Consider the following 288,358-nt stretch of genomic DNA (forward strand, 5'->3'; position numbering starts at 1 on the left):
GCATTGCGTGCGTCCACTATGAAACGGCCCTTAGAGGTGTTGCTAGTTGGATTTTCTTTGCCTTTGGACAGAGCCAGGCTAACTGTTTCCCTGTGCTTCCAGTCTTTATGCTAAGCTAAATTAACAAGCTGCTAGCTGTAGCTTTATATTTAGCATACAGACATGAGAGTGGTATCGTCGATCTACTCATCAAACTCCTGGCAAGAGGATGAATGTGATTTCCAAAAATGTTCCTTTAATGTCACATTTTGGCATGCAACCAGTGATATACCTATATAGGCATATTAATTCCCCAAATTAACAAATGGACACCAGTCCAACATTCTTCAGCGTGTCTGTAGTGTTCAGTAGAGATCATTTTTCATTTGATGTCAAGTGAATTTGGAAAGCTCACCTACACAGAATTAATGTTCTGTTTTCACTATCACTGAATTCAACTCACCATAACTAAGTATATGTTGATCAGTGACAAATGAAGCAGCAATATATTTGTATATCCTAAATACTGTTCCCTACATCAAGAAAGTCAAACAATGAAGCAAGTCAGACTTCACATTAAATAAAGAAAAATGCAATATATAATGAATCAAATTTTACCTCTACCAAGGAGGTTATGTTTTCGCCGGTGTTAGTCTGTTTGTCTGCAAAAGTTCTGAACGGATTTTGTTGACATTTTCAGGAAAGGTTGATAATGGGACAAGGAACAGATGATAACAGATGGTGGTGATCGGTTGAAGCGAAGTAGATAAAATAATAAAATTGCGGGAAATCCGAGCTGTTTGGCGGAGGTCTGCTCTGTCCGAGTGCTTTTCTAGTTTTTTCTGTGTTAATTGATGAAGTTATCTATTGTTGAAGTTCAGGGTTCATACTGCACTGCACTTTAATACTTTACCCTATCCTATGACCTCTACACATTATACAGAGCACAGCCAAAATATCTCCAATGCTGCTGTTCTAAGATAGAAAAAAAATGTAATTATTAAAAAAAAGAAGAAATTTTTCAACAAATCTTTATTGTTTACATGTCATTTCATAACCTTCATAATGCACTTTACACTTTGAAAATCGTGAAAAAAAAAAAAAAAAGTAAAAGCACCGTCAATCAGTTCAAACATGTTTCAAATCAGCACCAAATTTTATGGAGTACTGATAAATTAATAAAAGCAGAATGGCCACCAAAAAGTTAAGGCAACATTAACTTCTGTTGTAAACTTCTGTAGAGTTTAATGAAGTTATCAAATCTGATTTACTGTAGCAGCATGTTTAATAAAGCAACCTTACAAGATTTCCTTGTTTTTGTTTCAAAGACTGAGACACAATCCCTTGTTTACCAAAACTATTTACTTCTTATTTACTACTCATTAAGGCCAGCTACTGTTCCCTTAAGGCAACATGACATTACTATGTATCTGGAATGAGTATAAGTATAACTAAATTATATATCTGACTCCGTAAAGTAGGTTGGTTGGGGAGTGCTATTTCACTTATGTATGTATCACAAACAGGTGCTCTTTGGATCCAAGGACATTTGTGACCAAAAAAGGAGGGAGAGGTTAGACTTGGAATTTGTTTTGTCAATAAGTCACAGCCCTGATGAAGAGTGAGTGGAAACGCATAGGTGCTAAGCTCATACATTAAAGGCTTTTTGATGTTTGCAGAGCAGTATGCCTAGGTATTTATTTTTGTTATGACTTATTGACAAAGCAAATTACAAGTCAAACCTCTCCCACATTTTTTGGTTATATATCTGACTCTATTGAAACTGTCAGTATAATCATACTGTATACTTGCATTGAATAAATGGAAAGAGGTAGACAGACACTGAAGATAATCACAGCAATTAAAAAACAACAACTAATGAAATAAAAACACATCTGTATAGATGGGACTGCAGTTTGCAGCTAACAATATGAATATTTCTCATGAATTAGATTCAGTCGCCACAAAGTGAATGAATGAGTTAACGATTATGTCCCTGAGTAAATAACTTTTCACATGATCTGTTATTGTGGGGGGGAAAAATCAGCTGCTGTATTTTTCTACAGTAAACAACTACAAAGATTCAAAATACCACACAAAGCACTTGTGGTATTACTGCATCATAGGCACTTCACATCCCCTTGGCCAAATACGCAGCAGCACAATGCTCCCATTATCTGGGAATGTTTTTATTTTCACAGGCTCAGAGGCCTCAGAATCAGCAGAGGATGCCTCATTGGTGGCATGATCCCCGAGACAGATGTGGTGCTTCATGCAGGAGCCCCAGAAACTGGGTTAAAACAGTCATTTGGTGATGAATTAACAGGAAGTGTGTCTTTAAAAAACATAAAAGCATTGCATATCTCAGTCCTGCAAACTGCAGTTATCTACACATTCTTGAGCCCGGGCAAACACGTGATAGACGTTGACCAGAGGGAACATGGTGAGGGCTCCGATGAGGGAGCCCGCCTGGATAGAGATGCCACACCACAGTAGTGCGGCGTGACCTGCCTCGTGAAGCAATGTCCCAATCACCACCTTCAGATAGGAGAAGAGTCCAGTGAAAATAATCCAGGAGATGACCTGTAGTGGGCACAAGCATGCAGCTGAAGTCAGTGAAGGACATGAGAACAGGAGAAAAAAAGAGACTTTAGCCTCTGTCAGTTAGGGATCTGGTGAGAGAAATCTGTAAAGCAGACTTAAATATCACTAAACCCTGATGAGCGCAAGAAAATGTGTGATAGGGTTGCCTATCACACATTAAGAATATTATATGTAACAAGGGTTGCTATAATTAGCTTAAGCTTCAACCTACACCTCTTTTGTCACAATTTTTTGTTGTAATTTAATGCCTTATTGTTAAATATTCTTTATTGTGTGCATTCCTTTTGGAAAATTGTCAATAAAGGCCAAATAAATTGTTACTACTACTTATCTACAGTGGTCCTGAGAGCTTGACACACTGCAATGAAAACTGTTTCCAGGGGACACTGAAAAGTGATGAACACACCTTGAACACACATGTCCCACTAAACAAAAAAAACAACAAAAAACCCAGAGCATTTTAGCTCATTTTCTAACACCACTTAAAGACAGCCAGCAACAATAACTTAATAAGTCATCATGTCCCAGTCATGCGCATCACTTATGAGTGTCCGTTAGAAACAGTTTTCATTGTCGTGGGTGCCTGTATTTGGCAAGTAGGTTTTTTACACACGTGTCTTGGTGTAGCAAAGGAGGACAGAGCAAAACAAGATTCAGACTGAAGTCTGATTTCAAGAATCTCAATTTTACATGTTGCAGGGCTGCTCTGAAGAAAGTCCAACATGGACTGAAACGTTTGCACTTTTTGCACTCTGTGTATATTGACATATTTTTTCACTGTCTGTTCAGCCCTGCAACATGTAATAGAGATTTCTGAAATCCAGACTTCAGTCTGAATCTTTTTTTGCTCTTCGTATGAGTCGTCCTTTGCTACACTGTGACATTTCTTTAACTTCTGCACCCAAAAAGAAGACAAACACAGGACAGTTTATTAAGGTGCAGCTCATCCCATGCCTACCATCTTGGTGTTTTGGTGCCTCATGATAAAAACACAGTGCAAAAGATGAGAGACATAATATAAAATAGAAAAAATTACAACAGTTTTATGTATTTTCATGTGTTTTCTTAAATTGCAGTGTTGCCAACTAAGCTTAACCACTTACCAGCGAGAAGAGCACAGACGAGGTGAGGAGAAAGATGATGAGAAATGTCTCATGACATAATAACAATCTTTGGCAGATAAATGTTATGTTTATTTTGGACACCAAAGTTTTCAGGATGTTGAAAACTTTTGTCATACAGACTAAAATGTGTCACACGAGCCCTTTTTAGATAGGAATTGTGCAAATTTGCAGGAAAGCCCAATCAGTCATTTTTCAGCATTGGCAGTTTAAAAACAAAATTGGGGAGTGCAGCAAAATGCCGCCTGCCTACTTTTGTTTATACAGAATGCGCCTTTTTCGCTGCTGGTCAATCCTTAGGCGATTCTCTCATAAGTTGGCCCGTCCTTCACCATTCCAGTCATTTGACGGTTAATGGCCTCTTCGTTTGCGAGGGCAAGGAGGGCACGCAATTCCTTGTCTCCCCAGTTACTTATCTTTACAGATCTGTCAGGTTTGCATTTCCCTCTTGCTATGAGCTGCTCATTCCTGCTATCAGCTGTTTCCTGTTTATCCACCGCCAGTGGGTCGCACGTGCGGCATCATCAACAGCTCCTCCCACATGTCATCAACAGCCCCTCCTGTGGCGGAAGAGCGCCTCATTCTTTTTAAACCAAAAAGGTTCCGCCAATATGTTTACCCCTACGCGGCGGAAAATTGGGTACCTCGGATCAACTCGCCAATCCAGCTCTGTGTGTCTATGTCTAAACGCTCACAGCTTTCCGGCAGAACAGCCCCACATTTGCCGAAAATCTGGCAGTGTAAAAGGGGCTATAGATTAGGAGACAGCATCAAATGTCTAGTCAGATTCATAATTTTGTTCACTTACTCTCAGATAGTTCTTCTTATGTTGCCACTTTTAGACATTTTTTTAGCAAAGTTCTCACATGTCTGCTTGTGTTTTGAAACATTCAACTTTAAACTCAAAATAAATAAATAAATAATTCTCAAAGGATTGAAAAAGGGTTGTTTTGGTATTAGGCTGAAAAACTCAGTTATTGTGTTGATACATACAACGAAAACTGAGCTCCAGGAATATTTATCACCACTCACCACTAAAGCCATGCCAGCAGAGTTTCCCAGGAGTGGAGGACAGGGGCTGAGCGCTGCTAACGCCATGAGATATGCAGCAAATACTCCCCCAGCTACAGACAAGAAGCCCAGACCAGTGGAGGACCTGGAAGACAAAAAGTGCTCCATCAAACTTAGATTTTATGAGGGAAAAAAAGGTTTACAGCTTTCAAATGTAAAAATGACTGTCTTACAAATATTTAAAAAGTAATCTGTGTTCAATCCTTCTTATACACCGCGTTCCAAATTATTATGCAAATTGTATTTAAGTGTCATAAAGATTAAATTTTTTGTTTTTCAATTAAACTCATGGATGGTATTGTGTCTCAGGGCTCTTTGGATCACTCAAATCAATCTCAGACACCTGTGATAATTAGTTGGCCAGGTGAGCCCAATTAAAGGAAAAACTACTGAAGAAGGATGTTCCACATTATTAAGCAGACCACCATTTTCAAGCAATATGGGAAAGAAAAAGGATCTCTCTGCTGCTGAAAAGCGTGAAATAGTTGAATGCCTTGGACAAGGTATGAAAACCTTAGATATTTCACGAAAACTTAAGCGTGATCATCGTACTATTAAGAGATTTGTGGCTGATTCAGAGCACACACGGGTTCGTGCAGATAAAGGCACAATGAGGAAGGTTTCTGCCAGACAAATACATCGGATTAAGAGAGCAGCTGCTAAAATGCCATTACAAAGCAGCAAACAGGTATTTGAAGCTGCTGGTGCCTCTGGAGTCCCGCGAACATCAAGGTGTAGGATCCTCCAGAGGCTTGCAGTTATGCATAAACCTTCTATTCAGCCACCTCTAACCAATGCTCACAAGCAGAAACGGCTGCAGTGGGCCCAGAAATACATGAAGACTAATTTTCAAACAGTCTTGTTCACTGATGAGTGCCGTGCAACTCTGGATGGTCCAGATGGATGGAGTAGTGGATGGTTGGTGGATGGCCACCATGTCCCAACAAGGCTGCGACGTCAGCAAGGAGGTGGCGGAGTCATGTTTTGGGCCGGAATCATGGGGAGAGAGCTGGTTGGCCCCTTTAGGGTCCCCTGAAGGTGTGAAAATGACCTCTGCAAAGTATGTGGAGTTTCTGACTGACCACTTTCTTCCATGGTACAAAAAGAAGAACCGTGCTTTCCGAAACAAAATCATCTTCATGCACGACAATGCACCATCTCATGCTGCAAGGAATACCTCTGCATCATTGGCTGCTATGGGCATAAAAGGAGAGAAACTCATGGTGTGGCCTCCATCCTCCCCTGACCTCAACCCTATTGAGAACCTTTGGAGCATCCTCAAGCAAAAGATCTATGAGGGTGGGAGGCAGTTCACATCCAAACAGCAGCTCTGGGAGGCTATTCTGACATCCTGCAAAGAAATTCAAGCAGAAACTCTCCAAAAACTCACAAGTTCAATGGATGCAAGAATTGTGAAGCTGCTATCAAATAAGGGGTTCTATGTTAAAATGTAACTTGACCTGTTAAGATGTTTTTGATTGAAATAGCTTTTGATTTCAGTAAATATGACCTCCTAATGCTGCAAATTCAACAAATGACTATTTTCAGTTCTTTACAACCTAGAAAATGTGTTGAAACTCTGTTGTGCATAATAATTTGGAACAGTGCATTTTAAGTTTTTTATTTTTGAAAAAAATACTGTTTTCATTGGGAGATTTGTTCAATAACATTTGAATTAAACTTTAACAGTTGATGACTTGAAAATTATGTTGACTGTCATTTGCATCGACTATTTAGGAAAATCAGAGAAAAATATCATTTGCATAATAATTTGGAATGCGGTGTATTTTCTCACCTCATGACAACAAACATGGCGAGGAAGCAGGCCAGAGGGTTTGCGATGTTGCCAAGGACCACAGAGAGGTGAAAGGTCATGGTGCCATAGGGCAAACAGGAGAAACTTTGTACAGACGGCAGCACCCCGTTGGTGAGGGCGTTGGAGATGGCGAGCAGCGACAGCAGGTAGATGTTTCGCTTTGTCCAAAATGTCTGTGGCTGTTCCACCACCTGCACCTGATCCTCAGACACTAGTGTCCCTCCGTTTCGTAGCGGATGTGCTTCCTCTCCATTTTTTACCGCTGCGGCATTGTCAAACTCCTCTGGCGATGCATCTTCCTGTGACTGTGTTTGTCTTCTCATTAAAATCAGGAAACTCAGAGCTGAGATTGACAGCATGACACACAAGAACCAGAAGAAGTTCTGCGCAGGAAAGTTCTCTTTTATATACTCTGGCTGCACTGTGCCATTCACACTTTTACACTCCAGCTTGCCAACGCCTTGTCCTAAAGCCACAATACAAGGGAACAAGGCGCTGAGGCCCTGGCCGATAAAGAAAGTACGGATGTACTGAGGGGGGTAACTAAACATAAAAGGCAGGAAGGTGACGTTGGATGTACAGCAAACAAAAGACAACACGAAGGTGAAGAGCAGGAACGGCAGTGACCTTTCTCCTCCGGCTATTGTGACGGTGTTTGACCAGAAGATAGCCAGAAGACCAGAGGCTACCACTGCCAGCACCTGGATACAGTGGATGATGAGGCGTTCGTTTAAACGTCCTGGAGCACAGTGGTGTGTGATGGTCACCGCTATTGGACCAATGTTCCCAAACGCTATCAGCACTGAGAGATAGGCTGGTAGATTCCACCCTGAAGGAGGGAAAGACAGTTAGGTTGATAAGAAATGGATAAAAAATAACTTAATCTGAACTCCAGCATTTTTATTTTCAGGCTTCTGCATTATTCTATTGATATGAAAATGCATGACTTGTCCCATTTTATACATGTATTTCATAGATTGACAGGATAATTGTCTAACAGGGTTTCTGCTGTTTCATAAAGACAAACAGCTACATTCATTTAGAAATTGGGTCATTCCATACAAACTCACTTAGGGCTTCCCAGTTTATTAAGTATTTTCTTGAAAAAAAAAAAAAAATCATGTGCAAAGCGAGAGCGCATGACTCGCACCTCAGACTCAGCAACAATGGCGACAAAAAAATGTGCAGACAAAAGTTAACGTGCAGCACTGTTCCTAAATGTTCTCAATAAAATGTTGAAACTGAGAAGTTTAGACTACGCACAGTGCGTCCAAATTCACACCCGTTCTTCTCTGTGGATTTTCTCCGCGACCGTGCGTCATAGCGAGAAGCCACGCATATCAGCGGAAAGAGCGGAACTGTAGCTTTCCGACAATAAATGATGATAAATGATGTTACAATAAAATGATGTATAACAGAGCTTTCATACAGTTTTGCACACACATTACTGTTGGATGGATTACTCGGGAACGCAGGCTCGCACAGAAATACCACACATATCACATGAAAGTGCAGGACCACACACATCATTGTGCTGTCATCCCATCACGCTATAAATCCAGATTAATTGTCTACAAAATAAAAACCTGACGAATTTCTTTACAACCCATTATACAGATCTTGTTATCAGTCACTTCATATAGTGAGGAATATCGTATCTTAACACGTCTTAGGTTTCTCCCTGTCTATCCACATTTGTAGTCCTGCTTTCAAGATGCAAATATCTCCATATTGTCCAGTTGACACTCCATCAAACTTTGTATGACAAGACAAGCGCACTTCACCTTTGCGTACCCAGACAACTGCAGCCTAATTATGCATGCTGACAGGGCCGTAGTCACCATATACATTGAGGGGGACACGTGCCCCCCCACCAATGCCCAAAATGCCCCCCCAATATATAACTGAAACTGAAAAACAACAACAAACTTTGTTTACTGCAAACAAAGTGGCAAATATTATCTTGGAGGACATCATTGCACTTGGTTGACTATTTTTCTATGATCTTAGATGTAAATATTGCATGTTTCTTTCAGATAAAACAGATTTTTGACTTGTGAATGAGTCAATGGAATTTCTTGCAATAATGAAAAAATACTGGCAATCATGTCCGCCTGGCACAAACCACATGTTTTGGACAGCTGTGAAGTGACAGAATGTCCCAGCATCATGGTTCTTATATTGCCAGATTCCAGAGAGTCTCCCCTCTTCATATATGGCAGAATATGTCAACTCCCAACTTGCTATGCTGAGATACATGTAAAAATGTAAGAATTTAGTCACACGGATTTGTTTTTTTCATTGATATAAAAATTAATATAAAATACAGGCACATAGAAGGACATGAAATGATGGCAAATCTGGTTAGCCCAGATTGTCCTGAAAAAAACAAGATATAGCATGTGTATGTAGCCTTTATAATGACTGTGATATGAGCTTAAAATTAAAGGCAGTAAAAATACCCCAAAAAGGCCTAGGGCCCATAGGGCTAAAAAGTACCGAAATAAGGTACCGTTTGGTACCGGTATCGAATTCCAGATACCGGTACCGGTACCGTATCGGTTCAATTATGAACGGTACCCAACCCTAATTGAGCCATCATTTTTTTCTCATCTTATTTTTCACACTTTTCACTGGCTGCTCTATCTAGTAGTTATATTTCATAGTCAGGTATTTTAACCTAGAGGTTTTCTATTATCTGTGAAACCTATTTAGCCTGTTTTTCGCTTGATCTGGAAATTTGCAAGTTACAGCTTGTAATGACTTGGTCCGTTGCACACTAGATGTCATCTTGTAAACAAACTCATCTGTCAAGTCAGAACATTCACTGCTTAACTTCAATAGTTCATTCCTCTTCCTCTGTTCCCAACTCTGCCAAACCTAAAAGATCATCTTTTCCATTTAGTGTCGGCTGTCTTGTGACAGGCGGTCTCTTTTTCCAAAGGAGCAGGGCTCCATGATCTCATTATCACATCACATATGACGGAGCATCAGTGATCACAATAGAAAAAGGTCCTGGACTTGACTGTGTCATCCCTGACCATGTCATATAAACTTGTGTTTTTTACTGCTGTATTTGAATTCTTATCAAATAAACTAAACTAAAAACAACTAAATGATGAAATAAATTATGATTGCACGCTTTTCAACACTTTTGAGTATGTTGCAATCCATTTTGCAACAATCCACCCAAACCTGTTTAAGGTGGGGTTAGCTCAGACTTGCTTTGTTTACTAGTACTACTAGTTCATGCTGTCAGACACCAGTTCAGAAAAATCTGACACTGAGAAATATGTATGTTGAGTGAAAGACGTAAGATTAATATTTTCTCCTGACACATGGAATAATATGATAACCACTACGCAACAAACCAAGCCATTATAAGCTGTAACTTGCAAATTTCCGTATGAAAAATTTGCTATTTTAATTTTTTTAGGAAATGATGAAGAAGTAATAACATATTGGATTTTTTTAATATATCAGCAATGGATATTAACACTTTAACATTAAAACATTTCAAGGAAATTAAAATAATCCTTCTTTGGAATATATAGTCAAAATATATATTTAAAAAAAGAGGTTTTTCAACTCTAAACTATACAAGATATGTGGCACTTATATTTTAGGCAGTTAAAAATAACTTCTAGATGTGATAGTACTATATTAACACAGAATCAAAATTTGGTTGCAAGACAGTGAGTACTAGAGGAGATATTACGGTTTTGGAAGTAAGAAATTCATAGGTTGGGTAAGACGTTTTCATTTAACATTCATCAACAAATATGTAAGATACATGAAATTATGTTTCAAATTATTCTTAAGGTTTCTTGGATGTTCTGTACAAATTTCAACCCAATACGGTAAAAATTAAGCAACCTGTGAGGTTTCGAACGCAATCACAAAAATGATAAATTCAGCTATGAGGGCCAAACGTCAAATATTCATAACTTAAAAAAAACAAAAACATCTGAAGTAGAGCTATGGGATTTTGCAATGTCCGATGAAGCTAATACAAGTTTTCAATTTAAAAAAAAAAATCTTTGACATGAACTGGAAGGCTCTTGATAAGCTGGTAAAAAATGACCCCAATACTCACCAATTCACTATTGTTCATATCTAAATAAAAGTATTTAGGAATGTTTCAGGACTGACGACTGGTGCTTTCAGAAAAACTTACAAACTTGAACTTCTCTTGCTGGTGAAATAACTTATTTTGAACAGCCCATCCAGCATTTTTATATTCAGGCTTATACCTCTCTTATTTCATTATTGATACTTAAGAATTACAGCAATATAACACAGTATTAGCAACAAAATGAATTTGAAATATCAGAGTACTCATTATGCCACAGAATCACCCCTGTCAGTGTTATAAAATATATTATTGGATTATTATGACACATCGATTACTATGTAACTGGTGGAGGTGCATTTACTATTAACTGTATGTACTGTTGGGTAGTTTAACATATACATAAATCATAATTTTAAATCGATCACATGCTTTTAATGTAAAACTGAATGCATTCAGTAACAATTACTGCTGTCGGATAGGCTTATATGTAAAAGTTTAATGTTTTATTCTCAAACGTAATGAGGTATTAAGTATAATAAAATGTAAATTCTCATATAAGTACAGGTACGTTCAAGATTGTAGATTACTAAACGTTTGTTATTCCACCACGAGTAAAAGCAACAAAAATGTGTAGAAATATGTATATTACTATTTTATTAACTGATGCTGTTATACCCATAACTGCGATGAATTCTATAAATTTACATTTATTATTTCGTATTTCTGAATTGAGAAACCATCACATTAGTCACGTTACAGCTGTGGTATTAAATGGAACATATAACCTTAGCTTGGGTCGTTGGGTTCAAGCTAGCATCGCCAGGTTTAGGCTAAAGCCCCACTAAAGTCACCAAATATTGAATATTAAAGCAAATGGATGCAAATGATAAGATTGCTTTAACAGAAGCTTGACTCTAATAGACCAAAGGCCAGATAAGGTGAGCATATGTTATCTCTAAGCAGAAGTTGGACTACTGACCTTCGGGCAGCACATTGACAACCACCGGGAGCTCGACCCACAGACTGTTGACGGAAATCCAGGACCCCATGGCGAACAGTGCCACCAGCCCATGGGTCACCGCCGCACTGCGCCACCAGCTACCGGACATGGTACCGCTTACTCCGGCCAAGTGGACAAAGAAAATGTTGGTGGACCGTCCGGCTTTGTTTGGGTTAAACAACCGTGTGTTTTCTAACACGCCGTAACCTGGAGAATGGTGGACTCTGACGCAAAGTTCCCGCCCCTTCAGATGCCTTCGCTTACCCCTCGTAAATTGCCATGTCACGGTTATATCAAGCTACTCTCGTGGGCTGTCATTTCTTTGTATGCTGGTTATTGGACACAAAACCAGTCCCTTTTCTTAACTGGAAAGTAACACTTAAACATCAGTTCAGTGGGAGACAGCGGCCCTGTCAGTTGTTGCAGTGTAAGGCGTTGTTCATATTTTCCGAGAAGACCTGAAAGCACCACTGTCAGAGAAAAGCCTCATGGACTTGCAGGTTGGAGGAAGTGGGTGCGTTTGTTTTACTGCCCTCTGACAACGGAGGCGGGCGGCGTCACAGAGACACAGCTAGGTTTGCTTCATGTTTATACTGTGTCATAGTAAATATATCAATTATACAGAATTATAAATATGTTTATAGCTTACATACAACTGTAAAAATACTAATACCATAACAGGAAATCAAATGGCTGCTGCTCATTATAAGGCTTAGGGACACCATAATGTTCTGTAGGTATTTTGGGTGGGTTTCGTTCCTCTCTCTATGGAAAATTAATTAAGGCCTTGCCTTTCAGCACAGTGACCCCAATTGGCCCTTTTTTCATTACTGCTTCCTTGTATTGTTGAGTCCCTCCCAGTCACTGCATTTAAAAGAATGAACCCATTGACATGGCTGATGCCTGTGATGCAACTGCAAATACCCTTCAAATGTGAAAAACACAAGACTCATTGTGTGACTGACAAACCCAAACCCAAACCCTGACCGATGGTGGAGAACACAGCCGTGAACTTGAACTTAAACTGGGTTGATTTTGCAACACAGAACTCTCGTCTCAATAACTTGACATTAGCTTATCCTTTTCTAGTTGGTCTTACAGGTTGAGAAAGTAAATATCAACTGAATATGAACAAAGATGTTTATTTTGTCAGTGGTTTATACAACACATTTTAAGTCAGCAGTGATTGGCTGACCTCTGCCTGATTAACAATGGGTACAATCTTGTGTAAAAAAAATAATGTTTCCTTTTCAGCAACAAAAAAGTTATTTTTCTAGAAAGTCATTGTTACAATACAGCACCATACAAATTATACCATATCAAAACCATATTAAAAGTATAAGAGCCACAAAATCAAACCTTATAATTTCAACTAATGACACTGAAAATACATTGTGTTTGTGTGGCAATGTTGAGGTCGTTGTGTGTATTTCTGCTTAGTTTCTAATCATATGAGGAAGTCAGTCATATGTTAACACAAGCATACTCTCTCCCTCAATATCATGCCTCATCATAATGAAATCTCTCATGTGCTGCTGTGTTCACTCCATCCAGTCGTAGCCTTTGTTTTTGTCTTTTTAGGGGCCCAAACAAGAGAGTACCCAGGTTTAACTCGAGGGAGTGCGAGCTTCAGCTTCAACACCATCTGTGTGCTGTTGTGGAAAGTACAATACAAGTTTGGGTCTGTGTTGTTCAGGACCATTTTCTGGTACAATATCTCACAACGCATCGCTTCCCGTTTCTCAGTTCGGGATTTCCCATCGAAACGCAGCATCATTTTGTCGACGTCCTGCTGCGTCTTGCACGGCCCTCCGTTTCTGGCCACTGTAGCTTTTATGTACTCTATATCCATGTTCTCCTCACGCTCTTCTTCCACCTTTGCTTCCTTTTCCTTCTTATCACTGTGACCTTTCTTCATCTGCGGACTGTAGGCATCTTTTTGGCTGGTGTGGGGATTGTTCTCAGCATAAGATTCATCGTCAGTGTCATCAGAGTAACCAGAATGGTCGTTGTCTTCCTGAGAACATTTGGGGGACTTCTCAGTTTTTTTCTTCTTGTCAGGGTCTGCATGACTGAAGGGATATTCTGCCATCAAGACAGAAAATGTGCAACTAACAAGTTGTGAGCTCAAATCTGGTGAGGGGACTTGAGAAAATGTTCCTCCAGGCAGGAAATCCCTCAGGTGTTCCTCAGTGACGCCAGCAATCACCTTTATCATCCTTTTTAAGCAAGCTCTGATTAGGTCTCTGTTTGTGTGCCACTGACCGCAGTACTGGAACACTCCTTCGTAGGTTTTCTCTTGCAGTGGGAACTGCAGAAAAACATTTGTTCCCCCTTCTGGTTCCAGCAGTGTTGAAGGATCTTTGGACCAATCCAGGAACTTTTGGTAGAGACAGAGTAGGTACTGGCTAAAGAGGGAGTACTCTCCTCCGCTCTTCAGAAGCTGCCAGTAAGGGCCGAGGATCTTGCAGTACACGATGGCCAGAACACACACAAGGCTCTGTATCACAGAATCATTAGCATCAGCAGCAACACATTCCAGAATAATGTTTGGGCATTCATCGTTGGTCATTGACAGAAGGTCAGAGAGGAAGAGAGCCATCTCTTTGTGATGGTGGATGAGACCGGCTGCAGCTTCAAAGTATTTATTGAATCGGTTCGACTGATTTACTGCAAACTGGGAGGGGTTTTTCTTTTCCTCACAGAAAGCTATCCAGTGTCTCCTGTAGTTCTGCGTGGCAGGGGTTCTCGGGCTTAACACATCACAGGCCATGTGGATGTAGCGTGAAGTGGCACTCTCTGAAAAATTCACAAAGTTCTTGAATTTTGGAAGCTTGTCACGGCCCAGTTTCTCTCCCGTCGATAGAATGATGTCTTTTTCAAAGTTCATGATCTGTTGCTCAACAGCGTCGTGCACATCAACGAGGAAGTTGGCGTTGTAGTTTAAAAACACAACGGGATAAACAACTGAAAATTCTTCACAGAGTGAGTCAAGTTTTTTCTCAAACTCGGCCAAGGCTGGGTGCTCCTTGCATGTCAGCGCGTACTGATTTTTGAGGAGATCTAAGCAAACTTGCTTGCATCCTTCGTTTTTCCCACCGTACACGCTTGACAGCTTCTGGACAGACAGCATTGCAATGTCAAGCAGGGTCAGGGCCTCTTGTTGGTTATCTAATGTTTCTTCTTCACTGTTGGATTGATCCGTATCCTCATCACTTTCGTCGCGTACAGAGACATGATCTTTCCGTATTATTTTCCTCACAACTCCTCTGTTCATCCCAGACTGCTCGCCTTGCATGATTTCATAGGTCTCATGTTCCTCCTTGATTGCAACTTTTTCGTAATTTCTGGTGTCGTCTCTTTTTGGGCGTTTCTTCACAAGAAATTTTGGTGTTTTTTTCCTCACCAGTTCAAATGGACTTTGAAGCAGATTTTCCATTGCTGCATTCCTCCTGTGTCTCCTCGTTTCATGATTGCGGTAAAGTTGTTTTAACTTTTTTATCTTGGCTCTAAGGACTTGATATGCCCTTTGAATATTCCCATTCTTACAAAACTCAGGGTTGAAGTTTCTGAGCCACTGAACTAAAAAGACTGGCGTAATTCGTTCCCTGGTGACAAAGTTGCTCAACTCTAGGATCAATCCATTTGTGACTTCAATTGACTGCGCTCGCTCGGAAAAATCTGTCATTTCCAAAAGATCTTGTCGTTCAACTCCGATGCTGTCACATATCGGGCCAACAAAGTTGAAGTTGACATCTGATTCCAGGAAGGTCAGCCTCGCTTCACTTCCCAGACTCAGTGTAGTCGCGATGCCTCTCTCGACCAAACGACGAAAGTCAGCTGACTGGTGACTGGGGAAGATTTTCTTGAGCCAATCTATGATGGCAATCCACGGAAAATTATTGTCCTCTATCATAAGTCCTACTTGAATCAAAAGTCTGTTCTTGCATGATGCCCAGTCAAGCTCTAATCCTTCTCCCGTCTGAGGACCAATGAAGTCTGCAACAAGCTTCCAATAATACTCATCTCCTGAAAAACGGAAAAGTTGGCGCGTGAGCAGAAAAGTAGTGCTTGACTAAGAGGTTGCAAAAGAATGGGTGGAAACAGGATTGCTAAAAAAAATCTGTGATTGTACTGAATTAAAGATGCTCTGATTAATGACAATGTTACCACCAACGATGCAAGCTTCTCTAAAAGTATGGGGGTTATGCTTTAAAAATACAATAATGCTAGAAAACTTAAGTGATACATGTATTATACAGAGAACTGGGTCACAGTCATCTTAATAACAGCTTTATTATGTGTGCATTTTACTTACTTAGATTAGCTTCAGTGACGACGGCTTTACCACAAAGGGAGAAATCTTGGCCCTCCTCCATTGTCCGCTGTTTCAAAAGAGAGACCATGTAAAAAAAAAAGATGCAATCCTCAGCACCTAGATGCATAACCACTTGAAGAAGAAAGAGGATGTGTACAGTATGACTGTAATCATACCTAAAATCTGGGTGAAACGGAATAGTTCAATTGTGATTTGTGTTTTAATGTTCATATCTGGCACCTGGTCACTATCTTTTTATGAAGTCCCAATCTAAACTGAGCGCTGTGAGGGTCACGCCCATTACTGTCCCGAACACAGAAAAATAAGAAAATACAGGTAGAGGGGAGAGTCTCTGCAGTAAAATACATCGCCACTCACTTCTAGTTGGTCATGGGTTACTTCTGTATGAGTCTATCCATTGTTTTTTCTTTTAGTAAAATTCTGCATTGTATATCTTTAACGGCAGCCACTCATATATCAGTTTCCATGCCTCTGTGTTCATTCAATCCTAAAAAGCAGAGTAAACAAGTCTGAAAGCTATCACTACAAATGAAACAGCACAGGAACAAGTTTCATACCTACAGTGTTGTCCTGGAGAGTGCACCCCTGCAGAATAATGCCTCCTCTTGGCATTAGCATGCACAGCAAGTCGACACTGAGGCTCTGTGGGAGACGTAACTTCTTTCCTTTCCTGAAAAAGACTATGAGTTGAAAGCATTTTACTCAATCTTATGGTTAAATTGGTGCAGTTGAATTGTATTGTGTTATGCTGAGAGGTGTTTCTAACACTACTAATATAAATCTTATTGATCTAAATAGGGTGGACACAATTTTACTAAACGCCCCTCGTCATAACAATACATTACAACAGCAGCGCAGACTACAGAGTTCAAATGACAATAAAGCGAAAAGGGCTACTGTATTAGACTGTGGTTTGTTTGTTTTTTGTTTTGGTTTTTTTTTTTGTTTTTTTAGAAAAGTGCACCTAATAAACTGGTAAAAATGAGTGTGCATCTGTGTTACTTTGTGCCACTTTGTGGAATCCGGGGCTCCATGCTATGCAGTGAATCCCTCCCCACCACACTTGGATATTCCACATTAGCTGTACACATGCAAGAATAACACTGTTTTCTCTCTTTGCCATAAATAAGGATATCAATAACAACCTGAAGACTATCTCTGTGGTTTACTGGCTCTAACTTAAAACAGAACTCACGCATTACCGCTGCATCTGCAAATCAATGCTAATGTTGCTCTTCCTCTGCATGCTAATGTTAGCCTTGTGAGTATTAGCACCAACTTTACTTGCAGGAAAGTCAGCATACTGTACTACAATCGTCCGTGATTAATACCAGATAGAAGTGCTGTGCTGCGTGCTGTAGCATGCACAAATAATTCGACATTTATAAGTGGTAAGGTATTATTTTAAAAGTGTAAATTCTTACCCCAAAACTAATGTTACATCACCGTGCAGTGTGTCTTCGCTCCTCTACACCACAACACAGCGTGGTGAGTCAAAACAGTGGGATCGTCGGTGATTGGATAGTTTTACAGAAGGCGGGCTGTTGTCGAAATCTCCACCAATCACAGAGGGACCTGAAATGCATTGTGGGTCTACTGCTGAGGTTGTTGTTAGCCGACTTGGTGAACTAGCAGCAGGTAATGTGAAATAACGAAATACTGTTTTTTTTATTTGAGAAAATATTTCTGTCAGTAGTGTTTGTTGTCAGCGTTGTAACAGTCGCCATTGTTCTGCTTCGTTATATTGCACGGCGAATCTCTAACTATCTAGTTAATTGTAGCAGTAAGGTTAGCTTAGTCAACGTTAACTGCCAATATGATCGGTTTGGCGTTAGCTAACTAACAAATTAACGTCACCATTGATGCTATTGAAGAGGTATAAATAATTAATTTTTAACTAACGCCACAAAAAAACGTTGTTAAATGTTGTATTTGATTTATTCGATAGTCTTTCTCCCCTCATTGTATACAAATCTGGGATGAATGTGACTGTCCTTTCCTCCATTTACACCCAATCGAGGACGCAGCTTCGAGACAGACAACACATTTTCAAAAACGCTGAAATCGCTGTATTTCTTGTCCTCGTATTTTCTAAATTTTCCCCCACTTCTTACATGTTAATGGACAACTAACAGCACATTATCCATGGATTCATACAGTTTCCTGGCTCACAAATGGGCCACACACGCTTGAAGAGAAACAAACCCCTCACTCTCAGTACTGGCAGATTGCATGAAACTCTTACTGTATATTGTTACAGTTGCACTAACGTAGAGTTTATTGCAACATGATTAGAACCATTAAATAGCATCAATTAGAAAAAACTCATTGGAATAAGTAACTGCACCTCAAATCTGTGCTCATCTAGTGACATTTGAACCACTGGAAATTACTGTTTGCTAGCAAAATATGCTAGATATGAGATATATGCCACATGTGACTTGTAGTGCAAAAACTTAAATATCAGAAATGTAGGAATGATAATGATAATGCTTTACACATACAGCAATGTGTCACAAGAAGTCTCATTGGATGCAGGGAAGTAAATAGAAACTCTATACACCTGCCAGTCACTTTGTGTTTCTGCTTTTCTAAGTCATGCCTTTTAAAATCTAAACCATTTATCCACCACTTTCAACAAGCCTCAGCCATTAGCTGTCACACTAACTCTTAGCAGTCCTACAAAAGACTTGCATATACTTATGCGCTTTTTATAAAACCAGTTTTAAAGTTGCAGTAACATTACCTTAAACCTCATATATATTTCTTACCAGTCTATGGGCAAAACCATCCACTGAGTTGCTTAAATTCAGTGCTTTGATTAGATCAAAGCACTGACTGTGCTCTGTGTTGAAAGGGATGTTTCCACATCTAGATTTTGAGCATTTTCCATACATTATTTTGGTAATCTGTGCAGCTAATCACATAACTCATCATCATAGAGCAGTGTAGCAGTGTATTCTGTTGTCTTATACTGTCCCCTTTAGCACTGACTTAGTTAAGAAATCTGGACTTTTATGTGTCATTTACAGTATACTTATATAAGAAAATCTGCATTTAAGGCATCAGTGTGACATTTAAGTTTTGCGAAAAACATCAACAGGATGCACAATATTGGATTTTTTGCCAATATCCGATATGTTGATATATAACAACTGATAACAGATACCGATGTTGATGTATCCACTTTTTTTCCCCCACCCAATTTTAGCAATCATCAAGTCTCTTCTGCAGCAGAATTAACATCATGTCATACATGTATACTCCTATCATGATGGCCCACCAGCAGATGGAGACATGAAATACAATACTTTCCATTGTCTGTAATATCCATTCATTGTGCAAAATAAGAAAAAGCATGTTTGGCAGTTCTGATAGTTCATTTTAAAGCCAATATTGGTCGATACAGATGACATGCCAATATTATTGTGCATCCCCAACTGTAAGTAAGACACAAGATAAGATTGCAATCTTTTGAGTTATTCTGTTACATTTATTTACTTTCTCTCCATCCACTCTGCTACTGTGTACTTAACATCCTTATTCACATTAAATCACCCACACAGATGCAAATTGATCTTATTTTTTATCCTATTTTCAGATGCGTTTGTCACTTCTCAGCCAATGTCCAGTTGTCTTTGAATGAAGCTCATGATAAGACAAATTAGTAGCGGATGATGGATTCCCCGGAAGCAGAGGCTTCAGCCCACAGTGAGACAAGAGGTGACACCACACCAAGCACATCAAATACATCAGGTCAAGGAGAAGATGGACCAAAGCCAAAGAAGGCAGCTTTAAAGAGGACCACTGGTAACCCTACAGATGCCAAAACCAAGAAGCGTAAAAAGGCCAGGGTCTCCAGGCCTGCCCAGCTCGGCTACACTGTCCATCAAGGAGAGGATATGCTTCTCGTCATTTCGAGTTCTACCTCTCAGTATGATGGTTCCGCCTGGACTCCCCCAAAGAAGGGAAGCAAAAAGAAGAAGAAGCTAACTAAAGGAAAAGTGAAAGCTAGTCAGATTAAGAAAAAAAAGACAGTCCGTGCCAAGCCTAAAGTGGATAATAGTCCTGTTGCCAAGGAAAAAGAGGACGCTGATTTGTTTGTGCCAAAGGGAGCAGCAGACAATAGATGGGGTCAAAGTCTTCCTGAGGAGGTGCTAGTCAATATATTTCAGATGGTTGTCATACAAGATGGTGCTGTACCATTTCTATGCAGGTAATAAACAGATTTTTGATTTGATGTATCTCAGTGAATACTTAAATACCAAACATTTATACTATGGCCTGACTGAGATCTAGCATACAGGGCTGGAAGATCCTCTATTTCATTATAATATTTCATATTATCGTTTGGTAACTTTCAGTGGAAATATATAATGACTTTTGTCTGTTTTAATGCATAACAGTTTCACGCATTCCATTGCACTGAACATACATTTCATTGTTTTATGTATGATTCCATATAAATTTACTAAATTTTCTTAACCATGTCATCCATAAAATATCAGAACATAGTGAAAATACAGATCATAATTTCACAACTTCAAGGGGGCATCTGAAGATTGGCCTGAAGAGTCTAAAGTCCTCATATTTTCAATTTAATAACGTAGAAGACAAAATAAACCAGCAAATATTCACAATTTATTTCAATGAGTTTTTGACATTTGGGCTTTGGACAGAACAATACTTTACACATCTATTTCGAAACATGCGTTGCAGAGGGACGTGTAGGAAACATTTTTCAGTCAAACTTCCGCACACTGTCTAACTTTCAAAAGAAATAAAAGTAATAAATAATAATCTAGGTGTCATGAAAATGATTTTGTCATCCAGCTTGTAGTGTTGTGTTTTTTGGGAACTGTAAATTCCCCACTGAACTAAATCCATGCATTTCTACACTGTTTCTGGCGTAGGGTGGCAAGAGTATGTCATCTGTGGAACGCCGCTGCCTCCAGTCCAGTCCTGTGGCGCAAAGTGACTGTAGGTCACTGCTGGATTGCACCAGGGAAAAGCCAGCTACCTAAAACTGAGAAGAAGGTTAAGGACACTTTCAGCTGGCTGGCACAGAACAGGTGTGTGTCGTTAGATTCATGACGAGATTTGAAATACACATAATGGGAACTGTGATTTAATTTGTGCTTACATTGTTTTTTAAAACCTTGAAAAAGAAATAAACTGCACTCTGTTGTTCTGTAGATTCTCTCGCCTACGAGACTTCTCTCTCTGTCACTGGACAAAGAATGTTACCTATGCAGTAGAGGTAAGTCATCAAGACTAGATATCTGTCCACTTAGATGGATAATTAATCAGGCTATGTGAGGACTTGATTGGAATTATATTTTGGCATTTTATAGACAAAACAGTCGAGACAATAATCAGCAGATGAATCATTATGGGCCAGTGTTTAAAGTCAGCAGTTTTTTTGTTTGTTTGTTTTTACAAATTATTGTCTGATAAATTATAGGTTGCTGTTTTTATTTACACATTTTGTATTCACCGAATCTTCTTTCTGCTTATGTTGTGTTCAACTTTAGGTCGTGTCGCAGTACTGCCCCCACCTTTGCTCCCTCAAGCTCTCCTACTGTACAGGTCTGACAGCAACAGCCTTCCACAGCCTTGGTCTGCACAGCCGGTCTCTGCAGAGCATGAATCTCCAGTATTCAGAGGTATATCACAGACCAGCTCAGTTAACTTTTTTTTTTTAAGATTATAAGTTATAGTATTAGTTGTACGGTAAAAATATTTTGTTGGTGGTGGATGCATCGTCACATGTATCATCTGCTGTCAACTTTAAAGCTGACAGCATCAGGTTAAGAATATTCATTCAGTCAGTCAACCAGGGGTGTAAGGGTACACAGAAGTCACATTTAGGTTCATATTCTGGTTTATGGGTCACAATTTGGTGCAAGTTCGATACAGTGGAAAAAAAAATACATAAGGATAAGTTTGTTTTCATTTACTTTGAACAAATAATAGTGCAGGTATCAAAGACAAATGCAGTCGTCCTGCTGAGGACAAAAGCAACTTAGGTAAACTCTTTTCATTAACATTTCACAAACACTGTCCCAAAAGGCAACAGGTCGCTACAAACTGTAAAACTGAAAGTTGTCTTCTATGATATGAAATCGAAAATACATAAAATGATAAAGAATAAAACTTGTGCAGTAGGAGGAGTGTTTTAATTAGTTCCACCTTCCCTGCTAATGTAAATGTCAATTGCTTCAGTAATTGTTCTATCTAGTTCTGCTTTTCGATCTAAAGCATTTATGTGCCGCGGTAAAGCAGTTAACCTTTATTCATACAAGGTGATCCAATGAAAGCAGTTAACACCCTTTTGCACGGGCGCTCTATGTAGACAAGACAATTAAAACATTGATGTTTGTCTACTTACAAGACTAAATGAAGGATAAGAATACAGTAGGATAGGATGTTTAGTTATGGGAAGCTATTGGCCAATTTGATACACCAGTAATTCCCAGCAGGTGTTCATTTACCCCCTGCTTAGTAACGCAGTGAATTGTAAATGTGTCGACAACTTGCTCTTGTTGTAGTTTCAGGTTGAGGGACTCCTGGAGTACCTTGAAAATCATGGGAGCCAGATCAAGCAGATGTTGTACACTCATGGACTAAAGAGTGACAGACTTCTGAATGCCATCACCGTAAGCCCCCCAACTCTCCTTTTCTCTCCAAATCCTGTTTTTGTTAATGTATACACTACGCACAGCCCAAGCTACAGAGGTAAGATAAACCTGGTGTACACTCAACATACTGTATTTTCAGAGGGGAAACTGTCCTGATTTGGAGTTGCTGGAGGTCAACACAAAACTCGACAGTAAACATTGCGAACTTCCCATTTGCATCCAGGCACTACAGATGGCATGCCCTAAACTCAAGGTAAAAAAGATGATCTAATATTCCAAGTCTCTATGCTAATGTAAATAAGACAGAATTACTATGGTAATTGTATGATAATGTTTTATGTATCTGGCACAGTAATTTCTTTGCTTTGGAGGTGGATCACTGCTGAATGAAGAAACTGATTCTTAGAAATGATTAATTCTGCAATTCTTGTATACATATTAGGTTTAACGATTTTAAAGCTGAAACAATTGTGAAGTCAGTCAACAACAAAAAAAGAATTGGCATCACTGAGGAAATAATCTGCAGATTAATCAATAAGAATAATCATTAGTTGCAGTCCTAAATTTTGTCTTGTCCCTTATCGGTAGTATATTTTGCACTTTGCATGTTATGCGTCAGTGTATACTGTATGTGCATACTGTGTTTACCCATGAAATTTGTACATCTGTTGTTCATCCCATCAGACCTTCCGTATGCTGAATGTCAGACCTCTGCATAAGATGATGCGTAGTGGTGCCGATTCAACTTCAGGCTTCCCGTTACTGGAGGAACTGTGCATTGCAACTGCCTCTTTTTCCTACATGACAGACAAAGATCTGTGGGACATCCTCTTCGGCTCCACCAGGCTGCGGGTGCTGGACCTGCGAGGTTGTTCTCGAATCACACCATCCGGTCTCGCAGCATTACCTTGTCCTGGTAACTCCTGCAATCTATACTTAAACTTTGGTCAATTAGGGTTTATGAAGTCACTTAAATGTGATTTTAAAAAGGGCCCATACTGAAAAGTTTTGTTTGATCTTTTCATACTTAATCCACAATGACCTGAACCATTCTTTCCTACATAATACCTTCAAGCTCTTGTACAATAGTAATTATTTTGAATTCCCTAGTAAAATACCCATTTATTAATCAATGCCTCCTTTTGCTGTCTGTGATTTGGCAGAGCTTGAGTGTCTGTTCTGGGGACAGTATTTCAACAGCAATGTTGGGTTATCATCAACTAAGAAGGGGCTTCATATGGTGACCCAGAAATGGAGTCGAACACTGCAACAGATTGACATTGCAAATCAGCTCTTCACTGAAGAGGACTTGGAGATAGCAATGAGTCACCTTGCACATGCCACAGAGCCAGATACCTTACGTTCACTCAACCTGAGTGGGACCAGGATCACACCATCTGCCCTGAGGTATTCCCTCTTAACTCTACTAATCCAAATACTCAAACTATGCACCAGCACTGCAGAGACAATCTTGCATGCAGAACTGAACATGAATCAAACATTCACATTTGTAAATCCTGAGTGCTGCAGGTTTACCATTGTCACTATCTTTCAAAGGAATTCACAGGAAAAAAATGGTTATCTGTATTGTTTTTTTACAGGCCAGTCATCAGCCATATGACTGCTCTAAACTACCTCAACCTTTCATCCTGCCGTTATCTTCCGAGAGGGCTGAAGAGAATTTACCGTGGCCAGGAAGAGATTCGCCAGCTGCTGGACGGATTGGAGTAGTTGTCATATTCATTTGGTTCAGGAAATCGTAATCTAAATTTGCAAGACATATGTGGATGTCTTTAAACACACCTCTTTGTGGAATAGCTTCTTTAAGTAATGTTGATATTCTTACCACAGATGCTTTTGTAAATGTTGTATTATATGTATACATTTCACATAAAACAGGCAGTTCATGCAAAAGCCTTCCTTACTGTGCTAGAAGGCAGAAACCAAGGGTTGGGATCCAATTGAAGAACCTGCTGCTGCTGTATTAAGGGGGAATGTCACCTAAATTAAGATTTCCAATATGTTGTCTTCATGGTCTAGAAAAGGTTCATCAGTATTTGTGAGCATGAGCTACTCTCTCTCAAAGCCAGAAACCAGAGAAGTAAGTCTCAAACTTGTGATGCCATTAAGTAAAAAGTCTGGAGCTGCCCATAGACAATGAATGGGAGTCTTATTTTGTCGACCCACAGAATGTTTTTCTTTTTTATAACCATATAAGGTTTCATCTGTTGTAGTGTTTTCAGTTGTGAAACAGAAAGTGTACCCATATACTCAGAACATTCACCTGGGTCCTCAACAGCTTGTCTGCAACCCTTAGGTGGTCCTCGGAGTGACTGAAAGGGGGGTGCCAAATTATTTTACTAGTGTGATCTTTTTTTTTTTAATGAAAATATGTCTGAAAATACACATTAATACAAATCCAACAAACTTTGTCTTTTGCAAAAACATACCTTTGTGGAACTTTATTTTCCTTTCTGAACTACCTGAAAATCTAATTCAGATCAAAACAGCAGCCTGGAGCTGATATGACCCTCTGCCCGCCAACCTCCATCCACCCATGGAAAGACAAGCTGTGCTCCACTGACCAGGGTCAGGCATCTTACTAAGGTAGTCATCCACAGATATTGCTAAGCTTAAGGATTCACGATGCCTCCACACATGTTTACCATCAAAAAATTATGTATAAATGTATGAATTTGTCAATAATTATTTTAATGGCTTAGTATTGTACTTCAGGCAGATATTTGTTATTGTAGGCCCAATATATGTAGCAGTGGGTCCCCTGCTCTTAAACATCATTCCCAATTCATTTCATGGAGCAGCTATAGATTTTGTAATTGATGACATCAAAAATTTGAGTTTTAGCACTCCAGTTTTCAAATGTCGGTGAGAGTTGTTCATGTTACCAATATTTTTGGACTATCTTAGGCTATAAAAATAATGTATTCATTTTGAGGAAAGAGCAGTGACTACATTGAACTTGAGGGGTGACATTGGCATGTTGGTTGAATCACCTTAACTATAAACCTACAGGGACTTTCAGTTGTGTGTACCAGGATTTATTGGATGCAATTTATAACTCTTTTATATTTTTTACACCATGTTACAGTAATTCAGACAAAACTTTGTAAAGAAATATTTGAAATTGAAAATAAATGTTCGTCACTAAAAAGTTGGTTATATACTTTGTCTCCACTAGAGAGTGCTGTACTCTCAAGCAAAATTCACAGAATGAATAAATGTGGTGTGTCTCTGCTGAAAATGTACACTTGAATGTTTCCAAATGAGAGACATATTTCACACCCCTGTATGAAATCACAATGTATGAATTTGACTTTCTTTATTGTTGTTTAACATAAAGTGTTAGGGCGCTTTAAGGACTCCTTACGTTTTCCAACCCATGTGAGGACTCTTAAATCAGAACATTCTTTTACAGTATGTGTTGTAAAACTGGTACACATCAAGACCAGTGATAGTTCCAAAACTTTCAAAATGTTCAAACCAAATTCTTGAAAGAAAAACATGATAAAGTACTTAAATCTTATTTGTTTATTGTGCAGCACCATTAAACTATTCAAGCAAGAAAGGTTATACAAAAAAAGTGCATGGCTGCACAGCACAGTTAGCAAACACAAAAGATTGCAGAAGGAAAAGCTTTTGCCTAATTGCTAAAAAACACAGCTAAGTTGAGTTTCTACATAAGAGGTAAAAACTATGCTCAGCAGAACCCTATACTGTTAAATACATGTTAAAACTATCAACTCTGTAGACCCCACAAATACCATGAAAAACAACATTAAAACAGGAAAATAAGTACATGAATCTAAAGTGTTTGATACTGCAGTTTCTGCCATGTATGTAGTTAAAGGACATCATAATTTGGTTATTACAAAGAGACTAAAAACAAGAACAAATACGTGCTGTACTTTTTATGTGTTAATTCTTAAAGTCCAGTGGGTTTTTTTCACAGCAGGCATTTGGCACATCTAACACAGCTTTAACAAAGTTACTATGTGTAGAAGTTTTATGTGATTATTAAAATCTTCAAATAACAATTTTTCAATCTCTTCTTCAACCTTGAATAACTAATAGTAACACTGTACAATATGCATATATCCTCTTAAGAGGACAACCTAAAATTCACTTAAAAGGAACATGCAGTAAAAATATGTTCTTCCTAACAGAGAAAATGAAATGAATTACAATTTTGACTCATCTAAAGCTTTTTAAAACATGATAATGCAAGCTAAACATCAGAGTAAATGCTAGTAGAGATGTTTTCTTTCCTTCACTTGTGCAAAGGGAGTAAAGTGAGGCCTGTCTTGGGATCTGTGATGCACCTTTCGACCAGCTGAACATAGGTGAGGTTTTCTTGAGTGTTGGGATCAAAGAAGCCCTTGGTGTCATCATCAGGGTCAGACAGAATCTGATTCATTTCTTCATCAAAGTAACCTCTCTCATATGCCACCTGTACAGGCACTCGATGGCTGTGCACTGGGTCAATTATGCCTCCTGTGGCAATTTGCGCTTCCAGGAGACGAATTCCATGATCTTTGACGATAAGGTCTTTTTGCAAGGCCTGGAACAAAGAAATTGTGTTTCCAGTGTAGGGATCTTTGTATCCTGTAACTCCTCTTTCTGCTGAAAGCAGTTTGTTTTTCCATTCACAACCAACCACTCTTTGAGCTACAGCTTCCTCTACAGAAAGTTTCTTGTTGTTCACGGGGTCAATGACAAAGCCAGTGGCAGCTTGGGCCTCCAACAGAATCAGAGAAGTACCAGGGGTCAGCAAGCCTTTGCTTTTGGCTTCATAGATGCTTAAGGTCTCTTTGGTGGACTGCAGGTACACTCCTGCAATGCAGTTGGTCCCCTCGAGGTATTTGCGCACTGAGTCCATTTCACTTACTTCTGTCACTGTGACTTTTCCAGCAGTGAGATCTTTGTAAAGGTCCTCATTGATGATTTTTGATTCAAACAACTCAGTAGCAGTGACATCCTTTCTGATTCCATGAAATTTTGTAACTTCAGTTGTCTCCGTGACTGTAGTGGTGATGGTAGATTTTGTTGTGCTGCTGTCCACTTTTCTTTCTGGTGGTTGGCACATGACCATTGATGGTGGTGAGGTTGTGATGGTTTGCTGCTCAATGATTGTCAGGATGATTTCCAAGAAGCGTTCAATGGTGATTGATCCAGACTTGTACTGTTGCACTAGCTCTCTTCTCTTTTCCTCAGTGATGTATTTGGAGTAGAGGAGATCCCACAGAGACACTGTTGTCCCTTGGTATTTCCCTCCTGCCCTGGTTGTTGTTGTAGATTTCAAAATGAGTTTTGTTTTCTCATCAACAAAAAAATAAAACTCGCCTTTCTTTACAATTACCAGTAAGCTAAGGCCTGTGATGGGATCTGTGATACACCTTTCAACCAGCTGAAGATAGGTGAGATTTTCTTGAGTGTTGGGATCAAAGAAGCCCTTGGTGTCATCATCAGGGTCAGACAGAATTTCATTCATTTCTTCATCAAAGTAACCTCTCTCATATGCCACCTGTACAGGCACTCGATGGCTGTGCACTGGGTCAATTATGCCTCCTGTGGCAATTTGCGCTTCCAGGAGACGAATTCCATGATCTTTGACGATAAGATCTTTTTTCAAGGCCTGGAATAAAGAAATTGTGTTTCCAGTGTAGGGATCTTTGTATCCTGTAACTCCTCTTTCTGCTGAAAGCAGTTTGTTTTTCCATTCACTGCCAACCAGTCTCTGAGCTACAGCTTCCTCTACAGAAAGTTTCTTGTTGTTCACGGGGTCAATGACAAAGCCAGTGGCAGCTTGAGCCTCCAGCAAAACCAGAGAAGTACCAGGGGTCAGCAAGCCTTTGCTTTTGGCTTCATAGATGCTTAAGGTCTCTTTGGTGGACTGCAGGTACACTCCTGCAATGCAGTTGGTCCCCTCGAGGTATTTGCGTACAGAGTCCATTTCACTTACTTCTGTCACTGTGACTTTTCCAGCAGTAAGATCTTTGTAAAGGTCCTCATTGATGATTTCTGATGCAAGCAATTCAGTAGCAGTGACATCCTTTCTGATTCCATGGAATTTTTCAACTTCAGTTGTCTCCGTGACTGTAGTGGTGATGGTAGATTTTGTTGTGCTGCTGTCCACTTTTCTTTCTGGTGGTTGGCACATGACCATTGATGGTGGTGAGGTTGTGATGGTTTGCTGCTCAATGATTGTCAGGATGATTTCCAAGAAGCGTTCAATGGTGATTGATCCAGACTTGTACTGTTGCACTAGCTCTCTCCTCTTTTCCTCAGTGATGTATTTGGAGTAGAGGAGATCCCACAGAGACACTGTTGTCCCTTGGTATTTCCCTCCTGCCCTGGTTGTTGTTGTAGATTTCAGAATGAGTTTTGTTTTCTCATCAACAAAAAAATAAAACTCGCCTTTCTTTACAATTACCAGTAAGCTAAGGCCTGTGATGGGATCTGTGATACACCTTTCAACCAGCTGAAGATAGGTGAGGTTTTCTTGAGTGTTGGGATCAAAGAAGCCCTTGGTGTCATCATCAGGGTCAGACAGAATTTCATTCATTTCTTCATCAAAGTAACCTCTCTCATATGCCACCTGTACAGGCACTCGATGGCTGTGCACTGGGTCAATTATGCCTCCTGTGGCAATTTGCGCTTCCAGGAGACGAATTCCATGATCTTTGACGATAAGATCTTTTTTCAAGGCCTGGAATAAAGAAATTGTGTTTCCAGTGTAGGGATCTTTGTATCCTGTAACTCCTCTTTCTGCTGAAAGCAGTTTGTTTTTCCATTCACTGCCAACCAGTCTCTGAGCTACAGCTTCCTCTACAGAAAGTTTCTTGTTGTTCACAGGGTCAATGACAAAGCCAGTGGCAGCTTGAGCCTCCAGCAAAACCAGAGAAGTACCAGGGGTCAGCAAGCCTTTGCTTTTGGCTTCATAGATGCTTAAGGTCTCTTTGGTGGACTGCAGGTACACTCCTGCAATGCAGTTGGTCCCCTCGAGGTATTTGCGTACAGAGTCCATTTCACTTACTTCTGTCACTGTGACTTTTCCAGCAGTAAGATCTTTGTAAAGGTCCTCATTGATGATTTCTGATGCAAGCAATTCAGTAGCAGTGACGTCCTTTCTGATTCCATGGAATTTTTCAACTTCAGTTGTCTCCGTGACTGTAGTGGTGATGGTAGATTTTGTTGTGCTGCTGTCCACTTTTCTTTCTGGTGGTTGGCACATGACCATTGATGGTGGTGAGGTTGTGATGGTTTGCTGCTCAATGATTGTCAGGATGATTTCCAAGAAGCGTTCAATGGTGATTGATCCAGACTTGTACTGTTGCACTAGCTCTCTCCTCTTTTCCTCAGTGATGTATTTGGAGTAGAGGAGATCCCACAGAGACACTGTTGTCCCTTGGTATTTCCCTCCTGCCCTGGTTGTTGTTGTAGATTTCAGAATGAGTTTTGTTTTCTCATCAACAAAAAAATAAAACTCGCCTTTCTTTACAATTACCAGTAAGCTAAGGCCTGTGATGGGATCTGTGATACACCTTTCAACCAGCTGAAGATAGGTGAGGTTTTCTTGAGTGTTGGGATCAAAGAAGCCCTTGGTGTCATCATCAGGGTCAGACAGAATTTCATTCATTTCTTCATCAAAGTAACCTCTCTCATATGCCACCTGTACAGGCACTCGATGGCTGTGCACTGGGTCAATTATGCCTCCTGTGGCAATTTGCGCTTCCAGGAGACGAATTCCATGATCTTTGACGATAAGATCTTTTTTCAAGGCCTGGAACAAAGAAATTGTGTTTCCAGTGTAGGGATCTTTGTATCCTGTAACTCCTCTTTCTGCTGAAAGCAGTTTGTTTTTCCACTCACTACCAACCACTCTTTGAGCTACAGCTTCCTCTACAGAAAGTTTCTTGTTGTTCACAGGGTCAATGACAAAGCCAGTGGCAGCTTGAGCCTCCAGCAAAACCAGAGAAGTACCAGGGGTCAGCAAGCCTTTGCTTTTGGCTTCATAGATGCTTAAGGTCTCTTTGGTGGACTGCAGGTACACTCCTGCAATGCAGTTGTTCCCCTCGAGGTATTTGCGTACAGAGTCCATTTCACTTACTTCTGTCACTGTGACTTTTCCAGCAGTAAGATCTTTGTAAAGGTCCTCATTGATGATTTCTGATTCAAGCAATTCAGTAGCAGTGACATCCTTTCTGATTCCATGGAATTTTTCAACTTCAGTTGTCTCCGTGACTGTAGTGGTGATGGTAGATTTTGTTGTGCTGCTGTCCACTTTTCTTTCTGGTGGTTGGCACATGACCATTGATGGTGGTGAGGTTGTGATGGTTTGCTGCTCAATGATTGTCAGGATGATTTCCAAGAAGCGTTCAATGGTGATTGATCCAGACTTGTACTGTTGCACTAACTCTCTCCTCTTTTCCTCAGTGATATATTTGGAGTAGAGGAGATCCCACAGAGACACTGTTGTCCCTTGGTATTTCCCTCCTGCCCTGGTTGTTGTTGTAGATTTCAAAATGAGTTTTGTTTTCTCATCAACAAAAAAATAAAACTCGCCTTTCTTTACAATTACCAGTAAGCTAAGGCCTGTGATGGGATCTGTGATACACCTTTCAACCAGCTGAAGATAGGTGAGATTTTCTTGAGTGTTGGGATCAAAGAAGCCCTTGGTGTCATCATCAGGGTCAGACAGAATTTCATTCATTTCTTCATCAAAGTAACCTCTCTCATATGCCACCTGTACAGGCACTCGATGGCTGTGCACTGGGTCAATTATGCCTCCTGTGGCAATTTGCGCTTCCAGGAGACGAATTCCATGATCTTTGACGATAAGATCTTTTTTCAAGGCCTGGAATAAAGAAATTGTGTTTCCAGTGTAGGGATCTTTGTATCCTGTAACTCCTCTTTCTGCTGAAAGCAGTTTGTTTTTCCATTCACTGCCAACCAGTCTCTGAGCTACAGCTTCCTCTACAGAAAGTTTCTTGTTGTTCACGGGGTCAATGACAAAGCCAGTGGCAGCTTGAGCCTCCAGCAAAACCAGAGAAGTACCAGGGGTCAGCAAGCCTTTGCTTTTGGCTTCATAGATGCTTAAGGTCTCTTTGGTGGACTGCAGGTACACTCCTGCAATGCAGTTGGTCCCCTCGAGGTATTTGCGTACAGAGTCCATTTCACTTACTTCTGTCACTGTGACTTTTCCAGCAGTAAGATCTTTGTAAAGGTCCTCATTGATGATTTCTGATGCAAGCAATTCAGTAGCAGTGACGTCCTTTCTGATTCCATGGAATTTTTCAACTTCAGTTGTCTCCGTGACTGTAGTGGTGATGGTAGATTTTGTTGTGCTGCTGTCCACTTTTCTTTCTGGTGGTTGGCACATGACCATTGATGGTGGTGAGGTTGTGATGGTTTGCTGCTCAATGATTGTCAGGATGATTTCCAAGAAGCGTTCAATGGTGATTGATCCAGACTTGTACTGTTGCACTAGCTCTCTCCTCTTTTCCTCAGTGATATATTTGGAGTAGAGGAGATCCCACAGAGACACTGTTGTCCCTTGGTATTTCCCTCCTGCCCTGGTTGTTGTTGTAGATTTCAGAATGAGTTTTGTTTTCTCATCAACAAAAAAATAAAACTCGCCTTTCTTTACAATTACCAGTAAGCTAAGGCCTGTGATGGGATCTGTGATACACCTTTCAACCAGCTGAAGATAGGTGAGGTTTTCTTGAGTGTTGGGATCAAAGAAGCCCTTGGTGTCATCATCAGGGTCAGACAGAATTTCATTCATTTCTTCATCAAAGTAACCTCTCTCATATGCCACCTGTACAGGCACTCGATGGCTGTGCACTGGGTCAATTATGCCTCCTGTGGCAATTTGCGCTTCCAGGAGACGAATTCCATGATCTTTGACGATAAGATCTTTTTTCAAGGCCTGGAACAAAGAAATTGTGTTTCCAGTGTAGGGATCTTTGTATCCTGTAACTCCTCTTTCTGCTGAAAGCAGTTTGTTTTTCCATTCACTGCCAACCAGTCTCTGAGCTACAGCTTCCTCTACAGAAAGTTTCTTGTTGTTCACGGGGTCAATGACAAAGCCAGTGGCAGCTTGAGCCTCCAGCAAAACCAGAGAAGTACCAGGGGTCAGCAAGCCTTTGCTTTTGGCTTCATAGATGCTTAAGGTCTCTTTGGTGGACTGCAGGTACACTCCTGCAATGCAGTTGGTCCCCTCGAGGTATTTGCGTACAGAGTCCATTTCACTTACTTCTGTCACTGTGACTTTTCCAGCAGTAAGATCTTTGTAAAGGTCCTCATTGATGATTTCTGATTCAAGCAATTCAGTAGCAGTGACATCCTTTCTGATTCCATGGAATTTTTCAACTTCAGTTGTCTCCGTGACTGTAGTGGTGATGGTAGATTTTGTTGTGCTGCTGTCCACTTTTCTTTCTGGTGGTTGGCACATGACCATTGATGGTGGTGAGGTTGTGATGGTTTGCTGCTCAATGATTGTCAGGATGATTTCCAAGAAGCGTTCAATGGTGATTGATCCAGACTTGTACTGTTGCACTAGCTCTCTTCTCTTTTCCTCAGTGATATATTTGGAGTAGAGGAGATCCCACAGAGACACTGTTGTCCCTTGGTATTTCCCTCCTGCCCTGGTTGTTGTTGTAGATTTCAGAATGAGTTTTGTTTTCTCATCAACAAAAAAATAAAACTCACCTTTCTTCACAATTACCAGTAAGCTAAGGCCTGTGATGGGATCTGTGATACACCTTTCAACCAGCTGAAGATAAGTGAGGTTTTCTTGAGTGTTGGGATCAAAGAAGCCCTTGGTGTCATCATCAGGGTCAGACAGAATTTCATTCATTTCTTCATTAAAGTAACCTCTCTCATATGCCACCTGTACAGGCACTCGATGGCTGTGCACTGGGTCAATTATGCCTCCTGTGGCAATTTGCGCTTCCAGGAGACGAATTCCATGATCTTTGACGATAAGGTCTTTTTGCAAGGCCTGGAACAAAGAAATTGTGTTTCCAGTGTAGGGATCTTTGTATCCTGTAACTCCTCTTTCTGCTGAAAGCAGTTTGTTTTTCCATTCACTGCCAACCACTCTTTGAGCTACAGCTTCCTCTACAGAAAGTTTCTTGTTGTTCACAGGGTCAATGACAAAGCCAGTGGCAGCTTGAGCCTCCAGCAAAACCAGAGAAGTACCAGGGGTCAGCAAGCCTTTGCTTTTGGCTTCATAGATGCTTAAGGTCTCTTTGGTGGACTGCAGGTACACTCCTGCAATGCAGTTGGTCCCCTCGAGGTATTTGCGTACAGAGTCCATTTCACTTACTTCTGTCACTGTGACTTTTCCAGCAGTAAGATCTTTGTAAAGGTCCTCATTGATGATTTCTGATTCAAGCAATTCAGTAGCAGTGACATCCTTTCTGATTCCATGAAATTTTCCAACTTCAGTTGTCTCCGTGACTGTAGTGGTGATGGTAGATTTTGTTGTGCTGCTGTCCACTTTTCTTTCTGGTGGTTGGCACATGACCATTGATGGTGGTGAGGTTGTGATGGTCTGCTGCTCAATGATTGTCAGGATGATTTCCAAGAAGCGTTCAATGGTGATTGATCCAGACTTGTACTGTTGCACTAGCTCTCTCCTCTTTTCCTCAGTGATGTATTTGGAGTAGAGGAGATCCCACAGAGACACTGTTGTCCCTTGGTATTTCCCTCCTGCCTTGGTTGTTATTGTAGATTTCAGAATGAGTTTTGTTTTCTCATCAACAAAGAAATAAAACTCACCTTTCTTTACAATAGACAGTAAGTTTAGGCCTGTATTTGGGTCTGTGACACACCTTTCAACCAGTTGAAGATAAGTGAGGTTTTCTTGAGTGTTGGGATCAAAGAAGCCCTTGGTGTCATCATCAGGGTCAGACAGAATTTCATTCATTTCTTTATCAAAGTAACCTCTTTGGTATGCCACCTGTACAGGTACTCTGTGACTGTGCACTGGGTCAATTATGCCTCCTGTGGCAATTTGCGCTTCCAGGAGACGAATTCCATGATCTTTGACGATAAGATCTTTTTGCAAGGCCTGGAACAAAGAAATTGTGTTTCCAGTGTAGGGATCTTTGTATCCTATAACTGCCCGTTCTGCTGAAAGCAGTTTGTTTTTCCATTCACTGCCAACCACTCTTTGAGCTACAGCTTCCTCCACAGACAATTTCTTGTTGTTCACGGGGTCAATGACAAAGCCAGTGGCAGCCTGAGCCTCCAGCAGCACGAGAGATGTGCCAGGGGTCAGCAGACTTTTGGTCTTGGCTTCGTAGATGCTCATAACTTTCTTTGTGGATTCAACTCTGACACCTGCTACACAATTTGTGGCCCCAAGGTACTTCTGAATCGATTCCATTTTGTTAACATTCTCCTCAGTTACTTCACCTTGTATAATTTGTGTAAAAAGCTCCTTTGAGATAATCTTTGACTCATACAGCTCACTAGCTGAGACCTGCTTTCTTAGTCCTTTGAACTTTTTTTCTTTGGATGATACTTCAGTAATGATAACGGTGAGTATTTCAATGATCTCCTCTATTGTCATGATTCTTGTTTTGTACTGTTGTATGAGCTGCTCCCTTTTTCGTTCTGATATGTATTCAGAGAGCAGCACTTCCCACAGTGTCACCTCTTTGCCTTTAAATTTTCCTGCATCAATAGTGACAGTTTTGTTTTTGAATGCAAGCTCTATTTGCCCATCTGTGTGAAATTCATGTGATTCGTCTTGATACAAGGGTAGAAGAAGTAGCCCAGTTCCAGGATCTTTCTCACATCGCTTTATCAGCTCAAGGTAAGAGATGTTCTCTTTGGTGTTTGGGTCAAAGAATCCCTTTGCATCATCAGTTGGGTTCAACAGAATTTTGCTCATTTCTTCATCCAGGTATCCCTTTTTAATAGCAACATGAACAGGCAGCCTGTGACTTTGATTTGGGTCAATGATTCCTCCAGTTGCTATCTGTGCATCAAGGAGACGAATGCCATTATTTCTTTGAATCAGCTGCTCATCCATGGCTTCAAACAGTGATATTGTTGCATCTGTGTATGGATCTTTGTAGCCAGTGACTGCTCGTTCAGCTGAGAGAAGCTGCTCAAGTACATCTGGTCCGATTACTTTCTCCCTTGCTGCCTCATCAACAACATAGAATTTATTTGTGAGAGGATCAATGACCCATCCTGTTGCAGCCTGTGCTTCAAGCAGTTCAAGTGCAATGCCAGGTGTCAACAGATCCCCCTTTTTTGCTTCATATATGCTCATTACTTTCTGTGACGGATGAACCTTAATTCCAGCAATGCTTCCAGTTCCCTTTAGGTATCGTCTCACGGATTCACGTTGGATCAATGCTTCAAGGGATAGTTTTCCTTCTTTCACCTGTTTGAACGTATCTGCATCAATGATATCAGAATTGAGGAGTTGTTGTGCAGAAACAGGTTTTCTCAGGCCCATTACTGTTTTGGGAATTTCACTCTCCAGTTTTTCAATGGTGGAAATCACTAATGTGGTTATGGTTTGTGTTGCTATCTTCCTTTTTCTGTATTTTTCAAAGAATTCAAGCTGCTGATCCTCTGTAAAGTACCCAGAGTGGATCAAGTCCCACAGAGAGACAGATTTTCCTGAGAAGCGTCCTACTGATACAGTCACAGCTGTCTTTTGAAACTCTTGCTTTATCTCTGCATCAGTGTACATTTTTGGCTTTGTTTCCGTAGCTTTTGGTTTGTCATTCAGTGGCAGGAGAAACAGTCCTGTTTCCGTATCTTTTACACATTTACCCAACATTTCCATGTATGTCAGATTTTGTTGTGTGTTTGGGTGAAAGAATCCCTTTGTGTCATCAGTTGGGTCTGATAGGATCTGATTAAGTTCTGCATCAAAATATCCTTTCCTGTATGCAACCTCAAGGGGTAAGTGAAGACACTTCACAGGATCAATGATACCACCTGTAGCAAGCTGCGCCTCAAGCAAACGGATGCCGTGCTGCTTAACAATGAGATCCTTTTGCAGGGCTTGAAAGAGTGAGATCTTTTGACCAGTGTATGGATCTCTGTAACCAGTGACAGCCCTCTCTGCACTCAAAAGCTTTTCATGCATCTGTGGACCAATGACCTTCTCTCTGAGAGCTTGTCCCACTGTCAGTTTTTTGTTTTTCAGCGGATCAACAATGAACCCTGTGGCTGCTTGTGCTTCAAGGAGGCAAAGGGCAGTGCCAGGTGTGAGAATGCCAACTCTCTGTGCCTCATAGATGCTTAGCTTCTGGTTAGAGGGTTGCAGTATCACCCCAGCCACACAACTTTTCCCTTTTAGGTAGGCTCTCACATCGTCCATTTCCATCACATCAGCACTTGTCATTGTTCCCTCGAGCAAACAGTTGTATGTTTTTTCATCCACGATTTCAAGATCCAAAAGATCCACAACAGAGACATTTCCTCTGAGACCATCAAATTTTAGCCCTGTTTGCTGTTTTATCTCTTTAGTCTCAATTATCCCTGAAATGGTGACAATGAGTTCCTCAATTGTGATTTTCCTTGACTTGAAGAGCTTGAAAAACTCCTGTCTTTTGTCTTCAGTCAGATACTCTGAATTGATAAGATCCCACAGTGTTGTGTGCTTGCCCTTGAACCTGCCATACTTAACAGTAACTGTTGTTGTTTTGAATGTTTCCCTAATATTATCATCTATGTTGATTTTTTTACTTTGGCTTTTGAGTGGCAAGAGGCACAGACCTGTACTAGGATCTCTGACACATCTCTCCATAAGCTGCAAGTATGTCAGGTTTTCCTGGGTGTTGGGATCAAAGAATCCTTTGGTGTCATCACTCGGATCACTCAGGATCTCATTCATTTCCTCATTGAAGTATCCCCTCTTGTAAGCCACATGAACAGGAATGCGATGGCTGTTCACTGGGTCAATGACCCCACCAGTGGCAATTTGTGCCTCCAGGAGTCGAATGCCATGGTCTTTTACGATGAGATCTTTTTGCATGGCTTGAAACAAAGAGATTATTTTGCCATCATATGGATCTCTGTATCCAGTGACTGCTCTTTCTGCTGAGCGCAACTTTTGACAAACGTCAGGCCCCACTATTTTTGCTTTAACAGCATCATCCACTGAAAACTTCCTGTTTCCAACAGGGTCTATGATGAACCCTGTTGCTGCCTGTGCCTCCAGTAGAATTAGGGCAGTTCCTGGCATCAGTTTTCCTTTTTGTTTGGCCTGGTAGATGGTCATAATTCGAGAATCAGGAAGCAGAATGCCTGCAATGCTGTCTTTCCCCTGTAAGAACGCATTTACATTTTCATCTTCTATCACTTCCTTCGCCGTCATTTTCCCCTTTTTCAGATCCTCCAGAACCTTATTACTAATGATATCTGCCTCCACAAGCTGTTTGGCTGTGACAGTTTCTCTGATGCCTTCAAAGACGACATTAGTTGTTTTCACAGACTTCTCTATGACTTCCAGAACCATTGTGACAATGGTCTTGATATTGAGCTTCCCCTCCCTGTACTTTTGAATGATGTCTCGCCTCTGGTTTTCATCAAAGTATTCTGACATCAGGAGTACCCACAGAGATACTGTCATCCCCTCGTACTTCCCACATGTCACGTTCACCTTCTCCTCTTTGAAGGTCATTTTAGTTTGGTAGTCAATGAAGTTGAAATTCAGCCCATCGGACTTATCGAGAAGAGGGAGGAGGCACAGTCCAGTAATGGGATCAATGACGCACCTTTCCATCAGCTGAAGGTAAGTTAGATTATCTTCTGTGTTTGGGTCAAAAAACCCTTTTGTGTCATCTCCTGAGTCCTCTAGTATGGCATTCATTTCTTCATTGAAATATCCCCTCTTGAACGCCACTTCTGTTGGTAGTCTGTGACTGTTGATCGGGTCTATTATTCCACCTGTAGCAATTTGTGCCTCAACCAAGCGTATGCCATGTTCCTTTACAATGAGGTCTTTTGACAGTGCTTGAAACAGGGATATAGTTTCACCTGAGTATGGGTCTTTGTATCCAGTTACTGCTCGCTCAGCAGAACGCAGTTTTGCGTGATATTCTGGGCCAACAAGTTTGTTTTTGACGGCCTCATCCACAGTGTATTTTTTGTTTTCTACAGGATCAATCATGAATCCAGTTGCTGCTTGTGCTTCCAGTAGAACTAGTGCTGTTCCAGGCATCAGTATACCTTTCTTCATGGCTTGATAAATGCTCATTCTCTTATTAGAAGAGAGTATAGCAATGCCTGCGATACAGCCTTTGCCCTCCAGGTACTCTTTCACTGTTTCCATCAACATCACATCCTGTGTTGTGGTCTTTCCCTTCTGAAGGTCATTGAATGTTTCTTCATCAATGATCTTTGATTCAAGGAGTTCGGTGGAGGAAATACCTCTACGTAGACCTTTGAAGGTGATGCAAACAGGAAGGAGCAACAGGCCTGTTTCAGGCTCCACAGTGCATTTCTGTAGGAGGCTTTGGTAGGTAAGATTTTCTTGCAAACTTGGATTGTAGAACACTTTGAGCTCTGACATCTGTTCATTGAGCAAACCTTTTTCATAGTAGCCCTTTTGAATCGCCGATTCAACCGAAATATTTGTCTTCTCAATAGGATCATACAGGCCTTGTGTAGCGATCTGTGCTTCCAGCAGTCTCAATCCATAATCTCTTGGGACTAAATCTTTTTGCATGGCTTGAAATACAGATATCGTTTGGTTGGTATAGGGGTCTACATAGCCACTGACAGCTTTCTCTGCTGCTAGGAGTTTCTCTTTCATCTCTGGTCCAACTACTCCTTCCTTAACAGCATCTGCAATGGGAAGTATTTGATTATTTATCGGATCTACGATGCCCACTGTGGCTGCTTGTGCTTCAAGCAGGGCCAATGCTGTTCCTGGCTTAAGCAGGCGTTTCTTCATGGCTTGATATATGGTAATCTTCTCCTTTGTTTTCTCCAGAAATATGCCAGCCACAGGTCCGTGGACTTCTGTGTGGCCATTTTGCTTAGGCTCCATCTTGGCCTAAAGGGCTGTGTAACACAAAAACAATTGCTTAAATTGGTTTGGATATTGCATGCATTTTCTGTAAGTAACAGAAAAAATGTTTGGGTCCACTTCAACATTTTAAACAAATTTGCTTATAAAGAGACTATTTACAGGATTGAAATTACATGCCTTTTACCAGCTGTACATAATGTTAAGAAATGTTCTCAGTAGCTGAGGCTGGAGTTTATGTTGCTGTTGAATTGCACTGCGTTACACAGAGATGTAGAGAATGATTTCATTTAGAAGTATATGATACCATTGCCAATACCAGTGCTCTTGAAGTTATACTGATACCAACAGAGTACTTGTATGGATAACTGTAATGTTAGCAGTGAGTGGTGTGTAGTTTAGCCATACTTTCAAACAGTTCGAATGGTTTGGTGGCATCTCAGCATTTTGAACTGCCAACTGCCAAACACCATGTTTGATTTCATCACACCACAGACTGTATGGGTTGTAGCTGCTGCTGCGGCAGTGAGAGTTCTGCGCTGTGGACAGTTGTGTGAGTCCATCTATTTTGTAGAAGAATATATTATTTTGGAAACCTCTCTCTTTTAACATTATACAGTTCAACAGCACAACTAATTGCAGCCTCCAAAATAACCAAGTTTAATGGTCACCTCTCTAAAACTGTCTCAACAAAAACTGATATATAATTTTGACAAAGGTAGGATTTCTTTTCATCTAAATTTCTATTTAATTTATAAAATGCATATCAATAAGAATTTCTCCAAAAACGATGTAGTAAGAAGTTTTGTAAAATGATTTTTTATGTCACAGTTATGGCTCTGTCTTTCTTGCACTTTAAGTGGACATTAAGGTCCACCTATTTATCTCATTGAAAGTATAGGGTGTAGACTGCTTTTAAGGTTACTGCGGTATAGAATCTCCCAAAAGCCACAGTGGGAGTTCCCTTTAATACTTTTGCATTATCTTGCAGTTGTTTTTCATTTCTTTTTATTCCCCTGAACTGTGTTCCCTGTGTTGGACACTGTTTATTTCTAATTGTGGACATATTGTAAACCCTGTTTACATTGTTGTGCTGACTTTTATTCCTCCCTATATGTCGGCATACATAAGTTAACATCAAATGCAAAGCTTGCTTGATTTTAACCTTGTATTGTTTGGCTAAGAATGTACAATTTGTACTGTTGGTTATTGGTAGGTTATTGGTAGTATTGGTAGTATTGGTGAGAAGAAGCCAAAGGTAAAGTGTGTTTTTGGTCTAGACTAATGTGATGTATATACCCAAATTACCTAGAATACCTTGCAAATGCTTCTCGAATGAAGGGAGGAGCCGCTTACATCTTTAAAGCATTTCAAACAGACAAATGTGAACATGATGTTTACTAAAGCTGTCTTATGCTGATTTAGAATTGCAGCATATATATATATATATATATATATATATATATATATATATATATTTTTTTTTTTTTTCCCCCAGGTAATGCAAACACTTTTTCGGGGAATGCAGATGAACTACAAACAAATGTTGCACCTTGGCCCTTGAGCGAATATGGAATATACTGCGGCAAAATACTTTCATGTACACAGCCTTCAAATCAACAGTGCCTGTGCAAGAACAGAAGGTAAAGCTTTTTTTGTTTCCCTTAAAGTAAGAAGTAAACTTGATTGGATCCCAAAAGATACGTTTTACAATATGTGGTCTGTCTTTCGAACCTTTTAGCTTCCTTATGACTCTGTGGGCAGCCTCAGATCCTTGGATGCTTCTAGCCGTACCAACGTCAGGATGAAGACCAAAGGTACCTCGGCTTTTATGGTCCGAGCCCTGAGGCTTTGAAACTCCGTCCCTGTAGAGATAAGGCAAGTAAAAAAACTTTTTGTTTACACAATCTCCTCCTCACAAGCATGATTATCATTTGGCTTTGTTGTTATTTAATAACTTTATTTTTTATTGTAGTTGTAATATATATTGCACCCTTTTATTTACCTAGTTTATTTATTTGGTCCAAAGCAACACCATAAAATCCAAATAATACACACATACACACACCAAATATCAGATAAGTTATCAACAAAGACGAAGCGAGATAATAACAAGGGTTATATTTGGGGTAGGAAATCAGCATCAGCCAAATGCTGGTAAAATATGCAAGTGGCTGCTAGATCTGCTTCACTCACCAGCCAAAAAAACAATGATAATCTATTAAGTTGCTGGTTGATTGTTGAATCCAGTGATAGGTGGACAAAAATGTTAATTTCCAACCCTAGTGACATTGATACTGATGTTGTATACAGTAATCTCAATTGATACAAATGCTCTTTCGCTATTAAAGTAAATTGCCCAGCTAACAAAAAAGAGGAATTAAATGTTTTTGTCACATTAACAGTATTTTCACTTTGACAGTACAGAGGCATTTTGGTGTAGACAATAAGTGTGATGCATGTGGGACATGTGAATAAAAGTATTAATTAGTTTAAAATTATTTGAAATACCTTTAATTCAATGAAAAATACATAAAAAGATGTTTATCTAGTGTAACATTGTACAGTATTGTCACTGTAACTCAAATTGAGGCCTTTATTCTACATAGCTTGCAGCACCTGTTTTTTTGAATTCGCATTTCAGCTTTCCTTATACATAATCCCTGCATTAGTCAAGGGTGCACATAAATTAAATATAGTAATAGGGATGAACTTTTTCTTCTCATTTCATCACGCCCTGGCACCGATTAGAAATGATTCTCTGACAGGTAATGAACTCGCTTCACAAGAATCATGTATTTGCTTTGGCATTAGTAAACGTAATGCTTCGAAACTGGAACAGCCAGACGCCCTGTGTTGTGACAACATGCATGGAAAAAGCTGAAACACAAACACTGTGCAAGTCTTAAGGCTTCACACCTCATCATTACAATCCTCAATATTCACCCTCCCTTTACCTTTGTGTCTGGTCTCCACCAGCTCCTGCCTGTCTATGTTGTTGTGAAATACTCCACTATGTTGGAGTACTGTAGTGCAGTGGAGTGGCATGTACAGTGGAGTTAATAGAGTTCTTTTTGCTGAAAGCAGCATTACGAATAGTGAAAATGAACTAGAATGAAGTGAAAGATGCTTAACTGCTTATTAAGCTGCAGAGTTGGGATAATTTTTGGTGGGATTTCCCTGAGCACTTCCTTTCACAGACAATTAGTCTTGTGATCCATTGGTTATGGCTATAGCCACTTGGGTGTGTGTGTGTGTGTGTGTGTGTGTGTGTGTGTGTGTGTGTGTGTGTGTGTGTGTGTGAGAGAGAGAGACTGTAGATGGCCCAATTCTGCATCAGTTACACAGCCACTTTGCAAATTTTCTACCAGCTTAGTATCATAATGATGTAGATGGTATGTGTGAATCAACTGCACTGAAGGTGAACCAGAAGGAACTGAAAGATGCTAAATTGCTTGTTAAGCTGCAGAGTTGGGATCATTTTTGGTAAATTTTCCCTGAGAGCACTTCCTTTCACGGATAAGTAGTCTTGTGATCTATTAGCTTTACTGTAGATTGCTTAACCTACAGACTGTACTTTCGCATTTTATTATTCATGCTGCCACCGCGAACACAATGAGTACAGAAGTGGATCAGTAGACAAACCCTCCCCCCTCTCTCTTAAACTCTGATCAAACTGTAAAACTAGGCAGTGCTGATCAAATATAAACCATGATTCTGTTACTGCACTGCCTATTTCTTGCCTAACATGTTTTCAGCTGTAATTGTGAGAGTTTGTAAACAGGAAGCAGGCGCCATACTGTTGTACTGAAAATTGAAAATGGAGGCTAAAAAAATGAGATCAAGCAGTGTTGATTAAATATGAACCAAGACTCTGTTACTGCATTGCATGTACCTGAACTGTTAACTGTAATACAAAATTGTTTGTTACCAGCTGGCCACCACTGTATTAAAGGGACGAGTATGCATACATCACCTACCAGTGGGAGTGTTTAGTGGTCTGGAGTCATGTTTTGCATTATGGTCATTGTGGGTTTTCTACCTTTCAAGCAAAAGAGAATGCCACAGTCCTTGCTCTCTGTTTCCCTCTTGTCATGTAGCACCAGTTTCAAAATATTTGCATCTGTATTTGCATCTATATGAAAGGGCCATCTTTCCAGTGGTACGTTCTTTGAGGATGTTTTTCTGTTCTGGATCCTTCAAAACTAAATAAGAAGATACAGTTATACTGTAAAAGACTAACAGAAATCTCCATCACAGTCAAGTTTGAACACATCCACCTCTTAAATGACCTCATATAAATAAGTGGTGTGAAGAATACAGTTTCATATAAACCAGTGGCATTTTCCACCCCTTTTGTTGATAGGTTAATGACTGTGTTTTATATGATACATGATGTCATTGCCTCCAGTAGGAGTGATGATGTCACTCTCCGAAAAAAAGGGTGTGGAGGGAAACTCAGCCTTAAAGTTCACAAACCTGCTCACTGTTTTAATGCACAACTGAGTGGGTACATCTAGACAAGGCTCCATTCTTTGCTTTATTATTTCCACATGTTACTCACTGTAGGAATTTTGTCAGAAAATCACCTTCATTAGCTTTGGTGCATGGCATGGGAATCACCAACCGTCATTCCAGCATTTTTGCACAAAAACTCATGAGTAAAAATTGGACACTCCTGTCATTCATAATGTCAGTTGACTCAAGGTGTGCACTGGTTTTCATGCCATGCAACACTTGTGAGGTCACCATGCTGCAGACGCGACATCATGACTATGAGATGCTGCAGGCCAAGTAACACAAATGTCCGCTCAAGTAAAGTGAACTGAAGCCTGCCAATTTGTACAACAACAACAGCAGTCACATGGTGCAGCAGTATCTCTGTGCTTTGTTTGAGACCGTCACCCACTTTGTAAATGTTTGAATGTTTTTAAATATGCGGAACATTTACTTCACATTTATTACACCATGTGAGCTCGCTTATCATATCGTAAAGGCAAATACATTATCTGCATTAAGCTAAAGAGTTACCAGAGTGTTAAGATACCGTTGCTTCACTGTATTGAGTCAAATTCACTTTCCTGCCCTGAGGGAGCGTCAGTCAAGTGCAGTTAGCATACACCTCTTTTTGGGTCAAGTAAACTCTAAAGTACAAACAATAGTTAAACACACAGTGGCCACCTTATTAAGTACACCTGTACTATCTAATGCCATAACCTCTATCTTTGCAAACCTCTTAATGTTCTTGTGTTGTTGACATTGTCAGAAATGTGTAAAATCAGGTATGTGTTAAAAATGAAAGATGTAGTTGGTAAGTTTTATAATAAAAATAACCATTTGTCATGTTTGATGAATGTTCATCAATACTGACAGTAGTACGGACAGACAGATAATCTGTGAAAAAAAACACGTTTATCCTCCTCCTCATAGTATTCCTAATGGCATCTGCAAGAACCCATCACGCCTAAACAGAAACAACCAATCAGAGCTGAGGAGTCTCTAACGCACCTGTCAATCATGTCAGTTGCTCCATGAAATGCATTAAAACTGTCAGACTCGGCAGAGCTAATAAAGTATGAATCAAGATTCGGTTAAGAAAGTTTTTTGACCCAGCCACCGTGTTTGAACAGTTTGGTCCATAGGGACTTGGGTTGGGAACCGGAGGGTCGCCTGTTCAAGTCCCCGTCTGGACCAAAAATATGGAGCGTGGACTGGTAGCTGGAGAGGTGCCGGTTCACCTCCTGGGCACTGCCGAGGTGCCCCTGAGCAAGGCACCGAACCCCCCAACCGCTCAGAGCGCCTGTCATGGGCAGCCCACTCTGACATCTCTCCACTTAGTGCATGTATAGGTCCAGTTTGGGCATGTGTGTGTTTGGACCTGTGTGTAATTGACAACAGAGTGAAAAATTGAATTTCCCCTCGGGGATTAATAAAGTATATAAAAAAAAAAAAAAATTAAAAAAAAAACAAAGCTCTGAGCACCATCAACGGGCTGGGTCACAAACTTTCTCATTTTACAACTAAACAGTACATTAAAATATGTTTCTGAAAACAATATAGGTGAGAAATAGTCAGGAGACAGTGTTTCTTCAGGGTATAGGTATGGGTAGACTTTGACATGAGAACTTCAGGTTTGTGTTCAATCTGTCTCAGGTTTAGACAACACAAGCACTTTGGTTAATATTAAAGAGAGGTAGTGTTTTCGGTTAAATGTTAATAAAAAGGTATATCAACAATTCTGTAGTCACTAGGAGTGAATAGGAGTGATTGACATGACTGACAGCTGCGACTCCTCAGCTCTGATTGGTTGTTTTAATGATTCTTGCAAATGCCATTAGGAGTACTAAGAGGAGGCAGGGGGGTTATGTGTCTCATGTACTACTGTCAGGATATAATTACAGCTTCAGCAAATATGACAAAAAGTTATTTTTGTAAAAGTTACCAACAGTAGCTTAAAGGTCATGGGTAAAGGTGTTGTACTGGTCTACATTATACTGAGATGTGTTTCTATTTTTTTCCTCCCATTTAAATACGTCAGTTGAGGCTAGAAACAGCTCTAAATATACCGCAGTCCATTACAACACCACAGTGCCAAGGCTTATAAGTCAATCAACACCTCTATGACAGTGTCAACAAAAAAACGTACATGTAGGCTTTATGGCAGAACAATTGGTTTGCATTAGATTGTAGGAGTACAGGAGTGTAGACACACCTCATTATCTGTTTGGAATATATTTATAAAGAAATCCTAATTTGAGCTGCAGCTAATTATTAATTTGCCAGTTATGTTCTTGAGTATTCATGTGATCTCCTGCTCCTTCTGTATCATAAACTTATTGAACCCATCCCTCTGGACTGCCCCACCTGCTGTTTCACCATGCTCACCCCCACCAATAAAAACAAGCTCCTAAAATAATTGGCCTCCCCACCTCCAACCTGCCAGCCCTTACTGACACTGCCACCACTTGCAAAGCACTGAGCAGAGCACAAAACCCCTCGAACCCTGCTTCATCCTCCTCCCCTCTGGCTGCAGGTGCAGACAACTACCATGCAAGAAATCTCGCTTTGACTGTGACTGTGAAAGCCAAGTTCCTCTAGAGCAGTGGTTCTCAAACGATGTGCCGTGATGCCAATCTCGGTGTGCCGTAGGAGTTTGTGATAACCACACATTATTATTGCAATATTCAACTGGGCCTACACAAGAAGTTATGAATTAATTTTTAATTGACTGTATCAGTATGTTGTGTGCACCCATTTCCTAATAAAGAGGCAAACTCTGGCTAAACAATGTAATTTAATTTAATTTAATATAGAAGACCTTCATGGGGAACCTATTTGTCGCTGTTCGTGTGTGGGAATTTTAAGTGCGTGACACATAAAAAGCCCCAGTTGGCAGCTAGTGTGAGAGATGATAACATTTAAAAGGAGAAAACCGTGAGTGGGACATTGGATCGCTTTATTGTACGGAGAAAATTACAACAAAGCACCAGCAAAGACGACCTACCATCGAAGGAAAGAGAGAAAAAAAACTGTCAGTTGACAGTATCATGAAAGGTCTTATTTAGTCTTGTCATGTATTGTCTTATGTCGTGATAAGAGTGATAACACATGTTATAGAGGCTGTTGTGCACAGATAAATACAGGTGTGGCTTGAGATTTTGTCTTGCTCTTTGGTGTGCCTTGGGCACAAAAAGTTTGACAACCACTGCTCTAGAGGACCATAAAGAATGACTCTGAATCTATAAAACAGCAGAAAACATCTTGTGACATAATAAGATATCTTAGTTTGACCTATCAACAGTCCAAAACCAAAATATTTCATTTACAGTAATTTAAACAAGAAAAAGGTAACAAATTCTCACATTAATTTCCTAACAAACATTTAGTCAATTAATCATTAAACTTTACAGTTTTAATTTTGATGGCACCACAGTTACTTTAATGGGTCATGAGACAGCTAAATTACGTTTGCATTCATTCTTTCAATCCAGTTGCCTTTGACTTTGACCAGATGTTTCATGACATAGACAACTTTTTAAAATGCACTTGATACCTGTATTTTAAAGGGACAGGTCGTCCCCAAATCAAAAGTGCATATTTTTCCTCTCACCTGTAGTGCTATTTATCAATCTAGATTGTTTTGGTGTGAGCTGCAGATTGTTGGAGGTATCAGCTGTAGAGATGTCTGTCTTCTCTCCAGTGTAATGAAACTAGATGGGCACTTGGGGTGGTGTTCTAGGGGCCCAAAAACCAGAAATTTGAAAAACTCAACAGCAGTGTCTCATTCCAGAAATCATGACCCGTGACCTAATTTGGGGGTGAACTGTCCCTTTAATAAGAAAAAAGGCATATATTCTTGCACTGAGAGAAAAGTAAAACTGATTCACTGACACTGATTTACTGCAAAAAGTGAAACTTTTCTCATGAGCTGCATAATGACTCTGACATGTTACACCTACTTGTCTGGATGTGTTTCAAGGCTTCTAACTGTAGCTTCTTCTTAGCCAAGAATCTGTCTGAATAAGACATGCATTGCCACGACTCAGTGGACCTGCCACCTTTGTGCTTTGAAGAAACAGAAGTTGTAGACCAATCTTAAGATTAACACCTCTCTGCAAATTTCTCCTTCCCTTTGGGTTACACACAGTATGAGTGGCCCGTTGCGTCACATCTTACAACATTCAAATCTTTATCACGGCATTCTTGACACCCTTGCAGCAATAAAAGACACAAGGCTGGATGATGGCATATCATTTGTTGCGTAACAGTTTCTGTAACTGTGGAAAATGTAGGATTGTCATTATGTGTGTCAACAGCCTTGAGGTGCAGACACAGTGTTCAGACTTGTTAGCGGTGACATGCAGGCCTACATTGCATCAAACTTTGTTTTAACAAGTGTGGTCAAAGGTAATTGGTGAGGAATGTTTGCTTTCCCTTTTTATCAGAGGGGTGTTGGCTGACAGTGCAAGATATACAAAGTTATTCTTTCACTCTTCGCTGTTTTGACACTATCTCTTTCCCACCAACAAGAAACTAAGCTGCACTTTACTTTCACTGAAAAGGTTAGCTTTTCCTGGTGAAGACTGATCCTTTTCTTTAGAACTCAGAAACAAATAAAACTACTGAACTCTTAATCATCAATATTTATAAAGTCTGCTCTTACCTCAACTCTCACTGTGGTTAGCGCTAGTCAGCAGTTGGTCTCAGCTGGTGTGCGAGACATTGTGAGGTGCTCCCAACATCTCTGAGGGAGTCCGCTGTGCTCACTGGTCAGATATACAGCAGGTCCAGCTTTTAAGTCCCTCCCCTTCTGAGGAACACCCTCCTCTCCTCAGACTGTGAGGGAGTAAAGGTTAGAGATCTCTTTGCTCTGAGCTCAGAATGCCAGGAATTCCGGCAGACTTCCTCAGAGCGTCTCCATTGTGCTCTTAAACAATAACAAGCAACTAGATTTAGCTTTTCTTACTGTACTTTAGGTGAGTGATTTATTAAACTGATTATCATTTAACCAGAGCTCAAATAATGGATTGTAAGTAGTGTAAGTCTTAAAGATTATAGGTTCTTCCATCCTCTTTGTCTTTTACTGAAATTATTATTTTTTTTTAAAGTGAGCAGTGATGCAGACACTTGGCTTCCTTATCTAATTAGCCAGGCAGTGACGAGGGGAGCCGGATGCCCTGTGGTTACACAAAGCTTTGTCTTTGTGTGTGAACTTTCCACAGGTTTGGCAGGTTTTCGATTTTGAACAGCAGAGACTTGACAGATCAGGAGAGCCAAGGGGCTTTTTCTCCTCATTAAGAAATCAATTGCGTCACTAAACAAGACAACTTGAACAGAAAACATTTGCTATGTGTTGCACAAACCAGATGCAGAGACATAAGTCATGTTATAATGACAATGCTGAAGTCTGACAGTAATCAGTGACTAATGTACAGGTGGAAAAAGGTGTCTACTGCAACAGGTGACAACAAAGTTTGCTCAATCAAGCGTGAGAACACTTCGGACAAGAATGGCACCTAAATGTCATATCTCACAATGTATCCGCCCTGTGATTGGGATCCGCTTCATAAATTAATGGGTTCTTTCTTAGTCTATATGCTACGCCCTTTCGCCAAGTTCACTGACAATTGGGTCAGTAGTTTTTCTACACTCCTGCTGACAAAGGGACAAACAAACCAAAAAGAAAAAATGACCTCATTTGCAGAGAAAATTAGTGGCTCATAAGAGCAGGAGTCAGTCTTTTAAAAAATCCGATTTTCTACAGGTAGGGCTCCACATTTGTTCTTAAAATTTGCTTATTCATGGTCCATAATTGTGTATTTTTATAAAACAAAATGGACCCATTAGCAAATTTATTGTAAATGGCTCAACATATCATTGAAAATACTCAAAAAACTCAATAAGCTAGAAGGGCACAGACCTACCCCAATGTTAACAAAAGTGAAAAATAATTAGTGTATCCACCCAGAGATTCAGATCCACTCAAAAACAAGTACCTTCTTGGCCCATGCTGCACTCTTCCACTGAGATTACTGGACATCACGTCAGTAGTTTTTCTGTAATCCTGCTGACAAACAGACAAACAAAAAAACAGAACAGGAAACATTACCTCCATTGCGAAGGTAAAGAACTCACTCTTTTGAAAAATCTGATTTTCTACAGGGTGTGCTCCAAATTTGTCCTTTAAAATTAGCTGATTCATGGGCCATGATTGTGTATTTCCAACCCAATCTTACTGCCAACTCATCAAAACACCACTTGGTCAGTGGACTATCGACCCTAAACAGTGACGCACAGAAACACATTTAGTGGCGGTATGAAACGACCCAGGTGACGGCATATGTTGACACTCTGGGCAACTACTGTAACATAAATAGCGAGAAAGTCCACATTGGACTGGTAAAAGGGGAGGTGGATGGGTCAAAGAAACTGGACTTTCACCCGGGAGCCTGTTCTTTGTGTCCAGCATGAAACCAAAAGTCAATCTGGTTGTCTCGATAACGACGACAACTCAATAAACTAGAAGAGCACTCAGAGAGCGCAGAGGTGAAAAATAATAAGTGTATCCGCCCTGTAATTCAGATCCGTTCCAAAATGTCTGGGTTCTTCCTTGGCCCAAGCTATATCCTTCCACCGAGTTTCATTAAAATTTGTGATTCAACATATTGATCACTGATGGACACTGTTGGAGGGTCACTCTGACTCTGTCCAAGGACAAAGGCATCTAAAGTCTTGTTTGATGATAAACACTGTCCGCATTGCTGCTCTTGATCAGGGCATATCAAATGGGAGTAGCAGGGAGGATCAGGAAGGGTTACTTCATAAGTCTATTGTAATTGGAGGATGGGGTTCCAGCCCCCAATGAAATGTGATATAAATTTGTTGAGCAAAGTAAAATTGTGTCACTTTGCAAACTGATTCCCATCTTGCTGCTGCAAAAAGACCTTTGTTCATCTGCTGACTTTGCCTCCAAAACTGTGATTTCTACCATTAAAGATTTTCCATCAAAAATAGCACTTTTCTAAAATGACAGAACAACCAGTTAAACATTTAATTAACACTTATGTCAAAAACACTAATGATCCTAACCTTTCTGTTACCTGAGAGTTGCTTCATAAAAATGTCAACTCAAGGCAAACATGACATATATGGTAAAATGTCAAAGTGATTAATTCACTCCCTGTGGTAGATTACTTGAGCCAATGCTTTTTTGGCTACCAAGTACGTTCCTCACCTGTGCCAAACTCTTTTGCAAGCTGCCTTCTCTCATTTATCTCTCTGCATCATCACACTCAGTGGGTGCTGTCGTTAAATCTGGGCGCGGTAGCCAAGAGCTCCTGAAGAAGCAGTATCTGTGAAAATCACAGGAAGGGGGGTGTTTTGATGACATGTAGGAACACAACTTAGCCTGACTTGGAACTAGATTGATAAATTCTTGAGGGGTCACAGGGCAACTCCCACTCTGACATTTAGCTGTTTGCTCTGGGGGGGGGGGAGGGGGGGGGGGGGGGGGCTAATATTTAAATGTTGGCAAAGGCTGATTAGGATGAGAGCAAACTTGCCACACTGAACTAGGGCAATTTTGATAATAAGCTCATGCCACTTTTATGGGTTATTAAAGAAATGTCAAGCATATTGTTCTTTGTAGCCACATACTTCAAACAGTAAAAGCACAGATTGTTGCAATTATTGTGACCGCCTCTAATCTCACTTTACCAACCTGTAGTTCTATAAATCTTTTAACTGTTAAACTTTGTTATTTGTCAATAACATATTTTAGTGCATTGTGTAACTGAATATGAGATCTTTTGTTACCAGTCTGCTGCCATATTGTTTACAGACATGCAACTCTCATTTCATCACTCCATAGCAGGAGCATGTATTGGTCTGGTGTGGCGCAGTGCATTCTGGTAGTTGTAGGTTTTCCACCTCTTGAACAAAAACACAGCCCTTTTCTTCTGTTTTCTGTGGTCATGTAGCACCAACCTCAAAAGTATTTGCTTCTTTCTTCTGCACAGGCAGCCCAGTTTTATGTGAAAACCATCTTTCCAGCAGTGAAATACTTTTTTAAGTACAATACAAGTTCCTCAAAACTGTACTTGAGTAAATGTACTTAGTTACATTCCACCACTTGGCAGTACTTAAATACGACTATAGTTCTTGAATTTCAAAACAAATACCTTTTACCGCTTCAACCTTGTTTTTTAATCCTACTTGACATATGAACTTAGGTACAGTGCTTTGCTCCTCACATGCTGTTTAAACAATCAGAAACCACACAGGCTGCAGTTTTATGCTTTCACACAAACAGGGACATGAATTACAACTGCAGTGTTTACCCAAGTAATTGCCGTTGTGTGCTGAGCTGCACACTCTGCATCTAAATTAGTGTGTATATTCATAGTTTTATATTACACTATTACAGATCTTTGCATCAAACCAGAACGGACCTGTGCCAATGCTGTGGACCTTTAACAATGAACCATTTGTTTTTCTAACTTCTACTACCTACTTGCCAAACATCCTGCACACTTCCACTGAATTCTATAAAACAGGTTTGGGCAGGTTTTACACGAGTTATTTGTTTCATAGGCACAAGCTTAATCAGCCTGCAGAATACGCAAAACACACAAGCAGAAATATACATAAACACATAGTTCTGTTCGACATTGTGGTCCAGTTTTCTATTTATTTATATATTCAGCAGACAATTAGGATTTATTGAGAGTTGTGTTTCTGGCCACCTGGTGAATGTAAGACCAATGTTCATTCTGATTTTAGCTCTGTTTTGGTCTCCACCAGCCTTAAACTTTGCCTAACATATATATATGTATATGTACACACACACATATATATATATATACATAAATCAGGCCCATCTATTTGTTGCGGAGAGAAAAGACTTATGCGGACAGTGCAGCTCCCTGTAAAAACCTCTTGGATGTCTGGAATAAAATAAAGTGTCAAAAATAAAGTGAGCACATATTAGCAGGTGGTGGGCTACTGGCCCATGTCTGATGAGCCAAATAGTGTAGGAGAAAAGCAGACTCTTTTTTGTGAAGCTGCTTTATTCAGTGTTTTTACTTGTTTAAATCAGTTGGTCCGTTTGTTTTGGTGAGGATCTCTGTGGAAAATTCTGCTCTGGGTGAAAACACCTGAACAAAGAGCACTTAAGGAATTCAAACCGGGAAAAGTTTCAGCTTGTTGCAATCTGCAGTCCTTAGCCCTAAGCGCCATTAAATCCACCTAAATCTTACACACTGCCCCTTTTATTGCATATTTACTTAAGCTGATTTCTAAAATGGGGCGGCACAGTGGCGTGGTGGTTAGCACTCTCGCCTCACAGCAAGAGGGTTGCCGGTTCGATCCCAGGCGTGGGAGCCCTTCTGTGCGGAGTTTGCATGTTCTCCCCATGTCAGCGTGGGTTCTCTCCGGGCACTCCAGCTTCCTCCCACAGTCCAAAGACATGCAGACTGGGGACTAGGTTAATTGATAACTCTAAATTGTCCGTAGGTGTGAATGTGAGTGTGAATGGTTGTCTGTCTCTATGTGTCAGCCCTGCGATAGTCTGGCGACCTGTCCAGGGTGTACCCTGCCTCTCGCCCAATGTCAGCTGGGATAGGCTCCAGCATCCTCAAGAGGATGAAGCGGTTAGAAGATGAAGATGAATTCTAAAATGAAAACTCTGGGTGTTTATTTTTAACAGTCTGTATGGGCATTTTCACCTCTGCTAACCTGAAGCTCTCAGACTTGCCACATTAAAATGGCCATTGAAATGAGACATTTGAAATCAAAGCAATAAGAAAAATCCAGCATGCATCTACTGTGTGATTATACTGTAGAATGGAAGTGGCCCTGACATCAGGTGTGTCTTCAAACATTTTTTTTCAAGGGAGATCACACCTATCGTGTTAGGTTCTGTGGAAGTTGCCTCATGAACAAACATAAGTCTTAAACAAATGTGGTTAAATCCACTCATCACAAACACTAAAGAGACCTACTTGACCAGATTCTGTTTTGACAGAAGAGAAATCTAATAGAATGCTGAACCTCTTTTTATTTTAGGTTTGAGTTTGTACCTTCAATGTGTTACATTTTGTTGTATTTATTTCGGTTAAAAATACATACCTGTTTATTTAACAAGACTTAACGCTATTCTAAAGATATTTTCAGAATGCTCAAAATTAGAAATCTTGTTAGCTAATAAAAGGATTTCATTTAGTTTACATCCTACATATGACCTCTAAGTCATTTACAGCTACCAAATTTATTTGGATTAAGAAAGAGAAAGAGTCGTTACTTGGGCAAGGAGTTAAAAATTGTGGGCTTTTGTGCAGCAATTGGAATATTCTTTTTCTTTATCCAGATGGTCAGAAAAGCTTTTGAGGATTTTGGAAATTCCCCTCAAAGAGAGGTTAGTGTTGTTAAAGCTACTCTTACCTTTCTTGGTAATGCAATGATTGGTTAGAGTTTTCTTAGAACCATATGAGAATGGTACAATTATCTCTGGTGGAATTCACTTACATTTTAGTGTGCCATCAGCTTATTGATAGCATTTTAACCTAAACAAAGAAATGCGTAAAATTTCCAGAAAGGTAAGTGTCACTTTAAACCTCATGTTTGGTTGCCATGTTTTTGTTTTTTCTTTTTCAGAAAAGCAGGTATTTAGCTCTGTGATTCAAATTTAATGGTGATGCATGACAAGCACAAACTCAGTCTCCACCTGCTTCTGAGAAACATATCTGGCTCTTTAGCTACACAATGTTCAGTTTTCTTCCAATTTTCACTACCTTTGTTTGGTGCTGGGTAACGTACAGTTGGTTTACGAGGAGAATATGCAGACTTGAAAACCAAAACAATGAGCTAATAGAGGCTAAAAAACCTTTATAAAGCTGGACGGAACTGAAGGGTCGGGTGGTGCTTGTCTTTGGGTTCATCACTAAGAGAAACACCTTTTTCATTACACATATTGATCCATTGCTGATATATGGAATATTCATTAAGGCCTGGTATTTAAGTCCTGGATGAATAGATGCAGAATCAGGAGGTAGATTGAGGAACCCACCTCAGTGATTCTTGGCATTAGCAGAGCACAGATACGCTGTGGCAGCTGGAGACTGCTGTCATTGCTCTGAAACTGAACCAAGTTTGCATTTATCAGACTTTAGATGCCAATTACAAAACTGACCACACCAGGGCAGGTTATCAGACAGAGATGCAAAATGACCCCACACCTCTCCTACACAGGAGCAAGACACACATTTTAAAGTTGTTTAGCCTCTTTTTGTGTTGTTTTCCATCTTTTACAGTCCTTATGCATCTTATTGTGTTTTTGTGTCTCTTTGTGCTCACTTTGTGTCTTTTTGGTCACTTTGTGAACCTCTGTGGTGGTTCTGTCCCTTTTTTGTAGTTATTTTATGTCTCTTTGCAGTTCCTTTGCATCTCTTTGTGGTCATTTTGAATTTCTTCCTGGTCAGTAGATGTTAATTTGAGTGACAGTGAGGTGACAGTTTGAATGAAATTTTGCACTTTCCTGAGAATGGAAGTGACCCTCACATCAGGTGTGCCTTATGACAGGCCAGACATTTTTCAGAAAAGATCATGCGTATCTTGTCAGGTTTTGTGGAAGACACCACATGAACCTGACTCATCAGTTCTGATCACTATCACTTCCCTTTTGTAACAGCATATGTATTCATATTAAACTGTTCAGTGCGAGGCTTCAGGGTTTTTAGGCTTTGCGTTAAATTATCCTATTACATTTGGAAATAAAATATACAGCTTAAACTGTGTTTAATATGATTTTGTCAGCGTCGCTCTTTCAACAAGGCTGCACATACAACTTAACAAGAAACATGTTGCCTGTCCCTTCCACCCTCAAACCAAAACATTCTACTCCAGTGAGACATACTGGAAAGCAGCTATGCTAATGCTAGCTCATTGCAAGATGGTCAGTAATACCATTACCAGATCCTCTGATAACCTTCAGGTCTGCTGTTTAGAGCCACTTTGGGTTTGGGAACTTGCCGCTGACAGACAGTATGCAAATTTAACAACACTGATACTATGCACTCTAATGTCAGCTTTAATGTCAGTAGTAATGGGATTCTCAGGTACAGCTTCATCATTATTTAAAGTAAAAAATGATTATACTTGATGATGTTAGTTTAAATAAATAAACAAATTAAAATAACATAAAATCAAAAAGTAAAAAAATCAAGGACATTTCTCTGGCCTTTCTACTTTTTTGCCGTATTGTGTGCAGAGTTTGCATGTTCTCCCCGTGTCAGCGTGGGTTCTCTCCGGGCACTCCGGCTTCCTCCCACAGTCCAAAGACATGCAGATTGGGCATTAGGTTAATTGATAACTCTAAATTGTCCATAGGTGTGAATGTGAGCGTGAATGGTGGTCTGTCTCTATGTGTCAGCCCTGCGATAGTCTGGCGACCTGTCCAGGGTGTACCCTGCCTCTCGCCCAATGTCAGCTGGGATAGGCTCCAGCCCCCCCGCGGCCCTCAAGAGCATAAGCGGTTAGAAAATGGATGGATGGATGGATTTAAACTGGTAAAAACACTGCTTCCTATGTGGATAGAAACGGCTCATTCTAAGGTAACATTAGTTACTTTATTGAGGGAGGTGGTGGCCAGACGGACTCCCTAACACCCTGGGCCCCTGGGCCCCTGGGCCTGTGCCTCTTAGGCCCATTCAGTAATCCGTCCAGGACCCCACCTACTTTCTGCAGTGATTTGGCAGGAGTGAAAATAGGTAGAGCTCCCAAGTTTCATGATGAGAGAAACAGTTTTCACTTCATCAAGATAAAGAAAGTTTTGAATGACGATGACATTATGGGACATGGAGACATTTTGTTGTAATTCAAATCTACCTAACTGTACTTTTTAAATGTCACTAAATTAACACATGCTATCAACAAAAAAATACTGTGTAAAATCGAGGCTATTACAATATGGATAGATAGTATTTAGACAAATACGTCTTTTATTTGAGTGTATTCTAGTTAGCCCTCCTCATATGTCTGTCATTGCCTACTTAAGAGCAAAACATTTCTTACTTAAGGCTCCTGTACTGCAGGATATTGCTCAGTGTGTTCCCAGTCAGCCTGAAACTAATGCAGCAGGCCAGGAATGTTTTTCTATTGTCCGCTCTTGCCAGCACCACGCCCATCTCACTCTGCTCTGAGAGCCCCTGACTGCCTCACCTCATTAATATCTCTCCACTGTAGTTTAGGAGCATGGAAAAGTAAGTTGCCAAGATTATATGCTTTTGTTCTGATTATTAAAAATCATAAAGACTCCCTCTATTGACAACATACTCTCTTCACTGCTTACTTGTAAACCCTGTCCCCCACTAATCCTTGTCCTAACTGTCACTTTAAGTCTATACCACAGGGGCATAGGGGTGGATTGTCCCAAATATCCTAATCTGAAACTCTGAAAGAAGTGAGAACCAGTAGAGATCTGGCTGCGGAATAATGTTGACCTCACACATAGATTGTTGTCTCAGTTCATTTTTAGTTTTGACTGAAGAATTTCCTGCACTGATTCTTGAGAACACTCATTATCTGTTGACTGTTGAAACGCTTTAATCCGGGCAAGATCACGTCCCCAAATGTGCTATGTTCTGCATTCCAGGACCACACTGGACAGGTTCTATCAGTGTTATCTCAGGCGCACCCAGCCTTTCTCTTCACATGCATCAATAGTTAACAAAAGTCCTGACAGCTTTCCTACTGGCTGGGCGCCCCCTTACAGTGAGCTGTTTGCTCACTGCTTAATTACACATGTCAAAAGTGCTCAACTGTGAAACAATGAATAGAAATTCATCAAGGTGACACCACCCCGATGGAGGCAAGATAGCTGACAATAGATATGGGGCATGAAAGTTAAAGGAATAGTTTTACAATTTGAGAAATATTCTAAAATAAATGCATGTACAGTAACAGCATTAATGAGCCTGCCACTCATTTTGATATGTGCAACTCAATTCACCCCAAAATCAAAAATACATAATTCTCCTCTTACCTGTAGTGCTATTTATCAATCTAGATTATCTTGATGTGAGTTGCCGAGTGTTGGAGGTATCGGACGTAGACATGTCTGCCTTCTCTCCAATATAATGGAACTAGATGCCACTCGACCTGTGGTGCTCAATGCCTTAGAAAAACAAAAAAATAAAAAATAAAACTCAATAGCAATCAGAAATCATGACCCAGTTACTCAAGATAATCCACCGATCTTGTTATGAGCATGCGCGTGCTTATGACAGCACAAGATGTAAATATTAGTGGCATCAGCTGAGCTGCAATGTTAGCTACCTCAGTGGTGCTTGATGTTAGCAGTAGACAGACACCTCCTGTACAGGTTGGCAGGTGCAAAATATTTTCTACATAAAACTGCTCACAACAAGGTCTCTGGATTATTCTGAGTAATCCAGTCATGATTCGTGGAAAGAGACATTGCTGTTGAGATTTTCAAATGTATTTTTGGCTCTTTAAGCACCACAAGCTGAGTGCCATCTAGTTCCATTATATTGGAGTCAAGGCTGACATCTCTACAGCCAATATCTCCAACACTCTGTAACTCACACCAAAACAGTCTAGACTGATAACTAGCACTACAGGTAAAAGGAAGAATATGTATTTTTGATTTTTGGATGGACTGTCCCTTTAAGTGACTTATATGAATCCCAGATAGTATAAAATCTGTTTAACCACTAATACAGGATATCTAAATATTCAGAGTTGAGCTGGAAATATATACACAAGGACCACTTTTCATTTTTCATAATAAAAACAGTTCTATTTATCAATAACTTTTAACCATCTAACTTACCACTCATACTGTCATTTTTCTCTTGACTGCTAGTACTATAATATTTTATTGTAGCATGTTATATAATTGCATATTTTTTGTATTGTGTTAAAATGTTGGGTGTTCATATTTTACAGCCTGCATGCAGCATTTTCATCTCTGGTAACCGAAATATTTAATTTACAAGTGGCTCATTTCCATGAATCGACTGTTAGATTTTGATCAGAAGCTCTCAGACTGGCAACATCAAAAACGGCAATTGAATGTAGAATTTAATATCAAATCGTCAAAAAAGAGCTTGCATCTATTGTATGGTTGTAGCTGCATGCATGGATGCCAAAAAGGAAGTGACTTTCACATCAGGTGTGTCTTCCAACAGTCCAAAACATTTTTCAGAAGGTAACATGCCTTTCTCATCAACTTCTGTGGGAGATGCCACATGAACCTGGTTGATCAGTTGTGATGAATATCACTTTCTTTTTCAAGAGGAAGTTTTACAACATCTGGTACATAGTTGCATATTTTAAGGCAATTAAGTAGCTGGTTCAAGTTACCTTGAAGTCTTGAGCAATTATGGTTGAACCCAGTCATTATATAAAACACTACAAAGAACTTAGATGCCTTTGATTATTCCTCTTGTAGGTCATTGACCTTATTTTAGATGTTTGTTTGTAGTGATCCAGATCAAGCCCAGATTCTGTTTGACAGAAGATAAATCTAATAGAACCTGGTTTGATTACAGTCTCATGCCAACACATACAAGAAATAACAATGAGTTAAGGAGAGAAGAGATAAATAAACTCTAGTTTCTGTGGAACAGCACCCATGACTAACTAATGACGATTAATCATTGTTCTCACCACATCGGCTGTCACCAACATACATTCTTCTACTGTCATTACACTGAGATAAGGGCAGAGGGGTGGGGATTCTGAGGAAAGAAAAAACTTTTCCCACTCACTGACAGTTTTGAATTTGTATTGATATGCTTCTTTCAGGTGTGTATCTAAAAGATAATTTTAAGTGTTTTGGTAAGATGACAGGCTTTATCTGGAAAAATTATTCAAGTAAATACAAGTTACAAGTTATGAGTGTGCACTTGTGATGAAACTGATCCAACCAGCCCACATCAACACATACAGTATATTTGGGATCTGCTGATGACAGTGGCTCCTGTGGCAAACTCAGGCTTTTCACAGCATCCAGTGATCTCTGATAACCGTCCAACTGTGAACTGTGTCCCAAAGACAGATACTTGCACCTTATTTGAACATTTTTAATTTGAATTTTTATTATACCCGTTGGCATTTGATGTTAATATCAAGTGGTAACGTCCTGGATCGGAAAAATTAAGCTAATGCTAAGTGCCAACAACTGCAGTTCCTTCAATGGCCACTTGAGGCAGGCTCCAAGAGTGAGTCAGTCTGTGAATGAATATGCTTACAACCTGGTATAATAACAATATAATATTAAGCTAATTTCCCTGTTAGTGAGAACTGTACAAGGGATGACTTTTTATATAACTCACCCGTTTACATTATTACGGCTTAAAGTTGTGCATAACAAGTCACAGGTCACTACCATGGTGAAAACTTGGGTTGGATAACTTAACCATGGTGTAACCCCAGATCCACAGACTATAGGCATAGCCATAACTGTCACTACTTTAGTGTGTCTCCAGTTCATGACAGTTATGTTAAGAGTGTACTAATGCTTTGGTTGCCTAAAAAAGTCTTGTTAGCATTTTCACAGTTAATCATAGCTGTAAATGCACCATGCTAGCCAAGCTAGCAGCTAGCAACAGTTATCTCCACCCCCTCGTCCAAATGTTGTCACTTCCGGTTCAACAATTCAAGATGGCAATGGCCAAAATATCAAACTTCAAGGTTGAAAACGGGAGTTCACAACAGGCCCTCAGGAAGTGCACTGAACTTTGAAGCCAATTTTCATATTGTCCAAACAGTGGAATTACAATGTCAGAGTCCATGATGTGAATCAATTGGGCCAAAAATTTCCGCAAAATGATTCGTTTCACTATCAGGATTTGTTCCATTCCGTCCAATAACATTCGAAAAGTCTAGAAGAGTTGCAAGAAGCCGGCAGAAGTCTCCAGTGTGCTTGCTCTATGGGTCCAATGATGTGGGCCACTGAGCAACTTTCATATGAACAGGGTATCACCTCCAACCATAGACTGTAAAAATAATGGACATAGCTACCATGAAGTCTCCCATTGGTTTGTGGGCTTCTGTTTTGAATCCTCAAGTGCAGAATTTCTGCCATCATGGTCTTGGTTTTTTTGGAGCCAGAAGTGACCATATTTGGGCAAGAGGCTGGCACTATGGAGGAGTGAGGGGTGACTCTGACAGAGAAGCTGAGGACAGTATCAGCAGACAGCCTGCCAATCAAAGCAGCCTGCCCTTAATTATGTATAACTTTAAGCCTTGATAAAATGCAAATAGGTGAGTTTTTTTTTAAACTTCACCCCCTGTACAGTTGCTATGATGAGGGAAATTAGCTGTAGAGACCAAAACTGTGTTTTGTACCAGGCTGTAAACGTGTTTAGTTCTGCTGTTATGTTGGAGATTTTCACATGAGGATCTATGGGGATTAACCAGCTTCTAGAGCCAGCCTCAAGTGGCCATTCAAAGAACTGCAATTTTTGCAGCTGCAGTTTTTTTTTCAACCACGCCTCACAATGCCACGGCTTCTCACTGACTGTGTTTACAAGGTCTTTAGTATCCCGGTTTTGAGGCTTATCCCGGCTTTGAGCATATCCGGGATATGATGTTTACATGGAACACAGAGAAACCTGGTTATTCATATCCCTGTATACATGATGAATACCAGTAACCCGTTTTCTGATCACTGCATCCTATCTGCGCAGGTGTGTGTTACGTCTGTTACGTCTTTTACGTCTTTTGTTTACAAAAGATTGAGCGGGAAATGTGATATATTTATTATATTTAGAAGTAAGACAAAAATGAGACCTCTGTGGCTTCTAGCGGGCTTAGCGTTAGTAAATACTCACGTCGCATTGCAGCTATGGCTCATCCACTTCATCTGTGTCTTCTGCCGTCTAAACACGTCTCTTCGTCGCTCCAAAAATGGGAAGCTCTTGTTGCCGCTATGTTGCTTGTATATCTGGTGCGTCACTCTGGCACCTGCGCACACGGCAGGCAGCCGTCAGAGACCAGGATAAGGCGTATACATGCTCCAGTATCCCGGCTTCTATCGGAGTACTCCAGGTGGCAAAACCAGGTTCCTTGAAACCAGGAAAAGGGCATAAACCGGTTTCTGAATTCGGGATATGGTGTTTATATGCACATAAACGGGATACTTAAAAAACCCAATCAAAACCGGGATACTAAAGACCTTGTAAACACACTCACTGATGTCTGGTCTGAAAAGACTTCATGAGTGGACAGGAGCTTGTGAGGACTAAAGCTGTGGCTGGCTCAACCTTTACAGAAATAAAGCAGTGAAACATTTGCCAAACATTTTTGGAGTATTCCAGTAGCTTCAGCCATCTGTAAAATAAAAAGCTGCTTATGTGTGCACTGTTACAGAGTTACATAACCGTCTTTAATGGTAGCCTGTCTGAAGTTATGAATTTCCTCAGAACTACTTATACAAGCCAGACAGGCATCTTGGCACTGCACACAGAAAACCCACACATACTGGATTGTGTTGGCGTGTCTTTACCAGTTATATTAAATTTAATTCTGGAAACCTTCTGCACAGTATAAATACTAATTATTGCCCTGATTTGGCCATGGCTCATTTTCAAGATTGTGCACTCTGTACTGCTAGTAAAAGCAGACCACAATATAACATAGGAGTTTTATTGATTGACATCTCTCACCTCCAGGGTGTCAGACCTATGTAATATAATATGTAACATATTATTCACCTGGAATCTGGACAGAGCTGAATGCAGCCCTTATGTTGGAGGTGGTGGAAATCAGTACAAGGTCATATGTGAAGGTCAGGCATTTGCCATAGTTAGTGTTGCTCAGTAATGCAGTAAGAATTTCAAAAGTCTTAAATCTTGAAGACTGATATCTTTTCACTCACATTATGGAGTTTAAACAAGTAAAAAAAAACCTACTGAGAGCGATGACAGACATCCTCTTACAGTAAAACTTGATGATCAGGGCTGTGGCAGGCGAGGGTGGGTTTGATGCTTTCATCACCTGCTTCAACAAAAACGTAATGCGTTGGCAGTGTTGAACTCTGTAACCTGTTCTACACATGTGCATTCATACACCAGTGTTGACTTAATGTATGTTGCATTTAGTTTGTGCTGATTGATAGCTGTTCTTTTCTTTGTCCTCCTAAAAATTTCTTTCATCCTAATCCCCAATGTTTATACTAATCCAGTGAAATATCTCAACATTTCATGGCTGCAGCTATGAAGGCAGAACATGTGGTCAAGCACATCAAAGGCAGGTGTGTCTGGGCCTTGCCCAGGCAGAGCCAATCCACCCCACCCTATTTGCAGAACTTTGTTTTTTTAAAAAACTCATGCAGGTGCCATATTTTTTATTCTAAATGCCTGCAGTGGTAACATTTACCAGATGGATTGGCAGCACTTTGTCTTAGATATTCATAGTTCCCAGATGACTTGGGTAATCATATGACCTTTACTCGAGTATCACCATCAGGTTGACACTTGTAGATTTGCACAAAATGTCTCAGTAATTATTGGTTGCACTGCCATGAAATTTGGTACACACATTTATGTTTCCCTCAGGGTGAACTGTATTTACTATGGGTAATTTCCTAACCTTTTATCTATTATCATCCTCATTTAAAAAAAAGACAGTCCCATTAGCCTTAGCCGTACTGTGTGTTCATCACTTAGCATGCTAACATGCTAAACTAAGACAGTGAACATGGTAAACATTATGCCTGCCGTGCCTAAGTACAGTCTGTCTTCTTAATATGACTAATTAAAGGTCCAGTGTGGCTTTAGAGGGATACTGTATATAGGCAGAAATAGAACATAATATCACAAGATTGTTTTCCCTAGTGTATAATCACCCTAAAATAAGAATCATGTGTTTTCGTTACCTTAGAATGAGCCGTTTCTATCTACATAGGAAGCAGTGTTTTTACCAGTTTAAATCCATCCATCCATCCATCCATTTTCTAACCGCTTATGCTCTTGAGGGCCGCGGGGGGGCTGGAGCCTATCCCAGCTGACATTGGGCAAGAGGCAGGGTACACCCTGGACAGGTCACCAGACTATGACAGGGCTGGCACATGGAGACAGACAACCATTTACACTCACATTCACACCTATGGACAATTTAGAGTCACCAATTAACCTGCATGTCTTTGGACTGTGGGAGGAAGCTGGAGCACCTGGAGAAAATGCACGCTGACACAGGGAGAACATGCAAACTCCGCACAGAAGGGCTCCCACACCCGGAATCGAACCAGGAACCCTCTTGCTGTGAGGCGACAGTGCTAACCACCACACCACTGTGCCGCCCCCAGTTTAAATCACCAGGTCCATTTGTTTTGGAGAGGAAGAAACCCTTGTGGATAACTTAGCTCCTGGTTAAAACCTCCCGAACAATGAACACTGATGGAATTCTAACTGGGAGAAGTTTCAGCTGTTTGCAATTTGCAGTCCTTGCCACTAGATGCCAATGAATCCCCCTAAATGTTACAAAATGAATCTTGTAGGAGGTCTTTCAAAGGTCTTATGTTCTCAGTAATGTTTCTCCCTAGGTCAAATGTTCAGTCTATGTTTGCCTGGGTCAACACGTTGAAAGCCTCCACCTATAGTTTATAGCCCTCTAATCTCTGAGAACAGTTATCTGCATATGTATCTTATCTATGCTGCATTAGACCTTTAGTGATAGCCATGTGATGTCATACTCCTTAAAACCTACGCCCTCAAATTTGTGGGACAGACCCTTTACTTGACTTTAGATGTTGGTATCTCCAAAGTAGCTGAATGGATTTTTACCATTCAAACTGCATCAAACATCCATATCCATTTATTCATTTGCAATTTGAACTGTGGAGAAAAACCCTGACCCAGTTTCTTACTCTCTGTCCTATGTTAGTTCAAGAGACATATGGCCCTGAGAACATAGCTATGACCCTCTCAGAGCTGCTTGTGTGGTATGGACAGCAAAATGGCAGCAAATACTTCATTTAAACTTTGCTGTATGATTTTTTTGGTCATACCTGACTGACTCCTCTTTTTTGTGGCCTTTCAGACTAATAATGAAACTGAAAATGGTGGCGGTGTGTACAAAAAACAGATGTTTCCACAGTAAAACCCACCAGTGATAGCAGAGGGAGACAGACAAAGACAGAAGATGTGACTCATTTAGTTGAAGAATTCTCAGGAATTCAGAGGCCCGCATAGACACACAATCCTCACCTCCTGGCAGCTGCACTTTAGTGAACTCCTTGTAGTTGCTGATGCCAACATTATTCAGTCTGATGAAAATCCCACCAGCATGGTGAAGCCAGAGGGGCACGGTGTCAAACCGTACGCCTCCTCCTGGAATCCTTCATAAAGCTCCAACAGTCTAGTGACAAATATCAGTGACCAGCAATAGACCAGCAGGATCCATGTGATAGAAGTAGTAATAAGAAATACATAGAACATCTTTTACTCAAGTAAACATACCCATAAAAGTAAAAGTACTCCACTACAAGTAAATGTCCTACTTAAATAAAAGGACAGAGGTATTATCAGCTAAATGTAATTACAGTTTCATGAGTAAGAGTACTTGTTCTGCAGAAAATTGGCCCTGTAACTGATATATTGTTAGATGTTTTATCATTAGATTGTTAATATGCAGCTAAACTCAGACAAGACAGAGGTAATAATCATTGGCCCCAATCACCTAGCAAGGAAATTACAACCCTTTACTGTCCCTCTGGCAACTAATATAATATCTACAGTGAGAAATTTAGGCATCACTTTTGATTCTCAATTGAACTTTGAACCATGTCAATAATCTCATTAAATCCTGCAACTTCCACCTACAAAATATTATCAAAATCAAATCATCTGTGTCTTTTCCCGACCTAGACATGCTTATTGATGCTTTTGTATTCTCACGCCTCGACTAATGTAACGCGCTGTTTACATACAGTACAGGCCAAAAGTTTGGACACACCTTCTCATTCAATGCGTTTTCTTTATTTTCATGACTATTTACATTGTAGATTCTCACTGAAGGCATCAAAACTATGAATGAACACATGTGGAGTTATGTACTTAACAAAAAAAGGTGAAATAACTGAAAACATGTTTTATATTCTAGTTTCTTCAAAATAGCCACCCTTTGCTCTGATTACTGCTTTGCACACTCTTGGCATTCTCTCGATGAGCTTCAAGAGGTAGTCATCTGAAATGGTTTCCACTTCACAGGTGTGCCTTATCAGGGTTAATTAGTGGAATTTCTTGCTTTATCAATGGGGTTGGGACCATCAGTTGTGTTGTGCAGAAGGCAGGTTAATACACAGCCGACAGCCCTATTGGACAACTGTTAAAATTCATATTATGGCAAGAACCAATCAGCTAACTAAAGAAAAACGAGTGGCCATCATTACTTTAAGAAATGAAGGTCAGTCAGTCCGGAAAATTGCAAAAACTTTAAATGTGTCCCCAAGTGGAGTCGCAAAAACCATCAAGCGCTACAACGAAACTGGCACGCATGAGGACCGACCCAGGAAAGGAAGACCAAGAGTCACCTCTGCTTCTGAGGTTATAAGTTCATCCGAGTCACCAGCCTCAGAAATCGCAAGTTAACAGCAGCTCAGATCAGAGACCAGATGAATGCCACACAGAGTTCTAGCAGCAGACCCATCTCTAGAACAACTGTTAAGAGGAGACTGCGCCAATCAGGCCTTCATGGTCAAATAGCTGCTAGGAAACCACTGCTAAGGAGAGGCAACAAGCAGAAGAGATTTGTTTGGGCCAAGAAACACAAGGAATGGACATTAGACCAGTGGAAATCTGTGCTTTGGTCTGATGAGTCCAAATTTGAGATCTTTGGTTCCAACCGCCGTGTCTTTGTGAGACGCAGAAAAGGTGAACGGATGGATTCCACACGCCTGGTTCCCACTGTGAAGCATGGAGGAGGAGGTGTGATGGTGTGGGGGTGTTTTGCTGGTGACACTGTTGGGGATTTATTCAAAATTGAAGGCACACTGAACCAGCATGGCTACCACAGCATCCTGCAGCGACATGCCATCCCATCCGGTTTGCGTTTAGTTGGACGATCATTTATTTTTCAACAGGACAATGACCCCAAACACACCTCCAGGCTGTGTAAGGGCTATTTGACCAAGAAGGAGAGTGATGGAGTGTTGCGGCAGATGACCTGGCCTCCACAGTCACCGGACCTGAACCCAATCGAGATGGTTTGGGGTGAGCTGGACCGCAGAGTGAAGGCAAAGGGGCCAACAAGTGCTAAACACCTCTGGGAACTCCTTCAAGACTGTTGGAAAACCATTTCAGGTGACTACCTCTTGAAGCTCATGGAGAGAATGCCAAGAGTGTGCAAAGCAGTAATCAGAGCAAAGGGTGGCTATTTTGAAGAAACTAGAATATAAAACATGTTTTCAGTTATTTCACCTTTTTTTGTTAAGTACATAACTCCACATGTGTTCATTCATAGTTTTGATGCCTTCAGTGAGAATCTACAATGTAAATAGTCATGAAAATAAAGAAAACGCATTGAATGAGAAGGTGTGTCCAAACTTTTGGCCTGTACTGTACCTCAGTAATCTTCAGTAGCTCGGCTTCAACTTTAGCCTGATGTCAGACTGAAGCTCCCAGAACCTTCAGTCTGACATCGTCTCCACTGAAGGCGATTTACAAGGGGGAGGGGATTTGATTTTTCCCTAACCAATCAGTAGAGATCAACGACTCACCCAGAATCTGACGTCATTAGTATCCATGCCTCGGGGGTGCGGAAAACAAGCGAGCATTGTCCATTTAAAATGTCTCCGTTGTCGTGCACGCCCAGCTGCCGTTAAATCCAGTTTAGCAGCTTCCTTAATTTGGTCCTCCATTAACGCGAGTAGTAGCGAAATACCTCGTTAGCATCGTTATTGTGGTCTGTAGGATCTGTAGCGGTCGCCATTGTTGCTATCCTCACCAGTTACCCACCGGTGTACAGCTTGACATCAGCGTGGCGCTGATTGGCTAATCGCTAGACCCGCCCCCACCCCCCGCGTTCATTGGTCCGTCCATCGTTTGGACGAGATAAATTGCAAATTCATTGCAGTATGCCAGACCAGTAATGCAAGCCTACTCAGTTGAGTGGGCGGGGTCTATGGTCTGGAACCAGGCTACTTCAACTTGTGCAGAATGCTGCAGCATGTAGTCATATTTTAACTGGGACAAATCGTAGGTCGCATATCACCCCAATTCTGGACTTCAGAACTGATTTTAAGATTCTTTTAAAGCTCAACATGGTTTAGCGCCGAGTTACAGTTACGGTGACAACGTGTGTCGGCTTCGTCGAGCGTACCAAGTGCAGAACGATGCTGGTATATGACAGCAAAAAGCCGGGGACCTTGACACTTAAGAGGCACATGACAAAGGCTTGCCGTGGAAAGACAGACGAGAGTCAGCCTTCAATGTCTACATTGGTATGCTTAAAAAAAATGTTGGGTAGAAACCGGGGAAGGGCTGGGCTCAGACAGAACATGCACGGGCTCGGGTGGGGCCCGGTCCAAGCTCTACTGGTATCTAAAGGTGACCGAGCCTTTGCCATCAAGGCCCCAAGGCTCTGGAATTCTCTGCCTGAGGGGATTAGGCTGGCTAGCACATTCCCCGTTTTTAAATTGTTGCTTAAAACCTATTTTTATAGGAAAGCTTTCCTGTTTAATGCTCTTAACATTTTTTTTTAAATATTGTATTGCTATTGTTATCTTATTTTTATGCATTTTGTGAAGCAGTTTGTAACCTTGTTTAGATAAGTGCTATACAAATTATTATTAATATTAATATTACAACAACAACAAAAAAACCTTACACGGCATTTCACAAATTTTAATACTGGACCACCACAAAAGTGTAAGAAATCAAATAACTAAAGCTGTTAAGTAAATATAGGGGAGTAAAAGTATAAAACTGTATGAAATTAACACACTTCAGTAAAAGGACCCTTAAATTGTACTTAGGTACAGTATTACAGTGTTTGACAAGTTTCTTCCCACTGTTTAAATATTACAGTAGTGTGGATTTGATGCTTGACCCCTCTTCACTTTGCATAACAGATCTTAAATATCACAGAATAAACCATCTCACCCTAGGTTTGTGTTTCTCGTACTCCTGGACAAGCCAGTGAAGGGGAGTGAAAGAAGTTGGGCCAGGAGCTCAAAGTGTGCTGGCTCCCCCTTGTGCACATTATTACAACATGTACAAAACATGAGTGAAAGACAGAGGATAAAAGCAGGAAAGGAGCCAAGGGGGAAAGTGTAGTATACGTGACTGTTTGATGACATTTTTAATGATGTACTATACTATAACTTTTTAGGAATTTTTGATGACATACTGTACTATGATTTTATGAGTTGTTTTCATGACATACTATTCTATGACTTTTTTTTTTTTTTTTTTTAGGAATTTTTATTACATAGTATACCATGACTTTTTAATGCCCTTTTTTGACATACTTAAGAGTGAGTGCTGTATGACATTGTTATGACTTTTAAGTTAAAACTTTTAGTTAAGACTTTTTATGATTTTTTAAATGATATACTATGTTATGACTTCTTTTTTTCACAACATACTATATTATGACTTTTTAAAATGAATGAACTATAAAGTTTTTTTAATTCTTTCATGGCATTTTTTTTATTTGTTACGACACACTATGATGTCTTGGATTTTTTATTACATTTTATGACTTTAGAGGATTTCTTTGTGACATACTATACTATGACTCTTCTGTGAAATTTGTACGACAAACTATTGTTTTATTCATGTCATCCTATACCATTTTTATACTTTTTTATGACATACTATACTATGGCTTTTTACAAATAATTTTTTTGACATACTATGACTCATGAATTCTATGACATACAACGCTAGGACTTTTAATGATTTTTTGATGACATATTATGAGGACTGGTTTTTTCATAGCAGACAGTACTCTGACTTTTTAATGATTTTTTTTTTTTTTATCATATATTAATTTTGTATTGTTCCTTTCATTGCATACTATAATATGCAATGAAAAATGAAAGGAATGCTTTTATGACATACTATAGTATGACTTTTTAAATAACATTCTATACCCTGACTTCTGATTAATCTTTGTCATGGTGTACTATACTATGACTTTTTAATGATTTTTATTTTATGGACAGGTGTGAATTTCACCTTGATTTAATAAGTAAGAGTCTTTTAAAGTATGAATTTAGGGGTGATTTTCCCCACTGATGTAATTACTAACTGATGCTATTCTGCCTAATGAGGTCTATTTTAATACTTGGCAGATAAATATTGATTTACTTTCACTTGTACTAGTACTTGTAATGGAGTATTTTCACATGGTGTTATTTTTACTGTTACCTAATAGACCTATCTAAATACATGTAATTCTTCCACCTGTGTTTACAGACCATCAGTGGATGGCTGGAGTTGAAATGTACAGCCACTAGATGTTTGTCTTATACTGCCTTTCAAAAACCCCCTTCCCTCATATGTTACATGTATATCATTAAACTGGAGGAGATTCATGTTGTCTTTTTGTGTGCTGTAATTTGTACTTTCTTGAAGGAAGCATCTTTCTAGGCGATTAAAGAATGCAAGGAAACTCTAAACCTCTTAAGTAAAGCTGCATGTACAGCTGTACTGGATAATCAGTGTTGATTCAAATTAATCCATCTAATAGAAACTTTAAGATATATTTGTAAAGCCTAAATATCTGTCGGCATTTAAAAATGAATAAACCTGAGAGAGAACATTTCATTTCCATGTTTATTTACATAGCATAAGGTGTTACAATAAAATTCCATGTCACCATTTTATTATAAATACACCCTTTTCAACAAGGCTTGACAACCCTCATTAAAATACATCCTTCAAACCTTTTGAAACATAATAATAAAACAAACGCTTTAATGGATACAACTATTTCGTTTTTGCACCTTTTTTAAATGTTAGTAAATCATGCAAAGCAGAAATATAGAGTACGAAAATAAAACGATATAGATCGTATGTGTTGCTTTACAAAGGAGAATTAAAATCAAAACAAGTATATGTGGTGGAAAATACAAATACTGGGTCTGGTGGCAAAGCTTAAAGATCTTTCTCAAAGAAATGTTAAGTCATGGCTTTTAGCAATAGTGTTCTACATAATCATCAATATACAATACGTACATTACTTATCTGTGTAGGGAAAAAAAATATTTAAATCATGTAAATCTTCGCTATTAAACATTCAAACCACACATTTTAGCCCTGTGTAACTGCCAGATATATGACACTGAAATGAATATTTATTATTTTAAAGTTAGATCATGACATACTGTTTTGGGACTGTAATAAGGCTTACCTGATAACACAGTAATCATACCATTATGGGTAGCATTGCTCATTCAGTCATGCATCAGTCAGTTTACATTATAACTGCTGTACCGTCTTACAACACTCAACACCCCACTGAAGTGTTCAGAGTATTTTGCAGGCACTTACAAAGCATGGTTTAGGCCTTTAAATGAGTTCAAGATTAAAGTTTCAAAATGGTCCACAGTTAAAAGAATCTGACAAAACGTTGTATGAGCAAGAATGTTTCTGTACTGTTGCATAAAATCACAGATTGCAGTGAAGGTCACAGTCCAAATTAATGACAAGGGACTCTGGAAGACATCTGAGCAAAGAGCTGGAGACAAGATAAACCCTGGAGATGATATCTGAAAAATTCAACATTGAACAACAACATTAGGACATTCAGGACATCAAAGACACTAAGAACCTGTTTACACTTGGAATTAACGTGTATCAGTGATCTAAATACAGGTGAACAGCTGAGGCACATCACTGTTCACACCTGTGTCTATTTTTCGTCTCCAAGTGTGTATTCAGATTTCATCATTGCCTATGTCACTAGTAGGTCAAAGGGTCCAGCACAGTTTATACATCCACGGTCTCTGTACGCCCTCGCTAGTCATGTTAGCAGTTGTGTCAGTACAGCTGCAAATATCACTGTCAGCAGAATTCAACATGTACTGAGACCCTACATCCTAATGAGGTAAATACATGTTGGGTTTGCTGCACCTTCTCCTTCATTTTGCTTAAATTAGACCTGTTGTGCTTATTCGTGGACACTTTTTTGTGCCGTCTAGTGATAGTAAAATAACAAAACACGAATCCCGACACTTATGTGGACAAAGTATAAAACCTGATCAAATTTTATGGTTGAAACTTATTTATTAATGCTCAATAGTGTTTGTAGCTTGATGTGGCATGCAAATTTAAACAATTTAAGCAATAGTAACAAGCTGAAACGCTGTTAATTAGGAAGTACTTGTTTGAGGACATTGGAAATTAATTATGAAAGGTCATACAGGGTTACAAGCTGAACAAATCACAGGGCTTTCAGATATGTTGCATTATTTGCAACTCTGTGTTTGCACAGCCATGTTGAGGCACCGAAACAAACAGTTTTGAACAGTTTTAGACGTAAACAGTGACCCCTAACCAATAGTTACAAAACATTGAAGAAATGCAACATTGTTAGTAATTGTATTATTGCACAACAATGTTCAGACTATGCTATACCTTTTTACACACTTGTGACTTTGAGGACATCATTTTTTTCCCAAAACTACTTACTGTTCAAAGACAACTCTTAGTTTTTTAAACTTATCAGGCTGTACTAGTCCCAAATAACTAGGTAAAATTAAAAATGCATATGAATCGATGAAAGCTCGGGTCTCAGGAGGCTAAAGGGCAAAAGGACAGATGGTCACCCAACAATTCATCAAACTAATCATAAAATGGGCAAGTTATAGAGCACCAAAACAACCATCTTATTCTACATTGATGACATAGTCTTTGTTGGAACGCATCAACGTTTACACTATAGTCAAGTGCGTCCCAGACCATCTTGGCAAGTGGTTTGCGTGATCGGATCACAATGCGTCTTGATGGTTGTTAGCACTTGTATTAAGCACTGTCCATCTGAGATCAAATCACCCAAGACACGTTAATACTAGGTCAAAGCAGGCTCTAACATGGCACAAACATTTCAAGACACTGAGAAGAGAGAAGAGAAGAGAAGTGAGACATTACATAAAAGTATTCTCTTAACATACCTTTTTAAAGTGTGCAGAAAGGCGGGGGCTTGTATGTGTTGGTCTTGAGATTGGATGTGTAAAGTCCAGAACTGTCAGGTGGTGTTAATGATCATAATAGGCTGCATAATCCTTCCATTTACGCAAGCTTGCACTTGAGGTCCATTTCACAAGGTTAGGATGTTGCTCTAACCCCAGGTTATATTTGGGAATGGCGTAGATATTGGGAGTATATGTGGCAGTGTAGCCCAGGGGGGAAAGATCTTGAAGCTTGGCATTCTTAAAGCAGACACTTTTAGTGTTTATTCCTCTTAAGGAGAGACTCCTTATTCTGCTCAGCAGAGTGGCATTTATCTTTCTTTAGTTAACTTTTTTCCTCCAATATTCAGAAATATACACATGTACATAATTTTTTTGTTTTTACACCCAATTTGGTTCTCCTTAACAATCAGACTAATGAACAGTTTCGGTTATAGTGTAACACGCACAATATCGTAAATGCTTATGATACTAAATTTTAAAAACCAAAAAAAAATATCATGTACACTTGAAACTTTTGTGATAGATAATACAGCTCTTGCGTATGCTGCTTACAGTACGGTAATCAGAAAGTCTGATAAGATGTCATGAACATAACTAAAAGTAAATGTGACACATAACATTAACAAAATTATTCAACTTGTATAAAATTAAATATTAAAAGTCCTGTAACAACCACATGCAGAGCAGAATGAAGGTAATCCTTATTCCACTGAGAAGTAGGCATCTGGTGAGCACTGTGGCTTTATAGTGAATCCTTCCCTTAAAAAAAACTCATTCTTAACTTTCAGACTCATCAGAATCGGCGGCCATAGGTCGTTGAACTGTAGACGGTAGAGGAAGAGAAGGTTGCTGTGGCGTCAAAGCTGCCTCTTCTGGATCCTGACCTGGAACCAGATCTGGAGCCAGAACGTGACCCAGAGGCGGAGCCTGACCCGCTGATGCTGTAGGGACTGTAGAGGCCTTTGCTTGATTGGGATGATGCCTCCAGTAGCCGCAGACCAGTCCCCTCCTCTATCATGCTTCTTTCCATAGCATCCTTGTAAGAGATCTTAAGCTTGGTTTTAGGGCATGTGAGGTATTTTGAGTATGCGCTAACATCTCGTAACTTCTGTGCAGTGCGTGCATCTAAGGTGCCCTTCTTCACAGCCTCGTCTATGGAGACTCTGCCCTTAGCATCTGGTTCAATTAATCCACCAGTGAGATACTGGACCTCAAGGAATCGCTGCCCGGCCTCATAGTACAGCCAGCCCTTCTTTAGAGCTTGGGCTGCTGACATTTTGGTTTTGGTTCTGGGATCCTCAAATCCATTGCATGCCTTCTGGGCTAGACTGATGCGGTCCACCATGATTTTATCCACAAGCCCTTTGTTCATTGCATCTGCAACAGCAAATTTCTCTCCAGTATTTGGGTCAATAATACCTCCAGTGCAAGCCTGAGCTTCCAGCAGCCTTTGACCTGTTATATTGTCCACAAGGTTTCTGTGTATGGCCTCTGTGATGGACACCTTCTCCAGTGTTTCTGTGTCTAAGATTCCAGCCACAGGTCCAGTCTCCTCAGTTGGGTCGTTCCATGTGGTTGCTGGTGTTTTTATAGAAGGTACTGGGCTCATGGGGTAAGAGGAAGAGGAGCCAAAGGAGGATGAACGGGATCTGACACCACTCATGTTTCCAGAAAGCATGTCTGCAAACTCTGTGATGGACAGAGTTCCTGCACGGTACTGGTCCAGAGCCGACTTGTCAATCAGGCCCTTTGTGATTGCATCGTCAATGTCGTACTGCCGACCAGACCTTCTGTCAATGATCATAGATTTCACAACCCCATCTGATGAGGTGATGGTAATTTCCTCCCACTCACATTCCTGCTCTGCAAGCTCAAGATAGGTCTGGTGGTCAATTAGCCCTTTCTGGTATGCTTCGTACACGGACATCTCTTTGCCTGTCTCTGGATCAACGATGACAACCCTACGTTTGCGAACGGAGGACTTGGATGATGTCTTCCTCTCACGCTTCTTCTCTTTGAGCAGCAGGAGAGAGAGGCCTGTTTCTGGGTCTGTCATACATCTCTCCATCAGCTGCAGGTAGGTGAGATTTTCCTCAGTGTTGGGGTCAAAGAAGCCCTTTGTGTCATCAGATGGATCAGTGAGGATTTCATTCATTTCCTCATCAAAAAGGCCACGCTCATATGCTGTTTCAACTGGCAAGCGATGACTCTCCTGTGGATCGATGATCCCACCAGTAGCGATTTGAGCCTCAAGCAGACGAATGCCGTGGTCTTTCAGAATGAGTCCCTTTTTCATAGCCTGGAACAGTGAGATGGTCTTGCCAGAATAAGGGTCCTTGTAGCCTATGACAGCTCGTTCGGCTGAGTGAAGTTTATCTTTAAACTCAGGGCCAACAACACCCATCTTAACAGCTTCAGTGACATTTAGTTTCAGGTTCTTGATAGGATCAATTACATATCCTGTGGCGGCTTGAGCCTCAAGGAGCTCAAAGGCGGTCCCTGGTCTGATCATGTTCTTTTTCATTGCTTGGTAAATAGACAAACGGTCTTTGCTAGATTCTACATACACACCAGCTATACAGCTGGTACCCTCCAGGTATTTCTTCACGTCTCTGCTGACCTCCTCCACTGTAATGACACCCTCATTGAGTTCATTGTATGTCTTTTGGCTGATAATCTGAGAACGAAGCAGTTCGTCCACAGTGACTTGCTTTCTGAGACCCTTGAAGAGAAGTCTTCTGTCTGCCAGTGAGAGTAGCCGCAAACCACTTTCTTTATCAACTCTGCATCGTTTCAGTAGCTGGGCGTATGACTGTTTTTCTTCCGTTGTTGGATCAGTGTAACCTCGCACATCGTCAGTAGGTTCAGATATTCTGTCAAGTGTCTCCTTGTTGATGTAGCCACGCTGCATGGCAACATCTGTGGGCAGGCGGAAGTAATATTCAGGATCAATTAATCCACCAGTGGCATTCTGGGCCTCCAAAAGCCTCAAGGCATAATCTTCAGGAACAAGGTCTTTTTTCACTGCCTGGAAGAGAGAAATCACTTTGCCGCTGTATGGATCCTTGTAACCTGTAACTGCTCTTTCAGCAGAGAGTAGTTTATCATGGAGTTCAGGGCCCACAAGCCCTTTGCGTACGGCTTCATCAACTGTTAAAAGTTCATCTTTCATTGGATCGATCATGAATCCTGTTGCTGCTTGGGCCTCAAGGAGATTCAAAGCAACTTCGGGCTTGATCTGTCCATTCTTCATAGCCTGGTAAATGCTCAACTTCGGAGGACTGTCTGACATGATTCCAGCAATGCAACCCGTGCCAAAGAGGTACTGCTTGACTGATGGCATTTCCATTACCTCACGAATTGTCATCTTTTCTTGTTTCAAGAGGTTGTATGTGTGCAAGTCAATTATTCGAGCACTGTAGAGCTCCTCAATAGTAATTCTCCTTCTGATTACATCACATGACATGGCCTGCTCTGACTTTAGAGTCTCTCTTTGTTCAATGATTTCAATGATGATGATTAGCATTCTTTCTTTTGTGATTAGTCCAGAGCGATACTGCTCCATGAGGCGCCGTCTCTCCTCCTGTGGAAGCATATTTGAGTTCATGACTTCCCAAATTGTCACTGTCTTTCCTGCAAAACTCTTATGAGGGATCTCAATTTGAGTGTTGGCCAGATCTGTTTGGGCTTGCTCCTCTGTGTACTGATAGGATTTCTCAACAGGAGCAGGAGCTTCAACCTTTGAAAGAGGCAGGTAACACAGGCCAGAGTTGGGATCTCTTACACATTTCTCCACCAACTGCTTGTAAGTGACACTCTCATTGGTGTTGGGATTGGTGAAGCCTTTAACGTCCCCTGACGGTTCATTGAAGGATTTGGACATTTGTTTACTGCAGTAGCCACGCTGAATGGCCACATCGATGGGAACACGGTGGCTGCTGACTGGATCAATGATCCCTCCTGAGCTGAACTGAGCCTCCAGGAGAGGAATAGCGTGCTCTCTCAGGACAAGCTCTTTTTTCATGGCTTGGAATAGAGAAATCTTATTGCCTGTGTATGGATCTTTGTATCCAGTCACTGCTTTTTCAGCTGAGAGAAGTTTCTCATGAAGCTCTGGGCCAACAACTCCATCCTTCACAGCATCATCCACAGTGTATTTCAGATTTTTGACCGGATCAGTTATGAAACCAGTTCCAGCTTGGGCTTCAAGTAGCGCAAGCCCAGTATTTTGCTGCAGAGCATTCTTCTTCATTGCTTGATATATGCTTAACTTCTCATTTGTATCTGGCATAGTGATACCATCAATGCGGTCTGTGCCCTGCAAGTACTTACGGACCTTATCAGTTTCACTCACTTCTTTAGGCGTCTTTTTACCCTGTTGGATTTGGTCAAATGTAGCCTTATCAATGATGTTGGAATCAAGCAAAGAGCTGGCAGTGACTGGTGCCCTAAGGCCTTCAAAACAGGCCTCCTCCTTTGTTTTGTCCTCTTTTTCCTCAACCATTGTTGTCACAATCGTTATCAACCTTTCAATTGTCACGTGCCCCATTCTGTACTGGCGAATCAGCTCTATTCTTTGCTCTTCAGTGATGTATTCAGAGTGTATGATCTCCCAAACTGTGACTTTTCTTCCTTTGAAAGGGCCATACTCCAGCTCCATAGTTGTATGGTTCAATGTCTCTTTTGTCTTAGCCTCTGTAATCTGTTTGTCTTCTTTTGGCTTTGCAGCCTTCTTTGAAAGAGGAAGCAATGGGAGTCCAGTTTCTTTGTCTGTGACACATTTATTCATAAGATGGGTGTAGGTTGAATCCTCTTGTGAGTTAGGATCATAGAACACCTTTGTGTCCTCAGTGTTTTTGTTCAAGGTCTTGCTGATTTCCTCATCAAAATATCCACGCTTGCAGGCAACCTCATGTGGGATGCGATAGCTTTTCACAGGGTCAATAATCCCTCCTGTTGAGAGTTGTGCCTCAAGCAGACGGATGCCATGATCTTTCTTAATGAGGCCTTTGTTCATTGCTTCAAACAGAGACACCTTCTTTCCAGTATAGGGGTCTTTATAGCCGCTGACGGCTCTCTCTGCTGACAGAAGTCGTTCATGCATTTCTGGGCCCACAAGACCTGACTTAACAGCTTCATCAACAGGGACCCTCTCATTTTTGATGGGATCAATTACAAATCCGGTCGCTGCCTGAGCTTCAAGAAGGTTCAATGCAGTTTCTGGTGACAGTAATTCCTTCTTCATGGCTTGATAGAACGACATTTTCTCCTTGGTTGGTTCATTCAAAAGTCCGGCAATGCTTGGTGTTCCGTGTAGTGCCTTCTTCACGGGCTCCATCTCAGAGATCTCTTTAATGGTTATCTTGCCATTGCTCAACTTGTTGAACAAGTCTTTGTTTATAATCTTAGACTCTAACAGTTCACTGGCAGAGACTGGAGCCCTCAAACCAATAAACACATTTTCATTATCCTTCTCTTTGTCTTCCACAACTGTAATGACAATTTTGATAATCTTCTCTACAGTAATCTTGCCTGTCTTGTACTGACGAATCAATTCTCTTCTTTGCTCTTCAGTGAAATATTCTGAATTTATGACTTCCCAAATAGTGACAGTTTTACCTTTGAATTTTCCAAAAGGCACAACAACATTTGATGTATTGAACACATCTTTAGTCTCCTGATCTGTGTATGTTCTCTCAGTCTGAGCAGCTTTCTCTGTTACTGGTAATATCAGCAGTCCCGTCTCTGCGTCCTTAGTGCATTTTTCGAGCAACTGTTTGTAAGTGAGTTGGTCCTTAGTGCTGGGGTCAATGAATAATTTGCAGTCATCACTGGGATCAGTGAGTCTCTTGTTCATGTCAGCATCAAACTGACCCTGCTTGTATGCAGTCTGAAGTGGCACTCTATGGCTATTGATGGGGTCAACAATCCCACCAGTTGCAAGCTGTACATCAAGGAATTTTGTGGCTTGCTCCTTTTCGATAAGTCCCTTCTTCATTGCCTCAAAGAGGGAGATTCTGGCTCCAGTATAGGGATCTTTGAAGCCTGTGGCTGCTCGCTCTGCAGAGAGCATCCTCTCATGGAGCTCAGGGCCAATTAACTGATCTTTAACAGCTTCATCAACAGTGAGGAGTTTATTTTTCACCGGATCTACGATGTAACCAGAAGCTGCTTGAGCTTCCAGCAGCATGGTAGCAGTGTTAGGAGTGATCTTGTTCTCTGTCATAGCCTGATAGACACTCATTTTCTCTTTGGATGGAGTCAAGATACCTCCGACACAGCTCTGACCCTTAATACAGGACTTAACTTTATCAGTCTTTCCGAGCTCTTGTACAGTGACTTTGCCCTTTTTCAGTTTGTCAAATTCCTTTTTGGTCAGGACACCAATGTCATGAAGCCTTTCAGCAGGAACTTTCTCTCTAATCCCATCAAATGCAAACGGTGATTCTGTGTCTTTCTTTGCTCCATCTGCTTCAACAGAGCCGTTAAAAACTTTCTTTGCTGTTCCCACCATTGTCATGGCAACTAACTGCTCCTCAGGAACCTTATCAGTCTGGATTTGATTTTCCTTCGTTTTGGATGCAGTTTGTTTGGAGGCGAACTCAAGACTCTGAAGTTTCTCTCTGAGCTTTTTGTTTTCCTCTCCCAGGAGTTTTTCTTGTTCAAGCCTTTTCTTTTCAAGCACGTCCATTTCTTTCTGCTTGTTTTTCATCTCTTCCTCAGCCCCCTTTTGTTTCTTTACAGCTTCGTCCATAATGGCCTGAAGCTTCTTCTTCTCCTCTTCCATTAGCTTCAGCTGACGTTCTTGTTCATCCTTGAGGGCTTTGGCCTTGTTCACTTCATCCTCAAACCGCTTCTCCAGCTTCTTTTTCTCATCCTCAACAGCCTTTTCTCTTTTCAACAACAGCTCCTTCTCTGTGAGGAAGGACTTCTGAAGAATGGCCTTCTGTTGCTCAATTTGTTCTTGTTGAGCATTTTCCATCTATTTGGAAAAATAAGAACAAAATCAGTCAACAAAATATAATTTAGTCATTACATGTAACAATTCAACAATTTTGGAAATATCATTGTTTACATGATTCTGTTTAAATCAATCTATAATAAGAACTACAATAACTAGAGCATTCATTCCTTTTTGCAGCAGAAGGATAAGACATCCATCTTTCCTGTTATCATCTTAGGTTACATTACCCTATGTGTTGTGCAAACATGGTATTTTGCCATAATTATGCCAGTATTATCCAGTACTGGCCATGGGAGACCGTTGTATGCGTAACCCTGCATATATTGATCTTAAATCAAAACTTAATAGCTAGAGCGTTCATTCTCTTTGCAGCAGAAAGTTTCAGCTTCTGTCTTAGTTTCATCATGTTTGTTTGCTCATGATGATGTCATTACCCTATGTTATTTGTAGTGTAAAACCATGCAAAAACGCACAGTGCCAGAGGAATGTATGATAAATCTATCACAGTGCCTTTTCACGCTGCTCATAAAAATGAGCATAATTCAAAAACAAAATAATGTACATAGTTCAAATAACTTAGGGAGTTAAGATATGTTTATGTTTATACATTTAGAAATCTTCTGGATCAGTACGTTTGTGTTTCAAAACTTTTAACAATTATTATGGTTTATTGGCTTACATAACCTTTTAGCATAGGTTATGCAGATTTTAGGGATATGAAGCATTTGAGGATACACCAATAAATGACATCACAATAAGCCAAATACTAATCTAGGCACTGACAACACAGCTAGCTGTTTTCCCGTTTCCAGTCTTCACGATCAGCTTGCATCTCCTCACGGTAGCTTCATATTGACCATACAGACATGAGAGCAATATCAACCTTTTCATCTGACCCTTATCATTCCTACAGTGTTGTACATGTGACCAATGAAATACTGCAGTATTGTGTTTTAATGACATCCATATAAATTGCTGGTTGTTACTTTAAGTCTCAGCAATTTACATGAAAAGTTACATGTGCTCTTACTAATACTACTGTTAGTGTTTTGAACAGTACTATGTTTATGTCAAAATACCTCTTTAGATTTTTTCTGAAGCTCCTCTGCCTCTTTTTTCAGTTTCTCCTTCTCTTTCTCAAGGTTAGCGATGGCTCCCTTCAAGTCATCGGCCTCTCTGGTGCTCTGCAGCCTTTGTGTCTCTAACTTCTGCACAACAGTTTCTGAGGTCTGTTTTTCTGCTGCCTGAAGACGATCTTTCGCTTCATCAGCTTGTTTCTTGAATTTCTTAGCCTCCTTTTCGGCTTTTGACTGAGCGTCACTGAGCTCTTTCACCCTCAATTTCAGTTTCTCTGCTTCAGCTGAAACTTCGAGTTGCCTCTTTCTCTCAGCTTCCAATGATTTTTGGAATTCCTCTGTCTCCTTATCAAGGCGCTGCTGAATCTGCTGTTTGTCCTCTAGTAGTTTTTTAGCCTTTTCCTGTGCCTGGTTCTTCTGTTTCTGGAGCTCCTCTGCCTCAGCTTTCAGTTTTGAAGCCTCTTGGATGGCCTGCATTTTCTCCTTGAGCATTTTCTCTGCAAGTGCTCTCTGTTCAGCCAAGTCAGACTCAGCGATCTGTCTCTGTCTGGCTGCTTCCTCAGCTTCTACACTAAGTCTGGCAGCTTCCTCCGCCAGGCTCTTCATTTTCCCTGCTTCCTCTGCAAGCAACCTCTGTGTATTATCTTTGTCTTTCTGCATGAGGCGCCGGTTTTCTTCCTCAAACTTAAGCTTAAGTTTCAGGAGCTCATCCATCTGGATCTTAACTTTGGACAGTTCATCCTCCACCTGTGCCTTTTGTTTGACGGCATCATTTACTTCCCCTTTAACTCTCTGAAGCTCCTCATCCAACACAGCTTTCTGCTTATCAGTCTCATCAAGCCGCAGTTTAATCACTGTAAGTTCCTTCTCAACCAGAGACTTCTGTTTAAGTGCTTGTTCTGCATCTTTTTTGTGCTTGGCCATGTCTGCATCAGCCTGCTTTTTCTGCTTCAGAGCTGCTGCCTCGGCTGCTGCCCGCTTCGAGGCCTCCTCCTCTGCTTCTTTCTTCAGTTTTTCTGCATCTTTTTGAGCTTTGGCCTGTTTTGCAGCTTCATCCTCTGCAGCTTTTTTCTGCTTTTCCGCCTCTGCAGCTTTTTGTCGGAGCAGGGCAGCCTCTTTCTCTGCTATCTCTTTGGCTTTCTCAGCTGCTTGTGCAAGTTTCTTAGCATTTTCAAATTCCTCTTTCAGCTTTTCCTGAGCAAGGTTGCCTTCTTTATTCTTGCTGAGAACCTCTTGGGCTTTCTGCTCTGCAGAGCTGCTTTTCTGCGCTGCCTCTTGGGCCAGAAGAGCTTGCTTCTCTGCCTCCTTCTCAGCCTTCTCTTTCTGTTTATTGGCCTCAGCAGCTTTCTTTTTGAGGCGTTCAACTTCCTCCTGAGCGGCTTTGCATTGTCGAGCAGCCTCCTCTTCTGCTGCAGTGATCCTCTTCACCTTCTCCTCAGATTCTTTCCTCTTCTTCTCTTCCTCTGCAGCAAGCTTTTTCAGTTTCTCAGCCTCTGCCTCGGCTTTGAGTTTGCTCTTCTGTGTCTCCTCCGCGATGCCCTTCAACTTCTTCAATTCCGCCTCCAAATCTGACTTGCCTTTTGATGCTTTCTCAAAGTTGATCCTAATGATGTTAATTTCTTCTTCAACCACCTTCTTTTGCTTCAGAGTTTCTTCCACAATATTTTTTTGTCTCTGTAACTCAGAATCAGACGAGCTTTTCAGGTGTGTGATTTTCTCTTGTATGTCTTTTTTATGCAGAGCAGCTTGATCCTCCAGCATCTTTCTCTGATAAGCTTCATCCTCAGCTTGTCTTTTCAGTCTTTCGTTTTCTGCTTCTTTGGCTTTCAAGGCGATCTCAGCTTCAGTCTTCAGACGAGTTGCCTCATTGATGGCAGCCAGTTTTTCTTTCAGTATTTTCTCAGCTTCAGCTCTCTGCCGTGCTGCCTCCTCCTCTGCAGTCTGCCTCTGTTTCTTTGCCTCTTCAGCGACTGATCTTAGTCTCGCTGCTTCATCGGCGAGTTGTTTCATTTTCAACGCTTCAGACTCGAGAAGCTGCTTGCTCTTTTCTGTGTTTGACAGCGTCTGCTTCTCAGCTTGAATTTTCATCTGCAGAAGAGCATCCATTTCACTTCTGACTTTAGCCAGCTCATCCTCCAGTTGTTTCCTCTGTTTTTCGGCAGCGTTCACTTCATTTTTTAGACGCTGGAGCTCATTGTCCAGCAGCCCTCTCTGTTGTTCAGCATGGTCAAAGTCAGCCTTGAGTCGTATACATTCCTGTTCTGCAGACAGCTTTTGCTGGGCTACTTGCTCTGCAGTTTTCCTCTGTCTTTCCAACTCCTTCTCTGCATTCTCCTTCTGTTTGAGAGCAGCATCTTCAGCCTTAGCCCTTTTCTTGGCATCACGCTCTGCCTCAACTTTCTGCCTCTCTGCTTCCTCTTGAGCCTGGCTCTTCTTTTGAGCTTCCTCTTCAGCTTGTAGCCTCAAGCGGAGAGCCTCATTGGCTTTCTGTCTCCATGTTTCCAGCTCTCTCTCTGCTTGCTCCCTGGCTTTGTTAGCCTCCTCTTGTTGCTTCCTGAGCTTTTCAGCTTCCTCCTGCAGCTGAAGGACAGTGCCCTGCTCTTTCTTCAGGGATTCTTCCAGTTTTGTTGCCTTTTCAGTGAATGATTTGGAATGGGTTTGCAGCTGTGTGGCAGCACTCTTTTGAGCCACCTCCTCTGCTACCATAATCTGCCTCAGTTTTTCTTCCTCAGCCTGTTTCATGCGCCTCTCTGCCTCCTCGGCTTGCAGTTTGAATTTCTGCAGGTCGTCCAGTGCTTTCTGCTTCTGCTTTGCAGCCTCTTTTTCTGCCTCTGATTTACGTTTCAGCTCATCTTCTGCGTTCTTCTTTTTCTGAGTCTCTTCAGCTACCTGCTTGCGAAGTCTTTCTGCATCGTCCTGAGCAGCTTTCCTTAGCTTCTCAGCCTCGGCAGCCTTGTCTCTGAGCTGCTGTAACTCAGCTTCAGCTGTACCCTTCTGTTTTGTTGTTGTCTCTAACTGAAGTCTTATAATATGGATCTCCTCCTCAATTTTGGTCCGACTGATGAGTGCCTCTTCCAGCTGCTGATTCTTGGACTTGATCTCCTGCTCAGACAGACTCTTGAGATGCTGCAGCTCATGTTGTATGTTTTGCTTCTGTTTCTCAGCATCCACTGCGACATCTTGCCTCTTGCTGGCTTCTTCTTTCATCTTCAGCTTCAGCTCCTGGGCTTCTTGTTCTGCTTTAGCCACAGATTTAGCATGAGCCTCAGCCAACTGTTTCTGTTTGTCTAACTCGGCTTGTATCTCCGCCATCCTCCTCCTCTCCTCTTCTTTTAGTTTTTCTGAAGCTTTCTGTATTAGTAGAAGCAAAGAGTAAAGGGAATTGAGAAAATGTTAGGTGTTAGACTACACAATAAAACGTCAATATTAAAGTAGTTATAAAACATGTAGGTACATGAAAATGTAAATACATGACAGCATGTTACAGTTAATTATCTACAACAAATAGTTTTTTAAGATAGGAGGAAAATGCTGTATTGGGAAATGCTTGTCATGTTTAATTAATGTGTGGCACACAGAATGACACTTAACTTCACAACAGCACAGCACGACACTACACTTTCATGCAGTTGAGGTATTTTAACTGACTGATGTTTTTTAAAGTGTGGTCACATTTTAGATACTTAGAGTGTTGTATATTATGGGCTTTTTACAATTAATAGAAAATTACTTGTATGCAGTAGTAGTGATAGAAAACCTAGTATAAATATTGTCAAGGAGTGTTGCTGCTATAAAATATTTAATATTTTGGTTTCTAAAGGAACACTGTCACATAATTCAGTCACTGTTTGATATTTAGAGATATAGGATGCCGAGGCTGTGGTGTCTTATCCTAACATTCTCAAAATAAAGCAGCTTTTTGTAAAATGTGAAAAGTCATTAACAAGAAATCAGCAGGGAATAAATAATTAGCAGCATGCAAAAAGTATAAAGCGCAGTGGGAAAGATACCAAAGACGGTAAGCATGAATTTAACCAGAATACCCCTCACTATGAAGAATAGCATAGTGATGCAGCAAACACAGCAGGATTTAATGTACACAACCCAATCACCAGAAAAAAAAGTTGAAATTGTACATTTCTGCAAACCACAGATATGTTAAATTTGTACATTGTTTTGTGGTGTATACATTGAAACATTGCATTTGATCAATGCTGTGGTCTATGTGTGGTTAGGTTTACGCCCAGAAACACTTGTTTATATGGTTAGGAAAAGTTGTTTAATGCTTTGGCTCAAAATATCTGTTTTTTGTTGCACTATCTGCAGGAAACACAGTTATGTCACAATAAGAAACAACTGGTTTTTGTGCAATATCCCCAATGGAAAAACAGCAATGGGTCGCTAAAAAAAACCAATCAGGTTTGGTGCCTAAAAAGCTGCTGGAAAATGGCGACAGGTCGCTAGAAACACCCAGGTGTTGGGCCAAAAAGCCGCTCGAAAAACAGTGACGGGTCGCTAAAAAACACCCAGGTTTGGTGCCCAAAAAAAACATCTGTAAAACAACCAGGGGTCACTAAAACACCCATGTACGGCGCCTAAAAAGCTGCAGGAAAAAAAGTAAGGGGTCAATTAAAAACAATCACTTTTGGTGCCCCAAAAGCTGCTGGAAAAACAGTGAGGGGTCTCTAAAACACAACCAGTTTGGTTTTAGAGTGTCACACCATCCAAGCCAAAAAATGTACAAACGTAATGTATTCGTGGTTTGCAGAAATTTACAACGCAATCAATTCCCTCTGGCCACAGGACTGAATGTAACACGGAGTAATCTTGGATTAAAATGTAGGTGACAGGACATAAATCCAAGATCAAAGTAACAATAAAAAGGCAAACATCAAGAGATGAGTTCAACTCTTCAGTAACAATGGGTGATTGTGTAATTTGTACAGGTGACTGACACCTAAAAGGAAGGTCCAAAACTTTAGAAACCTGTCATATTGATTTTTATTGGTTTAGAATATTTATTTCTGATATATTTACATCAGCCTCCTATAATTGCTAGTGCAAATCAGTGGTGAAAAAACAACATTAGAGCTAAAACAAGTCCTCAAACTATTTGATAATTTAATTAAAAAAGATGATTTGTTGCTCCTCTTTGTCATGTATCATTGTAAAGAGAATATCTTTGGGGTTTATTTTACATTTAAAGATGCTACTGTCAGCTCTGCAAATTCATTTTTTCAATATTTTTACATTCATACACTAAAAGATTTATCGATTAATCACAAAAAAAGGAGACAATAATCATTCACTGCAGCTCCAAATAATATTAAAAAACACCCCAAGTCCTTCAAAAAAGTGCAGGAGCTTTTATGTCTCATTATTATTTCAAGACAAAAAAAATTCAATAGTTTGTATATTTCATTAAAAGGTGACATTTACACTAGCAAAGTACAAACATGCTTACAGGAAGCTGATGCAGAGTGATAAAAGACATTTTAGTGAACTGAAAACAAACTCAACTATGAAAAGTCTCCAAAAAAATCCTGAACCTTCCCTTCACTACAGACAAGGGTCTGATGTAGAGACAAATGACATGAGACTGAGAGGATCTTTTTTAAATACCTGGTGCTTTGGGGTTAATTCATCTCTTAAGGGTGTGATTAATATTCATCATGAAAAAGCACTGGCGAGCAGGTCAAAAGGATCAAACACAATAGAAAGTTAGAAAAAAGGAAAAGGGGGGAAAAGTAAAAAAAAAAAAATATCTGAGAAGGCAGGTAGCCAAAGTGAAGCCTTCAAATCACAAGTCTGGGTGATTTCAAGAGGAAATAAAGAAGCAAATACTGAATTAAGCAGTTTGAAAATGTGACTGAGGTCAGGGTCCGAGTCAAATGTCCAACTACATGACATGATTTGACTAAATACACAGTGTAGGGGAATGAGAGACATATACTGTAGTGGGGATGTGATGTGCTGAAACACTAGGATGAAACAGTTTGCTTCACCACTGTCCACTGTCCCATCGCTCTGCACAGATCTGGACTTAAGAATCATACGTTTTGAGTGCCAACATTTTGGTTATATTTGACGACAAATTATTTCCCATACATCCATCAGTTAACAGGTGAGAGGGTCATTGTTTGTGTTAGTGGGACTTTTTGACAGAAACCTGCTGCAGCATATCTTGAGAGTTTGTGTGTTATTACCTCTTCATCCTCCAGGCGGCGCTGCGTCTCTGTGATGAACTTAATGTACTGGCTGGTGAGAGTCATCAGCTCACTGTAGTGGGTTCTCAGAGTAACATACTGAAAGGAATGCAATTTATTTACTTGACTTTAAAAACATACCATTTTCTATCAATTTCTCTCACTTCTTATACACCTTTTTTTATTACTGCTCGGTTGCTAGGGCAACAAATTTGGTCGTAAAAGGGTCTATTGCTGCCTTCAAATGGGGTCCATACGAACGCCCCCCTCTTGTGTTATTCTCCACCTTGTAAGTGAACATTTTCAGAAAGCTTTGAGTTCTCACGAGTTGTGATGTTTTCAGAAATGGTGGAGGCCATGGATGTTAAAGGCATATTATGCAGGATGGTCGGTTACTGTTTGCAAACACGATTACCAGCAAAAGTAAAAGCCATCTCCAGATTCGCTCTAGTTTGGCAATTCGCCTTATTATATTTGCATTTTTCATTGCTGTGTCACTTGGATGCCTGCTGCTTACAGTCTGGCATCTGGTCGCTACCTTAGCATAAAGCTCCTACCTCGGCTGAACGCTGTCAATTATGAATCATTCATTTAATTTAGCTCCAACAGACAGTGCATCAGAGAGAGAGTGAGTTATTGTACTCGAGGATTATAGCATCAGGCATATCAACACAACATCACTTTATCCTGTTAAAACAATCCTCAAAACTTGGATTAATTTGAATGAAAAATGATCTGAGGACCCTTACGGACTAAAGTAATATGAATAATTTACAGAGTAATCGAGAAATGGACAAATAATTTGTGGTAGCCAACAACCCGGTTTTATACATCCGAAGAACTTCTATAATAAAAAAATGAACTGCTTGGCAACCAGACCAGGTGTCTAATTGAGACAGGCCTTTAATTGTCAAAAATGTGTAGCCACACCGGGCTAGTAAAAAGGACTGGGCGTTTAATTGGGATGAGGCTTTTAATTGAAGTTTTACGGTATTGTAGTTTAACTCATATAGAGTTGTTCTTTGTAATTTAACAATATGTCTGAGTAAAATGCTGATATTCTTGGCAGCCTCATCTTTTCACTTTGTCATAATGCTTTTGCATTTCCTGCTCACTACCTTGCTAAATCATTAGCCTTGGTGGCCTCTAGACACCAACAATAGCGTCCATGTTGCCACTGCCTAGCTGCCTGCTCTCACAATGTAACCACTTGAACACCAAGCATATTGTGTACACGACTTTCAGTGCCATTACTATGAGCTCAGGAGTTCCAGTTGAAGGCAGCATATAATACATTTAGCTCCCTGGATTATTTGTATAATAGTTATGATATAACAGTAATGATAAACAGGTAGCAGTCAGTCAAACTAAACTGGATGTATGAATAACTTTGTTTTTCTATGGTGATGTGTGGTAAATGTACCTCTTGAATGATATTATCAGATGCACACTCCATCTTGGGTTTCTTTAAGGGAGATGCTATGGGATCCTGGAGAGCTTTATAAGTCAAAATCTGGAGCTCATAGTCCTAAAGACGAAGAAAATAATCTTAATTCAAGCCAGAAAAATACATCCCTTTCTTACAATTATTTTAAAATATAAGTACATACCTTGACTGAATCAATGTAAGCCTTTGCATTTTTCTGGCAATTTTCAACCTTGTCCTTGTTTTTCTCGATCTCATCCAGGAGTTTCTGTAAATGAAAACATTAAATCAGACAGTAATTCACTATTCAATGTATCTTTTTCCAACAAAATTAAAACCCACAGCTTATACTCTCATTACTATAACAGACAGTAGGTACTTAAATTCAGTAAAGAAAGATTGTTGTTATGAGAATTCAGCACACTTGTACTTTATCTGTACTATCTGTGTGACCAGCAGAGGGCCTAGTGACTCCTCTTTACCCCACATAGCTCATTATTTTCTGTTACAATACCTTCTCCTCTTCCAGCTGCTCCTTGAGAGCCTTGCTGTCACTGATGGGCACAGCTTGAATCTTCTCCTGCTTCTGCCTCGCCTCTCCAAGCCAGCGCATGAGCCACTCGTAGTTTCCTTGGTAGGAGTTCATGTTGCGCCCAAGGAGGTCAAGCTCCCTCTCCCTCAGGTCAATCTGAGCAAACACAGCCTGCCAGCGCTCCAGGAGGCTGTTGACCAGCAGACGGTAATGCTCCAAATCAGCGTCGCGCTCACTGTGGATCCTCGCCATCTTGTCGTTGATAGCAGTTGCTCTCTTCAGCTCATCCTGCAGGCGGTTGAACACCACCTGGTCGGCCTCGGCTTCAGCACGCATTGCCTATCAGACAAAAAAAGTTATCACTTTGATGCAGTGCAGGTTTAGAATTAAATCATAGTAAAATATCAAACAAAAAAAATTGTAGATATGAGTGAACATCTCTGTAAACAGAGGAAATACCTTCAGCTGATTACGGTGTTCCTCCACCTCTTTCTCCTCAGCCGGCACTTTGCTGACATCACGCAGGCGAGTCTCATAATTCTTCAGTGTGTCCTCTGCGTCTTTGGTGTTTCTGATCACAACGTCAATGGTCTTCAGCCTGAAATCAAAAGTTTTACACACAATAAACACAATTGCACAATAACAGCTTGGAATTCATCAGGAAGCGCTCAGAGAGTCACAAAGGCCTCACTTGTCCAGGTAGACGGAGGAGAGGCCGTAGACGTGGTCCATCTTCCTCAGCGTGATGTCCAGTTCGGAGCGCAACATCGGGGCGGAGCTGGACTGCTGAGGAGACGCCAGAACCTCCTCCGTCTTCTCAGTGATGGAACTCAAGTCTTTCTTTAAGCCTTCCAGCTCAGACTGGACTTTCTGTCATTGAAAAGGAAGATGTTTCAGCGCTGAGTTTAACTTTATAACTAAGTTGATAAAGCACTGCCAAGTTATCAAACTGTTAAACATAGGAAGGAACACTTTGTTTAATTCGGGTAAATCTCTTTCCTTCCTGACTTTGTTTTATGTTTTAAATCTCATTTTTTTATCCTCATGTCGCTACCATTTGCTCTGCGGTCTTCAGGGCGCAGGCTTTGAGCGGCTCCTTGTCCACAGGCTGGCGGAGGCGTGTGACTGTTCGATTTTCACAACCCTCCAGCTTCAGACGAAGATCCTTGATCTTGGTCAGGTAAGTCCTGCACATCGACTCGTCTTGCTCTCCTGGTTGGAATGGAAAAAAATATATTATTAGTTTGCAGAGAACACAAACTTGGGATAAATAAAGCGATGATTAGTCCGAGTCAGGATCTTCTTTAACAGTGACCTTGTACAGAATCATTTGTATTTGAGAGCAGTGTTTTTGACTGACTTCAAAACTTAATACTTTGTATTAAAAATCTCAAACTACAGGTGCTTTTGTACAATTACTGTCTATGATTTGTTAATACATTTGTCACACTGTACACAATAAATTTACATCTTCATGCTTGATTGGTTTCACATTAATTATCCATCACATTGGTTAATTGATCAGTTAATTGTCATTCGGTGATGAAGACTGGAAATCAGCTGCCATTCAACCCATGCACAGAGACAAGAATGCAACGATGAGTGAAGTTAGGAGGGATACCAAAATCAGTGGGGGTGATGAAGCTGATTGAGTTAATGAATGAAACATGGCAACACAACACACACAGTCCTGTTCAGCCAATCACAAGCTTCTACTGCACATCTGGCACTGTAACCGAAGCACCTTACCTGCTCTGGGTGGCACATAGCCTGTAACGTGAATCCAACAGTCAACTTACACACTGATGACCATGAGTGAGTTTCAACACAAATGTCTGAAAAATTATTCAATGAGAAAATGTTTTGTGCAACTTATATAACAAAATAAATGTGCCGTGCAATCCATATCAGGTCCTTTCAGAGCATGTTGGGGTGATAAGAGAACCCACAGTGGGTCATGGAGTGCAATAACCAAACAGTACACACCTTGTTCTGCAGAGCTGACCATTGTATTGTAGTGCTGGTTGGCCGTGTTGTAGTTGGACTCAACCTGCATACGGTCCTCTGCTCCGAACATCTGGGAGTCCTGGCTGTCTCTCAAGAAGTCCTGGTAGTGCAGCTCCAGGTTCCTCAGTGCCAGACGGTACTCCTCCACCCTCAGGGTCTTAAACTATGAAGGTGCAATTAGAGACAAGCCAGAAAGATGGATATTAATTTTTACAAAACCACAAGTTTAACACAAGCTGTACCTTTAAAGAATGTGGTAAAATATTTCTCCCTCTGTAGTGAGCACCAGCAGAGTTCAAAGCACATGCTTGCCCAGGCCACTACTCGTATGCAGATGCATACAAAAAGCATGAGCTACTACTCAGCACACGTCACTTTTTTCTTCTTCTGTTTTTTTTTTTTTTTTTTACAAATTTCCGATGTCCCCTAAATGACTCATATGTTACTGATAGCAACAGACCAGGAATACTCAACTTGCTTTACCCAGGGGCCACTTTTGCAAAATGACAGGAGGCTAGGGGCCAGTCGCAAAAGCCCAGCATGGGTCAGGTGTACATAGGGGTATTTCTAGGATGTGAGGACATTCAGGGCTTAGCCCGGACCTCTGTCATGAGTCCAGGGGATTCTCCCTCTGGCACTTTTTTGATTAACAAGCTCTATTTTGATGCTTTATTGTACCTTGGCACCTTATTTCCAATACAAGTGAAAAAAATAATTCCAATTATCAATCAACTGTTTTTCAATGTGAATCAGAAAATGGTTGCAGGGCCACCTGACACCCTGTTGCAGGCCAGATTTGGCTGATGGGCTGCTAGTTGAATATCACTATGATGATAGACAATTGTATCCAGCGACTCTACATGGCAGCCTGAAGCAACAACATGAGGCTACTGCTTCAAAATCAAATAATACATTTATTAATCAGGGCACTTGCATAAGAATGTAGCACAAGCATAGCACTAAATATTTTTTGTATTTATAAATGATTCCCTGTCACAATCAGCAGATGGAGGTGCGTAAAAAACAGCTGCAACGGCATCATGTTAAGTGCGGCACATGCACTACCTACACACAACAAACGTCCATGGTTCTGAAATACCATCTTGTCGCTGTCTAAACAAGTTGGATTAATATTGTAAATTAGCATCGGAAAGTTTGCTAGTTCTGTCATTTGCTGCGTGCATCGGGATAGCTACAACTGATAGGCAGCTTCTAGCATATCTTGTGTATTTCATAACTAGGTTCAACTGTTGCCAGTGCTAAAACAGTTTTTGCTAACAGCTACAGTATTTTGTGAATCCACAGATATTTTCTGAGGTGACTATGATTTGATTGTTTGTGCCTGTTTTTGATTTGTTCACTCTTAACTGAAGGAATTAATTGTGCTGTTGTTGCTGTGTAACGTTTTAAATTTAGTAATGTCCATTTTAATTATGTAGCCAATTAGCACAGAATCATTGAATCTAGTCTTCCTGTAGTAATGTTGGTATTATTTTTTGTTGTCTGTTGTGTAAAAAAGATTCTGAATATTTAAAAGTAAAATGAGTAATATTTGGTGGCAGGTTACATTCACGGTTGATAATTAATCTGTCACTGTCTGTGTGTTCATTTTTCCTCTGATAGTATGTCCTGTGTTGTTACCATGGTGATGTTCCAAGTCTTAATGATCTGGATGTCTCTCATCAGGTACTGCCAGGACAGCAAGCTCTTGAGGTCCACAAACATCGTCTGCCACATCGTCTGCAGCCTCTGAAGGTTTCCATCCAGCCTGAGGAAGGTCAAGTGGAGATTAGCACTTAAAGAGACACTGTGTGCACGTCAATTTAGATTTTATGTAATCAAGGACACCCCGGGGTGATTCTTAGCTCACCCAGCAACGCTGTTCACAGCGTCCTTATTGGTGGGTGGAACCAGGAAGCAGACAGATGGTACAGACGACTCGTTGCCTTTATCATTCAGCACCCTCCACTTGTACGGCTGTGAGTTGTTCAGGAGAGCGCACTCGTCTCCTCTGTGGACTGTGATCTGGAGGAAGGTGAACATAGGTGTCGGACTGACTCAAAGAATATTTCTCACTTTAGTAGAGTGAACTAAAGTTGGACAGCACTTTTGAACTCCTTGATATTCTACTCATAATTTGGCACCTATAAATATATTTAACAATATTTAAGAATTGAATGATTTCTGGTTTTATGCATGTAGAAATCATGGGTATTTCCACCAATATTTAACAGAATTAATGAGTTTAGAATAATGATTCCAGGCAGATAAGATGCCTACCTCCATCTGTTTGAAGTCGCAGACAGCCTGGATGGGCTGTTTGCCCTTGATGGCGGTAGCAGGGTTACGTGGTTTCAGTTGGACGATGGTCTTGGCCCTTCTCTTCAGGCCTTCCAGGTGAGTTTTGAGCTCAGTCAGTTGCTCTTTCTCATCCTGTGAAGAACACAAAAATTATTTGTAGTCTTCCACAGAACATGTTTGGTACATAAACAATATGACGGTGAGTAAACCCACAGCTGCATCCTGCAGTAGATCTTCCAGCCGTGTGACTGTGATGGAGCGGTCGCAGGTGTACTTCCTCTTCATTGTGTCTTGCATCTTTTTGATCCTCTCCTCCGCTTCCTTCACGTCAGAGAAAAACTAGACAGGGAAGACAGTGGAATGAATTAAGTTGCAGTGTTGAGAACTTGTCCTGCATATACAGGCACCAACAGCAGGACAAACAGAAGCAAAGAGCAAAACATTTGCTGATGGTCAGGTGAGCAAAGAAGAATAACTGCTTTGGTGAAGTTAACTCTTCATGGATTAACATGAACAGAGCACAGAGTGAAGGTTTGTAAATATACCTGGTAGTAGGCAGTGTTTTCTTTCAGGTGGGTTTCGATGCAGCAGCACAGCTGGAGGATCCAACTCCACTGAGTCTGCAGCGCTGCAGTGAAGGCCTGAGGTGGGAGTGAGGAAGAAAAGGTGTTTTGATGAAAAGGACAAACACTCTGATTTTAGCCTGGGAACCAGACGAATCTGTGAGCTCATCCTTTATTTGCTCTGGCAGATGCGTCTGGTTCCCCTCCCACTCAAACAGATTTCAAGCTGACATGCCTCGCTAAGGGCTAATCAAAACCATTTATCTAATATGTGGCAGGTTTGATATGATGACTGACACAAAATACATGATGCTGCCATTTTTGGCTCACACATTCTGGTGCCAAGGGACACTACTGCCAGCATAAACCTAGCTTACTAAAGAGAAGCCCCATTGAGGAATTTTCAGAAACAACCAAGATGGCTGCAGCTGATGAGGAACTTTGTGTCGAAGTACTTTTTTCAAATTCTGATGGCAAAAACTGCGACATTCATTCACAGACATATTGATGCTACACCATCACAGCTCATCTCTACACGCTGTAGTCTCTTTACATCTGTCCGTCACTCAGCGCTACGACACATTTCGTCACTCTGATTGGTTGTAAGTCTATCCAATTGAGTCCAGGCGCATTTTGATTTAAGCCAGGAGATCACAGCCACCTGGATAACTGCCTGAATACAGTCAAATGCTTAAACTACAATGTCTACAACCTGATACGGTGTTTACAGGCTGTAGTAGTCGATCATACCTCTACAGTCTTCCTGGCTGGGTGTCCGTCCCTCAGCAGTTTGTCTCCTGTGGCCTGGACAGTGTTCATCTTCTTCTCCCTGAGCTCCAAATCTCTCATCAAACCCTGCTCAGACACAATGACAACAACCCCACCACTGTCATCATCACTAAAAAGCACTGTAGGTAAACACTAAAACAACATCGCACTGTTACTCTACCGAGTAGTTGTCCTTCTTGGCTGCCATGTTGGTGTTTCGTTCACTCCAGTCATAGTTGACCTCCTCTTCCTCTTTCTCGTTCAGCCACATCAGCTCTTTGGTGGCTGCCACGACGAAGGCGTGAAGCTGGTCCAGGTAGTGCAGACGGGCCTTAGAGGCATTCTGCAAGCAGAGCAGATGACAAAAATGTTATGATGCCTTTTGTCCTATTCAGAAGAAACTGGAGGGGGAGAGACAGCTGCAGAGTGACATCGTGGTTAATTTTCATGTTGTTTTTAACTGTTTCGGCTTCACTGAACCTCCATCAGATTGCTGGAAGATTGGTGTTGAAACAGCTCAGTCTCGACTCGGTGCCTCAGTTGAAAAATTAAGGTCTTTATCCAGGATTTCTGCTGGTTTGCTTTTTTAATTTCAGTGTCTTTTTGTAACTTACCAGGAGCTTGCCGTACAGCAGCTCCAGTTTTCCCAGATACTCCCGGTAGGCAGCTTTACTGGCAGGTGAGACTTGACTCTGGAGCAGAGGGAGGCAAACGATACAAACAGGTCAGTCAGGAAACAATCCATGGTAATAAATGAAACACTGTTTTGTCTGCTCTAAAGAAATCCCTTCATTCTAATATTGATATATTATTATTTGAGCTGTATTTAATCAGGTTCCTCAGAATCTTTTGAAGTGGGGTTGCTTGATCCAACAGTGACGCTAAGTAATGCACTGCTATTTTAGCCACCTAAAAAAATCACTGTCAGTTCAAGTGTACATCATATTTAGAATATTTTCACTGCTTTTGCTTGCCATCAGACAGCGATTTCCAACAAGAAACAGGAGCTGTTATATTGCTCTCTTCAAAGCCAGATTCCATTGAGAAGAACAGTGGTTTATGATAGCTGAACACAGAAGCTGCTGGTCTACCACTTCCTCAATCCGTAAGTTTGTTTGTGTTACTGTGTGACTCTAGCAATTCAAAAGGTTAGTTTTGATTCACTAGAGTCACACAATAACACAAATAAACTAACCGATTGAGAAAGTGGTAGACCAGCAGCTCCTGTGTTCAGTGAGCCAAAATTATTGTTTTTGTCAGTGGAGTCTGGTGACTTTGAGGAAAGCATAGATGAGAAACTGAAGCTGTTAATTACTTCAGTTCCCTGTTGGCAGGGTAAAAAAGTGAATATATTCTCATAGCGTACACTTAAACTGATATAGATTTTTTAAGGTGGTCTGTTTTTTAGACGGCTAAAATATGTTTTGCTGCTGCCCGCCGTCCACAGCAGTACTTTGCTTAACATCCATGTCGGACTCTAGCCTGGGTCTTTGAACTGGGGGCGACTGCCAACCCACATCTACTGTATGTAAATGTCTGACTATAGACAAATTGTAAATGTCTTAAAATGCTTGTGAAACACACTGTGGGTGACCATGCTCCACCCAGTAACCCATATTTCCTTGCAAGATAAAACATCTTTCTTCTCTAGCTGAAATATCTCCTAATACTTCATGTCAGCTGTTTGTACCTCATCGGCCTTTGCCCTTTCGATCTTGGAGCGGAACTCCTCCACAGACTGGTGAAGACCGCGGTGGCTGCCCAGCTGAGACTCGACAGTGGGCAGGTCGGAGCCCCACTCCCCGTCGTCCACCCGGCGCTGGTTCTCCTCCACCCAGCCCAGCAGATCTTGGATGTAGCGCATTGTGACTTCATCCAGCTCGGGCCGCACCCTCATGGGGGCTTGCTGCAGGACCTGGGCGGTGTGGATCTGAGTCATGGGGATCTGTGTGGTGGTCACACCGGACTTGAGGCGGAGGTTGTACTCGCTGCGGAGGTTGACCAGCCTCTCGTGGAGACGATACACTCTAGAACCAGATTACAGAATGTCATGTCATGTTGTGTTGACATAATTAGTTGATTAAAGGAATACTTCATCCCTAGAAAATGATCATTTGTATATTACTCACTCTCCCCATGTGACCATCAATATGTAAAGACAACTTTCACATGCCTCCACGGTGAACAACAAATCCAGAAACTGAGAAAATTCTAATAATTCATAATAATAATAATGAGTTTTTGATCATTTAATTTTGCCTGCGTTAAATAATAATAGATTATTATCTTTGAGTTTTAGACTATTGGTCAAAACAATTGTTTAAATAATTAATCAATCAATAAAGAATGATTATTAGATCAGTTGATAATGAAAATAATCATCAGTTGTCACCCTAAGGGTCAAAGGTTGGTGAGGTTTTTTTTTTTCACCTGCGATACATCTGCTCAGCTTGAAGGTGGCGTCCATCTTTGAGCAGCTGAACATCATTGAAGAGGAAGCGGATCATTCCTTCTGCTTTTTCCAGATCTGCCTCCATCTCTGCTGAGTGCTGAGCAGGTTTCCCTGAACTCAGCATCCTCACGTCCTGCAACACACACACAAACACACACACACACACAGGTGTTACAGAATGTGCTTATAGTGATACCTGGTGAAATAGCATCGATTTGGTCTGTTACAAATGTTTGTGTCTCACCGTCTGCAGCAGAGTCTCCACCTGGTTGAGCTGCTCCTCACACACCCCTGACTCCATCTGGACCTTACTGACGATCCTCTGAAGCCGCTCCAGCCTGTAGAGGGAGAGAGTGGAGGTCAAAGGTCAAAATGCACTTGAGACAAGGTAGACTACATGACAGGCAGCTACTTTTTGCTTTGTCTGATGTGATTAACTAAAGTAAAACCTCTTGACAAAGTAAAACTAGTAGACTGATAAGTTAAATGAAAAAAATGAAAGCACTCACTCCGTCTTCTGGCGGAATAAATACTTTAACTCGTATCCCTGATGCATGAAAGCCATGATGAACCTCTATCTGTCCACTGAAGTAGAGAAGATATTTTTTAAAACTCTCCACAACTTTCTAGAGTCGTGGAAGAAACAAAACCAAAAGCTACGCCCTAACAACCCTGTGATTAAATAAACAGTTTATGACTGACTATCAGAAGATCATAGTGTTGTTGCTGTGGCGATGGCACCACTGTCATGTGTTTGCCCTGATACGACTTTTAATTCCCGCTCCACAAAGCCAGCCCAGTTCCATTTTATTGCCAAAGTCGACTTCATCATTAGGAAGTGAGTCATCCTCGTGGTCAAACAGTAACCAGTTGTCTGATGATTCATTCCTGATCTTTATTTCTTAATGTCTTGTGTTAGTTCGCTCTGGCAACAGAGCATGTGACGAGTTTAGATCGTGGCCTACTTACCGCTCGAATTCTGTCCTGAGGAGGCGCTCTCTCTCCAGTATGGCAACGTGCAGACGACCCCATTCTTTCTCAACATCGAAGGGATGATATCCTGGCGGCACTTTGACGTGACCCGCTTGAACTGCACCCTGCAAAATAAGAAGTCGATTAGGGCTGCAGCTAGCAATTATTTTCATTATCATTTAGTCTCCCAAATATATGTTATATTTGTATTGTTTTAATGTGTGTAAATGAATTGTCTATGTGTATTTCAGTTTGCACGCTGGCTTGCAATCATTTTGTCTATAAAATATCAGCACAAAAAAAGTAAAAATAACAATTTCTCAAATGCCAGGTTAACACTTTCAGATGTGTTGTTTTGTCTGACCCTGGGGGGCCAAACTTTTCTTTTTAATCAGGACCATATTAGCTACTTCTCTCATCATATAGCTTGTTTATTGTGGACATGTCTGCTATCTAGCAGGAAATGTTTGCTGCTATGTAACCGTTTGTTCGCTTGTTTACTGTCCTTTTGTGAAAACATATTAGTTCTGCCTGCATAGTTCCTACTTGATGCATGTCTACCAACTGTATGACAGTCCTGCCATCGTGGGGTAAAAGGCAAAAATGCAAAGTGAAGTTGCTTAATTAACCAGTACTGTGTGTTGGGCCACATAGTATATTTTGAAAGACAAACAGCCCGTGGGCCACAATTGGCCTCTGGGCTGGACTAGAAACTGTTACCATGAAATTTTGACTTTTCTTCTTAAAAATGACTTATCAAAATAGATGCAGTATTCAAATGATTGTTTCAGCTCTAAACTGGAGTTTGACATATCTGTTACAACTCTCTCGAATGATACATATCTCTGGTGACACATCACCAGAATCACTTTCACCTTTAAAGAGACGCTTTTGGGGGTTGGCCTCTTAAAATGAAAACAAAAAACAAACTATTTCTGAACCTTTTTAAAAAAGTTGTCAGGTATATTTCACATTATTTAAAAGCCAGAGAGTTCTGAAGGCAAGAAGACATGACATCATTAAGGTTTCAAGATAAAATGACTAGACTTTAATCTGCTGATGAATATTGCATGTTTTTATTTGTATTTTTAGACCAAAAAAATTCTAAATTCTAATTCATGCTGTGTCCATTAAGGTTTCACAAAGGGCTACTGCCCCACAGGCATTAGTAGTTGGTGGTTAAAAGTGAATGCTCAGGTTTAAAACTACAATTTGTCTCTGTTATATTCATACAAAGACATATTGATTACTTTAAGTTTTGCACATGTTACAAACATGGCTGTACAGCACAAAAACACCCCTCAAATCCGTCTCCTGACAGCTGTCTCTAATGACTGACCGTGTGTAGATTTATTGGAGCTGCTCACCTCAAATGATTTAAAGATGTGTTTGGAGCGGTTCTTGTCCGCCTCTTTCGCAGGCAGCTCTGTTTCCTTGAACTTCAGAAACTGGCGCCAAAGAACCTGCAGAACAGTGAAAGGGGTGATTAAATGTATCATCACCTTCGACATCATTGTTATTCAAACCTTTTTATTTCTAAGTTATGGCCCAGAACCACTCACCTCGATCTCCTCATAGCTGGTGGGGAACTTCCTCTCCTCAAAGACCAGGATGTGGTGTCTAATCCACTGCAGCAGCATGGTGACCAGCTCATAATACTCCTGCCAACGCAGCTCCAGCTCCTGAGGCACAGAGACACAGAGGGTCAGGTTTAATTAGTAGAGCAAAAAGTTTTCCTATAAAGTTTTTTTAAATCTCCAAAGCTGCTGATACTTTGACATTAAGTCACGAGACTCTTCCTTTCTACATTTTTTTTATTTTGAAACTGGATTACAAATTGAATTTTATATCCTTTTCAGCTTTGTAAATCTCTTATAGCCTTACTTTTATTTTCGAAGGACTTTAATCATGCTTTATGGTTTCATGGTGATAATCTTAACACTAAATGGGATTTCCATGCTCATTTTCAGGTTCTTTTATGTATTTTGGGTTTCTACTGGAGCATGTTTACAGGCTTTCATTTTCAAAAACACTTCATTGCTCCTTGTACTGTCTGTGTTGGAACACCTGTATTCATTCCCTGTCTGAGACGCTCTGTTTTAGCAGTCTGTCTCTTTAAGCACCCAAAAAAGCCCAGCCTGTCCTCAATGGTCAGTGTTTCCACTTCTGCTGTAGCTCTGTGCACTGTCACTGGAGCTGGGGTATGACTGTATCGGAGAATAACAGCACTTTGTACCATGAAAAATCACCAGTAAAAGCTTCTTAACACAAACGGACATGTTCCAGCAGGAGTATGATCCGAAATCTGGGAGATATCAACAATATGTCAAGAATGACTCCATGTTTCCCTGACGTTAGCAGTAGCTACATGTAGCAGTGTAGGCTAAGTGATGTAAACACTTGCAGTAGTGTGCCTGGAGCAGATGACCTTATCAAGAAATCCATCATACCTCCAGTATTCAGAACAGTCTGCTGCCTGAGGTTTTTGTTCACAGGAATTACTGCGGATATCTTTATAGTGATTTGGAGGAAAGATGAACTGATGATGAGGAAGAGGAGGACTCACATTTGCTTTAACACCATCTTGAACATCTGGTACTCTGGGCATGGCATCATACAGAGAGGAGACATATGTGATGATGGATTTCTCATCTGGGTGGGGCACGTCCACATCTGCAGAGGGAGGAGAAAAAGATTTTTGAGGAAAATGATGTTACTTTACTAACTGTAATGGTGTGAAGATCACGAGAAGAATGCACAAAAGCTCAAATATTCAGAGTAAACTGTTCAGGGTGCTGAATATGTGACGTGTCTCACCCTCGGGGTCCAGAAGTCTAGTGACGCCCAGGTCTCGCTCTGCCACGCTGAAGGCCTGCTCCAGATTCTCCTGGTTGGACTGTCGGTACACCTGATTCATGTCAATCAGAGTGGGCCTGCGGAGAGCAACCAGCCAGAGAGAACATGGAGTGGAACTGGGTCATTGCGTTGTTATTACTGTCAGTCAAGACTTTCCTTAAATCATGTGTGACGGCTGAAAATGTCAGAGAGAAAGATCCTCATTAATTACCTCTCAACATTACCCTTACTTTTATGTTTTTGCAGTTTCTTTCAATTTTTCACCTGATAGCCATAATTCCATAATGACAGCTGCCAGGTAAATTTCATAAATATTTCATATTTTACGTTGCTGGAGGCAGTTTGATCGTGAGTAGTATGTGTCTTTCCTGATACCAGAGAGGGCAAGCAATAACAGGAGTCCTCACTGCCAGAGAGGCTTAAAATTCCTCCATCATTTTATACACAAAGCAGACAGACATATCGCCTAAAGTGCACTTTGCCAAGAAGATAACTGTGGTCTGATAACATGTAGGGACAAGCTCAGAGCATAAAGGATAAAAGTGCATCTCATTTCCACAAATACCAAAAAAAAAAAAAAAAAAGAGATAACATTGAGGAGTAAATTCTGCACGTTCAAGCTTTTCAAAACACCAAAGGTATTCATACACTTGCACAACTTTCTGGATGTAGCACTCTTTGGGTGCATGCGATGGTTCTTCCTCCACAAAGCAGGCCTGTCTGTAGGACAGTCTGTCCCTGCTCAGGTGGATGATGGGAGGATCTGATCCATGCTCCTCGCTCTGGGATCCTCGACTGGAGTGACCCCCAGGGCTGGTGGAGCCTCGGCCCGAGTCGAAAGAGTTCTCCGTGGGGACGTCCTCACACAGCATGACCACCCGGTCATTCTCCGTGGGGACGTCCTCACACAGCATGACCACCCGGTCCTCCAGGTCGCTGACTGAGCCCGCTGTGCTGCTGGAGGCACTACGCAGACGCCTCTTTGAGGAGTGAAACTTCCTCTTTAAGTTTAACATCGTAGCAACTGTCAAGTTCACTGCAATAACGGTTTCCAACTGGGTGAGGTCGAAAATTCAGCTTTTATTTAGAAAAAAGTTTCTTAAAAAATATCACTGATTTCATCCTGGTTGAAGTCCACTAGTAATTCCTGATTATATCCATTTCTCTTCTTATTTTGAGGTCAAACTTCTGTTTTTGCAGCTGTTAAATCTCTGCACATCCTGTTCTTCCTCCGCCGAGAAGGAATCTATGGCAGAGCGGTTCGCGTACCTGTGTTTTGCTACAACCTGCTGCGCCTCCAGTGAGCACACCTCCAGGGCAACCTTTTCTCAAATGAGTATGATACACCCAGACTGTCAAAGATATCGCTCTCTCTTTTCACACCGAATGATGCCAGCTTGGGTTGTACATGTTATTTTTGTGTCTTGTGGTGAGCCATCCTGCAGGGCTTGTTTTCCTTTGCAAGCACACACACTTAAAGTGGTGCTCCACCCAAAATTGATGGTTTGAGAATATAACGGTCGCCTGCTGCAGGCTTGACAGGTGGTTGTTTCAGTTTGTAGTTTTTTTGCTGAAAAGGAGCTGCGGTCAGCTAAAATTCATAAACGCTAGAATGTATCTTTATGATAAATGACACGTTTTTACTGTAGGAAAATGTTTTAAAGAAGCTATACAAACTTTTCAAACTTTAGTTCTTTCGCTGTTGATTTGCACACCTCAGTATTTTCACACAGTCATACATTTTTTTTCGAATATGGCTGAATAAACTGCTTCTGTCAAAACTGCCCATGTTACCTTATCAGGTCAGAAACCATTTGAGTGAAACTTAATTCACATAATGTAATGAATGAAGGAGCTGCAGAGTTAAAGTCTGAGTTAACAATTCATCTTGATGTGTGATTGACAATAACTGATCCACATTTTGTCCTGACAAGTCAGGTGTGCTGCTGTAAAACTCAAATATAAATTTGGCATTCCTGCCTCTGAACCAAATGCCATAAATAATAAAAGACACCGCGACATGAAATATGAAAACGTCACAGAGAAGACCTTTAAACTGTGTGTAAAATTCATGTCCTACGATTCCAAGTCCAGGCAAGCTTTCCCAGCCAGGATTTTTTTGTGCATGGTTTGAAAAAAGCTTCAGTGCAACAAGTCTCCATGACATCTTTAGTACATTATTACTGCTGTTCATTGCATCAGATCTATGTTACATTCTATGACTCGTCTTTCTTGCCCTTTTACTTTTAGCTTACCATTTTTATCCAAGACAGGGTTCCCACGAACCCATAAAAAGTCTTAAAAAGGTACTGAATTCAGTTATCTAAAAAGTAGGCCTTATTTGGTATTAAAATATCTTAAATCAATCTTATAAAGGTCTTTAACGTCATAGCATTGCTGTCACTCAGACAGGACAGTGGAAACATCAAGACTCATATTTTGTTTCTGGCTGGGATGCTCAGAGCAGAGGACCCCCTGCCTGTTAGCTAGCTGCCACTGCACCCTGGACCACGTGGGGGACTACAAAGTCAATAAAAATTGGGTATTTAACCAAGATTTAATTTAAAATTTTAAAAATCAAACTTAAATTCCATTCCAAGAGGCATTACAAAGGTCTTAAATACAACTTAAGCTGTAGGAACCCTACAAGACACCTTAAGGTAAAGTACATATGTTTTAATACTATATGCCTTGACTTGAACCCTTGTAATCTTAGTATTCTAACCTTAATCTACTGAGGATCAGTGTCTCACCTGTGTTTGTGTATGATGGCATTGAAGAGCTTGCCATCCCTCCAGCTGGTGGTGAAGTTGTCGCAGCGCAGGCCCTGGTATCCCTCTACCATCCTCTGAGACCAGAGCAGCAACTTCTCTTTGGCTGTCATGTCGTCCGACTGGCCGTTCACCTGAATGTCGGAGATCTGATGTGGGGAGACGATACAACTGGTTAGTGACAGTAAACTAACTAGCTAAAAAAAGAGCCCTGAGCACTTGCACTGTGGCTTTTATAGTTGCCTTTTGGGCAGGGTTGCAATAACAATGTTTGATGATATCTAGCAAGTCACACGCAAAAATCGATGTGTGATAGCTGAAATTACAGCCATTGATCCTGTGCAATATAGCTCTGCACTGCCTGTGTATGAGACAGTGCCTCTTCCTTATTCGAGGTGACGGTTTGTGCATGTTTGTGTGTGAGGTGAACCGATAGTGTACAAATATTCTCTCATTTCATCTAAACTGTGTTCAGACTCTTGAAAAGCTGTCACACTAAGCGACCCACAATCAAAGCAGCATCTTTCTTAATCATTATATCTACTGCCTCCATAAACAGTGTTATACTTCTTTAAAGGTTCTGATGGTAAAATGACCTTTCTGTTCTGTGATATTCCTGTATTGAATATAATTGAAGTGTTGGTTGAAGGGCAGGAAAACTTTTCCCAGTTTGCCTGCTGATTTCTTCCAGACTTGAAATGAGTCACATTTCAAACATCAAACAACAACCACCAATTTTACTTGGAGGGCAAATCAAACAACTCACTGTTTTGGAGAGAAACACAAAGGCTTTATGATTATATGCCAGCAAAACAGAAATCATAAGAGGGAAAGCATCTATGAGTCACTGATCTTACAAAGTTACACTGTACGTTTCAAACTCAATTTCTCAATAAATACTATGGCAGCTGTAAATGAATGTTGGACTGTGTACCAGAACCTCCACAGGCAAATTCCTCTTTTTTAAGGAGCTGCAAGGCTCAGCTATGAGTCACAGGAACTCACTACTGAAAAACTCCCTCAGTAATAAATCTTTTTTTGCCTTTAAGATGAGAGACTACAAAATAAACCACAGATTTAATCAATCCAGATGTCCTTCAAGGTAACTGTGTTGTCACAGAGGGACTTGACAGGATTTTTACATTTTGATTTGCAGGCAGTTGACTCACTGTGTAAAAAGCTGCAAAAATCACTGGAAACCTTTTGAAAATTAACTGTATGTCTTTTTTTTTACTTGACTTGGGCTCCAATCAGTTTGAAAGAAATGTTTGCAACCTGTATCAAATATATGGTGTCTGTGTATCACTACTTAGTGATTTTTACTAAAAGAAATGAGAAGTAATGTAAATCTGAATCTGAATGAATGAATTGTGCATTAAATCTATAGTTAGTAACTTATTAAAAGTTTTTGTCATATGTAATAAAAATGTCAATACATCCTGACAGCCAAGTTGCCAGAAAAAAATGTTTATATTGCACGTTTCTGCAAGCCATAAATATGTTACACTTACATGTGTCATGCGCATTACATCAACGTTACAAGCTGCAGACTCCCGTTCAAGACCAACAGACAACTAAACCTTTTTTTAAGATAGTCATCGCTGCTTTACAGCAGCACTTTAGCCACCAAACGTGGGTGTTTTGTAGCAACCCATCCTGCTTAGCAGTGGGGATAAAAAGCAGCTGTTTTTTACCAAGACATCTCTGCCTTTCCTGCCAGGATAGTACCCCTAAAATCAGGTAACGCCAAAACATGATCATCTGCTTACCATAACCACGTGTTTTTTTTTCTCCTACACCTAACCACATGTTAGGCACATCCTTGTTGAAATGTAATGCTTTATGATCTGCTATATAATAACGTGCAAATGTAACATACCCGTGGTTTGCAGAAACCTTCAATGCCAACATTTTTTTTCTGGTGATTGGGTTGTTAAAAAATCATGCCCCTCCTCATAGTGCTCCTGATGGCATTTGCAAGAATCCACCATAGCTGAACAGAAACAGCCAATCACAGCCAAGGAGTCTCTAACACAGCTGTCAATAATGTGAACTGCGGTCAAATTGTCAAACTCGGCAGCGCTGATCAAATATGAATCAAGACTCTGTTACTGCATTGCCTATTTCTCACCTCAAATGTTTTCAGAGACATATGTCAGTGTACTGTTTAGCTGTAAAATGAGAAAGTCTGCTCCGGCCGGTTGGCTGTGCTTCGTTTATTGCAAATGCGATTAGAAGCACTAGGAGGAGGCAGAGGAACGTGATTTTTGGACACATTATCTGCCCAATGTTTGACTGTCAGGAAAAAGTGACAGTTTCTGCAAATATGTCAAAAAGATTATTTTTATAAAAGTAACCAACTGTAGCTTTAAGTGAAGGTTGCACTTCCAGTCCTGATAAATGTCACGGTCTCTTACTGGAACAGAGTGGTTTTATTACCACAATATACTATTTTCAGTGTTTTTAGGTATGCTGATGAGTCATAGCAGAACTAACAATTTCACTTACGGGCTTTTTTTCTGTAGGAAAGGGTGGAGGAGGGAAAAAAGAAGGCATCTCTTCCTTCTGCTATTTTCCCTTCAGAAGGGAAACCCCGGTGCTATAGTGTGGACGTGGGCACAACGTGACTCAGAAACAGAATGGAAACTGGACCTCCGCCCCTGCAGCCTCTTTTTTAAAAGTGTTGAGAGAATCCCGACTCCCTCTCTGTCACGAAACAGGCCCGTTATTCATACTGGTCACCTGTGTATTAGTCAACTGTGACCTGCACCTGGGGGGCTCAGAGGAAATTCACCATTGTTTGTGGTGACGAGCATGTGCCCAGACAAAGTGATTATGGGTTTGTTTTGAAGAAAATAAGAGCTTTTGTTTTATGACTTGAGGATGCTTGAGGGAATAGTTAATTTTTATAACATTTACAAATGATTGTTTCTCTTCTTTCCACTGCGGTTTTTCGAGTCTCGAGCTTTCACGCCCACGTCTCCTTCGAGCTTTCTCATGGGAATCACTGAGTCACACAGGATAGGGAAAAGAATCCCACATCCACATCCCGACATAACCATCACACCCATTATAGCATCAAAGAATCTCCATGTATTCCCACTGTTATTTTTCCAAAATCTACCAAACCATCTGCTAAATGAATATCCAAACACGCCTCCTCCTAATCAGGAACACATCTGCCCACTGACGAACACTTTCCTCTAATGTGGTTTTTGCCTCCATAGGTGGTGTAAGCAATCTTATAATGTTTATATTTGTTTGAATAAAACCGATACATTTTGATCTAACGGCACCCAAAAGAGCTGCACAGAACTACAGAAAAGAGTGAAAAAGACTGATAGCTTGACTGATGTGTGAACATCCCTCTTTAAATATGAATGAATAGCTTTTTTCAGTGTTTAGTCTTTGTGCACTCAAGGACAGGACAGGGGATGGTAGTTGTGTATAAGAGCCTAAGCACTGCCAAATGTCCAATAAAGCCCATTTGGAAATGATTGGCTGTTGGACTCCACTGTACTGTAACTGCTGTGTCAACATCAGGATAAACTCAGGCTGATGATTGAGCCCCAAAGAGGGAATGGCACTCTGATTTTCCTTACCGTGCCGCGGAAGCAAACTAATCGCGATGTAATGAAAGTAAGCTGTATAAAATGCATGTTACTCATACAATGGAAGAATTTGATCTTATGCAGTTCAGTGCCAGTGTGCAGTTTAAAAGACAAATACCACATGTAGTTCAGGAAATGTGAGTCAGCTGTTCCAAGCAGGGCTCACTTTAAATACATGCAAAATGCAAGTAAATGCAATTCAAATAATGAACGACTGAGTTTCTGTGTCCACTATTTTTCGTCCCTGCTTAACTTAACTGCTGTAATTATAGCAATTTATAGCAAAGTTAGCCATTAAAAGTGTCTGACCGGACACTTACCTGGAAGTGAAGGATGATGGTCCATATCAGCCCCAGGGTCAGCTTGGGGTTTCCATCTGCAATGTCATCATTCCTGATGTTGACCAGTTTGACCTGAAAGGTGCACAGATACCATTAAAATGTAATGGTTAATTTTAGGGTGTTTTTGCAATGTGAAGAGTTGACACAAAGAAACAAAACTCATATATAAAAGTGCACTCAGTAGAGTGCAGATCTCAGCTAGGCAGTTGCCCGGGCTGATCGCAGCTACTCCAGACAGTTCTTGTAATTTTAGCAGATATGCTGCAGTGTGTCTCACAAGGTTCCAGAAGCTATGAAAAAATACATGCATACATAATACACATACATAATACATGCATGCATACAACTTGTCTATTTCTGACAAAGCTGCGGCGCGTTGCACAGAGCAGATTAAGTTTTCAAGTTACAATAAAAATATGAGGATGAACATATTTTCAATAACTAAAATACGGCCAAATTTTTTTGATCCATGTCATAAAAACAGGACTTTTAACAATATTAACTTTGTAGGCTATTGCACAACAAAGTAGGAAATAGCAACAATTAATACAACTAAAACAGACACAAAGAAATAAAGAAATTTAATTACATAGCCGACTTGCTTACTAATGGTAGACGTACAAATATCAAGAAAAACTCACTAAATCAATTTGCAAGTCTACAAAAACAAGCAGGTAAAATGCCCTGCTTCTGAAAAGCTCCCAGTGTGTATGACGCTATGCGGTGGATGGAACAAAACTGGATCGCATCTGAGCCCTAAGTCATTTTCCCTCTTGGCTCCCTTACAGTCAGATTTCAGAGAAGCTAACAAACACGTAGCTTAATTCCTCTTGTAACATGCTTAACTTTGGTGAATTGTAACATATCAGGTATGGCATTAATCTGCAGAGACTCAAACTTTTCTATCAATGTCCATTCCATGATGAAGGCCATAACTTGGCCTGTAACAGACGGCAAGGCTTGTTGTTTTTTGCAAATACAATTTACGGAAAAATTGCAGCCGCTATCGCACACGTAAGTAGAAGTGAGGAGTGAGCAGTCACTGACGGGATAAAACAGTTAATTTAACAGGTTTTTCAACAATTGTGAGTCACTGCAACCACAATAGATCCTTGAGCATACAGTCATACATGTGCACACAAAATATTAGGCTGAAAGGTCCAGTAGTTTGTGAGATGAGCAGCAGACAGATACACACATGCACACACACTCTGAAACACAACCAGAAGCGTGATCCCCTCCAGGCTTATGTCTGGCAGAAATAACACAAAGGAAGACAGAATAATCTCAATGCTCCTTTGTTGTAAATGTGCATTAAAATATCTTACCTGTCTGTGTTTGAGAAAGTCCAGGGCAATCTGTACATTCTGCAGCTTGTGGAAGCGCATTCGGCCTTTCTCCCGTGGCTGCAAGAGACGAGAGGACACCAGACATCAGTAGGAGGGAACACATTAAGGTTTGAATGATCAACAAACAGCAAGGCCCCATGACTGAGGGACGGGTGTTTTCATTGTCCAGCAACACCCTTTGTGCTTAAAACGAAGATCTATTCTACTTTACAAAAATCATTACAGTCATGGTCTTAACTTAAAATCAAAATGCAGCAGATTTGAAGTGTGACTCAAATTCTGCGTGATTGTGATCAAAGCGTTTGGCCAGACCTTTGACCAGATCTGACCCTACATGACCCTGAAATGCATTAACAAACCAGCCAGGATGTCTGCAGGTGAGAGCATGATAATGGATGACACATGATCTCAGTGATTCCCACAATCATCAGTAACAATCCTCATTTTCTCTGAGACCTACAATCAACTTCTCTTCTTCTGAAACACCTTTTACATCTTATGCTGTCTAAGATTTTAACTGTAATGCAGTCCAATCAAGCAGAAACCATAAACATATGACTTGTAAAACTGCACAGTGCAGAGTAACTCCAGGTGTGATGGCCATGACATGCATCAGTGCTTTCACATTTTAAGCTTGAAGCTGGTAAGAAGCTTTGTTGCAGAATTAGTCAGCACATCAGCTTGCAGTGATGAAACTTTGGCCTTTGCTTTGAACACAGTGAGGGAACCCAATATTTTAACTCTGACAACTCAATTCAACAATTTTAAAGGACCATGCTGGTCGTTTGTATGTGTAACTACAACTTATGTAGACTATCAGAGCATAAAATACCTTAAGATGATTTTATACTTTCTATGACTCCATCTGTGTCTATTCATTAAATTTCAGTTTGGTATTGAACTAGCACAGACAAGAAAATGATAAATATTATCATTAAATAATTATTTTTGACCATTGTTTTTGGTTAAGCACTTAGTGACCTTGCTCTGTGAAAGGTGTGATTCAGATACATGTTACTTACTTACAACAAAATGTACAGGTACAATATATACTTTTTAAGGTAAATTTAAACTGCTACATTTAGCTGCCCCTGTAGTGTTTCCCATACATTTATTTAAATGAGACAAGATAGCTAGCTCATGCACCTCTAAACCCCCATCTCACTCTGCGCTGCTAGGAGACAATTCGCCGGTAGGAGAGCGGGCAGAAACTCCAGAGACAGACCTTTAGAAGTGGCTGTAGCAACTCGAATTCGGCCAGTGCAAACCCCAGTGCCAGGGTTCACTGTGGGCTGAGCCTAATCTGTGTAATGGCAGCAACAGAAAGTTTGCTGAGCTGGCGGGGAGTTCACGCTGGGCTGGCTGAATTAAAGTTGTTATTCGAGCAGTAGAAAGTCCATCCTCGGACTGTCTGCCATTTTCTGCTTTGTTTTTCTTTAAACTGATATGACATCATGGTTACTCATAGATTATCACAATAAAACGACAACTTTATTTCTGCATTTAAATTACACTAATTCAGGCATTAAAAAATCTTTGAAAAAAAAAATCGCAATACTAAAGTGAATGGATTTTTTCCCACCCCTACTAGCTCACTGATACAATGGAAGAGGACGATGTTGACACAGAGAGGGGACAATACAGGGAGTGTGACTGTCATCATGCACAACCCAGCAGCCACCTGGGGTGTTGACACATGCCACGCCCGACGCCCACAGTCCAGGCGCCACTCACCAACCGCACGTTCCTCACAACGTCACGTTCCCTCGGCTACCACAGCAAGAGCATCGCAAGAGAGGAAGGCAGAGGCACAGGGGCAGAGGTCAGGGCAAAGGTCAGCAGGAATTAGATAAAGGAAAAACCAGGGGTCAAACAAGTCAGTGCAGAAAGGTTACGAGATGGAAGCAAAGAATGAAAATTAGTGTTTTAAGGCTACATCACCAGAAGGTGTGTTCCCAATAAAACAAGTAGTGCGCATAACCTCAGCATGTTCTGAAATGTCCAAAAAACCTCCAAAGAATCAAAGTCAACACATGCAGGAGTGGAGACAAGAGACCCAGCAGAATAACAGTTGACTCAGATAAACATGTAGAGCAGTTCATGTTACAACAAGTGGACTGGACAGTAGAACAAATATGATGGCAAATTAAGTCAGTAGGACAGGGGAGCAGGGACAATAAGACAGGTTTGGACAGGACAGGGGGCTACAGCAGAAGCAGATGTCCTAATATCTGAAGGTCAAAGGTTGCCAAAGCTCACCAGTGTCTCTCCAGAGAGCACCTCCAGCAGGGAGATAAGGTTGTGTCCATCTCTGAGGTCCTCGTACAGGTCTGTGATGTGTCTCTGGGCCTGCGGACAAAAGAGAAGAGACAAATATTTAAGTTTTTCAGTGATATAATATTGATTGATACGTTTAGTCTTCCATCACGTCAGCAGCAGTGGTGAACCACTGCTTTTGCTTTAACACATAATAATACAAAGAGTGGTGGAACTGCAGACCACCTCAACACTCGGCACAGACACATCTGACTGAATCCCATAATGGCACCTACAAATAAACAAAGCAACTTAAAGGGAAGGACCTACACACAGCAACAACAACAACTGTCCACATTCTGCAGTGGCAACTAGGTCCACATTTGGGGCTCTTTTAAAATAGTTGTCGATTTTTATTTTCATAGTTTTGGCAATCATTCGTATTGGGTAAAGCATCGATTGACACACGAGGTTAAGAATGGCAGTAACATGAGTGGTTAGATGATCAGTTTTAAACCCAGTTTAACCAGATGTTTTTAAGACACTTACCTATAGTAGGGCTGCTAAATGTATCGATGTTATATCAATATTGTGATATTAGACTAGACATTGATAGACATTAGATTGACTAGATTCTGGATATTGTAGATTTTGGATATTATATATTATTGGATATCTTAAGTGTTGTCTTTTCCTGGTTTTAAATGCTGCATTACAGTAAAGTGATGTAATTTTCTGCACTTACCAAAATGTTCTAGTCATTGGGCGTTGTCAGGCAAAACATTTCTGGGGACTCCCTGAAAGGAACGGCCCACTGTGGAGCTCCCCGAAGAACTACATACCTTGAAGGGCTATTTTTCTGTTTGCATTCACACTGCAAATAGAAACGCTGAAGTGACATAAGCCGAATGTGGTTTATCAACCACGCAACTTTAATTTGACGAGTCATAATCATGTGAGAGTTCACCCTTTCACACAGGAATATGCTCAGTTAAGCCTAGGCTTCTGTCAGTCTATTTGTGTGTCCTCCCATTCATTTCGTTTTAAGCTTTTGTTTGTGCTTTATGTAGGCTGTCATTTACACAGCTAACAGGTTTTTAAAAATGAGTGTTGCCAGTGCTGCATTGGCTCATGTTCGACCAATCCCTGCTCACGTCACTCAAAATTCCTCTTGTGCTGGGAGAGTACCTACTCTGAAGTAGGAGCTAAAAAAAGTCCCTCAAAACAGCCTTCTAAGAACTGTGACCATCCCAAGTTTTTGCGGTGATAATACAATAAAACTATGTTTGTTAAAAGTTCAAGAACACCTATTATACCCCCATTACTGAGGATTATCAAAAATCTGATTGTGTAAATATTTAATAGTCAACCCTACAATATTGTCACAATTTTGATATCGAGTTATTTTGTCAAAAATGTTGCAATATTCTATTTTCCCCATATCACCAAGCACCCAGTTTAGAGGTGAAAACTAAAGTGAATGCATTAAATTAATTATTGCATTATAGAATTGTATTCTGTAGAGATAAGTGTTGTAAGTATGACAGGTCAAATCAGGTCAAAGTCAAAGCTGAACAATGACATTGGATGTAACCAATGTTTTCAGTACATTTTTGGGTTATCATTTCAATATTTGCCTTCATTTTCTCTTCCTGCGGTTTGTTTGGTGCGTCTGATTATTTGACTGTTTATTTCCTATCATGCTCTAGGACACAGTGATGTTGCCGTGTCTGTGTTGATAAGTAAAATGTTATGTCATAAGCAGAAGAAATGATATGATAACTATGAAAATGAGCCCAAGGTTGCAAATAAAACTTATAAACTTGACAAATACTGATCACACTCCTGAAACTACCTACTACTACATAAACTTTATTCTGTTTCTAATTTGATGGGTTTTTTAGCTGTTGTAAACAGTTACAGAACATGTAAAGACACACTGCACTGCAAAAAAAAGTCTCTTGCAGCAGTTAGAAAAGAGTCCAAGTGTTAAAAAGAAGTGAAAAAATGTCTAGGGTTAGCAGCTAAGGAGCCCAGGTAACAGATGGGAGTGAGAGAGGACATAAATGTTAACACAGACATGCAGGCTGAAATTAATGTATGTCCACTCAGCACTCTGCTCACTGGCACCTACCTCTGCCTTCCAGTGCTGATGGGAAAGGATGGGAGGACAGGATGAAAGATGGAAAGAAGAAAGAGTTTGATGAGAGGAGATATAAACTGCAGGGACTCATGAGGGAAAAGAAGAACAAAAGACAAACACGCAGACGCTGGTTTGATTTGACAGACAAAATGTTCTTTATATTTTCAGGGTTTTTTTATTATTTGATGTGAGTGATTCAATCCAAAACTATTTACAACTGTTTTTCAGAATTGTTTTTATGAATGTAAGTCTGTTTCTGGTCTGATCTGGATTGCAATGGGATTTATAAAACTTGAAACACAGAGTAACGTCTGGTTTTCATTCTCTGTAATCTGAGGAGATGTAAGACAGTAGATGGCACTTCTGAGATGGCTGACTACTAAAACGGAACGCTCCTGGCCTCACAGTCTAATCCCATGACTCTGTTGTGACCACGAGTCCAATAGCCTCGAGGGCAGCCAGATTGTCGAAGTTCTTTTGGACCCATATCTGAGGGATTTCCAGACAAAGAAACAGCGACTGACGACAAAAGCCTGTGAGCCGTCTCGGACGGGACAGGACGCGCATGGAGGACAGCAGACATTCCTCTCAGTTTAACACACTTCAGTTCCTGTGTGAAAACAAGGATTTGTCAACCTGAACATGTTGGTGGAGCAAAAGTAAGACAAGTGGAACCCTTCAGGTAGAGCCACGCTGTGCTTTGGTTTAACAGATGCTAAAAACATTCCCTAAAAATATGATCGACAGTTTATAAATGCAATTCAGTAAACAAACTACTGTAATTTTGGTGTTTGAACTATGTAATTTAACTAGTCTGTTATTACTTGAGACCAAAGAGATCCCTATTATACACAAAAATACATGTTGGTTGCAAAATGAGCATTATTTTCTTGTTGTCTTGTCATAACATAACACTACATTACAGGAGCTAGTTTTAAGTACAGTTTTACACTCCCCTCTCCTTTTGAGGGTGTCAAAAGATAAGTCATAAATTGTGACGATTTATGAGTATGATTCTGCATTTTTCCTCACGATAAAGACTTAATCAAGACTAGAGCTGAAACAGTTACTAGTCTTAGTATACTAACTTATACTTAGTATAGTATACTTAGCAACTTATTTGTTTTGATCATATGTCATTTTTCAAGGCAAACATCCTTTGGTTTCAACTTCTCACATAATTCAGGATTTGCTGTTTTCGTTGGCATATATTATAAGTAAATATGTGAATATATTCATGTTTTGGGCTGGGCTATTTTTTTAATATTTCATAGACTAAAACAGTGATACTCAAATCTTGCCTGTGATAGGATGCCCTGTGGCCCACCGACCATTTTCTAATTCACAATGAAAATAAACTGATTCACACTGGGATTTTTTTGTACTTTGAACATGAATAAGGTTCCAGAGTGCATGAAAAACATCAAAATACCTTTTTTGTCTTAAAATTCCACAAACACCTATGCGTACACATGAGCTGCATGGAGCTGCTGCGACTTGATTTGCCTCTTGGCAAAGGTAAGTGAGGTCAACAAAGGTCAAAAGGTTGAAAAAAGGCAATTCATTTATTACATGTACTAATAAATATTACTAACGTTTGTTTATCATCTGGCCCCTGGCCTTCTGTCATTTTACAAAATTGGCCCCCAAGCAAAGCGAGTTGAGTATAGAGACTAGTAGAGACTAAAGGAGTGATTGATGAATCACAAAAGAATGTGGTAAACCACGTTTCTACTCAGGTCTGTGATTAATGAGGCAACAAAACATTACGTGATCATTCTTCTGATGACCAAACACTGACTGATAAGAGTTTAAAATCATTTGTTATTATTTGTGACATGTATTGGACTAAATAATTCATTCATTTAACTAAGAAGAAAAACAGATTTAGTGGAGGAGAAACAAACCGCAAAAACAGATTAATTGTGCAGTTGCAAAGAATGACTAGTTTTGCTGTTGATTAATCTCTTAGTGGATTCATTCTTTTAGTCTATAAAATAAGACATAACAGTAAAAAAAAAATAAAAAATCAAGAGATCCCAGAGCTATAGGTGATGTCTCCAAATTGTTTGTGTTGTCTAATCAAGAGTAAAATACCAAAAAATATTCAATTAATTTTTGATTAGGAAACATAAAACAGCAAATCCTCAAATTTCAGCAGCAGGAAAAAGTGAATGTTTAGTGCTTTTTGCTTTATCAATCTCTCAAAGTAAATTATTAAAACGGTTTCAGCACTTATTAATCGACATGGAAAACACTTGTTACCGTGGCTGCAGCCCTTTACTCTGCACCTGACTATCTAGATCAGGGGCTTGCACAGAACACACATGATGTGCTTCTGTTTTAAGGGCTCACAGGCCAGAACATTTTGCATGTATTGCCTTACAGTGTCGCGGCTGCAAACACATTTAGCACTGGCTCCCACATTCAGAGCAGGAGTTCAGTCCTGGCGCTTCCCGTTCGCCTGCAGAACCCTGAGAAGCCACCCTGATGTCAGTCTGGAGCCCAGATGTGAAACCTGACCGAGCCCGGCCCACAATGCTGCTGTTCCTAAAGTGAGGCCAGGTGGTTGTGACTAACTCCCTCACACGCATACACTTAACTTAAATATCACGTGTAGCAATTTGTTTTATGTTTTTCACCTTATCCCAAAGCAGCACTTTCTTTGAAAAGAGGTGTAAGGAATCAAAAATCTGATTTTGCTCTGTGTTCTGCTTCCAGTTTATAAAAGTTGTTGCTTTCAGGTAACTATTTCCAGCAGTGAGACTCTGTTAGATCAGTCTATTATCTCCAAAGGCAACATTTTTGTGTAATTTAAGCTGGGTGGGATCTGAATTAAACAAAAAAACCTTTAGGGTTGTTTGAGGACAGCTGGAGTCCTTCTTATTGAGGTCTGTGCTCCCAATGAGCTGATGTGAACATATTTTTGAGTTTCGTAATACATCATTAAGTATCAGTATTAGTGAGTGTTGTTGAAGTGGGATCTTACCTTCATCAGGTGCTTGTTGACCCATTTTGTGAAGGTCTTTTTCTGAACTCGATCCCGTTCATCTGTGGAGGGACAAATCAAACAGAAGCTTGGGTTAATCAGCTGTAACCGTGTAAGAGTTTTTGCATGCTTTAACCTATTAACTACAAATTATGTACCTGACATTACTCTGGAATATTGTTCCAAAATGATCTTACAGAGACATACTGTAAAACTTACTTCAGATTATGATGATCTATAAATGTAAATATTTTGTCATCTCTATTTCTTTCAAAGTCAAGTTACTGTTGCACATAATCTAACTGCTTTAAAGTGGTCTGCTAAGAAAAAACATTGCAATTCAAAGAGACTATCAATAATGTATAGTCAATCCAATCACCAGAATAAATATTGGGATTGTACTGGGATTGTGTTTCTACAAACAACAGATAATTTACATTTGTACATGTATGTAGCAGATACATTGAAACTTTACGTTTCAACAGCATTGTGGTTAACATGTGGTTATGTTTCAGCACAAAAACGACTTGGTTATGGTTAGGAAAAGATCAAGTTTTTATCTGGTTTTGGGGGCACAATCCCCACTGGAAAGGCAGCGATGTCTCAATGAAAACAACTGCTTGGTGGTACTATGCCCGCCGGAAAAAGAGCCATGGGTCGCTAAAAAAACACCCACGTTTGGTGCCTAAAAAGCTGCTGGAAGAGGCAGCAATGACTTCGTAAAAAACTATGTTTTTTTTGGTTTGTTGGTTGCTAACAATATTTTGCAGCTGCATCTTGCCCATCTGTCCCGCCATCCACCATCCCCTCCAACTTCCAACAACAAAGTCCGCTGTCCTCTGATGTTGCATCACTTAAGAAACATTGATATGATGCGTGTGAAACATGTAAATGTAAAGCAGTCGTGGTTTGCAGAAATATACAATGACAACATTTTCATCTGGAGACTGGGCTGTGAAATTAATGGAAACACACAAACTGTTTGGTCTATGACTTCTTCATAGAAAGGAAAGTCAACTTGTTTCCCATCATTATAGTAAAAAAAAATAGCCAAAGGGTAACTTTGACTTTATAGTTCTTAGAGGCCTGAGGCAGTACAATTATCTGGTAATCCACAAGAGAAAAAGAATAAATTGGAGCAAAGTCCTAGAAAATAAACATAATTTTGTGTTGCAGAAATAATAAAGTATCTATTTCTGCTTCTTCATCATCCCACAACCCCTGAGATTTACTTTGTGACCCCATAGAAGTGTCCTGACCCATGAGTTGGGAACCACTGCTTCAGAAGATAGTTGGATGTAAACAGAATTTCTATTTAATGAGCTAAAACATCCAAAACCACAGTAATGGTCCCACATGGAATCATCACTTATATTAAAAAAAAAGTTTTCCCAGAGTTACAGACAATAAATGTTTGTGCTCCCCAAAGCCTGAAACCAGAGCGCTGAACATCTGACGTCAACAGAGACTGCAGAGGACGCTCCAGGTGACACAGAAAGTGACCGCATTCCCTCTTATGTTGGTCTGAAACTAGCCCATCAAAGCAAAACAAAGAAAGGTATCGTGCTTGTCAGGTGAAACATGAGTAAATTACCTCCGACATCCCTCAGATTAGCACCTCTACTGGAACATGTTTCACCTTGTACGACTGGTGCTGTTTTGGTTTTGATTTTACAGTCTGATTATCCCAAACACCACTCACATACCAGCAGGTACTGTATATGTTATGTAATGTTTTCCCTGAATTCTTTCCACCCCATGCAGCAACTCCACCACCAAAGCAACACTTTCACGTCTTCACTGAAATGCTTCAGCAATTGATGAGGGAGGCTGTCGACACAGAGTGCGGCATGATCTAAGGAAACGAGCCTGTCTTTGAATACATGTGATCAGGATTCAAAACAATGTGACTTTACTGTTGTAAATTTTAAAATCTGATGAAACAATGAAACCATTATGTTCTAATTACTTATTAGTCACATCAGTCACACAGTGTTTAAGAGCTTCATCACCTTATCTGGATAAGAACTTTGATCAAAACTCGTGCAACAGAAGATGTGATCAGATGACGAGAGAACAGAGAAACCGAAGAAGACGACATCTCATGGTGCCAACGCCCATTTCAGGGTGGCATTCAGTCAGTGAGTCACAAACATGCTTGTGACTGTCTCTGAACAGAGAAGTGAAATAAAACCACAAAAGCAGAGAAATTCTACTTCGTCATTTCATCATGAGTGCATGACTTTGCATCCAGATTGAACAGAAGATGGACTGTTCTGCAGAAACGTTATTCCTGCCACTCAGGGCAATGTTGTCTCTTCTTGCCATGAAATACAATGAAAGGAATAAAGGTCAAACAGACACTTAACATTCCAAAACCAAAAGGAATGACACAGAAAAGCAAACTTCACTGATCCCTCTTACAAATAATGTGTTTGCTTGGCTGAGGTTTGTAGCCCGGAGCGGCACACTGAGCTCTGGATGTTTCCTTTCATCCGCTCGGTCAAAGAAACTTTAAAGATGAGGTGTGAGATATCAGGTCGCATGAATGAACATTATTGTTTGTTCACCGTAGTATGGCTGTGTGATATCGGCAACTCATGCTGTCACTCTGTAACTGAATAATACAGCTGTAATGTGGAGTATCACACAGAAGGAGACAACATGGTGTTTTAGCACTTGAAGAAAAATACATCTGGTTGGAGTGGGGAGTTTTGAAATTCTTTGAAGATAAAAAACAGATTTACAACTGTTGTTGATTGAGAAAACAAAAAGTCACTGCAAGTTATAACAGGCTTTCCGCTAAGCTGCAAGATGCAGAACCAAACTAGTAACATGAAACAGAACATATCCAATATCCTCACTGCTCAGTCTGTCTTTCGTCTCAAAATGGATGTCAGCACAGTTGACCAATAAAAAGAGGAAAAGCCATGACACATGAAGGGGCGTGGCTCGTTTGATTAAAGGGAGGCAGAAGACCCCCACAGACAAAAGTAGATTCTACACATTAGACATTGAAGAAAACTGAGAAAAAAATCTCAATTCACAATTGACCTATTTCTACATCAAAGAATTAAAAATACACACAGATACATACACACTTATAGTCCAGTACTACTGAAGCAATGTAAAGACAACAAACTCTACCTTTCCTGTGATCCATGGCCTTGAGCATCCCCTGATAGTAGGAGTCCTCTAGGAAGACCCCGTCACTCCCCACACTGTCAGAGGAGTAGTTTCTAAATCTCCGCTCCATTGCCATGCTGGCCTTATCTCAGTGATCAAAAACAAATCAGAAGCCTCTGCAGGTTGAGAGGCAACGCTGTCTACTTTATGAGACTTCTCCTTATTGCCTGAAACACTGCTTCACAGTGTGGGATCCTGTAGTTAAGTGGGAGTGTTCCAGCCACTGAATCAGTTCCTGAACACAAGTCTTACTCCCTTTTTTCCTCCCTTTCTCCCCTTGCCGTCTCTGACATTCTACAGTATGCTCCTCTTTTTTTTCGCCAGCTCTTGCTAAATGCCTGCCTGCGGGCTGCAATGTCAGAAGTTGTCATTCATCACACAGTGATCTGTGGAAAGAGAGGGAAGAATCTCCCCCTTGGCCCAGCCCTGTTATGCACACGCCCTGACCCCACCCACCAAACCACACCTCACCAGAGACCCTCGCTGAGCACCCAACCAAAACAGACCTCTGCACTGATTACATCCAAATGCACAGGCTTTAATTAACATCTGTGAGTCTCTATGTTTATTTTACAGTTGCACTGAAGAGGTATCACAAACCTAACACTGTGTTACTGAGGTGTACTGATATTTTCTCACACCCCTACGTATATTAGGAGATTCAGGGAGAGGTCAGAGGTCAAGCTAATGTGCTTAAAGACAGTGTTCAAAAACAGGAGCTTTAATTCAGGTCATCTTTGGAAGGATGGTACTAAACACAAAGTGTCTTAACTTGCTTTTCAGAAAGATTGCACAGATCACTAATCAAGAAAAGGGGGCATTCTCTCATTTAGAGCGAGCTGTACTGAAACGGCCCACTGGAGCTTGTTAACCCCAGCTGAACTCCACGTGCTCAGCCTAGCAGTCACCAGTGTGTGGTCGGAGGCGGGAAGGCTGGACATGCCACACACAACACCACAGACCCTCAATGAAAAGCCTGTTGCTGAACACAGAGGAGATGGGACAGTGGAAACAACGTCTTCAGCCATTTCTTGACATGGTGCAAGAAAACCTTGAGCATGAGAAACTCTACGTCCATCAGGACACAATTAGGGGAAACTGGCGCTGAGGGGTTTGTTTCCGTACATTAGGAGACAGCAGACGTTTGTTTTGGGTGGGTGGGTGGTGGGGGGTCTACAGGAGCGAATCCAACAGTAGGAAGAATAGAAGCATTTAAAGGTCTCTAATGAGAACAACCTGCGAGACTAACATTTTATTTGAAGCATTTGTTTTGGACTATTTTTCTTAGATGAATTTCCAATGTTGAATAAAGGCTTCAGTGAAGCCAGTAACCAGTGGGTTTCCAAAAACTCTTAATGGAGTAACCACACTGCTGCAGAAAATTATCCCAGACACAAAGCAGCTATTGTGGCTCTCTGTGGATTGACTGGACAGAGTGTCTATGTGCATGGGTGGTAAAAGGAGATTTTTATATCTGCATCTTTTTCATGCAATAAAACTTCTGTTCAGCTGCACAAATAATCTCTGACAAAAACGGCATTGCTTTTTTGCAAGTGAGGCGTTCAGGTGCTCTAAACAAACACCTCCGCATTTTTCACGTTCATGTCCCATAGCACCTAAATACCTGTAACACCTTTCACCCTTGGAAGCATCAATTTTCCGTGCAGATACATAAGACTGTAAAGGAGAAAGATTTTTTCGATGCCTACACGCAGAGGTGGCTTGTCAAGACTTGAGGAATGAAAGCTGCAGATATCACACCTCTGCCAGAATGCAACTCCATAGGCTGTGCATGTGCTGAGGATTAAATCAGAGGATTTAAAAAGGAAGGTTTGAAAAATAAAGTTTGTCCAAACTACAAATTTTACAATGTTCTCTTGTAATTGTTTTTCCTTGTCTAACTGCATTTCAACTGTTGCTGTAGTGTTGGGCAGCTCCCCAAACACTGGATGCAAACTCTATAATGTGTGCTTAATTCAAAAGGCTCTTGACACAATCACATACAGTAAGATTGGTTTTGAGTTACTGACTTAAAATCCAATTAACAAAGAGCCACAAGCCCTTTTTATGTGATGCAAGATATGACTTTAACAAAAGGTCTCCTATCAGCAACATGTTGTTGTGTACATACAGTGCAGTACTGTGTGGGTATTTCTGCTTTCCCTGTTACTGATAAGATGCAGTGATAAACCCGAGCACTGAGAGCTGATAGGAGTTTTATGATGACAGTTCTGGCGTGAGAAGCATGCAAGTCTATGCATTCCTGAGGGTGCGCCCACCCTCCTCACATACAGGGGGAGCCGCCTCTCTGCGATAACAGCACCCCAGCCCGAAAAACTCTGTCTACATGTTCATTTGTGCAAGTGACAGCATGCGATGCCAGTCCCACTGAGGACAGGAATGTTAACTAACACTGAGTATCATCTGGCTTGCAGGTACTGATGGGGTTTGTGATGGAGGAATGATGGTATGAAAGTTGGATAGTTCAGGGAGGATCTCTGCCAAGGTGAGGAATGAAAGCCCCAGGGCATTGTGGGGCAGATCCAACCCGGAGTTGGCAATGAGGAAGGCATGAAAGCATGCACTACAACAGTATAAGATAGAGCTCTGTCTGTTTTTATAACTGTGAGGAATGTATTCCTCTTCACAACAAACTCAGGTGCTGTCAGAAGGTGGGAAAAAAAAAGCTTTGTGAGATGTGGATGGACAACAAACCTAACGAACCCAAAAAGCAACAACGCTGAGGCATTTTGCTCTCCACATTGTGTCTTCTCTCTGTAATTACAAAAGACTAATGACTCCAAGTCACTTTTGCAACAGTGAGTTTTACTGTCAGGGAGTATGTATTCAGAAACGCATGTAATTAGCCACAGGTGGTTTTTACAATTTTGTGGTTATGAAATTATGTGAATTAGATAATTACTGAATTTATGATCAGACATGACAGCCAAGGCCAATTAAAGACATGAGCTTATCGCTCAGCACGATTTGTCTCCCTCTTCTGTTGGATAAGCTGCACTACAAAAGATGAGAGAAGTCTGTATATGTAAAACTCTACTATAATAATTTAAAGTGTAAGTAGTAGCTGACAACCCTCTTTGCTCTAAGTCCCAAATCAGAGGGTTCAGACTACTGTTAAGAAAGTCCAAGGTCACTTGGGGCCCTGCAGTGTTGACTTATGCTCATGGACACTCACTTTCAAATGTGGAAAGAGTGATTTGTTGGGAGAGTGGTTGCCGTGACAACACAGCACAAACACACAGACACTAAGAGTCCATCAGCATACTGTTTATAGAGGAGCGGTTTTGGCCTCAAAACTCTGCAGAACTCTTAGTTTCAGAGGAAAAAAACATTTCTCATATGTCAAAGTCCATTAAATCAACAGACATTTACAGGATCTGATATGTTAATGATTTTCTTTGTGACACATTCGGTGGCTATAATCATTAGGTAAACAAACATTTGGTAAAATTTCCATCAGGTTGAACCTCTGTCACTGATGGTTATTCAAATGCCAACAGTGATCATGTCACGATGAGAGGTGGGGCATTAATGACATACAGGAAACTGTGGAAAAAGTTCCCAGAGCCGAGGCTGGCATGTTTAAATGGCCTGTTTTGTCCAACCAGCTGTCCAAAGCCCAACAATTTTTACCCTGGTATTATTACCACAAAATATTTGTATTTAGGAAGCTGGAAACAGAATTGTTAGCCCTTTTGCTTCATAAAGTACTTACACAATTTGATTATTAAAATTGTTGTCACTTAAAGGGATACTTCACCTACAAATGACAATTTGTACATCAATTTGTTATGCCTTGAATTTGTAAACTCTGTTTTTCTTACATGCCTCCACATAATAAAGGGCAAACATTGGAGTTATTGAAAGATCGGGGACCATGTTTAGCAACAGCAAAACTGTATCGAAGGATCTGTTGACGCACTCTCTGCAAGTCTCGTTTATCCAGTTGTATGTTCAGTACTTTCCAAACACATGCATTTTTGTTAAAACCTTACTATTTAATGGGTGAAATATTCCTTTAATTTTCTGTACTTGAATAACTAGTCATTTCAGCTCTACTTTACAACACAGTGCTCTGTGGGAGGAAAGTTAACCAAGATATTGTCATTATTAATAATGCTCACATACATCTTTGTGCCATCTTTTATAAAAGTGCAACAAAGGTTAATAAATTACAATAAAATTATGTAAATATCAACAACGACAAACAAAGCTTTACTCAGAGACCTCCTCAACGCCCACTGTTTTGACCCTCCGGGCTTGTTGTATTGTGGGTGGAGGCATGGAAAAGGTTAACACATCACCATCAGCACCCCGACAGCCCCTCCCAACCAGAACCTCCTCTTATTACAGACGCTGGGAGATGAGACAGCGGCTGAGCGCCCGCACCTACCTGCGCAGCACATTCGGCTGTACAGATGCGACCCCACTTCTCCACAGCTCATTTCATGGATGTAATCATGTCGTCGGTATATCAGTCCCCGCTCCAGCCCGACACACCAGGACGGCACAGCAGCGCGCATCGTATCCTCCACCCCGGCCATCCTGCTGTGTGTTTGTGCCGCGCGTAAACCAACGGCGCGCTGGACTTTTTCTGAAAACGCCCCCCGACTCGCGTGTTTCTCGTGAGTGATCCCAGCCCTCAAAACTTTTCTCTATCCGCGCCACATGAAGGAGAAAAAACACAGGGTCGTGTCAGGTTGCAGACACTTTGTCACAAGCCCAGCCCACTTTTGTTCCGTGTGGTGAGATGAACTGGAGAGCTCTCCGCTGCTCCATCCTCCTCTGTTGTCGCCTTCGTGCGTAGCGCGTTATAAACATTTGTGCCATTAAAGCGCGCCTGGGAGGGACATCCCCGAAATAAACACACCGGAGGGTTGTATATACTACGGAGGACTCCACGCTACATCCTTATTTTAGTATGTGCCTCTCCCCAGATTACATAACCCTGCAGGCCCCTTAATGCAAAGCAGAAACTAGAATCAATTCTGGGAAGTCACATTTGGTGCGATCATTACAAGCAGTGAGAGTCGCTCCTTTCTTTTGTCTCACTGCAGAGAGAGACCTGACAAAGGGCAGAGTGCAGGTTACACATGCAACGTTTGCCTGCGGGTCATAAATTATCACTCCCCCCACATGTACAACAGCTGTGGGTCATAAATATCTCAGCATAGAAGTCTTGTTTTCTGTCCTTACGTAACATTAAGAAATACTGCACATTCACAGCCTTATTACACTGGCTTTTTTTTTAAGTTAAGGCAGCATACAAATCACCGAGGCAGTTACCACATTTTATGTCATGCCATAGGACTGTAATTTAAACAGATAAAGAGTAACAGTAGAGCTTTTCACGCCAATGAATAATTACCTGTAAATGTCAACTTAGAACATGAAAAGAACATATATATATATATATATATATATGTGTGTGTGTGTGTGTGTGTGTGTGTAAATTGTAGCTTTGTATTTTAAGAAATATTTAGCAAGAGTAAAGATCTCTGTTGCTACACATAATATTGCATCTGTGCACATACAATACCAACACGTGCTTTTTGCCTTTAACTGTTTGGCACAATATATTTAAAAAATAAAACGGAATCAATAGCATTCATTAAGTTTTATTAGTATAAGCCAGATGTGGAACCAATTCATTGTTTTGCAAGTTACAAACAAGTTTTAATTCTTTGCACTAAAGTCCCAGGGGCTAAACTTTGAGCTTTGATTCCTAAACAAATTATATTGCGCTCTTCACCAAATGTGATGTCATTTTAACAAAGATGTAATAATATCTTAAAGGTACAAATATCATGACTGCTTTATAGAATTTGTATTTCTTTGTTAAACAATTGCAACTGCGCTTAATTTGTAGCATAACAGAACGAATTTTGTATGTTGCTGTCCTGTCTTGTCCTATAATATAAATGTTGTAAAATAATAAATAGAGTACTTTCATGTTGTATAATGTACTTTTTAATCTTTTGACTTGGGGAATGGTATCAAGTATTTTCAAGTCTAAAGGCTCAAGTTGAGTCTTAAGTCATCAAATTTGTGACCCAAGTCCTGTGACTCGAGTTTACTCCTCTTATAAGCTATAGACTAAATCACAATATTTGTTTACAATAACTTCCAGGCAGAAAACCCATGTCAAATACATACATGTGGACCTAAAAAAGATCCACCTAAAAAGATCAATATCAGTGTAAGTGTAAACTATATTTATACTCTACTGACAAAAACAGTAATTTTACTTTGCAGAACATGGGAGTTGCTAGTTTACTGCTGCCTTGATTGGTTTGTGTATAAAGTAAAGCAGTATAAATATTCTACATAGCGTACACTTAAACTGATATTCATGTTTTTAGGATGCTAAAATACACTTTGCTGCGGCTCCGTTCACAGCAGTACATTGTTAAACTTATTCTGTGCGGGTACATTTGGTTCATTAAAGATGCTAGCAAAGCAACACTGTACATAAAATTTCAGATAGGTTTCACCATTGCGTTTAACTTTATATCTTTACACGTTACAGCTGAAAATGACCGCAGAAATGATTTTACATATCTGTGATCGAAATCGATTGCAACTGTCTACCTAGAAGTGATTGTTGTTGCCCGCACAACATCACGGTGATTCAGTCTATTGCCTTTTATGCAATTTCAAATTCCGCTGTGGGTGTAGTCAGTTTTAAAAAAAAACAGGTTTGCATTTCTGACAGTGACAGACATAAAGCAGGAAATTTAGCTATCCACCTGCGTAGTTCTCTGGATCACAGCTGTATTATTAAATGGCACTCAAATGTTGCAGCAAACCACAGTTTGTGTTTAAGAGCGAGAAAACTGACTTCAATATCACCAATATATAAAATCATTACATAATTAAGAGGGTTTTCGCAGCTATACCGTCACACCACCTGGATGGCATTACTAGCGACAATCACAGAATGACTGCTGCGGCTAGCTAACTCCCACTGGCAGTGGCCATGATGCATGTTATCATGGCTAGAAGTTGTTCTGACAGCAAAGCCAACACTGTATAACATCAAAGGCGAGACAACTAGATCGCAAAACATTAAAATTTCACCACCTCTAAATTGACCGTGATTTGAAATGCTGTACTAAAGCTCACTGAGTCAATGGAGTGTTCGACTAAAACACAAGTACCTCTTGTATTTCACGTAAAATCATTGGGTGTTGGCTATCAAAAACAAAATTAACCAAAACTGCCATCCCTTGCTCAGAATTTTCTGAGTTGGTGCCAATTTTCCTAAAAGGAGGGATCCAGACTTTATCCCAAAGCGTGTCGAGGAGACACGGTCACTGGTCCTTCACCCCCTGAAACATAAACACAGATCAGGGCCGAGCTCGTGCCCCAACATGGGCACACGGAGTACTGTGTGACACAGTGATAAGCCTCGTTACTATGGTTTACCACTGACGTGTTTCATGTTTCGTTGGTTATTGTAAAGGGCATGTCAGGACATGGTGGGCATGCATTGTTTTCAACACTTGGCATCCTTCAAGGTTTTTTACTGTTAAGTTAAAGCAGAGCAGGCTGTCCTCCCTCCTCAAGTCTGTTATTACTGCCACAGTGAATGGAGACAGGAAAGTGAGTCACAGCTGCACACCACCGGCCAAAATCTAAACCCAATCTTACAATGTGCTGTATGCGGCATGTGGTTTTGCAGACACAGCCGCCAGTCTAGTGGGTCCTCCATGAACACTGCTGTAGATTTGGGTGTGGCTTCCTAAATGGGTTAGACATATTCAGTGTTGTGAAGTGAATAGAGCTTCCTAATCTTTTTGAATCTTCAAAGAACCTTGTGCAAAATCATTGACGGAAATCTCCCGAAGCGTCAGACACAACAAGAGACGGCATTACAGAGTGTTGAGGAAGAGATCAACAGGAGCCTTGGGCAGAACTTGTAATGGTTTATGATTTATAGAAACACATAATCACTTAGTACAAATGACTCTCATTATCTACACACCAACAGAGTGCTCAGGTTCTCTTAAAGGTCCCGAGGATCAGTGTGAGGCCCTGTGAAGGAAAACCATAGACCTCCTCCTCAAGTTTGTTATGACTGTATCCAGGATACACAGTCTGCTGTCCCCAGTGTCGAGTTTACTACCATTTGCCGGCCGCCATGTGTGGCGCTCTGTGAGCTTTTTTTAAACCTGGCCCTGGGTAAAATCCCTTTTACCTACTTTCACCTTCCCACTGTGTCAAAGGCACCTTGATGCTCCTGCAAATTATAACCCTAACTTACGTGACTGGACAAGCATTACATCAAGCATGTGACACTGCAGATATTTGGAAGTGTTGTCATTATTTACATTACAGGTCCGGTACAAATCAAACAGCCAGAAATCGATCGCAACACCTCCCCCTCTACTGAAAATACATCATTGAAGTGCAGGCAAGTGCTGGGAAGAGGGAATATGACCGTTGCTGATGTACAGGGTGTAGACTTATTGTCTGCACTGCGGCAAATACATGGCTGAAAGCAGAGCTCTTCAAATGCAAATCGGCTGGATACTGACAGAAGGTAGAGATAGCATGCAACCTTGTTTTGCAATGCAATGTTTGCCCTCAATTTACCAGTCAAACCTCTCTTCTAGGCAACCTTTATTTGATCAGTGCTTCAGCTGTGCACTTAACAGAATAATGTATTTGTCACTTTTTGCTTTTTTCCTATATGATTTGTATATTAAGCCCCCTCATTTTCCTTTTAGGAGAAAGTTCTTGGGTCTACTTCTTCCTCTTGTTGCTGCTATCAAAGCCACTCATCCTGTCATAACAAACTCATCAAATCATTGTTGTAAAAATGACTTATCTACTCGAGGTGTGTTCTCCTTGACTTCCTTTGAAAATGATTGTGTATTATCTGACCTAGACCACTGGGAGCAATAAGGGAAAAGTACTGGCTTCAGTTTAGCAAAACAACTAGCCATGTCAGGGTGGTGTGCATCCTGTTACGAACAGTTTTAAATGCCAGCTCTGTGCAGGTAGAGGAGTTATGATGTGCCTGTGGGCTACTTTATCGTTTTTAGGCTGCTTCATTGTCCAAAGTTAATTTCAGAGTGTCTGTTGGCCAAACTGGTTTCTCCCCATACTTTCAGGTGGTAAAAAACACAACAGCCCTTTATCTTCACCTGCACACCGTCAGTCAGACATCCTTTAATTTGCCTAAGGGTTTGTCGTCTGCAGAGGTGTGTTTGACAGCCACCATTGTGCCAAGCTGTGTCAACAGTAAAACAGGCCTGTGCGGGGTGTGTCTGGTGACATTAAAAGTCACACATGCCTGCAGGTAACCTTCAGGCTATTCAGTGAAGCGAAAAGAGAGTAATTCTTTTACCTCTGGCAGCACATGTTTGGTATGTAAAGAGGATATGCTTAGCTTTTAGCACTGGGAGCTTTCCAAAAAGAAACCAGCTGAACAAGTCTACTAAACAATACATGAGTAAATACTTATGAAGATAGATAGTCAAGGGCTAAGTCACCTTAAAGGAACCACACAAATAAAGCCAGATCTCTACCAATACACAGCTTGGATGAAATGATGGAGCATTTCTTTAAAGGCACTATTCAAGAAAAAAAACCCAAGAGGGAGAGCAGAGCTGATGCTGAGGTGTGCACATCTGAGCTCTGACAAAGCCAAAAAAAAAACCTCTGGTCGACCAGAATACTCCACCTCTGACGTCATCACATCACAGCCAGCACTTACAGGGTTAACTGCAACATCTCCATACCACAGGAAACTGAGACGTGTGAGGGAAAAAGAGGGGGGAGCGAGGAAGAGAGAGTGTGTGTGCCACAAAAACACACAGTACAGGAGAGAGCAGTGACGATGGACTTGAACAGCCGGCAAGAAACTATTTCTACAGAAAAAGCTTTGAGCTACCTTCCTCTTAAGGCACTACCACAACCTCTCCTGAAGTAAGCCTCGTATAGCGATAAGTTCTCCAGCTTTTCTTACCTTGCTTCTTCCGCACTCTCCACTGCCAGGCAAGGATTAAGGTAACAATGTGTCCCACAACCACCAGGGCTGGGAACGCATTTCCAGGGGGGCTTGCCGGCATCTGGCCTGGTACAAAGTGGACAGTCCCAGGCTCTGAAGACAGACGGGAGGGCTGGGGAGGCGGAGGAGGGGGGGTGAAAGGTGAGGGGGGAGTGGAGGGGGGTGTGCGCCTAGGGGTGTGGTGCCATCCCGGACTTTAAAACCAGCGCTGCAGCCAAGTTGTCCGTGACTTTTTACGACAGAGAGAAGAACGAAAGAGCACCCCTCCCTCTCCTCTCTTCCCTGTGACTCAGTCCTCTGGCAGAAGTGGCTGGTCTCCCTCCCTCCCTCTCTCCCTCCCCCTTTTCCTGGTACTTTACTCTAACAATTCTGCTCTTTCTCTTCTACACACTCTTCTTTGTCATTTTAAGTTGTACTTATTTTAAGATTAGTTCTAATTCTCCCAGCACGAGCAACTTTGCAGCCTTGAAGTAGTTAGAAAGAAGTTTTGTCCTCCATGGCTCAAGTGACTCCGCTGGTTTTGCCCAACAGGAACTGGCTCAGTGCTTTCCTCGCTCGCTGCAGCCTATCTGCAGGAGTTAATAATATATGAGGCTGTTTTGTGTGGCGCACACACACACACACACACACACACACACACACACACACACACACACACACACACACACACTCAGACCAGTCAGCCTTGATAAGAAGCAAAACTAAGCACGAGTGAGATCCACCTTGGGCCAGTGTCAAAGTTTCCAACTCATTCACTCCATAGGATTTTCTTCTACCCATTGAAGCCCCTTCAGTTATTTTCCACCATGCTTTATGAGTCACAGACCATCCAGGGCCAACCCCTTCCTCCTTTTCCATAATGTTTATACTGAAACCATGCCTCCCACGTTTATTTTTCCCCTATGCAGAATAATCCACTCGCTATCAATCCATTCTCATTATGCAACTTCACTATGTTTCCCCCGATGTTAATTGCTTCCTTATGCTTGGACTGCACTGCCAGTGCATATAAACTTCCCAGAAACCTATTTAACTGGATACAGTTTTACCACTAACTGTTTCAAATCTCCCTTATTTTTAACCCTTAAATCGGAAAGTGCTTTTCATTTCTCCTGTAGACAAGCCCTGTTATTAAAACACTGGGGAGCCTTGGAGAAAAATATATGCTTTAACTAGAGTGAGCCCCTCCTGACAACGTCACTTTAAACACAGTGATTTTGGACATTTTCAAACCTGCCAGTCAGTTGGAACTACAACCTCTATGTCACTATGTGCTCACCAGTAAATTCCTCTTTGAACATCTCACCTGGCTCTCAGCAACATGCCTTTTATATTCAGTCTAACCTCAGTGTATTGAGCTATACAAGGACTGTAAGCTGTTGACACTTGGCGGATCTTCTCTAATAAGCCTAACTATAATGGCACACAACACACCTGCTTGCATCACTGTTGAGACATCAAAACCATATTGCTGCGGGCAAAACGACATCTCTGCCGGAGTTTGTGTTGCCAGAACATCACAGAGGGAACATTAGTTGGTGTGCACTGGAAACAGTGTCACGCAGAAACCCAACACCAAGACTAGTATCATGATCACGCATTGACTGTAATGCCACACACCAATCGTGCTCCATAAAACAAGCAGAAATAGACGTTAAGCCGCCTGGACCTCAAGCTGCCTTTGGCATGAGCACAGCATCAACTTATGTACGGAGGAGAATTCAGAACAGTCTTTTGATGTACAGGCCTTTGACATACCAAAAAGCCCAGAGTACGCCATGACAGAGTTAAGTTAATACATTTAAAGGCATACTTCACAGGCAAAATTATCATTTGTGTATCAATTACTCCCCATGTGTTACGTTATATTCGTGAAGAAAACTTTGTGAACGGAGAATCCAAAAAAGTCGAACATTCTTCATGAATTGAAGTCACTGGGGTCCGCGTTTAACAACAGCAAAAGTATATCAGAACATTTGTTTACAAACTCTCACACAACCCATGCAGTATAATCCAAGTCTCAGTTATCCAGTCGTACACATCATTTGCATTTTCACTAAAATTTTCACAATATAAAACACTCCCACCTGGAAGCAGCATACCCTGAGTGTGTGCAAGCACGCAGAGTTCAAACACATGCACATGCTAAGGGACACTTAGCCATGTGTGAGACTATTTGTACTGACGTGTTTAAAATCATATTGTTTTAATCAAAATGCATGTGCTTGAGGAAGTACTGAGCTTTAAACTGGATAAATGAACTTGGATTATACTGCATGAGTTGTTTGTAAACTGTTTTGACTACTTACTGTAAATTTATTAAGAATGTTGAGCATTTTTGGTTTCTCCGTTGAGCGTGGAGGCACATGAGAAAAATAGTTTTCTTCATGAATTAAGGTAACGCAGTGCATAGTTGTTATACAAATGGTCATTTTGTGGATGAAGTATTCCTTTAAAGTCTCCTCAAAAGTAGAGCAGTAGGTAACAGAGGCTAAAGTACACTCTTAACAAAAGAAAGGGTGATTGTATGAGTGATTTTCATCTGGCAGTTAATTCTGGGTGAGACCTCATATGATCCCAGTTTCAAAATGTCAACCAAATCCCCAAAGCTTTAGAAAACTGGCAGCATAATTTGGCAATTACTAACAGTGAAGACCGAGCAAAGGGAATAAAACCAAGGCAGCAGTACAAACGTCTGGAATAAATTCATTCCAGCACTCCTTTATGGGAGGAGTCAGCCCCCTCCCACTCTCTTCACATGGTATGTGTTTGCTCAATGATTCCCATATTGTGATGCATACTCTGCATACCCACACGGAGGCAATAAAGCTGAACTTCACATCCATACAGTCATCCACAGTCTGTTAAGTAAAAAGTTCTTTTGATTTGACTTAAAATGCCTCAATCACTAATGACAAAGATTTCCCAAAGAGCACAGGTAGGTGAGCAATGATAGGAATGTCAGAGATGTTTTTAATCTTCTAACAAGATACTGATGCCGGGAGTGGCACTGTCCTCAGATGACATGCATAATGCAGGAAATTCAACTCTGCTTAGTTTTCTTCCTGTCACAGCATCCCCTAATGCACTGATATAGAGTTTAAAATGAAAAGTTTCTATAAAAAGCAAACCTACCATCTCGTGGTCCTGGACAAAAACAGCAGCATAAGTCCATCTTTGCTCAGCGTCTTCACAACTTTTAGAGAAAATACTGAACTGCCAAGGAGTCAAATCTGACCTCACGACATTGTGTTCTGATGAAAACCAGGGGGGCGTGCTAAAAAAGCACGGAGAAAAAATAAAAAAGAGAACCGGAGGCTCGGCTGGGAAGTGAAAACTAGACAGCGTTGCGAGTTTGACTTAATTTGTGAGGCTCTCCTCAGTGGAAACAGCATATCATGCGTGGTGGTTTCTGACGAGCGCCACTGGATGGAATCCATGTGCAGGGCTGCAGAAACTCCCAGGGACACATTTTCTTACAGGATTTAGACAAAGAGCGGAAAACATGATTTATGCCAGCAAGCTACTATAACAAAGGCTTCTCTGTGGAAAAACTGGAGACAGTTAAAACATGCCCCCACATCCACAGGATATGGATCATACTGTTTGACTATAACAGCAATGACTGATTTAAAACTAAAACGTGAGAGCTGGACCAGCTTACTGATATTAGAAAACAATTACATTTGAGGATAATTTTTATCATATCATATATTAACATATTGCACACACATCTGTACAGCTCTGTCTTTATACAAATATAAAGCTTTATGTTGGCCGTATTTCTTGTTATGGTTTAGTTACTGTGATTTAAGAACATTAACTGAATACTATTCCTCGTACCACCCAGTTACAGTTAGTTTTATGATACATTAAAGGTAGCCGGTGTTAAATTATTAATCAAATGAAAAAAATGATTATTCACAAGCAAAAATGCAAAAAATATTCACTATAATTCAAGTTTCTCAAATACGATTATTTACTGCTTTCTTTGTTTTATATAATTGCATCATGAATAACTTTAATTTGGGACTTTCAGTCAAACAAAACAAATTAAAATAAAGATGTGATCTTGGGCTCTCATCTTGGGGCTTTACTATTATTTTACATTTTATCAACAAAATGATTTATCCCTTCAGTATTGGAAGAAAAAAAATCATCACTTGCACACAGTAATAATAATACTAAGCAAAACTAAAATGTTTTATCTACTCAAGGCAGTGTACAGTCTGTGCATCTTTAGGGCGTGTTATCTATGCAGCTGTGCATAATTTCTGAGCCCACCCAGGCCTGGTGCTTCACTCTGATGCCCTGTATTCACCCGTAACAATCTTAATCGGGGGCGAGACGCGGAGCAGCCAGTCAGGGGCTCTCCTTGCTGCCCACACCCCCTGGATTAAACACCAGGGAACATGATCCCAGACAGTGCCAGGCGGCGTGGGTGGTGTCTACCTCAAGGTTTATGGTGTAAAGTTATGAACTATAATTTGCTTTGGTCTTATTCTCTATATAAACACTTGCTGTACGCCTGAACTCAGAATAAACCAGACACAGTGTGCAATTCCGGTGAAAAAAAAAAAATACAATCTTAGGAACACTTAAAACAATGTGTTGTCACTTCAACACAAAGGCCTGTCCCGGACTGTTATCTGATACAGTGAGAGACACACCCATACCTGCTTCATCCTCTTTGGTCCTCTACACAAGATCAGACTCACCATTAAGTATTTCTGTGCTGACACCTTTTGGTAAGAAGACAGAACTGTTCCCTACCTTGGCCGTGTTGAATCAAAGCCTCCATGAAGTCTCTAGTATAACTCACTTCCATCGTAGCTCAGTGGTTTCTTGTTGATTTCTCTTATATCACGTAATAAATGCCACACATAGTACTATGAGACAGCGGGTTAGTGACTGTGTGCTGCTGTGGCTGCCCCATTCAAATACAGTATGGTCTTTTTAAATGTTGGAGTTTACTTTCATTGCAGGCTGGGCTAAAACACAGGAGGGCAGATGAAAGGTGGCAACTGCCACATGTTCTCATCTGGACTGCTTCTGCTGCTTCGCCCTTCTTGCGGAGGCACAGGCAGGAAAAGCTGAGTGTGGCTTAATTGGACTCAAATTTCCCAGTCTCTCTGCTTAGTCATATATCAGCCTCAACAATGGAAAGTTCTCAGGCAGGCTGCATATTAAGGTAAAGCCTGGAACTTAAATATGTGGCTTCTGTACAGGCACTGATCATCATCAAGCTGTGTGAGGCTTCATAAATATTTATATGGGAACTCTGGCAAATGCTGCACATTCTGCAAGATGAAGAGAAAACCACTGTACGATCTGTGCACGTAAATAATGTGCAATTCAGTAGCAGGACAGTATTTAAAGCAGATCACTTTTCCCCCAGCAGGTGGCAGAATGAACTCCATCAGTCATTTATGTGCAAACATAACTCAGTATCGACAATATCTACATAAATGTACAGGATACTAAAGTTAAGTCCCAAAATTCCAGTTGTTTAAAATCTGCAAATTTGTTCATGGATTTAATTCTGCACAAGCCATGAAAAACAAACTAAAGGCTTGACTAATACCTAATATAGGCCCAACTTCCTTGAACTAAACTGTATGTGTATATGCATGTATATCTATGCCTTGATTTTGTTAAAGTTGGTCTGACTGGATGCGTGCGTTCATGTGTCAGTATAGACTATAAATAAACACTCTAGGATAACTGCCTATGTCTGTACTTGTATGGAACGAGCATGTATCAGCATTACTAAACTGATGATCTGCTACCTTGGCCTAAATAAGCATGAACTAAGTCACAGCTTCCGGTTTTATTTCACCCCTAAACATGTCTCAGGAAGCACTTATAAATATTTGCCGTGTAGATAAAACAGAGGAGGCCTGAAGCATCACAGGCAACACTAATTGCAGGCAAAGGACACTGGCTCAGTGACCAGTGCTGTTGTAAAAAAAAAAAAAAAAAAAAACTTAAAAGGTAACTTTTGTATTTTCCAACTTGGACCCTATTTTCCTATGTTTTTGTTGCTAAGTGGCTGATGTAGGGTTGCTGTGATATACCGGTTTCAAGGTATAGCGTGATATAAAAGTTGACAGTTATCATATCGTGTACATTTGCTTATCTATGATATTAAAAAAAAAAGTTTAACTGCATGGAGAATCTCCCCTTTATTTTTGTTATTTTCACAGGGGAGACTTTACACATACTGATTCTCATTAGTCACTTAGACACAAAAATATAGGAAAACAGGGTCCATGTTGAAAAATATTTCAGTTACCCTTTAAATTATGGAAATCTAAATCCAAATCTATGATATTTAGTAAATTAAAAAACCCTGATATCTCAATATGCAAATAGGTATGTGCTTTGTTTAAAAATCTTGCCTGCACACATGGCCTCTTTTTGAGCATTGTGCAGATTTCTACATAAAATCAATTATGGGATTCATATTATATGAGATTCAAATTTAGATATAAAACTACACTTCATAACTTGTCATGCAAGTGAGCCACAAGTTGGCACAATTCCGTATGCATCCAGTAAAATGATACCTAATTGGCAGTCTGGTTGTTGTTTAGCTGTATGGAAAATGACAAGAGCATTACTTGTATTGCTAGATGATCAAATTATCTCTCTCTCTCAACCTCCCAAACAGAAGCAGTGCCCATAGCAACACCAAGATAGCCTTTATTACAGACAAGAGGAAAGAGGAGGAAACAGATGAAGAGCAGGAAGAACTAAGGCAAGCTCAAACCTTCTAAGAAGTCAGGCCACACCCTCTGATCATCCTGTTCCTCCTCAGGGTCCTCTGTGAGGAAGCTCTGGTCTCCCTGATGCAGATTGGTCTTTAGAACAACAACTGGACACTCTGAAGGGACAACAAGGCTGGGACAGTCTGCCGTAAAGGCTGCACTGGTGGAGATCTTGGAGATTTTGATATGAATGTCCTTCTCTGTGACTTTGTGGGTGTTCTCTATATCAACGTTGTCATCATCCACCACTTTTTCTGTGGCTGTTGATGGACAGGTTGCTGAGTCATGGTCAGGATCAGACATCTCAGTTTGATGGTCAACCATCGCATATTCACCAGGCTCAGCTTCAGGCAATTCCTCTCCAGGTACATCCAAGGCTAGATTAGAGGTTTCTCGTCTTGTCAGTTCTTCTGTGGGCTCCTGCATCTTCACACATTCAGAATCCTCAAAAGCTTCAATCGAGTGAGCAGCAGTCAACTTAACAACTTCCCTCACTTGGGCACAAGGACCCATATGAACAGTCGGCATCTCTTTGGAGAACTCTGGTACATTTAAAGAAGAGGGGACTGAAGAAATGGCTAGCTTGGCCTCCTTGAATGAATCAGAACATCTGGTGGCTCTGTCGTCAGTTGGAAGACAAGAAACTCTAAAACTTTTCCTGTTACCCTTCTTGGCCCAATGTTCCTCTCCTCTGCAGAAATCCTTGTCTCTCTTAAAAAAGGTTTGGGTCTGAACACCAGGCTGGCCAAGTGATGCATCAAACTGGTAAGTGCCTCTAAAGTTTTTTGGAGGCCTCTCAGATTGTTCGCTCTCTTCAGATCTCTTGTGGCGGTAAATGTACCTGTCCATCATGGTTTCTTGGCTTCCTCTTCCAGGCTTGGGTTTTGGGATGTATGATGGGGGGCCTTTCACTGTATGGACTCGTGTTGTGGATGCAGGGCGACGAACACGTTGAAGGGGGGCTGGCACGATCTCCGGTGGCAGGTGCAAGTAATCTCGCAAGTATGCAATCCCTTCATTGGTAAGGTAGTAATAGGCATGTTTCCAAGCAAAAGTCTCCCTTACACAGCCCTTAGATTTCAGAGAGCCCATTGCGCGGATCACCTTTAGGTTGGTAACCCCCTTGACATCAGGGTGCATGGAATGTGGACACTTATCCTTCTTGGCTACAATGACACCATCTCGAAAGAGAAGCTCATAGATTGCCCTCAGGTCGGCTAAGGGCATTACCATTCCAGCCACCATTTTGACTTTGAGTTTTCTTTAAGATCTTCAAAGAATTTCTTCTTGAAATATCTCTGACTACCACCGCTTCAGTATATAGTGTTTGCATGCGGTAACATCACACGAACAAGACAAAAATCTCTCATCTGCATCAGTTTTACCTCACTGTAATGAAGGTTCTATCTACCAAATTGCCGTCATGAGTCAGCATGAAAAAACAACGATGCTCACAACCCCTCCTACCTTTCTCTGTCCCCAGTCGAAGGAGAAACTGTGTGGACGAGAGGCGAGAGGCAAGAAAGGAGGAGAATTCAAGAGGGTGTGTGCACACAGAAAGAAAACAGAAACCAAAGGGATCAGAGTGCGTAGAGAAGCTTTGTACCCTGTGGGACTGATGGGCATTACTGCTACAAACCCAGCACCGTCTCATTAACCAGTTTTAAGCCAAATATGAAATAATCTAACATAAATACAAGTCAAACAAAACCTCATCTAAGATTTTCTTATACATAGCTCATAAATAGGTAAGATTGCTTGTTTTAGCAAATACAAATTTCCTTTATGTATTTGGAAAGGATAAATGAAATAAACATTGTAGTTTTAGTACTCATATTCTCATTGTTCTGTATTTCTTACAAATCAACAATCTCAGTATTTTCTTGAAACTGAATATTATTAGTCTCTTCATCTTTTGCATTTTATCTTGAGATATTGACAATGATTTTACAAAAAAGAAAATCAGAAAAATTAATTTAAATTTGGTAAAACACTTGCAAACAAGCAGAGTTATCTCTCCAATGGTAGAACTTTGTCTAGTTTCCTAAATAATGTATAAGAGTTTAAATACATATACATATGATACAACAATTAAGGACAAATTCCTGAAACAATGTACAGGTCTGTGTTTCAGGCCTGAAATTAGTCAAAAACATTATTTTCCAACTGACGAAATTAAACCACACTCAAAAAGCATGCTGTTATACAGATGTAAATTAAAGGCTTTGCTCCTCTCTTTCATTTAGTTGTGCTAGACAGCACTCAGAAACTTTCATTGGTGTAAAGATTTATATGAGAAAACTAACAGTGTGTACTGAGACAGTTGGTTTACAACTGATGCTCTGTTTGTAAAGGGAGGTCAAGTGTGGCTCTGGGAGGAAGAGAGCTGACAGATAAAAGGTTTATCTTATGACGTCAGAGATGACTCACAACCAGCTATCAACAGGTCTGAGGGGAAAACCACGTCAACACGAAACACAACACACAATTGTAGCCAGTCTACAACTTTTAAAAACAACAGATTGATGGTATTTAACATGTCACTTTGACAAAAAGCAAGGGTACAAAATGAACAGCACTCTTTGTATATTAAACCACTGAAGGTGCTTAATGTAACATACTGTCAACACTACTACTCATTTTCAAAGGCTGGGAGTCATGTCAGAGTTTTCCTTTTAGAAAGACCAAACCTACAGCTCAACCACTGAGAGAATCCATGATCTCTGGTCTCTCTAATTTTCCCTGAGCAGTCATAGCCCACATCCCCAACCAGCCAACTCTGCAAACCTAAATGGAAAAGCCATCAAGTCATTTCTTTCCCTTAAGAGAGGACAATTGTGCCTGTGTTTAATCCTCTGTTACTCAGCCTCCTCTGTGACCGATTGCCACTGGAAAGCAAAATGGAGTCCAGGATAACCACTGTTGCTAGTGGGGCTAAAAATACAAGGAGGAGGTTGGAAAATGTTTGCAGGGGATGGTGGTTTTTCCCATTGGCCTTTATATAAGTGGTACAACTGTGCCCTCCTCTGACAGATCCTGACGGTCATCCCGTAATTAATATCAGAATAAAGCATATACAACAGTATCCTCTGCAGACCCCCTTAAAGGGACAGTTCAGCCCCAAGTCATAAATAGATATTATTCCTCATATCTCTGATGTATTTATCAATCTAGATTGTTTTAGTGGGAGTTGAAGAGTGTTGGAAATATTGGCCATAGAGATGTCTGCCTTCTCTTGAATACAATGGAAGTAGATGGCACTCAGCTTGTTGCACTCAAAGCGCCCAAAAAAAATGGCAACATTTGGAAAACTCAACAACAAAGGCTCTCTCCAGAAATCATGACTCGTATACTCAAGATAATCCACAGATTTTGTTGTGAGCAGTTTCATGTATGAACTATTTTATTTTTACCGAACTACGCCTGCCAACCATATCACTGTGCAGAAGGAGGTGTGCATGTACTCTGCATGAGGTGTAAAACATCCTCCTTGGCTGGGCTATTATGTCAGGTAACTCGGTGGGTGCTAGGCTAGCTAGCAGTAGATGCATGCTACTAAGAGATACTGCTGTTGAGAACCACAAGTCGAGTGCCATCTAGTTCCATTATATTGGACAGAAGGCAAACATCTCTGAGTTGATATCGGCAACACTCTGCAACCCACACCAAAACAATCTAGACTACTAAATAGCACTACAGGTAAGGGGGAAAATACATAGTTTTGATTTTGGGATAATTGTCCCTTTTAGAGTCCCAGACTGTGCACAGCACCTGATACAGGGAAAACTGATGAGCTTACTGAGAAGCTTCAAGTTCTGCAAGTACCAGAGAACATCTGTTAGCACTGTTTACAGTAGTTTGGAGGAGTCACCATTTGAATAATTCATTCCTTGCAACCATCTTGTAATCCCCTTAATGAAAATCACCTTTGGCCTGTTTGTTTGTCACTCTATTTGTCAAGAAAATAAATGTGAAACAGATTCCTGCTCTACTGGGAGCTATGTTTCATAACAAATGTCTGGGAGTAAAAGCATGCAGAAGAGGAGATAAGCTTAGTAAGGACTCCAGGAGGTCTGGGTTTAACAGTATTAGTCAATAATTCTTACAGTTAAATGGGGGCTTTCTTCAGTATTTAGTGTAGGCCACATAAAATGCCAAATACAATAGGATATTTTTAAAAGTCTTGTTAGTCACACTGAACACCGCAGATAGAGATAACCCCACCCTTTTGGGGCATGGCAATATTAAAACAATCACTGCAAATAATTTGTGTGCCAGACAAGAAAAGGCTCCACTGCGGATCATACCAGGCAAATGATGTGCTGCCAATTCCCTGGTATTTTGATAGCCAAGAATGATAAACTGAAGCAGTAAGTGAAGATATTTGGAAGAAAGAATCACAAATCATAAACACAGCTGAACTGCTGCTTTGCTAGCACGGGCAAAGTCTTGATATATGGCACAGCAGATAAAATCACTTATGGTAGAAGAAAACAGATTTTTCTCACAGTGCAAGAATTTAGCAGTATTTTTCATCTAAAGCCTTGAGACCTGTGTTATGTTGGTTCATTGGATGCAGAGACTTTATCACCATGTGCTCTTCATTACCTGTCCCTTGGCTCTAAATCAAACAAACCAACAGATGTTTGTTTGGTTATTTCTACCAAACTGCAGATGGGGAGACATGAAACAGTCTGTACCTGCGTCAAACCTCTTCTAGCTTCACCTCTCAACTAAAGCCTTTCTTATGAAACACAGTACACAAAGTATTGGCTATAATAAAATCATAGATGTATAAACTAGAAAAGTCGAGTGCAGATCTCCGCCAGGTGGCTGCGTTGCAGCTGGAAATAAAAATACAAGTGGCTGCTAAATTTGCTCACCAGCCCAAAAAAAATAATTGTAATCTACTGAGTAGATGATGTTGCAAGTGAACAAAAATTTAATTTGTGCAGTACAGTATGACACCGTGCGGGGGACAGAAGAAAATCAGGTTGCAGCCATGGAAGTCGGACCACGGAGAGCTGCAACTGGTAGAATTTTCCCTCCCAGCTCTGTTACAGTCAAGATGGCGAGGAAGGTTACAAAATCGGGGGCTCGTTATCCCAGTATTTTACCTTACTTTGGTGGATCATAACATAATGGGTTGGAATTCATCTGCAGATGCTCTAGCTCAAACTGAGACCAAACTGAATTTCAGCTTTGAGCCATGAAAAATGCCAAAAAATGTGGCCTGCAACAGACTAGGTAAGGCTTCTTGGTTTTAGCCAAGTTGATTCACGGAAAACTTGCAGCCCCTACCCACTTAAGCGGAGTGAGGAGTCAGCAGTCAATGACGGTATGAAACATTCAGTAAACCAGGTTTTTCAACAGTTATGAATCAACGCAACCACAAGAGATCCTTAGCATACAGTCATAAATGTGAACACATAATATGAGGCTGATTGGCCCAGCAGTTTGCAAGATCAACTGCAGACAGACAGGTACACCGATGCACACACACATGACCAAACGCATGATCCCCTCCAGGCTTATGCCTGATGGAGACAATAATAAAAGCTTAGAATGAGTCATTAATTAATTATCCACCCAACGGGAATTAATACAGTATGTGGAAACTTCCCAAAATGAAGACAGGATGGGAAAATCACCAATACATCGTGGTTATTCTGAGCAGCTACCCCATGAGAATATGTGTAACCAGGAGGAAGCCCAGCATGCTAAATCTTTGCCTGGATATAAATAAATAAGGTGGTTTTATTATGTCCCTCTTTAAACCGTGTTGAAAGCTCATTGCCATGGTGGAAGCGACAGACGTCGAAAGAATGGAGACAAGTCAAGGTGACAGTGGCTGCTTTAAAACCAAACCCTTTCAACTCCTCTGGCAGATGAAGTGGTCTCTGCATTCCAGTACAGACTTTATAGCGAGTAATTTAAGCTGTATGGTTGTCTTCCAAGTCATTAAATGCAACTCTGCATTTTGACATTGGAAACAGAGTGGTGAGAAAAATGCTTGAAGACACACACACATACACATCTGCTGATACGCTAAATGTCTATTCTGCAATGATCACAATCTAGCATGCACCCAATATGCTGATCAATAAACACCAAAGGCCGTTCTGCTTGGTAAACTGTCTGCAGTGAAATAAAAGCCAGTTTCCCTGCATAATCTAAGTATCAGAGGGTGCCACTTGATCTGTCTTCGTCTATGTTCAAACTGTTCTCTCTGTTCTGGGGTTGGATCTTACATCTGTCCACCTCATGTCCACTAAATTTAAAAAACCTTTTACTGACTGGAAGAACATATTTTTCCAAGGAAGACTGATGATCACCTGATGTGCCTTAAAAAAAAGGTTTAAAGACTTAAAAACAACAAGCAGTAATGCAAAACACCTATTTCATGATGACTTGCTGGAAATCACAAATAAAAAAAAACACCATTATTAATTAAGCCAGGGTCTCACTCTCTCTATTTATCCTCAGGACAGAAGAAGCTTTGCTATGTGGTTTACAAGTGAGCAAGAAAATGAAGACAAAGAGACAAAGACAAAGAGAATAGAAGAAAGAATGGGTGAGTGTAAAATAAAACTGATTCTTAATATTTCATCGTGTTTTCTTACTGAAAAAATTGAAATATTAAAATATAAATGTAAAACTCTTGGCAACACAGACTCACGCAGACTTCATGTATTACTGGATTCTAAAATTTTTAATTTATGCTTTAGCAAATGGCTTTAAGTCATCTCCATGATTACCAGAGACCTATTTTCCTAAATACAAAAATATAGAGACATTGAACAACATTGCCCATTTGTGACAGTCATACAGAGGCAGTACTCATAGTTAACTAGCGAACAACGTTTCACCTTTGAAATGGGAAAGAACTTTCCTTTTCTACATGTGGAGACAATAATTGTCCACCAGCAATTACAGCTGGCTTTTACATTTGTGTTTTCCATTACTGCGCTTGTGTTTTTCAAATTTGCAAAGCATTGTGGATATGCAGCTCCTTCAAAAGATCTCAGCTACTGTTAATAAAACCCTGTCCGAAAAGTATGATGACGATTTGCCTTTGTCCCATCTGGGACTGACACAAACCAGCTGTGTCTGTAAAGGAACGAGCAGATGGGGCGAGGAAGGCCAGTGAAGCCACCCAGGTTTTCCCTGGTTTTATATGTTCATAACCAACAATTGTCCATGAGCAAGATGGTGAACTCACCTGCAGGGTGCTGTTCTGTTGCTGACAAGTGAAGACAGACTGGAACTCAAATCAAAGTCTAAAGGATGACAAGTCATATCAGCCAGGTGGTGGTGCAAGGCATTTACCATCAACTTACAACACAAAGGTAATGAGTATGAAATGTCTGACTGCAAAAAACTGTAATGTATCAGTTAATTTGCTACACCCATGAGATGTTTTTAATTTGGGTATGAGGAAAGTACATCATAAATTCAGTCTTCAACAGGATGTTGACATGACAAAGCAGAGCAAAAAGATTCAGCTGGTATTGCACAAACCACCCAGGCTATAAATGTTGTTCAGCATAAAAGCATTGAGTTGTCTAGAGGGCAATTGAGGTAAAATGGCTGTCAGTATGAGCAGCTAATGGATGCTCAGAGGACAGTGCATCATGAGTTTGGCTGAACCACTGTAACTTTATGAGAAAACCCCGGGAGGCATCTCAGGGAGGCATGGAGCAGCTGCGGTGTCGACAGAACGATATAAAGCATTTAAAGTGGAAATGCTGCTCAGTGCAAAGGTGACGGGATTTTGTTTGTCTGAAAGATCACTGAGCTAAAATGGCCGACTTGGAGAACGGCTAATGGATGACTGCACTTTGCCAGAGTTGTCATTTTGCCAAATCAGATCATAAGAGCATCTTGTGATTAAGAGGAACAAATCCATAGCAACAGAAGAGGAAGAAATATGAGAGTTTCCGTGTGTGCGTGTGTGTGTGTGTGTGTGTGTGTGTGTGTGTGTGTGTGTGTGTGTGTGAGCGTGTGTGTGCTAGAGACTGGCTACTGCAGTGAGTCATCAAAAGCCCACGGCGGGGTGTGGTCAGCCAGGAATGCCTGTAACCATAGAAACATGACACACCATAGAAATATGAGTAAATATATGGGGCCAGAGCAGCGGTCAGAGGAGATAGCATTGCTACTAGCAACACACAAAACAGACAGACTCTTCCTGGAAGTGAAAGTCACTCAGTGGTTTTATCACCACTCAACCATAACTGACCATCCAAAAGTTTCAGATGATAAAAACATCAAAAGACGGGCAAACTGGCAGCGTGGATGCGGAATGAGGTGAGCACAGGCTGGTTTTGACATTATTTTGGAGAGGGTGTTTTCCATGTTTCCACGCGCACACATTCCATCTCCAGTCCATAAAACCTAAATTCAAAATATAAATCTGACCACAGACACCCCCAGTTACATTATTAAAAGAATACTTAACTGTATCTGAACTGTTTCCTATCTTCCAAACACTCATAGCTTCTCTCACAATATAGCTATTTACACCACTCACATCAATGCCTCCTTCAGAAGCTCTGCTGGAAGCAACATTTTGAGTTATTCATTGGCGAAACAAGGTTTGTTTACGACATACTGAACATACCGATCAACAGAAGGGAGTTGATCACACTGCAGGAGTGGTGTGAAATATTTTCATTTTGTTTTTTTACTCTCTGACATGCATTTTGTGTGACTCTGGGTCACCACTGGAATCTACTGTAATTGCTGTTAATCCAAACTGACAGCCATATTTTATGCTTACAAGGAATGAAAATCCAAAGATATGTGGGAGTATTCCTTAAACTTTAAGCTGTTTTGGCTTTCAGATTCAAAACCAAACTGATAAATAGTGATTAGCGCTGTAACAGTGTGTGCATATGTGCCTAACTGTCTGGTGCACACTACTGCATGCAGGATAAACAATCTGTAGATTGGTGCACATAACATGGAACGTAAGTACACAATCATAATTTCCACCCAGAAACTTCTACAGGAGTTGCAAATTGTTAGCAACAAGCTGATTGGTGTGCGAGTCATTTCACAATTTGGCCAGCGCAAATAAACCCACCTGCGGGTCCCCAGTCAGCTATAACAACAATGGAGAGAGAGCTATGAAAAAGATGAGGACAATGTGTCAGCTTTGCTCCACAGTTGTAGGGTCTGTGAATAGAAACAGATCCAACATGCTAATGCACATTTAACGGTATCACCCAGATGTGCCAATCACCAGAATGATAAATGTTTGGGTGTTCTGAATGTTTGAATATAGCCAGCGTGGAACTAATCAAAATACTGTTCCTGATGCACAAGTTTTATTTCTTATTTTTCTATGTCTCTTGCATTTTCATTTTCATTGCATAAGAGATGCTTTTCATTTTTATAGCCTGTTGTGACCTGTCACATCTCAGGAGAGTGTTTGTTCAGTGTTTTTACAGTGCAATATGTAAGTGTTTAAAATGTTCCTAATTTTCATAATGAAAATAATTTACCAAAGTAGTCAGTGGGCAAAATGTTATGGTCAGTCCCCAGCAGGAGGAATGTGTCTGTCTTTGACACTTGCACCACTGTCTGTTAAAAATAAATGAAAAGAAACTGATCCTTGTGTAATGGAGTTGTTTTCCACTGTGCCAAACATGCACCGAACCGTGATTTCTAAACCAGGGTCTGAACGGAACCATGACATTTGCGTACCAGTATGCGCTTAACAGTGCTTGCTTGAATTTTAACAACAGAACATATAAGTTGCACAGAAACTGGGAGCGCTACACTGAACTTCACAGCCACATCAACAAGTCTGGCATGTGGCAAAAGGAGACTGGCTCTACATCCTGAGGAGAGAGTGTATATGTGTAGGTTTGGTAATGGCTGTTATATAACTCTAGGATGCTAATGAAGATGCAGGCTGATTGAAACTGGTCTGTTCTCATCATGATTTAAAAAAAAAATATTGAATATCAGTGAGAAATTAGTGATGAATGTTGGCTCTGAGAAACCTAATTAGAGGGAAATTTCGGTTTATTTCAACCTGTCTCCTATCGTCCTAAATTTGTTTCAAGTGACTAGTGACATAAAAATAATAGTTAGCATGTTAGCCTAGATACAGCCGGTGCGCATAGTAGCGTCAGACCTGTTAAAACGTAAGTGAAAGGGCATACCTTCAAGTGCAAAGTTAGTCCACTAAACAAGCTTTTTTTCCCACAAAGACCGCCTCATATCGTTAGAATAAATGTCAGAGAACATATAGAAAACGACATGTAAACGTGTTGTCTTACCTTACCGGTGTGGTGCCATGTTTGTTTACCATTTAGCTCTGCTTTCCAAAGTGCGGCCAAAATATCGCGAGAACAAGCAGCGATCTCATACCATGCCTGAAATCTCGCGAGAACAAGCAGCAACAACTGGAAGGCAGAACCGAACAGTAGCCTGAAAAGTTCATTCATTTATTTTATGAAAGATTTATAGAATAATGGCTGACTTTTTGCCAGACTTCGACTTTGTGGAGGAGGAATTTGATTTTGCAGAGTTTGATGGCTGCCCTTATTTATTTGAGCCAGAATACACTGACGAAGAGCTGACGTGAAATTGAAGAATGGAGGAGGAGACAGAGAGAGGTGCAACAGGTAGAGGACGAGAGAGGAGGAATGGCTGCTGCAAGGCTGCATAGCTCTGGAGATTGGTGGTGTACCTGTGAATGCTGTGCCCCAGTGCCCACAGAAGAGGAATGCCTCTGTTGCAAGGAATGGGACCGGTTGCAGCCTTATTTTCAAGGTCTGGATGTGTCCCAGGACGAGACACCTCCACCTGGAGTAGTATCCAGCTGGGCTTTATCTAGAGCTCGTGAGATTTCAGGCACAGTATGAGATCGCTGCTTGTTCTCGCGATATTTCGGCCGCGCTTTGGATAGCAGAGCTAAATGGTAAACAAACATGGCACCACACCGGTAAGGTAAGACAACACGTTTACATGTCGTTTTGTATATGTTCTCTGACATTTATCCTAACGATATGAGGCGGTCTTTGTGGAAAAAAGCTTGTTTAGTGGACTAACTTTGCACTTGAAAGTTGCCCTTTCACTGACGCTACTATGCGCCCCGGCTGTATCTAGGCTAACGGCTAACATGCTAACTATTATTTTTATGTCACTAGTCACTTGAAACAAATTTAGGACGATAGGAGACGGGTTGAAATAAACCAAAATTTCCCTTTAAGCAGCACTTTTCAACCATGGAGGCTTTAAGGGAGTTCCACAGCTCATTAAAATACCCTTATTTTCAGACTTTGAGCACAGTCTTCTTAGATGCTAACTAAACTTTGTCTACACTGCAGTCACTGTGAGGATATCCCCCAAAAGGAATTTGGGGTAATGGGTAATATATCCACTGTGACAACAATGATGTTTTCGACTGCCAGATAAACAAGAACAAAACCTAAAGGCACTTTGGCAAAGCCCATCACGACACTCCCATAGATACAAACCTCCTTAGACCAGGAAAGACTCTGAGGCCACTTTGTCAGCATGATATGTGTGCGGTGCCATTAGTGGAGTCCTATATATCAATTTTGCCCTCCTCATAAACCCAACCGTGACAGTGTGAAAGGGGCTACTTGAAAATAAACCCTTTCACTGAGTGCTTCACCTCCCCTCTGTCAAGCTCCATTCCCCTCTCATCTGTCCTCTTCCAGGTCACTCCCAGACTTTGCACAACCATGACAAAAATGCATGATAGTAACTATGAGGTGCCTGGAGGAAGAGTGGCAAAGGAGAGGTCTCATGAGGAAAGAGCAGATTTTTTCATATGCTGGGGCGCCTTGCTGGCTGTTGTCGGCTGTTTTGCCTGCGGTGAGGGTTGGCAAACAAACAGCCCCTGCAGCTTTTATAACTTCATCTCATGCCAGGCAAGTTCTGGAAATGGCACAAGGACGATGGCTTTATAACTTACAATTACTGACAAACTTAAATGTCAGTCGAAGGGTTGCCTGAATATAACCTACTCTGGAAAGTTACATAAGCAAAATATAGTATATGTCTCATGTGTAGGAAACTTTAAGTACTTTGAGCTTTGCAACACAAATCTAAGAAGGCATCAAAGTCATTCAACAAGTTAATTAATGCCAAAACAATCAACTTCTTGTTCAAGTAATTTAGGAGGAAAAAGGCCAAATGCAAGGATTTACTGATGAGGATTATTGATTTTCTTTATTATCATAAATTGAATATCTTAGGTTTTGGACTGTTGGGGCATGTGTCCATATAAGCACTAAGCATTTTTTAAGGAAGCGCTGCGTGTGGGTTTTGTTTCTGTGACACCAACATCTTAACATTAATGTTAGCTATGTAGCTAACGGAACGCTATATTAATAGAGGGTTGACTACACAGCTAACAACAAGTGCATAATGTGTATGGTGATAAAAGCACAACATTCACCAGCAGGGGTGCATCATCAAGAGCGGCAAACAAGGCAAATGTTTGGGGGGGCTCCAAAAGAAATTTGGAAAAAGAGACCCTGGTGGCTCTATCGGCATTATGTGGACAGTACAGATGGGCCTATTTTTCAGTAAATAAATGCTACAACTCCTCAAGACCCAAGCCAAGTTCCTGTGTCTTGCTTGTCACCTGCTGACTAAAGTGAAGGGGGTTAGCCCCCTTGGGCTTCTTTGCCTGGAGCGCCCCAGAGTCTAGGTTTGCCACTGCCCAGGGTCATTCAATGTCTGGCCGAGCTGCTCCCACACATGGGCTTTTCTGTCGTGTTGTCATAGTTCTAACTGCATATGTGGCCTCATATGCTCTCTCCTCATGGGAACAATTGAAAAAAAGACGCTGAGAGCAGCACCTTTCCTCTAGGCAGCCTCATGCGGCCACATATGCTCTCTCCGCACTTGGAACAACCGAAAAACGGTACTAGCCAGTTATCTTATATAAGATGTCACCTTGGGCTCTGAGAAGTTGTGATGATCATTTATCACTTTTTTTTTGTATATACTTAATGACAGATTGTGTAAGCCATTACAAAGAATAGATTAAAAGAAAATAACAATTAGTTTCAGCCCTAATATCACACATAAAGCAGACACTTTTGTAAAACTGACTGTGCATCACATGTGATTCCATCCTTTCACCAAGAGGTTAAAGATTTCATTTGAGATACAAAAGTACAGAAGGAAAGACAGGGGCAGAGACATAGACACCCTCGAGCTGCAGATCAGATACAGATGCAATTGATTCAACTTGGCATCAGAGCAAAGACTATGTCAGACATGATGACGAACATCCTGCAGCCTCTCATGCCACCAACAACCGCAGCACAGGCTGCCCGGTCACTATCATCATTATGCTGAATGAAAAGCTGTATTCATTTGAAAGCCAGGGCACATACAAAGCTGGTGTGTAACAAGTGGAAAATGAATTGGATCAGTGGTGTAGGGATATTGTGACATAGACAGAGACCTAATTTTTAATAACACTGTTGTCCGAGAGGATCATTGCATTAGGAGCTCACCCTTTCTGTGCCACCTGACAGCCTCCACTGGCCCTCACTGGAGCCATGGCTCAACCCCACAATCAGTTTTAAAGCCAGGAACAGCCACTTACCTAGAAGAAAATAAAAACAAGAAAGAAGCAAACACAGTTAGAAAAAAGCAGTTGGTTCCAAAGTGAAATATCCACTGTTTCAAAAACATACTCTTTAAAATTTAACAGCCTGTAAAAATGGAGAAAAGGTATTTTTAAAACAGAAGTGGTCCTGAATCACAAACATCAAGTGTTGCTGCAGTGGTTAATGGATTGAGCAGTGCCAGGGCTAATGGAGAAAATGCTTTTAATGGCATGAGATAGAGATTAATGTGCAGACCACAGGACCATTCTAGGCAACAGTAAAGACAGGAAAATAAAGCCAAATATCATGATAAAAGCTATGGAAATAGCAGCTGTCTTTATAGCACTTAACTCAATGCAATCTCATTAAGGCCTCTACCAATTTGCTTTAGCCTGCAGTAGCTTCACTAACAGTGCCACCTTCTGGCCACATAAGAGACAGCTCAAAACTCAGAAGCAGCTGTGTTTAAAAACTTGTCTTACAAGTGGTTTCAGTGGTCACCTGGTTTCAATCCCGCAGCTGATTCCCCTTTCACTGACAAAACAAAGCATGAAGAGTGTAATCATGTCTCACCAAGGGGAGGATTAGAGGAAGGAGTGGATGATTAGGCAGGATGTGTCAAATTATGGAGGCAGTTGCCCTTCTGAATTACAGGAAACCTGGGGTTAATGAGATTATGTAATCATATCAGCTAAGTTAGAAGGCCACTCTGCTGAGATCGCAGCCAGACGTATCAACCAGCATGACTGACAGACTCACTGACAGCTCTAACACGATTACACTGACGATTACTGAGGAATACAGACCAAAAGAGGACCACTCACCCCACACACACACACACACACACACACACACACACACACTCAGAAATCAAACTCTTCATTATACAAAGAACTCAATTAAGATAAACTGCACTGATTTTATTGGACTCTGTGAAAGTTCATGTTTCTGGTACTGGTTACCTTTTTTAAGTCATGAATTGCTAAAGTGATTCCATTACTTTACACAATCACTGGACAAATCTGAGATGTGAGTGGCAGTTCAAAGGTCTAGAAGCAGGCTATACCAATCCTATTGTGACCCATAATACACTCGCACTGCATTCAAGAGCTCACATCAGGTTAAAATGTAAGCAAAGCAAAGTGGTATTCGTTATTTTAGAGGTTTGTCACATTTCTTTTCCTTTCAAGACGTAAATCTTGGTTTGACAGTTTTGTGTTGTGTGTAAAAAAATCAATTTGTAATCTGTTGTCCATAGTATGAGTGTGAGTATGTGAATACCTAATGCAGTAATGACTGCCCAGTGTTGCTATTTATTAGCAAGATTAGCAAAAATATTTGAGTTTTGCCACAGTGTTTTAAAGGAATAGTTCAACCTCCAAATGATCATTTGTATATCAAACACTCACCCTGTGTTACCTTGAATTCGGAAAGAAAACTTTGTTTTTTTCTTATGTTTCCAGTAAACGAAGAATCCAGAAACAGAGAAAATTCTTAATGAATTAAAGTCATAGGGGTCTGCATTTAACAATGCAAAACTGCATAAAAACATCGGTTTACAAACTCTAACACAACTCATGCAGTATGATCAAAGACGTTATCCAGTCGTATGCTCAGTACTTCCCAAGCAGACAGCCCTTTCTAATAGGGAACTGAACAGAGAACAAAACCTTTCTATGTTCTCTTAAAAGCAGACTCCACTAACAAACACAGTAATTTTACCTCACTGAACACAGGAGCTGCTGGTCACCTCTGCTGTAACAGGTAGTTTGTTTGTGTTAGCGTGTGACTTCGGTGTTTCTAAATGGTTCATTTGGACTCATTGTGGCAGTAGAAGACCAGAAGTTCCCATGTTCAGTGAGGTAAAATTGCTATTTTTGTAAATGTAGTCCAGCTTTGAGGAAAGCAGACATATGTTTCACATTCAGTTCAGTTTTTAGCAAAAATGCATGTGTTTGGAAAGTACTAAGCATGCGACTGGCTAAATCTTCTTGGATTCTCTTGAATGACACAGCACAAGTTGTGTGAGAGTTTGTAAACTGATGTTTTGATAAAGTTTTGCTGTTGTTAAATGTGGTCACCTATGATTTCAATTCATGAAGAATTTTCTCCATTTTTGAATTTTTCATTTATCATGGAGGCATACAAGAAACACTAAGTCTTCTCACAAAATGAACATAACGGGTGAGTAATTGATATACAAATGGTCATTTGGGGTAGAAGTATTCCTCTAAAGGAATAATTTTAGGGGCATTTTAGCAGTGTTTACTATTTAAAGCTATAATACCTGATTTTTTTGGTCACTTCGGTTGCTTCAAAAACAGTGGTGGTGATTCACTGTACTTTAAGCTCTGTTTTGGTTTCCCCCAACTCCTAGGAGAATTATGGAGCTATTAGGCCGTTAAATGTTAGGTGCTAACTTTGTCTGCAGTTTGGTGCTTGCAGTAATTCTCTGTGTTTGTCACAGTAAAGCCCCTTCCCTTTCGCATGCAAGTAGTCACGTGATCCATTGTTAAAAGTATACTACGCAGGAACTGTCAGTTACTGTTTGTAAACAATATTGTTGGCAAAAGTGACCACCAACCCCAGATTCACTCTCATTCGCTGATTTCAGTGTAGTGTCCACCATTTTTGTAGCTGCTTACAGTCTGGCACTTGGTTGCTAGCTTTTTATTAAGTCCTAACCTAAACCCACTCGCACGCTGTCCCTAGAAACATCCCTGGGGTCTTGGCAGATAGATACACTGCTACCCACTTATATTGGGTCATATGTGATGATTGAGGGGGATTACTTTTACATTACTTATACATTATTTTACAGGAAAGTGCACCTTTAATGTAAAGATAGTTAAACCACTTTGAATAGGATGATATAAACTCTTGTGTCTTTTTATCTCTCCGCATGCAATATACACTTTGCACAACGTGACTCCAGTTTTCCCATCTGGAGTGAATCATACCCCTGGCTGGACAGAAACAGGTGAGGAATCTGAAACATGGCCGTCCACCAATTCCTGCGGCTCAAATAGCAACTGAAGCATCTCAGAGCAACCGAATACTGCTGCCACTGAAACTGCAAGGGTGATATATGAGCCCTTCATCTCTGAGCGTTAAAATACAGACAGGATGTATGCCTCAGCAACATTCAACAGACACGCCTCATGAATGAAACCACTTGACACATGATACTTACAACTGTATAGAAATATGACAATAAACATCCAGATTTCACACACATTAAATGCATTCGTGAGTGTCTCTTACTTCTAACTACAACTCCCTCTGCTCTGTCCAAATGACAGCAGCCGTTTTTTTTATCCCCTGCATTGTCCCTGTGGATCATCTTGTGCTGGGAAATTCTTGGCGAGCAGAAAGTGCAGCAGTGGACGAAAGAGAAAACGCTGCTGTACTGGACTGTTATCTGCAGACCAAACAGAACACGACTGCACATGCACATGTACAGGTCACTGTGGGAAATAAGCCAGTCATACAGGGATACTTATTTATCTCCAGACTGCAGATTCAAATCTAAACTATACACTTACAGGTCCTTAGGGAGCCACATAATAACCCTGTCATAACTTTAACCATGCTGTCTTTTTACTTTATGAATGTGGTTATGGAGAGTCCACATATTGTTTATTTATCCAACTGGAAGCTGCCATCAGGCCTGTGAATCAATGCATCATTAGAAGAGGGAGTTTCACCAAATGATCATTAAGGAGTCTTGATACTATAAAAAATATACAAAAACAATATCCTGTTTTTGGACAAGTAATATCTAAAGTTAATCAATTAAACAATAGAAAATATCACCACAAATACATGAATTTACTTTAGTTTTCTTCAAAAGTGAGCATGTGTTAAAGATGTGTCTCGCTGATACTGCAATAACAGGCAATGTCAAAACAATGTCACATGTATCCATGACATTAGAAGGCACTTCCTGTTCGCCTCTGTTCGTGTTCGACACAATGGTCCGCCCGCAGGGCTGCAAGGGTGAAAAAGACAGCTGATGACCCAGGATCACCTGCAGGGCTTATTGGCAAACATGCTGTCAGCTGCTGCCTGTTCAGCACTCTGTATACACTACATAACTCGTAATACAGTAAAAACAATGGCTGACCCTGTCTGAGCAACAGTCGCTGTTGTTATGAAAAGGAAATGAAGTGAAAGCGCCCAGCAAAGACTGCTGCCATCAGTAAACAAACCAACACTTGATTAGCCAAATACATGTAATATGAAAAGCAGTATCTGGTAATATCTGTTATATATGTATTGTTATGTGTGGTGTATGTTTGCTTCCTCCTGAACACAAGTACATGTTCATACCAATGACTGTAAATGAAGACGGACGACATGACAGCTCCCCAAAACAGTTATAGGCTGCATTATAGGTCATAAACCTTGCCCCCTCCATGTTAGCGGATAGCACATGTACCAAACTAAAAACTTAAAGTTAACATCAAAAAGATGGCTTCTGTCATTTTCGATGGTTCTCATCATGCTGGTGTTTGTTCAGGTGTTTGTTTTTCTTATAAGTTTGGTTTTAATTCATTATTCATGCTATGAAAAGGGGGTTTGACGTCATGATTGACAGCTGTGTGTGTCAGCTGTGTGCTTGCTATCAATGATGCAGCTCGTGATTGGGTCGGATGGGTGTATCAACGGGACCTCTATACTGGGGTTCCACTTCCCCATTGCTACTGCGCAGACTCTGGCTCCAAATGTTTAAAATGGCAGCAGAAATATCTGTAATATTCTGGCTTCATTTTTGCACAGTGGGAGGGAGTGAAGTCATGTTATCAATCTTGATATAAAGTCTATGGTATGTACAGAAAATGACTTATGACCGTTTTTGATGGACTTGAAAGTTTCTCACTTTGCCCCATTTCCAATACAACCTGTGCCTCTACCAGCTAAAGCTTACTCCTCCATTTTGCATGTTCACGTCTAGGGGTAGGGTGTGTGATTTCTGTTGGGATAGAGGGGTCGGCTGAAGTGTAGGGGCTACGTGGCCCTCCAAATGAGGGATTTCAAGAAGCACGTTTCAATTATTATGAGAAATCATCGGCAAGATGATTGTACTGTACGAGCAAAAAACACACAAAAAAAGCTTTTTCTTTGTCAATAAAGATTAAAAAATACGATATCCACTGTATTATCTTAGTTTAATATTGTTTCAATGTACTATGGTCCTTCTCTCAATAACAAACGTAACAAAAGAAATAGTTTGTATGCTGGTGCCTCAGCAGCATAGCAAGCTAGCATTACATTACTATTGCTGATTTGTGCACGACAGTGCTGCATTTTGACATATTTCCATGTTACGTTCCCCCCTTTTGATGGCATATGACTCCCAAAACTAAACAAAAGCCAGCAGCAACATTGCTGCACGTGTTACCACTCCTCTAATATCAGTGCAGACTGGCAGGTAGGAGCACATGTTGCTAATGTCAGCCTACAGAGCACTGCTAGAGGCCTGAAGAGTGTTCTTTTTTTGTTTGACGACTTGTTTGATCGATTGATACCATGAACCCTAAGTTGTGAACAAACTGTGAACGTCCTGACAACTGACAAAAGGATGCTTATTCTCAATGTGCAGCAACACATGCAGCATTTGTTTATGTAATCACCAGCACTGATGACTATTGATGACATGTCAGGGTCTGAAAGGATTGTCCCATTTCATAGGGGAATATTTTAACCACTAACCCTTGTAACTCTGTTCCAAGAGATAAGGTGACACTGGAAAGCAAGGGGTAGTGGTTGAATATTAAAGGGACTGGGCCTGCAACTTTAAACGTTTTCCAAAACAATTTTTCTATAATATTTTTATGACATTTAAATCCCCCTTTTTTTAACCAAAAAAAACAGTTTATATGGTAATGTTACAATCTGTTACTATTTATATCTGTGGGCAATAGTGAAGTAGCTCTGCAAAATTCAAGAGTGAACTTGTCAGGCGAACCTTTCAGGAAGCTAATTTGCCTCTTTGCGACATACATCTGAAACACTAAGCTGCTCAGAAGTCAAGTGTGCTGACCCCTGCCCTGACCTTCCTTTTAACTGGATATCCCTGGTCTGAATCTGCCCTGCTTAAAAGCCCTGCCATCCTCCTTTTACCGGCACATAACCTTCAGAACGCATCATTCACAACAGTGCACTGTTTGTGAAAACATGCTGATAAGGGCGAGACAGAAATCCTGAAGTTGAGGGAGTGTCGAAACACACAGAGCTACAGACACAACTAATGGTAGAGCTCCACAAAGGCCAAAGGTTAAAACAGGTTAAGTGTGCCAACAGCCTGGTAGATTGGCTCATAGTTAAAGAGCAGGTCTTGTGTTCACATTGTTCTCACAACTGAAAAGGCAAGGATCACTTATTTAAACTGGTAAGCCTGTGTGAAGCTGGAAGCCTCTTTTGTAAGGGAGACCTGGCCAAGATTCTCAGCATAAACAGTTGCAGAAAAAAACAATACAAAATCCAGCATTAGACAAAATAACACTTGAAAAGATAGAACAGAATAAAGTAAGAACATAAAGCAGAAGGAATGGCTTTAATATCGTTTTTGCAGTCTAAGTGAGGTCTCATTCAATCATCCAGCAATGTAGTTAAATACACCTTTTTAAAAGTCTTCCTCAGTCCTCGTTCAGAAACATGCATGAGCCTGAAATAAGCTCAAAATATCTGGGTCAAGACTCAGAGCAAGCTGGTAAAAGAGTGGAATATTAGGGTGTTTCAATGAGTGAAATCTACTGTTAGTGATAAGTCACCAAGGCCATGTGTCACTAGTGGTCTTGCTTGTCTCAACACATACCGGAGATAATCAACAGGCTCTTATGTTAAAGAGCTGATTCTGTACCAAGTGCCTGGAAATAGCTGACAAGAATGCACAATGGGAGCAATGGTGTTGAGGTGACGACATGCTTACAAATGAACTGAGCTGCACTGAGTAAGCAGCAGCAGTGTTCAACATATTAAGTAACTCCATTGGGAGTGCTCAATGAAGCGAAGGAGCTTTTGTTGCAGGAGCCCTGGGGAAAACATTCTCAGCCCGTCCCAGTGGGCAGGACTCCTTCAGATCTCTCTCCAGGATCATTTAAATGGCGCTGCCACCCTGAAAACTCTTCCAAAGTGTTACCACATTTCGCCAGAATACTCCAGACAAACCTCAACTCCACACAGAACAGCCTTTAAAAAGGCTCCTCTTTGGGCTGAGCCAGTTTCACCAGTCTGGCTTGGTTCTGTCTCCTTAAATTGGAGGCTTAAAGTCCTTATAAATGTCAGTCAGTCTGCTGTTAATCATTTACTTAGTGAGATGTAGATGGTGCACATTGATTCAAAGATTGGTGTAAAAGTAGCACACTCTCCATGGCCTGAATACCTGGTAAACTTAGTCTGGAAATACCAACCACACAGACAGTGGTGTCTGCAGGGTGTGGGAGACACATGGGAGGAGAAAAGTAGCATCTGAATATATTAAGATGCCTCGGGGACACAGGCTGCTCAGAATATCCATTTAGTTGGGCGCATGCCAATAAGAGTTGAGTTTGTGTTTCTTTTTTTAAATGAAATACATAATGGAAAAAAGACTTTGTTTTACTTTGCAAGTTGAGCAAATAAAAATGGTTAAGTCTTATTGGGTAATCTATTTAATGTGTTGTCACATGCAACAATGTGTCAGCAAACTTTTACCACACCTGGTTTATATCAAATACAATAACAGAGTTACTGTACTGATAACAAAGAACCTTCTCTCTTCAGTGCCTCACTAACAAACTTGTTTTTCAACACAACCCATTTTGTGATTTAACAACGCCAAAGGTCTAAAATATAAAATGGCAAACAATAGAACTTTCCCAAAATAAATGAAACAGTCTGAATTTGGCAAAATTTCATTTAAATTAGGAAATATCCTAATATTCTTTAATTTTTGACATTTTCTAAATAATTAATCTAGTAAATAATTGCCAAAGTTATTGATAATAAAAGAAATTATCAGATGCTGTCGTAATCCAATTAAAGAACAGGCAAACAAGATTATGAAACTAATCAGATTATGGATGTCAACAGAATGTTTTATGCATGTTGATCTATAGGTTAATTTTGCCACGCTTCAGTTTACTACACTGCCTACAACCCCAAGTCTAGTGGGAGGAAGCTAGCGGCACCGCTGATTCAGCGATAACTGCTTGTAATGCCGTCCTGCACCATCACCGTTGCTGTAGAAACACTGTGCCCATTCTCTGATCTCCTACCAGGTGGCTCTGGTAAGTAAGTGGCTCAGTTCTGAGCCTTAAAACCCCTGTGTTATCTATCACTGTTTGCTCTGTTAGCACCGTTAGCTGTGTCAGCACGGCCAGTGGTGCTAACAGAGTTAACAATTTTAAAGGGGTTTTGTGGTTAAAAATGAAGCCGTTAACTCACCATGGCTGCCAGGGGGGAGAACAGAGGTTGGCCACCATGTTTTGTAGAATTCCTGTCACAGTGGCAGGACAGCATTACCAGTGCTAATGACAAATGGCTCCACTGTCAAGCTTTCAACCAACCCCGGTAGTGAACAGTGCAGAGCAGCCAATGCTATCACTAGCTAACCAGTGGAGACTGGAGGGTGGGCAGTGGGCGCTATGTTAGCTGGCCGCTGATATGATCATGCGGCCAGCTAGCTGTCTGTCAGCAGAGCCAACAGAAAATAAAATAAAAGACAAGATATTTATATTGCAAAACATTAAAATTTCGCCACTTCTAAATGTAGAGCTCTTTGAGATGCAGTGCTAAAGCTCACTGAGTCAATGGAGAGCCAAACTAAAAGAAAAGACCTCTTGCATTTAACGTCACATCGTGGTTTTCTTAAAAAATTAACCTGTTACCTACCGGTTAGTGAGTGTCGGACTATCGAAAGCAAAATTAACCAAAACTGACATCCCTAGACCAGACACTGGAAAGTTTGTGTTAAGTGTTACAAATACAATTTGATCCATGCCAAAAAGGTACTGAGGTTTAATAACCAGCCTTAATGGAGAAATAATATATAGGAAAAAAGACATTTAAACTACATCACTATATTTGTTATTCTTTGACAGTCAAACAGTAAGACACCTGTCAGTGATATAGGTGGGAGGAGCAAGCTTTGCTGATGTAATGGTAAGAAGAGACGTCTGACCATGCTGCAGCTTAATCAGAGAAGATGACATGTTTCCTTCACAGCTACAGATGCTACAGATGTTCACTACTGACCATGTTAAACAGTCCTATCCCTGACTGAGGGGCAGGGCAACTTGGCTGTATCACTGCTGTTACCGCGGCGATGCAGCAGTAGCCCCCTGCACCAGCCGACCTGCTCTGCATCTCTCGGCGCAGACGCATTCAACGTGCCGCATGCAGCAGCAGCAGCAGCCTCCCACAGCTTGTAAAACACACCATCTCAGCACAATCATTACCCCTGACCCCTGCTCCAACCCCTCTGGTCACGCCTGAACACAAAGGGGAACAAAAGCATTCATTTCCTTTTATCCACAAAAACATGCAGGGAGAGAGGGAGAGCAGCGGATTATAATCCCGCTGTTTAACTCAAGTACCATGAAGCCTTCAAAACTGAACTTTTTCTTTAACCTGCATCTATACGATGAGGAAGTCCTCACCAGAGAGGGATTGTGGGAAAATAAGGCGGTCCTGCAAAGCATATGACGGTGATGATGACAACAGTCTGAGGAAACAAAATGTTAAAAAGGCAAGAGGAGTACCTTTGAGAGAGCTGATCTCATGCTGGATAGACCTGGCAGGATCCATGCTCACAGTCTCCCTGCTCACGACTGCCTGAGGCTCCACACAGTCGAGTCTGAGCTCTGCAAGGTCAGCTCAGCACTGAAACACCACGCTGGAGGATGTAAGCGTCTCTCTGCTAACTGCGGGCTGTTTCTATCCCTCTCTCCCCTCTCTCTGCTCCACTGCTGCCACAGGAGTTGGCAGCTTAGTGTTTTTGTTCACTCCCTCTCTCTCTCTCTCTCTCTCTCTCTCTGCCTCTCTCTCCTGCCGGCTCGCACATAATTCCTGTCAGCAGAGAAATTGTTAAAGAAAGGAGCACATATCCCTCTGTTCCACCTCTCACCCCTCCCTGATGTCCCGTTTCATCCTTGTGGTATTCAGGGAGGTGCCTCCACCAATACCAGTCACGCTCTACCGTCACATCACAACAATGCGTATAGCTGACCAAAAGCCGCCAATGCAGAAAGTGTGATTCGATGACTGTTTTGACAGAGGGGTAGGAAGTGACAGGAAAAAATACTGCTGAATGAGATACAACCCACTAAAGACATACGTACCCTGATAAAATATCACTCTAACAGTCTAAGAGATAAAATAATCCATCTACTTTGAAATATGGTGTTATAAAAGTATGAAGGCTGATGAAGTAAAAAATATAAAATTTAGGTAAACGTGACCAAAAGTCACTGGATGGTTTATTTCTCCATCCTCAGGACAACAGCGTCAGTGACTCAGCATAATCTCCCCCTAAAATACTGTGGACTGAAGGAGCCTCTCTATTTCTCATGAAAAGTGCTGCAGAGGGGACCTTGGACCTCGGAGGGTTTCAGATGACAGTGCACATTTAAGGAAACTAAATTTTGCAATCGAAACAAAATTAAATTACTTCGCTCTGCAATAGTTGTGTTTACACTACATTCCTTTAACAGCTGAAATCACTAATTAGAACAAATTCCCCTAAATTAAAATCAGGTTTATGACTGTGAGATGTGAGTTCACCAGTTGCTGTACATGCAACTGAATCACATCTATAATCATTTAATAAAACATCCATCTATTAATCATAGCCAATACACCAAGAGTCCTAACGGTTTACATATTTAGATCATTGACAGTATCGTTTTAGAAGATGACAGACAAGGTTATGCTGACTTTGACTCAGCATACTCCTCAAGCCTCCAGTGACTGGCTGGCACTCTGCTGTGTCGTGCATGAAGTCAGCAACACTGAAATTGCTATTGTGTCTAAGTATGAAGAGCGTGACAGCGGGGATATGCCGCTACAGTTAAGACTGTGACCAAAAGTGGAAAACAAAAACATACACTACTGTATTGTGTGCAGTATGTGAATCTTTAGAGTAGTATGGGGCAACTTTCCCAGTTGGCAGCTCCAAATGAAGAGAGGATTTAAACATATTGACCAAGAGGTCAAATAAGATTCTATGAGGTTTTTGCAGATAAAGTCTAGAGGGCGTTTTCATATTAGCTACGCCAGATTCATACCATGCCCCAGTATGATTGCCTCCCATAAATTCCTCTGCCTCCCAGCTTTTATATTAGTAATTTTGTTCTGTACTGGAGTACATTTGCGTCATTACCTATGTGACATTTGTTTATGTTGTTGCTACAGTGTAGAAAAGAGTGCCAATTACAAGATATCAAGCCCATACGAGGGAGTCCACCTTGACATTGTGCCTACTTTTGTTATTTTGAGGAAAATATCAACAGCAATCTTCTGGCCCACCTTCCCACTTTATCACACATGCACAGCACACATGAAACATACTTGAGATCACCTTTCAAGTCGGGCACAGATAAATGTAACATGCACAGTAGAGTACACAGTGTTCCCACTAATCAAACGAACTGGACTTTGTGGTCAAGTCCACTCAACTCCAGGCCCTGGTCCTTGATGTGAAAGCCTCCTTGAGATCAGCACAAAAGTGTCCAATGTAATCTGCTCTTGTCTAATTTTAACACCAAAACTGTGATGATCTATTTTGTTCCTGTCATAAAGCCAAGCTCAACACAATGAAGACGTTGGAGACAATGAGAAGAAATACCATTTTTTTCTTTCATCCTTAAAGCTCTACTTTTGGAAACTGACATGTCAAAACAGGATGACAACAACAGACTGGTAACTATTATGAAGAAAGGGAGCTCAGCTGCAGGTGAAATCTATGAGTCACTGAAACACACAATCAAGAGAGTGTTGCCTAAACCTCAGAGCATCCTGGAAAGCTCAGATCATCCACTTCACAATGTTCTGAGTCAGCATGATTTAGTAATAGGCTTATACTTTGTAAGCTTTAAGTTGTTTGGTGTGTATATGACATATTCACGTGTAGGCCTGTGCCCTCTTGTGTTGCTTCTGTTGTTACTGGGTCAAAGACAGAGTCCCAAGGTACCTACAACTGCTACTTCTATCAATATCATATCATGTGATTACAGAGCTCTATAGGACAGATGGTCATGTGGTCCCATCATGCATCAGGGCCACGGGATCGCACTGGTTCAGATTTCAGAGTCAATGCCATCTCCTGCTGAGGGCTTGTCTCCTCCTAATTAAGTGTTCACTGGCCAGACTACTTAAATGCAAAGCTTTTAAAAAAACATCTATTACAATACAATGAACATTATAATGTTCTCAGTGCTGCATGCCTGAAGTATTCTCCTGATCCAAAGAGAACAGCCCTGACAGCTGCTTTTTATTATAAAAGATAAATAGCTGAAATATCTAACATTGCCCGCAAACCCCACCAAACATACTAAATCATGAAACCAGGATTTAGAAATGTCTGAAACAAAACAAGGCTTCTTTTATGAGGTAAATCAAAAACATGAAACAAGTATTACACTAAATGATTGGGGACAAATGAGGATATTTGTCCCAAAATCCTTCTGAAATAGGAAGTCATTTGGCCCATGTGATCAGACATGAGCAGATAAATAGATGTTTTAAGGGCAAACTCAGCTCTTGTTTTTTTAATTTAAAGGACAACTTCGGTATTTTTCAACCTGAGCCCTATTTCCCCATGTGTATGTGTGCGTATGATTCATGGGTACAACTCATACTAAAATTGGTTCAGTATTGAGGGAGGCAGATGTAGCCGGAGCCGCGAAACAAGCTAAAACGGTAACGGGGGCAAATGCGTCCCATATAAGTTTGCGCATTAAAAGTGCTTTTTTTCGCCACTGACTGGTTCAGATCGCCAGTGCTATGAGTGCTATGAGTGGAGTCAGCTGTCAGTCAGTGTTGGAGCAGAGAGGGGGAGGGCTGCCCCGCTGGGTGCTGTAAGTGAGTATGTGTGTATGAAGTGTGTGTTTTTTCACCACTGACCGGTTCAGATCGCCAGTGCTATCTCTGTAAATAGCATACTAGCCTTTCCCTTACCTCTGGGCTGTGTGATGTCACGAGCTTTGCTCCACTGTGTCTGTAGCTCTCTCTACTTGTGGGACAGCCGTTTTCTTGAGGAAGAGGTGTTTCGGGATTGGATGTCTTCTCTTCTTCAGCTGGCAGTAGTCATCTTGGGAGAAGGCGCAGTGTCTGGACAGGAGTGTTAGCATCCATTTGTAGCACAACTAGCCACAACTTCAGCATCTCGCCGTCCGACAAAGGCAGCCTATGAAAGCTGTACGGAGTGTTGCGCGACATCCTGTTCTTGCGTTCGGGAAAAAGGCCTGTTTATTTGAGCACTCCAGAAACTCAGGTAACACTCCAGGGGGTAGCATGTAAAAGACTCCATCCTCTGACTCGTCTAGCGTAACACACACACACATCCACCTCCCTCAGTACTGAACCAATTTTAGAATGAGTTGTACCCATGAATCATACGCATACATACGCATGGGGAAATAGGGCCCAGGTTGAAAAATACCAAAGTTGTCCTTTAAATTAAAAAAACAACAGACATCTGGTTAAGGAAAACCTATATTCTCTTCTAACAGACTGCTGCTGAATTAAACAGCCTGCCTTTGACCTTGCACTCTCTTACACACACTGTATTTGTGTCCAACTGAGCTGCCAAATGATTGTGTCTCGCGTGAGAAAACATTAGTAAGACACTTGCAACAGTGTAAAACACCTGCATAGCAAGTTGCATTACACTGTTGCTATATTTTCAGCCATGGGTTTGCTACAACTTTGTGCTATAGCTGAGAAATTATTCAGGAGGGCTGTAATGACCCCTTTCCCAATCAATATACAATCAATGAATGCTTGTCAGACTGGAGGTAAAGCACAGATCACATTTCAGCCAGCTTCAGCAGCAGTAGCAAAGAGCAGTACAGTATCTATGGGAGATGGGGGATACTGGAGAGATTAACCCTTCACATGATGACAACATAAGCACAAATTTCAATATCAAGTTTGGAATCGATTCATAAACACTTACTGTAACAGAGAACAAAATGGGGCATTTAGTCTAACTCTATTCAGTTATCCAAATGCTTCTTTTTAAGGACAACAACCCAAAAAGGACAACAACACAATTATACAACAAGACATGCAGTCTCTTCCTTGTTACTGAGTTCAATCCTGTTTAATCAAATATTTCACTTTGTTGTGACTCACCGAGGACTTTTAATCCCCAAATTGAGGCTCTCAGGCAGAACATTCTTAGACTTTTACTCTTGAGACCGGCAGTTCCTATAATGGCCCAAACACCAGACTTAGCCATCTTGAGCTTAAAGCACTTTATTTGCAGACCTCTTTGGGGGCGGTAAACAACCTGGGAGAAAGCAGTGCCTGCACACACGACTATCTGAAGATCTTGAGCAAATTTAAAATACTGCAATGCAATGATGGGGTGCATGAACAACCTTTCTGACAGAAGACATTTTGTTCATATGGGGTGGCATTGCTGTAACTGATAACTGATGGATCTGTTCCATTTTTGGGTGTGGCTGTAAGCTATGCCAGTGAGCCAGCATGAACAATACCAGAGCCCTGGAACTGGCACAAATAAATGGAATTCAGCTATCCGTAGTGTTATCAGTTACAGCTGTTTGACAAGTCAAATGTCTGCACTAGGAAGGGTTTATTTCTCCTGGTTTTTCCAGAAACTGGTCAGTGACACCTGGGATATTGTGCACAACAGTGAAACACACGTTCACATGATAACATTATATTTCATATGCCATACTGCAGTATAGTGGTGAGTCTTATGTGGAGTTAAGTTGCCAGATACAGATGTGAAAAAATAACAAACATATGGTAATGTGGGTATAAGCAGTCTACCCCACACAGCTCCCTATTGTTCCACACCACCCACATTTTATCACAGTGCTGGAGCACTCCTCCTTTCAGATCAGTGCCATGTGAAGATATGTTTAAAAAAACACAGCCTGCACAGACGTAGCAGCCTCAGCACTGCAGTCAAGTCAAGCAAAGGGCTTCGCACCAAAGGCCCCAGGTGATGACAGGCAATAAACATTAAGCACCAACTGGCAGGCCACACCTGAAACATCATCTTAATGAGGATATCCTACTCTGTAATTAGAAATAACATTACACTACACTACAGTCCATTTCTCTACTGAGCATCTGATGTTTAACAAATGTGACCTCAAAAATGCATTAATTTAAAGACCCCCCTACAATGAAAATAAGTTTTTAACCTTGTTAATATGTTAATATGATGTGTTTTATATGCTACAAGACACATCATGGGCGAAATAAGCAGTAAATGCCATGGCTGAGCATTTTTGCCTTGGAAATGAAGTGTAACAGTGACAGTCTCAAGTAAAAGGAGTCAGACTTCCCAGGTTTGTTACGTCACAAACCTAAGGAACCAATCCTGTCAACATGCAGGGCGGGGCTTTCCATAACGCTAAAGCATAATGAGGAGAAGCCAGGTTTGGCTACCTATGTCAAGTTTCACTTTCACTTCAACCTGTCGGAGCTGGCAATCAGGTTTGGATTTATCTATCGTTAGCAACACATTATTAGCTGTTTAACAACGTAGTCAAGCAGTAGGCTCATGTTATCTAGTTCTGCATATAAGCAGAGGTTTGTGTGTTTGGTGAGCAGAGTCAGAGGTGAGCAGGTACGCTTGAGTTGCAGGCGAGCAGCTGAGGGGCGGGGCTTATTTGCATATTCTGTGATTCACAAATACTAAGTGAGGCAAAAGTGTAGAGTTACATCTAAGCCATTTTAAGGCACAAAGACATTTTTTTTGTTATACTTCTAAATATTGAATTTTAATGAACAGAGCTAGCAAAAACAATCCTTAATAATAAATTAAGTTGTGCATACTTTTTCCACTTGAAGTGATGCATATTTATAAAGAGAAGAGATTAAGGCAGGGGTCAGCAACCTTGGGAACACATGCCACCACTAACATACTGTAGCTTAACTAACAGCACACTAGCAGTAAGTATGCCAGAGAGTTTTTTCTAAATGTTTAAGTGCATGGTTTGCCAAACTTATATATTTGTGGCAGCCTGTCACAATAACAACATCTGCCGACATGTATTGTATCTATTTTTGTAGCTGGACTGTTCATGAGAAGCACTGTCGGAATACATAAAACCTACCATACAGTTATTCATTGTACATGTGCACTGGGCAAAGACGGCGCAGCAGAACACCAGGCGCAGCAAAGGTAAAACTTAACAGTTCATTGTGTTGGGTCTAACAGTTTGCCTTTACTCACACACAGCTGCTTCTCTCTTCATTGATCTGGTCTGATCAGCTCTGATTGGATCGACTGATCAATTAATCAACCTGCGACTTAAACTCCACAAACTGCTAGTGATGAAAAACAAGAACTCATGAAGAGTTTCATACGGTGTTCACAAACATACAAAAACCTCCAAATTTAGAGAGGAGACACAAAATGATACAAACAGACATGCACACACACACACACACGGAAAGTTTGCAACTTTAGAACTGCACTTGATGACAGCATGGATGTGAATGAAATACCACAATTAGCAGTCATACCAAGATACTGTGATGTGACTGTGAGGGAGGAGCGCTGCTGCTAATTAGAACCAATGCGTCAAACAATAAAAGGTGAGGACATAGCACAAGTTTTTATGCAGCATTTTCAGGAGCGAGGGATTAACATTATATTAGGCTGACCAAACGTCCTCTTTTGCCCGGAAATGTCCACTTTTCACGTCCCGTCCGGGGCGTCCAGGGGGTTTTTATAAACTGATGATAATGTCCGGTTTTCCACGTGTTTGTGTGTGTGTTAGAGTGCGGCACGGGCAGCATATTTCTGTCCGAACCGAGCCCGACATTATTTAATGACCAAAGAACTGAGTTTGCGTCACACAGTGGTTACAGGCTATTTAACAGGCCGGGTGTGCGCCGTGGGTGCTTAGCTGCGAAGAGGGAGACCTCCGTGTTTGAGACGGGAGCGGGAGGCGGGAGGTCCGACGCTTCCAGCGAGAGGAGAGGGAGAAATAAAACAAAATAAGATAAAATAGGAAAAACCTGTCTCCCTCTTTTATTTTATTTTCAGCGTTTAATCAAGGCGGGGGTGGGCGGCTGGAGGTCCGAGACTTCCAGAGAGGGGAGAGGTTGAAACAAACAGCCAATGTGTGTCTGTGTGTGTTCTGTTCAGGTGTTGTCACGTAAATAACAGTGCCCAAGCAATAAACAGGACAGACAATAGGATTTTATTTATTTTTACACTGTATTTTCACTGAAAGCTGACCGAATCCAACCCGAGCCCGAATACAATTTATAGCTACATTTTTGACCAAACCCGGCCGACCCGTCGGGTACCATCGGGCTCGGATCGCCACACTCTAGTGTGTGTATGTGTCCTCTATTGGGGCCTTTCTGAATTTCTGTCTTTGAGAGATATTATTTTGTAATATAACTGAATTTTCTATCCATACATATAAACTTTAAATATATTAAAATTATAAGGCATCTTTGAGTAAACTGCGAGCATCATTTAAGTTGGCTAAGTCGTGGCCGGCCGAGTATCCTCTTTTTTGGGAATCAAAATATGGTCACCCTACATTATATTGATATGGCACACTAATTATCAAGAAAATGTTAAAATGGCACTTCATATCAAAAAGGTTGCCGGCCCTGGATTAAGGCACAAAATTCATATCTTAATAGGTTCAGAATACTAATGCTGATATCAATAATCAGAGAGGAGGTGTAAGATATCTGATACATCTGCAATCAATTACTTTATACTTTCTTCATCCTTATCTGACACTGTTAAATTCAATTTTTGTGCTGATTTTGTTCCTAGAAATGGTTTCGAAAATAAAAGCTTTTCAAAGATGCCACATGACAAATGCCATTGTTCATGATGTAATTGAAGTATTTGAGAAGACGCAGAAAATTGAGTTTCCTTGTTAAATGTCACTGTGTGACATAGTAGGCCACCTGAGTCCACACCCGGGTGAGTCGATGTTTCTCTTTCCATGCAGCTGTTCAGTACTACGGTGTCAAAACTCAGTCTGAAACACAGCCAAAAGTCTCATGTCCCTCTTATTCAGAGGTGGAAGACCTGATACACCCCCTCCACCCCTCTCAGGGATGTGGCCCTTCCCACCATGGAGTTCAGCCATGAGAAGTTCGAGCTGGACCAGGACACTCTGTGGTGAGGGGTGAGGGTGTGTACTGGGTCAGCTAAAGGGCCAAACAAATCTCAGGCCTGATATACACCATCAGAGGGGGCCCGGGGAGGAGCTGATAATGTGGGTGCCATCCCATGTGTGCTGTCTGGAATCATTAAAGTGATATCAAACTCCAGGTGCAGTTGTTGCAGCTCATCTGCACACACATATACAAACAGACAACACACCAGTCAGTGAGTCAACTGTCAGCAGCTAAAAATAATCTGTTTACTATTGCCACACCCTGCTTCTCTCACACATTAAAAAAAGGGCAAATTTAACTGTTTATGTCAGCAGTAACACAAACAAATATTACCATATACAAAAACAACAGAAAGAGTGGTGTTTTTTCTTTAATCTGTATAAAAGTGGGTCAATGGTGAACCCGTCCATCATCACTTCCTCAGCATTTACCAGCACATGAAGTCTGTGAGAGGGAAACAGTGGTTCTGAGTTCTGAATTTAGTAAGTTACCACACTAAAGTACAGAGCATATTTACTTAAGTTTCTGTTTTTCTCTGTTTCATTTTTAGGCTCTCCCTGTCTTGCTCTTGTGTAGATACAAGCATTTTCCATGTTCCATGTTAAAATACCTAATGCTGCAAACCTGGAAAACATGCCATTATTACCACTTGAGAGTATTTACACATTATCCCAAGATAATTAGCCCCACTGCTAGCCTTGTAGTCTTGTCATTTAAATGACCTAAATTTGCTATTTTTGAAGTGTAACATATTTGTAGCACAAGTAAAACCCGATAGAAACAAACTAGCTCCTTAAAAATAGCAGAATTTAATGAATAAGTGACTTGATGTAGATGCAACTGCCAGTTATGTTTAGGGCTAGGTATCAGTACTTGGTACCTTTAAGGTATAGACTGAAATAACCCAGCCCCAGGTAGTATCAAAACTTCTAATTTCAAAAGATACCTGCATTTGATCATTTTTTGAGCCAGGAGTCTGATCCCTGACCGTTCTGCAGCAACTCTCTGTTACTGCCATCTCTGGAGCGCGGCTCTCCTCCCAGCAAATGGACAGTCCTATGTCTGCCTGGTAAGCACAAGCCAACACAGCAGCAGCAGCAGCAGCAGCAGTAGCTAACATCCAACACCGGGCCATGAAATGGTCCCAACAAACTCAGAGTTGGCAGTTCAGCATACAAAGATGCCAACAAAATGTTCAAAAGTATGGCTATACACTACGCACCACTCCATTCACACGATACGTATAGAATGATGTAGACATAGAGGTATCACATTAAGTAATCTATAGGTGTCAGTATCAGTTTACGGATGCTGGTATTGGTATCGCAATTTTTAAGCGATACCCAACCCATCTGATGTTGGCTTTGTAGGCATGTTGTCACAGGTTTGCTGACACTTCTGTTTGTCCTTTCACTAAGTGAGAGATATCATCACCATTTAATTTCTGATACAATTTCTGATACTCAAATTTGTAATAATAAACAGACGGCTGATATATACTACACAGTGTGAATGAGGCATAGTAGACACAGACAGTGTCTTACACTACAGAGGAACATGGTTTGTGTGTGGTTTGTTCTCGGAAGCACTGTCAGACAGAAGAAAGAAAGCACTTAACAGGAAAACACCAACACAGGAGGAATTCACAGCATGTGTCAAGATGAAAAATGTATTCTGAGGCCCGCTATCCTTCAGATCTACAACTGTGAAAGAGACACATTCAGGCTGTCTTTTTGCCTTTTGTGTAGCACTGACAGAGGTCCACTAGAGGCTGTTCTAGGGCCAGCCGAAGGAACAGTTTATCACCACAGAACAAATCCCTTCTGTGTGGACAGTGTTACTGATCACTGTGACCTTCAAAAGACATGAATGAAGATGATAATGATGCTGTAACATTTTGAAATATTTTGCTGTGCCAAAATATCGCCAAAACAAGCACAAGGAAATCCATGTGTACAGTGCTTTGTGTGTAGAGTGAAAACCTTGTTTGTCTGACAGCTTGTCAGAGTGTTTCAACTTTGACCACCATGAACTTGTGACTTATAAACCTTCACACAGGAGAATCTTCTCAGCTCATCGTGAAACTTTTCAATCTTTGATTGAAGATAAAACATGATTCAGAGTATTTAGATGACAACATTTTGAAGAGCTTACAAGACAAAGATTAACCATTTTGATTATGATCTCATCTCCAATACACAATAACATGTTTCACACCTATAAGCTCATTCTTTCTCAACTTTGAAACTTCAATCAAAAGGTGAAACAAAATCAATGCAAATGTTATTACTGTTGAATCACTGCTCCAGAACTATTGCTCATAGCTATCACCAAAATGTGAAAGGGTTTCAGCAGTAGCTGGGCGTGGACTCGTGGAAAAGCCAGCAGTGGTTCCCAAACTCAGGCACCCTGCTGAAAAATAGAGTGCGTGCCAGCCAGCTCACTACTGACATTCCTGGCATTAGTCTGGCTTACTGTAGCATGCCAGCACCACAGTGTTAGTGCTATTGTTCCACACGCCAGGACCAGAGTGAGGCCAGGATCTCCATGTACCCTCACAGAGCCATACACAGGTTAGACCCAGGAATGAACAGTCAACACATGGTGACACTCAAACAGGGATGTATATTCAAGCAAAGCTGAAGGTGGCACTAAGCGGCTGAAAAATGATGCCAATGCACAAGTGCCAAAAACTGCAGTTCCTTGAATGGCCACTTCATACAGTCTGTGGGCAGCACTTAAAGGCAAGGCAAGTTTATTTGTATAGCACAATTCAACACAAGGTAATTCAAAGTGCTTTACAGAGACATTAAAAGCAACAAGACACAATTTAAAACAATACAGAGGGACAGAGGGATGACTGGTTGTACTGAGGTAATTAATCAACACCCAAAATGGACATATATAGGGATACAAAACTCCTATATGCAATGCAGCAGGGTGCAATCACTATTCAGAATGATATTCTGGTCTATTTTTGTATCCACTCACAATCTTTTATAGCTCCACCGTACAGAGCACTTAGGCAGGATAAGATGACAGTTTATATTTGACTGTATCCTGGAAACAGAAATCTCCCTGCGACCAGACCAATTTCCCTGCCGCTGACATCATCCTCACAGGCAGATTAGAAAGACATCCTGTCATAGTGTCACTGCTATCGGTCAATATCTGACCAGACACACCGCGGACGTCGTACGGCATGTGTATCAACACACACTGTGGGAAAGTAAACACTGACATCATCTTGTTAAGTCACCTGAGGTTAATTGTTAAAACTTCATTGATTCTTTTTTACTTTTAACAGATAGAGCAACAGTTAAAGCAGAAGTGCAGTACGCAGGAAGTGAAGGATATAATGTCCATCTCCTTATTATGTAGTCAGTGTTTTTGTTATCAGTCTCCTGATTTGATCATTTGCATGTCTAAAATTAGGACAAATGCCAGTCTCATTCATGGCTTCAAAGTTTGACCGTTAGTAAAACTTAATTTTACATAATGTGGATAGGCAAATTCTTAGCATTTTAATCTGTATTTGTGCAAGTGTTTGTTCTTGAACAATGATAAACAATTAACCTATTCTTACTATTACTTTTTATTTATTTGTTTTTCTTTTTTTTTTTTTGGTTAGTGTAAAGGGTAATGTCGGTATTTTCTAACTGAAACCTAATTGTTTTTAATGTTTTGTGTCTGACTCTTGGGAACAACATTTTTTTTTATTTTTTTTTTTAAATCAGTCCAGTATTGAGCAAGGCTGCAAAACAGGCTTTAATGATCCACTGAGGGCATATTGACACCATCACTTTATGTCCACTCAAAGTACTTGTGTTTGCCACTGTCAGGCTCAGACTATCATTTTAAGTGTCTGGCAATTTATTACTATATTGTTTACCAGAAAAAGCCCCAAAATCGGCATCACCGATTCCACCAGACGCCATATAAATAAACAGTCATTTTGGCGTCTATATAGCCAGCACATTTTCACATCTAAGTAGATTAATTAAGTGTTTATTTGAATCAAACCACAGCTGTTGATTGCTGGAACAGTGGAAAGATGAACCAAGATGACTTTTGTGAATTTTATTTTGTTTTTGTCGACTTTAAATGAAGTGTGTCTTACGATGATAAAATTACTGTTTATTTAAATGGAGTCTGGTGGGATTGGCAATAGTGATTTTGAGGCTGTTCCTGGTTTAACAAAAAGGTCTGTCTTTAGGGATCCTTTCCATAATGTTGTCAAAATCTTAGAATAATAATCTGAATGTGTCATAACTTGTAAGTGACAAAAATAAGCACTTTTAGTGAACATAAAGTGACAGCTTGAACATACCGCAAATGGTTTAATTTTAGTCCATTTTGCAGTTGCAGTTTCACTCAATACTGGACCAGTTTCAGAAATGTTTGTACTCATTTGTCACTTAGAAACAAAACCATGGGAAAATAGGGTCCAGGTTGAAAAAACTTAACTTACTCTTTAAGATTTCTGCAACAGACCTAATTTATTCAATTTCAAAAATTTTGTTAAAAGCAGAGAAATATTCCCAAAAAATGGGCATAAGCATTTAAGATGAGTTTTTTGGGGGGGCTTTCCATCACATCACAGGCTATGAAGAACACCACGAGATGTAGCTGAAAACTTCCTGATTCAGTTTGAGATTAAAATCACTTGTTAGGGTTAATATCTTGCGGTCTGGTTACATAATTAATGTCAGCTGTTATTGACTCCCTGGGTTTGAGAAGACACTAATCCCTCGCTCTAACACAAATCCCATCTCTATTACAGCAGCTCTGCTCCATCCGCTCCAGGCTGAGTTCACTTTACAGTGGTCCATGGTTGGGACTTGCATTTCTCTGCAGACTTGAAACTGTTCCGCAGAAGAAACCAGAGACAGTAAAGAAACCAATTACATATTGATGTCATTTATGATCAAAGGGGATTTTGGCTCAGGGAAAGAATGTGAACTCATCTAATACTGCCAGATAAAGTGGTATGACCAGTAAGGACTCTGCTGGCAAACTGCAGAGCAGTGCTGTCTGAGACCCAATAGGATACTGTCACTATATCTTCTGAAATGTAAAAGCTTCTTGCATTTGGCACCATAACAGCTGTTTTAGGCTTTTGGTGGCTTCAGTGTGATGTTTAATGTGTTTATTGGACCTTACCAATCATAATCAAGTAGGCCTTTATTTTAGTTTAGTTTATTTCCATGGTTATTTGCTTTCATTCAGGGTGTTTTCACAGTGTTTGCTGCATAAAGGCTTATAAGTATGTCTGTCAGCTCTAAACAAAAGTATTCTTTTTGTGCAAGTCTTTGTGTGGCTCTCTAGTTTAGTACTTAACTTGAAGACCAAGAAATAATCATATAAAGTGTGTATCTGTTCCATAATTTCCAGCATATGGCCCTTTTAAGAACAAATGGTGAGAGTACTGTAATAATAAACTGATAAATTAAATAAGTTGCAGACATTTATTGGTCACAAGATCTACATCGTGAGGATTTGCTGTTTTTTTGCCATCGACTGTAAAATGAATGGATGTAGCCACCGTGATGTCACCTATTGGCTTGTGGACTCCCATTTGAAGTTTCAAGTTCAGCATTCCTGCTGTTGCCACGTTGTTGTTTTTGGAGGCAGAGTTGACCCTATTTGGACAAGAGGGTGGAGCTGTGAGGTGCAGGAACCTTAGTTTTTGGTACTTCCAAGTTGGATTCATTTTTCAGCCACGGAGGTTGCCGCTTGTTTTTTCCCCATTCTATATTGTTATGAGTTGATCTGGGTTGGCTGTTTGGACAAAATCGGGCGTTTGAAGACGTTATCTGTGGTTCTGGGAACCATTGTGATAGGCATTTCTTATGGTATTCATTGGTGGCAGTGGCCCAACTTTTTTCTGTTTTGCGCAGGCTAAAAAGCCACGCTCAAGACTAATGGCCACAAATCAAAATTAATGAGCAGGAACAAGAAGAATAAAATGACTCTTTGGCAAATGGACTGAGTGATCTCATTGTTGTGTGATGAAATGGCTGGTAGTAGTGGGCGTCCCAGTGTCCAGGGGACAACAGAGAACATGTTTAGGACCTACAGAGGTCTTCTCTGGGATGCCTTTGGGATGAAAGGATTTAGTAAACTCACTATTTGTCACACCAGAGGATGCACCCTATTGTTTCTCTGATAATGCTTCATTGTGAAAAATGAATCCGTGTTAAAATTTGCAGAAGGACAGCTGGACCAGCTGGTGGCCAGAACTAACTGTAAATGGAGGTTACATTGAGTTACATAATGATGCATTCAAGTTCTATTCAGTAAATCTGAGTATTGGTCATAGGCAAATTATAATATTCACATAATGTGTTCGATGTAATCTTGTAAAATGTAGTTTTTGGCGAGAAACTTGAATAAATATAGCCATTTGAAGGAGAAATTTGTTGATGTTTTTGCAGTAATGTAAAATGATGTTTTTGCAGTAATGTTAAATACATACATATCTATATATATGTATACATATATATATAGTAGGAAGGCTTTTAAAGTGTTTTTTTCAAGATTTTTTCATGTGAAAGGTTATATGAAAGGTTCTTTCATAAATTTGTATTATTGAATTTGTGCTCATTCAAGGACAGTGTAAGGAAGGGCTTCATTTCTCTAAAATAGTTCAGTTATGTGTATAGTGTAGATTTCTTTGTTTCCCTGGCACAAAAGGGGGGATAAATAACAACAAAAACAAAACAATCAACACTATAAAAACATTGGTATCAGCTATCAGCCAAATTGTTCTTTTAAACATCAGTATTGGTATTGGCCCAGAATTTCAAAATCAGTGCATCCCTACCTTTAAAGCAATTGATTGGTTAATTAATAGTTAAAAGCAAGAGAGAGAGATACATTTTTACTGGACAGCCCTGATACGGTCATGTCCAATCACTCACGTACACACACACACAAGATCACACATCATATACTCAGGATGTTTGAGCTGTACATGTGAACACACAGAGACCAAGCAGGTCATCTTACAAGCTCATGAGAAGTAGCAAACAGGTGAGAAGATTCTGCTGCAGCAGAGACTCCTGGGTAATCTACAGTACACTGAGCCGTCATGTTGACACAGCACTGTGGGATTGAGTGTATGTGTGAACATATGTGGAGATAATATATGAGTATGTCCTCTGTCAGTGGAGGTCATCACACTGAGACGCTTCAAAACAATGCACAAATGACCTAACCTGCATCTGTTATTCTCTTGTCCAGTGTTTCACATTTGCAGAATAAGGTTTGCAGGTGCAGAATACATAACTAATTTTCATGTTTTCAACAAACAAAAAAAAAAGAAACCCTGTAGTCAAGTCTATTTTTCTGAGTCATTATTTTAAGGTTGTCTTAGATAGTAATGATAATCTGACAGTCAGAAGACACAGAGACACCCTCAGGGAACGAGCTTTCTCTCTGAAATAACTCTCTGTTCGTGTCTCAGTTCCTGCATGCAGACTAAATCATATTCCATGACTGAAACTTTCCTCTGGACCAACCGTACACACAGCCTGCCTTCCAACAGCAGGGCAAAAAAACTGAAGAATTGATGGATGAAAGAAAAACTGCTGCCTAAAAATCACAAATCCACACTTTCCACGAATACATCCAACAGCTACAATCTGATTTATTTGTCCGACTGGTTTAAACTGCCATGAACGCTGGATTAATCTGTCATTAAATTGCTGTTTCTTGTTCTGCGTGTGGATACAAATCAGATTGTGTCAGCAGGTGACTGACAGCTCCTAGAATGTCAACAGCAGACGTAGGAGGCCTTTTAATTAACTTAAAGTCATTTCACTTTAAGAGCCTCTTTTAGGGTTAAAGACAAGCACAGTCCATTGAAATACAAGTTCACACAGTGAACCAAACTGCACTAACAAACTCGGATTACTGAGCTGTCAGGACACGTATGGACATACAAACTTACAATCGCACACAAAAACAGGATACTAGAGTTCTTAGACACCATTTTAAATATAAGTGTAATCTACCATTGTAAAAAGAATATGTGATATTGATTAATATCAAACATAGAACATTTACATGAATATTACTGTAGTCCCATGTCTCTTATATCTTCCCTAATATTGTAAATAAAATAAAATCCCTGCAGCCTGATTTTGTTACAGCTTCCAATGATGCCTCCAAATCCCCAACCGTCTTCCTGTGAAAAGTTTACAGGTTCAGCTTAAGTGTTGTGATTATGTGTGCGTATAAGTGATTTTCTATTTTCTAACATGTGTGTATAACTTGAGGACTATTGCTATTTTTGAATTTGAGATCGAGTTGCATGAAACCAATCTGAGGCAAGTACTGGAAGTGAAGTGTGGAGGGTGATCCGTGTGGACACTCCGGCTCAACAGTGATTCACAAGACAAACTTATCTCAACCCTTTTAGAAGTGAGCCCTTTTGGTATTCACACACACATACACACACACACACACACACACACACACACACACACACAAACACACACGGGCTGAATGCAGGGTCTGTTGTAGCTGCAGGGTTTCCAGTGTGTATGCTTATTGAAGACTGTTTGAGAAATGGGAGTGGGACATTGAATACATTTAAAATCCACCTTGCGGGCTGGATTTAATCACAGACCTCCACTTTACAAGGCAAACACAAAGAAGAGCTCATAAAAACAAAGACCATTGTCACTGCCTTATGAAACCTGCCACAGTTTACCTAAAAGCTCAAAAGAGCAAAGGGGGAAAATAAACGGGAAAATTCATCTATATTTAAAGCTACAGTTGGTAACTTTTATAAAAATAACTTTCTGTCATAGTTGTTCAAAACGTCACTATATTCACACAGCAGTACATGAGAACTGAGGAGTCTCTAACGCAGCAGTCAATCATGTCAATCACTGCTCCTGCACTAAGGTCAACATGTCAAACTTGTGATACTGTATTGCCTATTTTTTGCCTCAAATGTTCTCAGAAACATATTTTAGTGTACTGTTTACCTGTAAAATGAGAAAGTTTTGCTCCGTTTTGGCTCAACATGGCAGCCAGGTCCCAAACTTTCTCATTTTAAAGCTACACTAAAATATGTTTGTGAAAACATTCTGGGTGAGAAATAGGTAATGCAGTAAATACAGAATCTTGATTCAGATTTTATTTCCGCTACCAGTTGCCAGTTGACCGCAGTTCACAAGCAGTGATTGACATGATTGACACCTGCAGTAGAGACTCGGCTCTGATTGGTTGTTTTTGATTACGTACGGTGGATTCTTGCAAATGTCATTTGATGCACTATGAGGAGGCAGAGATTTTTTTTCACAGATTATTTGCCTCATGTACTACTGTGTGGATACAGTAGCAGTTTCAGCAAATATGAAAAAAGATCACGTTTATATAAGTTACCAACAACAGCTTTTAAATCCGAAGGTTTCTCTTAACTATCCTATTTCACAGTAGTAACTTACAAAAGGTATTATGTTTACAGCAGGTGTTATGTGTCATTTGCAAATTTGTTTGCTTAAATTTCCATGATAACCTTAACAGAGTCGCAAATTTTCCTCTCTTTTCTTTTTGATTTTCTATGTCTCATATTTATATTTATTTCAGTTTATTGTATTAAAAAAAAAGTTTTAAACTCCAAGTTTTCTCTTCAATTTAGTTTACAATATTGATCTTTGCAGTTTATTAATCATAAACCTTAAAGTTTGAGAAAGAAATTCCTTTTTTCCAAAATAACTGATTCTTGGTTATTTGACATGAAACCACCAACTGACCTTGAATACATAGTTGAGGCTAAGATCAGTAAGATGTTCAGAAAATTCCTCTGAGGATCATCTGAGTCTGAGGCAAGGTCAGTGGAGTTGTTATTAAGTGTAGGTACTTAGTTAGTGTTGAGGGACTCAATATTGAAGTTCCTCCACCCTGCACTGTTCCTGCCTCAGTATTTCAGATTTTCTAAGCACTTCCATGGGGAGTTTGAACACTCCAGCTAAAGTTTTATGATGGCATAATCATAGGAGCTTTGTTCCAAAAACAGATATCCAACATTGGTCAAATGTGACTTGTATTTTGAAGGTACTAAATAGGCTTTGATGCTGCAAGACAAGTAACAGCAGTAGAAGGAAAAACTGCTTTTCTTTGCATATGTAATTGCGACCTTCCTAAGCAACAGCTCATTGAGCTAAATGTCAGAAGTCTTTTCAGTTTGTCTTTCAACCAGAATAACCTGAAGACTGACAGAGTAAACTCCTGGGATATATGTGCGGTGAGTATTTAAAGCAGAGCTGCATGTTTTACACTAATAGATCTGTTCAGTTGCTATTATAAACACGGAGCTCCACTCAACCACACTTGATCATTCCCAGGAGAATTTCACCTGTTGCAATAACTTATGCAAATCTGCCTCACAAGACAGCTTGTACAAGAATGACAACTTGATTTATGTGAGATAAAGCTATTAAATTCAGGAAAAAAACATCTCCATTCAGTCTCTCAGTGGTTAATACAAGTTGTTCATGCAGGATACTTTTTTTAGGGTCTGGTATCTCTCACCACTGTTATGAATTTTGAACCAGCATCAACACAAGTGGTAAAAATAGAAGAGAATCCATCACTGTCAGCGGAGCAAGGCAGTAAGAATTTAAGTTATTCATCCAATAACATTTTGCTTATAATAAATGATGAAAATCAGCTGCAGGTTAGAAATTGCTGATTTTAAATTCATTAATGAAACTCCATTTGGAAGTCTTTCAACTAATTAAAAAAAAGGTGTTTAAGGTGTCAGCCTGTTCCACTGCTCCTTCCAGTATGATCCAATATGACATGAACACAGCATTAAAGGGACAGTTCGGATCTTGTGAAGAAGGGTTCTATGAGGTACTTACTTTTAGTCAGTGTATTACCTTTAGTAGATGGAGGTTGGCAAGCACCCAGTTTGGAAAAGCAGGCAGGAGTACCTGCATGGATGCTAAGCAATGTACTGCCGTGGATGCAGCATGGATACCTGGATACCTCTGCCTCGTTCAGTTAGTTAGTTTGTGTTACAGTGTGACTGGTAAATCCAACTAACCCTTTCAAATGCTAAAGTCACATAATAACACGAGCAAACTACCTGATTGAGGCAGCTGTAGACCACCAACTCCAGCTATGTTAAGTTACTGTTTTTCTCAATGGAGTCTGGCTTTAAAGAGAGCGTAGAAAACAGATTCAGCTCCCCATTGGAAAATGCTGTCTGACAGCAAGGTAAAGTAATGAAAATATTATACATTGCACACCTAAATTGATAGTTTTTTTAGGTGGGACTTTTTTTAGGTGGTTAATAAAGTTTTGCTGCAGCCCCATCTACAGCAGTATTTGCTTAGCTTCTCCGTCGGTCCCTGCCTGGTTTTCCAAACTGGGGGCTTGCCGACCGCCATCTACTGTACGTAATACACTGACTATGGATAAGTACCTCATACAGCCCCACTTCAAAAGATCCAAACTATCCCTTGAAGTGGGCCATACTTGAGTTATTCAGTTCACAGACATATGCACAGACTCAAGCAATGGAAAGCACCGACATCTCGTGACAAACTCCAAAACAATAAACCCACTTTTAGCTCAAACACCAGTTCAGCTTCACACCACAAGGAACAGCTGATCAAACAACTTTCACCCTCTTTAAACTCCACCTCCCTTTTTCTCCCAGATATTTGTCCAGACTGAATTATCTAAAACAAATAGCATCAAGTCAAAAACCAACAATAAGAAAGAGTAACAGGAAGTGAGATTTTGGCAGAGGGACTGGAGGTTATAACAGGGGCGTGGAGCACCAGACTGGTGCCAGAGCAACACAGCAGGAACGCTGCCCACAGTGACATGCACAGTAGGCAACCGCATGGGAAGAAAATGACTAGACTGTTGTGACTGGATGGAATGATACTGTTCCCAACACAGACACCAGGACTAGGCCCATTTGTCCTTATTGATAGCCCTTTGTGCGTGGGTTGGACATTGTGCCCAGTTATAATTTCTGCTTTTAGTTCCGACCTATTTTTAACCAGAGATTTTGCTAAACATCTATGCTGCCTCTCAGCAACAATACCTTACTTTAATACAGTTACACAAACAGACACTATAAGGCCTGCACAATACAAACTACTTTAGGCCCCACAAATAAAGAGCTCCTTCTTCACTTATGCTCCACTGTATGTGGATGGCAGGTGGAATCCACACAGCTGTTCCTGTCAGCCTGTGTCCGAGCCTAAACCAGATGTTGCTGTAATTCACCTGCCTTTCCTTGCACATTGAGCCTGAGAGTGACCCTTACAGGCAAGAGGCAGCTGGACAAAAACTCAATATGACACCTCAGATGTCCTCAGACTAAGAGCGTAACGGTACACAGAAGTCACGGATTGGTTCATACCCTGGTTTAGGAGCCACAGTCACAGTTCAGCTCGAATTTGGTACAGCGCAAATAAATCCCTAAAGGCAAAGGACACGTTTGTTCTCATTTATTTTGAACAGAAAGTTGTACAAGTGTCAAAGACAGACAAAATCCTCTTGTTAGGGACTAGGGTAGCATTTTTCCCACTGGAAACTTCTGGTGAACTATTTTCATTATAAAAAATAAGGAACCTTTTAAACACTTCTGTATTACACTGTGCGGACACTGAACACTTTCCTAAAAGGCAACAGGTCACAACAGGCTATAAAACTGAAAAGCATCTCTTAAACCATGAAATTGAGAATGACGAAATACATGAAATAATAAAAATAAAACTAAAATAAGACTTCTACCATGGCTATAAATCTAAACATTCAAAGCACCCAAACACTTATCATCTTGGTGACTGACACATCTGGGTGATGCTGCCAAATGTGCCATAGCATGCTAGATGTGTCTCCATTCACAGACCCTAAAACAGCGGAGCAACGCAGACACATCAGATATACCACCCATGTCATATACACAACTCTCTCATGGCTGCTGTTGTAGCTGATCAGCAGTGGTGGGTAAACAAAACAGCACTCAAGTAAAAGTATTGTTACTTTATAATTATATTGACTCATGTAGTAAAAATACTAATTAAAATAACTACTTGAGTAAGAATAAGAAAGTATCGTGTACAAAAACTACTTGAGTAGTGAGTAACTTCATTAGATGCAATTTATTACATCAGTGTATGACATTTAAACAGGTGTTCAACAAGTAATAACTAATTGTTGTTAAAGTGCCATATCCAGATACAGAGAAATTACAAAATGCATGCTGTCAATGTCGAATTCTTGAAGGTTGACATGTCCACCATTTTGGGCCGACAAAGTAGGCAGTGCATAATATTACTGTTGCTAATTGTCATTTTGAGGACAAAAAGGATATGTATGTTTGGCCAGGGATGTGTATGTGCCTCCTCTGAAAGAGACGGAGGCATTTTATCTTCTGCCATGATTTTGAACTGAAGTCTAATGAAGGGGGGTTGTTGAGGTTGTAGGGCCACATGTCCATTTCATCTGCTGTGTCATGATTGGCTAGTAGGCTTCTCTTATTTCTCGCTGATACTGTCGCAATCGCTGTCGTGTAAGCTCGGCTGAATGTAAAACTTATTCATAGCTAAAGTAATCAGTAAAGGTAGTAGTTCATTTGCGCTCATCAACCAATCAACTTGTTATGGTAACTTCAGCATATGCTGCTAATAGCAAATGGCTAAAAGTTTCCGGACAGAACTCAAGCTTGTGAACTTTGGTGCCATGGTACATGCATCAATCTACATATCATGTATTCTGCATGCTGCTGCAATCATCGGACCATGACTCCCATACTGTGATGGTTTAGAACAAATATAGGTACTGTTACAGCCCTACCTCCAACATAATACAAATTTAATTCAACATGTGAACTAAAACAGGAAGTTTTAATGCTCTAAGCAAGTTAGTCTGGATTAGAACGTAATATCATCAAGATGGGCAAACAGCTTTCAAATTCAAATTCTCAAACAAGAGTGACACACAGACTCTCACTATCATGCATACACCATAATGGTGCATCATATAAGGCTCTTCTTTTGATGTTTGGTCTTGGAGTGCTACAAGGTCAAGAAGGTCAGTGTTGAGCATCAGTTAGGCGGTACACTTTGACATCAAATAACAACTTTGGATCAGTTTTTTAACTTTTCAAGCTTTATTTTGTTATGCGTAAACCAGTAGAACGGTGTATAAATCCAGCATTAACCTGCTGTCTCTTGCAGCACAGAGGTCATGATTCCCTCCCAGGTTTTGCATTGCTCAAATTCAGACTCATTAACCAAGTAAGCAAATGACCTACAGAAACATCTTGAGGTTGATCCTGCTTCCTGTGTCTGCTTTCTGAAATGAAAAAGACTATTTAGTCATTGCAGTGTTCACCCAGACATAATCAGGTGTATGTCCTTCTCATGTGCAGCGTTGTTGGTATGTAGCTCTTATCCCTCATGTTGCACTGTTGGACCTGTGCCATTTAATCAAGGGCCAAATGTCTCACCTTTCTGTGCCCACACTGTCACAGTGACTCCCCTGTACGCAAAGAAAGCAACCAGCTCAGAGAAGAGGACACAGATTAGGACTTCTTTGTGTTTTATTGATATTTAATTGCTTAACATGAAGGCCACAACTCTGCTTCCTGCATCTCAGAGACAAATCTTTCCTTTAAATTCTCCAAAATCACCACAGAGGAAACCAGTTGCTTCTTTGAATGACTTCCACCCATCTCACACTATATTAATAACAAATATTTGACACTGAACTTTATGATATCTCTCTAGCAGCTCTGTGCAAAGGTGTCAGACCACATTTGAGTCCCATTTCTACAGTAGAAATATTCCACTTCCTGTTTCTAGATCCCACAGAGAGCCCTCTTGAACCAACTTCCATCTGTCCAAATCAATATGAAACCAATTAATGCTGGTAAGTCAGTCAACATGAAGCATGCACTCACTCACCCCAAACCTCCCATTCAAACATGCTCTAAACATCACTTGTACAGTGACAGCCACTGAAGAAGAGAAGAGGGGGGAGTTGTTACCTTTATACTTCTCTCTGACGTTCTCATAGGCTTGCACATAGTCCTGCTCCTCTGACAGCCGCTGACCTGGGTCAAACATGGGCATGGACATGGCCTGGCAGATACTGGGTCGGAGTTAGGGCACCTTCCTCTCTCTTCAAACTTCCCTTTAAACTTTCCACTGGCACTGCTCACCTCTCTTTGACTCTCTGTCCCCTCAGTGCTGATAAAAGCCCTCCTGGCTGGCTGTCCACTACCTATCTGTCTGTCCCCACCTTCTTCCTCACCCACACTCAGTCACAGTATTCCCTCTAAAGCTCTAGGTTTCATTCCAGACCACCACCACTCCCCTCCTCAGCTTGAGAAATACCCACACACACACACACACACATCAGACCCTCCTCTTAAAGGCACAGAGACAAACACACACCACAAAGATAGATACCAGTTGAGGCAGACCAGCAGATCCCGCAAACACACACACACGGCACAGGCCAACTCCACCCCAGATACAGGGACACACATGGCTACCTCCATGAAAAAACAAATGACGAGACTGCGTGGGGTTATTTGAGTTCTGCTGCTGGAGAAAGTGGGACAAGGCACGTCAAGTGGATCCTGTACTATTCACAGCTTTAAAAAAAAAACTCCTAGAGCACTTACATGGCTCTCCTCAAAGTCACGTCATATTCCCAAAACTGAATGACAGCACATTTTTACACATTAATGCCAGAGGACCACACCTCTTCAGTGCAGGCCTAAACACTGGGTCAGTGCTGGATCACACAGCTGTACAACTCTGATTATGTGTGAAATTTACAACCACAGTAAAGGAGAACGAAGCTAAAACTTTAAACAGTACTTTTAATTCCTTTAGAAGAAAATATCTGCGTTTGTTATGTTTCCAAAAGCAACAGTTGCGCATAAGTAAACTGATATGTCACATCACATAATGACGCAATAGTTGCTTCTTATATGCAGATATGCCCATATGCCAAGACATAATGAATATATGTGATCCTTTTAAATCTGACAATATCCATTAACTTTGACCGCTCTGCTCTGATTTAGCTGTGGGAAACCCTAAATGAAGCAGTTTCCTGTCATTTACAGTGTAAGATATGAACAGAGTCCAACTCTTAGAGCCTGCACTTGAAGGAGTGTTAATGTTGTCAAATGTCAAAGTGCCAAGAAAATAGCAAACATCTACTTCACTATTATATCCAGAGACATCACAGACCCTCTCAGATGAAGCAGTGACAATAGCGTGTCAGGACGCCAAGATAAACTATGGCTGCACTTGAACCTTCCTACAAGGAAGTGGTGCTTGGACGAAGCACTGAGAACTTTAATCTAACAGGAAAATTTCAGGGGAAATTTACTGTGATGAATCATTCAAAGAGTATTCCTCTCCAAAAAGCTGTGTGTCCACCTAGATAAAGTTCAGTAGTTGATAAGAGCAAATCATTAGCCTATTCTTTGGAGGATTTTGCAATTAAGTTATTTGATTATTATAATAATAACCAGGGATGTCAAGAATATTTTTACCGGTCACGCATGTCAGTCTATAGATTTATTTATTAGTCGGCAATAATGCCACCCCGACCCGACAGCGTTACAGTGGAAACATGGTGGCCATCTTCTGGCCTCCCCCCAGGTTGCCCCAGATGTAAACCCCCTTTAGCATTGTTAACTATGTTATCACTGTTAGCTCTGTCAGCCCCATTAGCAATATTAGTACAGCTAGTGGTACTTACATAGTGCACACTGTCAAAGGGGTTTTGGGGCTCCAAATGAAGCCATTGACTCACCGAGGCAAACCTGGGGTGAACAGAGGGTGGCCACCATGTTTCTGATGCAACATCACCCCACCACCAGGACGACGTTACTTGAAGCAATCGCAAATAAGCGGCACCACAAGCTAGCTGGAAGGTTAACAGTGGGCACTACGTTAATGCAGCTAGCCAACTGTCTGTCAATAAGGCTGACAGAAAATAAAAGGCAAGTCCTTTACATCACAAAACATTAAAATTTCAATGGATTATGCTTGAAAATGCAGTGGTAAAGTTCACACTGACTCAATGGAGTGCCAGGAAAAAAAAGAAATGTGTCTTGTATTTCACAACATTTTGCGCGTCTTTTCTTGAAAATGAACTGGCTAGTTAATGGCTAATGGGTGTCGGGCTATCGAAAGCAAAATTAACTGAAACTGACACCCCAAGTTGAGTTATCATAAGGGATGCACGATATTGGATTTTTTTTGCCAATATCCGATATGCCGATGAATAATAACTTACTTGGCTGACCAATACTGATATTGATATATCCACTTTTTTCCTACCTATTTTTAAGAGATCAAGTCTCTTCTGTAGTGGAATTAATGTCATATTATGCATGCAATGTATGTAATATTCATTCATTGTGCAAATACAAAAAAGCATGTTGACCAATCCTGAATTTAAAGCCGATATTGGCTGATACCGATAACGTGCCGATATTATCAGCATGTTGGCCCATTCCAGTAGTTCATTTCATTTTAATGCCAATATCGGCCAGTACTAATGAGGTGCCAATATTATCGTGCATCCCTAGTTATCATAGATGGTGCGGCATATTTGTTGACAGTTAAATCAGATAAGATCACTATATTTACTTTTAATATGACTATTTATTGTCTAAATTCTAATTGTGTCCATAGCATGTAGCTACACTACTTGCTAAAAACCACACAATATGATGCTTCACTTTTAAAAGAAAATTACACCTGTCAGTGTCAGTGATGGTGGTAAATATTGATGACTCATAAGTGTCCAAAATTATAACTTACTGTTCACTCAGGGTACTCTACTAAGTATGGATTGTAACTGAGTGAACGAGGGAGTTATTCTATACCTCCCATAACATGAAAAGCACAGATGGAACAAATAACATTAATGTCCGCTCCATTCCAATGCAGTTTCCCAACAAGCCATGACAGCTTGACAGTGAGCCAGCATGCACAATATCAAGACCCTGAGGCTGAAGCAGCTGAATTCAGCAATTATTCAGCCATCACAGCATGTTAAGACTTGTACTCTAAAAAGTTATTTAATTTATTGTTTTCATTATATTATTATGCAGCAAGTACTTACCTAACAGTTAGTGAATTGATTTTGCACACAAACTTACTCATGCATTAACAAATGCCAACAGAAATAGACCGCCTTATTTGTTGTTGATAGGTTGAAAATGTTACAGAATCTCAGTGGCTAAATGTCATCTCATCATGTGCTTGTAATTATGTGTGTGCATCTGTATGAGCCACACAGCTTGAGTACTATCTAAAAATTCTCTACTCTGTCCTACAAATTAATGTTTGACAAAAAATAAAAGAAATAGCAATGCCTCTACACTCTGACCGGTAAAAGGAACAAAATATGGCAGGTATCCTCGCAGCCAGAGCACATATGTTTGTGTTATCACTTTCTCATACAGCTGGGAGTTTTTGTTTACTCGGCTATCAGAAAGAAATCAGAGAATTTCAACAGCATGAATCTGCAAATTGCAAAATGAACATAAATAAATCCATCAAGTCAGGAATGTGAAAACTATTTCAACACCCTGAGTCAACTGAATGAAGTACAGCATTGCAACTTTGAGCCTCGAAACTAAGTGCAGTGTTTCTCAACCAGTGAGTTATGACCTAAAATTGAGTTGCAAAAGAGTTCTTACAGTTATAATGTTTATCAATGATGAGTTCCAGCACCTATGGCACTTTCAAGGGAGGTGTTTAAAACTCCATCAATCTTCAAAATGCATGCAAAAAATGAACATATGTCTAAATCCAGCCAACTTTACTGAATCTAATAAACACTTGAGGATCTATCTACGACATCCAGATCATTTATATAGCAGCAAACAGCTGTCAGCACCATTACCGCGCTGTTAGCACTATTATCCATTAGCCACTGTCTCTCAGTAACCTCCATGTTGAGAGCTGTGTGTAGACAATCATGGCTCAGACTCAAAATCATATATGCTCTGAGTGTCGCATACAGCTACTGACTAAATTAACTGGGAGAAACTGATTTTTCAGATAAAAAGATCTTTCATTTTTTCCAGATCAAATCGTTAACATCAGGGATACAGTTGAAATTCAAGCTGCATATTCAGCCACAAGAGTGTAACTTAAGTATCACATTTCATATTTGCCTGAAGAAACATTATCAGTCAGACTCAGACTACAAAAAGTAACAACAGAGGCTTGTTTGGAATAAAAGGCAGAGAACCTTGCAGTTTACCTGAGAGGCACCATGAAAAGAAGTCAGAGAAAAGAGAACAACCTATAGAAAGTCAAAATTTTATCAACAGAAAATCAAGGAAAACATTGTCACTGCTCAGCAAAAACTGAGTGACAAGTCACCTCTGAGAAGTGCGGTGCAAACCACCACATTACTGACAGCTCAGCTCATCAAAGAAAAACAATGATGGTTTCACAGATTACCAATCTAAAATTGAGGGCTCAATGATGTATTGAATGATTTCTTGCTTAGAGGACAAGTTGGCTCTGATATTTCTCTCTGATGGGGAAATGTATGAATCTCTCTGTGCCACAGTATGGGTGTAAAAAAAACATCCCACTGTTTTCTCATCACTGGCCAGCGGATGGTGTCTCTCAGAGAGAAAGTGTCACTTTTGTCTCTCTGTCTACTTGTCTGACTTTGGCTCAAGTGAATGACTGCAGTGCCAACCAGCCCTCCCACACATCACCAAACTAAAGACTCTCTGCCACGGCTGTGCCACTAATTTATGTTCTCTGCTAAGAGAAAAGAGAGCAGCAACACATCTAAGGAAGGATACGACCGCCAGCTCACTATTCATGGATTGTTTTTTTGTGTATTTACTGACTTGTGTTTGGGAGACCTTGCCTAGTTACTTGCTTACAGGTCTGCAACCTGAATACTAATCACTATTTGAATACAATCCTTGTAGCAATATGTCTTCTCAGTCATATATAACAGTAATCACATTAGCATTACTGTTCCAGTGTCAGTAATTAAAGTCACTGAGACGACAGACAGGTCACCTTTAATCTCTTCAGTGATAAAATCCAGTGCATTTATTTTCGACACATGCTGTAAATGTTTTGTGAAGCACTTTTTAAATTATAAAAACAAATAATTTCAAATAAGATTAGAGTTAAATAAGATCAAATTAAACATGATAATAGCTAAATAAATAAAACTTACAGTGCATGCAGTGCAACAATAAACAGCCATGAATCTGATAAATAAAGATGGGAATCGAGAACCTGCTCCAGATGAGAACCAGTTCCAAACTTTCCAATCCTATGCTTACAAGCTTATCAATTCCTTTTATTGATGTCAGCATGTTTATATGACAGTTGTGCACTGAAAAACAATGACATCAAATTCATGGTCATGCAGAAAATGAATCAAAGGCACAAAGTTTTTAATTTACGTTTATACTCAAAATAAAGTATGTCCTGTAGGAACATCTACATAACAAGTAAAGCACACATGAACAAGTAAATGTTTATGTTTGCATTCAGGGGTTAAAGTTGTAATAAAACACAGACAGACTGTCTTTATTAAAAAACCTACTGAGATATCTGAATACATTTACTGACCGAGTGAACATAAATAGCCTTGCAAAGTAGTTTTAGAGGACATAAAGTACAGTGATGTAATGCAATTATTTCCTTGGTGAAGTCGAGGCAAAGTGTAATTTACAACCTTGTTTGGCCAATGACCCTGACAAGGCATATAATTTTCTGTTTCTTCCTGCAGTCTGAGCCTTGGCTCTATTCACTGACGTAGCTCAACATGTTATTACTGTGCACACATGTAGTTTTAGAAGATTCTACATGTAGAAAATGAATTAAGAACTTGAATTAAGTGGAATTAAATAAATGGTTTATAGAAGAAGATACAAAGTATACTATGAGCAGGAACACCGCACAGTCAGTGAAGGGACTGAAAAGCATGCAGACACGCTCCAGTGCACTTTATTTTTGAATACTGTCCTCTAGTGTCCAGCATGTGTACTGCACAAACCATGTGCATGTGTCTGATCACAGTACTCACATGCAAACAAAAACAAACAAAACTTTGCACTTGTCAGCCGCACAGGAGTCCCAAAGATATCCTTACACACTGCTGATGCTAGCAGCCACGGTGAAGACTGTAAAATGTAAAATCAATAACAGATCCACAAGTCAATATTCTGACAAAAACTGCAAAAATCCAACGCTGAAAGCAGCTCTGAATAATTTATCTGACTCTGTTACAACCAGACCCCTTGACGTTTTCTCAACTCAGTGTTCCTTGAAAAGAGGTCAAAGTAAGAAACTACAGTATGACATTTTAAGACATATCTGCGGTGTACAGTTTTAACGTGGATGTCTCTCATAAACAGCTCAGAGTTGAGAATGAGGTGTGACTTTGGGATAATCTGAAATAAAAGAGTAAGTAAGGATATCTAATTCAGAAGGAAAAACAAGATCAATCTTATAGTAACAATGACAAAACAGGACAGGAGTACTCTCACAGAAAACAATAAAGAAAAGCCAATTCTGTATTTCCTCCTCATTCTGTCTCATATCCTTGTTCTTGTTCTGTGTTAGGTTAAGTTAAACACCCTTCAGCAATGTTCCTGGATGAAATATGGAACAATTCACTGGTACTGCAATAACTCTGTACTCTTCTCCCACACTGTGGGGCATGACACAGCCTGAGTCATGGTGTATCTCTCACTGAGAAACAGGATTACAGGTTATAAATTCAGAACATTTAAAAAAAGATCTAAAAATGTTGATGTTATTTTGTGCATTCAGGAACCGAACACAGACCAAAAAAGAAGCCAATCTTTATGGACACCATGTTCATACACTATCACTAGAACTTTGTCAATTCACATGTACTGATGCTTGAATACAGTAAAGAAGACGATAACCTGCACTTTCAAACAATTCAAAGACCAACTGACAGACCAACATACTCATCCTTAGAGCCAGGATGCAAGAACAGCTAAAAACCTTAACCTCAGTAAGATTTTAACCCAGCTATGACTATTACCCAGTCAGACCCCAGGTCAGAGGCAAATCGCTGTTGGTGTGGCACTCACAAATCAGGGCTCAAGCACTATGTGTAAACTGTTGAAATACATGAGCCAAGAGGTAGGGTTGGATAACATTCACATCTAAACTGATACGGATACTGGTTCCAGTACCTGAAATTTGGTACAGTGTGTGTGTTTGAGAGGGAGGGATAAAGTGACAGATAGAGGGGGAGAGAAGGTGGAAGGTGGACTATTCTACACAATGTTTCTGTCAGCTATTAACCAAATAACTTATTCAGAATGCTGCTCTGTCACTTTTGGACTTTAATATTCTCTAGTAAGCAATCTGATGACTTTAAAATTCATATGGTGTGAAATTATATGAAGGTAAACAAAAATATTAAAGTTTTTTTTTTTTTCAGTTGATTACAGTTTTCTGGGCTGTGACAGCCTGGCACTTGTAGTAGGAAATGAGTGTTTTTACATGTGCCTTGATGTAAAGTACCTCAAGTGTCCAGCAAATAACCCACTTACACATTTATTCATTCAATCATTTTAGACCTTTCAGCCCCTGGTGGACATTATAAGCCATGACTATAACAACACCTGACATGATAAATCAGGATTATTCACTCCCCTCCTTTCTATAATTCTGCTGACTTATTCTGTATCACTGTATTCTTTTCATTAGTTTTATCAGAACTTTATTGTTATATTTATCATTATTACTGTACAGACATCAGCAGAGCAACTGTCAAGAGTCACAGTTATCTGATCAATAAACTAGCATGTTCTAACCTTGATGCAGTCTCACTGACATCTTATTTAGTATCAGCCAACACTGTCTGCCTCTCAGACTGTCTGCAGCTTGATAACAAATGGTCCTGTCTCCATTTGTTGTGAGATAAAGCTGCAGCTCCAGCCTTGTATGTGTTTCACAAGGCTAATGAATCAGGCGAGGGCCATTATGGCAGCAATCCAATGAGACAACATTGATACAGTCACCTTTATCTAATATATTTCATCAGCCCCCGGCATCCTGGTCTGGAGGTAGTACAGTTACTACAGTAAGTCATGAGAAGGACATTAAAGTGAAAATTTCACACTCACAGAAATAAATCAACCACATATCCCAGTATCTCCTGAAACTCCAGCTCGTCAACCAGCTCTGCAGCAGTACTTAGAGTCATACAATCCTGCTGCTGCTATTGCGTGTTCAGAGACAATAACTCCCAGCCGAAGTGCTGCAGTACCCCACCCCACCAAATCAATATCAGAGACAACGAAGGAGAGGGAAGAAAGTAGTCGTGTTGCTGTTTGTGTTCCGAAGAGACAGTATGGACTCAATACCCACAACAGGAAGTGCTGAGGCAGCGAGTCACATCATCTGAACCATACCTCAGCGTTCAGACAGTTAACAGAGATGGAGGAGCTGCAGAACCTCCCGAGCAATCTAAAACTCCCTGAGGGGAATAAATGAGCATAATGAGAGATGGCAATAATGTTGTTACAATACCTATCTCTTTCAACTTCCTCAAAGAGTCTCTGAGGTGTAAAGTATGTATGCAAATTTGGACCAGTAGATCTTGACATTTCAAGGGATATAATGTCTAGTGCAGGAGTAGGCAACCTGTGGCTCCGGAGCCACATGTGGCTCTTCAGCCCCTGTCCAGTGGCTCCTTGAGCCTTTGAGAAAAGAATTCTATGGAAATTCATTCTATGAATCCAAATGTTGCTGAACCTCGATAGCAGTGGCTGGTTAGCTATGGATGCCAAATCCAAAAAAGTAAATTGAATAAAATAGAGAATGTAGTAGTGCATGGACAGATTTGTTTGCTCTCACTGCCAGCTCTGCAAAATTTAAGTACCAAATAATCATAAATAGTGCCCTGCACAGTGTCCACCTTGTGGTAAAACATATTAACAAATGCTTATTTAGACCATAAGTATACGCTAATTTAGACTTAATAGGCTATTTACCTTGATTATAAGGCTCAAACATGTTTTGTAGCTCCACACAGATTTTTTCAAATTATTCTTGGTCAAATGGCTCTTTTAATGGCAAAGGTTGCAGACCCCTGGTCTAGTGAATTAAGATGGATATATTCAAACCCAACAATTGACCTTATAAGCAGCCACAGTGTGATACATATAAGCTGTGCAGCAGATGGTTATCAAAATAAAATCCCATAAAATTTATGGTATAAAGCAGACAACATTTCTTATTAAATGTTGTTGTGCTATTAATAGGCAACAGATGATCATCAGTAAATGGGTACAGGTTTAAGGCTGGTAGTGAGAGCGGCTCAGTGTGGCAGCCATGTAAATTACAGAGCATGACTTCAACAGTTAAGCTGTATTTGTGATATTAAGAGTAGTAAACAAGCTGTCACATAAACCCATTACTTTTATGTAATGTATTTGGCTGAATACAAAGTGTGCAGACAAAATGTAAATGAGACTTCCTTTTTGTGTGGGACAAAAGCCACGAAGCCAACATTACAGGGAATTAATTATATGAATGGGCTGAGCACACAGCCACGGTTATGTTTACATCAATAAACACAAAGAGCAAATGTGCCCACAGGCAACAACAGCATCAACCAATTCAGTCCATAATACTTAGAAAAATCACCTTTACCAAAGTCAGCAGCAGGAGAGCATCAGAATGCACATACCAAACAACAACCAAGGGAAACATAGGTCTGTCACTGTCAGACATTTAATCACAAATGGCAGTGCTACTGTATATAGGTAAACAGCATTAAGCATAAGAGTAGAAACAAACAGAGCTGAACAGAACCAAGACATCAACTCAAAATACAACTGTCAGCATATGCAAAGGATGCTCAGCTCTGTAATATAAAGCCCTGAGTCTATAGCCAACAGCACTGACAGAAAACTTGAAGTGCACATTTTAGACAACAGCTAATATAATGATGATACGACAAACAGAGTCACAACTTGTCAGCAGTCTCAGTGAGGACAATTATCACAAAGACACCCCAAAGTGAAAGTAGCGGCTGTTGAGAGGTGAGCTTCATCGTAAAATACTACATGAGTTGCAGCAGAGTTTATGAAAAAGCACTACAGCAGGAATCTTAAGAAAAAGAGAATGCAGGACTTAAAAACAATGCCTTTTGACACATGCATGTAGCTGCCCAATCTGTACAGGAAACCCAATTTGTTCTATGCATGTGCAGAGATGTTTGGGGGATGAGGCATTGACCTTGACTAGTTAAGGTCAGGACAGTTCATTGGTCAGGGGATAGGTTATGACAAGATCAGGTTTCTGGTAATGAACGGATAATGACAATACATTCCCCTCACTTCTACCTCCATTTTGTTTCTATGTGAACATCATACCTGCGATGCGGATGACGGCCCTCTCTGCTGGATCCAGCACATCTCCTGAGGCTGACTTGGAGCGCTTGATGCGATGGTGTTTGGGCAGGTTCCAGGGCAGAGTGTCTCCAGGAGATGGAGAGTAACTTATTGAACTCAGATCACTGGAGCTCTCCTCTGAGGCAGCCCTGACCAGAGGCCTCCTCTTGGGCTTCTCCTTTACCTCCTCCATAGTCTGGATGGACACAGTGTGAAGAAAACAATATACATGGAGTAACACAAACCTCTCAGAACAAAACAGAGACAGTCCCTGTAATTACTGTAATTTATTATGGATTGTAGGGCTGGGTAAAATATCAATATGATATTGATACCATAACATAAGCCTAGATATCATCCCAGATTTTGGATACAGCCTTTTCTTGGTTTTGAAGGCTGTATTACAGTAAAGTGGTGTAATTTTTGTTCTGACTCTTCTATTATTTGCCTTTAACCACTCAGTCATTATATCCACATCACTGAGGATTATTTATCAAAAATCTTATTGCGTAAATATCATGTGAAACCACCAATAGTCAACCCTACATTATTGTTGCAGCATCAATATCGAGGTAATTGATCAAAAATATTGTGATATTTGATTTTCTCCATATCACCCTTACTGGTATCACCCTGCAATCACCACATATTAGACGTACCAGACCACCAGGTAGTTTTTGTGTTTTTCACAATTTCAAGCAGACAAAAGGAACTACTGAGGAGTTGACTGTTTTCAGAAATAAAGTTGTTTGACCTTCATGCCTGAGAACAAAGCTCTACAAAATATTTGGCTTAAATATAAGACATGTATGCTTTTGAGTTTCCTTTATTGTATTTTTAGTAATATTTTTCACCAAATTGCCTGTCAAACCCATGGTCAAACCTTTGGAAGGAGTCCGTTTTGAGACCTCCTCTGACTGTTAGCGGGGTAACTTTACCGCTAACTATCTTTGTGTACTCACCGTTTTCTGTTCATCTTATTTTTCAGCCGCCTGACAGACATTCCTGTAAAGTCCATTTCGCGATTATTTCAACAGTGGGACTCGGCTCGTTAGTTAACAAGTTAATGTCCTAACGTACATTAGTCAGCAGAAAATTAAACTGGACTAATATAATAAGGCTAACCTGAAATATTGTGGGCTGACTAACATCATCTCTAGAAACACCTGATAACGGTCGTGTATAAAGTCGCTAACATTAACTCGAAGCTAAAAACAACCCATAATGCAACGCTCTCTTTAGTAAAAAGGCTGTAAGCCTAAAGGTAAGCCCAGGTGTCCTCATCCATGAATGAAAATATTACTGGCTGTGAATAAAAATGAATAGTCTTCAAATATTATATGCCTTTTTCTAATGCTAATTTTCAGTGATCTTATATTTTGGCTGGAGACAAAAAGGTCTTATTTAACAATATTCTGGAGCAGGACTAGGCAATATGGTTGAAATCCATATCATGATATGAATTTGTTTCAAGTAAATTTTTTGCTTACAATCAATATACAGTATAAATCTAATTTATAGCCTATATCAAATTAAAGCTGTACGTTTGTTTTTTAAAAGGAGCTGAATGCGGCATATCTATGATTCCATCATACATATGTTTCCCAACATGGAGCAGCAAATGGTGCTAAATCAATAAAGCTAACAACAGCAACAGTGCTGACAGAGCTAACATTGTTACTTGGGGGGGGGGACTGGAGGATGGGAGCTATGCTTCAGCAACAACACCATCCTGATATCAGCAGAATCGGACAGAGCTTGGATTACAACGCACACTGAGCATGACTTCATTCTGTGCTCAGGAATGAAGGAATGTACCTGCATTAGTCTATGCACATCAGATAATCAGTAACAGTTATCAACAAGTAACATTTGCTGTAAAATAAGAAACTAAAGTATATTTACATGTGATTCCTTAACTCCCATACTGACATAGTTTTCAACTAGCCTATATAGGCCTACTACAACAATATCATAGAATTCCTGACACTCAGTCATGGCTTTCTTTTTTGTGTGCCACCCTGAGATTCTCAGTGGTCCCATTTGGCCACCCCTTTGAAAAACGTATGGGGATGGCTCTTTACAGTACATAATCTATGTAAAACAAAAACCCCAACAACTCATTTTGTTATTAATTACAGTTATCTGAGAATAATTAAAATGTTGCAACACCATGCAATTATATTACCATAAAATGATTCCACAAAAAGTTATGATTTCCCAGCACTATTTTGGAGCATCTATATTTAGACCTAATGTGCAGCAACCAGGACAAAAGCTTACTCTTGCAGCCCCATGCTCAGACTGCTGTCTGATGAGGAAGTATTTTTTACCAAAATCCTTGAGACCTGACCCATTCAGGGAGCTGCTGTGAGGAGCAGGGCCGGTGCTGCTGATGCACTGTACAACGTCACCACGCTTCCACCTTCTTTTTCAGCTGAGTCACCATCCAGCACTCAGGATGCTCCCCACAGGGGCGCTGGCTGCACTGACACAGCCTCTCTGATTGGACAGGAGCAGACAGGACCAAAGTCCCAGGAATAATGTCTACAGTGCATTAGATACAGTTCACATTCAGGTTATGATTTAGCTCAATGCTATTCCTGGCTACTTGTTGTTTGTTGTTAGGGCTGCAGTACTGCAACACTATTTATTTCTTATATTATCATTAGGAGAAGTGATACTGACATAACACATTATTAATCAACCTATGTGGAAGTTTCCTTTTCAGGAAAACTCATGTTCTGCCAGTCAGCCTATCACACCATACCCCAATATTTCATGAGCAAACTAACAGTGTTTGCCTCTGAAAGTAGAGCAGTAACACATAATACTTTCCTGTGGCAGTTCACTGGTGTAACCTAATGGAGACATGGGCATTTTGCCACTATCTGACCAGTCAGCTAATACTGGGGCTTTACAGGTTCAGCTTGGCTTCCAGGATTCAGTCTTTAATATGCAATAAAAGATACTTCAGGAAAATGCAGAATGGATTTCATGAAAGACTAGAGCTGCATCTAGTCAAAGAGTTATGTTAAAAATTCATAACTTTAAAAATAGCCCACACACAGTAGATAAGACTGCCTAGAGGCACCACTGAAAGTTAGCACATGCATGTGTGTAGCATATGTGCATATGTATAGCCTCAATATACAGAATCCCTCAGGATTCAGGCAGCAGAGTGTGAGCCCTTTTCATGTTTGAAGCTGTAAATGGATCATCACTGTACCGCAGAGCACTGATCTATTCAATAATCACAAGCAATCATCTGCTGCTTTGACTTTGAGACAATATTACACATGGATGGGTAGCTGAAGGGTCCTACCAGGCACAAGCCCAGGGGCCCAAAGTGACAGGGAGCCCTGTGGCCTTCACTTGCAAAATGTCATTCAATTGAATATGTATTGACCACGAAGAGACTCAAAATGAACACAAAGAGACGCACATGACCACAAAGAGATGCAAAGGAACTGCAAAGAGACACAAACTAATTAAAAAAGTGGGCAAAACAACCGCAAGAAGACACCAGACGACAACAAGGAGACATAACATGACTTCATTGGGACACAAAACAACCACGAAGAGACACAAAATGACTTCACTGAGACACAACATAATCACAGTGACACAAAACAAACACACAGAGACACAAAATGACTACAATGAGATACAAAACAACCACAAGGACACACAAAACAACGAGACATAACAAGACTTCATCGATACACAAAACAACCACAAACAGATGTGAAATGACTACAAAGAGATTCAAATCCACTTTAAAGTCTGTGGTTCTTGTTCCTGTGTAGGAGACCTGGTGGGACCCTTTGCATATCTGTGCCCAGTGGCCCATTGTCTCATAATCCGCCCATGACTACACATTTCTGATGAAAACATTACTTTTATCCTCCTGTAACACACTGCTATTCAGAGCGGCTTTGCCTTCTTGTATGGCCTTTGCCCAAGCAAGCTGAAAGCATCAGGGTGAACCGTAGTTACCAGGCAACCCTGAGGAGCTGTAGAGAGTATGCTCCTGAAACTCCCCGGACTTGGAAGTGGAAGAAAGTTAAGTGGTGTGTGCTGGTATGAATAGAGTCTGACAGAGGCTGAATCACACTGACAGCTGAGTGAGGCTCCCCCCTCTCTCTCTCTCTGTGTCTTCCCCCCTTGAAGCTGATGGACTTCATTAGGACTGGATCTGTTGATCATCAGGTGACAGATAAAGCTGTCAAGTCTGGATCCTTCCCAGAAAAACTCACCTCTTCAGGCACTGCATCGCCACACCTGAATTCAGCTGCAGTGATGGGAGACCTGAGAGGAGCACCTGCTGGCTGACAGGTTAGCATGATGCAAAAAAAAAAAACACCCTCGCATTTTCTCACAGTGGTGACAGGTCGAGTTATGTCTAATCTGCGGGGGGGGGGGGGGGGGGGGGGGTTTAATGACACTAAATCATGTGATGAACAGCGTCGGCGATGCGGCAAAACATGAATTATGAATAATCTGTATCCCTGGTTTACTCACGCCAAAAATATCCAGGATGACAGCTGTTTGTGGTCCCGGATGAACAATCGCAACAATCTGGTTATCGCAGCAGCACCGTCGGCGGATAGGTCCCAGTTAGATCCGCTCAAAGTTACAGGAGCATCTTCCTCAGCCGCAGCGAGAGTCGCGCCTGCGTCCTGCGGTATCCTGGCTGTCCTGGCTGTGTGGTGGGATGTTGAGCCGCTCAGACCTGGACTGATCCGAGCTGTAGGGTGAGCCGAGAGGACGAATCTGCTCCCTCAGCCTGCAGCCTGCATACCTCCCTGCTAGTACAACGACACGGGCGAAGTTGTCGCTCAACAGCAGGCACGCATTAGGATGAAGATGAGAGGAGAGTTCTGATTTCATGCTCGGCCGGTGCGCATGTGAAAACTGAGCTCAGATCAGGTCGATTGCAGCGTGCGGAGGCAGGGGCTTCTTCACACGTTACACCCAAGTGATTTCACGTAAAGTTCGTTGGAGAAATATTCAAACAGTCATATCAACCTACTGTATTTCATATTGTGCTCATGTTAGGTGAATAAACGAGCATAAATCCATAATATTTTATGGAGACCTCATGCCTCCACTCTGGGGGTTCTTCTCTTTCCTTGAACTTCACACCTTCAGTTGTTACAACAGAGGACACTACTGCTGAGCTCAGCATATTTTCTGTATGTGGAAACAGATGGCTGCTGTGATAGTAAACATATAACTGAATATACTGATTCCATTTACACTTACATATGGGATCTGTCATCTATGTGTATGCTCTGGCCATACCTGGGTATAGTTTTTCACTTAAGCTTGAAGTCAACAGTAGGCTATATCATACAGTATATAACATTTTAAAAGGATCTAAATGGGGCACAAAGCAAAAATGACAATAATTATGCAGGCTGGTTTTGGACAAATGCAGAAACTTGTTATTCCAAGTTCAAAGGTGGTTGTCCTAAAGGTCCAGCGTGTAGGATTTAGCGTCATCTAGTGTTGAAATTGTAGATCTGAAATTGTCCTTTGTGCCAAGCATGTAGAACTACGGTGGCCAACGCGAAAATGTGAATGGCTCTATCTGGAGCCAGTGCTTGATTTGTCCATTCTGGACTGCTGTAGAAAGAACATGGCGTATTCTGTGGAAGATCAAGCTCCCAGGAACAACACAGCAACCTCCGGGACTGAAAAATGAAGCTAACACGGAAGTGCCAAAAAATTGCAAGTCCTTCTACTGGCCACTTCAGGCTGGCTCCAGAAACAAGTCAGTCCTCATAGACCCCATGTTAAAATGGCCAACTTTACAGCAGAAAGAAACATGTATACAGCCTGGTACAAAAAACAATTGTGGTCTCAATATCTAATTTCCCTGTTCATGACAACTGTATGGGGTTGATTTTTTTATATAACTCACCCTTTTAAATTTTATCAAGCCTCACAGTAATGCATAATTAAGGGCGGACTGCTCTGAGTGACAGGCTGTCTGCTGACAGTGTCCGCGGTTTCTCAGTCAGATCCACCCCTTGCTCCTCCACAGCTCCAGCGTCTACCCCAAATATGGTCACTTCTGGCTCCAAAAAGACAAGACAGCCAAAATGCCAAACTTAGGGAATGCAAGCTGCGATTAGACTGGTTAGTTTTAACCTACTGATGATGTGTTGTTGCAATAGTAATTCAAATGCCAATTCGACAGTGTGGCCAAATATGGAAATACAGTTTCTGGGTTCATCACATAATGCCAATGAGCCCAAAAACACTTTATCCCATGGACTTACATTGTGAAAGAGATGACTGTTAATCAGTGGATATATTTTTTGACCCCACACAACCCCATGAAAGGACTCATTTCACTATCAGGATTTGATTGATTCGGCCCCTGACAGTTAGAAAGTCTAGAACAGATGCACAATTAAATAATTTTTATCCCCGTTCAAGTTAGCGGAGGGCTAAACTGAAAGTTTCATACCATGGAAATTGAGGGTTTTTTTGGCCTCATGCACTACTGAGCAAAGTTCATAGAAATGACCAGGGCCCTGCCTCCAAAGCTGTATCCAGTTCTCTTTGTAAATGCATGAAGAGGACTTGCTCCATATTTAGATCTCAATGGCTCATTCTAAGGTAAAAAAAAATATATACAATGATCGTTTCAGGTGATTATAAACTAATAAAAATAGTTATGAATATTATATAACATTTCTGCCAATAGATGCCCCTAATTCCTACACACTGGACCTTTAAAGTATAACAAGATAATAAGTAAAGTTAAGACAAATAAACCATCTCCATGTCAACTGAGTAACTCCATCCAATGAAAAAGGCCATGAAATGGTAAAAGCTCTGGAATATACACTGTGATTTGAACTTACGTTGAGATTTTTTATGTTATGTCATTATGATGTATGAAAACAAACCAGAAAAAGTAAAAAACAAACAAACAAACAAAACAAAACTGAAAGTTCTCCCTAAAAGTCTTAGCTCACCAAATTCTTCCTAAATAATTCCAGTTGTTAATTTAATGATTACATACCTATTAGCATTCAATTTCTCTTGTGACCCTTAAATGTATAATGATGTAAAAATGACAGTAAATGTGAAAACTGCAGTCTAATGTTTATGAAATCCAGCTCATCACATCTACTGTACACTGTATGTGTTCGCTGTGTCTGCTAGCTGACCTCTGCCTGCACTTTAAAGTCATAAAAATGCAAACGATGCCTGATAGAAATGCTTTTAATCAGGAAAACTGTTCCATTTACTCTTCTGTTGCCTTGTGAGTTGTTTGTTCTGCATCATTTTTTTCAAGTTTCTTTTCACTCCAAATGGGGCCAAGTTGTACTGAGCTGAATTAAAAACTATCATGCTGAGCAATTACGTAACTACAACACCATGAATGATAGACTGCTTGTTTGTGTGGCCCTACTACATTATTAGTTCTTGTAGAATGAATCAATGGGCATGGAGGAGTCGGGGGCAGGGGGAGGGGAAGCGCTGGCTCAGTCCCGTTCTGAGCCCATTCTTGTATTCATAAATGATGCATGCTATCAGTTCTGAATGCCAGCGTCTCTTTGCCAGCTCTGTAGCCATTGTGCTGACGGGTCAACATGATCAACCAAGTGCTCCATGAAGCCAGAGAGCAGAGGAGCTCAGGAGAAGGCGAAGGATGCTCCAGGTCAGTTTAAATGTGTTATAATTATTGTGGTAAATCATTCAGTCATGAACAAGCCAGGTGACTAATTAAGGCTTTTATCTTATTTCCAAATACTCCTGCTTCTCTGTGTGAGTGCCTGAAGTTTGATCTTGCAGTATTTTAGTAACATACAACTAATGAGCTGATATTTTGTTGTAAGTGTCCATAGGACACATTTATATGGTGCTTGAGATGTATTAAAGGTCCAGTGTGTCGGATTTAGGGGGATATATTGGCAGAAATAAAATATAACATAATATGTATGTTTTTTTTTAGTGTATAATTACCTGAAAATAAGAATCATTGTGTTTTCATTACCTAAGAATGAGCTGTTTATATCTACATAGACAGCCAGTCCTTATGGAGATCACCATGTTGCACCACCATGTTTCTACAGTAGCCTGGAACAGACAAAACAAACACTGGCTCTAGATAGGGCCATTCACATTTTTTGGGGTTTTCACGTTGGCTAGCGTAGTACAGCCCCTTCATTACGAAAACATGGGGAAAACACAGATTTTTTAAATGTGAAACAACTTCATTTAGTGTTTTTAGCGGATTAAGTCACTGGGACTGGTTGTTTTGGAGAGGAGACGTCTGCAGATAATTCAGCTCCTGGTAAAAACCTCCTGAACAATGGACACAGAGGGATTCCTAACCAAGAGAAGTTTCAGCTGGTTTCAATCTGCAGTCCACACCATGAGATGCCACACTGGACATTTAGGGTGTTGGAGATATCGGCGATAGAGATGTCTGCCTTCTCTCCAATATAATGGAACTAGATGGCACTCAGCTTGTGGTGCTCAAGAAAAAAAATTCAACAGCAATGTCCCTTTCCATAAATCATGACCTGGTTACTAAAGATAATCCACAGAACTTGTTGTGAGCAGTTTCATGTCAGAACTTTTTTCTTGCAACTGACCTACACCCACAAACAGAAACATGGTGCAGAAAGAAGCATCATCTACTTATGAACAAGAGGTTTATGCTTGTGGTAATGCAAGATGTTAACATTAATGGTGTTCTCCTCAGCTGAGCTGTAACGTTAGCTAGCTCAGTGGTGCTAGGTGAGCTAGCACGCTTCCTTCTGTGTGGTGACACGGTTGGCGGGTCAAGTTCAGTTAAGTATTTCCCACATGATACTGCTCACAACAAGGTCTGTGGATTAACCGGGTCATGATTTCTGGAAAGAGATATTGCTGTTGAGTTTTTTAAATGTATTTTTTGGCACTTTAAGCACCACAAACAGAGTTCCATCTAGTTCCATTATATTGGCGAGAAGGCAGACATCTCTACAGCCAATATCTCCACCAATTCAGTCCAAACAGCACTACGGTTAAGAGGAAAAATATGTAGTTTTGATTTGGGGGTTAACTGCTCCCTCAAATACAACTTAAAAGGAATTTAAATAAATTTTAAATAGTACATTTTAATGACAATAAAGGCACTTGAAGATTCAATATGACGTAGTGCACAAAAATGTATTGTAATCACCTTAAATTGAGCTGAAACATCTCTAAAAAAATCACTTAAACCTAAAGTTGTTCCAAAGTATTCATTTAGTACTTAGTATGCTATAATTCACATATGTCGTATACGTATATTGTCTCTCAACTGGGTAAAAATCAATATTATAGTCCACTGCCTTCATAGTCACATTAACATCTGACAGAGGAAACAGTCATTTGTGTTTCCTCAGGCATCCACTGATACAATGCAAAGCAAAACTGTTAGTCGAACTAAAAGGATTAAAATGAACATGCATTAATTGTTTCTGTACTTCAAGTGTAGAGCAGCTGACTCTGAGTCATCAGAGCCCAGTGAACAAACAGCTCAAATTCAAATCATTGTTTTAGAAAGGTCCAAAGACTGACTTATTAAACCAAACACAGTGGATGGAGAGAGTGATTCTGAAATGCCAGGAAACAAGGCCTTTGATGACGCACAGTGGAGAAACGTTCCTCACCTTCTGTGATCTCACTGCAGTCACAGTTTCCATGTGTACTTTAAGAGGTCGTCTCTTCCTTTTCCTGACTGCCGGACACGGTGGCTCCTGTCCAAGGGCCACAGACTCCTTCACCACAACTTCCTCTGACTGGACAGAAGCAGCTGGCTTCTCTTTGGGCTTTTTCTTCCTCTGAAATTACAAGATGCATTTATTTTTTTAAGCATGATTATCTACCTGATCATCAGAGCAGAGTTGTTCCTACTGTATCAGCTGCTGCTGCCTCTCTGACATACAGATTTTAATTTGTCAAGGTTTCAGTTTAGACTTTTGGCTACAGCATGATGTTTCAGAGGCAAACACACAGTTTAGGGACAAAAACCTCAAATCACTGTAACATAACATCTGACATAGAGCCAAGTTCAGTTTTTATTTCCAAATTAAGGCTTGTTTTTAATGTTTGCTTTGAGGAAAGTCCACTCTCCAATTACAGATCTCACCATTGGAAAACAGCAGCTCTTGATATTTGGCATGCCTCGACTGAGCCAGACAAAAGACTTCTTATTCAGAGCCCATTGATTGTGATTAATGCTGTCAGGTAAACAAATGGGGTTTTGTTTTTCCTGCTGCTGAAATTCCCTGAAGAGGAATAAAACTACACTGAATGAGAGTTTTCATCCAAGTGAAAAATCATATAGAGTAATTAAATGGAAACTGTGCAACATTTGAAAGTGAAGTAAGTTACGTTTTTACTTGACATCATGATAACGTGGATAAATAAGACACTATAGTCCACACTAGTATTTGTCAAATCACCTTTGCTCTTTTATCCATAGCTATTTGTGTTGGTCATCTGCCAGCAGGCTTTTGGAGGAGTTATAAATTTTGATTCTGTCTAACTCCTGCAATAATCTTTAGTTAAGAGTTTTGAGGCATGCAGCATTCTGGTAACTGGTCATTTTATAGCTCTTCCTGTACAGTGGCTCTGAGAGCTCAACACACTGCATCTTAAAAAAACCCATGCAAATAGAAAGAACACAATAAAATATAGAAAACATCATCATTAATTTGAAAATGCGTGCAAAGTAGTTAAGTATTTCAAGTGTGAAAGTGAGAAAACAACCTAACACAGAAATGCTGCAACTGGTATAGAGCACAACAGACCATTTTCCAGACTTTCAGATATTTTGCTGGTAGTCTACGATGCGTTCTCAGCCCAGGTCGTCTCGTGCCGTTGGTGTAGATACCAATGTCTAAGGCACCCTTTGGTGTCTCTAGAAGATGCACTTATGTGAAGCACAGTTGTGTCCTAAGTGAAACTTGTACCATGTGGTTGAAGTTGTTGTGGTTAGGTTTTGGCAACAAAATTACTTGGTTAAGTTTAGAAAAAACCTCATGTTTTGGGTTGGCATAAATCTGTAAGAGACAAACATGTCACAGGGCTTTCGTCAGTTCATGACAGATGGACGCAAGTTACATAAGATCACGTTAAAATAGCACTGACTTCATACAAGCAGTGGTGTCCTGGGTGTTTGTTAGACCCATCCACCTCCCCTCCCACCCACCGTAGACAAACTTTCTCACCCTTAATACTATGGCAGTTGTTCTGAGTTGTTCTTGCTGCAATCTGAGTTTATACCGGAGTTACTTAAGAGCCTGTGTGTCCAACACGTTCTCATCCCAACTTGTCAAATATCACCGCTTTGTCAGTGGACTTTCACCTCTAAATATGACGTGTCAGCTGCCCTCCTGCATCTGTTGTTGACGTTCCAGGAGGGCATGTCAATTTACGCTTGTCACATGTATTGTCTTTTAAAAATACACTTATATTTTCCCAGGAAATGTAAACTTGTTGTTTTTACGTTTATTTCCTTGTGCAACAAAAGCAAGTGGTTAGGTTTAGAAAAAAACATCTTGGATTGGTTTAACATTCACACAGGAAGAGAACAGCAGGCTCGTGAGTGAAAGGCCGGGGTTCATCAGACCCATCCACCTCCCTTCTGGCCCACCCTATTGAGAATTTCCAGCTCTTTATAGTATGTTGTTGCCTGCAGCGTTACAAACTTACACTGCCTGGCGGAGTATCATAACGTTTTTTTCTAAATGCTGCACATGTGCTGTCAGATTGATGAAGATGTTTTCTTCATATTTTGTCTATATGCATGTGTTTTCAAGTTGCAGTGTGCTGAGCTCTCAGGACCACCGTACCCTTCTTGCTGTTAATTAAATCAACAGAATGCATGAGTGACATTTCCATTGTCGAACAATGAACAAGCCTTTCTTTCATTCACTCGTTGGAAATCACATGCAGTCCTCATGAAATCATTCACATATTGCATATAGAAATGAAGCTCTGCTGTATCCTCTGACCCACCAACAGATACAGATCATGATGGAATATTCATGGACCCCGTCCATAGCTTCATATTCGTCGTTTTGAGATGTTTTTGCAATAAATAGATTACCTTTAACACTCTTGGCACTTTTCTAAGACATACAGAACATGCTTATACAGTATTTAGCTTTTGCCACAATGGGGCCATGTGTTCTCCATAGTTGTATTTTTTTTTTATTTGATTCAAGACAGAGACTGACAGCCTAATATTTTATGGTCACACTACATTCGTTGCTGTGTGTAGCTCTGTTCTTTAGACAGAGACCTCACATGCCTCTTTGTTCATACACTGGCTGCTACAGAAGGAAACGGACCTCTGTTGGCGTGTTAGTGCCAAACAGACAAAGGGCTTCACTCATGGAGCCGTTTCAGAGAGCCTCTCAAACTTATCGCACACAATGACTGCACAGTGCTTCTCCACTCTGTAACAACACTCATAATGACTGCGCCAAAACACACTGAGTGAGGCCAGTACAGTTGCAGATCTCTCAGTATAACATGAGCCCACTTGCAGGACACTTAATGGAATTGCTGCGTGATAAAGCTGCAGCAGCTGAGAGGCTTTATTACAGTACACAGATTATATAGGAATGATATAAACAGTAAGGTGGGATAACAGAGGGTTAAAGTTTAAGAGGGTCCTTTAAATAGGTGTACTGCATTCATGTTGTATGACTTGTAACAAAACAGACTGTCATAGATGCACCATTGTTGCATGTCTTTCAAAAGTCTTTGAGGGAGAACAATGTACTTTGTTTTATGGTTCAGCAAATGCCAGTTCCCCTTATATTTATAGAGGAACTGGCTCATGCTGGAAACATTAAATCCATCACTTCCCCTTATTACAAAGACATAATATCAAATGTAAAAACAGGACATGCTGCAGGCTGAATCACTGCAGAGTAACATAAATGTTTTTAGCCCAGCTAGTTAGCAGTGTGACTCTCAGTCAGTCCAGGCTGACATGGCTTGATACAAACTTTGGTACACTCTCCAGAGGATGAATCCTCATGAGTCTGGTGATCCCCTGATTTTTCATGTAGCACCACTATGAGGTTGATATTTGTGATTTTGGGTGAAATAGCTCCACAGCTATTGGATGGATCACCATGAAATTGGGTTCAGACATTCATGTTCCCCAGAGGATGAACTGTAGTAACTTTGGTGACCCCCTGACTTCTCCTCTGCAACTATTGGATTGGCATAATATTTGGTTCATACATTTGTCTTCACCTCATAATGACTTGTAATAACTTTGGTTATTCCTTAAATTTTCATCCAGTGCCATCATCAGGTCAGGTTTTTATTGTTTACCTCCAAAACTGGCATTCCCAGCAGCCTCAGCTGTACTTTGCTTATACTGTTAGCATGCTAATACGTACTAAGATGGTGACCATGGCAAACACTACAGACCTAAACATCAACATGTTAGCAATTAGCACACAGCCATAAGAGAGGGTCACTCCTATGTTCCCAGGGTCCTGTGTTCCCCAGATTTATACAGCACATAATGGGAACCCGGTCTCACTCCCAGCTTGTCAAATTCTGACACTTTGTCAGAGGCCTTCAGCATCAGACACCGACCCACAGAGGCACCCCTTAGTGGCAGTAAGAGAAACACCGGGCAGCAGTATTTTTTAAAGCGTCAGGCAACTACCGTAGTATAAAGAGCATGGAAATCCACATAGGGTGGGCAGGAGGGGAGATGGATGAGACAAACAAACTCCAGACTTGGAAGCCCATTTGAAACCAAAAGAAGATGGACTGTTCTTATAACAATGTAGTGAGCTAATATGTGTAGCATACTATGCTATTACCATGTGTAACATGACAATATATTACATTAGTAACAACTGTACTTATTTTAAGCCAAACTATAATGGTTTTTTTCTAAACTTAATCAAGTGCTTTTGTTGCCTAAACCTACAAAAGTAAAACTAAAAACAAAGTTCTATGTTGCTAGCGTTGTAAGTTTATTTTGAAGAAGACTTTATGTATTTAACGAGCAGAGGCCATTCATTTCCTGTGAAAAAGGAAGTTTGTTTTGAAAAGAGACAATGCATGAAACTAGTGTAAATTGACACGCTGTACCGAGTATCCAAAACTGATGCAGGAGGGGTAGCTAGAGTGTCATATTTTGACATGTAGGGCCACTGACTGAGCATCAGTATTTGATGAGTTGAGAGTGAGAATGTCTGAGAGTAATGAAATTGTAATGGGACAGGTCTTTATCTAAATAAGGTTGCTCCTCTTTAAGGAGAACAGTTCCAAAATTATTGCAGCCTAAGGGAGAAAAACTAATATAAGAATGAATTAACTGAGAAAAAAACCTGACCAATTTAGGAATGAAAAAAGGGGCAAACTATGGGATAGTAAAGAGGTCTGGGGCCAGGTTTAATTCCCATTTCTAAACAGGTTAAGGTTAGGAAAGAGGTCAAAGGTCAGGTCAAGGTGAGATATCCATAACAACTAACTATTCCCTATAACAAAGAGGGTAAGATTAGGGAAGAAGACCTGGAAAGGAGGTTCAAAACCTTAAGTAAACTTTCTTGTCAATTTTAATTAAATTAACATTTATCTGTTTGTGGCTCTTCGTCTGTTACATCTTCATCTCATGTCTATCGATATGCAGAGCAAACAGAAGCTACTTTAGGCACAGAGAGTGATAAGAAAGTGGTACGCACACAAGAAGCGTGTGTTAACAGAATACTGAACAGGGGAGCGTGGGATAATATAAATACCCTCCCCCGAGGGCGTAGATTTCATTTTAATAGTACATATGAAATGGAGGAAGTTGGGTCCTCACCCCGGAAACGCTTAATTTCCTGTATTTTGGTGAATTTTCTTGCACCACTTTCTGCTTTTCCTGCATCAGGGGTGGAAATATCTTAGATTTCATCAAAATGAAAGGGGAGGTGGGCAAATATATGTTCTAAATATTAGGGGGGCATATTTCCCCTGCATCCCCCCTCCAACATCTACACCTATGTGCTCCCTATTGTCAGTGCTTGACAATGATGTGCAGGCAGTCTACCAATTGAAATGCTGCTGATTGCCTTTAAGAACTCATTCCAGGCTGTGTGCTTATTTCAAAACATCAGACCCAGTTAAAACGAGGTATCCCTGATGGACTATTTAAATGCTGCAAGGTAGGTTTATTGAAAACTGAAGCACGCGACAAAAAGGTAGGGTTCCAAAAAGGTACCAATCAAGGCCAGATCCAGCAGTGCTTTTTTGATTTGATCTTTGTTTTTAAAAACCTACGAGGCCTCTCAAAAGATGTTAATTTTATGTTTAGATGCTCAAATTAAAATATTTGACAGTGACTTCATTAACAGCCTTGATGAAACCTTGTTAAAATCCTCCAGTATGATCTCTCTGATGCATTGAGGCACACAAGCATGACATTTAAACTACTCACACTGCATAATGTTGGAGCAACAATTGTGACAAGCTTGAAGTGTCTGTCAGACATTCGCAGAGACATATAATCATGTCATACCTCTACATAATAATAGTACAGCACACTGAACAAGTAGTAATGAACTTGTCAGTCTTGCTGGTCTCATGTGTTCCTCTCCTGTGCAGGCTGGTTGTATGAAACTGAGCAAACTGCAAGTGAACGAGGACCTCTGAAGTCTGAAGGAGGCATTACAAGCTGACACACTACTGTGATAATGAAAGCAGGCGCCACTTTGAAGACTTCATCGTGATTATGCAGGAATGTAAGGCATGAGGTGCTCACATTTTTGGTGTAAATGAGGAAGGTGTTCTTTAAAACAGACAGAACAATGTTGCTCTTATGAGAGATTTTTCTCACCTGAGTTGCAGCTTTAGATTTGGAGTGCTTTGCCAACACTGTATGGAAAAGAAACAACAAATATTACCTTGGATGGAACAAAAATGTTGGTCAATCATTATTTCAACTACGATAATGAAGTGACTTTGCTTTAAATATCTATAGTACAGTAGAAAGACAGAAAAGTCCTGAGTCATTGTTTGCTGCAAGTATTCACATGGTGCTTGCAGTGACATGCAGGTTATCATGACTCTGCAGATCACTGTAGGCTTTAGCTGCATGCTGATCCATTGCCTTACATCATGTCAACTTTATACTGTATCATTAGGCTCACATTCTGAAGTGTGGTACAACACTAAAGTGTAGTTTCACATTCCCAGCTAAAAGAAAAGTATGCATGTGATGGCTCACAGCAGTGTCCTAAAAATAAACGTATTTTATTGTACTAAAAAGTATGAAAGACCCATTGTGTCCTCTCTCACATGGCGTACAAGCACATTTAAACAGTAATCAGAACAGCTCCAACCACAAAATGGAGGCAGAGCCAACACGGGCTGGCGATTTATGGAAAATGTGGATACTGCAGTCTTGGAAAGGAATCACTAACAATTTACAATTACCAGGCTTGGAAAAAAATGTGCTCCTCCTCGTAAAATCGAGCCTGACTTGAGAAGTGCAAACTTCACAGTAAGCAGCATCAGTTCGGTTGTAAGCCTGTCACAGGCCTCCACACACATACTGAGAAGGAGGGGGGGGCACCTACCTGCCAGGTACCTCTCCAGGTTGGGCGAGGATCTCTGGTTCCAACTGTAGCAGCAGAAGAAGAAGAGCCAGACCAGGAGGGTGGCCAGCACCAGAACTAGGACCCAGAGGAGCCGGGCCACAGCTGGATTAGTGACAGCCCAGGCTGTTGGGATATCCATCCTGACGACTGTTTAACACACTGCACACTGTCACCAGTTGAGCCTCACTATCTACTCAGTCTGATTCCCCGAGTGTGACTGCAGCAGAGCTCATGAATGGGTTGCAGTGGGCCGGTTTGTGTCCTCTCGGGGCAGCCACAGTGCCTACAGCAGCAGGAAGAAGCAGCAGCCAGAGCAACGGCAACCACAGATGGATACCAGCTGTTCCAGAAGGAGCCGTGCACAGACCTCAGCCCACGTCAGCTCTGAGTTAGTGTGTGTGTGTGCAAGCATGTGTGTTAGCTCGTGTGTGTGTCTGTTGTGTTTTACTGAGTCCTGGAAATGTGCGAGTGTGTGCACAAGGAAAACAGTTTGGAGGAGTGGCTAGAGGTTACAGCAGCAGGCGTAACTGTCAGCCAATCCCAGGCTGAACATCAGAAGTAGTTCTCACATGGACCAAGAGGGTTGTAAAGCTGAGGGGCGACTCCGAAATGCACCTGGGGTACTCCACTCTCTACCTGAACACCTGCCAGCATGTTTTATACAATGACAGAGCAGAGGTGTGATTGTCTCCTAACACATAACTGCATGCATACGGTGATCTGGTGCTGGAGCTGTCATGTCTTTACAGTCATTAACCATGTTAGTAGATTAAAGTGACAAACACACCAATTGCACATTCAGGTCCTGATTACATTCACAGACAAAGAGTTAACAAAGAGTGCACACTTTAACTGACCAAAGCTTTTCACCTACAAGGTTTTGAATAAGCCCTGTTCTATTATGCTGCATGTTAATGTATTAAAGTGTACTGAAGACTGGTTTTACAGTACATTTACACAAGTCAAATATTTGTTTAGATATGCTGAAGTGGAGTAAGCTTGGCAGCGTTATTCAATATTCAGAAATAAGGTGTGGTTAAACATTTACTGAATGGGCAGAAACAACCGACTGTAACCGACAATAAACAAAGGAGCTTTTAGAAGAAGTGTGACTGATGCTTTATCTGTCTTGTGAGCTGCTGTTGCTGTGCTTTCAATCAAATTTGATCTCCACACCAACAGCATCTCCCAAATTTTTCTATTTAAGTTGCAAATTAAGGCTGGCTGCAGGAGTGTTATTAATTTAATTTACATCAATGTTGCATCTGTCTGTTTTTAATGTTATTATAAATCATACAAATATTAAATTCAGACACTGAAGTAGAAACTTGAGTCTGGCAGAGTGTCAGTCTGTCTGCAGACAGCAAGAAACAAAAATGAGCCAACTGTGCCATCTAGTGGCCAAATATTAACAGAGGAAGGAAAACAAAATGTGTGGAGCCAAAAAATGTTTAATGTCAATTCTCTGGTTGGGTTAGGTTGTTACTTCCAAAGTCTGGTGAATAATTGAGAGACTCAGATATAGTATGCAGGACTTTCCTAAAAATCAGTGTATAGACTCATACTATCCAAGTAATCCCTCTCAATTGTTATTTATGAACCCCTAGAAGTTTCTTATTTCCCCGTGCAAATATAGCAAGGCTAAACACCAAATGACAATGAACCTAGAATTGGAATTTATTTCCATTGGTGAGTGAGTTTGCAAATAGTACCTGACAATCCTTCATAGTATACCTTTAAAACTTCAAGTGGAACTACGCCCATTTTCAAAATGCATTCATGTTATTCCTATCGTCTAAGTCAGTCCAAGAATATAAGTAAACACAAACAGCTCTCACTAGTGATTGGTTAGGGAAAATTGAATCCCCCTCCCCTACGAAAATCGGTTAAAATGGATGAGATGTGCGACTGAAGATGGAAACAGAGTGTAAAAAGTTAACAATTCTGTCTGATTTCAGCCAACTGTCTATGAACATCACAAGTTTGAGACTTCCATCTCTGGTTTCTGGCATTAACAGAGTAGCTTATGTTTATAAATATTGGCCGAGACCATGAAAATAACACATTGTAATTCATAACTTAGGTAGTGTTCCTCTTTAATACCAGATTTCAATTAAGTTCTGATGAAGAGAGTATCCACTTAATAAATAACACTTCAAATGGCAATGTCTTCATCAAGACTTGCTGCCTCCTCTTGGATATTTTTTTTTTACCTCAGAAGTTAAGCAGCCAGTTCCATAACAATAGTAGCAAAAATGATAGATTAATGATTTCAATAAAAAGCCTAAATAATGTTGTGAGAGCCATCTGCATCCTCTTGAAGCTGATTTCCATTTTAATAGAAGCCAGAGTCTTGAGCAGCCCAATTCGGTGTCTGAGAAAAGAGCACAAACACAAACACACACAAAAAAAAAAACATTAAAGAAATGCTCCAACTATTTTCCAAAAAGGCAATGAAGATTTGTTCCAAAATTAGATATCCCTCAACTGAAAACACCTGCCAGCTTCTTTCTCAAAATGACTGACAGGACAAACACAAACTTTGTTGTGACAAAATAATGACAGACTACCTCCTCTTTTGTTGAAGTCATTTGAGATGCCAAAAAATATATAGTTTTTTTTTAAACCCACAATGAAATGATGTGTTGCACAATCAACTAAGAGGAAAGATTCAGAGTTATCTGACAATGTAGTTCTTTTGCATACATTCTTAAGAACAGAGGAAAGTGGTCTGCACATATCGACATGACAGGTGAACAATAAGAATGTGAGTGATGTGACATTTAAAGCAAGCAAGCATGCTAACATGAAAAATTACCCCTTTATCCCTACACAATGTTAGTGCTCAGTCTACCTCATTCCTGTTGCTGTGGGCCACCTTCTTCTCTATGTTCATAGCCAGCATCTGGCTACGGAAGGACAGGCTCTTGGTCTTCTCGATCACCTGCTGGTACGGCGACACTGCGTTGTTGCCCATCACCACATGACCCTGACAAACAGATTCACAAAAAATTATATCTCTGAAGAACTGATTTCAAATGCAATAACAAAAGAGACTTAGATGACTTTGTGAGGTAGCATGGGATCATGGGAGTTGTCTTTATTGTTGAATAACCACCACTGCCAATAAAAAATCTATCTGACATGACTCGGGCAGAAATCGTTGTTGTTTTACGTTTAGTCATGTTGTTATTTCATTACAATGAAATAGCTGAAAGTAACATTAGCTAACATAACGTTAACTTGCTAACTTACCACTAGCATTAGATAAGTCGACCACACATGCAGCTACTGTAGCTAACGATAGGTGTTGAATTCAATCACTGGGTGGCCCTGCGCTGTTAGCCGTGGTCAAAACAAGCTTGCTAAAAATAGCTTTATGGACATGTAAAAGGTTGTTGTAATATTATAACGTTACGGTATGCATTAGCTTTGTATTTGGCAAGAGCCAACTGTCATAGTAACACATTGTAGTAAACTATATTGACATTGAGACGCCATATTAATAAATGAGGTCTTTACTGGATCACTGCTTTGTAAAACGGCATGAAATTAATTTAAAAAAATATTCTGTGTTTCAAAAAAAAGCTGTATAACTGTTACTGAGTATAATTCTGTTACATTGTTTTATTCCGTCCTCACTCTCTGATGTATCATCTACTGTTCAATCTGGAAGTTAGAGCTACTAGAGGGGGTGAAGGGAATATGACGCCACTGACAGGCGATTAAACGACATGCACCATTACCTTAAATACAAATACAGATTTATTTGGGTTTTATTGTTGGAAACACCTGGAATAATGTAAGTACACAGCTCAACAAAATATATATAACAGAGGTCTAGTCACTTTTAGACATTTTACTGTGGAAATGTTCCACGTTTTTCCTTTTAAGTACTACAAAAGTGGTAAGAGCACCACCAGTTAAATCCTTCGATGCTGCCTCAGTCAAGAGCAAAAATAAATAAGTTGTCATGACTATATTGCTGCCTAAATTAGTAGTCTAGACCAGGCTGTTTGTGCTGGGCTCTGTGATTTGAAGCTCATCTGGCTGAAGGTGGATCAGTGAATGCAGAGCCTCACCAGTTTGGAGTCGATCTTGGCATCAAGTCTGGCATTACGGATGAGGTTGACGATCCACCTCTCCGCCTCCTCCGGCGTCATGTTGAGCTTGTCTGCCAGCATGCTGAGTGGAGAGAGCGAAGGAGGAGGGGGCATTTCAGTTAAATAAATATCCCTTGGGGGAATGAAAAGTACTCACATTTTACTCTCCACTGTTGGATATACTTGAAAAACTAGCAGGACATGAATAATGGCTACAATTTGGGAACATTGAGAAAAGAAATTACTGCAGAAAATCAATCATCTGGGTACAGATGTTGAAAAGATCTTTTCATCGTTTTTTCTCAGTGACACAGATAAAAGGCCCTGCACACACGGTTTCTGACAAGTACACCTATTTCAAAGCATACCTGATGCTGATACACTGATGGATCCGACAAAAAGTCTCAAAGATGAAGAGACGGGCATTCTCAATAAAATCCTCAAGGCAAGCGACCAGGAAGAAGTCATTCACCAGAACCTGAAAGAAAAAGACCACAGAGCTGTAAGCATAGATCACTGTATACACATACAAAGCATTCATGTATAGAAAGAATCTGAAAAAGACCAAATGTTCCTTAAGTTAGTAAATTCTTGTATGTCGGCCAGCACATTTCAAAATATATGCATATATGCAGAGTCATATTTAAAACGTGATGATGTAACAGTCTACGTTTCTACATCAGAGGGTGCAGCTATAATTTCTAACTGTACAACTGCTTTAGTTTATGATAAGTATACTTAAAGTACCCTAAAGTGCATAATAGCCCCACAGGACAACCACATACGAAGTGCTGGAAACTATTTCCTGTGGTCTGGCTGTTTTGGCAGAATTTCCAGCTGTTTGTTTATCCACCCATACATTAAAATATCCTGTTCAAAACTTTTCCAACCTCACAATGTAGACAACATATATATACATATGACAGTGCTGTATTGGGTATGTGTTTTGGATAATGAGAATTTTTTTAAATCCAAACTACCAATTCCAAAACAAAAAGAAGATGATATCACACCTTTAAAAAAATCACAAAGTAATATATAATTTTCCTTACTAAAATGCACATTAATGCATTTTGAGTTATACTACTGTTCAATAGAGTGTTTAGAGAAAATCACAAGACAATGGCCCTGTTTACACCAGGTACTAACATGCATCTTGGGTGATTGGATCACAAGTGGACAGCTCTAACTACAAGTGTGAATGCACGCCATGCATCCTCAATCAGATCTGATCACTTAGACCACTGTTGGAAGTGGTCTGGGCCACATAAGACCACAGTGTTTCAGCAGTGTGTATGCTAATATGTCTTAGACCAGGCTGAAGGACCAGCTTTTCAACTGACATCCTCTGCATAGGCAGAAGTAAGTACTCTTTCGTGTACCAATGGTGTCGTTTTAAAGGGCAACCACATGAGTTAAGCCACAACAATAGTAGAAGAAGAAGAAAAAGAGAAAGGTGAAGAAGTAGTACTAGTAGATGAAAAATTAGTAGAAGAAAAATAGCAGTTTTTAATTTTAATTTAATTTAACCTTTATTTAACCAGGAAAAGAAAAGGTTAAATTAAATTAAAATTAAAAACTGCTATTTTAGAAGGAATAGTAATAAAAGAAGACGTAGTTGAAGTAGAAGAAGTAGTCGGAAAGGAGGTAGTAGAAGTAGAAAATGTAGAAGTAGATGAAGTAGAAAAAATAGAAGAAAAAGAAGTACTAGAGAAAGAGGAGGAAGAAGGAGTAAGAGAAGAAGAAGAAGACGAAGAATTAGAAGCAGGAGTAGAAAAAGAGAAGAACAAGCAGCAGAAAAAGAAGTAGAAAAAGAAGAGAAATTAGAAGTAGAGCAATAGGTAGAAGCAAAAAAATGTAGTAGAGGAAGAAGTAGAAGTTTAAGGAAAAAGAAGTAGAATAAGAAGATGCAGAAGTAGAAGAAAAAGTAGTAGAAAAAGAAGTTATAGAGGAAGTAGCGGAAGAAGAAAAGGAAGAAGCCACAACAACAGGCAAAATGGATTCTTGTGGATGGAGTACATAAAACACACTTTCTGATTTCCATTTGGGCCGAAGAATCTTCACAGGAAGTGCACCTCTTCCTCTCCTTTTGATTTCTAGCACACTTGCTACAGGAAGTGCATTCATGCCTACTGCCAGTTAAAAACAACTACGCATTTGGCCTCTGCAAATGGAAATGATGTATGTGTTTATGTGCATGTAAAGAATGGAAGCTGGATCCAATCACTCAAAACAAATGTGGAGATGCAATCTAACAGACCACTTGTGATCTGATCACCTAAGACACGTGTAAACAGGGCCGAGATTCTGCCAATATGAAAAAGGAACCAAAATGCTAATGCTCACACCTTTAAATATTTAATGTATATGCCAGGCATGTTCATTAAGGTGATATATCTACTGTTATATAACAAGATGTTAACACATTCCTCCATCATTGTCGCCAAGTTTGTTTTAAAGAAAACATGGAACCAGCCCCGTCACCCAAAATGAGCCGTACAGAGTGTTTTGTAGGAGATTATGTTGTGACATCTCTATCTGTGGTTTTAAAGCAACGATCACAGAAACATCAAATGGGATGTTTGGCCACCTCACATCTCCAGAGGAGCTTAAATTTATGAATATATTAGTGTCTGGGATTTTGAAAGGGGATGTGGCACCATTATTTCACACGGAGCCGTTATTGTGTGACAAATCCAATTATTCAATGCTCTGCTTAAGTAAACAACAACTAAGGTGCCCTAGTCCACCATAAATATTCAATTAGATTACCAATTCTCTGATTCTTATCTTGTGATTGAGACAATCGAGGTCCACTGCTAACATTAATATTTGACATCAATCAAAAAGTTCCCCTGCACAATAGAAAACTTTAATTCTAACAAAAAAAACTGCAAACAGCAAAACAAAAACACCATGTGATGTTTAGACAGTAATTAAGAAGATCTCGAGAGGGAAAATTAATATAAGCATTTCAATTTTAATTCCCCTGACCATTACAAGACAACAGAATCCATGACAACAGAATGACTTAATGAACTATCTTCATTCTTCTGTCACAATGCTCACACTCCGTATCTGACACAATAGTTGAGGCCTTCGCAATCACTGCATAATTTATTCAACAGGGGTAAAAGCCAACTGATGAGAGTGCTTAGAGAATGTGCAAAGTGGTCCCTCAACACAACTACAAAACCGCAGTCAAGGGTTTCTAAAGAGAAGGCAACCGAGCCCCAAATCTGACAGCTGTTCCGCTTTGAAAATCAAACTGAATAAAAGTAAGAGCCAGCAAATCAGGCCAGACATGGATTTGCTGAGGCTGAATAGCTGCAAAGTTAAATGTCTGGGACTCAGGAGATCAGAGCACCATAGCTAAGGGGAAGCTTCATATTACCCCTCAGTCCCAGCAGACAGCTGACTTTAACGGGCCGATTTAGGCCTGTGCACCGTGGCAAACACACACTGTCAAGCAGGAGAAGTGAAGGAGAAACTTTGGGAAACCATCCTTACCGACTCGCACTCCCGCAGCTTCTTCTGGGCGCTGTCAAAGTCAAAATTCACATAGAGACACTCCACAAACTCTGTGATTGGGTCTTTATATGTGTACGACTCCTGTGGGAGTGAGAGAGAAAGCACCATTCATATAAATCCTTGACTAAATCCTTGAGCCACATTAGATTAAAAAAAAATCTATCTAAAACCTTTATCGACCTAACCTGTTGAATGACTTTCACCAAGTCCTTGAGCACTTGTCTGCGCTTTCGCACGTCTTTGTTGGTGATGACTGCAGTTGTAAGGTATCTTAGAATATGTGGGCACATTGTCTGGATGGCATTCAGGTACCTGAAAAACACAGAGGCAACACAAGTTATTGTATCACTAGTTGCCATCACAACAAATTTGGCTACTATCGGTCATTTTACTCTGAAAGTGACAGGAACAACACATTTTTGTGCACAAAAGCTGTGCAGACAAAGCTTTAATTCATGTTGTGAATTATATTTAAGTGGAGAAAATACACTGACAATACAACTGTAAGGCGGCCTTCAAACTAAAAGGACCTTTTCATCAATGGTCTCAGGTTTAAGCTGTGAAAAAAAAGTGTGTCCCTCAGTCACATGTTTCTGAGCAAAATAAATATTTCGATATAAAGCCTTGATGACAGCAGCATCAATTTTATGTACAGTACATGTCTTGTACTGTATCTACAAGGTGACAGTTCTTTGCTATATTGAAAATACACAGACTCACTGAGGCTGATAGAGGAAGAGCTCGATGATGTTGTCCCTGCCTTTAGGGTGGTTGAAGAACACAAAGAGGGACCAGTGGATGAGCCAGGTTCTCTGCTGGAGTGACTGCAGAGGAGAGCTCACAGACTGAAAGGACACAAATGGAAGATGTTATGAAATGTTCTATCAGGCAACAAGAACCCAATTCAGACCAATGTTTAATGGCATTCCTGCCAAAGTGCAGAAAAAACGGTTCACGCAGTAAGTATTGAGTTAAATGGCTTATAAATAGCAGGTTTTCAGCATTCTTTATGTTGCAACAAGTGAATATCCCCAGTGTTATCTTATCAAAAGCAGTAAACAGTAAACATAGTGAGGTCTGGTGGTTTCTAAAATGTAAAGCAGCCCTTTAAGACTGGCTGAAACACCACAACACCCAGGGTTTCGCAAACACTCATTTAACACAAGTAGATTTTTAGGAGCTCTGTTGAAATATATATACCACTCAGTTATTTACAGCACCATACTGTCGGATGGCAAAGCAAAGCTTAGGTACAGAGCCACAGAATTTCAGACGTACTGAAAGTGAAACTTTGGGTCATTCTGCTGGGTCTAAACTGGGTCTAAAGCCTAGTTCACATTGCACGATTTTCACCGCAATTTTGACGTCGCAGAGGATCTTGAGAGCCACCTTGGGTCGGAGGTGAGTCGGCAGATAGTCTGCCACGACGAGTCCTCATGTGTGAACAAGCCTACGAGTAAGTCGCCCCCTCGTCTGTGACTGGGACTGGATATCTGGCATGCTAGAAAACTGGAGAAGTATGACACGACTAGGGCTGTCAACGAATATTCTAAATTCGAATTTAAATTCGAATTCAAATTCGAATTTGAAAAAAAAAATGGACCTTCGAATATGAAAATTGATATTCGATTGTGGAGGGAGAAAAAAAAACACCACAGCAGCTGTCCTCTTTGCGAGTGGGCGTTGGCATCAGACGCGCATTTCTCCACGCTGGTCGACAAGCGGTTCTGCCTCCAGCTGTTGTCTCCGTCACCCGGCTTGACACATTCGCTCGCGGCTCGCGCAGAAAATAGACCAGACGCCGAAATGATCGCTGCAGGGCGCGAGCCGGTCACGGTCCGGTGCTTCTAGGCTATTTGCAGCGCTTCCGCGGGCAGTGTGGCCACCGATCGGCCGGGGGGGGGGGGGGGGGGGGTTTATAACGTAATGCTATAGATAATTGTTTTATGTGTTTTAATGTGTAGGTATGTAAATGTTTTCAAAGACGTTTATGTTGAAATAAAAATACCTACAAGTAGTTATGTTTCCTTGTATTAATACATATACAAGTATGTTTCCTTGTATTAGTTTGCCCTATTGTGGACATAATGCGGGAAAAAAAATATTCGAATGGTTCGAACCTATGAGTTATTTTTAGAAGGAATATTCAAACGTCATTTTTGAGCAATTTTGACAGCCCTAGACACGACTGACAAAGAGCATAAGCCAATGAGAGGCGGGATACGCCCCACATCAGCATGCAGGAGAACGGAAGAAATGTGAGGAGGACAGTCAAGCCAGCAAGCAACAACAACAATAGCAGCGTCCACAGGATCACGGGGAGGACGTTGCGTTTGGACACAGGCCCTGGAGGCAGATCTGATTCAACACTGGGAAGAATATCCATGCCTTTACGATGTGTCGTCTCCAAGTTTGGTGACGTCACCGCGTTATCTGAGGCTCTGTTGACGAGGGCTCGGCGGAGAAATCTTGCAGTGTGCACACACGTCGTAACGTAGTTGGCGAGACTCCCACTGACGGAAACACACGTCGCCAGGTATGAACACTCAAAAGATTATGATAGTCTCCACGATGCAAAATCAGGGTGAAAATCATGTAATGTGAACTAGCCTTAACTTGCCTCTGAAGCAGCTCCTCCACTCCATCAACACGTTCTCATACTTGTGATTATGTCTTTCTGGTGTACATTGCCATATTTCTATGTTATTCTCCTTTGCATAGTAACAAAGTTTAGCTACAAACATTTCAAAGCTGTCAAACTGAATGAAACATTTCCTTAAGCACCAGTGATGCTTGAAGCTTGAGAAGACATAAATTATGTGGCATTCCTCATTTGATACAAGCTTCCTCACAATGTATTGAAACAAGGCACTTCACAGGAGTGAAACAAGCTTTGGAGCGTCGATATTAGTTGCCCATCTCTAGATAACATGAAACATTAAATGGTGTTTCATTATCCACTTACATTGTTATCAATCGTCTCTCTTAGTCGCGTGAGATCCTCCATGGCTGCCTCCCAGTTCTGCATAAGGATCTCAGAGGCCAGTTTGCCCCACAGAGAGCTTAATGCATTCCTGTCTGTTGATGGAACCTGAGCAGAGAGCACAATATCAGTGTATCACAATCAAAACAAATTGAGCAGCATTTTACAAATAATAATAATAATGTTGACAAAAATAACTATTTAATCTACTTTGGCTTGTATTTAACTTTTATTTATTTTTATGCGTTTATTCTTACCAGAACACGGAAGAAGTAGAGGTACTCTGCAGCCCCAGAGTAGTTACCGCACTCGTACTGGAATTTGGCGTACCTGTAAAGTGTGTCCAGGTATTCTTGTCGAAACTGAGAAATTATAAAACAAGGGATAAATAAACTTAAAGCCCATTGAACAAGGTTGAAAACTGACAAGAAACCAATTACATGGAAGTATGCAGTTTGGCTTTAGCTGAAAGGTTTGCCATTATGACTTGTAATTTAGCTGGTAAAGACTCATTATAAAAGCTGCGAAAAACTATTAAGGCTATAATGAATGTGGCTTTAAACGGTCTCTGGCCCTCGAGTGCAGTCATGCTAATCCACTGTTTTTCAAACATCTAGTGCCTTCGCTTTTTTGTTCTCTCAAAGAAAGATAACTGTAAGAGTCAGCAAGGCTGATTAGAGAATGTGCCGGCTTCTTTCATCTTTTCAGCCAAAACAAAGCCTCTTCTTTTTCACTCTGACAAAAAGTCCTGTACATGATGTCGACAATATTTTTATGTAAGTGTATTTTATCTGTAGATGATATAAAAAAGGTAAAACAAAGACATGACTGGAAGAAAAGTTGCAAGCAGTGACTCTGATCACTGAGTAAATAATGAGCACATTGGTGGGTGGTGTTGGATGTTTGAAGATTCTGAGATTTGGATAATAGTCCTGTTGGCTCGCAGTGGCAGCTTGTTGTTATGGAAACAAAAACACATTGTGCAACCCACCTTAAAAGATTTGCACTGCACTCCTTATACAACAAGAGGTGTGTGAATGCACCGTTTAAGGTTTCAAAACTTACATTGTGTTTCTCTGAAAGATAGTCAAAGAGCATCCTCCCGTCTCTGATGAAGAATTTAACAAAATAGATTAGTGGATGTTAGATGAGCCTCTTACAGTCTTCAGACAAACTTTCATCAGTATTATAATGCTTTCAGTACTACAGTTAAGAATGACTAAAGTATTTAAGAGATTTATTTCTTTGGCATGATGATCTGACCTTGTGGACTGCATCTGCCGAGTTGTCTCTGGGTCTTCAAACATCTTGACAATTGGCTCCGTCTCTGACTGCAGCTGCTTCAACTGGGCGACCACAGTACTCCTTTTCTCCCTCAGAGCTGAAACAAAAACAGTTCTCACATTAACCCAATGTTGTTACATCGGTGGTGGCTAAGGGTTAATTATGTCAATAACAATGATGCTAACCCCAGTGACTTCATGTTTACGCATCTGATTGTAAAATTAACAGTACAAAACAGAAAAACACAAGCAAGATGTTTTCTATCAAACATTTCTGACAAGTAACCAAACACATTCCAGATTAAAGTACTGTTATGTTATGATGTATATGATCAATGAACAGGGATGGGAATTGGTTAGATTTTATTGATACCAGTGCCAGTACTGATGCTACCTTTAGGTTAGATTCTTTCTCTATTCTTGATCAATATACTGTGTGTGTGTGTGTGTGTGTGTGTGTGTGTGTGTGTGTACACCTGTACACAGGTTTTCAGCATCAGTGCAAATGTTTTATTATCTCTGAGTCTGAACACAGTGTGGATGAAATGAAAGAATATTTGTACAGCATTTGTTTTTATTTGAGTTTATTTAGTCAAAGAAAAAAAAACAGATAAGCCTGCCTGTGTGGCGCTAATGTTAGTATAACAGGTTTTTGACTCTCAGTAGCGGATGTGCTGCTCAGCTGAGAAGCTGTGGCACTCATGCGTTTAGTGTCAGATACATGACATTCCTGGAATTTAAGGCCATGTTGTCTAGAAACAGGTTTTAGCATGTTACTGGAGTTTCCACTCTTATTTGACATTATAATTTTACAGACTTTACAGGATCTGTTATCATCTTTCTTTGTAAAATAAAACCACACTCTGGAGTGTTACCTCCCCTCTACCATGATTATTTCTAGTTGCAAATGTTCAGCAGCGTAGACACGAGTTTGTTGTCGTTGTTTTGAAATATGCATCTGTCGGAATAACACACCGGCATAAATAAAAGGAACTGATAAGCTTGTAATTGATCAGGCAATTTGGAACCAGTTCTCCATTCCCATTCCTATCAATATACCATTTAGGAGGCTGGTCAGCACTGGGGCATCACAGTCACTGTGGCTACACACCAGGCGGTCTTGTATTATTCCCTTTAATGGTGTGGTTTCATACATGACTTATCATCTGTGTGCACTTGAATATTAGGTTAACACAATGTATGAAACAAACCATTGCCATCTATGAGCTGAGTTGAAAAATAACCTTTGTGTTCACCAGTAACTGTGGCTAGTGGACTCCAAAGTCTACCAAACACTTAAGAGACTACCATTCATTCTGGGCAGCAGCCACTTGAACATGTTACTACCAGTGGCTAGTGTTAATTTCCAAACCTGCCTAAAAGCTCTTCTATATTGTTAGTGCCCAATATGAATCTTGAACTGTGCTAGATATTATGACGGGATAAAATGCTATGGAATCAGAACAAATTATTAAAATGTGGTGTTTCTTACAGTGTGGGATTTCCTTGTCCGGGTACAGGTTTTTGTACACATCCATGGCGAAATCCACCATGTTTGTGTCGCTGAGGAGGTCCAGCTTTCCCTGAAGAAGTTCCTTTTCATTGTAGATCTGTTAAAAACCAAAATATTTAGTTTATGTTGGGACACCGCATCGCATTTACACACAACGGTACAAAAGAAAAAGAGGAGACAACGCCAGGACAACGCCATCATGGATGCTGACCATCCCACTCAGCCGGTTGTAGCCAACGTTAATCCGCTGTAATAGTTAAGCTAAAGGCTAACAAGCCAGGTAACGATGATAAGCTCGTTAGCCAAAAGCCCAAAACAACAACAACTGCAGTTTCCAGATCCGTAGCAATACTGCTATCACAACTAGCAATACAGCATCCGCCTAGCTTTAGCAGACTAAGATAAATTTGTAGTTTAGCTGTTAGCCGATAAGCTATCTATCGGACGTGAATGCTAGACAGCTTGCCGGTTCGGGGTGAGTCGGTGCTCGCTATAACCGTGTTTTCATGTATAAATAGCCGCTAATAAACAGCTACATTACATGTCGGCGTTTTCAGATGCAAACTCTGTTGTACCTCTTTCACAGACAGGAATTCCAACAGAGGAAAAACCAAATGCCGATCCAGAAAATGAGCTATCTTGGTTGTCAAGTCGTAGTCCGCCATCTTGGCTAGCTGAAAAAAATACTTTATTGACAAACACTACACACGGAAACTGGCAAAACTACGTCATAGCATTTTCCCGACTTCACTGAAAAGGGAAAAAAAACAATATATTAGGAATACAACAAACATGACAAGGCAAATTGCACAGACAATATAAAATGATATAATAAAGGATAAGTGATAAAATAAAAAGGGAAAGGAGAATCACAAACAAACAAAATGCTTGGACAACTTAAACTTGCAAGAAAGATACAAAGCTTGTAATATCAGGTTACTACAATGTCTTGGCCTCTCTGTCAATAGCATCCCAACTGATGCAACTAAAAGCAAATGCTAAAAAGACAAATAAATTGATCTAGCTTCTTCTTCTTCTTCTTCTTCTTTTCATAATGTCAATATATACCCACAATAATGTTGAGTGATTTACATCAGATTCATCACAGATAAAACGGTTTTCACATTTAGCATCAAACTAGTACAGCTAGGTCTATTTGAATAGATTATGATCCTTTCTAGATAGGTAGACAGATAGATGAATCACCAATGGCTGTTTTATTGGATTCAAGTCCTTGCTGACCCTGTCTGGTAAACTGATTTTTTTTTTATTTGGAAATTGGAAAATGTTTTTAAGAACCAGTACCATCAAAGCATGAAACTCAAAAAGCTCTGAAAATGTCAGCATGCCTCTGTAATTGCTCGAGCCCCATGAATGTAACAATTGGTATTTGAGCTCAAGCTGTGGTTTTGTCCACATTAGTACAGATTTAGATAATTATCCCCTGTAGCTATTACAAGAGCTCCAGACAGCCAGGAATTGGGTGCAAAAAATATATCTATCTTGGCACAATGGCATACGAATATACCACACAAATAAGTAGAAATACATAGATAGTAAGACACATAAACGTTTGAATGGATTCATTGTTATTATAATTGTCTTACAAGTTGTTAGACAGGCATCTCACATCCAAGAAAGGCTTCATAAATCACCACATGAGAGTATTAATGTCTCAAAAATAATTTAACATATGGACAGAGGGAGACTGTGGGCTCTGTGACCAACCTAAATGAGACTATATGCTGTTTAAATGACCTCCTTTAGGTCAGACAAGAGACCGATCAGACAAGTGGCAGCTGTCACCACAGCAGGGACTGTGATCAGGGATATGGGACACTCATCAGTCCATGAAGAGGAAAAAGCACTCCTCAGCCTGCCAGGGATGTTACCAGCTTGAATCACGTCACAGAGTCAATGGGAAAGATCCATTCTGTTTAGGGAGGAAAGCTCGGTTGTATCCTGAGTCTAATTTTTTATTGGTACAGGAAGGAATGATCAAACACCTCTAAGCTATTGTGGCTGCCAGAAAGTCAATGCTAAGAGAAATATACAGTACCAGTAGTTCAGTGGGAAATTTGTTTCTACAATATTTCATGACTAAAGCCAGAAGAATCTAAAAGACTTAAAGAGTGGAAGTCAGCTATAAGTCAAATCTACCCAGTCAATAATTGATCAAAAACAAATAATACAATAAGCTACTGTACGCTACAAGCTATGCTACCGTCCAGTCTTGACTTCTCACCATGAAACTCTCAGATAAGACTCCCAATACCAGCTTGCAAGAAGAAACAACAACACCTCTGTGAGGCTGTGCTCAAGCACAGTGGTGCCTTGAGCTATAAATGCTAAAGTTTGCATGATATAATGTTTACAGTGACAATAGTGACATACTGATGTTTAGCAGACATTGCTCACCATATTAATGTAGCATCTTAGCCGCAGGGTTAAGTGGTGTGGTGGTTAGCACTGTCGCCTCACAGCAAGAGGGTTCCTGGTTTGATCCCAGGTGTGGGAGCCCTTCTGTGCAGAGTTTGCATGTTCTCCCTGTGTCAGCATGGGTTTTCTCCAGGTATTACAGCTTCCTCCCACAGTCCAAAGACATGGTTCATTGGTGACACTAAATTGGCTGTAGGTGTGAATGGTTGTCTTTCTCTATGTGATAGTCTGGCGACCTGTCCAGGATGTACCCTGCCTCTCGCCCAATGTCAGCTTGGATAGGCTCCAGGCTACATTTGCTAATTAGCACTAAACACAATGTACATGAGAAAGATGCAGATATTTGATCATAAATCAATTGTACAAATTGGAATTTTTAACCTTCTTGTGTCAGTAGAGGAAAAGTCAGAGAATTGCCAGAGTTGGATTCCAACACATTCTCACTCTGTCCATATTGACATTTTGGTCACGGGCATTCCACGTCCACATACGACATGCAAGGTACCCTGGGTGCGTTGGTTGTTGACATTCTGGGACACTGTGTCAAGTTCAATCTGTTACATGCACTGTCTTCTTTCAATATACACTTCTGTTTTCACAGGAGATAAATGCACTATGCCAGTACAATGATGTTTTTGTTCCTTCAACAGCAAACACACATAATTGGGTTTAAGCGACAAAAACATGTGGTTAGGTTTAGGCAACAAAAGCATGTGGTTAAGTTTGGGAAAAAAGAACAGGGTTTTGCTTTAAAATCTTATGGGACACGAACACCACTCTCTTGGGTGAAGGTCGGTATTCATAAGCAGTCTCTGTAGGCCTCCCACCACTCCTCTTTTGACCCATGTCTCTCTCACACATCTTTCAAATTTTTATATTTTTTTACAAGGTCAGTTTGCTATCTTTCACTCTCCTGTCTTTTTTTCCTTTTTTTGGAACCTAAATTTCCCTTTCTTGAGGGAAGACATTAGAGTGTACTTTAGCGTTCCAGCATCATAAGTGGTTACTCACTCAGCTCTGGTTGCATAGTGACAAATCCTGAGGACTGGCAAAGGTCAGTCTTTCATCTGATTTATTCAGCCCATTTCTGTTTAATTATTGCACTCATAGACATAAAAAAGTGAACGTAAACAAAACTTTTCATTCCAGGCTTTTTGACGGCCCCTCCCATTGCGGCCCTTGGTGATCAATCCCATGCTTCCCCCTCCTACGATGCCCCTGTGTATAACACACCTACGATAACATATGGAACATCCAAACCATACACACTCCTCAACTTGATCTGAAAGATCCACATTTCCATATAACCACCCACAAAGAACAAATGATGATTCCTCTTCATTCACCTCTTTTATTGCCATATATACTGTATGTGTGTACCATGAGAAATGTCTTGATAAAATATTAAAAGGCACTGCAGATGAATGAGATGAATTTTATGTGTGAGAACTTTCCTTTGCTTTCTATGAGCAAACAAATACAGACAGACACTAAGGAGCTGACATCAATGTAACCAGCTTTATTTGATGCTCCTTTTTTTGCAGGCATTTTAGAAATACCTATTAGAAATAATAGGCTTTAAGTAGAATCCAGACGGCTCTTTGTCAGAGTCCGAGACAAGACAGAGTAAAAATGCAGTTGAATCTGAGAGGAGATTGAGGCTAAAAAGTGGTCTTGAGAATGGTCTCAAGACCAAAAATCAGTCTTGAGCACTACAACATTGGGTTCTTAACCTTAGCAGCAACCACATTGCCAAAGTGGTTAAGATGCTGGGGGTAAATGTGTCTCTGATCAACTTCAGCTACCAGGGAATAACGTCTTGGAGCTCCTTCAAGGTCCAAGGTTAGCTTTGTTCTCCCATGTGAGAGGCTGGTTCATAGGAATCTGCAATCAAAATGAGACTAATTTGCTCATCATACAGGAAGCATCATGGTCATGGAGGTGATCCTCCTGGCCTGCAGTACATGACTGTGAGCTGTATCATTTCTCGGTGTGTCTGTACAGAAGCATTTAAGAGTTAAATAAAAGCAGTAGCTTATACAAGGACGGCATAGTGTAACTTAAAAAAACTGCTCTCTCATCACTTTGCAGTTCTCTCTGTTCTCTCAAAGGCTGCAGTTGAGCGCAGACACTGAGATGATGAATTCTCACATGAAATCTTCATGGAAGAGCTCACTCGTGCCTTCCCATCACACAAAGAAACCTCGACTTGAGTAAGTGTAATGTTGTTCTGGCTGGCACACATCCCCATCCCTCCCCATTTCCCTCTCTCTCTCTCCTTGTCCATCCTCGAGGCCAGGACATATCCTGGACTCAATCTCAGCGGCTGGCTGCTTTCCACTTCCACTTCTTTTTTATGAGAACAAGAGCCAGCTGGATGTGAAGCGCTTTAGAGAGGAAGCCAAGGATTTAATAAAGACATAAGAGCAAGAGACACAAATTACACTGATTAATTACGGACAAAGAATGGCATACTATAAAAAATGTAATACTGCATGTGATATCCTCCCTTGGATGATTATTCAAATCCAGTGCCTTCTTGTGATATTGCTATGCTTTCTACCAGGTGGTATGCTGTACCACTGCTCTCTGGAGCCACCGAGGATCACGTGTCAAATTTCTAAGCTATGACTGTAAAGCGAAGGAAATAAAACAGCGGGAACAACAGCATATCCTGGGGACTCCTACCCTTCCCTGAACATCAACTTCCAATGCAGTTTCCACACAGTTTCCCTGCTCTCACAGTCTGCTGGGCGATGTTTACTTATGCATTGGTAGAAAACAAGACCAGCGGTGGTTTGTGGCTTGTTAGGTGTGCTGGCTGTGCTGCAGTCACCAGGCAACGGTGGCGAGACACTTTCTCACACTGCCCAGCCCTGTGAATACATGTGACACTAAAGATAAAATGGTGCTTGATTGCCACCATTGAAGATGAAGCCCCCCCCCCCCATGACCATTTATATATCAGTTACTCGCCCCCTGTTATGTTGAATTGCGAAGAAACCATGGTTTTTCTCACATGCCTCCATGGTAAACAAAGAATCCACAAACAGAGAAATTCTTAAAGAACTGAAGTCAAAGGGGTCCACATTTAACAAAGCTATATTAAAACATCCTTGTGTTACTTGTGCACTAAAACCCAAACCTCATTTATCCAGTCATATGCTCAGTACTTCCCAAACAGACAGCTCTCTGATGAGGAACTGAACTGAAAGCGAAACTTACCTATTCTCTCTTCAAAGCCAGACTCCACTGATAAAAAATTACATTTTGCCTCGCTGAACGTGAGGGCCGCTGGTCTAACACTGACTCGATCAGTAGATTGTTTGTATTTCTGTGTGACTTAACTGAATCCAAACTCACCCTTCAAGTCACACAATAAGACAAACTAACTGATCAAGGCAGCAGTAGGCTCTGTGTTCAGTGAGGTAAAATTACTGCTTTTGATAATGGAATCTGGCTTTGAAGAGACAACACGCTCTCATCCCAACTCATCAAATGCCAACAGGTAGTCAGTGGTCCTTCATGTAGGGATCTTCCTGCATCAGTTTTGGAAGTTCAGGGCGGGAGTGTCAATTTATGTTAATTACTGTACATGCATTGTCTCTTTTCAAAGTGCACTTCCGCTGTCACAGGAAATGTACAGTTTCTGCTCGTTAAATGCATACAGTCTCTCTTACAATAAACTTACAACGCAAGTACAGCACTTCATTGTTAGGTTTATTTCTTAACTTTAGGCAACAAAAGCATGTGGTTATTTAAAAAACATCATAGTTGAGTACAAAACAAGTAAGGTTGCTATGAATGTAATGTCATGTCATGTGAAATATTTAACTAGCGTAGCATGCTACACATACTATCACACAACATTGCTGTTAAATAACTCCACTGAGTTTGGTTTCACATTGGAAACAAACAGCAGGCCTCCAGGTGAATGTCTGGACGAATGGTGAATGTTTGTCCCATCCACCTTAACTCACACCTACTCTATGTGGACTTTCATGCTCTTCATACTACGATAGTTGCCCACTGCATCAGAAAAAGCTGCCGCCCAGTGCAAGTAATATCACTGCTAAGGGTGCCTCTTTGCATCAGTGTCTGTCGCCAAGGTCCACTGACAGAGCGGAGACTTGGATTATACTGCACGAGTTGCGTGAGAGTTTGTAAACAGATGTTTTTATATAGTTTTGCTGTTGTTAAAACCGGACCAGTACTAGTTCAGTTTTTGAATCCTTCGTTCACCAGAGGTTTTCTTCATGAATTCAACGGAACACGGGGTAAGTAACTGATATACAAATTGTCGTTTGCATATGATTCCTGTAGTGATTAAAGAATTTCCCCATGACATACCAAATATAGCCTACTGTTAGTGTCCCTCTGGTTTCTCTGACAGAGAGTTTACCTGGATGGGAAAAAAATTGAACAGCTACACCCTGAAAACTGATCTGAGAGACAATAATGATGAACTAAACTGTGAATTGCAATAAGTCCAATAAATAGGCAAATAAATAAATAATTTGCTCCAACTGCCTGCTAAATTCACTCTAGATGAGATTCTGTCTATCAACCTGTCTATTGAACCTTGCAGAGCATCCATCTGCTATGCTGCCACACACAGCACTTATAAAATGAGTCTGAGGGAGGCTGTAGTCACAAGCCTGACTAACACATGGCCATACCATTTTGTAAACATGAATAAAAACTGTATATCTCAAGTGTCACTCAGTTTTGATTACTGTATACCCCAGATCCACAGGACTTTGTGCTTGTAAAATCATAATTTTGACTGTTGGATTGAGTGTGTGATAGTCTTCCTCCTCTGTTGCTTTTTTACAAGATTCCTTCAGCCAAAGTCCAAACAAAGTCATTGATGTAAGAGTCATATAGCAATTCTTTTTTTTAATTTGTCAAGTCATCAGATTGATGAGACCTTCTATTAAACTGTAACCTATCAGTAATCCCACAGTGTCGAAATACAAGTGAAGGTTTTGCATTCTAAATTTGACCTAAGTTAAAGTGCACAAGTATTAATATAAAAATATACTTAAAGTAAAAAATTAAAAATAAAAATACACATTACACAGAATGGCCCATTTCAGAACAATGTGTATTACTGAATTATGATTATTGATGCAATGACACAGTATTTCAATTTTGCAGCTGGTGGAGGTGCGGCTTATTTTACTACATATACTGCTGGGTGGCTAGTGATTTTCACCATGGGATCAATATAGTTTTTTTCCATGACAGCAGGCTACATTATATTTTATTCGTTGATTATTAATCTGAATCCACAAAGTAATAAATGCAGTGGAGGAAAAAACTACAAACTACAAACATTTACTTGAGTAAATGTTTGTAGTTACTTTCCACCACTGTCAACAGCATATGTGATATATAATTCTATTATCATACGTAGGTATAAGCTGACCGTAGTATATACTATACAAACTCCCGCAATATATGCACATAAAAATGCTGACTGCATACAGAGTAAATTATTATCTATATCTTATTCTATTTATTCCTAGCATTCTTTGCACTGCCATCTGTAATGACTCTGCAGCAATCTGACCTTGTATATACTGTTTGTTGTCTAGCTCCCGCCTGTATATACAGTATCTTTGTTTGGCTGTCTGTGTTTATGTCCTGCAAATTTGTTGACAGCACTGTGTATATACTGTCAGCATAGGGAGAGCTATATTCCTGTATGTGATAAGATCCTCAGTAAATAAAGTTGATTCAGATTCTTTAAATGTATAAGCTGTATTTAACTAGATAGTCAACTGAGAATTAAACCTGAGACCTGGCCAAGACAGGGCCAAGCAGCAGCATCCAAAACAAACACGACAACAACATCAAATCCCAACAGCACCAGCAGGTATAGATACAGCAAAAAAATATTTAGCCCTTTGCTTGTTAGATAATTGAAGCAATTACAGCTAGCAGTGACAACTTCCCTTATTCTAAGTTTAAAATCACTTAAAGAAATTGACCTGCCGATTGCTGTTCCAAGATCAAGGACGGAAGTATAGAAAGAGGCTTGTTTTGCCAGTCTCTGTGCTGATAAAAGGCACTTTCACTGAAGCCATTTGTGCGACCTCAGATTATGACTGCTTTGCAAAAATAAAAACGTCTGACTTATGTAAGTTGGAAATTTGCCTGAGATGCTCCTCAAGACAAAAAAATACACCAGTGTTGTATGCATTAGGTAAGGGGGGTATGTGGGGTTATACAGTAGGCCTACATGGGCGGATTATGAGACAGACATGTGAAAGGCCCCACCACCTCTGGAAAATCATATACACACTCTGTGGGGATTGTGCCTTTCTTTTTTCATTTGAGTGTCTTCATTTTGTGTCTCTGTTTAGTTGTTTTGTCCCTTTTTGTAGTTATTTTGAGTCTCTCTGAGGTCATTTTATGTCTTTATGTTCATTCTTTGTCCCCTTGTAGTCATTTTGATCCTCTTTTTGATTGTTTTGCCCCATTTTTTTATATTATTTGGGGTCTCTTTGTAGTTGTTTTGTTTATGTTTGATGTTATTTTTGTCTTCTTTGTTTGTTCTGTCTCTTTGTAATGAGTTTGTGTCTATTTTGGGTTTTTTTTTGTTCCTTTATGTAGGTTTTTTTGAGTGTCTTTGAGGTCATTTTGTGTCTTTTTTGGTTGTTTTGTGTCTCCTTGCAATCATTTTATGCTACGTTGTGGTTGTTTTGCCCATTTTGTAGTTATTTTCTGTCTCTTAGAGGTAACTTTTTGTCTTTCTTGGTTGTCTTACATCTCTTTGTAATGAGTGTGTGTCTCTTTTTGGTTGTTTTGTACCTTTATGTAGTTATTTGGAGTCTCTCTGAGGTCTGTATCTGTGTCTTTACTCGTGTTTTGTGTCTCCCTGTAGTCATTTTGGGTCTCTTTGTGGTTGTTTTCCCCTTTTTGTACTTATTTTGTGTATTGTTGCTGTTCCTTTGCATCTTTTTGTGGTCTTTGTGTGTCTCCTCCTGATCGGTACATGATCATTCCAGTAACATTTTATAGGTGAAGGGCGGGGGGAGGCCCTGACATTTTGAGCCCCTGGGCCTGTGCCCAGTAATCTATCCATGATACAGTAGCCTCTATATGTGGACACTGTCATATTGTTACAAATGAAACTATGACTGAGGCAGCTGGTCGCAGCAAAGTGCAAACATTTCACATAATTAAATTTTCTCCTGTCACAAAGACAATGTTGCTAGTTGTTGTTGCTTCTTGTCAGCTCGAACACAAAGCTGCTACTTTACTGTCGTTTTCTCTTTTCCTTCACTGAAGAAGACAAACACACTGGTAGTGAATCTTACTCTGAGAACCTTGTGAACTCTGACAGCTTTGACTTCATTGTGTTAGAAGAAAATTTTCCTGTAAAATCTGAACCAGATGGAGACAAAGTAGACTGCAGTGCAGAGGCCATAAAACGCTGCCAGTCTTCTCATTGATGGGCAGTTTGTTAATTACGCTGATATGTAAAATCAATACGGTAATGCTAATGTACTGTATGTAGACATTTACTGTGCATGTCCATACTCTATGTATGAATATTGCATGTACATATATACACACGTGTGGTATGAAAGGCATTAAACCTTAGACGGTTGGTGCTCTCACTTAGAATCATACATTATCACCATCAGAGCCCAGGAGACAGAAAAGGCACAATGAAGATACAGTCTATGGTGTGAAAGAAAAAAGGGCAAGAGAAATGAAAGAGAAAACATAAATAAAGAAGACAGAATGAAATTCTCACACTATGAATCTGGCTGTGTAGAAGTGTGTCACAGTTAGAGATTTACTGCAAAACAAGGACATTCAAATGAATCTCCAAGTTCATTTGTAACACTAAACTCGACAGAAATACACAACATTTAGACAAAATGAGTGTATGTGCATTTCCATAGGAGCATGTGTAGATGAGTGTGTCGGCACAGAACAAAACACTGAATATGATATCTGTACTGGCTTCAGAGGAATTGATTGAGATCACGTCATTGGTTTTGGCTGAACGACAGAGTTATGTATAGACTAGAAACCAACACACATGTCTCAAGTTGCAATGGTTTTAGCTTTTATAAAGAAGGCTGACTGGCCATATTCAACACCGCCAGCGTGTGTAGAAAAGAGAGCAGAAAATGTTATTAGACTTGAGAAAGAGAAGACACAGCTGACATGTTTTTATGTGCCCTGGGCCGAGACATTTTGCCCTCACATGTTCTAAGCTGAATTAAGTGAACTGAACTCCTTGAGGTGTCTGCACCCCCCCCCCAACACACACACACACACACACACACACACACACACACAGTGAGACTGGAGTTCAGGCACTTTGTCATTTTCTAAGTAATTTATCTCTAAGGTTGAGTGTTACTGCAGTGGGAAAACAAGTCCTCACTGCTTTGATCCCAAACACTCTACCAACCTGGTGACTTTGCTCTGCCCTCTGCCACCAAACACACACACACACACACACACACACACACAACTCCAGATTCGATTAAATGTTTGCTTTCTATTACAAAACATGCAAAGGGGAGGGCGGTGGTGACCCAAGGGGAGTCTATATGCATATAATCAAATAAAAGTAACTCTGTGTCGCCGACAGTAGGGAAAATGCAAACTGACTCGTGGTCTTGACTGTAAATGAACTGCAGTCACTGAGAGTGACAGCTACAGAATATGTTGTACTGTAAAATGGGCGTACAATCTATGAACGTTATTTGCATGCTAGTAGTTAGATGCTTATATGTACGGTGGAGAAACATATAGCTTATTCATTCCACTCACTATTGTGCTGTCAATCCCACTGCAATTTTCTGAAAGATGTGAACATGGTAATGTGCAGCGCTAGCCTGAGGTGCAGAGCATTTTGCACTGAACACAAAAATTGAAATTGCTCCTACATCTCCAATTGCAAACAGAAAACTCAGCTCAGCATGCAGAATCATCAGATCACAGAGATCACAGCCGCATTCTCAAATTACTTCTTTGCTTTAATGACTTTAAAGCAGTAGCAGTCTTCTTTTTTACTGCAGAGCAAGCCGTAAACACAACAATGTAGGGTGTGAAGCTGATGCATGTTAGCAAACAGTTTACACATTTAGCAGACACGGAGCAACATCAGGGTTTTTATGGGGCCATGTTTCTGGCCACCCAACAAATATAAGGCCTAGTCCACATGAATTTTTAAGAACAAGTTTTTTCCCTCTTTGCTTTTGTGAGAAAAAAAAAAAATCTTGTCTTCAATAAGCGGCAACCTCTAGAGCTGAAAAATGAAGCCAACACACAGTGCCAAAAACTGCAGTGCCTTGAATGGCCACTTGGGGCAGGCTCCAGAAGCCAGTCAATCCCCACAGACCCCCATGTTAAAATGCCCAACCTTACAGCAGAAATAAACATGTTTGCAGACTGGTACAAAAATGATTTTGTTTCTAAAGCCAATTTTCCCCTTCATGACAACTGTACATAACTTACTTGTTTACATAAAGGCTGGGCCACTTTGACTGACAGGCTGTCTGGGAGGAGTTGCTACAGTCTATGAGTCAGATCCCCCCTCACTCCGCCAAACCTCTCACGGCGGTTGAAATGCTAAACTCGAGGCCTAAAAATGAGCGTCGACAAACCATTGGATGACATCACAGTAGCTACGTATGTCCGGTATTTTTACAGTCTATGGTCCACACAAGCACTGTTTTAAAAACATGTTTGTTCACATAAAACACAGTTGAGGCATTGTCAATGGAATTCCATATCAACGGCTGGCAATAAAACCCCAAACCTGAGTCCATGCAAAGAGGAAGATTTTGGCCAATCAAAAGCCTGACTAAAAAGGTATTATGGGAAGGCTACCCATAGATCTTCATAGTGCATTCTGATGCCTTTGTTCCTCTATGTAGTGGAGGAGTAACTGTACATTTATGTGTTAACATGCCAGAAAAGTTAGAACAAGCACTATTTTAGTCACATCTGCCATTGCATGAAAAGTCACCTCATTTGGGATGCCTCGCAAAGGAAATAAGAGCGCACACTCTGACATCCTGAACCAAAATCTCAGTTTTCCCTTTTGACACGTTAACACTGAAAACAGAGTTTCTGAAATGTTTTAACCTGGATGAGTTTTATAAAAGCGCTGTTTTCAATAACTTAAAACACAGTTCAGTCAGGACAACTTTTGTCAAAGAAAACTTCATTTCATTTTGCAGTATTATATTTGGAGGTATGGCTCTGCTCTGGGGCCTCTCTGCCTTCCCTCAGGCCTACGCAGAAAGCCAAGGGCAGAGAGAGCATGCCTACCTGCCCTTCCATGTGCATACGAGGAAAGCCCGAGGCAAAGAGAGCAAACCTCCTTGCCTTTCCATGCTCTTAAATGGAAAGCCTAAAGCATGGAGAGCAGTTGTAAAGACCCCCCCAGGCCTACACTGGCCTGGCCTTCTAAACCACATTTAGTTCACCCACCACACATTCCACAGTTTTAACGCACCACATACAGTCACTCTTCGAGGTGCAGACCACTGATGGATTGGGGGGCTTCATGATGGGGTAGGCTATGGGACAGTGGTGTCCTGTAGCCCTCCATACTGCCCCCCGGCCCATCCTTATCTGTCTTCCAATTTTAAAGCACCACACACACCTACATCTTGGGGGACAGATGGGAACAGGTTCCAGGTGCCTTAAGGCCGCACGGGCTGCAGGACAGCAGTGTGCTGTAGCCATCAGCCTTGCCCCCACCTGTCTCCTATGTCCCTCAATTTTAATGCACCACATCACATTTATGGGCACTCACATTCACACTCACGGTGTAGAGTTAATGTTTCTCCGTCAGGGATTGGAGAATCATAGAGGGGTGGGTGGTGGCTGGGGGGGGGGCAAGGGGGTGTCCGCGTCGGCCGGTGGGTAGGCGGGCCCTCCTGTCCCGCCCGTCTGGGGTGTGTCTCTGGCTCCTTGGGGGTGCTGGCCATTGCCGCCCCGGGTCCTTGGGCCTGCGTGGTGTCCTGCGGCCTCTGCGGCTCCCTGGGCATGGGGTCTGGGCACTCCTGCGGTCTTGGGGTGCCATACCGCCTGCCTTCCCCCGCAGGGCTGGCCCTGGACCCTGGTGATGGTTTTCATAAACACACTGGGAGGGTTCAAATACACGCATGCATGTTCGATACTTCAGCTCCGTGACGCATCGCAAAGAACCAATGGGATCACTTAAAAGGGGCCCACTTGCTTCTCGAACCTACCACACTGCGCTGGCAACTCTTCTCCACAATCGGGCTTTCCTCCTCCACCAGGACTCTCACATTTTTGGTGTTCAGCATAGACTTCTCTTTTGTTTTTGTTTTTCAGTACAGTATAGTAGAGGTGTATATGTTTATTTTTGATAATCTGTATGGAGCACAACCACCTCAAGGCCACAATACATCAGCTACACTGCCTGTTTCTCCTCTGTTTTTTTGTTTGTTTGTTTTGTTTGTTTGTTTGTTTTTTCCTCCTTCCTCTCTGCATGCACTGTCGCTATATAACTCAGGACTTAAGCACCTGCCCCTCAATCCCCCCTGCTTGTTCCTTACTTTCCCCTTGACACACTTGTGGTGTATCACGGCCCTCTCTGGCTCATATTAGGAAGTTTTTCCAATAAAGGCTGATAGGCTAGTCTCCAGGGAGGGTGGGTGACGGTCACAACCACGCACAGTATGGGTATAAAATACTTGACTGCAAGATTAACAGTGCATCAATCTTCATAAGAAGCTTACACCCTTTCGTGGCGCTAAGCTACGAAGACCAATGCAGACAGGTAGAAAAAAAAAAAAAAAGTAAAGACCCCCCCAGGAACAGAGCAGAGTGAGCATCAATGACAAACAGAACAGAACAGAAATGACATTGATGAGTCAGACGCAAAATGAAAAGGAGGAGCTGGGGTGTAGGCGGGTTGCAAAGCGGCTTGCAGAGGAAGCAGCAAGCAGCAGTTTAAAAGTCCATTCTCACTGAGGGCGAATATCTGTGCGGATTATTCTCGCGGAAAAATATAAAAGTTGATTTCATGGGTTCTTATGGAAGTTTGCACACCGTGGCGGAACTTTCATGCGGTGAAAAAAGTTTCCGCCCAGACTTTGACCCCCTGCAGAATTCGCCGGTGGAACTACTAGCTGGGCCAATGAAACTATTTGTTTATAGTCGCGCAGAGCCGGGAGGGTCCGAAATCCAGTCAGGCAGGACAGTATGGGAGAAAGGTTGATAAACCTCGTTTCACAACACCCCGTCCTTTTTGATAAAAGATGGGATGATTTTATGAACAATGAATTAAAGGACGTCAGGCAGTCCATTGTCCAGCTTGGTGGCTGCGGTGAGAGTGGTAAGTACTAAAGAAAGTTGATGTTGACGCTTGCTAAACGTTAGCTTGCTAGCTCGCTGCTGCTGCGGCTACTCTCGTCCATGTTCACCCACACCCATTCACGCAGCGCGGACTTGGAACACAACAATGGGAAATTTCGCACCGCGTCCGTACCGCGCCTGTGTGTATGGTTTGAGAAATCTGTCCCACATTTCCGTATTGTGGCAGTGAGGATGACCCTTAAATAGGGCGCCTCTTATGTTATATTCATCTGTGGGTTTGTCTCACTTTCCCTCTATACCTACCTATTTAATCCAGTGTTTTAAATATTACAGTGTAGTAAAAATGTTGTTTAGTAGTACTGCTTTGATTTTACAGCACGAATTGTGTGAGAATTTGTAAACAGATATGTTAATATAGTTTTGCTTCTCCTATATTCATCAAGAATTCATCTATGCATTTTTCGTTCACTGTAGAGGCATGCAAGAAAAATAAAGTTTTCTTCCTGAATTCAGCATCACACAGGGTAAGTAATTATAATCATTTGGGAGTGGGTGAAGTATTTCATTATTTAAAAACATTATTTATGGCACTTTATAAGTAGGCTAATGTCAGATTTCACTATTTCTACCAAACATAAATCAGTTTAAAAAGTTATTTCCCCCTCAAGTCTGCCCCCAGCTTCTTTTCCTGTTTAAAGTTGTTGCATCAAGATTGCAATGTAGAAATGTGTTTCGTTCCGAGTGAAAGCACAAGTGCTTAATGAAGGTTTTAATGAATGGAGCTTTTAATGAATTTGGGCTTCAGACCCTTAAAAAGTAAAGGCTTACTCATCCCATTTTAAGACCCCATTCTTTTTTGTCTCACAACCCTCTGAGATGTTTAGAGGTCTCTTTTAACATTTAAAAAATCTAAAACACACAAACAAGCTTTGGCTTCATTATGAATAAGTGTGAGATTTGCGTGTGTGTGTGTGTGTGTGTGTGTGTGTGTGTGTCTTTTTCCAAGAATAACCTTCAACTTCAAGGATGTTTTTCTGACTCACATGACATGTGTCACCATTTACACGGCAGAGTGACTGTGTCAATGACTAAGACAAAATAACAACCTAAAATTAACCCTTCAGTGAGAGAAAGAATATTGATTTCTCCATCAGAATACAACCTGAAGGAGGCAACAAAAACCAAAACACAGCTTGCTGACATATCTGAAATAAATAACTCTATTCAGCTAATGGCTAATTATTCTGATAAACTTGACAGAAATCATTATGGAGAATACTTAATATATGCAGAGGAGAAATTCATCTTGCCTGGGTTGTAAAAATATATATTTTGCAATTATGCAGCTGCAGGATGCACATCAGAGTGAAGAGGCGAGCGATGTCATCTCCAGTACAAGGGATTTAAAGACAGGAACCTTCGACTGAATGAGGTCTGTGAAGTTCCCTGCTCGGTGTGCAGGCTCATTATTTTTTGTGCGTAAAGGAGGAGAAACAGAGTGTAGTGTTTGTAAGCACGTGTATCTTCGCATCATTTGCCATGTGTTTGCTCACATTACAGATGTGAATCACCTCAGTTTGATGTGGTTTGAATGACAGGCTGCATAAATCACCCAGGGGATAAGATGAGGTCGGGTGTACCAGCTGAAAAAGAACAAAGAATCATTGTTTGTGAATTTGCAATTTGCAACATTTCATCAGGACTCGCATTCTTCATTAAGAGAATGCCATCGCTGCCTGCATGTGGCCAGTAAAATATAAAGTCAGAGATGAGAAGGATTTTAATAGTGTGCATCATTTCATTGTGTTTTTTAAGGTAAAAACCAAACCAGTATTGTAGAGATTGTGCAAGAGATTTCTCTCAAATAAAAGTGATCCCATATCATGTGTTCTATTTTGTCTCCGGCACAGTGATGGATATGTTGTCACGACGAGTCACTGACAAGCTCATGAGTCAGTTGACACATCCTGAACTCCGCAGAGCTGCACTGCTCAGCAAACATCTGCCAGCATGTAAAGAAAAATCAAAAGAGACAAGGGATAACAGGGAAAAGTGCTGATAAAGAGTATTTGTCTCTCTGCGAAACTGCCTGGATCATAATTATTTTAACCTTGGTAGTCTCTAATCCACATAGCATGATGTCTGAACATAGGACTTTCACATTACTCACACATGTCCATTTTGCCTTAGCTGAGGCTTGAACTCACAACTTCTGAGACTGAGGTCTGTCTTCTATCTCACTGAGCTAATTGGCAAGTGACAGCTCCTGTGTGGCTTCACAAACTGACTAAGCCAAGCATCAGGGTGCCAGACAGTAGCCATCCATGCCATGGAAAAACAAATTTCAAAGTGAAAGTTCCAAAGCTGTAGCACATATGGTTGATTTGTTATGAATTTTCAAAGTTTTGAAATTTAGAGGCTTGCTGTAGCGCCACCATCAGGACTATTGTCTTGTGTTTCCAGTTGAGGACATCTGGCATGAGACTGGACCTTTATGAAAAGTTGGGTAGATTTCTCATATGGAAATGTTGCATGAGCTGAGGCTTGAACGCACAATCTTCAACACCAAGAACCATCCTCTATCTCACTGAGCTAATTGGCAAACAGAACATGTAGTTTCACAAATTGACTAAGCCAGTCACCTGTGTGCAAGACAGCAGCTGTTAGTGTGTAAAGGCAGAATTCAAACGGCTGTCAAAAATTCAGTTATTAAGACAAAAATCCAAAAATACACAAATTGCATCTAGACAGCATGGAGATGTTGGTAATTTATTTTTAACAATGATTTATTGGCTCCATAAGTGAAAAACTGATGTTTAAAAATGTCATTTTTGCATTGACTCCAATTGTTAACATGAGAGTGGAATTCAAAATGCTGTAAAAAATTCAGTTTTTGAGATAAAATTCTGATATTTTCCAAACATCATCTACCATGACTCCAAAATTTTGTCATTTTTTTCAGTGAACACTGACAATGTATTTAGCAAGAATTTGCAAGTTTATGTTTACAATACTGTTTACAGTCAAACATTTTGATGCACTGTAGGCTCAATTTTCGATAAATCAAAAATCTGTGTGGATGGTTTGTGTAGAACAGTCTGAAGATGCTCTGTAGCAAGTTTGGTGTCAATTGAGCAAAAATTGTGGGAGGAGATAGGTTTAAGAAGTTTTACAGTTTTTGAAAAAAAAAGTGTGTTGATGGACTTCATAATTTGCAATAGGTTTAAATGTACAAAAGTTTTTTCAGTATTGGGGCTACATTTTGGTGAAAGTTGCAAATCTGCACGTATGGTTGATTTGTTGTGAATTTTCAAAATTTTGAAGAGGCTTGCTGTAGCGCCACCATCAGGACTATTGGCCTGTTTTTGCAGCTGAGGCAATCTGGCATGGGACTGGACCTTTGTGCAAAGTTTGGTGATTTTTCGCACATGGGAAGTAGGATTTCCTTGGAAGAAGAAGAAGAAGAAGAAGAAGAAGAAGAAGAACATGCAGCAAAACAATAGGGTCCTGGCAGCATAGGCTGCCCGTGAGTGTTACAAAATATATCACTGAATTACTATTACTAATGTATCAAGGTAGCAATAATTTTAATATTTCTTAGAGTTGGGACCAAGTCATTGATTTGTAAGTCCCAAATAAGCCGCAAGTCAAGTCCCCAAGTCTTAAACATTGAGTTTTAAATCCTAACCAAGTCATAATGTGCTCTTCATTAAATGTAATGCAGTTTTACTGACAGAGTAATAATGTATTAAATCTGCAAAAGTCATGGATGTTTTTTATAATTTGTAGCCTATTTATTTCTTAAAGGTCCAGTGTGTAAGAATTTGGGGAATTCAGTGGAATCTAGCAGTGAGGATTCAGATTGCAACCAGCTGAAACATGTTCGGGTTAGAAATCCTTGAGTGTTTATTGTTCAGAAGGTCTCTGTTGGGAGCTGAGTTATGCACAGAGGTCTCTTCCTCTACAAAACAAATGAACCAGGTGAATAAAACAAAAGAAAAAAACACTCAGTAAAGAGGTTTCACATCATAAAGTAATGTTTCTCCCACCCTGTTTGGCCCGCATGCTCAACACCTGCAATTGTGTGCTCACGTGTTTTCTCATTTAAGAGGTTTTTGCTTAATTATCCACAGGAGTCTCTTCCTCTCCATAACAAATGAACCAAAAATACAAAAAAAACAAAAAAAAAAAACCCTGAATAAAACAGTTTCATGTCAAAAAATTCAATTTTTTCTGACGCTGCTCGTCTTGGAAGGGCTGCTAACTACAGTGGCCGACACAAAAAGGTGAATAGCCCTGCCTTTTTTCAACTACTGCTAAGTAACACTTGGTTATATTGTAACCTTGGTTCTCCGAGTGAGGAGATTATCTCCCCACCCAGTAGTTATATCTTTAAGATACACCACTTTATGTGGCCTGCATGCGCCAGGCTATAAAAGCCCCACCTTGTGCATGCACCCACTGATGAACATTGATTGGAATGGGTACCGAGCAGCCTTTAGCCTGAGGAGATAATCTCCTCACTCAGAGAACCAAGGTCACAATGCAACCGAACATTATCTATCTTTTCGAGATTTTCTCCCCACCCAATAGTTATATCATAACTATGGGAACCCTTTAAGACACACCCCGAGGGGCCCCAGGAGACAGAGCACTGGTGCCCCTGCCCTCATGGAGTGCGCCCCACCCCTCCAGGAATGCATCTGTAGAGAGCACCTGGCGACGCAGTGCTGGACCAAGCATACTTCCTCTCAAGATGTTGACTGGGTCCTGCCACCGCCTGAGGTCCTGCCTGCACTTGTCTCTGTGGACAGAGCTCCAGGCTGAGAGAGAGACGCCTCTGGACTGGACGCATGTGTAGAAGAGCCAAAGGCACCACCCGTACCAAGGCTGCCATAAGACCCAAGAGGTGTAGACATAGCCGCCACGTGACCCTTGCACCCAGCCAAAAATGAGAGAGGCAGGTCCTGATTGAAACCTGCCTTTCCTGTGACAAGATCACCAACCCAGCTCTGCTCCTCTGTCTGTGCACATATTAGCCAGTCCTCCAAATAATTCAGTATCCTGAGACCCTGCTGCCGCAGAGGTCCCAAGACCGCATCCATGCACCTGGTGAAGGTGCGGGGTGCCAGTGAGATGCCGGAAGGGAGGACACAGAACTCAAAGGTTTTTCCCTTGAAGGCAAACCTGAGAAATCTCCTGTGCTCCTCCCAGAATGGAATTTGAAAATAGGTGTCCTTGAGGTCGATGGTTGCAAACCAGTCGCCTACCCGAACAGCCTGCTTGACCCTAGGCATGGTCAACATTCTGCACTTCACAGGGATGAGGAACTTATTTAGCCCCAAAAGAAGAAATGGTGTTGAACTATCCTCGAGAGGGACCTGTGAAGGCCAGCTCGCCAACCTAAACCAAGGTAAATGGATAAAAACGCCAAACTCGTCTCTCCTTTTCTTTCTGCTGTCACGTCGACTCCAACAGGTGGAAATCAATGAATCGGTGTGTGAATGCGCAAGGTGGCGCTTTTATAGCCTGGTGCATGCCAGCCACGTATAGTGGTGTGTCTTAAAGATTATTGATTTCCATGTCGATTACCCCAGATGGGGATAATTTCCAAAGTTATGATATGACTACTGGGTGGGGAGATAATCTCGATACGATAGAGAACATAACGTTAGTTCTTCATGGCTCTCTCCTGCAACTTGTGAGGATGCTGTCATCTTGGTTCAAACAAAGTGGATCTGGGGAATTATGCTGAGAATGAATAGTGTTATTGTTAGTTCATTCAGGAAATGAAGGGAAAGGAATGGATTTGTGGCATTTTTTTTTTTTTAAACAGATTTTTAAATCTTTGGACTTGGGGGAGGGTACCAAGTATTTTCATGTCCAAAGTCTCAAGTCCATGTTAAGTCACGGGTCACTGGTGTTTAGGTCCAAGTTGAGTTGCAAGTCTTTTTTGATTTTGTGAAATCAAGTTGAAGTCATCAAATCTGTGACTCTAGCTTCAAGTTCAAGTCATTTGACTCAAGTCCACACCTTTGGTATGTTTTGCTTGCTATAGCTGTAACAATGCATCATATCCTCATAAGCTCATCCCATTATCATATCATGTAGTATTTAAATTCCTCATTTGTATGTAACCAGTAATGCCTAACAAATGTAGTGACGTAAAAAGTACAATATGTCACTCTGAGTTTTATTAGAGAAAAAAGCAGAAAATAGAAATAGCCAAATCAACAAGTACTGCAAAACTGTACAAAAGTAAAGTACTTGAGTAAATGTTCTTTATTGAATTCCACCACTATCTTTGGCTCAGTTATGCCAGGGCAAAGTGAGAAACCACAACCACTGATCTTTTTGAAATTAAGTGATGTTAGAAGATAGTTCATTTTTGCACATTTCTGTAATGAATTACCTCTTGCAGGCATGGAACTAAACTGCGAAGCCAGCATTTCCAAATTACAGATTAATTTAAGTTTTAGACACAAATGTAGCTTCCTGGCAGTGCACTTTTAAAAGCACAAATCAAAGCACCAGAGAGAGAGTAGACTTTTAAACTTCCACGTAATTGTACAGTGTTGCATCAGATGACAAGAAAAGCCACAACTCAGACGCTGTGGCCTCCTCAGTCAGAAATATAAAAATATTGATTCTGATAGAGCAGCGAAAAAAAAGAATCGATGTTACAAAAAAAAACACTCTTGTAGCGTTTGATACAGAAATATTGCACTCAATTGATTCACTCCAAATAAAGCCATCCATGGCTTTTGTCCTACTGAGCCCGCTTCTGAGAAAAACCACCTCTGAGTCAGTCAGAGCCAGGAGAGTGACGTCAAACCCTCCTAAAGATTTAGATTTAATGTTATAGAAAAACTTAAATAGAATTAGTATTCTGTAGAAACCTTTAACGTTCTCGCTCAGGTACGATTTGTACAGATACAAAAACCTGGCACACAGCATAAATTGCAGCATAAATCAGAGACAAGGTGAGCAAAACTGTCCTGCTGCGAGATTAATTTACCCTCCTCCCTTCACTTCACCCCCCAAAGTGCTGAAATATCTATTCAGTGGAATTACACAAAGGCTTCATCATTTCTTTACTCTGTGAGATACTTGTAAAAGCTCACATGTCATGTTGATGCATCTGAATTTGATGGACCAGTGTTTTTCTAAGACCAATTGATCTGTCTTAAACTGTGAAACTTGTGAATAACACTGGCCTTAATTTAAACATTAACATCCAGTGTCCTCTATCATTTTGATTCATAGTTTAATCAGTTATTTCAACAGTATTTAAAACATTTTATCCTTTTTATTGCACATTCTTCCACATAGTTCATCGATGTCAGCAGTACCCCTGTGGACATTTTATGCTTCTGAGCTTTTTCATAATTCTTCACTCTATAGCAAATCTCATACACGCAACTTCAATATTAGAGCAAGCCATCACCTAACAGATTTGTCACAGTTTGCATTTTTGCATATAGTGCACAGTGTACGCTATGTATATTGCAGAAATTATTCTATCACTTAAAGGTTTTATATGTACCTTTTTCATGTATTAATGTGAACAGATTGTGACATGACTTAAAAACTTAACTTTAAAGACTTTCCTGACTTTCTCAGTTGCCTATAACAGTTTGTGGACTACCTTCTACGTTAAGAACTCTCTCAAGGACAAACTTTCCATGAAAATTCAAATGGTGTGATCTTTTGCGGGCTCCAGAGCGCCTTGCTTCTCTTCAGCTCTGCTACAGCACTAAAAGAATACAACAGTAGCTAACGTTAGCTTAGAAATGAAGTCCACTAAAGTCAACAAACAACCAGTATCCACCCCAGCAGAGTCTCCACATGCTGTGTTTCCATTCTATACATTTTGCAGAGGCTATTCGGGGACAGACATTCATTTATGGCATTTGCACTGACTGAATTGGAGCTGCTACGGTTGCCCGAACTGACTGAAGGTCTGTCTCCGGAGCTGCAGTTTGCTCTCCTCCTGCCGAAGTGAGCTGGAAGGGCCGCAGGATGTGCTGGCTAAATCTTGTCTCATTTATTGTGTGATAAACAGTAACTTCATAAAAAGGTAGTGCCCCCTAGACACTGAAAAAATTCTTACTGCTGTCAACAGAGTACAAACACGAGCAACAGGATGCTGACTGCAGTTCACTAACTGCCTCAGAGAGAGGTGTCAATAATAACAAGGATTTGGTTAAAGTGACATGCAGAACCTTTAGTGGATTGACTTTCTAAAATCACCTCTGTGTGAAAATTCATTCTTGATCATAGAAACTGCAGTTATTCCTCAGCGGAAGTTGTCATCATGGTCCATAATGAAGTCACATCGTAACGACTGGGTTGTCTAAAGAGAAAATTCTGTCTAGACAAACCCAAACCCTGACCCTCAACACTCACTGACAGCTGCAGAAAAAGTCAGTCAGGGGACCTTGAGGTAAGATTTTGGTAAAATCTTGCTGCCTGTTGTTTTCTTAACCACTGTTATATAGGTGCAAGTGTGTGCAGTGTGATCTTCCTAAGGCAGCTGCATAGGGCGCCACCCGGGAAGGTGGGGGTATAGTGTGTGTGCGTGTGTCTGTGTGTCTGTGAGAGAGAGATAGAGAGAGAGAGAGAGAGAGAGAAGGGGAAGAGAGATGAAAAGGGGGGAAGCTTGCCCAGGGCGCCAAATGTGCCATAGGTGTGGCACTGAGTATGAAATTTCATATTACAGTATGTGTTAAAAAATGCCACAGTACATGTCAGAAAATGAATAATGTTTTATATTATTTAAAAATATTTTTTAGAATTCCAATTTTTGTATCTATCTTTCTTTTGGTTAATTATAAGTTAAATTGCTGTTCAGTGTTTTGGAAATCAAAATTACTTCGGTCCCCCGGTTCCTCATTTTGCTCGAATGGCAAAGCCAGGAACATTTCATACATGGGAATCTTCTGGTTAGGCAAATAGTATTTCCTTGCACACATGCTTGCTGCATTGTATTTTTATTCTGTATTTCTTTCACTTGCAATGTGTCTGTATGTATTAATTTGTGTTCCTGATACTCATCTTCACTTGTTTTGACTAAACATTGAAGACGGACAGTATATATAAGGGAATGTGCATTATTGGTGTGACGATGTACTGTTGTGGAACAAAAGGAGACATTCTGCTCTGTTTTAAGATAAAAAAAATCTTAATTTAAAAAGAAAGTGTATTGAAGGTTTCGCTTCATTTCCCTAAACAAAGGAAACCTGGCTGATTGGTTGACTCCATCATTTTGCAGACAAACACGACAAAAGCTTTTCTGCAAGATCAAGCTCAAATTAGATACACCCAGAGCTGCAAATGAGTCAGAAATGATTCTGAAGGCTGTTGGTGGTTTCACATCATTTTGTTGTTCAACAGCAGGAAACAATGTTAACACAAGATCGGGCATCGGGCTCTAATTCTTCCCTACATACCAACAATGACCCACATACCCAGGGAGGAGACACACAACCAAGAAAATAAATAAATACCCAATGTACATCAGCGAACAATAAAAGTGAAGAATAAGAAGGTAAGAGACTCTGTGCAGTTCTCTACTCTTAGGAGTCCTGACCCAGGTCTACTATGTCTGTATGCATAAAAAAAATCTATAGCTGAAAATGCTGTGCAGTGAAACACCACTGTAAGTCGTCTATTCAGCAATCCAGACTCCAGCTTCATGTTTGATCTAAACAGAGTGCAGGTTTTGCAGAGGAAGTATTTTTTTTTTCATATCTGAAGCAGGGGATGTTTGACAGGAGACAAACGGTGACAGCACCTGACACGCCTACTCAAACGAGATGTGTAGTTCAAAAAGCCTCTGTATACCTCATAGTATAATGGGGAGAATGTGTCAGTTTCCGCACACCACCACAGCTGCCATTAGAGTGGCAAATCAAAAGAAGAGCATCTTTAACTCCCTTACACTGAGCCACCATGGCACACAGGCATTTCTCCGTAGCAACAGGCTGACCCCGTTTCTATGGTTATGGTGTCCCTTCTACGTTTCTTCCAGGACAACGATGGCAAAAGAAAAAAAAAAGGCACATGAGTATGTGGGCACAACCTACGGCAGGAGGTTCATTTAATCACCACAAACAAAGGAAAAAAAGACACTTGTAGTTAATAAATCTGAGTCCAGAGTGGATCCTGCACCTACAGTACAGTTCACATCTCCTCTAACTGAGTTAAGAGGTCATAGTAAGTTAAAATGATTCAGCTTTTGAACTGATCACTGAACAGCTCCTGGTAGTTGACTTTTCTTTCTCCCCCAGAGTGCCAAGTTAAGATGCAGCCTACAGGTATATCAGCATCAACGGCTTTCAGCTCTGAAAACCTCCTGAAAGACAGCTTGAAAGGGGGGATGTCAGTCTGTGCAGGATTTTGGTTTTAAAACCTCTGAGCTGAATGAATAAAGCTGATAAATGATGTGGATGGTGATTTTATTTCCAACTTGTTCCTCTACTTCCCCTCCTCTTTTTTTCTTCTCTCTTCTTAGCTGAAGCTCTGCTCAGTCCCTTCTTTCTCGGAGCTGTGACTGCCTGCCGTTGCTATGCAACAATCGGTGTAACGAGAATCATTATTGAATAAGTCATTAACTTAAGGCAATAGTTCAAGAGAGGCATTTCAGACCTGGAGGCATGATCTTACTCCTAATTCATCAAGCCCACGGAACAAAGTATGCAAGATTGTGTGACAAAGATTTTCCATGCAGTGTGCAGTTGGTACTCTGTCACTCAGTGTGATGAGTGGTTATGACAGCTGATAATAAGTGGCTGCCAGACGCTGATGTAAAGCACCGCTGCAAAGGCTTTTCTTCTTCTAGGTCCCCGGTGTCCACAGCCACACCCAAGCTCTTGACCCTGAGTGACCCCTTCAGCAATCCAATTCCATTTCCTGCTGCCAGCTGCCCTGAATGATTACTCTGACTAACTCCATTCATGGAAGAGAGGGGGGAAGAGGTGGGGGCCGCCAGCTATGAGTGTGCATGTGTGTGCGTCAGCTGAGAGAGTGTTTGAGTGTGTGCCTGTCCGTCTGTCGAGGTGCAAGAGAACAACAATTTGTGCACAAGCCTAAGCGATTTGCGGTGAGTTCGTATGCGTGGGATTCTGTTGGGTGTTTTGGCAGTGTGTGTGTGTGTGTGTGTCGTTTTTTATTACAGGTTTTGATTTTGTGTCTGGGACGAGTCCCCTGGCAAAACAAACACAGACACCAATTAAAGCTGCTGCAGTGTCCCAGCCCCCTTTACATCACTAACAATGTGCCTGTAGAAGAAACAAGGCACCCTAACCCCTCTCATCCACACCTCCATTTTTTTCCTCAATCAGCTACAAACAATGAGGCCTTACACGAACACACTGTTATCTGCCAAAATCTAACCAGACTGGAGATTTCACATGAGAGGGGTCTGTATTTGAGCTTTGATTTTAGCAATATAAGAAAGGATCAGAATCTGATAAAAATTGTTGGATTGTTTGCTCTCGTTACCACGGAAACGCTTCTGTTAATCACACCCAGTCCTTCCAGCTGCTACAGCGCTTCATAAGTTTAAACTTAGCCTTGTTAAAATGTTTGCTAAATGTAGATTTACACAATCCAATTATCCAACCTAACACAACCCAGAATTAATGTTGGCCTTGTACATTTCTGCAAATGCATACATTTGTATTCATATTTAGCAGATATGTTACAACATTACATTTTAATTTTCAATTTTATATTCTGACAGCACTGTGGTTAACATTTGGTTGTGTTCAGACACAAAAGCCACTTGGTTAAGGTTAGAAAAAGATCATGTTAAAGATTGTGTCATTAAAAATACCTGCTGCTGTCTGCTGCTTGGCAGCTGTCTCGCCTGGTGTCACACCAACCACCATCGCCTCCACCTCCTGCTGCAGAGACACTCACCTCATACACATGTGATCTAAACTACATCACTTTAGAAATATTTTGGCTATATGATAGATATGAAATGTACAAATGTTACATATCCATGGTTTGCAGAAATGTACAATGCCAACATTTTATTCAGGTGACTGGGCTGGATTTACATTTCACTAACTTTAAACAAGTTGCACCACACAAACTAGCTCCTATTTAGCTGTGACTAAATATTTACACCTCCTAACTGCCAGGTGTTACTGATGCAGCGCTAAAATGAAGCTTGCTAATATACAACCCCTATAAAATGAAGGGAAAAAGAGATAATGTCCGCTTCTTCTCACTCCTGACTCATCAAATACTGCTGCTTTGTCAGTGATCTCTGTGTCAGATACTGACACACAGAGGCATCTTCTATGGTGGTATGATACATTCTAGGCGGGGCGATTTCTGACACTGTAGGCAACAACCAAACCCATCATGTACTGTCACTTTATCAGTGGATGTTGGTGTCAGCTATTTCTGATGCCACCAGAAACTACGATAGTATATAGAGCAAGAAAGTCCGTATAGGGTGGGCAGGAGGCAAATTTGCGTTTCCTAGGATTAGGAAGGAATGAACTGCCCTACTCTCCCTATGACTGGCTAGGCTCATAGCCTTCATTGGTTGGATTGGTTAGGTTTAGACAGGAAGAGTGAGCTTGACTAGGGTTAGGGTAAGGATGTCAGGGTAAGCCAGTCAGAGGCAGAGCAAGGTGGGCCATTCTTCCGCTATCCTAGGAAACGGCAATTCATGGGTGGGAGGAAAGGGGATCAAACAAACTCCAGACTTTCACCTGGGAGCCCGCAGTTCATTTCCAAACTGAGATTTTAAGTTACACAATACTGAAGTCTGTGCTAGCCAGCTGGAAATTAACTAGTTTGAAACACGCGGCAACAAGCCGGCTGAAAACTGAAGCCAACATGGAGGTACCAAAAACTGCAGTTCTTTGAATGGCCGTTTAAGGCTGGCTCCTGAAGCCAGTCAATCCCTTAACACACCCATGTTCAACTTAACAGCACAAATAAACATGTTTACAGCCTGGTAAAAAAATGGATTTGGTCTATATAGCTAATGTCTCCCTTCATGACAGCTGTATGGGGGGAGGTTCATTTTTATTTAACTCACCCATTTACATTCTATGAAGGTTAAGCATTATTAAGGGCGGGCCACTTTGAGTGACAGATTGTCTGCCAATAGTGCCCCCGACTTCTCAGTCAAATCCACCCCTCGCTCCTCCATAGCTAGCAAAACAAATTAACAAATTTAAATGAAATTTAATTTCTTTGTTGTTCAGTAGCTGGAGCAACCAAGCAGATTTGCCAACATGATGTTTTCCTAGCCATGGTGTTTCTTTGTCCAAACATAAAACTGAAAATGGAAATGTAAAGAAACATAAAGTGTCAACATATCTGCTACATATGAAACGTACAAATGTTACATTTTCATGGTATGCAGATGTTTTAGACTATAATTATTCTATATAAAGGGATGATTTTCCCCCCTGATCTTAACCTTTTTTTTTTGCTTACAGAGTCACAAATTATTTGATTTGAAACCTGGGTTGAAAATAAAATTGATTGTTGGAAACAGAATTTGTGAAAAAAAAAACAGTCTCAGCACAAAAAAGTGAGATTAAATGGACTTTAAACCAAGTTTTTACTTGCTTTAATAAAGAAAATAGACCTTGAAGCTATGCCATGTTGTTAAAAAGTCATTATTTTATTTTCAGGGCCATTATGTTGGCACTAATCCCCATAAACATGATGTCAAAATTAGACATTTCCAGGATGGTTCCAGACAAATCTCCAATTATGTAACTCCTCAGCAGTAAATGTCAAGTGTTGGTGTCAATCCCTCAGAGCTGAAGAGTAACATTTTCTCTCTGGACTGAATAATTTTGAATTAACATCAACTGAAAGAAATCTGAACAAGAGCTGAGGACACTGGTATCCCCGCAGACAGTAACCTCAATAGGCCAGAGTGCACTGCAGGTTGTGTTTTGAGTTAGAAATCTGACTTTCATGTTAGCCACTTTCCTGCTCTTACTATGCCAAACCACTCACTCCAATCCCGCATGCTTAATGCAACAAGCTCACAGCCGTTCTCTCTGATAGCTGTTGAAAAAGTCAATCTGGGAAATGTAGGAAATCACTGACTGAAGCAGATGAGTCAGGCTGGAGAGAAGTGGGTAATTCTCAACACTTCACAAAATAACTTTTCCTCTCACACAAGCAGAGGAAAACACCAGGCACCTGTGATGTAAACTGTTATTCCATGACATTAAATGAGGGCGGATTAGCATTAGAAATCAACTTAATATTTCATCAAGAGGTCAGCCGATTCCTACCTATTTAATTACATTAACAAGGCAGGAGTGAGCGAAGGTCATGTGGAGGATAATGTGATCCTGCTGGCCATAAGCACTTCCAATTACAGAGGCTGCACAGCACAGCTCTCTGCACACCGTAAGCAGGGGATACAATTGTTCATTCACAGCATCTTCTGTCAGAGCAGGCAATCCATTACTTCCCACCCCCTTGAATGCAATGCAACATTTCACTCCAGTATTGCAGCTGGAACGCTTTGGGTTTTGATAAGCAAGTTAAGTGAGCTTGATTGAGGCAGTTGTTAAAATGCTCTGGGATTTTTTTTTCACTGATTCACAAGCCTCCCACGAGCAATTAAGTATAACACCAATTACCAGGAGAGCTCCCCCCTCCCAGGGGTTTGTTGAGTCTTACCCTGTCTCTCTCTGTGTATGCTTTTGAACATCTGCAGTCAAAACCCCCGAGTGTATTTGGCGTAAACTGAGCTTCCCCGACATCGGTACTCAACCACAAAATCTAATTACACCTCCTGTGGTATTTCTATTTGCGTTTCAACAAGCAAACACAAGCATTTCTTCAGCATGTCACAATTATATTAAACAGAATTTTTCTGGAGTTCAATACAATTTCATGCAATTGTTGTTGGGTTTTTTTTTTCTTTCTTTCTTTTTTTGTAAACCACATCTGCACAGCTTTGTTAGTTGCTGTTTCTAACAAGGTGGAAAATGAAGGCATTAACAATGACACCGCTCCCGGTTCAGGTTTGATTTCCCTCGCAGCCACAGTATACACACAGGCCTTCAAACATATGATTCTGCACCAGCACAAAGACACAAATTCACTGAAGCAGCAGCATCATTAGAAGCAGTGACGCTGGGGTAAACAAAAAGCTGGGTCAGAGATCATCATAAGGCAAACCACCATCCAACCATATAAACAAAATATAGATTTCAAGAAAGCATATTTCATGTTTTACCTTTGAAAGAAAAAAACTTCTAATAATTTTGTACAGTTCATCATCATGTGAGGTTTACCATGAACTGAATGTAGCTTAAAATCTTAATACCATACTAACATGCTCATTTGTGCAAACAAGAGGTTGGGTCGCTGTAACAGCTCTTGTTGTTCATACTAGCTGTGAAGAGATATATGTAAGTGATGCGGAACAAAAGCCACAGTCCTCTTTCTGTGTAAGTAATGTATTTCTACATTTATCTGAAGTTAACATGAAGCTTTTGGAGTCTGAGTTAGTCATATCAGTTGGTATCTCCCAAAATGACAGTATTTTTAGAACAAAATTACCTCCTTGTGTTTTCCCAGATGGTGTTTGTACCAAATCTTGTACTGAAAAGACTGTAACTGTCATGACTGAGGACGCCTGCAGACTGACTTAAGTCTTGCGTGGAAAAATATTAATGAGTGTACTTCTACTGTTTCCTTACAATGGGCACAACAAATGATAAATTATGACCGAGATAATCTTCCAGTGTTGTAAAATCCTGTCTCTGAGTATTATAAACCTCTCTGTAGGGATCTGCATCTGATAAACCTTCAAACTCATAAATCTGTTACTCCAACCTGATCTTACCCCCAACTCGCCAGATACCAACGCTTGGTCAGAGGTCCTCAGCATCAGATACTGATGCACCAAGGCATCCTTAAGCAGTGATATGAGACCCACCAGGCGGCAGCTTTTTTTGACACTCAGAACTAATGCTGTAGTATGAAGAGCAAGAAAGTCCACACAGGGTCTGGACTTTCACCTGGGAGATGGCTGTTCTTTTTCTGTGTAAAACCAAAAGTCAATCAAGCTATAACCAGAGCATTATAATTTGACATGTAGGGCTACTGACCAAGTGTCAGTATTTGGGAGTAAAAATGTGTTGGTTACTCGATCTGGATTTCCTGGGTTGTATTTTTCATTGGTACCTGAAACAACAAACCCCCACTGATGCAGCCCTTTGTGTTACAGGTCTGTTTTTCACTGAACTCCTGCAAATCCAAATGCTAAACCCTCATATTAGCTTCAGCCGCACTTTAAAATGCATTTTGACTCAAAAGAGGGCTGTGGATTTTGTCCCCGGTTACTTACATTGGAATTGGATTAGGACTGGATCTTATCAGGGCCAATATGGACAGAGGGGAAAATTATAGCAACGAAAAACTCTGTCAGTGTACTTAAGGGCATGTGAGTATTGTATTAGGGCAGAGAGAGACAAAAGTGAAACTATCCTTTAAAACATGTCGACATCAACCAAAAACGTAGCCTCAGCTGTTGGAAATAAAAAGAGCATTAAACCCCCACTACATCCCCGATTATAGGACAGCACTAGTAGGATTTCCTAAGCACTTTTCTGAGTATTTTCCGCTTGTCCCGTCCATAAATTCAGCTGAGCACTTCTAAATCCTCATCAGCCACTGACAAATGTGAGAAGGATTCCCGAGTCGGGCTGCAGCCTGCTCTCAAATTGATCGAGCCATACAACTTTGCTGCGTGTTTCGAATAAGCAAAAGCTTTCCTTCTCATCATCTCCCCTTTCCACATGGAGATCATGAGCAGAGTGGAGAGCAGCACGCCCCCGAGGGTGAGCAAGCACAGTCCTGCTATGACACACCGGTCTAGATGGGCCCCCACCCTGGCTTTCTCCCTCTCCAGCCGCTCCATCTCCCGGGCGGACACGCTGTCCGGGTCCACCCGGACGTCCCTGGGGACGGTGTAGGATATGGCGACCAAAGAGATGCCAGTCACCAGGCATGTCACGGCGATGATGAAGCCGTAATCCACAGACTTTCCCGAGCCGTCAGAGGAGAGGTCGTCGTCGGACAGCAAGTAAAGTTCCGGGATGTCCTCCTCCTCCTCCTCCTCCACCACCACCTCCTCCTCATATAGTTCACTTGAAGAGCTCTGACTCAGTCTGCAGGTTTGTGGACTTGTCCCTATGAGATGGTCATCATCATCTTCTTCATCATCTTGGTGCTTGCAGGCGAAAGATGTTTCTGTTTCCTCCTCCGGCCGCGCAGCTCTCCGGGTCTCTGTCCATGGTGCTGAACCATCTCCTCCGCCGGGATGAAGTGACTTTGCGCTGCTGAGCTCGCTGATACTGTGCTTATTTAAAACCAGGGAGGTGTCTCTCGGATCGGAGTGATCAAAGTAAAACAGTTCTAGATCAGCCATTTGAGCACAGGGCTGGGTTTCCCTTTTTGTTAAGCCCATGCGTCCGTCTCTGTCACTGCAAAAAGACACAAAATAAGATGTTTAAACTACCTGGAATGAATATTTCTTGCATTCCTTGTCGCTGCAAGCCACTTTATATCTGCGCCTCAAGTATTTGCACAAGCAAGACCTACACGCATCTTTCTCCTGGGTGCACCGCAAGCATTTTAAAGTACAGCGAAACAAGTCTTAAATTAATTCCCAGTGCCATAATGCCATTTCCTCTGCTCAGTAACACTTTATCTTTTGCCTTTTCTGGCTTCCGCAAAGCTCTCAAATCGCAGCTTCAAAAACACTTAGTAACCATGCGACACGCTAATGAATCTTATTCCACCTAATGTGCTTCAATAATCGGTTATTAAGCAACAAAATGCGGTGTGCTGAGTACCTCTCTCTCCGTCTGTGGCTGCTCGCATCCCCGGCTGCGTCTGCTCCCTGGTCAATTAGAGGGAAAGGTTTGGCAGACCCCTCCCACGGACTGAGCTCCGGCAGACCGCCTTATAATGCTTATTACCGAGCCAACTTCAGTGTTCCCCGGCACATGCACACTAATCAGATGAGAGCCTGCAGGCGGCAGACTCTGTGGGCAAATGAGTGGAGATATTTCACATTACTGTACCACCTCCTCACAAGACACTTTATATAAAGGGGTTACTAATGGCTTAATTAATACCTAATAAATGTTATATACATCAGCTATAAGCCATAGAAAGAGCAACTTGGGTTGTCTGGTCGTGAGAAATACGTCCTGCCAAGTCATGATTTTTTTCACTAAACAGCAAGACAACAGTTAAATACAAGTAAGTTGTACAGGTTTAAAAAATGAATTCTGCAGCTACTCATGTTAAAGGGGATCTTTTATGCTAATTTCCAGGTTCATACCTGTATTTTGGGTCTCTGGGAACATGTTTACATGCTTAACTATTCAATAAAACACTGTATTTTTCCTCATACTGTCTGTGTTGTCTGTATTCATTCTCTGTCTAAAGTACTCGATTTTAGCACCTGTCTCTTGAAGCTCCCCTTCAAAAAAGCCTGGACTGGTCAGTGTGCCCAGGTCTTCCACGGTAATTATAACAGAGAATAGCAGAAGTTTCTACTGTGAAAAATCACCGATAAAAGCTTCTAAACACAACAAGACATGTTCCAGCAGGAATATGATCCGACATCAGGCAGAAATTAATAACATCAACAACCAAGATTACATGTTTCCCTGACATTAGCATGTAGCTACATGTAGCAGTGTAGGCTAGTGGCAACCTGGGAATGACTGTGTATGGAGACACTTTCTCTCATTAATAATGACTAATAAAAGCTTCTGAATACAACCAGACATGTTTCAGCAGGAATATGATCTGAAATCGGGGAGAAATGAACAACATCAGCAACCAAGTTTATATGTTTCCCCAACATTAGCATGTAGCTACATGTAGCAATGTAGGCTAGTGGCAACCTGGGAATGACTGTGTATGGAGACACTTTCTCTCATTAATAATGACTAATAAAAGCCTCTTAACACAACCGGATATGTTCCAGCAGGAACATGATCCAAAATCAGGCAGAAATTTACAACATCAACAACCAAGATTACATGTTTCCCTAACATTAGCATGTAGCTACATGTAGCAATGTAGACTAGTGGCAACCTGGGAATGACTGTGTATGGCGACACTTTCTCTCATTAATAATGACCAATAAAAGCTTCTAAACATAACTAGACATGTTCCACCAGGAATATGATCCAAAATCGAGCAGAAATTAATAACATCAACAAACAAGATTATATGTTTCCTCAATCTAGTTACATGTAGCACTGCATGTAATGTAAAAACGTGTCTGGAGCAGCTGACCATATAAAGAAATCCATCGCAAGCTGATGTCAGCTTGTCTCGTTGGAAACAGAGTGTACAGAACAGTCTGAAGCCTGCAGTTTCTCCTCACAGGGATTACTTTTACATACATTCACCTCATTATTTGAAGTTTTGGCCATGTTTAATACATATATGTTTAATTCTCTCTCACTATGATATTAATATATGATAGAAAATGAGGAAAAGCATAATAGTTCCCCTGTAATAACACCATTAATAAATTATTACAAGTTTCTAACTTTCTAATAAACCTCCAGCAAAAGTAATTTGCAATGAGCCTGTAAAATTAATAGTCTACAGCCATGTCAGCAGCTCTGTGCTGTAAAAACAGGGGTATAAAGGGGCTCTTACCCCAGTTTAGCTAATGTCCCATCCACTAACATGGAGGAGGCAGGGATTATGACCTATTCTGCAGCCAGCCACTACAGGGCAATCAAGACGTTTTGGCTTTACTTCTGGGGGGCTGTCATGCCGTCCATCTTTATATACAGTCACTGCTCTCAAACAGTGGTCTGCAGTGGTCTGTTGCTTGGCAGCTGTCTCTGTGACTCAGAGTCTGTGCAATGGCAATTGCACAGACTCTGAGCAATGGCAATTTGAAGGTGGAGCTTGAGTCCATCCAGGCCCCCAGAAAAAGCAATGCAGCCTTGCCTCTAATTTTTCCCAGTGGCCACTTGAGGTATTGCAGCAAAAAAAAATAAAAAATAAAATAAGATTGTAAAGCTTTCCTGGAGTTGAGAAAAAGTGATTTAAAATTCTGTGACATCTTCACAATTTAAAGTCTATGAGCTGAGTGGGAACTTGTGGGCAAAGCCAGCAGTATCTAGTTATTTTCATACATCTATGGTTCCTGCCAATATTGAATATTATTGAACATTTTAAAACTCAAAATTATTTTTTCATTGTTTTTACATTGTGAAGTTTATTTTCTACAACGTTTATAATGAAAAGCTGGAACATACATAGTCCATGAAATGAATGTATTCAGTAAGGTTTAATTTATAAAAAAAAAAACCTGAAGAAAGATAAAGTTCCAGCTCTTACACCTGTCCTACCCAATCGCAAGTAGCACAATTGATTACCAGCACAGCCATGCTTGGCAGTTCTCTGGCCTAGGTGTCATGCTATTCACCATCCTCTCTACCTCCTGATGACAATATTGGCTCATGTACATGCAATCAGAGCTACATCACTTTAGAAATACTGATGTGATACATATGAAACGTACAAATGTAATGTGTCTGTGGTTTGCAGAAACGTACAATACCAACATTTTCCTCTGGTGACCTGGCTGAACAAAAGCAGTGTCTTGCCCTATAGCTGCAGCCAGGATTTTAGAAATACCAAAGTCATAAGACCAAGTCTCCCTTAATGCACCCACCTCCACAACTTATCTTTATTTATTTATTTTTTGAAGTTACTCATTTTTTTTGCTCAGTTAAATGTTTGAAATTATATTTAACAACACAAATTTGTAAATGCAGTTTCAGATTCTTGTGAGAAAGACTGAATCCTTTCTTCCTTTCTTGCATTTATGAAAATAAATACACCTATTTGTTTTCTTGCCAAGAGGTCGACAAGAGGATTGATGCAGCACTCATGTCTCTACAGTAAATATGAAGCTACACCCAGCAGCTAGTTAGCTAAGCTTGCACAAAAACTGGAAACAGCTAGCCTGGCTCTGTCCAAAGCTCTCTAGCTGACATATTATATCTCATTTGTTTTAATGGTACAAAAAAATGCTGCTGGTAAGTTGATTTTGTTTCCTTTGGACAGAGCCAGGCTAGCTGTTTCCCCCATTTTCATTCTTAATGCTAAGCTAAGAAAACCAGCTGCTGGCTCCAGCTTCTAATGAACAGAAACAAGAGTGGTATCAACCTCAGCATTTCCCAAGCTGTCTATTACTACCCATTCATTTAAATATATAATGGGTATACAATAGAAGAATCACTCCACCACCAGTTTGTTACCCCCTCCCTGATTCCCAGAAAAATAACTAAATAAATAAGTACAGATGATGTGATCTCAATATCCTTGATGTGCTCAACAGCACTTAAGCAAGACAGTTTTCTCTAGTCGACGAACAGTCTCATTAATCACTAGAGCAGCCCTCCTCCTGGGAGCATATTCAACATCATTATCAGTATAATATGCATTCAAACAATATTATTGCAACAAAGAAACTGATCTAAGTCCAGAAAAAGGGATTCTCCTCCTTTGAAACGAGCAAATCATTTTCCTGACTAGCCCATTTTCAGAGGAGCACTGTGCAGCCAGAAGAAAACTCTACTTTGATATTCAATCAAAACCATGTCAAATCCTGTACAGTCAGTGCAGAGTGAAAAGCTCATATCTCCAAACTGGCAGCTTTTCAGGAACTAACACACACATCAGCTTCACTGACACCATCACCATGTACTGACAGAGGGAAACATCAAGGACCTTTTATTTTATGGATTTAAAAGATTAAAATAAGAAAAAAGTGGAGTCACAAGGTTTTTAAATGACAGCCACAATATGCAGGAGAAGAGATTACCCACTTCCCGAGCCCCTTATAGAAATCCTTCAGCTTGCACTTGTCTCTGCATGCAGAGCACTGGAGCATATGAAGGCTATAGGTAGCCAAAGGTTATAATTACAAAGCGCTTCAATGCTCCACCATTCAAGGTCAGTTCTTCTGTTTGCTAGGATCAACCCCCCTGATGCTTGTGGGTACTCAACACATACTGTATACTCCACTTGCTGTACATTTAGCGGTCAGGACCTTTTCAGAGGAAGAAGAATCTGAAGGCAACACGCTTCAGGGTGGCTTTAACATTTCTGATGGACAAAGAGGAAGAGAGGCATTTGTAAAACACCAGATTTTACAGCTGTTCAACACAACATACAGACCTACAGTCTGCAGAGGGTCCAAGCTGGGAATGTTCAGAAACCTCTGCAGAAGAATTGTATGAGAGGCACTTATATTATTATATTTGGCATCTAGATGGTCAGGTTAAGTTAATTGGTGACTCTAAATTGACTGTAGGTGTGAATGTGAGCGTGAATGGTTGTCTGTCTCTATGTTTCAGCCCTGTGATAGTCTGGCGACGTGTCCAGTGTGTACCATGCCACTCACCCAATGTCAGCTGGGATAGGCTCCAGCCCCCCCACAACCCTCTAAAAGGATAAACAGTTACGGAAAATGAATGAATGAATGAGTCAGTTTACTACTCTAAATAAGACTTTTTGGTAGAAAGAACACACTGTTCTCCACATCAGACATGCAAAAATGTCTCCTTGGGTCATTGTGGAGGCACATGAATCAACTACGGGCCTCACACTCCTCTCATTTGCAAACACTAAAATTTTAATGGCTTTTCATATTTTCAAATCAAAGCTCCAGCACCACAAATACACCTCAAGTAAGCAAACCAGGAAAAAAAGGTAAGAAAAAAGGAAGACAGCATTTTCTTTGGCTAATGTCAGTATCATTGCAGTGCAGGGAAAATGCATTACATCAATGAAAGTATGTGGACACCCCTGTCCATATGCTTTTGGTCATGGGCTGTGTTAGCACATTTGATTCATCAAAGGGAAACCTTAATTCTAAAGCATACAATGTCTTAACTGTTTATACTGCTTATACTGTATATATCTAGCATGTTCATATCTATCTCCTGTTCTTTATCATGTATTATTTATATTGCAACCCAATAGGCAGAATAAATGTTGGCATTGTACACTTATGCAAACTACGGATACATTACAATTGTACATTATCATTAAATAGCAGATAGGTTGAAACTATATTTCTTTGTGGTTATATTTTGGTACAAAATCCACTTAATTATGGTTATGAAAAGATAATGTTTTGACTTAAAATACCTGCAAAATTGCCACTGGAAACACTGCCATGTGTTGCTAAAAAAACCACCCCAGGTTCAGTGGCTCAAACGCTGCTGGAAATGTTGCTGGAAATGTCACAATGTGTCGCTCAAAAACACCCAGATTCAGTGGCGCAAACACTACTGGGAATGTTGCTGGAAATGCCACTCAAAATGCTTCTGGAAACACCACTAAAACACAGCTGGACAGACCATGATGTGTAGCTAACAAATGCTTGGGTTCACTGGCTCAAACGCCGCTGGGAATGCCACAGTGTGCTGCTCAAAAATACCCAGTGGTGCAAACACTGCTGAAACTGCTGTGATGTGTCACCAAAAAACATGCACAATCAGTGTCTCAAATGCCGCTGAAAACACTGCTGGAAATGTCACAATGTGTCACTCAAAAATACCCGATCTCTTTGGCTCAAATGCTGCTGGAAATGTCACTGGAAATGCTTCTGAAAGGGCCACTGGAGACACTGCTAGAAATGCTGCAAGAAATGCACCTGGACACACGATGATGAATCGCTAACAAATACCTGGGTTCAGTGGTGCAAACACTGCTGGAAATGTATAACCAGAAAACACCCAGGTTGGGTGGCTCAAACTCTGCTAGAGAAACTAATGAACAAGTGGTTTTGATGTCTGTTGATCTTGAGCAGTAGTCTGTAGCCTAGGTGTCATGCCATCCACCATTCCCTCTGCCTCCAGATGACAAAAGTCAGCTCATACACTACGTCACTTTAGAAATGTTGATATAATACAAGTGAGAGGTATCCATGGTTTGCAGAAATGTACAATGCCAACATTTTCCTCTGGTGACTGAGCTGTAAATTACCACTATAAAATTGTACATTACTCCGCACTTAACTGCTTTTTGCACTCTTAATTTGACTGCATTTTGTTGTCTCACTATCTGTGCTCTATGTAATGACAAAGATGAATCTAATTCAATATTAAACAAAAGATGCTAAATTGAGACTTTTGCAGGTTTTGAATGAATGGTTCTTTATCCCCTAACATATTTTCCATTCTCTCTACCTTTGGGTCCTGTAGAAAAGTTCTTCTCAGCCCAGCAATGGAGGGTGTACGACCTTCAGCTCCATGCACCCTTCTCTGCAGGGAGTGCAGGAGACATGGTCATACTAATGTGGCCGATAACCAAGGTTTGATACGCCACTTCAGGCAGTATTTCACTGATACGGTTAAAGTTTCTCTCGCTCTCTTTGCTGTAGTGTACACGCAGCCTACAGTCTGTTTATTGTTTACAATACATTTGTCCTACAGCATTGTGTGTGGTACAGTAGTTGTAAGTCTTTACGATGCAGTGTTTGGAAAAATAAACTGTTTTATAGTTGTGTGTTAAAGGCAAACCTCCAGCAGTCTGTGTATATTTCAGCAAATAATTCTGCATACAGAACAGTGTGGTGCAACACTGATAACCTACTGAAGACAGTCCTCACTGTAAGTGTTAAGTTGTATTAGTTGTATTTGTGTTGCAAAAAGTCAGTGTTGAGATTTCATGATGTACTTCTTAAAGGCTCTCTAAGTCTTCCTAAGCCTGAAAAGTTTTTGTCACATACAGTAAACTTCTCCTCACGATCCGCTAGCTACATGTCCTCTGAATATGCTGTGAAAAAGTCCGGTCTCTGTAGGCAGCCCAGGCTCCACAAATGGCAACAAAAACATTGTGGTCCAGGCTGCACCAACCAGCCAGCGCGAGACCAGCAAAAGCAAGCACACACACATGAACGTGGTGCCCATGTCTCATGGTCTCTCACAAGCGCGCACACGAGAACGCGGTGCCCAGAGAGGCAGTTAGAGCTACAGGCTACAATAAGGCTAAAAGGCGAGCTAGCTCCGTTGTGTTTGATAACATTGTTGAACATAAACAGAAGTGTTTTTGTGGTTAACGCACTTCCTTTATGCTTGAAACCGTGGCTTCATTTTCCCAGGAGATCGTACCCAGTGCAGACAAAACTGCATAGTTAAAAGTGAGGCTAATAGGGAACCAATCTAAAAGCCGTTGGTAACATTATTGTATAACCATTACACTGTGCAATCAACATTTATTTCATAATGATAAGTTGAATCAAAAGAAAAACTATTTCCACTTTAAATTTGAAACACTGACTCATAATATGAACACAATGCTGCAGCATTAATGCCACCATAGTTTCTGCTGTTATGCCTACAGCAGCCTTTAATATACGACCATGATTGTGCCATGTCAGAAAGAGTCACGCATACTTTCATAACCTCTACACACAAGCACACACACACACACACACACACACACACACACACGTGCACACTCACACAGAAGGGCCTGAGGGGGCCGCTGTCATCAGTCCAATGCTAAGCATGGCACGTAACATGGTCCACATGTCAAACTGCAGCTGGAGGTTGAGGACAAAATGATGGTTCATTAGACCAATGTGAAACCAGAGTTGTAGAAAGGTAGGTATATGTTGGATTGCGCTTATTATAATTATGCATCAGTTTTGAGCATATACATATTTGTATACTGTAGTTATCTGATCTAAAAGAAAAACTGAGAGGGGGAATAAAGACAAACTGCCATCAGTGCCTTTGAGCAAAGCAGCAAACGGTTATTTAACAGGAGCCTCTCAGTGTCTGACAGCATGGTGTTGGTGGTGATGTGTTCTCCTGAGACGTGAGTGTGTGTTACCTAATCTCCCCCTGCAACCACAGTCCCCCGGGCAGTAAACAGAAAAAGAGAAAATTCATCTGTCTAACTACGACTTTAAGTGCAGCACTGCAGTGAAATAAAAACTAACCATGTAGAGAGATGTACTGAGATGAGCGCCTGGAAATATTCTGCTCCATCACAGTCGGAGGAAACCACCAGACTATTCTCATGAGATGTTTTTTCTAGTAACACTGCTGCTCTGTTGTTTATGATCTAAAGTGATTTGTCATTTCCTCCAGAGATGCTCCCAACCAGCAGGGTCCGTTTTATTTACGCCATCCGGCGATGTGTGGCATTTTACACTGATGGATCCGCTGTGAAGCCGGAGCTCAAGTAAAGCTAAGAATAGCTGATGGGAAGCCAGAAGCAGCGGAGGCAAAGACGCAGGTCCAAGGTTAGACTAGGACACAACGAAGCAGGCGTTCAGGAAGACACAACTGAGTCAGACGGCCTTTCAGCAGGGGAGGGAGGACGTCTTTGACTGTAGTGATGAACACACGCATACACACACTTATATCTGCTGGATGGTTTGTGTCCTGTGGTCACTAATCATAAGAGCTGAGTCAAGCTGCAATGCAAAGCTGAGCTGAGTGGTCTCATTTCTCTTTATGGTGTCACTCAGCACAACTTAAAGGAGTTTTTGGATGAGGTTCAAACAGTAAATCATAAAACAACATCAAACCAACATTTGCCCTGACAGCAGAAGTGCAGCTAAAGGGGAGACACCACACACAGTTTTTTTATGCACTGGTCAATTTTGAATTTTAGCTTTTTCTTTCAGACTAGTGGAAAGACAACGTCAGAGAAACACATTAAGGTTTTCCAGGGGCGTAAATATAGACAGTGCAGGCAGTGCGGTTGCACGGGGGCCCATGAGGTGGGGGCCCATAGGGAGTGAAGAATGGGCCCTTATGAATGATTGCCACCTTGGAAATATGCCTGTGTTCAAATAAGAACTCTCATGAAATTAATAATTTCTTAATTTGACATACAGATATGCAATGATGATTGCTGGGTAATATGTATGTTGATGTTATCCAATGTCAGGTCTCTGATCATGTGACGAGACGATATGTGCACAACAGCTTGCACTGGGGCCCGTTGTAACTACCTTACGCCACTGAGATGTTTCATTTATTTATCTTTTTCCTGGATTTTCATGCAAAATGTGCATATATATTATAAAATGCCTCATTTTTATATTGAAACATGAATTTAAATAACTTGTGAAACAAAATAAATAAATAAACCTAAATTAAAAAAACTTCTGATTCAAAAATAATTGTCTTAAAAGTCCAATGTGAAGGATTTAGGGGGACATATTGGCAGAAATGGAATATAATATTCATAACTATGCTTTCATTAGTTTATAATGACCTGAAAATAAGAATTGCTATGTTTTTGTTATCTCAGAGTGAGCAACTTATATCTACATATGGTAAACTCCTCTTGCACAGAGTTTGTCATGTGTCTACAGTGGCCCAGAACAGACAAACCAAACTCTGGCTCTTGATAGCACCACTCACATTTTCATGCTTTTGTGTTGGCTGCTGAAGTTCTCCTACCAGCATGGCACACAGGAGAAGTTTCAGTTCTGCAACCACACCACTAGATGGCACTGAATCCTACACACACTGGACCTTTAATGTAAGAGATGAACTTGGGAAGTTTCATGGTGATATCTATTAGTTTAGATGTCTCCCTGTGAGCACAAGAGGAGACTGAATGCTCCCGTTCACTTCTTCTCATCCACACTTCACTGACAATCCATCGAGAACACACATCTCCATCCTCAAACAAAGAAACAAACACATATGAGGTCAAGTATCAATTATTGGACACATTCCCAATTCAAATTCTGGGTTTTTGGAGCAACATAACTGAACTTTCTGCTGCAGTTGCTTGTTCAAAATCTGTCGAGGGAGGTAAGTTTTGTTTCAGCTTGCACAGGAGAAACAGGGCCAGGTTGTGTGTGTGTGTGTGTGTGTGTGTGTGTGTGTGTGTGTGTGTGTGTGTGTGTGTTTTCTTGCGCCAGATTGTCTAAACAGTTGCTGCTTCACATTTCTGAGAAGTTTTTATTGGCTTGCAGTTTTTGTAGAATTCAGACAAATCCTGTTTCAAAACCAGGACGGTGTGAAATTAAAGTGTTAGTAACAGCTTACAGTGGGTTATGATGAGTGTGAAACATGTCAAAACGGGTTGTTTTAAGAATGGATAATAAATTAATTATTATTTCTCCACTACAAATTATGCATTCAAAACCATACATATGTAAAAGTATGTAAGTATTATCAGCAAGATGTACTTAAAGTATCAAAGTAAAAGAACTCATTGTGCAGTAAAATGATCCCTGTCAGCGTTTTCCAATTATATATCATATATGTGGATTAATATTACTACTGCAGTAATGTGTATGTTGCCTTTTACTGCTGTAGTTGTTTAAGATTGTGTTAATTTTAACTCTTTTATATACTGTTGGGTAGTTTAATCTATATCAATGCATCATATTCTATAAGGTCATCATACATTTATAGCGTGACTATCCTGTGAGAACCAAGCATCCCTAAAAAGTCAACTTCTCAAACCAGCCCTGTTATCAGCTTTGTGCAGTGCATTTTCCTGCTGATCCAAGAAGGTTTTTAAAGAGTTTATTTAGCTTAAGAAGGAAGAGAATTTCCTGCCAGACAAGTGTATTGCATCAAAAAGTACAATACTTCCCTCTGACATTTAATGAAGTAGAGGTATAACATTGCATAAAATGGAATACTCGGATAAATTTAACACATTCTTCTTCCCAACATTAACTACCAACACATTGCAACAAACAAAATATGATGCACACAGTGCCCCTCCTATGTCCAGTTTGGACGCCCAGAGACGGCCTGGCAAATTATACTCGTTACATGGATAGTCTCTTTTCAAAATAAACTTCAGTTTTCACAGGAACTATACAGTTTCTGCTCATTCTGCTCAAATGCATACAGTCTTTTTCAAAATAAACTTAAAACGCATGTTAGAAAAAACCCCTTCATGCATTTATATGGGAAGTGCAGACTGGGCACCCCAGTGACAGTCGGGGGTTTGTTGTACCCATCAACTGCCATGACAAATGCTGTCTGGCAACATTATGAACTTACATCGCTCGTTCGTGTATCATACTACTACAACAGTTGCTGTCCGGCCAACCGGCGGCGTATCATAACACCACAAAAGGCCACATTATTAACTGATGCCGCCTATTGATGCATCATATTGCTGTGAAAGATGGCTTGTTCCTGTGCAGACTTTCACTCTTTATACAACAGTAGTTGCCCAGAAAATGAGCAAAAGCTGCCGCCTAGGTCATCTCATACCACCACTAAAAGGTGCCTCTGTGTGTCAGTATCTGACAGTGCAGGCCACTAACTAAGCATTGGTACTGGATGAGTTAGGAGTGAAACCTGGTTGGTAAAGTACAAGTACCTTGAATTTGTGCATGAGTACAGTATTTGAGTAAGTTGAGAGTTAGCTACATTCCAATATAAAAATCATTTAGAAAAAAAAGTTAGAGGTCTGATGGGGGGCTTCTAAGTTAGAAGGTCAGTTTTGCTGTTGTTAAATGTAGACCTCTATGACCTAAATTCATCAAGAATATTCATAGTTTTTGGATTCGTCGAACACTGTGGAGGCCTGCGTGATGAGCACAGTTTTCTTCGCAATCCAATGTAACACAAGGTGAATAACTGATATACAGTGATTGTTTTGTGGATGAAGTATTCCATTAATCTCGTAGGTTTATGACATTTTGTTTCATATTGAAATTTACATTAACCCTGTAGTCACATTGTCATCTACAGTATGTTATGAAAAATAATGTGAAAGTTTTACTGTAACCTCTTTTTGTTTCTCCAGCAAAGTGTGAAGCGTCTAAAACAACACAACAACTTTACTGTGCTTCACCATCCCAAAATAATACATCAACCAAAAGGAAAACTATTCCAGCTGATTTTTGTCTTTTGGCAGTCCTTCAAACTTGTGGAGAGCGAGTGTAACGTTACAACCAAGACAGTCAAACGCAACCCCGGAGTCTTTTTTGTGTCCAAGTCTTACGTTCCGTAAGTCTCGCTCCGAAATCTCACATTCTTTTTCACATTGTCACAATCAGCTAAATAATTAGCCATGACATTGAAAATCATGCAGATAAGAGTAAGATACACTCTCTGTACTCCGATACAGCAATCTCCAACACTCAGTCGCATTGACACCATTTTATTCCTGTAACAAGTCACTCTTGTGAGATTTCAGAGCGAGACTTTGTTTGGGTGCAAATGTCAAACCCTGTTGATCAGGATGTCAGCCGGCAGTTCTGAGAGGTTTTTGAGAACCACAGTGAGCACAACAGTACAGGAGCTTGGTTCAGAGCTCTGTTTGTTACTTTTCTCAACACCAGTATACATAAAATACATGTCATCAATACAAGAACAAGGTGAAGGAGGGGTCCACAGCCCACAGACAATATGTGAAATGAATCAAACAAGTGCTTGTCCCTGCAGACTTTTGCTGCTAGCATGGGCCAAATTAAACAGACAATTAAAGCTATTACTAATATGACTAACATTAGTCTTTAGTGTTAATTTTACTTGATAAGTAACAAAATACAAATAGAAAGCACATCACTTCCTCCCCAAGGTCCCACATCGTAGAGTCCACATTATCAAATCCCGGTGGATCAAATGGCCTTCATGTGTGGGCATACCTAAGAGCACCATCCTCAACCAGAAAGTGGGTCTCAGAAAGAACAATAATTAGAAATGAAACACTGAACAATAAAACAAGTACTTGAATGAAAACACACTCAATGAAGCAAATGCATTAATCAAATTAATTAACCAAAATAAAATATTCTACTAAACTAATAAATAAAGGAACTCTTCGCCTGACCGAGTGAGTGGACACTTCTTTACTAATGAAACTTGAATCCAAAATAGACTGGAACACACCTTTCACTTCTTTGTAGGGTCTTTTTGTAATGTTGAAAGACACTCATAATAACATTATAACCACCTTTAGTGGTAAAAAACAAAAAAAAAGACCCTTACTGGATGTAAAGTGACAGGGCGCACCTGCCCTGAGTGGTTATATTGCAGCACTGTCTCTCAAAACTGGACCAGTATCAAAAAATATTGTTCCCACGAGTCACTTACACAACATAGGAAACCAGGATCCAAGAAAAATACCAGATTCCTCCTTTAAGTAGCTGTTCTGGAACTTACAATCATGTCAAATCATCAAATTTGCATGTTTTTGTCTGATTTGTTCTCATTCATATTCTACTAAAAGCTGCAGTTTCAAAGTTCTTACCTTGAAAACAGCAGATGAAAACTCATAAATGACTGAAAGTGTTACAGAATTCTAAGATAGTTACAGACACTCTAAGTCGACCTCAGATATTTGAATTTTAATCCACTCATAACAGTAACAATTAGGGTTCCCTCTCACAGGTCAAAGCACCACATTTCTGCACCGTGGCATCTCAGCCTGGCGGTGACTGAAGGCTGCACACAGAAAAGAAAAGGTGTCTCTGTCTGTTTTCTGTCTTCCATCTTTTTCAATGGGAAGAAAAATAAAACTCTCAATTTCCGATATTTAAATCAAGCTTTCCACAGCCATAGGTCTTTTCATGACTCTATCTTTTGAAGGTGAACTTCTACTGATTCAGTTTCCATCTAACAAAGTAACGCACTGTGTTTCCATTGAACACACACCATTGTATTCTGTAGTTTTTTTGTTTTGTTTTGTTTTCTCCTGTGAAAACAGTGCTAGGAACACAAAGCAGACTTACAGAGGAGAACAGACTTTAAATTCTGAACCTTTCTGAAAGGAATTTCTGCAAGTCACGTTCTCATAATGTGTTTCTGCAAACAGTGAGCATGAAACACTAAAACAGTGAAAACAAATCTTAGTTTTAAATGTTCTCTTTTGGTTACATTTCAGTACATACTACTGTTTTTTATTAATTATGAATGTGAATTTCACTCATAAATTCACCTTCACGCCAACACACCTCCACACCGTTACACCTGGAACTGGAAGCTGCCCTGAACAAACTCAGCCTTCTGCTGTTGTTGTGAGCACAATCAGGCTTCCCTAATGTTTGCGCAGTGGCCGTCGGTGTGTGTCAGTGTGCGGGAACACCCTGCAAGAGTGTGAGGAAACAGGCGGTGGGAGGTGAAGGAGACAGAGAGCTGTCTTATCAGCAGGAGTGATGCTTTCTGTCAGTGGAGGTTATAGACTGGACCCCACAGTGTACTTAGCATTAATAGAAGGAGGTCAGGGTCGGAGCAGTGGGCAGCGTCTTTATGACCGACACTGAGTCATGGGTCTGTAGTGTGTGTGTGTGTGTGTGTGTGTGTGAGGTTATTGACAGCCATATGGGTCTCAGTTGACTTAGACTGACTTCCTGTAAAATGACCTGCCACCGTCGCAGTAAATCAGAGTGGCCAAAGGTCCTTTCTCATTCTAAAGTCCTGTTATGCTTCTGGTGAGTTATTATGCATAACAGTAAATGTCTAGAGACATGCGAAACCAATCTTTTTTTCAAACAAATAATTATTTTTTGATTTACCGCACAGTGTAGGAGTAAGCTTATGTGTTCAATTGCTGTGCACATTGTGTAACAGCAGTATAACTCAAAGGAAGTGACACATTTTACGGTTTAAAGCTCTTTGGGAAGAGATACACGCACGCTGATATATATGTTATGGGCATAAATGGAGCACAATATCATCAGGCTCAGTCTATCCATATTCATGAAGTACCTGCAGAGGGTATCATAATCTTTCCTCTGCTGCCATCTTTTATGGTGTTGTTTTCTTTATTTGTCACAGCTAAGCAGTACTTGTGTTGAATGTTAGTGAACCACAGCAGAAACATGGCACTGACTGTTTTTGTTATTGTCAGAAGGTAATGGTCTGTGGGGCGCAGGCATCATCCAGTCCTCCTGCTCTGAAGTGACACATGTTCCCCCTGCTGGCTTCAGGTTGAAACCAGGCGCAGCTTAATCTGCAGATTTGTCTCCCCTGTTTATTTCCCTCTTTCTAAATGTAAATCTGACAGGAACAAAATTATGCACATACAGAAAGCAGACTTGGGGAGTGCAGTGCGAAAGACCAAACAGAAAGGGCCTCATTTTCAGAGGCTGATTCATACTAGTGACCAAAAATCATGATATATCACCCTCTGCTGCATCGATTTCGGCCATTTTTTTTTTTTCTTTTTCTTTTTTTTTAAGATCTGTCTCTCACAGGTCCTCCAGTATAAGTGCTACACTAATTCACTGGAATATCCCTTTAACGGGGCAGTTCACCCCAAAAATAAATTTATCTTCTTACCTGTTGTGCTGTTTATCAGTCTTTTTTGTTTTGGTGAAGTAGAGCTTTGGTCAGGCCCAAAAAAATCAGTCCTGACCTGACAAAAACCAGCACAGTTTCTGTCCAAGCCCAACCCAAACTCGAACCACAGTAGCAGTTTTAAACCACAGTCTTTTTAAAAAAAATAAATTCTACTGTAAAAAAAATATATGTATAAATATATACTTACAATTTGAAGTCAACTAAAGTCTTTTCAGAGTGGTAACATAAGTTTTGTGACATAGAGTTTGTTGGCAGACATTCTGAGCACTAGAGCACACCCAGAGCATGCCCTCTATCTGAGGAGAGGGAGCAGCAGAGGGCCAATCATAGGGAGAGTGACACTTAAGAGTTCGTTATTTCATATAAAAAATAGAGACATGAGCGCCAACCCGACTACATTCATGTCTGCATGAGTGTTGAGAAATTACAGCCTGGCCAAACACAGTGGGCGGGTTCAGGTCCAATTGGGTTTGGGCAGAGAATAACAGCTCTATTTGGGTGTTAGTTGCCAAGTGATCAGCCATAGAGAAGTCTGCTTTCTCTCCAATATAAGAGAACTAGACAGCACTTGGTTTGTGGTGCCTAGCGCCGAAAGAAATAAAAAAACTCAACTGCAATGTCTCCTTACAGAAATCATGACCCTGTTACTCAAGATAATCCACAGACCTTGTTGTGAGCCAACCATATCACTGTGCAGAAGGAGGCGTGCATCTACTCATGGATGAGAGGCTCGTGCTCATGACAGCACAAAATGTAAACATGAAAATGGAACCTACCTCAGCTGAGCTGTAACGTTAGCTAGCTCAGTGATGCTAGGTGAGCTAGCAGTAGATGCATGCTTCCATGTGAGCGGTGATACAGTTGGTAGAAAGAAAATAGTTCCCACATGAAACTGCTCACAACACGGTCTGTGGATTATCTTGAGTAACCAGGTTATGATTTCTGGAAAGAGATATATATATAATAGTAATCTCAATCAGTTTGTAACATGCAATCTTTATTTGTCTGCATGTCTTTCCTAATGTTAGTATAAGGCCAAACACGACATCTCAGTGTCAGAAGTTGTAAACATTTAACATTTGCTCCTCTGTAGAGATTTCTTTTATGACAGCTATATGAAATATTTTTCAAGCCCAGTGGTGTAGTGGACGGTATACACTGGTATACAGGGTTTACCCACCTCTTTTTCTGGCCATTTACGGAATACCCACCTACCAAAAAGCCATTGGAATATATTAGAGTGTATCCACTTCCTTCTTTGTAATTTACCCATCTACAAAGTAGTACACCCACCTCATCACCTACCACTACACCACTAGTCAAGCTATTTGAGATTACAGAATGCCAAAGAAATTGGACATTGTGTCGAAAAACTAGTGTAATTGTTCTCCAGCTGTCTTCATCAATCAGAAACCATAACACAACAAATGTTGAGGATGACTAATTTTCACTCCTGCCACCTAAAACGAGGTAAAAATTGACTGATGTTATTATTTTTGAGTTACATAACATAGGTAGGGTAGGAATTCAGTGTAAACAGCATTACTAATCTTGAAATGTATTTTTGTCACATTATTCCAGAGTTCACAGGATGAATGTTTAGCTGACAAATCTGCTACATATCAACCCATCCTATAATAAGCTCAGCTATACTCTAAATCAAGTATCTCCAGCAATGTAAAGTAAATGTGGTCTTCAAAATTCTAAATATTAGGCCAACAACAGTACATTTACACAACTATATCAGATTTATTTAGGGAATAGCAAAGTAGGATTAACAACATGGGCATATATTTAATATGTGAATGACACAGAGTTGAAAATATTTTAAAATCTCAAAAGATTCAAAGCTTTTGAGAAAACATGCGGGGCCACATTCCCCTCTGCACACAGCATGTTTGTGGAGCTGCTCGCTCAATAATGATGTCTAATGCATGTCATTTATTATCCCTCTCCCCTCATTTTTGAAAATGGTTCTTTGGGTTCAAGGTTATGGACTGAACATTAGAAATATAAATTTAGGATGAAGTGACTAAGGTACTAAAAATGTCTCTGGTTCCTCTGAATCTCGGGTGCTGGTCAGGTGTGTCCTTTGGGTGGCAGTAAAACTCTTTCAATTATTTTCCTCTGCTTGCTCTTTCTGCTCTGCTGTGATTTTAATTCTGTAATCAAGCAAAATTATTGTATATGATGGCCCAATTGAACTGTATATGTAAACCATAATAATGAGTGTCTGACAATTACCAGTGATTTCAGCATTACGCCTAAAGTCCTAATTTGTGTCATTTTACTTCACAAGTTGGCACAAAAACAGCTTCTTAAATTCACACTGTTAACCTTTCTACTCTGAAGTAGAGACAGCAGACTCTTAATTAGGAATAATTTGGGAATAAGAACCCCATAAAATCGTGCCACAGTAAACAAATCAGCCTAATTAACCACAGCAGCTTTGTGTCTGCTAACTTCACCCAGGATGAAAAAGCAGATGAACAAAGATGGAAACAAGAAACTGAACTAAAACTGACTCTTTCTTCATGGCTGAGAGATAATGGGAATCATGGGAGAACATGGGGGGCGTAACTATTATGTAATTCCCTGTCGTCCTGGTCCACCTGTTGCTTGGGATGGATGGCTAGCAGCTTCAGTGCTCGCAGCTCAATCGCGTGATCAAAGTGTGTGCGTGTGTGTGTTTTTGCATTTGTGTATGTGTATGTGTGTGTGTGTGTGTGTGTGTGTGTGTGTTTGTGTGCGTGGTCGTCACTGTTCTCAGCTCCGAGAATGTGCACAGTTGGTGTGGAGGAGAGATTCCCACCTCCACACTGTTGTGCAGAGAACAAGCAACTGCAGATTCCCATGTTGTTGGACAGCTTTGCAGCCAATACAGGTCACTGCAGATCTGTCTTTCTGTGCTTCTCATGTTGGCTGCACAATAGAGTACTGCTTTATATCTCAGCTTTAAGACCTCACGCATAAAAAGACACTGTATCAGCTTCCTGTTTGGAGAAATAAGCTGATGAAGTGTGCAGTATAGCAGGCAGTGTTGGCATGTCATGAAGTGGTGAAACTCTAATTAGTACTTAAATAAACCAAACCTGTCAGTTCAGTGTCTTGAGGGTTCACACTTTAGCAGCAGTTAGTACACAAAGTTGCTTTGAAGGAACTCCTCACCCCACAAATTATCATTTGTATATCACTTACTCGACTCGTGTTACGTTACGTAATGGAGAAAACTTTGTTTTTCTTGCATGCCTTCACGGTGAATGAAGAATCCAAAAATGGGGAAAATTCTTATAGGGGTCCACGTTTAATAACGGCAAAACATGATCAAGACATCCATTTACAAACCCTCACACAACTCCTGTAGTATAACCCAAGTCTCATTTATCCAGTCTGAGAAAAAGACCTTTTTGTCTGATATCCGTTTCCATCCTCAGTCTGATATTGCATCCACTCTGATTTTTATGGGGGAGGGGATTCAATTTTCCCTAACCAATCACTAGAGACCAGTGTAACCATCTCAATCAATCAATCAATTTTATTTATAAAGCCCAATATCACAAATCACAATTTGCCTTGGAGGTTTTTACAGCATACGACATCCCTCTGTCCTTAGGACCCTCGCAACAGATAAGGGAAAACTCCCTGGAAAAAAAAACCCTTTAACGGGGAAAAAAAATGGTAGAAACCTCAGGAAGAGCAACTGAGGAGGGATCCCTCTTCCAGGACGGACAGACGTGCAATAGATGTCGTACAAAACAGATCAACATGACAAATAAACAGTAATCCATATGACAAAATGATACATTAAGAGAGACAGAGACAAAGAGAGATGCAGGACAGACAGTAATGACAAAAGCTTACAACAACATTAATTTGAGATCATCTGAAGCTAACATCATTTTACGTCCACACTTATGTGTAGCCATGACAACATACTAGTTTTGCTGGGGTTTTATTAGTGGAGCAGAGTGAAGTAAAACAAAATAAGATGTCGGGCGATATTGAGAATACATGTAGATTTCAAACACCCTTGACAGTCTATCTTGTTTACAGCACTCGTCAATGTTGTTATTACTTAAGCTAAGAAACTGCTATTTTCATCACGTCGTGATGCCAGAAGAATTTGCCAACTCAGACTCAGTGGAAGGATTCAAAGGTATGGCGTTTTAAAAGGTTCATTCAGATTCATCAAAGTCACGCAATAACAAAAAATGTACTGATTGAGGCAGTCGTAGACCAGCAGCTCCCACATTCAGGGAGGTAAAATGACTGCTTTTGTCAACGGAGTCTGGCTTTGAAGAGAGCAAAGAAAAATTTCACTTTCAGGTCAGTAATAAATAGAAAAGTTTTAGTAAAAATGCATGCATTTGGGAAGTACTGAGCATACAACTGGAGAAGAATTTGTGAACTGATGTTTTGATATAGTTGACAATGACTTCAATTCATCAAGAATTTTCTTCATTTTTCTATTCCTTGTTCACAGGGGCATGTGAGAATAACTTTTTTTTCATATATAAACTTAACACACTGTTAATCATTTATATTCAAATGGTCTTTGGGGTGCTGAAGTATTCCTTTAAGTGCATTATGCATCAGGGGATTTTCTTTACTAGTTAACTAAATATGTTTTTTTCAACTTTTTTACAAAGTGCATAAAGTTGCTGCAAAGTAAGGTATCATGAAGACGTGTGTCTGTACTTGAGTCTGTCTTTCATAGATCAACATCCTCTTTGTTTTCTAGATCAGGGCTGTAGTATTATTGACGTCACTGAGGTTATATCCTCATTTTCAGGGAATCTGAGTCTTTGAACTACATGTCAAACACTTGTACATCGATGGTATTTTATAGGCTTAATCCAGTATTTTTAGGCCCCATATGTTTAGAATACTGTTAACACTGTGTTTACTTGAAACTATATGTCTTATAATACAAACATACAGTATGCAGAAGAGTATATTGTCTTACCAGCAGAGAAAAAGAAATAATTAATTTTAAAAAATGGTAAGAACTGATACAGAATAAAATAAAGAATAAATGAAAATAAAAAGAGGTGGATTTCTATAACCCTTTTTTACTGAGGCCACTGGTGTATCTATAGAGGGTCTGTTTGAACTCTATTTCTATAGTCAAATATAATCAGTGTGATCAAGTGTACTAAAGTGTAAGTGGGAAACTAAAAGGTAAGATGGTAGTATTCCTATTCGCTAATATCTCAGTTTCTGGTCTAGTGGAAGTAACTTTGTAGGCACTTTTTTTTCTCTACCTCTAAAGGTGTTATCACTTCTCACGTCCAAATTGCATGTGTAGGGGGTGTTGCCTGCTTCCAGTTAAGTAGTATTAATCTGCATGCCCATATGTTTATATCAGACTGCTTTTAAGACAGTAACATTTGGCTTGGATGATAATGATTCAATATTCCTCCAGCAGAATGTGTTTTCTTTAGAGTTCATTTTAAGGAAACTTTAAACCTTAAATAGAATGAAATGATTAAATATAAAAACTTTTTTGGTGTCTGGTCAAAAGCACCGGCTAAGGTCATGATCTTAACTGCGACTGGAAAGAAAAAAAAGGTTTTATAGTGATGATGTAGACACTTTGCTTAAAGGCTGGTCAGCATTTTCTATCTAAATCCCGGATTAATGCCAAACATTCATTCATCAGCTTGGAAACATACTTAAGATCAAGCCAAATTAATAGTAAGTAATTTAAGATTCCAGTCCTGCAAAAGAGTGTGCACAGGCACAGGCAGGTGGATTTTTAAAAAAAATTGCCTGTAGGTTCGCCTAAAGCATGCAATTGATCTGCTTCATCTTACAGAGACTGTAGTTCATGCGTGCTTGAGCCTGTTGAGCTGAGCTGGTCATCATAGGTAACCTGCCCTACAAAAACACACAAATTTTACAAACTGAATTCTGATTTTAAGGTTCAAATTGCTTTTAAGATTCAGATCAATAGTCCAGAGACTACATCCATGAAGAGTGGCAGAGTAAGAGGATGTTTAAATCAGCAGCACTAACAGTGATTTCCGCAGCCTTCTTTGAGTCATAAACTCTTCATATCAAGATGAACAGAAAGACACAAATATGTTGCTGCATTTTTTGGCATTGAGCAGCTTTGCTGATGGGGGAAGTCTGGTGTCGAAAATGTAATGATGGGCTAATCCCCTCGCATGCGTAATGAGCGCTCGTGCCAAGAGCAGGGCTCAAAACCAAACCGCCATCTGCCCGACAGACAGTTTGCTCTGACAGGAACACGGAGGCACTTCGCTTTTTACGCACGACACTACCGACCGCGGAATTACACTAGGGTCCGAGCAGCTCTTTGTCACATTATGACGATTTCATGTGCAGCACGCGGCTGGGTGCAATCTTTAGCTGTCTGAGATCGATACACATTTCTCCGGAGCTGCAGAGTTGATTCATCTCTTGCTTCTGTCGCGCGTAAAACCTGTTTGGCGCGTCAGGGAGAAACAATCCCACCGCAAAGTCTCTCGGATATTTGAGCTAAAACAACACGATGGAAAACTTTACAGCGGCTCCGGAGCTCAACCACACTTTGGGTGTTTGGACGGACTACAGTATCCAGTACAAAATGATAAGTAGTTTGCTGCTTTTCGTGATTTGCGCTTTAGGAATCGTTGGCAACGTGATGGTGATCCTGGTGGTGCTCACAACCAAACACATGAGGACTCCGACAAACTGCTATCTGGTAAGTTTGGCAGTAGCTGATTTGATGGTTCTGACAGCAGCTGGTTTACCCACAATTACCGACAGTATCTTTGGATCTTGGGTGTTTGGCCGCTATGGGTGCCTGTGCATCACCTACTTCCAGTACCTCGGGATCAACGCCTCGTCTTGCTCTATAACAGCGTTCACCATAGAGAGATACATCGCCATCTGTCATCCGATTAAAGCTCAGTTCCTGTGCACCCTCTCCAGGGCCAAAAAGATCATTTTGTTCGTTTGGGCTTTTACTTCTCTGTACTGTGTGATGTGGTTCTACCTGTCAGACATCCAGGAGCAGGTGTACGACAACATTACCATCATCACGTGCGGCTACAGAGTCCCCAGGAAGTTTTATTTACCCATTTACTTCTTTGATTTCGGCGTTTTCTTCGTGTTGCCGCTGCTGCTCTCCGCGGTCCTGTACGGACTCATCGCAAGGATCCTCTTCCTCAACCCGCTGCCTTCCGACCCTAAGGACAAGAAGAAGAACGGACAGAATAACCACACCAACAATAAGAGGACCAGCTGCAAAAACTCCCGTCACTCCAGCTCCACCGCGACCTCCCGCAGGCAGGTGGGTGGTGTGTGTGAGCCCGAGCTGTCACTCCAAAGTGTTATGTTCTGTTTGCACCGCAATTTACAAATTCATTCAATTCATTCATTCAAGTACAAATATGTCGTTCTTTACTCAAGTATTTTCATTTTATGCCACTTGATAGCTATAAGCTTGACAAATTAAGATTTCACATACACAACATATGAGACTATAGAATTTATTACCAGTTTCCCAACTGTATATAAAATACTGTTCACACGCGAATGCATCACCAAAGTGTGAAGGCCAGTGGGCAGAGCTTCCCTATTGTCAACTTTAAAAAAATAAGCCTCTTTACAAATGTCTAGGAACTCAAAATCCTGTAGGCTAGAGAAATACTGAAATGGTAGAAAATATTCACGTGCTATTTTTATTTTTTTATCAACAGTTTGGATTTGTAGTGTTGCCACAATACTGGAAGTTTTAATTTCGATACAATACCTCGAAAACCTTAGATAGTCGATACTATTTTTGGTACCAGGGGGCAAAATTGACCTACAGGGCACACAAGTTGAAATTTTTATAAAAAGATAAATAAAGCATTGCTATAACATGACAACAACAGCATTTCTTTCCTTGGTTAGTAGCTGAGAACAACAGAGTGGCTGCAGTGAACATTAACAAGAGAGGGCAAGAGCCCAAAGCTGCTACCAGTCAATCAATACTGCAGAAAATGGGTATTGGAACAAAATAATTAGGTTACTCTTCTGGCAGAGTTAATATATTCCTTCTTCTCACCCACTACAGGTGACTAAGATGCTGGCTGTGGTGGTGATCCTGTTTGCTGCGCTCTGGATGCCATACCGCACTCTGGTGGTGGTCAACTCCTTCCTGGACCGGGCCTACCTGGACAGCTGGTTTCTGCTTTTCTGCCGTATCTGCATCTACCTCAACAGTGCCATCAACCCAGTCATCTACAATGCCATGTCTCAGAAGTTTCGTGCTGCTTTCCGCAAGATCTGCGGCTGTGGGAGGAAAGGCTCGGATAAACCTGCCGCCTACAGCGTGGCCCTCACATACAGCGCAGTCAAGGATACGTCAATGGTGGAGAGCACCGATCACTTCACGACAGAGCTGGAGGAACTCACCGTCACAGACGAGCTGCTGTCTGATCAGAAAATGATGTTCCCAGACCCTTGTGTGTATGGAAAGGTGAACTTTAGCGAAGCCTGAGGTTGGTGGTCTGAGGCCGGCTGGACGGTTCTGTATGCCAGCGAGGATGAAAGAGTTTGACAGTGTTGTTTATTGCGGTCTGTTAAGTGGGAATATTGTTTCCTGAGTGCATGCTGACCTTTCTAAAACCAGGCGGTTTTAGCTGGAGATGTAAACACAGATTACAGCCACTGATGTGTAATGACAGTCTTTGAGGCACAAAGCCGAAACTGATCCCAGACATTGTAGAGCAACAAACATTGTCAGATAAACACTCTAGCTGTCATCTTATCTTGGACCTACCCACGTATATTACAGTGAATGAGTCAACAAAACATGAATGTGAACAAAGACACCGTTCCTACTTCAGATGTATAATGTTGTGCCACAATCCAGATCAGCACAGACTCACTTCAGATCATTAAAGCTGCACAGGACAGCGAGAGGTAATTGTCTGGGGTGAGGTGAACTCCCTGGACATATTCATGTTTATTTAAGGATACCAAAGAGATGACAAAAGCAAACAGAATTCACCCTGTTCTTTGCCTGAACTAGGGCCTGCTGCATTGCATGATTTTGTGCTCTTGCCTCTGTGTAAGAGCGTACGTGCAATTACTTTGCTTAGCGTAGCTTAGCCTCATCCTTTTCTCGGCAAAAGCTTTTTTAACTAAAAAAAGCTGGTATTGAGTTTTAATAGTTTTTCAGATGACATAACCATTTAGATTCCCAATATCTGATCAGTTTATCCAAATTCCAAATCAAATTTTTGGAAATTTGCACTAACATTGTCGGCGGAGCTGCCTGTGTGAGACCAGCCAGTCAGCTTAACGTCACAAAGCAAATGTCGACAGTGTTTTTGTAATCAGTGTTTCCAACTAACTAGCAACAAACTTAGTGACTTAAGCAGACCATCAGGGAAAAGGCAAGAAATATATTACATTGTAATTCATTGCAATGCGTGCTGCTCTTAGTAATCACACCACTGCTCTACTGGTATCAGCACAGGGTCTCCCCCGTCTCCTCTTGTGCTGTGCAGTCAGTGTGGGACAGGCAGCAGAAGAAGAGACGCTGCTTACTGTGGGAATTAAGGATTTTTCTATTAAATCTAATTTAGTTTTAAGGCTTCCATTAATACATAATGATGTCACCAATATGCAAATAAGCATGTGACATCATCTGTTTACTTTTAGAGCTAGTGTTAGCTACTTTCATTAGAGTTCATGATTACTCTCACTGTCGGCAAAAAAAATTGTTAACACTGAACGTTAATACAAATGATGATGATGATGATGCTCTATAGCTAGTCCCTTAACTAATGTGAAAGAAGGCTTAGTTAATGCTTGTTAAGTGCTTGGTGTTAGCATATGGTAGTTAGCTGTATGGGGGCAGTAACAGTAGTGTAACACTTCTCCTTGAAACCCTCAGTTTCTGTGGTGAAGAAATCTAGATAAAAACTAGCACCCCACAACTGGTTGGTTAGCTTCATCTGTTGACAGTTAGCCCTTTAAAGGGCCAGTGTGTAGCATTTAGGGGGATATATACTGGCAGAAATAGAATATAATATGATAAGTATGTTTTCTTCAGTGTATAATTAACTGAAAAAAAGAATCATTGTTTTTGTTTGTTACCTTAGAATGATCTGTTTATATCTACATAGGGAATGGGTCCCTGTCTACAGATATCGCCATGTTGTACCGCCATGTTTTTATCATAGCCCAGAATGGAAAACCAAACACTGGCTCTAGAAAGAACCATTAGCATTTTTGTATTTTCGTGTCTGCCACTGTAGTTAGCAGCCCCTCCATGACAAAAGTAACAGAAAAACAGACTTTTTATATTTATATATTTTTTTTTTTTACATAAAACTGCTTTATTTGGGAGGTTTTTACTGGTTTAACTCACTGGGTCTGTTTGTTTTGGAGAGGAATAATTCAGCTCCCAATAAAAATCTCCTGACTGTCTGAATCTTAAGTTATCAGAGAGAACTGATGAGCACACATTAGCAAGTGCTAGGGTAGCAGCCAGTATTTGAGATGAGGCTGATTTAGGCTGAGAAAAAGGATAGATTCTCACACCAAAAAAAGCCTCAACCTGTGCAGCTTTAATAACTGTATGCCATCCTGCCCCCCTGATGTTTTCAGGGCAGGCGGTCCATTAAAGGGTGAGTCACACCTGAACCTTCACAGAGAAAACAGGCTCTATTTTTTATTGTGAAGGACACGTATGCGGCCTCGAGCACAATGTGAGAACCAAGACAGACTGTGCTGAGTGTGTTCTGGAGGCCGGGGTTCAGTCTTTATAAAGATCGCTTGATGGCATGTTGAGTGTCTCCACTGCAAAGTGTTCGCTGACAGACTGTACATAAGGACAGCACTTTTTTAATTCAAGAAGGGCCATAATGAAATGTATTATGTGCTGTTGCAGCACCCCCAGCATCACCCTGTTTCTAATAAGGCATATTTATAACTGGTCACTAACTGCTATATTTATAGGCAAGAAATCATTTTATAACCCTTTACAGATTAATAAGATATGTTGTGGGTTGTCAGGTGTCCCTTTTGGTTGCCATTTACAAGCAAAAATTAATATGTCTTTTTATGTTGCTCTTTCAAAGAATATTCTTTATGATTTTCATGGAATCAAACCCTGTTTTCAATACTATTTATGTATCGGCATTCAGTATTTCACATTTTATGTTAGTTTTCATTGTGTCCTCCTGCACACAAGGGATTCACAGGAAACGACGCATGTATGAAAATTTTTAATAACAGTTGATATCAGCCTGGAAAAACAACCAACGCTCTGCAAGTGGGATTGAGAAGAGAGATGCAATTTTCCTGCAACAGTGCCAGAATCTATAAAAAATTGGCACTGTAGGCGTGAATAAGATGGATGCAACTGGGTTGGTGTAAGCCGACTCACAGATAAAATAACTCCGTATTGATTGATTGATTAAGGGCTGCCCCCTATAAGTTGCAGTTTGAATCATCAGTCGGACACACCTCAGTCAGCTGAAATACTTCAAGTCAAGCAGTTGTTGTTTTTGTTTGTTTTTTGGGAGGGGTTTTTTGGTAGTCAGTGTGCTGTGCAGTATTTATTCAGACAGCTGCAGACGAGATGCAGCAGCAAAGAGGAGGAGAGACTTTGCACTGTAAGGATCCCAAATAACATTATCTTCTCACAGCTCACTGGAGCTTAATACAACACAGTGTCAGGCTTTTGTTTGATATCGAGTGTTGGAAAAATGTTAACCATTTCAGATCCGTCTTTTGCACAGTTAGCTTGGTTACTATATCCATGAATGTCACAGTCACCCCGAAAATCCCACTGAAACCTGTTCAAACTCCCAAAGTCTATATGAAAAACAATCACTACTAATTGGTTAGAGGAAAAAACAATATTGCCAAACAAAAAAAAGAAAGGCAATCTGACCACTTCCCATCGGGAAAGGGGCTTTTGAGAGTTTGCCATTTCTTACCATTAGTACAGTTCGTAATTGTCATCTTTTGTTATAGAGCATGTTTGCTGGAACCAGTACACTCCGACATCACAGCAGTGAGGTGAGAGACGACAAGTGAAACCACAACCGAGACTTTTCCTGCTGTTAACGACTTTATTTAGAAAGGACCGAAGTTGCAACCTTTTCTTGACGATTTTCTGAGTTTTCAAATAGTCTACAGTTATAAATGTTCATTAACTAAACACATTATAATACAGACTTGTCACAGCTTATAAACCCTTTATGAAATATGCCTTGTAGACAACGGTACCTTCTTCCCTCTTTAATTATTATTCTACGACTCTCCTATACATTCAAAAAAGGTTTCTCTTTTTTGTTTGAGCAGAGGTTGTAACCCGGAATGTTTCACACTGTAAAAGACTGTATATAGTGTTACAGAGATTGAATGTAAGAACATGATGATATATTTCAGCTGCAGCACTAAAATGTCCATCCAAGCATCAGTGTTTGAGTGAAAGCATAGTGAAGTGAATGTGTTCGTCCGTGTTTCGTATCATGTGAACTGTGGATGTGTAAAACCTGTCGCTTTGCTTGTCTCGCTCTGTAGTTGTGGAAGCCGTCAGCAAGCCGGTGAACATGGCTGGATGGATGTGTGATGTTTCAACTTGCTGGTGTTGTGTGGTGTTTTCTGCAAGATCAGTGGCTGTTTATGAATTTCCAAGCACAGTCTGCCAAACGGGAATATAATTGGGCAGCAGCAGAAGAAGACGATGAAGCTCTCACTCTCAAACAGTGGTTTCATTCACTACTGTGTGAGGGAAATGTCAAATAACAGCTACAGCTTCTTTTTAATGATTGTACCAATACTGTACATGCATTGTGTATCAGTAGATTCATGTCCTCGTGTATGTTCCCTGTGTATTTAAAGTGATTGTTATTTATGGTGACTTCTGTTTGTCAGGCAGAAGTTATCTGTATATCTTTATGCCACTCTTGCTTTCACAATTGGCCATTAAAACATTATAAATATTATTTTGTGATGTGCAACTTGGAAGCTGCTGCCTTGGTCTTGCTTTTTAGAATAACATGATCCTGTGAGTATGTTTGATGGTTATGTAGAAATTGCTAATTTGTACGTTTTATCTTTATGCTGCAAATAAAGTTGGTTCTAAAATCACAGTAGATGATTATAATTTTTTTCTTTTAATTTTTGCTCAGTTTAAAGTTCAGAAATGCACATTAGGGGGCGTCAATCCTTCTTTAGTTTTCAGTTTGCAACATTTTTCTAAAAAATCTTGTCATCAGTGTCATTTCTTTTAACCATTCCTCCTGTTCATAACATCTCCTCACTCGCCTCCCACACTTAGCAGGATAGGGCTATAGTCAAAGGACAGCAGGGAAATTAAATGTCTGTCTTGAAAATTCAGTGGATCAAAAAAGTCCTAGAAACCAAGAAGAGCCATCCTGCTCATTATATCCTACTGGAAGGTTAAACTGACCTTAGATCTGTCACTCCAAACTTGTTTTTCTTGGGGTTTATATAAAGCCCTAAAAATCATAATGCACATGTTAAAGAAGTGATAAAACATTCTATCTCTTTCAAATTAAAAGTTGAATACATAAATCACACCCTTGCTTAAAGGATAACTTTGGTATTTTTCAACCTGCGCCCTATGTCCCCATGTGTATGTGTGCGTATGATTCATAGGTACAGCTCATTTTAAAATTGGATCAGTATTGAGGGAGGCAGATGCAGCTGCCAGCCGCGAGTTAAAACGGTAACAGGGACAAATGCGTCCTGTATAAGTTTGCACATTAAAAGTGCTTTTTTCGCCACTCACCGGTTGAGATCGCCAGTGCTATCTCTGTAAATAGCATACTAAGGGTTTCCCTTACCTCTGGGCTGTGACGTCATCTCGCCAGAGCTTTGCTTGTTGCCGGAAGAAAACAGAGCCATGCTGAGCGCCGCTCTGAGTGGCGCTGGTTGTTCCAGAGTACAGTTGAGAGTTTTACTGCATCGATTGAAAACAATGGTTTGTGTTTGTGCTTATCCGAATTGCAAGAACAGGATGTCGCGCAACACCCCGTACAGCTTTCATAGGCTGCCTTTGTCGGACGGTGAGATGCTGAAGTTGTGGCTAGTTGTGCTACAAATGGATGCTAACACTCCTCTCCAGACACTGCGCCTTGCAGACCATCGGGTCTGCAGTGCTCACCTCTCCCAAGATGACTACTGCCAGCCGAAGAAGAGAAGACATCCAATCCCGAAACACCTCTTCCTCAAGAAAACAGCTGTCCCATGAGTAGAGAGAGCTACAGACACAGTGGAGCAAAGCTCTCGTGAGATGACGTCACACAGCCCAGAGGTAAGGGAAACGCTTAGTATGCTATTTACAGAGATAGCACTGGCGATCTGAACCGGTCAGTGTCGAAAAAAAGCACTTTTAATGCGCAAACTTATACGGGACGCATTTGCCCCTGTTACTGTTTTAGCTCATTTCGCGGCTCCCGGCTCCATCCGCCTCCCTCAATACTGAACCAATTTGAGTTGTACCTATGAATCATACGCACACATACACATGGGGAAATAGGGCCCAGGTTGAAAAATACGGAAGTTATCCTTTAATGAAACACTATGCTGCTACAGCCTTACTCAGCTTCATGTGACTAATTGTAGGGCCTTTCCAAAACTGTACCCTACCCACCCCCTCTCTGTCACAAAGTGTTACTCCGTTTGTAATCACCTACACAGGTAAAGGAAGCACCCTTCATTAAGGTATGGGGGTAAATACACAAGCAGGCTCTGGGACAAACTTCAGTCTCTGCGGCGGAAAGAGCAACTGTTGTTACTTTTCATAACCATAGAAAAAAAATAAAGCTTAATCCCATTTAATGTTCTTCATTTATATATGTGGCACTTAAATTTGATTTGTATGTGTGGCTATTGTTTACCTGTGTTTTTGTATATTATACTTTTATCATTAAAAGTAATAAATAACTTGATAAATTGATTAGAATGAATAGCAATAAAACTTGCTCCTAAGCTTCTTTGGGTTACTTTTTTTTTGTAAACATTTTCTCATTTTGGCGCTGATGAAAAGCTGCTTGGTTTAAATACAGAATAGCCTATATAACCATTTACAATTACACAACTTACACAACTGTTTCCTAGAGACTAGAGGAAGGTATATCTTATCCTAAATACCATGTAACCTTTAAAATGTCAACGTCTGTAATGACAATAGACTTTAAATGTCTATCTTAGATTGAGAGGTTTTCATTTGTAGGGCTAGCAGCGGAACTTTGTACAGAGCATTTTCCATGACAAATACAATACGGCGCTGCATATGGTCAGTTAGTCGACATTGATGCAAGCTCACTACTGGAGGATTTTATATCCCACTTCCACTCTCCACTAGTTGGTTTGGGATGGCACTCAATGAACATAGTGACCACAGACATGGAGTGGAAGCAGGTATAGGGAGAGGGGGTCGTTTGGGAAAGGCCCATTGTTAATGTTAGCAAACTGTCACTAAATATTTTTTGTTTGACTGACATTACTGAGTTTTGATTGTTCTGTACTTGTACCACTTTTACTGTTTAGATTAGTGTAGTCATTATTTGTGGCCCAAGTGACCACTATGTAAAAGTAACAAAAGGGTTACATTACGACTGCAGGCAGGAGTGGCCAAATCTGATTTTTTTACTCGTGAGTGACTCAGGTTTTTTTTTTTTTTTTTTTTTACAATTTCAACATAGCCCACTCACATGTGGTCCTTAATCAGATACAGGTCTGATTTTCTGCAATGCAACCTCAGTCAGAACAGTCATATTGGAATTCATGTGACTGTTACGTCCCTTTAGATTGACACTCATCACAATTCTCTGCTGGCAGGAATCTCTCAGTGGAGGGATGCTAACAAATGTAGTCAAAAGTTGCCCTTGACATCCT

The 288,358-nt window shown here is 40.6% G+C and overlaps 9 protein-coding genes and 1 long non-coding RNA gene across 31 annotated transcripts; 3 read left to right on the top strand and 7 right to left on the bottom strand.

Moving 5' to 3' along the window:
* Positions 1 to 993: 993 nt before the first annotated feature.
* LOC117264217 (solute carrier family 52, riboflavin transporter, member 2) lies at positions 994 to 11,911 on the bottom strand. Its single transcript, XM_033638099.2, has 4 exons — positions 11,646 to 11,911; positions 6,571 to 7,420; positions 4,737 to 4,860; positions 994 to 2,562 (listed from the first exon to the last, which is right to left on the bottom strand). Exons 1-4 carry the CDS (start codon positions 11,773 to 11,775, stop codon positions 2,344 to 2,346), a joined length of 1,323 nt encoding a protein of 440 aa, XP_033493990.1. The 5' UTR covers positions 11,776 to 11,911; the 3' UTR covers positions 994 to 2,343.
* Positions 11,912 to 12,792: 881 nt separating this feature from the next.
* On the bottom strand, positions 12,793 to 17,492 carry LOC117263153 (uncharacterized). Of its 4 annotated transcripts, none has more exons than XM_078175808.1 (4): positions 17,430 to 17,492; positions 16,567 to 16,675; positions 15,985 to 16,051; positions 12,793 to 15,695 (listed from the first exon to the last, which is right to left on the bottom strand). In XM_078175808.1, exons 2-4 carry the CDS (start codon positions 16,621 to 16,623, stop codon positions 13,192 to 13,194), a joined length of 2,628 nt encoding a protein of 875 aa, XP_078031934.1. In that variant the 5' UTR covers positions 16,624 to 16,675; positions 17,430 to 17,492; the 3' UTR covers positions 12,793 to 13,191. The 4 variants fall into 4 exon arrangements, with proteins under 4 accessions (XP_078031934.1, XP_078031935.1, XP_033492219.1 ...); XM_078175809.1 differs by having other exon boundaries at positions 16,563 to 16,675; XM_033636328.1 differs by having other exon boundaries at positions 16,567 to 16,685; positions 17,430 to 17,491.
* Positions 17,493 to 17,592: 100 nt separating this feature from the next.
* fbxl6 (F-box and leucine-rich repeat protein 6) lies at positions 17,593 to 25,818 on the top strand. Its single transcript, XM_033636148.2, has 10 exons — positions 17,593 to 17,643; positions 19,607 to 20,221; positions 20,919 to 21,077; positions 21,202 to 21,265; positions 21,540 to 21,671; positions 22,557 to 22,664; positions 22,786 to 22,899; positions 23,331 to 23,562; positions 23,810 to 24,053; positions 24,248 to 25,818. Exons 2-10 carry the CDS (start codon positions 19,680 to 19,682, stop codon positions 24,375 to 24,377), a joined length of 1,725 nt encoding a protein of 574 aa, XP_033492039.1. The 5' UTR covers positions 17,593 to 17,643; positions 19,607 to 19,679; the 3' UTR covers positions 24,378 to 25,818.
* A 362-nt stretch (positions 25,819 to 26,180) lies between these two features.
* eppk1 (epiplakin 1) lies at positions 26,181 to 48,994 on the bottom strand. The gene is made up of 3 exons (XM_033636147.2): positions 48,842 to 48,994; positions 41,413 to 41,543; positions 26,181 to 39,713 (listed from the first exon to the last, which is right to left on the bottom strand). Exon 3 carries the CDS (start codon positions 39,697 to 39,699, stop codon positions 26,935 to 26,937), a length of 12,765 nt encoding a protein of 4,254 aa, XP_033492038.2. The 5' UTR covers positions 39,700 to 39,713; positions 41,413 to 41,543; positions 48,842 to 48,994; the 3' UTR covers positions 26,181 to 26,934.
* A 21,974-nt stretch (positions 48,995 to 70,968) lies between these two features.
* On the bottom strand, positions 70,969 to 211,227 carry pleca (plectin a). Of its 19 annotated transcripts, XM_033636137.2 has the most exons (38): positions 210,942 to 211,227; positions 210,200 to 210,237; positions 204,006 to 204,176; positions 194,320 to 194,533; positions 116,926 to 116,987; positions 113,928 to 113,942; positions 111,797 to 111,886; positions 109,517 to 109,594; positions 108,168 to 108,260; positions 104,219 to 104,385; positions 101,427 to 101,542; positions 101,176 to 101,282; positions 100,172 to 100,291; positions 99,977 to 100,072; positions 98,607 to 98,734; positions 97,882 to 97,975; positions 97,616 to 97,770; positions 96,876 to 97,212; positions 95,800 to 95,877; positions 95,367 to 95,528; positions 95,168 to 95,272; positions 94,400 to 94,495; positions 94,068 to 94,193; positions 93,834 to 93,986; positions 93,424 to 93,578; positions 93,195 to 93,321; positions 91,533 to 91,716; positions 91,296 to 91,316; positions 90,601 to 90,758; positions 90,238 to 90,416; positions 90,006 to 90,144; positions 89,529 to 89,885; positions 89,199 to 89,282; positions 89,012 to 89,116; positions 87,589 to 87,687; positions 81,386 to 84,733; positions 73,322 to 80,324; positions 70,969 to 71,917 (listed from the first exon to the last, which is right to left on the bottom strand). In XM_033636137.2, the coding sequence occupies exons 1-37, from the start codon at positions 211,099 to 211,101 to the stop codon at positions 74,136 to 74,138; spliced, it is 14,106 nt and encodes a 4,701-aa protein (XP_033492028.2). In that variant the 5' UTR covers positions 211,102 to 211,227; the 3' UTR covers positions 70,969 to 71,917; positions 73,322 to 74,135. The 19 variants fall into 19 exon arrangements, with proteins under 19 accessions (XP_033492028.2, XP_078031940.1, XP_078031939.1 ...); XM_078175814.1 differs by lacking the exon at positions 91,296 to 91,316; XM_078175813.1 differs by lacking the exon at positions 113,928 to 113,942 and having other exon boundaries at positions 210,942 to 211,226.
* Positions 128,448 to 153,734, top strand: LOC144467371 (uncharacterized). Its single transcript, XR_013493613.1, has 3 exons — positions 128,448 to 128,677; positions 143,407 to 143,494; positions 153,469 to 153,734. It is a non-coding gene; the product is annotated as an uncharacterized LOC144467371 (long non-coding RNA).
* LOC144467370 (uncharacterized) lies at positions 136,649 to 138,514 on the bottom strand. Its single transcript, XM_078175829.1, has one exon. It carries the CDS (start codon positions 138,163 to 138,165, stop codon positions 136,906 to 136,908), a length of 1,260 nt encoding a protein of 419 aa, XP_078031955.1. The 5' UTR covers positions 138,166 to 138,514; the 3' UTR covers positions 136,649 to 136,905.
* A 1,170-nt stretch (positions 211,228 to 212,397) lies between the features above and the next one.
* On the bottom strand, positions 212,398 to 225,075 carry eif3eb (eukaryotic translation initiation factor 3, subunit E, b). The gene is made up of 13 exons (XM_033636234.2): positions 224,951 to 225,075; positions 224,355 to 224,472; positions 222,843 to 222,960; positions 222,645 to 222,687; positions 221,837 to 221,941; positions 221,562 to 221,687; positions 219,317 to 219,441; positions 218,782 to 218,908; positions 218,576 to 218,677; positions 215,434 to 215,543; positions 215,045 to 215,147; positions 213,817 to 213,951; positions 212,398 to 213,336 (listed from the first exon to the last, which is right to left on the bottom strand). The coding sequence occupies exons 1-13, from the start codon at positions 225,038 to 225,040 to the stop codon at positions 213,298 to 213,300; spliced, it is 1,341 nt and encodes a 446-aa protein (XP_033492125.1). The 5' UTR covers positions 225,041 to 225,075; the 3' UTR covers positions 212,398 to 213,297.
* Positions 225,076 to 252,786: 27,711 nt separating this feature from the next.
* Positions 252,787 to 257,157, bottom strand: LOC117263035 (transmembrane protein 74). The gene is made up of 2 exons (XM_033636169.2): positions 257,018 to 257,157; positions 252,787 to 256,645 (listed from the first exon to the last, which is right to left on the bottom strand). Exon 2 carries the CDS (start codon positions 256,627 to 256,629, stop codon positions 255,802 to 255,804), a length of 828 nt encoding a protein of 275 aa, XP_033492060.2. The 5' UTR covers positions 256,630 to 256,645; positions 257,018 to 257,157; the 3' UTR covers positions 252,787 to 255,801.
* Positions 257,158 to 278,858: 21,701 nt separating this feature from the next.
* trhrb (thyrotropin-releasing hormone receptor b) lies at positions 278,859 to 281,421 on the top strand. Its single transcript, XM_033636756.2, has 2 exons — positions 278,859 to 279,773; positions 280,542 to 281,421. Exons 1-2 carry the CDS (start codon positions 278,991 to 278,993, stop codon positions 280,965 to 280,967), a joined length of 1,209 nt encoding a protein of 402 aa, XP_033492647.1. The 5' UTR covers positions 278,859 to 278,990; the 3' UTR covers positions 280,968 to 281,421.
* Positions 281,422 to 288,358: the final 6,937 nt, after the last annotated feature.

The sequence above is a fragment of the Epinephelus lanceolatus genome, chromosome 16, assembly GCF_041903045.1.
Source record: "Epinephelus lanceolatus isolate andai-2023 chromosome 16, ASM4190304v1, whole genome shotgun sequence".
Lineage (NCBI taxonomy): Eukaryota > Metazoa > Chordata > Actinopteri > Perciformes > Serranidae > Epinephelus > Epinephelus lanceolatus.

Coding starts and splice junctions, on each gene's coding strand:
- LOC117264217 (XM_033638099.2), bottom strand. CDS start 11,775: ATGTCCGGTAGCTGGTGGCGCAGTGCGGCGGTGACCCATGGGCTGGTG. Junction 7,421..11,645: donor TGTCAATGTGCTGCCCGAAG/GTCAGTAGTCCA, acceptor TCCCTCCTTCAG/GGTGGAATCTACCAGCCTAT. Junction 2,563..4,736: donor CTGCTGGCATGGCTTTAGTG/GTGAGTGGTGAT, acceptor TGCCCACTACAG/GTCATCTCCTGGATTATTTT.
- LOC117263153 (XM_078175808.1), bottom strand. CDS start 16,623: ATGCTAATGCCAAGAGGAGGCATTATTCTGCAGGGGTGCACTCTCCAG. Junction 16,052..16,566: donor GCACTCTCCAGGACAACACT/GTAGGTATGAAA, acceptor CTTTTGAAACAG/CGGACAATGGAGGAGGGCCA. Junction 15,696..15,984: donor CGTCACTGAAGCTAATCTAA/GTAAGTAAAATG, acceptor TCCGTTTTTCAG/GAGATGAGTATTATTGGAAG.
- fbxl6 (XM_033636148.2), top strand. CDS start 19,680: ATGATGGATTCCCCGGAAGCAGAGGCTTCAGCCCACAGTGAGACAAGA. Junction 20,222..20,918: donor GCTGTACCATTTCTATGCAG/GTAATAAACAGA, acceptor TTTCTGGCGTAG/GGTGGCAAGAGTATGTCATC. Junction 22,900..23,330: donor TGGCATGCCCTAAACTCAAG/GTAAAAAAGATG, acceptor TCATCCCATCAG/ACCTTCCGTATGCTGAATGT.
- eppk1 (XM_033636147.2), bottom strand. CDS start 39,699: ATGGAGCCTAAGCAAAATGGCCACACAGAAGTCCACGGACCTGTGGCT.
- LOC144467370 (XM_078175829.1), bottom strand. CDS start 138,165: ATGGTGGCTGGAATGGTAATGCCCTTAGCCGACCTGAGGGCAATCTAT.
- pleca (XM_033636137.2), bottom strand. CDS start 211,101: ATGGATATCCCAACAGCCTGGGCTGTCACTAATCCAGCTGTGGCCCGG. Junction 101,283..101,426: donor TAGACTTCTGGACCCCGAGG/GTGAGACACGTC, acceptor CTCCCTCTGCAG/ATGTGGACGTGCCCCACCCA. Junction 89,886..90,005: donor AACACCGTAATCAGCTGAAG/GTATTTCCTCTG, acceptor TTTGTCTGATAG/GCAATGCGTGCTGAAGCCGA.
- eif3eb (XM_033636234.2), bottom strand. CDS start 225,040: ATGGCGGACTACGACTTGACAACCAAGATAGCTCATTTTCTGGATCGG. Junction 222,688..222,842: donor CGGCAGATGCAGTCCACAAG/GTCAGATCATCA, acceptor ATTCTTCATCAG/AGACGGGAGGATGCTCTTTG. Junction 219,442..221,561: donor GAGAGACGATTGATAACAAT/GTAAGTGGATAA, acceptor GTGTCCTTTCAG/TCTGTGAGCTCTCCTCTGCA.
- LOC117263035 (XM_033636169.2), bottom strand. CDS start 256,629: ATGGGCTTAACAAAAAGGGAAACCCAGCCCTGTGCTCAAATGGCTGAT.
- trhrb (XM_033636756.2), top strand. CDS start 278,991: ATGGAAAACTTTACAGCGGCTCCGGAGCTCAACCACACTTTGGGTGTT. Junction 279,774..280,541: donor CCGCGACCTCCCGCAGGCAG/GTGGGTGGTGTG, acceptor CACCCACTACAG/GTGACTAAGATGCTGGCTGT.